At 51.8% G+C, this 264,201-nt stretch overlaps 8 protein-coding genes across 14 annotated transcripts in view; 2 read left to right on the plus strand and 6 right to left on the minus strand.

Annotated features, from left to right (window-relative positions):
• NPM3 (nucleophosmin/nucleoplasmin 3) overlaps nucleotides 1-2,191 on the minus strand; it is a 2,961-nt gene extending 770 nt beyond the window's left edge. The window contains exons 1-3 of the mRNA XM_088528883.1: nucleotides 2,121-2,191; nucleotides 1,042-1,127; nucleotides 177-296 (exon numbers count right to left, since the gene is read on the minus strand). Coding sequence (XP_088385009.1) covers nucleotides 177-296; nucleotides 1,042-1,127; nucleotides 2,121-2,154 — 240 coding nt within the window. The 5' untranslated portion in view covers nucleotides 2,155-2,191. The remainder of the gene's footprint in view (nucleotides 1-176; nucleotides 297-1,041; nucleotides 1,128-2,120) is intronic.
• A 3,340-nt stretch (nucleotides 2,192-5,531) lies between these two features.
• OGA (O-GlcNAcase) lies at nucleotides 5,532-29,161 on the minus strand. The gene is made up of 16 exons (XM_088528684.1): nucleotides 28,808-29,161; nucleotides 25,150-25,201; nucleotides 24,697-24,794; nucleotides 23,392-23,522; nucleotides 22,329-22,500; nucleotides 21,848-21,946; nucleotides 21,421-21,705; nucleotides 20,812-20,970; nucleotides 19,072-19,682; nucleotides 18,504-18,678; nucleotides 14,983-15,068; nucleotides 14,019-14,123; nucleotides 12,278-12,363; nucleotides 11,112-11,304; nucleotides 8,584-8,743; nucleotides 5,532-7,799 (listed from the first exon to the last, which is right to left on the minus strand). The coding sequence occupies exons 1-16, from the start codon at nucleotides 28,992-28,994 to the stop codon at nucleotides 7,663-7,665; spliced, it is 2,736 nt and encodes a 911-aa protein (XP_088384810.1). The 5' UTR covers nucleotides 28,995-29,161; the 3' UTR covers nucleotides 5,532-7,662.
• A 4,180-nt stretch (nucleotides 29,162-33,341) lies between these two features.
• KCNIP2 (potassium voltage-gated channel interacting protein 2) lies at nucleotides 33,342-62,892 on the minus strand. Of its 3 annotated transcripts, none has more exons than XM_088528687.1 (9): nucleotides 62,760-62,892; nucleotides 36,271-36,366; nucleotides 35,345-35,469; nucleotides 34,776-34,845; nucleotides 34,623-34,693; nucleotides 34,166-34,273; nucleotides 33,840-33,944; nucleotides 33,648-33,710; nucleotides 33,342-33,414 (listed from the first exon to the last, which is right to left on the minus strand). In XM_088528687.1, the coding sequence occupies exons 1-9, from the start codon at nucleotides 62,830-62,832 to the stop codon at nucleotides 33,367-33,369; spliced, it is 759 nt and encodes a 252-aa protein (XP_088384813.1). In that variant the 5' UTR covers nucleotides 62,833-62,892; the 3' UTR covers nucleotides 33,342-33,366. The 3 variants fall into 3 exon arrangements, with proteins under 3 accessions (XP_088384813.1, XP_088384811.1, XP_088384814.1); XM_088528685.1 differs by having other exon boundaries at nucleotides 35,345-35,465; nucleotides 36,267-36,366; XM_088528688.1 differs by lacking the exon at nucleotides 36,271-36,366 and having other exon boundaries at nucleotides 62,760-62,887.
• Nucleotides 62,893-71,206: 8,314 nt separating this feature from the next.
• On the minus strand, nucleotides 71,207-192,660 carry ARMH3 (armadillo like helical domain containing 3). 4 transcript variants are annotated; one of them, XM_088528699.1, is made up of 26 exons: nucleotides 192,615-192,660; nucleotides 184,708-184,819; nucleotides 184,060-184,116; nucleotides 183,785-183,931; nucleotides 181,506-181,613; nucleotides 180,323-180,415; nucleotides 179,367-179,441; nucleotides 178,604-178,690; nucleotides 173,720-173,776; nucleotides 172,666-172,709; nucleotides 170,749-170,809; nucleotides 169,665-169,711; nucleotides 168,959-169,034; nucleotides 165,701-165,794; nucleotides 162,135-162,236; nucleotides 158,301-158,359; nucleotides 156,832-156,897; nucleotides 155,690-155,759; nucleotides 154,170-154,230; nucleotides 151,175-151,263; nucleotides 137,897-137,979; nucleotides 137,468-137,594; nucleotides 134,732-134,807; nucleotides 101,026-101,104; nucleotides 76,590-76,706; nucleotides 71,207-71,369 (listed from the first exon to the last, which is right to left on the minus strand). In XM_088528699.1, exons 2-26 carry the CDS (start codon nucleotides 184,807-184,809, stop codon nucleotides 71,277-71,279), a joined length of 2,070 nt encoding a protein of 689 aa, XP_088384825.1. In that variant the 5' UTR covers nucleotides 184,810-184,819; nucleotides 192,615-192,660; the 3' UTR covers nucleotides 71,207-71,276. The 4 variants fall into 4 exon arrangements, 3 of the variants coding, with proteins under 3 accessions (XP_088384825.1, XP_088384826.1, XP_088384827.1); XR_015913594.1 differs by lacking the exon at nucleotides 101,026-101,104 and having other exon boundaries at nucleotides 71,324-71,369; XM_088528700.1 differs by lacking the exons at nucleotides 155,690-155,759; nucleotides 156,832-156,897; nucleotides 158,301-158,359.
• A 525-nt stretch (nucleotides 192,661-193,185) lies between these two features.
• HPS6 (HPS6 biogenesis of lysosomal organelles complex 2 subunit 3) lies at nucleotides 193,186-195,658 on the plus strand. The gene has a single exon (XM_010218227.2). The coding sequence runs from the start codon at nucleotides 193,186-193,188 to the stop codon at nucleotides 195,646-195,648; it is 2,463 nt and encodes an 820-aa protein (XP_010216529.2). The 3' UTR covers nucleotides 195,649-195,658.
• A 4,458-nt stretch (nucleotides 195,659-200,116) lies between these two features.
• On the minus strand, nucleotides 200,117-208,413 carry LOC104571152 (prominin-1-A). Its single transcript, XM_088528884.1, has 24 exons — nucleotides 208,284-208,413; nucleotides 207,411-207,472; nucleotides 206,966-207,171; nucleotides 206,490-206,610; nucleotides 206,302-206,365; nucleotides 205,868-205,957; nucleotides 205,538-205,728; nucleotides 205,358-205,432; nucleotides 204,933-204,996; nucleotides 204,542-204,701; nucleotides 204,216-204,368; nucleotides 203,706-203,829; nucleotides 203,446-203,531; nucleotides 203,170-203,254; nucleotides 202,940-203,083; nucleotides 202,638-202,709; nucleotides 202,281-202,370; nucleotides 202,142-202,195; nucleotides 201,883-201,963; nucleotides 201,702-201,770; nucleotides 201,537-201,626; nucleotides 201,310-201,422; nucleotides 200,443-200,460; nucleotides 200,117-200,168 (listed from the first exon to the last, which is right to left on the minus strand). The coding sequence occupies exons 1-24, from the start codon at nucleotides 208,411-208,413 to the stop codon at nucleotides 200,117-200,119; spliced, it is 2,394 nt and encodes a 797-aa protein (XP_088385010.1).
• Nucleotides 208,414-213,080: 4,667 nt separating this feature from the next.
• LDB1 (LIM domain binding 1) lies at nucleotides 213,081-234,270 on the minus strand. Of its 2 annotated transcripts, none has more exons than XM_088528689.1 (11): nucleotides 234,184-234,270; nucleotides 216,851-216,953; nucleotides 216,470-216,514; nucleotides 216,154-216,229; nucleotides 215,797-215,899; nucleotides 215,301-215,473; nucleotides 214,829-214,951; nucleotides 214,607-214,690; nucleotides 214,243-214,366; nucleotides 213,655-213,797; nucleotides 213,081-213,347 (listed from the first exon to the last, which is right to left on the minus strand). In XM_088528689.1, the coding sequence occupies exons 1-11, from the start codon at nucleotides 234,206-234,208 to the stop codon at nucleotides 213,117-213,119; spliced, it is 1,230 nt and encodes a 409-aa protein (XP_088384815.1). In that variant the 5' UTR covers nucleotides 234,209-234,270; the 3' UTR covers nucleotides 213,081-213,116. The 2 variants fall into 2 exon arrangements, with proteins under 2 accessions (XP_088384815.1, XP_088384816.1); XM_088528690.1 differs by having other exon boundaries at nucleotides 213,649-213,797; nucleotides 234,184-234,241.
• A 2,926-nt stretch (nucleotides 234,271-237,196) lies between these two features.
• On the plus strand, nucleotides 237,197-251,277 carry PPRC1 (PPARG related coactivator 1). The gene is made up of 17 exons (XM_088528692.1): nucleotides 237,197-237,337; nucleotides 241,132-241,275; nucleotides 241,457-241,459; nucleotides 241,528-241,680; nucleotides 241,951-241,962; nucleotides 242,130-242,243; nucleotides 242,728-244,818; nucleotides 244,858-245,434; nucleotides 245,861-245,914; nucleotides 246,321-246,381; nucleotides 246,896-246,963; nucleotides 247,137-247,905; nucleotides 249,193-249,366; nucleotides 249,596-249,659; nucleotides 249,879-250,000; nucleotides 250,137-250,288; nucleotides 250,950-251,277. Exons 1-17 carry the CDS (start codon nucleotides 237,197-237,199, stop codon nucleotides 251,051-251,053), a joined length of 4,803 nt encoding a protein of 1,600 aa, XP_088384818.1. The 3' UTR covers nucleotides 251,054-251,277.
• The last annotated feature ends 12,924 nt before the right edge of the window (nucleotides 251,278-264,201 follow it).

Genomic DNA, 264,201 nt, shown 5'->3' on the forward strand with positions numbered 1-264,201 from the left:
CAGTATGTGCACACACCATGAGGTGCGGAGGCACCTGCAGCCTGGCCACAGCTACTCCAGGCATTCCCCAGGGAAACGCAGACCAGCTCGTGGTCAGGGTCTGGAGGGAAAGGTCTACAGACACCCAGAGATGTAGAGTCCCTGCAGCCTGCCTGAGTCCCCTGGTATTCTCTTACCAAGGGCTGGCACGACAACCTCAGATTCGCCACCGGCACCGCGATCTCCTGGTTCTCGTGGTTTCGCCCAACAACCTCCACCACGTTGCACTCATCCTTGGCACCATCCGTGAGGCAAACCTGGAGGGAGCAGAGGTTGGGAATTACGGCCCTCCCAAGAAAGGCAGCAGGGACAGTCAGGCCTCTCCTCGGGACAAGTGACCCACAGCAATGCCAGCAGCCTGGCTGCTACGCAGGCACCATGTGCAGTGCCACTGTGTAAATGGGTAAGACAGGGACCTGCACCTCTGTTGCGTGAATGCACAGACTGGCTGCTAATTCCTGGAGACAGCACAAAATCCCTCCCTGCAGCCACCGTCCCTTTGCTGCCTGCTGAGGGGCTCCGTGCCTTTCCAGCTGGACAGCCGTTCCTGCATTTGTCTCAGGAGACAGCATGTGGGCTGCATTTTCTGTTGATCCTTGCTGGTAGTTCCCATGTTCCCAGGACAGACAGTGAGCCCAGAAAGAGCCAAAAAAATAAATGAGCAAAGCCCTGAGTGCCCCTTTGAGAGCAGGAGGCCAGAGACCTGCCTGGTGGGGACCTGTGTTCTGCTGTAGGCCCCAGCAAGGTCTAACGCAGGGAAAAACACCCTCCTTCACCCTATATCCAGAGGATCCTTGCACCAAACAGCCCCCAGACACTGCTGGCTTTATTCTGGTGCCTGCATAGGAGGGAGAAAAGCACCAGCCCCTCATCCTGCCCTCGTGGGGGCCAGTGCCAAGACCTCAGTGCAGGGTCCAGCCCTCCAGCTGAGGGGAGTGAGCCTGGCAAGCAGATGGGCTGCTGGAGAGGAGGAGAAGCCCAGCTAACCCTCCTCTCTCTTACCACAGACAGAGCCAAGATGTGGTCGGAGTCATCTTCCTCATCCACCTTAAACGTGTAGGATTTGGTGCTGCTGGTCAGCTCGCAGCCTGGGAGCAGAAGATCAGAAGCAGATGAAGAAACAGCTACATGGGCCTAAAGAGCCACAGCCACGTGGTTCCCAGCAGAAGCCCAGCCCAGGCAGACAAGCACGTGGCATCCCCAAAACAGCTTCTTCTTAGTGCTCCGCGGGAGCTGCAGAGCAGGGCACTCAGGCTGAAGTCCTGCAGACTATCCACCCACCAGGGACAAAACCTGGCTCCCCACGCTGGGCTGCTATGAGAATAAGGCCAACACAAGTGACATCTTCTGCTCTCATGACCAGGCTTCAGCCAGCTGCAGCGAGAAGGGCAAAACGCCCTGGGCTGTTTCCTCACTGCACAGTGAATAACTGATGTGAAGCAGACAGGAAAAACGCAGAGCGGAGCCTTTCTGCTCCAGACCCGGGGCTCCCAGCGGAAAGAGAGGCACCAGCCCCGGGCCAGGGCGGCCCCGGGCCCGGCTTGTGCCCCCCACTCGGCAGGGCAGCGCCTGGGCCGCGGCGGGGCCGGCGCCCTCCGCGCACGTGGGCCGGGCCGGGCCGGGCCGGGCCATGTGCCGGGCCGGGAGCTGCCCCGGCCGCTCGTGCGCGAGGAGCGGCGCCACGTGCTGCTAGGGGCTCCCCACCCCGCCACGCGTGTCCCTTTCCCCACACGCTGCGGGCCTCCCCCAGCCCCGCACGGCCCCCCCGCTGCCCCGGCCCCCGTTACCCGCCTAGGGCTCGGTAGTAGCCGCCCGCTCCCGCAGCTCCCCCCAACCTCCCACGTTTTCTCCCACGTTTTCTCTTAGCTGTCTCCAGGTCTCCCTTTCGCCCCCTCCACGTGTCCCCACTGCGCTCCACGTGTGTGTGCCCCGCTCCCGTCCTTTACTCGCCACGTGTCTCTCCCCCCGCCGCCGTCCCCTCCACCGGTCTCTCCCGCCCTCTCTCCTACTCCATCGCCTCCCTGAGGTCGCTCGTGCCCCCGTTCCGCCCCCCAGCCTCAGTTCCCCCCGGTCCCGCTCACCGAAGAGGACGCTGCCAGGCCCGTGCGGCTCCATGAGGCGGCGACGGAGGGAGGGAAGGAAGGAGAGCAGGGAGGGAAGGAGGGACGGGGCCGAGCCGGCCCGCCCCGTCCGCTGCTCCCGCCCCCGGAGCTCCCGCGGCCGCCTCCGGTCCGCAGCCCCGGCGGCTCCGCCGAGTTGGTGGGTTCTTTGGCGGAGGTCTCTCTCGCTGGAGCAGCCGCAAGGGAAGCCGGTGAAATGTCCCGTTTATGGCATTTTAATCCCTTGCGATTAAAGCAGCAGGGTTATGCACCCCGACGGCGTCCTAACGGCTGCTCCTGGAAACTGCCTCTGCCCTCAGGAGAGGGTCAGAAAGTGCCGAGGAGGGTGAGCAGCCCCAAAGCCCCTGGAGATGAAAGTCAGCCCCGCAGCCCTTACCTGGGAGTGTCCTCCGCGGGTTGGAGGGGCAAGGCCTTGGCCCCCACACTGCCGCCTGCGCCCGGGCACTGCGTGTGACTGCTGGGCTCCTTCCTGCACCCCCCAGCACCCTTTGCAGAGGGGAAGCGGGAAGGATGCCAAGGGAGAGCCAGGATGGCAGAGGAGCTGGGAGAGCAGCACAGGCTGGGAGGGAGGGACTGGCCCCCTTACCATCCTTCGAACATTGGACAAGGGTGGCTGGAGCTCCGAGCCAGGGCAATATTCTGCTCCAGGTGTGCAGGGAGCCCAAAGCCCAAGCCATGGCCTTGCAAAGCCAAAGGGGAAGGATCCCGCTCCTTGCTTGGGCTGGACGACGCGCGGCTGCACAGAAGCAGAGCCCTCTCGGGGCGAGCTCACGCTCGCTCCTGGCTCCGAGCCCGCTCCGCTTCCCTGGCCAATGAGGACTCCTCTGGCCGGCCGTTTCCTTCCAGCTGGAGTCAATTCAACAACATGACTGAAGAGGTATGAAGAGCCCAACCTGCTTCCAGGGAAGAGCTGGAGTTCACGCACTGATGGTTATGCAGGAGCACCCGGCTGCCTGCAAGCTCCTCTGCTTCCGCAGTAGCTGCTCTCTGGGGCCACGGGGCCAGCGGCGCTGCCTCACACACGCTCAGCCCATCAGCCATCGAGCAGCTAAGCCCAGCTGCTAGGCCCAGGACACACCAAAGGGTAGGAAGAAACCTGACCCCCTTTGCAAGACAGGATGCAGAAACACTGGGGGAACAGAGATATTTATGTTTGTGAAAGTTTCCAAATTGCCTGTTGCTGAGAAGGTGAGTAGAAGCAGTTCAGACTTGCAGATGCAGAGCAGCTGGTTTGTTCTTCCCAGAGCCCCCAAGAGCCCTGTGCAGCACCGGTCTTGCAGATGATAACTCTAGAGCTTGCTAATATAAGTGCTATGCTTTAAGGTGCTACTGCAATGCATCTGCATTTCTAAAGCACCATCCACCCAGTAGGAAACCCTACCAACTGAAATATAAATTTAGAAAATCCCTTTCTTCCCCACAGCCAGCAAGAAAAGGATGTAGGAACCATTTAAGCCTGAGAGACCAAGATATTGTGGGAAAAACTGGGACAGCAAATCCCAAGTCTGTGGGTTTTTTTTAACCTGCTTTTCAGGACAATCATTCAGGCACGGACGCTTCCAGGACGCAGGATGAAGATGTTTTCTCCAGTGACAGCCCAACAGCTGAACCCTTGCAGCAAAAGCCTTAGCTGCTCCATAGGGTAGGTCTATGGGAGAGCTCAAGAGGAGGCAATCCAAGCAGAGAAACCAATCCCCCCCAAAAAACTTGTGTGCTTTTTGTACACAAGGGGTTGATAAAGTTGAGGAAGTTGGTTCAGACAGGGGAGAGAAATTGAAGACAATACACTTGTTTAGCTTCGGGAAGAGAAGGCTCAGCTTTTGGAAGGCTCCAGTTAGGCCCCCTATAAGAAGTGGTAACAAAGATTGAGGCAAACTCCAGCTGCTTTCCTGAGGTGCTCCAGAAAAGGATAAAATAATGGTCAAAACAGACTGACTGCATAGAAGGAGAAATGTTTTCCCTGTGAAGACAGTCAGGGAATGGGACAGAAAGGTGGCAGCACCTCTGACTTCGGATGTTTCCGAAGGGCTGACCAAAGCCTGGAGCAGCCCTGTTTGAATTCAGTGCTCATGCTGCTTTGAACAGGAGGCTGAACTACATGATCTGTGTTCCTTCCCGTGAGGGCTAACAGCTACAAGAGCACTTTAGTATCTTTGATCTCTTGATGAAGAGCCATTTCCTTTCAGGACACTGTAGCTACTCTATTGCACCAGAGATTGGCTTGGGGGTTCTTGGGCACCCCTGAAAACACATTTCTCATACACTCAATCCTAACAGAGCAGAACATTCAGCTCTCATCACAAAGAGCACATACTATTAACTAATCACAGACATTAATCTGTAAGAGAATTTCCTCTTCTGAGGAGGCTTCTGTCTGCCAATACTTACCAAGACAGGAGAGCCTCGATTTGTCACTGAACCAATTGAAGATTTATCTCAATTTCCAAGCACTTCCCTTGATCACCACATGTCTCAAGTACTGTACGTTCCCTGAAGAGTTGTGGCTGCTGCCTTTAATCAAAACATCCTCCCCATGTCTGCAGCCTCCTCATTTTTTTTATGCAGCTCACCTTGGAGAAACAGCGTGAGCCAACACCTTTCCGTCTTTGCAGCTCCCAAGGTCATTTCTGTTGGAGCTTTATGAAACAGGTTTCAGCAATGCAATAACACATATTGTGAAGTTATCACACAAGTTGTGTTGTGAAGAAAAACTATTATTTCAGCATCGGACATGTTTACCAGATTATGAAGGCAAATAAGCTTCATTTTTATAAAACACTTTTGCAGCAAGTGGATGGATGTTAAAGGCAGGTTTGTGCACTGAATTTAGGAAAAGGGTGCTTTTTTAAGCCTAATCTATCCATGTTCCTTGGCTATAATTATTCTAAGCAGAAGGCTATTCCAGCTATTCAAGAGTTTAGCTTTAAGTTAAAATAGTTTGTGGATGTACAACTGAGGTCAGACTGTGGTGCCAGCACGTTTGCCCCTTACACACTGTGACCATCCCTCAAAACACTCCTCCCTTCTGCTTTTGTTACCCAGCTGTTCCAAGCTCCAGCTGCCCTTTAGGCCCAGCAGCTGGCAAGAAAGGAAGAGTGCGAGGGAAAATTAATGTCGCTGCAATGAAGTTCACGTGGGCTTTACGTTTTTCAAGGGTACTGAGGACAGTACTCAAAAAGGGTCACTGAATACCCACCTATGACAAAGCATCAGAGCAGGTGACAGCTGTGTAAGGCGGTGCCACCAGGACTGGAGACAATTCCTCTGGCAGCTGCCTCCGAGGACGCCCAACACGAAGCACAGCATTATGTGCCCTGCTGGGCCTCGCTGATTCAGGAACTTCATACACAAAATACACATTTCTTATTTACATTCACTTCTCAATTTTTATTCTATTTCTTGCATGGTCTTCAAATACAGTTTTACAGGTCTTTTTTTTTTCTGCTACAGATATTGTTGATCAAAAACAGATTAATGAAAGTGGCATTCCAACCTTAATGTAAATTCATAACCATGAAAGATATGTCAACATATCACTTTACAATCCTAGAATTATGGTATTGGCCTGACATTCCATAAGTTTATACAATTAATTTCTATAATAACAAAGTCATAGGAAGAGAAAATGTGGCAACTCCTTAAAAGACAAGAAATAAGGCCACAAGCATCCTATGCTATAATGAATCCAGATAAAATAAGTTGACTCTGGTATCCATGAAGAAACAAAACTCTCCCATCTGATAAACCAAGGTATCAGCTACTCAACATGCACTCAAAGCTGTATAAAAACTAGTGGCATTCAGCTCTGACTTACATGAAATTCAATAGCATAACCCCGTATCTCTCTCTAAAAATGAAATGAACTTGTTTCAACTTAAATACTTCGCTACCGCATTAAAAAATTGTTCACATTCTGCAAAGGAAAAAAAAATACCTTGCATGTGACTGCACCAGAAGGCCAAATGCAGCATCTCCTTCCAGGTTGCAGACAACATTTCTGCAGTCTTAATGCCATTCATTACAGGCTGTACAACTTCTTCAAAGCCTATGCAGCTGGAAGCTTAGATCAAGAACTGAACTTCCTTTGTGCACCATAAAAAAAAAGAAAAAAAAAAGAAAAAAACACAGTTGATGGTAACAGGTGAAAGAAGCAAGGTACTGCAAGGTGGGTATCATTGGCCAATTGCACTTCTGGGACACGGGGGCGTCTGTGAAATACCGATTTCACAAGTGATGCAACTACCTCACTTGCCAGATTCCATACCACGCTGACTCCATTACATAGCCAAACATGTCAGACCTGGGAAAAAACACTAAACTCTTGGAACATTTAAAAGCAGGTAACCATTTAAATAATGTGTAAAAATGTGTTTATTGTGGCATTTCTTCTAGAAAAGTTGATACAAATGTGCAGGATTTGAAGACCCTGATTTAAACTAGTACGAACAGGCTTTGAAACACAGAATGTTCCAAGGAGAAATCCCAGCCGTGGGCCAGCTCCCTGCCACTCACCTTCTTCCATCCACAATTCTGTGCGAATGCCACCAAAAATTAGAGGTTTAGCAGACCACCCCGTGAATTGCTGTTCAGTCCCAGGAGAATGATGATAGCCTCAAGCAGTGACAACCTTGCAAGAGAGCAAATTACCACCTGAAGGAACGATCCTTTGGGATCAGCACCCCGTACTCAAGATGGTTGGTTTCTAGCCCTGGATATGAGGCACAGTAAAAAAGGTCAGTGCTGAGGACAGATTCGCTCTCCACTGTGGTTTTACATTATTCAAAAGTGCCATCTTGGACCTAAACCACTTCACGTTTCAAAAGAAAAAGTTACAAAAACTGGTAAACAAAAAGTTAGTCAGCATACAGTTAACTTTATGTACACCAAAATTTACAAGTTTTTCATTAAGTGACTTCTGCCACAGACCACTGCACATTTGTCCCTAACAAAGCACAAAGCTTGAACCAATGGTCATTAGAAGTGACAACAGGTCATTGCTTTATCAACAAGCATAAAGATAGTCAAAAATAGAACTGTAGCAACTTATCTTTAAATTTGCTGATTGACACAAGTAATCCCTCCCATTTCTGCAACTCCCAGTTGCACATTCCCTTGCACGACAAAGAAAAAGACCTCCATTTTTACAGATACTTCCGACAGAAACGACTGCTCTGTCGACACCTGAATGCAGAAAACTGCCATCAACCACATTGCTGACTGAGAAGGATTCCTCCATGAAGGCATAGGCCATGCAAGATTCCTTGGCACTTCACACAAGACCAGGAGAGGACAAGGTTTCTCTTTGTCAAAACAGTGTTTTCAGCAGCAGCATCCTCTTCCAACAAATTACAGTCCGAATGTGTGATGGGTGATTTTCGCATAGCCCCTTCTACCAAGCTGGCTTATTGCCAACTTTGTGCAGCTAGACCATATGAAGATCCCCACCACTACTTGCCCAGCTGTTAAGGGACTACAGTTCTGGAACAGTTTGCTGTCAAGTACTTCACAGGCTTCTCCCAAGGATAACAACATCCTTTGGAAATCCTTCCATTTTAGCTATTTCAAAGCAACCTAGCTTGCTGTAAAATTCCAGAATTCTTTTATCGTCTGGTCTCACTTCACAAAAAGCCCCACGGGAGCCTGAGGAGGAAAAAGAAAGAGAAACACAACAGTGTGAGAGAAGAGTTATTATAAAAAGCACAGGCTACAAATATTATTAGATTCCTCATCTATTTCAACATTTAAATACAATGAAATAACAACTGAATTCAACGTGAAGCACTGGTAGTGCCAAAAAGAGACTAAATTTATAGCAGCATAGCTGACCATGCCCTAAAGGGCTTGCATAATGTAGATATTATCTTGTCAGCCTCAAAAAACCATCTCCCTGTACACATCTCACTTCCCATAAAAGCATGCTAAACTCAGGCGCTGGATCAGAAAACAGCACTACAAAAAGGCACGGAATTGTGCAAGGGAATGGAACCTCATCTGAGCAGCAGAGCAGAGGGCCAAGTGCATCCCCATATTCAAGGCTGAGGTAATTACTCACTAGGGCACACTGTCACATGTAAGAAAAAGCATCACTGCCAGAGCCAGCAGGGGAAACAAACGTTTACATGTTGCTCAAAAGGCAAAAAGATGCAGTCTCACTGCCAAATTTCCCCCATGGTTCTTTCCATTTTCTGATTTGCAGGATAACAGCTAAAGCAAAGCTTCTTTTTGCAGAAGATAGTAGCAGAACGGTTAGCTATGCAAAAATATTTTAGAATTATTTACCAAAATAATCCAGGGTGCTAACTATGATATGAAGCAAATACCTCAGGCAAATATAAAATGTGCTAGCATTAACCATCCCAAGTTTGCCTAACATCACAAAGCCAGTAGATAATGAGGAAACAAAAGAATTTCAAGTGAAGTTTACCATTAGCCTTTAGGGAAGAGAGCAGGCAGGCCATCATACTTTTTGCCACACTTGGATCTGTCACTTTTTTGTGGATATCAATCTTTATCAGTGATGGGAAGTTGGCAAGGAATGACTCAGGCAACACTTCTTGCTCTTCATGGAAGCTTAGCATTATTTTCTGAAGACAATATGGGAAATAGAAAAGTTAACAGATAGGCACAACCCTATAGCAAACATTCAAAGCTACACATTCTGGTTTCAGGCTCTAAGGGAAAGATGAAAACACTGCTTTTTCTAACTGTAGAAGACCTGAAAGAGCAAGAAAACGGGTTAGAGGAGAAAGGTAAGGTGGGGCTATGGAGCAGCCTGATATGCAACCATCTCTTGTGATCAACAACTAGCCTTGGGAAAAAGCAGGTATTAAACTTCCCTGACAGAAACCTGAAAAAGAAGGAGAAAAAACAAAATACAAGAAAGGCTCACAAAGGTATGACAGTAGCCTGTAGTCACAGGACTATTTAAAATGCTGTATTTCACAAAAGAATTTATCCTAAGAATTTTGGGCCTCAAGACATAAGTGTACTAAAGAACAATTGAAGTGTATTAGAAGTCAGGAATTTAGAAAAAAAAAAAATGACCTGAAAAGCATGGTCTGTAAGTTTACATTCCAAAGTGGAGCCTGGGATTATCCAGAGGTAAGACACACAAAGTAAACTCAAACAATGCCATTCTACACTAAAAATATTCCTTTCCTGATCTTCAATGATGATGACGACTCCTGAGCAGTTATTGAGGGTTCTTTACTTTCCTCTATGGTGTCAAAAGAATATTTGGAGAAAACCCCAAAGACTCCTGTTTTCCAGAGAACAGTCCTCAAACAAAGTCTTTAGGAACAATTTTCCTGGATTGCTGTACTGAAAGAAAAATAATCCTGGTGTAATGTACCAAGAGCATAAAATGCTTTTCTCTTCCTAGAAATCTGAAAGCAAAGCTAATTGATCAGCACAGAATGCCTCCCTTTACCTCTCCGAAATTTTGTCTTTAAATTCTGGAAATCAATACTCCTCCTTTACTGTATCTGCTACAGCTTTACTGTGTGTAATTTGGTATCTTCACACACACCAGCTTTGCTTCAAAATCTCAAGTTTACTCAAATCTGAAAACGCACTATTGTACAAAGGCAGAAGAATGAAGTCAACAAGATCTGTGGACTGCAGAATTAAATTTGCTTCAACAGAAGTGGAGGAAACAATTAAGACACTGTCTAGTCACATTTATCCTAGAACATATATTTGTGAAGAATACCATTTGCTGCAAGAAAGTTTCTATATACCTCACTTTTTCCGTCCTATCAAACATGCCTAAAATTAGTGGGCGAGTTCCCAGAGTGACAAGCATCTCATTCAGTTTTCAGAAAATTTTACTTGTAGGAGGGCCTGTGCTCTTAGCCCCATTCCCTGCATTAAGACTGTCACCATCCTTTCCAAACAAAGCAAGAGCACATTGGCATAGCATTGGCATAGCCTGCGTCAGTCCAGATGCTCCAGGTTTGCCCTGAGCTTGCTGGCAGCACAATCTGACAACCCAGCAGTCTGCGGGCAGCTTTTGCATCGCAGAACATTTTCTGGAATGGGCTGCTTTTCCTCAAAGAAGCTGATGTAACTATTCAGTGCTCCTGGGCTCCCATCTGATACTCTCTTCAGATGCTCTTTCCACACAAGCAACACATCTTGGGAAAAGGCCATGGTTAATTTTTTTTTTTTTTGAATAAAAGAAGGACGCCTAAATCTTAGGGTAACATGGATTTGATTGCCTTTATTTTTTTCCCCAAAGGCTTGAGAAAGAAAGAGAAAGGAACTGGTAGTTCTGTGCCTGCCTCCACTAGAGCTTTGCCCACAGCTGCTTTAGCACTTAGGCCTAATTGTCAGCACCCTTTATTATTACGGGCACTTTTCTTGATGAGAAGGCATCAGCTAAGATCATCCATTTCTGACACATCAGTAGTATTCTGGTTTTCTAGTTTCTTCAAATAATAATTCAAGATATTGATTCTTGGCACTTGCCATTATGCACCGTTTACAGCTGTCACACCACACAAACATAGCTTCAAGATTTTAACATCTACAAGTGGCTTGCTTTTCATTTTTTCCATACTAAAACTAATATGACTGAGAAGAGTTAGGTTTTCTTTGAATATGGGCAAAATAATAGCTGTTAATTTATTTTCAAAAATGGAATCTCATCTATATTAATGTTCTATTTTGGTTTGAAAGAAATAGCGGAAGCCACTCTATACATATTGCATTGATTAAGAGTAAAGTGTATCATGAGTTTACTACAGCTCACAGCTGTATCTAATTCATAGTGGACAATTTTAGTGTCACCACGTAACAGGCTAGATTATTATACCAAAGTACTTTAATATTGAATTACATGGAAGTGCAACATGCAATAAATAAATAAATAAACCCCCAAAGACCTGCTTTATTAAAAAAAGAGGAATGTAGTTCTGCATACAACTCTGGTCTCATGGGTAGTATACTAACCTCTGCTTCAGACAGCTCCTTGTCACTGTTTGGTTTAGTATATTTTTCTTGCATGAAAGGGATCCAAGACATTTTGCATTTTTTAATGAAGGGAGTCACATCAACTGTTCCCAAAGCGTACCCGCATATGCCATCCTCATCTTCTAAGACGAAGCAGTAATCCAGGCTGAGGGTGAGCAGACCTCCCACTAACCTGTGGGAAAAAGTGTCCAAATTCAGTCAAGAAAAGACCACTCTGAATTAATAAGCTCAGCCATTCTAGAAAAAACCGTGGGGTCATCCAAAGAAGCAAGAGTCCACCTGCAACGGAACTACTTTCTAGAAAGTAGTAATTAACAGACTAATCAGACATCACAACTCATATGAGCAATATCAGCAGCTCAGGATCCCACAATTTAATTCTACACACACAGTGTTTCTGACTAACTGTGCAAATGAATATCCTCTGTTCTCAGTCTCCCTATTGCCATCACCTTCTTGTTCTGTTTCCTCTTTCCTTTTTTTGTTATAATTTACTAGTCTTTTCTTAACCACTTACTGTCACTCACAGGGCAGTCTCTTTACAAAGTGCTGTCTTAATAAAACACTCGCAAGACATAACAAATGCCCAACAAGCTCAAGCTACAGCTCACTGAACTTAATCTGTTTCTATATTGTTTTTAATCTCATCTCACATATCTCTTTTTTAAATGTTTGCACAGCCAATACATAGCACGTATTGCAGACAAAACAAAAGCAGCTGGCTGACAGAAAAGTCTTCAGGAAAATGTAGTTTTATGAATAAGAAACAACCTACTTTGGAAAAAGAACATGAGAGGATGACATGTTACTATGCAGATGACAGTTGTGGACACTCACATGATATGATACTTTCACAAGGTCTCAAAACAGAGTTATTATGGTGAACAGGTTTCATAACAGATTTTAGCTGAATCTTTTTGCTAATGCTTCACAACAAGTGACTGGAGCACAAATTGAGATGTAACCATTAGTGCTATTTCTCAAAAAAGGAAAAGAAAACATTTTCAATGGCTGCAGAGGGCTTGAACTCAAAGGGCTATTTTTTCCCCCCTCCTTTTTGCCTCCTGCCCCTACCCTTTTTAAAGTTAAATACAATATTCAGAACCACTTCTGTCATGTATCCGTCATTCATTCTTAATACATACTTGTCTCCAATTAAGTCTGGTAAACTATGGAAGGGTTGATCAGCTCCATCAGCATACATTTCTCTGCAGATCTTATATACAGATGCCTAAGAAGACAGAAGACATGTTCTTCTTGTTCACAAGTCAACAGTAAACCCCCAGGTTAACAACTTGATTTGGGACAGATTTCTTTAATACTTATATATGTAATCTAGTACTGGCAGGCATTTAAGATACATGGAATAAAGATATATAGCGGTAAGAATGTCTCTCCAATTAGCTCTTAAACACAGTGTTTTTGATAAGCAGTTTTTATTTTAAGTGCAATGCCCAGGAAAGACAGGCTGGAGATCAACTACATGCATGTCATAACATATTCATCCTGATGGCTGGTTAAAAAAATGCAGTGATAATCAATACACCCGATACAAAGCTCCTCTCCCAAATTTCTAATTGTTTAGACTTGCTTCCTAACTAACTAAAGTGAAGGACAGGTGCATCCTGATGGATTTCTTAAACATAAAAGGCTTTTATTGCCATTCAGCCATAGCAGCTGAATCTTTTAAAAATGTGACTGCTAAAAGTTTGCTCTTTAAATGAGAAAGGCTACATGTTCCACCAAAACAACTTTGCAATTGGCATGTCTCCTGCCTCCTTTCATAAGGCAATCCTTCTCAGAAGAGATATTTTTTATGACTGTACATTTAATAAATTGTATCACCAGTTGCTTAAGTGGCTTACAAATACCAATTCCACTGCTTACAAAAGTACAAGCCAGCTCAGGCACAGTCCTGCATTAAGGGACAAATAGCACAGCACACAACAAAGCTAGCTTAAAGTAACAGGTAAAGGACATGTCTTCACAAGACAGCCTGGTCTTTCTGGTGGGCTTCAAAGTCGAGAATCACTTGAAACAACGGTATCTGGCTGATTGTGCAGGAATTCAAATGAAACATTTCATGTCAATGTAGCTGCAGAGCCAAGTTAAGCTACATTAATCCTTACATTGTTTAAATTTGTACCCATGAAGAGGGCTTACTAATTTTTGGTATCAGCTTAAAGTACCCCCTTGCTAAAATAGCATGAGTGAAGTTGCACACTAGATTGGAGAAGGGGCGTGCAACAATTACCCATTATCGGTAAAGAACTCATGGCTTCAAGCATCATTCTCTCCAAAAGAAATCTGATAGAAGTATTTCAAACCTCAGACTGAGAAGTCTACGAAGTTTACAAACATTGGCGGGAGGGCAAGCATAGCTGAATTGGAGTGGGCAATTATTATCACATCTTACAACTACATTTTGAGATGCAATATTGATTCAAAGGCACACATTATATGAACAACCGAAGCTCATCCCACGTGGCTGTGAGGCCACAATTAGTTAGCAGAATAATTACCAAGTGAAGAGATGCAGAGCACACAGCCCCTAAGGTCAACACACTGCATGCAACTGCACTGCAAGAATTCCACTGCCATCACCACACAGTTTTAATTTGCCTTTCAGAAGGAGAGGAAGGGGGTCACACATTAAAAGAGAGGAATAAGGAATCAAGATGTGGGTATAACTCTATTACTGCATAGCATGTTATTGAGTCATAGGCAAGCGACAAGATTTGTTTACAGTGCAGCTTGCCGTTCGTGCCTTGTGCAGGATGCTGGCATGTTTGTTTTCTTAGGAGATGAAGGGACTCAGCAGCAGGCACTGTGTTACCACAAAACTAAATGCACCCTTAACGAAGGTTAAGTGCCAAAAGCGGTTACCTCATCTTTAGGAAAGTAGGGTCGTATTGTGTACACTTTGGAAGTGGGCGTTAGTGGAGGTGGTTGAAAAAAGAGGTCATTTGCCCCATCAATAGGCAGCAAGCGCTGTGAAAACAAAATAGTCAATATGAGCATACAAACAACAAAACCCATCACTCTTGGGTGTGCACTGCAGGCTCCCAAATTAACATTTGCTACTGCAGGCACCCCAGAAGAAGGTGGGGTTGGTATGCTTTACAAATGCAAAGACCTCATCTGAATAGAAAATATCCAATTGGTGTTTTAAAATATACAATTGAAACACCATATTAACTAATAATCTTATCTGCTTTAATGTACTTTTACCAATCATATCTACACTGCCTCTGTATAAGAGCATAGAATGTCAGGAGGAAAGGTTTGGTCTGAAGAGGGTTAACTGGCCAGAGGAGACGCTTTATCCCAAAAGCAATGCGCTGATTCAATTTGCTGCGCGCAGAGCACCTGTGAGGGGGAAAAGTATAGCACTTGAAAAATCCATGAACAAATTCGAACATGGCATAAACAGATTTACGCTTATTCCCCAATTGAAACCTTTCCAGCAAAGTGCACGATAGCTTTATTTAGAAAGGAACCAAAATTTGCATGGCTATCCCTTTTGCTCATGGAATTCCCATCGGCAGACAAGCATGCGCGCATTGTGCAATTGCGGGCGCAGATAAAAATGCTGTGCGACCTGCAAAGAAACAATGTGAAATGTACAACTAAAGCCGCTGCGCTTCGCATGCGCGTGGGACAGGCAGCATCTCCTTGAGAAATTACTGTAGAAAGGGGAGGAAAATTATTTTAAACCAAGCTGTAAGGCTAATGGGCTTTGGACCAGAAAGCCTTCGGCAGACCAATCCTTCCAGACCTCTGATGTGCAACAAAAGGTTTCTCATAAAAACAAAGAAAATGTCATTCAGTTGTGAAGTCATATTGATACCTGGAACTCTCCTGCTAGACCACCTCTAAAGGCCCAGGGTTCTTGGTCTCCACTTAAGAACTGTGCTGAAGATTGACTACGACACCCTGTTGAGATCAGATCCAAGCGGAGAACGTTACGAGAAGGGGGATTACCTGGGTGTCTAACATGTCCAAACAGCTAACACACACTTCTGGATAAAGCTCTCTAACTGAGCTATAATTCAAGGTTTTGGGGGAGGCTGTAATAATGTATCATTTGTACACATTTTGTGCCTGTGTACTAATTGCAGCATTCGCTTTTGCTTACAGAACAGACTACAGAATAGGTGAGGTGATTACAGTAACACCTCATTCCAGACTTGAAGGCATGAGAACAGTGCCATGTATAGTTACATGAGTTCCTCAAACCCGCATTATTTTGCTTGAGTATCTGTGCCAGAAGCATGTGTTTCGTCTACAAAAGCAGCACATCTCAGAAGCCACATGGCTCAATAGCTACTGTTGTAAATTTAAGCAGCTGAAGACCAAACAAATTCCATTATCACAGCCCCTTGAAAAAAACAGACCTTTCTGAAGTCACATTTTAGTACTGATTGTTTAAATCTTGTCAGAAAACTAGGACCAGCAATAAATACAAAGAGTCTGGAGCAGTTAAGGCAGCCAAGAAAGCTGCACAAAACGGTGTCCTTCCAAGAGACTGAGCAGATTTGCATAATGCAGCTCATACCTTTATAATACTGCTGGCAAGTTTAAAACTTAAGTAGCATTAACTAGAACTAATCCACAGTTTACTAAGTATACCCTGTTGGCCACAGATAATGCTAGGTTTGCTCTTTATTGTCCCAATTTTTCCTCCTCAAGACGTCAGATACACCAAGGTTCCTACTGATCTACCGGTCACAGTAGGCCCATTAAAGTGCTCCACTTTAGTTTATATTTGCTGTAAAAAGAAACGTCCATTAGCTGTTTGACTTTTAGTACTGTTCCACTGTAAGGGCATCACAGTCTTTAACAACAATTGATATAAATGACACCTCTGATAGACAGTATCCGGAGTGGAGATTTCAATTACCTGCCTAGTTTTCTGACAAGATGAGCAGCGCAAATACTCTTTTCCTTTTGTGGACAGCAATCTACTTCCTGTTCAAGTAACAGTCTCATATCAGTACAAACAAGTATGTTGTGCTAGTCAGAGAGTCCCAAAGTGTGCCAAGTTTGACATTTGTAACAGCTTAGGAATACTTCTTAAAAACAAACTACCCTAAATAGAGTAAATTTCAGAAATGATCCAAGAATCAGGATTTGAATTTGGTTTGCTCCCACATTTTAGAATTCTTATATAAGAAAAGGACACCCTCCATAAGGAGATTTAGTCAGCAACTTGGAAGACAGAATCTGTCTCTCCTTTGAGACTACAACTTAACTAGCACTTCCAAATATTAGAGCTGCGTGAATGAAGAGCTGTATAAATAAAAAAAATAGTTAATGCCTTAGTCGCTGCGCAAATGTGACTTCAGTTCACGCCTATTGCACAGCTAATCTATCTGAACTGCCTCACAGACAAAACCTTTCCATTTTAATTAATTAATGACGACGCGCTGCGAACATCTGGCGCTGTCCATCCAATAGCAGTAGAAACTTGTGCTGAGGATTCTCCCATCTGTACACAACGGGGAAGAAGACAATAGAAGTCGTTAGTAATCCATAGTACTGTACAGCCACACTAATTTAAGGGACTGAATGCTAGCTGGACTTGGAAGGAGAGGTTAAGAAAATGAGATTTCAGTGGACCATTGAGCACACCCTTGTGAAAACTCATTTGTTTGGATTTGTAGCATTATTAGCTTTATATAAAAATATCTTTTATCAGATATCTTCCTCTGTATACATTTAAACTAGTTATAAAATGCAAGTTAAGTATCAAAACATCTCTTACAGAAGTATAATTAGTATAAGGCTATTAAGCTGTGTATGTTAAACTCTTAAAACGAAAATTTCAGCTACCTAATGCCAGCTTAAGTTCCGGATCAGAACAGGGTCAGCGTTAACAGCGCTACAGTTTTCTAATCAGAGTGAACCACTCCAATTTAGTGTATTACTTAAAGACTTGGACCCTGCCTCTCAGGGACTTTGCAAACACAGTTTCAGCTTAAATCAGGGAAAGCAGTAGGCAGTTCAGCAATTCCAAGCCCTAAGTTTGGACTTCAGTGCTTAAAGATTTCCAAAATCACTGCGCCCTAGATTTTTGAATAGATCAAGCCAGCAAACTGAGAGCATTCTTTCTGATTAAATGGCAACAGACAACAAGAGTAGCAAACTGGGCGAAGTTGTGTTATACTGGTCTTAAAAATGCACAAAGCAAACCTTTTAAACAGCACTAGCCAGATATATTAATATACTACAAAATCTTAACTGCTAAGTTTTGTTCCCAAACTAGTTTTCTTCCCTGTGCTTTGCAGAAGACTGTCCTAAACGCTCATCTTATCAACCATACATATAGGGATCAGATATGTAATCAGGGCAGAACAAGCAAGCTTCAGAGCAGGGACAGATTTAATAGGTCCTCCCTATCCCTATATTACATGTATAATTACGTGTATAATTTAAAGACAATCCAAACACTGGAACTAGACCAAGGCTGTGTAATGGTTTGCCACTGTGAGACTTGTGACAGCTACAAAAAGTGTGACTTGAGAGCATCAGCCTTGCTGCCTGCTGTGCATGTCAAGCAAGTCTACAGCATATTTCTAACAGTTGGATTGAAACCTGAAAGTGAAATGAGGTCACTAGAATTACCCAGGCCATGCTGGTGCTAGCTGCCAATTTAGGATCCCTCCAAAACCTTTCATTAAAAAAAAAAGATTAAAAAAAAGAAAGAAAAGTGTTTCAAGATCTGATTAAGTCAAGTTTCAGACTAGATCTGTTTAGAGAGCTCCAAAATTTCCACATATTGCCCAAAATGCATAACTTTTCAAAAAAGAGTCATTTGGAAGCGCTTAAAGGAAATAATTTTGCACCAGAATAGCCTTATGCTAAAGCTCGCATGCGCACAGGGCTGGGAGGATGGGCTTCCTCTTGGCCAGGCCCATTGAAAGGTCACTTCTGCAACTGTTCTGCTAAAAACAGTAACAGTATTATCAAGACACAGCAAGCAGCACGTGGCTGATGCAGTCACATTTCGTAGTGTCTTTCCCGATCACATACCAGGATATTCAAGGAGATACATGGTACAGTCCAGTGTGCATTCAGTCAGAATAAGTTAAAGTGAACACTTACGTGTCAGACGAGATTCAAGTTTCATTAGCCCAAGAAGAAAAGCAAGGTCTCCAATCTTAAGCATCCAGCAGACGTCACTTATAATACCAAAGCAAATTCACAGGAAGTATTGCTTCAAATAGCGAGACACGGAAACCTTTAAAAGGGTCATACCAGACCCTATGCCAAGAAAATACATTTACCTAGTATTTTGTTTTCCTCGTGGGCTAATTAGAAAATGAATAATATACTATCTGGCATTGTAGTGGCTCCCAATGCACCTACCTAACCATTGCACAAAAGATTTCACCATTGACATAATACTCTTGATATCCCAGACGTAGGAGTACATATCATAAAGGATTGTCCTGTTGGCACAATTGGAGAGGCGAGTGAACATTCCCATCACCAAGCTGCACATCTCTTCAAATTTGGCTGCTCGGTTACGCCATTCTTCTATCTACAGATGGAGGCAAAAGATCCACAAGATCAAACACAACCTTCCAAGGAGAACAGAAACTCTAAATGAGGAAGACTATACAATTCCGTATTTCATTTTCCCATTTCATTCTACCAGCATGGACTGCCATACCACACTAATTGATATTCTCTACTGTTGTTATAAATGAGGGCCAACACTTGTTAAATGTAGACACTAGACTATCTTTACAGTCATATGGCACTACAGGGTTTAACACAGTGGATTCTACGGGACGGATGGAAGTTATTGTGACCTGTAGTTAATTATACTCCACCCATCAGTGTCTAGAAAAATGAAATACTCTATTATAGACAATACATTATTCACAATTTAAATATTTAAAAATTTAAAAGAAGATTAGGTCACACTCACTTTTTCAGCATCCTTTCCTTTGCAATTAACACTGACAACACTGCTATTTGCTCTGAGCCACTGGAATTCTCTCAGCATCTGTGCACCTTTAGGCCCATGTTCATAGGGAAGGTAAAACAAGTCAGCAAGAAGCTGCAAATCCTCTAACGTCACTGGTTCTACTGTGTAGAGAGGCTTTTCATTTGGCCCAGGCACAAACTGGTCTTTATTTACTTGCTCATCAGTTTGCATAGGGGCAATGTCACTACCAGAGTCTTCCTGCATAGACATCTCTGGGGATTTAGATTCAGCTATGCTCTCCTTATCAGTATCCATCGGTTTTAACTCCTCTGCCATCTTGGCTTCAGCGATATCTGTCAGTATCTGATTAGTATTCTTGTCTGTGTCATCTTGTTTTTCCACCACCATGTCCATTGGTTCCTCATCAGACTGCTTCTTCTCTTCCTCCTTTACCAACGCAGGGGACTCGCTGCTCAGTGCTGCCCCCTGACTCATGATGGGTTCTTGGTAAACTGTGGTAACCACAGTTGCTGCATTTAAAGAGGATGGTGCCACCAGAGGCCCTACATCCCCTACTGTAGTTTTAGCACCACTGTGGGCCACTTGCCTACCTGAGAATAAGAAGAAACAAGTTTAAAGTTTTCAGTATCTGCCAATTAACATTCATCCACAATTTGCAGAAGTCATTGATCTGAATCTGCTGCTAAGGTGTCTATCTGATCAGCGTAGCTCCCTTTTGCCAGTTTGCCTTTTCTACTCCTGCCACTGCAGTTTTAAGTACAGGCTTTGTATTTTGGCAAGTTTCCCCTTTACATAAAAAGAAAGGATAAGGGAAAAAAAAAGAGTTAAGTAAGTTATTTAACATTTATACACTTAAAGCAGCATTTCTGACTAGGACACCAGAATAAAAAGCTTTCAAGGTTAACCTTTTGTCCTCTCAGTCAATTGATTTGGCTCTGTTTGGACACAGGGTATCCGTCAGAAATGAAAGGATACATGCTTAATTACTTCCATTATAAAAATGTCTTTTAACCTGGGGGAGCTAAGAAAATGAAGGAAGATGTTAGCTTAACCAGTACTCTTTATCCAGTATTTTTTCTGCAGTTGAGTTTTAGAAAGGTTTCAAACTCTGCAGATATTCAAAGGTAGTAACTACATGTAAAGAGGTGTTAGGAGTAATTCATCAGCAATTATCAGAGAAGGACAAAGTGACAAGCCCAACCCCACACTTGACAAAGATTTTACTTCAAATCCCAAGCTCCCAGTACAACAAGAACAAAGGTGTACAAATCCTGAAAAGAGCCATTTTTTGCAGACAAACTCAGAAAAATAAACCCAGCTGAAAATAACTGGAAGAATACAGATATCATCTGAGACACCATTAATGTTTATAGTAATTTAACGTCCACTTCACACACACAAAAAAAACTTTCCTGTTCTCTCATGAAAGCCTAGTAACAACTGAGATGAGCAAGATCCCCAGACTCTTTTCTTTCTTACATCAGAAATGCCAGAGGGTCATACTTCAAAGCTGTTCCTGCTCATCAAAAAAGGCAATACATGCACATTGTATAATGTCACATTTTTTAAGATTTCCCAAACAAGAAAAGCAGAAAATACTTCCACCTAAAAAGTACACAAATTGGGATTTGTAAAATACTTTTAGACTAAATGCAAGCCTTGAATACTTGCTCACATTTTTCTACCAACACCACAATGAAAAAAAAGAATCCAACTTACTGCTGTACTGCTGAGGTACCCCAAACTCCTGCAGCCATTCTGTTAGGGCCAACTTCAGAGCCATTTGTGGGCTATAAAGAACATCTGTTTCAATGTCTTCATCACTCCCCTCATTTTCCAGTTTAATCTGAATAGAAACTGTACTGTCTTCAGTATCAGCTACAGAGACAAGTAGAAAAAAGTTACCACGTAAGTTTTATTTAACATAGAAATGACATGTTAGACAAAGTAATGAAAAAGAAACAGTACACAGACTCGGTATCTTGGCATTCAGTTTCCTTCTTGATCTGAATTGCTTCTATCCCAATCAAGTGAAACTCATGGAAGCTTACAATGTTGAATTTATGCCATTCAAAAGCATTTGTTGAGAGCACTTTTTTTTTATACAGCTGCTGCTATATCTCAAGAGTAAACAGTTCTCCAATAGTGTGTGCTACAGATACTACTCAGTCAAGAAAACAACCCGGATGCTTCTTATCTCTCAGGCAATCATTCCATTCCCAAGTGATCTTGGCAGGAAAGATATGGTACAGGAAAGGTTAGGATAGTCAGAAAGCTCTATGACTTATATGGTTAAACAGGTGTCCCATTACAGTTACACATACTTACTCATCACTACATCTTTTCTCACTCCGTTCATGTTAGATTTGTACCACGTTGCAAGTGTGTGAATAGCAACATAATTGGCTTCAAATTCACAGTTCGGATTTGTCAGAACTCCCTTGAGTCGAGGGATGAGCTCAGTTGAACGACCTTTGTAAGGCCCAAGAAAAAGCCTCTTTTGATCATAATCATTAGCATGAATGTTATCCCAGATAACTGGTGCTCTCCTGATGATCTTTGAAACTTCTTCAATGGACTCTACTGGAATGTCTTTGGATACAACTTTTGGACCTATCAGTGAAATAGGATAATCAGAAAGCTTTGCATATACATCAGGATTCCCTCCTACAAGAAGTAGCAGGACACTATTTATTAAATACATATGATAAATAACATTGACACTGTAACTGAATTTAAAGAACGCTGTTTTTACCTGTCCATAAGACATCAATTCCAGGTAGCAGCTTTTCTCCTACAGTCCGTAAATAAGGAGACTGGGCAACATTTGGATAGCAGAAAGTTCCACAATACTCTGCATGGGGCAAAAAAGGAAGTTACTACTAACAGAAGGATGCATGCATGTGAAAACATCCCTAACTGCTCAGTGAACATGTACAGCTTTAACTTGATCATAATCACACAACAAGAACTTTTCTGTATAAACAATTTCATGTTAATTATCTTATTTCATTTTCATTTTGATCTCTGTCAGTTTGTGACACACAATTCTGTTATAAATAAACAACTGCTCCTCAACTAAGTTTTCCTTGCATCAGTCCACTGCACCACTAAAGAGATCAATACTCTCCCTTACAATGAAACACTCAGATATGAGAGGAAGCTCACAATCAAAAATAAGAAAAAAGACTCCCTCACTTATGTTAAGATTTAACTGGACTTTCATGTTATTTTACCTGTAGGACAGAACAGGAATGTGTCTGGTTCTCCTAAGTACTGGTAAATTTCATTTGTGATTGAGACCTGTGCATGAGCAAAGGAACTGAAAACTTCCTTGTCTGCTGCACACATGTTGTGATCAATATCATCAAAGAGCAGTGCAAAAGATCTGCATCCAAACTGGGAAACCTAATGTAAAAGAAGGGGGAAAAAAAAAGACCTATTTTTATTGAACCATAGAAAATTTTATAGCTATTTACTTTGCCTTTATAAAAGGATCTAACATCTCTCATTCGTCACTTCATCTGAGGAATCATTTTTCAGTTTATAAATGTGTAGTCTAAAACACTCCCCAAAGTGTACCACATCTATACAAAAATCTAAGCAAATCCACAGTATCTTATTAAGCTTGCAGCGCCAGAGCAAGAAAGCTGCATCCTGGAGTACTTCCATTTCCACAGCATAGATTGCAAATTTAAAATCCTCTCCAAGAAAAGAAAAACTACAGGAATTGGGAGGGAGGGTAGGAGAAGCAAGACAGGCTTTGGCATCTGTTCATAATGAATGTCTGTCTCTGACCCACCGCTCTCCCTTTCTCAAAGATGCCTCTAAAGACTGGCAATCTGTTCCAGCTTTTGCAATCCAAGGCTGATCTCACCAGACAGCTGGAAAAGAGCTTGCTTTATAACAGCTTTTGGACAAAGGACAAAAGTTAATTATGAGAACAAAGCAGCACATGCACGTCAGGTCTGCCTCCAAAGGCATTTACTGTGCACCAGAGTTCTTGCTTTGGAAATGCATCTTAGCTTTAGGGCCTGAACATACTTCGGAGGCAGCCTCACACGAGCAACCTCAGAATGAGGTGCAAGATCTCATCACCTACCTAGATGATCACTGACCATGCATACAATGCAATCTGAATGTTTCATTGAAACATAACCACTTGTATTGCTCAGAGCTGAGCAAAATAATGTTAGCATTGAACATATTAAAGCAGCTAGTAAAAATCTCAGAGCGAGATGGATACTAAATTTTCAACTTAAGTAGCACTGTAACTCTGTAAGTTCATTTAGCACTTACTTGGTCCAGCTTGCGTTTCAGTGTGGATACTTCCTTAGGATTTGAGAAAGTAATGTCAAGTCCAGGTGAGATTGCATAGATGAATTCTATTTCATGTTCTCGTGCAGCTGATATTAGAGTCATTAACTGTTCTAGAAATCAAATTCAAATATTTCAGAAGGGTTTACCAATAAAAAGATGTCATTATACATAAGTTATATATAAAAAGATGCCTATACTACCATGCACCAAAAAACAAAACAAACAGTATGAAAGACAGAACAAGGTATCTGCTGAAATTCCTAAAAATAACGTAGCAAAGGACACAAAAATATTTTCATAAGTTCTCAGAAATGATGCCAAAAAGACGTGTTAACTGCCCTGGTATTATTTTCTATTTCTCAAATTTTAAAGATATTTAAATGTTCTCTCGTTTTCGGTGCTGCATGACAAATATGGATGCAATCTGCTTTTGCAGCCTGTAGCCCTTACTTATATATTCTTCTTATTATTATAATACTTATTCTTATACTTTTTGCAGGGCTAAAGCTCGGGATACGAGAAAAAAGACATTTTTAACATCATATGGCAAAAGCAGTTGCTTTAAGAAACAAGTTTAAAATTTAATTCTCCACACAATTAATGGAGACAATTAGTTTTAGATTAATTAGCCACCTTTCTTGTTATTGGCAATAAGCTTTTAGTATCCCCCACATTATACTTCCACGGTGATTCAAAGTGGCCTCCAAGAGGGATTATTTAATTTCAAGGTGGTATCATGTTTCCTCTCACTCGAGGAAAATGATAATCCCACAGGCTAATAAAACACCATATATCCTGTAAAAGCCTGAGGTGGATAAAAAGCCTCACAGCAGCTTACATAGATCTTTATGTTCTGACTAAATAGCCAGAAGCTTGCATTCTTAACTGGGGCGCTCTTCGTTGAGACAAGTATTTAATGAATCACATAAAAGGGCATGCTTTTTTTTTTTTCTCCTAATAAATCATTTCCACTTTACAATATGGCCCAGATAATCAAGAGCTGGAGGGATACTCTAAGCAACTCTTTCATAGAAAAAAAGTAAATCCCAGAAGACAGTCTTAAAAGCAGTCATAGAAATCATCTGCAGTACTGTATTTAAAAGAAGTAAATCCAAACTTGCCCCAAAAGCTCCATTAAATAGAGCTGCAGGGTATTCAGAACAGGTCTCATGATTCACCTTTAGAACTGGCTACTGTGATTAAACAGATAGGCACATGTAACAGCAACCAACTAATTTAAAAGCTGTTTACAAAAAATGCTGAGGGGGAATAAAAGGCAATTACCTGCTTCTTCCACAGAATACATTTCTCGCCAGAACATCCTGTGCTTGTAGTCATCCTTTGGAGCATACAGGTATGTATTTAGCCCCCATTTCTGAAGCCTATAAACACAGGGGGGAAAAAAAAAAAGGCAAAAAAAAAAAAAAAAAAAAAGAGTAATTTACAAATCCGGACACTGAATATTTTACTTGACCTAATCCTTAGGGCTTTTTTTCCCCCCCGCCCCTTCATTCAGTGTTGTGTTATACTACTAAATCACTATAACTTTATGTACATTTGATACTGGAAAAAATCAGCACAGTTAAACAAGAGGGAAAGGTGGATTTGAATCCCCAGAATAAAGATGATATGCAAAAACCTGCTCTAGGTTAGAACAATAAGTCTGTTCAGACCTAAGTGGAAGATTATGATTATATTGTGATGGAATGCGCTGCAGTGAGGGGAAGCATGACTTGCCTTCTAAAAAGTTCTTTCCTCTGCTCCATAACCCAAGGTCTTCCATAAAATCCTACGGGAAACAAGATTAAAAATGTCCAGTTAGATGTCACATCAAGCCTGTTCCATGAAACATTATAACCCACCATTTTCTTCCTCTTCCCCAAAAAGCTATTTCTGCTACATTCATCAAAAAGCCTCCCTAGGCAGGAAGAAAAAAAAAATAGCTAGACAACATCAGGAAAGTGTAATAACCTCAACTGATCTAAATTTAAAATGCAATTATAACTTAATTTATTATGATCTAGAGTCTGATTTTTTTTTGCCACCAAAGCAATTAATTTTCCAGAATCCAAACTGAATTCCTGAGCAGATGCCCTTCACAAATCAAGTCAGCAATATTGTAAGGGCAGACTGAACAGACATAACCTAATTAAATTATCACTCCAGGTACAATCAAACCTATTTTGTAGGTAACAGGAATCTTGAAGGATACTGAAAATACTTACCTGCTCAAAAATGCTTAACTGATGATGCAGACCATAGTTCTGAATCACATACATTATATGCAAATATGTATTGAGGTAGATGATGCGTAATTCAATCACATGCAAGTAAACAAAATATATGGATTTGATTCTCTTTATTCGCATTAAAAGGCCACCTAAATTTTATTTCTCAATGCTCACATCTTTACAAGTTAAAACTATAACTTTGAATAATCATATAAAAGCATCTATACAGGTAATTTTACAACAGGTAATACTCAAAGTCATATACTTCGAAAATTCAGTCTCAACTTTTTCACTACCTTTTCACTCCTGCCATTTTGCAAACACAATACTTCAAAAAGCACTCTTAACTCACTCATATTCATGTAAATTCACTTAAAGCTATGTGCAAACAGCTAAACCACAAGCAGGCAATTCAGATCAATGCTTCAGCTTGGCAGTCTGTGCAAAGCCCCAAAACTAAAATAACAATGAAATTTAATAAGTTGTTTTCAAACAGCATGGCCACTCTAATCAACGAATGATGCTACTAATATACTAAGCTCCCAAGCACGCAACGTCAGTTCAAAGGTAGACAATTTCTTGATGTCCAGAGTTATTCACCACTGCACCATTTAACATTAAGGAGGCCAAAGCCTCTCCCCACAGCTTCGCAAAACACAAAGCTGACACAACTGAAGCATTTTCTATATATTAACAAGCCTTCCAGTTACCTGTTTCAGTGAACAATGTTCATTTTAAGCAGCTCAAAGAAGGCTCAAGTTTTAAGAATTAAGCTCCCAGAGAGCAATCTTAGGCTAACTCACGCCCCGTCGTGGCAAAGCTGAGTAACTACGGCTTCTCACTTGAAACCACCAAGTGACAAATGGAGGACAGTTAAATGGAAGAGCAAACAAAAGACAGCAGTTGCCAGGCATGTAAACCATCAAGATTACTTCACCTAGAACAAACTCTTTGTTTTCACGAGAGTCACCCAATTCTGCTTAGTGCCAGTGTAAGGGAAGTCAACAACCCCAAAAGGGTATGAGTTGCTGTGGCACCTCATCGATATCACTGATGCCTCCTAGCGCATCCAGAATGCTTTCCAATACAATAGCACTGCTTCAGAGCTAGTGACCAGAACAAAAAGCAACTAAATGTAAAACTGAGGATAGCATGTTAATCTGAAGTGATACAATATCTATATTTTCATGTGACAATTCTCAGACTACTGATGTCATCAGTGGATGACAGCATTTCAATCTTTCTGCCCAACTGATGAAGTCCTGTTTTTATAACATTACCTCATGACTGTGTATCAGGTTAACAGAAACTTAACCTATCACTGCCCATGATATACTTCATCCCAGTTAACGTGATCTCCATCACTACGTGCCAGGTTGTTTTGAAGTCAGCACCAAAACTTCATATTCAAGACTCTTGCACCTTATCACTCCCCAAATGGTGCGACCCGTGCGCCATACCCTCTTTACACTCCTGGATAGCACAGGCTGTATTTTTGCACAGCCCTTCAGCACTCTGGAAGGAAGGCAGAAACATCATTTATTGCACACTTGCCCATTTTCCCTCCTCTGCCAAAAAAAAAATATCTAGATTCCCCAATTCATTGCTTCAATCACATCATACTGCTACTCTGTCTTAACTGCTGTGCTATATATAACTATTTATCTTGATTTCTGAAGTTAATCCCAGTTATTTCACATATCCCCCTAGCTTCTCTGTGTCACTAAAAGACTGACATTTTCGCCCACTACTGTTTATCTCATCTATCACAACTGCTGCTTTCTTTGTGCTTCTCTAATCCTTTTTTTATGAACACATATTAATATTAGATTGAAAGTTTCTTTAAGCGGGGGCCATTTTCTTTCTTCGCATTTCATGCAGGATGCTCAAGAACCAACCTTTATAGCAGCTGCTCCGTAACATAAAACAAAGATGATCAATAATTTAAATGATTAGAAAAATATTTATGTTAAGTGAGGGGTCTTGATATTAGCCTTGAATGAACAGCTGATCCCCCAGTCAGAGTATATTAGCAGAAGTATGAGAAACTGCATTGTTACTGCCTAGACATACATATTTTCACTGATCCTTTTCTTCAAGGCTTTCAATCCAACATCTTCCTTTAGGAAGTTTTACTTTAATAACAAAGCCAAGACACCTCTCTCCAAACCGACTATGTAAGCCCTATGTAAGTGCTAAAAAAATGAAATCTAAGACTAAAATTAGATCATTAACTGGGGCTAGAGCACCTCACACAGTGACATTTGCTGCAGCCAAGTGGTCTTTTCCTGCTAAGATATGGACAAAAGGGATTCTGCAAGCAGTGCAGATACTGACTTTGATAAACAGTCTGCTTCGCCATTCCATCTGTTAACTGTTTTGCTTTCTTCCTGGACATTTATTACAGGTGTAAAAAACAACAGTAATCCAGCCACAGGAATTTAGGGTATTTTCAAACCATGCATTATGTAGTGAATAAGCCATCCTTCTTCCTAGCTTTCAGGCATCTACCTTCAGCAATTTGTCAGAAATGCAAACGCATTGTGTCATAACTGAGAAATGCAAAAAGAGCTCCTTTATTTTGCAGCTCCTGCAACAATTTAAACCTTTTAATGCCACAAATACGTGAGCAGACAGAAGAGGCCTGTTCCGTGCTGCAATTAAATCGGCAAGCTACAACATGGCCCTGGGGAGAACAAGGGAGTACTTAAGGCCAGAACAGATGTCTGCGGAGTCACCTATTCCCTACCCAGGAAACTGAGCCGCTGGCACGCAGGAAGAGCGTGTACAGGGGGGATAATCGCAGAGCAGCGCCGCTCTTCCCCTCCCCGCCGCACACACACCTCCCCCTTCAGACACGTACGAGCAAGCGAGGCCCTGCACGGCCCCGGCAGCCCGCAGGGGGTGCCCGGCCTGCCCGCGCCCGCTGCCAGCACGGGGCGCTCCCTGCTCCGCAGCTCCCAGCGCCCGCCCGGGGGCAGCAGCCCCGCCCGAGAGCTGCCTCTTCCCCCAAAATTGCGCAGGGAGACGCGGCCCAAGTCGAGCGCGCTCCGCAGGGCCCCGGGGGCTCCCGGGCGGGCCGGAGGGAGCCGCAGGGCCGCCGCCACCTCCTTCCTCGTCCCGCGGGGAGAGCGCTGCAAGCCGCCCCCGCGCTCTGCTCTTACCTTCCACGACGCCGCAGAGGAAGCGGCGGGAGCCCAGCGCCGTCTCCGTCTCCGTGTCTGTCTCCTCGCCTGCCGGGAGCGGCGCCGCGGCGGCGCCCGGCGGCTCTAGGGGAGCGCCGGATACCCCGGCCGGGTTGGGGCTGCCCTGGGGCTCCTCCAGGGCCGCCTGCCCCTCCTTCTGCACCATCCTGCCGCCCGCCGCCAGGACCCCCGCTCGCCGGGCCAGGCCGAGCCGGGCCGGGCCGAACCGAGTGCCCCTTTGTCTCTGCCGCTCCGGGCCGCCGCCGCTTCCTGTTTACAGGGCCCTGCGCCTGCGCGACGAACTGGCCCCAACCGGTCGGCACGGCTGGGGCGAGGCGTAGAGGCACCGGGCACTGCGGCAGAATCGAGCTGCTGCTGCGTGCACGGAGGGAGGGAGGGAGGGAGGGAGGGAGGCCGCGGCGTAGCGCGCACCGCCCGCGCTGCCGGCACCGCGCGCCTCGAGCGGGAACAAGGGACTGAGGCGAGGGAGTTACCTCAGGCACCGAGCGGGCGGCGGAGGGGGGAGGGCGGCACGCCGCGCATGCGCGGCAGGCGGGAGGTCGCCCACTGCGCCTGCGCGGGAGGCCCGCGGGGGGAGGGGCGAGGCGGCGGCGCCTCAGGGCGCCTGCGCGCGGGGCGAGGCCGCGCCCACTGCGCCTGCGCGAAAGGCCCTCAGGGAAGGGGAGAGGCGGCAGGGGGCCAACGCGCAGGTGCGGGGTGGGGGAGGGCGCATGCGCACTTGGCTTTGTGTAGGGAAGCGGCGCCGAGGGGGGAGGGCGGGAGGGTGGGGAAATTAAGTGTTTACTCCAGCGCTGCGCATGCGCCTCGCGCGGGGAGGAGGTCACGGCGCCAGCTTTGCGGGTGCGCATGCGTGCCAGTGCCACCGCCTCTCCTGAGTCGTGACCTACTTTGCGCTGCGCCGCCTGGGGCTGGCGCGCGGTCCCCCGTTTCAAGCTAAGCAGGGGCCGCCGGGGCCGCCGCGCGGATGGGGGACCGCGGGGCGGCAGGATGCGGCGGCGCTGCTTGCAGGGCTGTGGTCGGCGGTTCCTGGGAGGTGACGGGGCCTTGCCCCAGCTTCTCTCCCGTGAGGAGCTGCCTGCAGCCTCTTGCGAGGCTTTGGGCCACGTGATGGGGGAACACATGCTGCCCCATGTGGGGACAGAGCAGGCAGGTCCCTGAGCTGCAGCGTGGGGTGACCAGGAGCAGATACCTTGTAGAGCTGTGTAAACAAGAGCATGAGCCAGAGGCGCATGTGACATAACCCTCCCAGACGGCCTGGCACGGGGAGAACAGCTCGTGTGCCACACAGTAAGGCCCTGGTGAGCGATGGAGATCCCATATTGCAGTGACAGGTTGGAGAAGGCAGCGGACATCACAACAGCCCAGTCACATTTTGACCCAGACTGAACAAAGTGTGTGAAAACTCCAGATAACAGCGTGTCCCTGCTATGCAAATCCCCTCAACCTCTACCCACTTCACTCAGCTCTCCCCAAACCCCCCTTGCAGGGCCTGTTTCCAGCGATAACGGCTCAGCCCTGTGGGACAAACAAGACAGCTGGGTTTCCAGATCCATCTGGGTCCACGCACAGGAAAGTGCAGCAAAGACCTTGGCCACAGAACATTTCTTGTTACCATCGTGTGTAATCTAAAGCTTTCAAAGAAACAAAACAAAACAATAAAGTGATTTTGCAGTCACCCTAAGTAGAACTAGCCAGATTGTATTAAAATACTGCAAGGCCTTATCAAAGGGTGAGGAATTTAGGTAGAAAACACACACACATTCTCTCATGCTACCATACCCAGATCTGTACAGTTGGCTAGTCAGAGGTCAGGAGGGTCCTTGAAGCAGCTTTTGCCCTCACTGCTTTGATGATCCCCCATAACAGTTCCCCTGGGAGTGGGAACTCATGCTTTTATACATTCATGTTTCCAGGTGGCATTCAGGCTTTGGACAGCATGATGCTGGAGCAGGTTGCTGGCCCAAGCTCTATCAGCAGCCTTACCCTGTTGCTCTGCTGTTTTCTGGCTTAGTTGCTCTTTTTTTTTTCTTTCTTTCTTTTCTTTTTGAGGGATGGGAAAAATTACTTGAAGCAAAGCAAAGCTGTGCTTTTCTACAGACCAGTATCTGGCCACTCTTTCAGATCGACCCTGTTCTCAGCCTAGACCCATCCTTTTTTAGGTCCTTGCTGCTGTCCCACCCTTAAATGCCACATCCTAACAAGGGACACCTGGTCCCCAGCTCTGCTTCATACAGCATCTTCTTACAAGTGAACCTGACAGCCACCAGCTCTAGAGGGATGTGACTCAGCAGAGGGGGTGATCCAGCCCTCCCTTCCTTAGCACCTTCCTCAAGTCCTGCCCAGAGGGGAGTGAAGGGGTAGCTAAGCAGCCCCCCTGCCCCATGGCTGTAGGAAATGGTCCCTGCACAGAGCCCTTTGGCCCAGGAAGGCCAGGGCAGCATTAAAAGGTTGAGCAAGCCCTACAGCATCCCCCTAGCCCTTGCTGTCCCGGTCCTTCTGCTGCCCCTTGCCCTGGGGACAGGGACCCTCATGGGTGGCTTGTAGCATCCCCGTGCCACAAGAGGGCACATGGAGCCTGCAGATGGTGCTTCCCAAAATAGCAACCAGGCAAATAGAACTAATGCCCAGTGAGGTTTTGCCAGAGGAAGCGAGTAGAGGAGCGTGCTCTGACTTGAGCATACATTAATGCTGTGCACAGGCCTGGGCAATTGGCCAGTTGCCAAAAGGCTCCTGGGGGAGCCAGAGGCCTGAAGCAGCACTGGCAGTGCCACAACATCCAGATCCCCTCCTTTCTGTAAGCTGTTTGCATCTCCAGGCAGCTCTTCAGGCTTAGCTTTCCCTCCCTGGGCACGATGCTGGCAGGTGCCACTGCACCTGCGCCCAACCCTTAGCAGAGACCCCCAGCCTCTCTTTCCCCTACACCCACCGCCAGCTGACAGAGACCAAGACCCAACAGCAGTGTGCATAGCGATCGTGGTTAGATTTTATTGTCTTTGTTTTTCTTTCTTTCTTTTTTTTTTTTTCCTTTTTTTTTTTCTTAACCCATATTACTGTTATAATACAAAATATACAGACTGGAGATGCCAAGCAGGTTGTGGGTCACCATGCCCTGGGGTGGGGAGGAGGGGGATCACACACCATGCGACCTGCAGCGTGAGGGAGGGGGTGACACCCTGCTCCGCGCGGCGGGGGAGAGGCTGGGACGCCCACGAGGACGGGCAGGGGGCCGGGAGAGGTGAGGAGCGGGACACCCACCCTCCCACCATCAGCAAACCTGGGAACATGACTCCATGGTGGAAAACATATTGAATGGACCTTAAAAAAAAAAAAAAAAAAACCTACCCAAACCATACACCCCATCTGCAAGGGCTGCCCCAGGAGGGGTCCCGCTGTGGGGCATAGTTTTGGCTCAGGACCCCCTGCAGGGGGTTGTAACAGCTCTGACACCAGGGGCTCAGCCTGGGTCTGGGGGGCTGGTCAGCACGGACCCTCAGTCCCTGCTGCCGCTGGCCCCCTGCTACCATAGCACAATGCCAGCCCCCATGGCTGCTATGGGGCAGCAGAGCCGAGGCCAGGAGTAGCTCCGATTACATCCCTGCTGCCTGTGGGACAGCTCGCAGTTGGTGTGGGCTCCTGGGCCTGCGTGACACTGAGATCCCCAGGACTGAGCATTGGCCCCGTGGGCAAGGATGGGCTGCAAAGGGGCAGGAGAGACCAGCCTCGACGCAGCCTGCCGTGCCGCAAATGATGCCTAGCTGTGTGGCCCAAGGAGCACAGAGGCCCCTGGAGATCCATGCACCTCCCTCCTCTGCTTGTCCCCATGCCCTGCCTGCTGTGGCCTTGGGACAGGGAAAGTACCTCAAACTGGGTCTCTGAGATCCCTGGGTGCCAGCACCTCCCACATAGCAGGGGGCAAAGACTGATGTTGCAGCTCCCTTCCCAGTTCTGCATCCTCCGCTGTGATGGCAGGGACACTGGTGCCACTAGAAGGCACCTCAGGGGCTCCCTTTACCCTAGGGCAGGATGGGCCCCCTCAGCCCAGGAGCAAGGCTGCTCCCCACAGCTCAGGGCATGGTTGGAGCAAGGTGGGAGCAGAGGTGCAGATGCCCCTTGCAAGACTATCATTCCTAGATGGTGTTGCTGGAGGGTTTGGGCTGGGGAGGGTGATGGGGTGCGGGAGCTGTGGCTACGCGGGACACTATGCAGGGGACACTACTGCAGCCCCAGGCTTTCCCCATGGGGAACAGGGAGGTCGGTCCATCCAGGCCCAACGCTTGCCCTGTGCCAGCTGTGCCCATGCTCCGATGTCCAGGAGTGCCTGCTGGGGATCCCCCATGGAAAGCAGAGCCGGTCCAGGGGAAAGGGAGCATCCCGTCACTGACCGCATCCCGGGAACGGAGGCCCCTGCCCTCCGGGGTGCCTGTGCAGCCGGCGGTGGGGAGGCTCAAAGGAAGTCAAGAGAGAAGCAGATTCTGGGCCCGGCAGCAGGAGAGCTCGGCTGGAGGCAGGTCCGGGAACTAAATCACGTTGTCAAAGAGCTGCATGGACCGCATGATGTTCTCGTCCTGCGGGGAGGAGACGGGACTGGGCATGGGGCTGCTGTCTCCGTGCTCCCCCCACACTGGCTTGCACCTCATTGCTGTGCTCTAGCAGCCCCAACCCACAGCCAGGGATGCCCCCCCAGAGGACAGGAGCCCTGGGGCACAGACAGCTTTGGAGTCCTAGCAGGATGCACAGACCTCCTCATGCTCGCAGGGAGGGTGTCCCAGCCCCAGAGCAGAGCTGCTGGCGGCTTTACCTTCTGACAGGACTCCAGGAACTCCTCGATCGTCACCACCCCATCTTTGTTTCGGTCCATTTTCTGCAGATGAACACAGCACAGAGGAAGTAGCAGGCATGGCCCTTCGCTCTTGCTCCATGCCAGGTCCTGGTACACACCGGCTCCAAGCTGGAGCCTGCTCCCCACCAGGGCATGCCCGTGGCAGCTCACCTGGAAGAAGTTCTCCACGTGCTCCCGGGGCGCTTCCTCCCGCATGGCCGGGTAGGTATATTTGCCCATCATGTCATAGATGGACTTCATGATGTCCAGCATTTCCTGAGGGACAGGGGAGCAGAGCTGCAGTTCAACCCAGGCTTTTGCCCTTGCCTCACTTCTGTGATGAGGGCTGATGCCATATGTGGACCAGTTTGTTAGTGGGAGATAAGCAATATTGATTCCTCCCTCTCCTGCATGGCTCAGTCAGTGTGCCCAGGCCCTACCCTCACCCCCACAGATCCGCGCTGACTCAAGGGGGCAGCCTGGCCGCCCAGTCCCACCTCTTTGGTGATGCAGCCGTCTTTATTTAGGTCATACAAATTGAAGGCCCAGTTCAGGCGGTCGTCGATGGTGCCCCGCAGGATGATGGACAGCCCAGACACAAAGTCCTGCAAGGACGGGCAAGGCACACAGATGGCAGCTAGAGCCACAGAGGGCACATCCCCACTCATCTCCAGAGGGTAAATTCATCCCCAGAGCAGACGTGCCATGTGGCTACCAATCTCTTTCCCCCCAACCAGAAGCAGCAGAAATGCTCTTTTTATTGTCTGTTTTTCACTGTAAGAGGGAGCAGAGATCCCCAGACCTCCTGGCCCTGGATCTTGGGTTTAAGATACTCCTCCTCGAGCTGCGCAGCTCCCCGTCAGTCTGCACTCACCAGCGACAGCTCTTACGCCTGTACCCAGCTCCCAACGTGTGAACGTCCCTGCCACGTCACCGCTCCGCTCTGCGGCTCACCTCAAAGCTGACGGAGCCGTCATGGTCCGTGTCGAAGGCGTTGAAGAGGAAGGTGGCGTAAGTGCTGGAGTCTGCAGAGAGGCCACAGTGCTGGGGCGGCCCTGCCGGAGCCACCCGCCCCCACCAGCACCCAGGGCCGGGAGCAGCACTCACCTCCCTGCGGGAAGAACTGCGAGTAGATCTGCTTGAAGTTCTCCTCATTAACGATGCCGCTTGGGCACTCCTGCCAGGGCGAGGAGCAGCGTCACCCCGTCCGCATGGGCCTGCTGTGCGTAGGGGCTGAGCGCTCCCCCAGGGCTCCTGTCCCCTAAAGCCTTGCGGATCTCCTTGCATCCCAGCCCCCAGGGAGGCCCCTTCCCGTGCAACAAACCTCGGGCAGACCCGAGACCTCCTGCAGAGCCAGAAGCTTACGCAGGGACCTGGTGTCTTTGGAGCTGGGCTCTCTCCAACCTAGGTCACCCACACAGGGGCCAATGATAATTTGGTGCAGAAGTCCCTAGAGCCCCTCAGATGTTCAGTTCCCTGCACCTTCTGGAAAAAAATAAAAGCCAATGTAGGGTTAAGGCTAGCTGCTACTGTAGAGCTTCTAAGATATATCATATATGATATTTTCATGAGCAGGATCCTGAAGCCTTTGGCAAACCTAGGGTATCAGGAGCTGCAGAGAACCCTCGGAGGGCACCGAAGCAGGGGACTAGCAAAGCTGGTCCAGGGGTACTCACGTTCTTGAAGCCTCGGTACAGGACCTGCAGCTCCTTGCGGGTGAACTTGGTTTGCTCCTGAAGCTGCTCCAGCCCCTCGGGGCGGTGGCACACAGTGGAGAGCTCAAACTCATCTTCAACGCTGTCTGCAAGAGAGCAGGGGCGAGAGGGCAGCTGAGGCCAGTGCCATCCTGCCCTGCCACCCACCCCTGTGCCAGGAGCCGGAGAGGCCCTTTGCATGACACCCCCAGGCCTCTCACCCCTGCCCCAGGGTGATGTGCGTTTGGGTGTCCAAGTGGAGTTGGGCACCTTGGGCACAGGCAGTGGTTCCTTTCCCACCCTCCAGAATGGCTGTGGGACCCCCAGCCCCGCTGCTCGGCACAGATATCAGTGCACATCACCTAGGGCCCCAGGCACGGGCACTCAGGCCTGGACACCTCCATACTCACCTCTCTGCATGGTGCAGCGGACCAGCTCATATAGCAAGGCCCGATCCCCTCCTGGGGCTTGGGCTCACGGAGGAGCCAAGAGCACCTGGCACAGCGGCCAGGCCATGAGCAACTGGGGCTCTATGCAGCTCTGCCCTCACTCCCACCTCAGCCCCTTCCCTCCATTTCCAAACAAAGGCTGAACTTCCAGCAGATCCCACTCCGGCCCTTAAATCAGCACCAGAAGGGTCCTGTGGCACAGCCAGAGCCAGCCCTGCTCTGGAGCTGGCCTCGCATCCCACAGGTGTCCCTCCAGCAAGCTGGAAATAGCCTGGGAGTGGGCAAGGATGGAGGTGGGTGCAAAGCCCATCAGATTGACTCCTTCGGACCCTGACTCCCCCATCTCTGCGGCAAGGGGGTGGCAGAGCTGTCCCCTTCCTGCAGGCAGGGCCACGGCAGGGGCAGCCAGCAGCACCGCCGGGGACACACACACACACAAAGGCAAGAAGAAGCACTTGCTTTCGCTGAGCGAGGGGATGGATTTGGGCCGGCAGCAGGGCAGCAGTTTGAGGAATCGCTGCTTCAGCGCTTTTTTAGTTTGGACCGGCGGGTTGCCTGGAAGAAAGAAGGAGTCACCAAGCAGAAGAAGAGTTAAGAGCAGCGGCCCCGGGGCATCCGGCACAGGGCGAGTGGGGCTGGAGGCAGCACATGCAGCAGGGAACAGAGCAGGAAGGCAAAGCCTAGGGTCTGCTTGGCCTTTCTGCTTCATCCCAGGACAAACCCGGCACTGGAGACACTCCGCAGCCCAGAGGCCAGGGAAGTAGCAGGACTGGGCTCTATCTGCAAGTCCCAAGGCCAAATGCCTGCTCCTTAGGAAGCCTCCCCTCCACACAGGGAGGCTGGGGCGGGATGGAGTCTGGGGTGAGACATGGTGAGAAACAGCTTCTATCCAAGCTGTGAGTCTGGACCTCCCTGGTCAGGACTGGAGGGGAACCCTATAGCTTGGCACCGGGTTTGATCCTGCTGGCTCGCGATGACTGCACACGAACCACGCGCCAAACCCAGCCATGCACCCCAGCCCACGACATGCACCCCCAGCCCAGCGCAGCACGGAGATGCAAGGCCAGGGCCCTGGTTTGAAACAGCCGGGAGAGGATGGAGTGCAGGGCTTCAGCTATGGGGCAGGGTGGAGGGGCTCCAAAATCAGCCTGCCCCAGGAACACTCCTTTTGAGCAGCTTCTGCATGGGCAGCAGGTCCTCTTGCTGCCCAGCCTGCTGTGGCCCCTCTGCCCCCAATCGTGGCTTTGCCCAGACCCATCTCCTACCAGCTGGTGCTGCCCCATGGCTGCAGACCTGCTCCCTCCCTCACGCAGGGCCCCACAGACTGCCTCAAGCCAGCAGCCTCGGCACAGGACTAACAACACAGGCAGGGATGGGAGGAGGAAGAGGACAGGATGAAGGCCCTGGGCTCCAGCCCCCAAAGGGAGGCAGAGGACAGTGTGAGGCATCGATGGGACGAAAGGTGCAAAGTTCCCTGGGTGCCACGTTTGCTCTAGGGGACCTGGGCATCTGCAAACAGCCTTTCCCCAGGCCACCTGCCCCTCCTACAGCTCATTTTTGGGGCTGTTTCTTTATGGGGCTAGCAGGAGATGGGACTTCTTCACCACTTTTCTCAGCCTTGTGAGCCTTAGGAGATGGAGAACCATTCCAAGAGTTCATGGGCCAACCCAGCACCATCAAAATCCCTCAGGGAGGGAAAACTCATCCCCAGGATAGTGGTATCCACAGCAGGGATGCTACAAATGCCAGTGATGTACAAGTGCACATCCTGGCCTTTGTGACAGGACAACACAGGCAGGGGCGAATACCTGGATCTTGGCGCTAACAGGACAACATGACTGTCCATACTGGGGTTTGTAGATATGAGAGAAAAGGGTCTTTTTAAAAAGGGGAAAAGAAAGAAAGAAAGAAACTTAGAAAGGGGCATCTCAGTTATAGGGCGGGGGGGGGGCGTAATTTTATCCCAGCTACTTTTCTCTGGCTTTAATTTGCAGAGGGAAATGGAAATTGCACCTTTCAGCGTTCCAGGGACGGTCTGGGCCCAGGTCTCCTCCCAGCAGAGCAGAGCTGCAGGAACAGACCTCAGAGGCAGGAGCAGGCCTCTAGGCCAGCAGGAAGAGACAGGACAGGCAGAGCAACACAACGCGAGTGGGATGAGCCAAGGGAGGGAGCAGGGTGGGAAGGAAAACACACAGAGAGAGATGCAACAGAGTAAACTGTGGTTGGACTCACAGGGGCAGCAGGTATAGGCACGTGCAGTAGGTCAGGTCGGGTGCAAGATACACTTTAGTTTGTTATAGAGAAGGAAAAAGAAAAAAAAATGGGCATTTTCTTAAGGAGGAAACCAAATGGGGCCCGACTCCAGAAGACCCAGGGCAGGGAGCAAGTTCAGCACATGCAGCTTAACAATAGGAGAGGGGGGGACCAGGGCTGGGGTTTTGCTGTCCTGGCTTTGGTGTGCCCATCTCTTGGGGCTGACACACTGTCCCCTTTCTGTCCCAGGCACAGAGAGCACGAGCAAGCGTCCAGGGCCCAGATGGGCACCACCTTGCTGGGAAACACAGCTCTGCGCAAACACAGGGAGCATCGCCTTGGCACCACCTGCCCCACAGGGGCTCGTGGAACGTCTACAACATGAGAAGAGCTCCCAGGTCCTGCCACTACTGGTCCCCAGCAGAAACAACTCCTTTTCTAAATGTTGCTTTGCTCCCTCCCACACACAGAAGTGATTAAGCCACTGGCATGGAGCAGACGAGCTGGAAGCACTGAGTGTTTTATCTGCCGGGAGATCTGCTGGGTTAAGTGGCTTGTCACTTCCCATGCATCACTCCACAGCCCAGCAACTTCAGACACACACGCACGCACAGGCCAAACCTCCATCCTCGGGTGACACCAAAAGAAAACGAGATCTCCCATCCCCACCTCCACACACTGCTGAAACCAATCCTTGCAGTCACCAGAACCAGCTCCGCAAAGGCCAGCAAGGCATAGGGACCCACAGGGGATCCCCACTCCACCACAGCCACCAAGCAGTGCTGGAACTCTGCTCCCCACCACAGCACCAGTCTAGATGCCTCTTGCACCGGGTCGCATGAGGATCAGCAGGACCTGCAGCACTCCAGGGGCTTCTCTGCAGAAGGAGGAGGACAGCGGGGTCCCACAGCCACCCTGGGGGTCAGGAGGGGTCCTGCTGCTTGCAGATCTGCAAACGACTCTCATCAGTCAGTAGCGTCAGAGCAGCAAGTCCCCAGGGCCAGAGTGTGCGGCATCTGTTGAGGCCAGGAGGCAGCAGACGATCATTCATCAGGGGAATGAAATCAGAGCTGGCATCTCCCAGGGCAGGGACAGAGTCCATGTCCCAAGAGAACATGGACACAGCCTCAGCCTGAGGCACGCAGAGCTGGGAGCAGCCACGAGACCAGCAGAGCCCCAGGGCTGGGCTGATCTCCTGGGCCAGGGCATCCCCAGAGCCCTTGTGCTGGGTGGCCCCAAAAGGAGCTTGAGGGCACAGAAATGGCTGCAGAGACCTGAGCCAAAGGGAACAACTACAGATAAGTTATTCCTCTGGACACATGATGTGTGAAATGCTGCAGGGAGGGAACAGGTCTGCAACATCCTCCAGCCCAAGCAGGTCAAAGGCACCTTCTGGGCAGGCTCACTGCTCTCCTTACCATGCTCGGCCACTGATTTCTCCTTTGATCACTGCTTTCTGCACATTCTCCCATCACCTCCAGGCTCCAAGCACCACCCAGGCTGCTTGGGCTGTGACTTACAGCTCCTTCATCCTGCAGCATTTCTGAAGCCAGCCCAGAGGCAAGGGGATGGGGGCAGAGAGAGGCTTACAGCCCCCTCAGATCACACTTGTTACCAGCTGAGCAAGGTCTGCCCTTACCTAAGATCAGCCCATTCACGGTGCAGACAAGCAAGGCAGCTGAGGGACATCCTTTCAGCCTCATCTACTAGTTTACTCCATGGACATCCTTCAACCTTCATCCACTCCCTCTTCAACTCCAGCCTTCTCTGCTGCTGAACCCAGCACAACCCCATGCTGGAAAACCCCCACTCATTTCCAAACCAATCTTCCCCCAGACTTGACCTAGGGGCTTTGCCCTGGCCCTTCTTGCTTTGCAGAGACCCAGAGCATTGTGGCAACCCAGGCTTGCTGGGCAGCAAGCCCTGTACACAGCCGGGACAGAGCCAAACTGCAAAGAGGGTTGTCCCATGGGCTCTTTCACTCTCCAGGAGATTCGATGCTCAATGTCTAGCCTGCCATTTGCCCAGCTCCTCACAGAGTCGTCATTTCCAGGGCAGGCTGCAGCAGAGCGTGGCCACCAGCTCCTTCTCCAGCCACATCCCCTTGTTCCCACTCTGGGCACGCCAGCGGTGGAGACACAGAGCCAGGCCGGAGGGAATTGGGAGGGAAGCAGTGTGAAAAGTGATTAACACAAGGCCGGAGGCAGAAGAGGTTCAACAAGCTAATTATACCTGGCTGGGCTGAGCGGGACGTGACACAGAGCAGCAGCAGAGTGAAGCCCCGCACTGCTCAGGGACACACGCTGGGGACAGCCACCCCAGCCTGCCCCAACTCACAGCAGGGAAGGGGCAGGGAACCAGCATCAGGGTGGAACTCCCTTCCCCCCCCAGCATCACCACATCTTTTTTAAACACATAGCTTGTCTTTTTTGGGCAGCATTTCAGTGCCCTACCTGCAGCCAGCTTGCATTGACCTCTCAGGGCTGTCGAGCCTGCCAGGATGGATGCCCTGACCCCTGGCTCCATGCCCCAAAGAGCAGGTCCTTCCCGCAGCCAAGACACTGCGCTGCTGCCAAAGGCTTTCCTTGAAAGCAGGAGGAAAGCAGGACTTGGCTCGGAGCTCTGCTCTTGCCAGCACGATGGGGATGCTTGAGGCTTTGCAGACCCTCAGGCCTCTGCGTTGTCCTTTGCACCAGGAAGCAGCCGCTTCATGTCCCTCCTGCTCATCCTTTGGGGTGGCACATGCTTCCCATGTCTCCTCAAGGAGACCACATGCCCCCAGACTTTGGGAAGGGCTTGGTAGTCTCCCTGTCTTGTCCTTCTGCCTCCGAACCCCAGCACCCGGGAAAAGCAGGGGCACCCCAGGCCAGGGGTGCTGCTCAACAACCCCACACCACAGATGGGCCCAGGCAGCAGGAGCCTTGCCAGCCCTGGGCAGGCACAAATCATCCCACCGATTACGATCTGCAGCTTCATCCAATATTCATCTGAGATCCGGGTGTGCAGGCGGTTCTCCCAGCCTTTCATCTCCTCCCAGCCGCCGGCCCATCCCTCCCTCCTCCCAGCCAGGACCAATTGCTCCTTGCTGAATTATTGATGCTGCACTTCAGGAGCCAAAATCAATAGCGTTTTCCTTCACCTCCTCCTCCCCCGTCCCTCCTAAATGCTTGGCCCAAGCAGGATCTCAGCTTGGGGCGGGAGCAGGCAGCACACGAGACCCTCAGCAGCTCAAGGGCAGCTTTACCAGGGAAGATTTGAGGCTGGGACAGGCAGAGGTAATGTTGGTGTCCCAGGGCAGAAGTGCAGGTGACACCAGCCGGTAGCTGTTAACCAGCTGCTAAACAACACCAGCTCAGCATTGCTCACCCAGGCTCCTGGAGCACCATGCACCAGGGAGACAGAGACAACCTGCCTCCAGGCAGGCTCCAAACATGCTGCCAAGGCTGGGATTTTGGGAACGAGGTACAGACAAGCCAGGTCTCCTGTGCAAGGCCTTGCCCAAAGCAAGGCCAGCTGACACTGGGGCCACGTTGTTCTCAGCTTCATCCAACTGAGTTTTGGAGCCCTCCAAGGCTGGAGGGTGGCAAGTGAAAATCTCCTTGCAAGATGTTCCCCCAGGCCAGGGACATTTTGCAGGTCTCCTTATCTCTTCTGGAGAAGTTTCTTCCCCCATCAGAGAGCCATTGCTCCTCCCAGCACAAATATCAGCCTGGACCAAGACACAACCACACACAGGGGAGCCATGGGGACAGTGTAGAGAGCAGGACATTCTTGCCTTGCTCTGTGGGTAAGGCCCACCACACATCCCAGCACACCCAGAGTATCCAGAAGGGCCAGGAACCCCTCGGGAGAGCAGCAGAGCCACTGCACAACCTGCCCCCACCACCCAAAACCATCAGCACGTGGCACAAAGCTGGAGGTGGCAGGGGGACCGCTGGGGCCATGCAAGAGCGGTGACCCATACCACTACCTTGCATGTCCTTGCAGCACCCAGAGCACGTGGCAGCTGCCTCTGAGCTGGGACCGGGCAGCAAGTGAAAGAGGAAACAGGAACAGGGCAGAGAGGAGCTCACAAGACCCGGCCATGAGGCAGAACCAAGCAGGACATGGCAGGAGAACACACCCCAGTCACCACAGAAGGTGCAACATCCCCAAAGTGCCATGGGGGGGCAGTCCCCCACACAAGGGGAAGGTATCAATGGCTCCAGAGCAGATGGCAGAGCCCCGCTTAGGCCATTAGCGGACCCAAGCCATTAGTGTAGGGTTTCAGGCTCTTTGCAGTCCCTGGATTGCCACAAAGGGCCCAGGGACAGCCAGCAAATAACATAGGGGACACAGCAGCCACTCAGTCTTTCCCCCCAGGACCAAGGAAGGCTCAGCCACAACCCCAAGGAAGGGGGATGCTCCCTCCTCATGCCCCAGCTGGGCCTCACACCACACAGATGTTGCCCCAGGGAGAGCAAAGTCTCCTACCTGCCACCTTCTCCTTTCCACGCTGGCCTGGAGCTGAGCTCAGCACCCAAGAGCACAATCCTACCCCAGCCCTCTACCTTCCATCAGCCTTAGCTGCAGCTTCTCCCCCTCAAATGCATTTCCTTCTCCTGCATGCACCTGGGTGGCGATGGGAGCAATTAATGCCAAACGGGATCACCTGGGACTATGATGGGGGCAAACCCCTCTGGGTCTGACCCTGCACCCCCCAGCCAGCAAGGCCTGGAGAAGCAAAGCTCCTTCCCTGCCTTGAGAATGGGGCTCTGCACCCTGGAGTGGGGTGACAATTGGGGATCCATGGGGGACAATCCTGCTGGATGTGCCCCTGCTTCAACACTGCCTTGGGAGGCAGCGTGGGGGGCAAAGCTTTTGTGCACAACGCGACCATAGGGTGCAGCACCAGAACCCCCCACCCCGGCGCACACGTGTTCACCCTGGGCCACAGCACCCGTCACACGCCCGCGCTCGGCAGCCTCCAGCAGCCACCCCAGCACTGCAGGTGGGGTCCGTGTCCCCGGGTGTCCCTGCTCCTGCTCGGATGCAGCACCCTGGCGGTCAATGCCAGGGTGCCTGGCCCGGCCAGCCCACGGGGATGAGGCCGAAGGCCACGTGACGGGTGTCCCCAGTGGGAGCCAGCCCCCCCGCGCCTGTTACCTTCCAAGGACACGGGCTCGAAGAGGCCGAACTGCTCCAGCACCTTGACGAAGAGGACCAAGACCACCAGCACCGCGATCATTTCGAGGCCTTCCAAGTTCATGGTGGGGGTGTCTCATGGCCCCGCATCCACCTGGCTGCCTCCCCGCCACCCCTGGACCCCGTCACCCCAACGCTGCAGCCGCCAGACCGCACATCCCCAGGGAGCCCTGCCGGTGTCCCCCGGCGGGGGATCGGCTGTCACCCCTTCACTTGGCTGCAGGCTGGCGCACGAGCAAGGGGTCAGCGCGAGGCTGTCGCAGGCAGCTCGTGGGGCCGCCAGCCCGGCCGGAGCGGGGCCTGTGTGCAAGCCGGAGCAGAGGGAGGCCGAGCGGAGGGGACCGGGAGAGGGGGGGCAAGGAGCCATGCCCTCCCATCCCAATGACACCACCTCCATCGATTTGCTTAATGCAGTTGCTAAGGAAACGGGCCACAGATATTAAAAGGCACTCAGTTCCCCGGGGCGGGGACAGGACACTGGGCCCTGGCTAAACATCCCAGATGGGGATGACTCAGTCGTGTCCTGCGCGTCCCATGCGCTCGTCTCCCCATGGGGATCAGATCTGTGCCCCAGACCTGCGCTGCTGCTGTGGCTCATGGGGCCCCTGCCCCAGTCCTGCCCTTGGGGGCCGATGGGCCCCGGACGCGGCAGCTCTCAGCTTCATCCCCCGGCACCGTGTCCCTCAACCAGCTCCATGGGCAGCACCGCCACAGGCAGGAGAGGACGGAGAGCAGGGGCTGCCCCCGGCCCGTGCCCAGGGAGCCTGGAGTGACCCAAGGACCGAGCCAAGGTCACGCAGCCTCCAACACAGACGGAGAATCCCGGCGTCCGAGTCCCGCCAGCTCGCCTCCCAACCCAGCCAGAAGGGCTATATTTAGCTCCTGGGCTTTTTTTTTTTTTTTTTTTTTTTTTTTCCACAGCATCCCAGCCTGGTGGCTCCATTGCAGGCCCCTGGGCACCCCATGGCCAGCGCTCAGCCCACCCTGGGGTGCACAGTCCCCTGAGGACAGGGACGCTGTGGCTCCATGGTGGACAAGGCAGGGCCAGCCCCCGCATGGCAAGGAGCAGGGCTGCCCAGTGCCAGCGCTGCAGTCGCGTGTCCCATGCACACTCCCACAAAGGATGGGGTGACTATGACCAGGCTACAGGGCAGAGCCGCCATCTAGGCCTAGGCAGGGTCCTCCTGCTCCACATAGTGCCCTGCACATAGACTGGGGACAAAGATCCCTTCTCCACCCTGTTGCCTTCACGCCAAGGGCAAACACCTCATCAGCGGGAAAATGTCAAGCTGGGATAACCCAAAAGCACCTGCAGAGGGAAGGAGACAGCGGAGACACATGTGACCTCCCGGCTGCCAGGGCTGCCCCACGGCCACCCCCGGGACCCAGTGTTCCCACGGCCCAGGCTGCTGCAACGCGGAGCACCCACACGGTGCCACGGCTGGAGATGCCTCTGGGCCCCCGTTCCCTGGCCGGGGGGGCAGGTTTCTCCCCCAGCTCAGGGCAGAGAGGGGACACGCTGGTGGCTCGGTCCCAGGTCACGGCATGGCAGGGCCATCTAGCAGCTCCGTGCCATGGAGACTGGCATCTCCTCCAGCCCAGGGTCAGCAGGAAGGGCCCTGACGCCAGCAGAAGGTGACAATAATACATCAAAAGTGGCTTCGGGAGAGAGATGAAAGTCCTGCCTGAAGGAACATCCCTCAGGCTGGAAGTTATTGCATCCCACATTTCCTCTTCTTGGAAAGAGGGAAGTTTTCAGGCCCTGACGTTGCTGCGGGTGGATTTTTCCTATATCTGCCAGGCCGGCTCTGGCCTTCGCCCTCAGGCCACATGACACAGCGCTCCCTGAGGACGTTTCCCATGGGAGCAAACTGTATTTTTTAAAGCCACTTCCCTTGCCGAGTCCCATGGATGAACAGCCTGGCCAGTGCCACCCCAAGACCCCAACCACTCCCAACACTGATGGCCGGGCCAGGCACCATGAGACTGTTTCTGCCACCCGGTTTGGGCCAGGAGCAGCCCAAATGCTCCTGCAGCAGCCCATCCGCCCCGAGCGGGGACACGTCCCAGCAAAGAGGGTTCAGCCAGCTCCTCCACAAGGCCTCAGCCCAGCACACACCAGTTCCCGAGCCCTGTCCCCAGGACCCCACGTTGCTCCTCCCGAGCACATCCCTCTGGGATGCATGCTGTAAGGATGCACGTCCCGCTGTGGGGCTGTGAGACCCGACGGCAGCCCAGGGCTCCCCAAAGTGCAGGCTGAGGAGCGGAGATAGAGGTCGTGCGCAGAGGGACGAACAGCCCCAAAACGCAGGCTGGGACCCCCCGGCTCAGCACCAGGCACCCCCACCTTGCTGCATGGACAGAGCAGGCAGGAGAGAGCAGGAGCCTGGATCCATCCCCATCCCAGTGCTGCGTCCCCCATGCTCCGGTCCCTCTGGAGAAGCTCCAGCCACTGACATGGCTTGGCCACTGGCCACTCAGACACACACCGGAGCAGGATCAGGGCCACAAGAACCTGCTAAAGTAACTCGGGAGTAGGAGATGCACCCGAGAGAGCAGCAGAGGAGGGTCCCAGGCACCCAGGTGGTCTCACCACCTGCTCGGGCGAGGGCAGGACGGCATCACCCTGAGTGTCCCCCTCTGTCCCCATCCCCGTCCCCAAACCTGTACCTTCGATGCCGCTGATGATTTTGAAGCAGCGGGTGGTGAACCAATAGGAGATGAGGAGGAGGATGGCGATGAGGGAGGCATAGAGCAGGCTGTCGTTGTGCAGGGATGTCCTCTCCATGGCTCCATCCCGTGTGCCCGCCCGCGCCCCCCGCCCAGCCCGCCGCGCTATCTGGGGCAGCCCTGCCCCGGCCGTCCCCCGGCGCCGCCGGAGCCGGCCACGGCGGGCAGGGAGGCGGGGGGCCGCGCGCGCGGGCACGCAGGAAATTGGGAGCGCCATGTGAGAGCCAGGCTCCCAAACCAATTACCTTAATTGTGCTCCGGCAGCACATGGCAAACGGTTAAAAATAGCCCGCCCGGCCCGGAGGGGGGACTCTGGTACCATCAGCCACAATGAGGGAGCGGGAGCTGTGGGAGGGGAGGCAGAGCACAGACGGCGCTCGCTACATATGTGGCTGCTCCGACACAGCAGGGCCAAAGAAAGGGAAGGGGCGTTCGGCTGCCCTGGGCATGAGGAAAGCTGCTCGGAGCAGGGGGGATGTCCCGTAGGCCAGCTTGTCCCCAGGGAGCAGGCTCAGCACCTTGCTGCCAGCCTGAGGGAGGGGACACTGGAGGCTGCGCTGCCCAGGACGATGCATCCCGGGATCAGCAAACACCAGGCTCTTCCCTTGGGATGTGTGTGCCTGTCCTTGCTCCAGCCACCAGCTCCTCGGCTGCTCTCATCCGCATGGCGCACACACCAGGTGTCTTGTCCTGCCGCTCTTTGCATAGACCTTGTCCCATCCTTGGCCCCGCAGTGACACCCAAGGGACCGGGCGCCAAGGGTGCCGAGGTGCCACCAGCCCACGGCTCGGTGCCGGGGAGGGGACCGGCCCTGCCAAGCCGCCCCGGGTGCCTCCTGCCCTGGGCACAGCGGTGACAGGACACGCGGCCCTGGCCGGCACCACGTCCCACTTCGGGCTGTGACGAGAAGCACCGCGGAGAGTCCCCCGCCCCCAGGCAGCTCCCCGCAGTTCTGCAGCGCTGCCAGCCAGCACGGCCCTGCCACCAGCTAAAATTAACCGCCCCGCCAACCACCCGCTGCGTATAAATAGCAGTGCCCTGGAGCGGGCTCCTGCCCGGGAAGCGGCTCTGCGCACGCAGCGCGCTCAGCCGGGGCACGCGGCGGCCAAGACCCAGAGCCATCTGGATGTCACTTGGCGGCTCCCAGCACTGTCCCCACTTCATGAAGGGAGTGGATGGGCATGGAATGGCGATTCCCTCATCCCCCATGGTCCCTTCTCTTTGGGAGAGGACCATGCACCCAAGCACCATGCAGTGAACCACGGCCAGGCTGTGCCCGGCCCGGCAGACGCAGGACGGGTGCTCCTTGCCTGGCACTGCTGGCAGGGCAGGGTGCCAGGATGCAGCGGGGTTTCACTGCTCCCCAACATGTGCCGGAGGACCCGCTGGGTCACTGCGGAGGTCACGGTCCACGGGCACAACTGGGCAGCAGCTGCCAGGCCCCTCGGATGCCACCGACCCCAGCCTGATGGATAGGAGCCTCTCTTTTTTCTTTTTGGTTCTCGGGGCCATCATCCATTAGGGAGAGTTAAATTTAGGTTACAGCTGATCCCTTATTACCTCGCTGCTAATCAGAGCGCGAGCAGATTATTAATAAGCACATTAAAATATTGGCGAAACGCTATTTTGGGAACGTGAAGTCACTTTTTTAATCTGGTTAATTGATTGAGTCATTTCTCTTTTTTTTTCCCCCTTTGGCAACCTGTCCTTGGCCGGCTCCCCTGGGTACCCAGCACCCCGGGTCCCGGGACCCACAGGAAAGAACCAGGGGACCACCCTGGCCTGCAGCAGGGAGGGCCTCGTCCCCACCTAAAGGGGACATCGCGGGAGGACGGGGACTGCACTCGGGTGACCTGCGTGCCCGGCAGAGCGGCAGATGGGGAGGAGAGGATGCTGAGGTGGGGAGAAGGCTCTGCAAAGCCCAGGTCCAATTTCCAAGATTTAGACCTGCCAGGCTCGGGATTTCATCCCCCTCCAGCATTACTCATAGCTCAGGAGGGCACTAGGAGCATGGGGAGGAGTGGTAGCTGCTCTGCCTTCGGTGCTGGACGTGGTCCTGTGCTGCACGGCACAGCACGGCACAGCACGGCGCTGCCAAGCTCTCTACCTGACCACCTCACCAGTTGTGGGGATGGCAGCACGCCGGGCACTGAGCCTCTGCCATGGCTGGATCCTCTCTCCAGTCAGCCCTGGAAAGTGGAGGGAAATGCCTGCAAGGATGCAGGGATGTGCCAGGGAGCTGGAGGCAGGAGCATCCCACGTTCTTTGGCTTCCAGCCTTGCCCAGCTCAGTGGCTTTATGGAGGTGAATGCCTTGCCGGCCTGGCTGCCCACACCGAACCAGCCCCACATGGCACCTGCAGCAAGGCACAGCCCAGCATGCCTTGGAGGGCAGAAACCCCCTCTCCGGGCTGCCCTGGCACGGTGTCCCGATGCCTGCAACAGCCCATGGGCTGCACCAAGGGGGTCCCAGGGTGCTCCCGTCTGCCCGTGCCGGGACAGGGAGATGCCCTCGGACAAGGAGGGGATAGAGCTGAGGAGGTTTTTCCTGGCAGGTTGGGCCCAAGGGAAGGCGGTGCAAATCACAGCCCCATTGCAAGGAGTGACGTGGGCACGCTGGCCCAGTGCAGCCTTCCCCGCGCTCCCAGCACAGCACATCCTGCCCTGGCACTGCAAGACCCCGAGACACAATGCAGGGCTGGGCCACCCATGGACAGTGACCAGTCCTGGGCACAGAGGCAATGGGACGGGGACACAGGGTGCCCAGGGGGGCTCCCTGCTCTGGTCTCATCCCGGCTGCAGCAGCCCGAGGTGCCAAGGGGCTCACAGAGCCGTGTTGCTCCTGCCCCAGTGATGGCAAGAAATCAAGGGACACAACTGTGTCCTCAGGACGGGGTGGTATCTCCAAGAGGCAGGACAGGAGCCAGGCAGTTGGGTCCCTCATGGGCACAGCCCTGCCCACGGAGGCAGGAATGCCTGGAGAGGCAGGGAAGGGTCCAACCAGTGGTGATTTATTTGCACAGCAGGTTTCTCGCGCCTCTTTGCTCTGCTCCGCACCAGCCCCCTCCCCAGCTGAAGCGGTCCTGCCAGCCCAGGTCCACAGGGACCTTCCAGAGCTCCTCTTGTCCCCATGAGCATCTCCAGCTTTGCGCCGCCAGGAGCGAGCGCAGCCGCGCGGGGCTGAGACTCTCAGCTCCACTCAGTGCCGGAGCAGCCGCCCCCTCCCCAATAACGGCGCGGAGAAGGTCCTCTGCCCCACACAGCCTGCACCCCCGGGGCGGCACCTACCTTGGGAGAGGGTCCCGGTGACAAACTGGTAGAAGAAGCGGATCACCCGGCCCAGCTGCCTCTTGCAGCGCTGCTGGCAGTGGCTCATGGCTCCAGCTCACGGCGCTGGGGAGGGACCCAGCCGCGCGCCCTCCCGGCAGGCAAGCGGCCCCCCAGCTTCTCCGGGCGCCAGGCAGTGCCCGGGGGGGCACAGAGCCGTCCTTCCCCGGGGCGATCCTGCGGGCATCCGCGGCACGTGCAGCCCGGCAGGGAGGGCAGCGGCAGAGCCCCGCGGCACGGCGGCAGCCGGGCCCCGGTCCCAGGCGGCAGGAAGCCAGCCGGGAAGTTTTGTGCCGGGATGATCCTGCGCGGGCTGGCTGCGAGGCAGCGGTGCTGCCGGCAATGCCCCTCCTCGGGCTTCAGTGCTGACCACCGGCCCCAGGAAACGTGTGAGGGAGCAGGGGGCGCGGGTGAGCCCCTGCTTTGGTGCCAGCACACAGCCCCTGTGGGCTGCAAAGTTGCAGGAAGAAGTGGCCCAGGGATGCTGGGGCCGGGGAGCCCCGCGGTCCCAGGCGGCTCTCCCGGAGAGGCGGAGGGACAGCTCCCGGGGAAGCTGAGTCCTGAGGCGCCCCGGCTCCTGGTCCGCCCCTTGGCACGGCTCGACCCGGCACTTCCCGCCCCGGGAGCCAGAGGCACGTTGGTATGGCAACCCGCACACTCCACAGGTCCCGCTGACCAATGAGGCACCGCTGCATCCCAAGGCCACCCCTCGCCAAGAGCGGGGAGCGATGCTTCCTCCAGAGCGGAGCCGGCACCGAGCGCATCCTGCATCCCTAGGCATCAGCTGTCTGCTCCAGCTATCAAGCGCTGTGAGTGTCCTGCATCCTGGGGTATCCATCGCCCACTCCAGCCAGCTGGCACTGAGAGTGTCCTGCATCCCAAAGCATCAACCATCCGGCACTGCGAGCATCCTCCAACTCCAGGCATCAGCCCTCTGGCACTGCAAGCACCCTGCATCCCCAAGCACTAGCCATCCGCTGCAGCTGGCTCCACGAAGGGGAGGAGATGAGGGATGGGAGGAAGAGGAGCAGATTCCCAATCAGGCTGAGCTCAGAGCTGCTTGCTCCAAAGCTCAGCCTCGCAGCAAACTGGTACTTCACACAATGTGTCAGAGTGAGAAGTGTCAGGCGCGTGGCAGCAGTGGGATTTCCCTGCTCCCAGAGCAACCCTGAGATGCAGTGTGCAGAACTGCCACCACAAGCATCCTGTCCCTTGCCCCAGTCCCATTTTTCCATCTGCAGTTCCCTGTCCACATCATATCCGTGCCTCACACCAGTGGGATCTCGGCTCTGCCTCCATCTAGGCTCTATTAGCTCATTAGCTTCATCTCTTATTAATGGGGGAGGAGGCAAAAAAAAAGGGGCCTGATGGAAATTACAGCTTCTGTGATTTCCCTGCTGGGAAGGGAAAGAGGGTGCAAGGAGGATGCTGCCAGGAACATCCAGAGGGGCTGGTCCCCTCCAGCACTGCAGCAAAGAGCCCAAGGGAAGGGACAAAAGCCCCCTTATGGGTTGGCATGGGGTCAATTCATCTGCACCCCACTCCAAAACAAGGAATATCCTCTGCAAACCAAGCCTTCCCTGACTATTATACCAGCTACGCTGTTGCAAGGGGACATCATTCAACACCACGAGTCAGAGGAGACCGGTGACCCACACGGGCCCTTACACCCTACCCCACCAGACCCAGTCTTCCCGAGCACCAAAGTACTTTCAGTGACACCCTTTGATGCAGGTGGGCAAGCAGGAGCAAGCAAAAGCGCCCAGAGGGGATGGGGGTTTAGGACCCTCACCTGCCCCTGGATATCTTGGGGAAGATCAAAGTGACTGGGAAGAGGCCAGCAGGGTCCTTGGGGCAAAGGCACTCGGTTCCTGACCCCAGCCCTCCTGAGAGGGCACCCTGGGCCCTCTGCTTCCAGCCTCTGCAGGAGGGTCCCCTCTCACCTGGCTCCAGTAGGCAAAGCAAGACTCAGATCTGTCCCTGGCAGGGTACCTCGAGCAGGTTTCATACTGCCTGACCCCAGACAGGCCACTCTCCCGCTCTGCGGAGCCAGCGCCAACTCAGCCAGGCCTGTGCACACTCCATGGGCAGCCTGAAGGGTCTGCAACCCAGGCGCATGGGCAGAGCGGGAGACCCAGCCAGAAGGGTGTGGGATGGGAAGCGTAGGATCAGACTGGGAGGGGAAGGGATCAGGAGACCCAGCAGCACCATGAGACCACAAGGCCAGATGTATCTGTGTCCCTGTGGACCTCCAAAGCTCCCCTTCCTGGCACCTTCCCTTTGCACCCCTGCGGGCTGTGAGGAAGGAGCAGGGCACAGCAGGCCCCTTCCCTGCGGCATCCCGGAGCTCCCGGCTGGGACAGCCTGTTTCTTGCCGTGATCATGTCCCACGAGCGGGGTGACACAAGCCCAAATCCTGTGAACCTCCCCGTGCTGCCTAGGACGGGGACAGCGCTATGGTATCGCTCCTGGCCAAAGCGTTGACAGTCTGCGGGATACAGGCGAGGTGGCAGAACAGCCACAGGAGGGTGCCAGAGCCCAAGAACACGACAGCCAAGGAGCAAGTTTGCGGGTGCAGCCCGTAACCACCCACCGAGGGAGCAAGGTCCCCCCGGCTGGGAGAGTGGCTCCATCCCAGCAGGTCCAGGGCAGCGGGGAGGCTCAAGCACCACCCTGTCTCCCTGGGCCAAGGTTTCCATGCGGTGTCACCATGTCACTGTACAGTGCCACGGTGCCGTTCCTGCTGCCTGACGCTAAGAGGAGCCCACACACAGCGCAGAAGCGGCACCGCGGCCACGGGGAGGTGACATGGGGACATGGCTCGTTCAGCCAGCTGTGGCAGCACACGGAGGACAGGAGGGGGCACCTACAGATGTGTCCCCATGTGCTGCTGCATGGGGCCACCTGAGCAGAGCCACAGAAGTGTGGGCACAGATGCACGGGACCTGTGAAGGACACCCTGCATGGACACGTAGCCGCTACACAGGCCTTTGCGGGCTGAAGGGACAGTGACAGCACTGGCAGAGGGGACAACATGGCTCTCCATGCTGGAGACATCGCTCTGGTCCCTGTGCAGGCCCTGCCTCCCCCCAGAGACAGCTGCTCAGCAGACGCCTCCTTCTTCAGGAACCAACATTGGGGCTGGTACCTGTCACAGGAGCGCGGCGGGGCTCAGCCGGGGGAGCTCATGCTGCTTCCCGACCATGCAATATTTATTAGAGGCACCACAAAGAGAAGAGGAAATAAGAGATGCACAATGCGGGGGGAGCAGACGCATCGCTCGCAGGCAGCTCAGCCCGGCGCGGCCGAGCCCGCAGGGCAGCTGATCCAGGTCCTGGGGGGTCCTGATCGGGTCTGGTGCCCGGGCAAAGGGAGGACAGCGTGACCCGTACCCCGATGCCCTGGCCATGGCCCCTGCAGCACGAGCGGAGCGTCTCGTTCCAGCAAAGGTGCAAGGTTGGGGCGCAGAGCTGAGCAAGTTGCCCAAGCAGCTCTGCACGGCCGAGCTTTGCTGCTGCGCTCAGTCCCGGGATGCCCCTGTCCCGGGACCATCCCGGCTCTCCCGGTGCAAACGCCGCCACAAACCGGCTGTGTGACGGAGAGGGCTGGCACGCCGGGCTGTGACTGGCTTCCATCACAAACCGGCGGTGACAGCCCAGCTCCTTCATGGCCCATGGATCTTGTTAAAAACTGCACGTGGCGCGAGCCGTCTGCCAGGGAAGGGGGCTGCCCAGTGCCCGCCTCTGTGGGGACCAGGGTCCCCCAACATGCTGCTTCTGGGGGGTTGAGCCGAGCACACAGCCACAGAGCAACCTTGAAATGGAGGGGAAGGAACAGGAACACCCCGATGGCAGGGACCAGCGGGTGAGTGGCTGGACAGACAGACACGGGCTCCACCAGCAAGAGCCCCCCGCGAGGTGCCCATGCCCCCCCGAGCCGGCTGGGCTCGCACTGTCCCCCTGTGCCCCTGCACTCTCCCTGCTGCCTCTTCCAGCCCTCCGTGCTCTGCCTGGGCACCAGCTCCTCCAAGGCTACGTATTTTTAAGTCACTTCTGCTAAATATTTTAGAGATTACACAGAAAAGCTCTCTGCACGGCGGCACAGCAGCCCCATCAGCACGGCAGGGGGGCCACAGCCCCCGCGGCCATTGGGGGCTACATAACACATCATCCCCGCAGCCGTCAGTGACCGACGGGCCCCGCAGGCATCTCCAGCCCATGCGACGGCGCCTGGGGCCCTCCACGCTGCACGCAGGGCAGCGTCCAGCGCCCATGTCCCCTGCTGCCCCCCGGCCCCTGCCCAGCCTGGCCCCACCGGCAGCCCCCGACCCACGGGCAGCTCTCGCCAGGCTCGGCCCCACGGCGAGGCCAGGCCCCCACAGCAGGGCCCTTGTCCCCCTGTGCCACCGGCAGAGGTGCCCGCAGGCAGCAGCGCCACAGCCGGCGCAGGGGCATCCCGAGGGCACGGGCTCAGCCTGCCGCAAGTCTGAGGGGGCCCCTGGAGACGGGCCTTCTAAGCTGACGTTTTGGGGACAGGAAAGCTATTTTGGGTTGTTTCGGAGGCAGTGTTTCCATCTCGCTCCGTCTCTCTGCTGGAGGGAGGGATGTTCTCCCAGGCACAGGGGTGCTGCTGGGCCGGGGTGCAGTGCTGCAGCCCAGCACTGCTGGGGCATCCCGGCCCCTCGGTGCCCACCAAGACCCCTGCAAGGCCAGAGCAAACCCCTCTGCATCGGCAGAACTGCGTGCCCTGTGCAGAGACCTCCGAGAGGGGCACACGGGGCTGAACAGCCACCCCCTCCCAGGGAGCCCCCATTGCTCCTGAGAGGATTAGAAGCGCCTGGCAGTTACCCAGGGAGGAGCAGGGCCTCCGGGCGCAAGACCTGCTGAGAGGCTCAGAAATAAATATGTTAATAATCAAATATCCACCCAGCGCCTGAGCTCACGGGAGGACTTTCAAGTCTAATTAGCAGCAGATTTGTACCATCGCTGTCGGGGCTCGAGGGACAACTCACGGAGGCTCCCGCAAAGCACGAGCCGTGGCTATGATTAGCGGGCGGCCTCCCCATTGCGAGGATTGCCTCCAAATCCCGCTTCTGCTCCAGGCTCAGGTAAGCCGGGATGAAAGGTGCCCTAAGGCTTCCGTCTGCACAGAGTGAGGCCCTCACTGCAAATCTGGGGGACGCAGGCAAGCGAGGAGGCTCCATCCCCAGGTGCAGGAGGTGCCCCTGCCACCCCAGACACACGTGCTGCACATTTCAGCACCGGTGCAAAGAGCTGCCCTCGCCCCACACGTGACATCGAAACCACCAGGCCCAGCACGAGACGCTGCTTGCACAAGGAAGAGCAGAAGCTGGGGCTCCATACAGAGGGATTGCGCCTGGGAAGAGGATGCTCCCGGGCTGGGGACTTGTCTGCGACACTCATCGGTCTCCACGACAGGCTGGGCCGACCAGCCGCAGCTCGTCGCAGCGCTTCGTCTAGGGCGGAGGCCGGCGCTGTCAGATCCGGCCTTTCCCTAATCCATCACGCAGGACGGGGTGCGCCCGGGAAGTCCTCCCGCAGCCCCAGCGCGCCAGGCATCTCTAGCAGGGCTGTAGCTGGCTCTGCTGCCACAGCATGGGCACAACGGGGCGCCTGGCAGGTCCCCTGGGCTCTGCGTGGGCCACTTCAAAACAGGGAGCAGCACCGGGACGGGGCCGTGGGCCTTGTGCCCAGGGCACCTCCTCCGGGATGGAGACACAGACACTGCAAGCGAAGGTGTTGGTCACCCGGGGACATGCTGCAACCACCGTCCTCTCCCCACGTGCTTTCTCCAGGGATTTTGAAGCCCCTCTCCACACCACACAGCATGTACAAACCCGCAGGCCTCGATGCCAAACCCTGGCATCCTCCAGCACCAGCGCCCTGGCCTCATCCCCCAACCCTCCACCAGCAGCACTGGGTCCTCTGCATCAGCAAGTGACGGGTTAATGGCCCCTCGCTTCCCCACCTTTATTTAGATTATTTAATTAAGAGGTGCTAAAAGCAAAGATGTATTATGCGGGGAGCAACAGGAGGCTGTAATTACAGCCAGGCTGAGAAAACAAGTGGTGGTGGGAGGCACTCAGTGTCCCCATCTTGCCCTTCCCATGGTCCTGGGGCACAACCAGCCGCAGGCAGCGGTGGGTTTGCAATGAGCCACTTCGAAATATTAAACGTTGCCTCCTCCATCCCTGATCAGCCCCAGGCAGAGAAAACTCACTGCATGGCTGGTGTGAAGGGACAAAGTCCCTGTATCTGGGGACACCTGGGGCATCCTGCAGCTTTCCTCCTTGGAGAAGCCCAAGGTGGATGCTGTGCAGGGTGGATATCCCCACAGCCCCTGTCTGCAGCCCCTGCCCACGGACAAGGGCATCGCAGCCAGGATGTGCAGGGAGCGCACGGCCACCTCCTCCCCTTGCCTGCTGCCCCTCCGCCATCCCCAGCCCTTCCCTTCACTAAATCCTCCTGCTCTCAGCCCAATCCTCTTAGGTCTCCCCACTGCAACTGCAGCGTCTTTAAATTAATGCCCGGCCGAGCGTGGGAGAGAAGGAAATTAACCCTGGGGGGAGGCAGCCTGGCCACGTGCTCCCACGATGTCTCTTTGCCAGGAAAGGCCTCCTCACCCTCGTCTGCCCCCATGGCGGGGAAGGGGCTGGATGTGCCACGGTCCAGAGCATCGACAGGCGCTGGTCCTGGTGCAACAGCACCCTCGTGGTCCCAAGCTACGGCGGGCGAAGGTGGCGAGATCCCCCCTGCCAAACACACCCCAGGGATGCAAAGCATCCCAGATCCGGAGCCTGGACGCTTGAGAGTGACAGCTCTGCCGGCACGTCCACGCCCAGCAGAGCATGGGCAGCCGGGATGCAGTCTGGTATGCAGCCGGGATGCAGTTTGGGATGCAGCCAGAATGAGCCTCTTGGTGAGCAGGACAGGCAGCCACAGAGACAAGGCCATACCCTGGAGAGACTCTGTGTCTTTGGGAAGACACCTGGGACCTACTTGGGAAAACACCTGGAGATGATTTGGGAAAACATCCAGGGCTGAAACAAGGGATCATCCCAGAAATCACCCGCTCCCTGCCCTCTCCCAGGGCAGCCGTCAGGTCCCTAAGGCCACTGTGCCCAGAGGAGCCGGGCGACGCTGCTCCCGGCGGCGGGTGCTCTTACTGATCCTCTTGTTATGTAACAAATTATTCCACTCGCATTAATGACTTTGCGGCAAAGGGGGAAATGACATGAATGATTCCTGGTGCCTGCGAGTGACTCACTTTGCCCGGCGGAGGGGAGATGCACGAGCCGGGAGCGAAGCTGCGGGGCCGGCACAGCCCACGAGCAGGCTGCCAGCCGCCTCCGAGGCACTTCCCGATGGAGAGTAGGGAGGAAAGCAGGAGACGCCCCCGGATGATGGTCCCAGGGGACAGTGGGTGGCCCGGCAGGCACAGCCCCCAGGGGACATGGGGACCAGCTGCAAACGCAAGGTGTGACATTCTCAAGGGATGCAGCATTCGCCAGACGTGGCCGCGACCCTATGGCAGATGCCACCAGACCTCCGGGCGCTCCCACCAGCAGCCCCAGCTCTGCCCTGTCCCGGGAGCACCTCCAGGATGGATGTCCCTGCCGTCACCACCAGGCCAGCCCAAGCACCCCCTGGGGCACACACGGCTCGAGGGACTTGGCAAAACCGCTGCCAAGGAGCCCCAGGGTGGGGGACCCTTGCAGAGGACCAGGCAGATTAGTGCCTTTAAAGGCATTTAGAGGCTTTCGGTAAGCAATGCAATTTAAAAAAAACAATCAATCTAGCAAGAAGTGATTATCTGAGAGGACCAGGAGAGCAGCTCGTCTCTCTAATCTTGTTAGTGAGGAGGCCACGCGCTCTCCCCGGCTCGCACGGAGATCCGCAGCTCCGGGGCCCAGCCTGAGGCCGGGCTCGGCAGAGCAGGGGGGAGACGGCTCCGTCCGGAGACCCCAGTGAGGGACATGAGCAGTGTCCAAACTCATGGGCCTGGACACGGAGAAAGTGCAGTTAAGGGAGCAGACGCATCCATGTCCTGCAGTGGGGCACAGGGCCTGGAGACGGAGGCAGGGTCCCCTTTCTGCCCACAGAGGCGCAGTGACAGAGTCTTGCCAATATCCCAGGTTGCTCCCAGTGGGAACACTGCTGTCACCGGATGGTGTTCCCAGTCCCAGGATGCTCCTATCCCGGCAGCACTCCCACACTGCACGGAGAGGACCATGGCTCCAGGGGGACATGGCACAGGGCAGCCCATCCTGTCCCCTTTTCCCTGCTCAATCTCTCTTCAGGAGCCTGTCCTGGATGGGGACCCTGCCCTGCTGACTGCCCACAACGACACGGAGCTGCAGCCCGTGGGCTGCCAGTGACCCGCTCCCTGGGGAGAGACCGTGGGCAGATCCATCCATCCCTGCCGCCAGCCGGCACCAGCCCTCAGCCCTGCCGGGCTGCAAAGGCCTGAGCATCCCCTGCCCTTCTTTTGGCGGCGGCACCAGAACTCCTGGGATTCACAGGGGATGGGGACACAACTCTGCAGTGCCCGACCTGTCACTTGCACCACTGCCTCCTGTTGGGGGGCAAAGCCACCAGCTCGTCCCAGTCGCAGCCCAGGATTCTTAGAGCTCCCACATGGATGGGAGCGGGGCCGGAGCGGGAATCGGCCCCACAGCAGCTGCACTCGGAGCTGAGTCCCCTGCCCCAGCCACGTGTGCTCAGCCTGTCCCCAGGAGCCCGGTGTCCCCAGCTGCGGGCGCAGACGGGACCCCGTCTCTCTCCGCACGCAGACGCCGGCGCCGTCGCGGGGCCGGGAGCGATGCCGGCTCGCCGAGCGCCACGGCCCGCTGCCCAGCCGGGCGCCACGGCCGCCTCGCTCCCGTGGGCACGGGCTGCCGGCCCGGATCCGCACCGGGACGAGCGCGGAGGCTGCGGCCGGGCGCGCAGGAGAGGGGCGACAGGGTGACGGCGCGCACAAGCGCACACACGTGTGCGGTGCTGCTGCCCCAAGGGCGCCTGTGCACCCAGCTGAGAAAAGAAACCTTTGGGAAGACCAAAACCCGGGGACGCCATCCCCCTGCTCCCGCGCCGGCAGCCCAGGCTGCCCACGGCAGCGTCCTGCCCCCGTCTCCCCGCTGCCGGCTCCATCTCCAAACAAGCTAATTACTTACTCGGGTCCCTTGGGGGCCGCGCCAACCCGCTTTAATTTGAAGCAAAAGGCGAATTTACTTAAAAGCCAGAATCAAACAGAGCCAGAGCAGCCCAGAGGCCTTGAACATCCTCCTAAGAGCCTCCTGCAGCTCTCCCAGGCCAGGGCTGCTCCAGAGGGCCTCCAGGCACAGGGTCACCCACCCCATGCACTGCCACTCTCCCCTAGGCGATGCCCACGAGGGTCACGGGTTAAATAGGACCCGCAGTCCTGCTGCCGTCTCCTGCTGGGGAGCTGCTTCACAGCCCCGTGCCTGCTCAGAAATAACCCCCGTGGGTCTCATCAGAGGCCCTGGATCCCCTCGCCACAAGACAGAGCCCCTCACCGTGGCGTCAGGGAGGCAGCCGGCCCGGCTCAGCCCGCCCCGCACTCGGGGCCCATCAGAGAGATTCATTTCACCAGAGGCTCATTCATCTGCAGCACGATTAAAGCCCAGGGCCAGGATCCATGCCGGCGGCAGGAGAGCGATTTGCCAGCAGATGGATTTATCATCTCCCAAGCACAGCAATTTGGCTTAAATGACACCGAACCACTTCTCCTAATGAAAACACCGCTAATGAGCGCAGCCAGCACGGGCAGGAGGGGCAGCTCCGCTCGGGGGTCCCTGCCCTCCTCTGCAGCGCGACACACGGCCAAGGCGCGAGGCTCCGCTGGGACCAGCGCGGCCCATCCGAGGAGCAGGGCACATTTGGGCCCCGCCAGCACAGCAGGAAGCAACGCGTTTGGGCCAGAGATCCCCCAGTGCTTCCCGTGCTCAGCCCTGAATGTGCCTCCGAGCTGGGACGCGGGAGGCCAAGAACAACCGCGTGGCCCCGGGCGCTGCCCCGCGGCGTGCGAGGCCAATGGCCCCCGGCCGAGGCGGGCAGGGGGCTGCAGACAAGCCAGGACAGCAAAGGGGCCGAGGCGGGGGCAGGCGCGGGGGAGGCAGCAGACACACGAGGCAGAGGCAGGCAGCGCTCCCGGGCCCTGGGAAGGTGCAGTGTCCGTCAGCGCACGGCGCCGCCACGCAGGGGCACCCCTGGGCGTCCCCTCGCCGTGCCCACCCCGGGGACGTGGCCCGGCCCGGAGGGGAGGGCGCGGGGGCGGCAGCAGCGTGGCCGGGGGAGCGGGAGATGGGCAGGGGATCGGCTCCCACGGGCACCCCGGGCAGCAGGAGCAGTCTCGGATGCGTGGCAGCCTTCGAGTTGGGGCCCGTGAAAGCCCTCCAAGTGCGTGTCAGCCCTCCCGGGCGCTTCTCCCAAGGGGATGGCCCTGCCAGGCCCCGTGCGCACACAGGAGCGGGACAGAGCGGGTGCCAGCCGTGTCCCGGGCACCCTCACGTGCAGGGGAAGGGAAAGGCGGCTCTGGGCACTGGCGAAGCGCTGCTGTGGTCTCAGACACACTCCTGTCCCGAGCCCCCCGGGACACATTCGCACGCATGGCAGCACGCACACGCATACGCATCCGCACGCACACGCATCCGCACGCACACGCATCCGCACGCACACGCACGCATCCCCACAGCCAGCCTCGCGCCCACCTCACACCCAGCCCTCTCCATCCTGCTGCTCCAGCACCCCACACACCCACACTGTTACGGGGGAGACCCCAGGGCCGCCACCGCCCCACAGTAATACTGCACCCCAGCAAGTCCTCCAAGGGGATCCCAAGGTTGCCGTGGCCAGGAGAGCCGCAGGGCCCCTCTGCGCGGGCGATGCCGGGCTCGGGGCCGCGGTACCTCCGTTGCTCTGGTCCTCTGCCATCGCTCCTGTGCCGCGGGCTGTGGCCAGAGCGCTCCCGAGGCACCGGCCCGGGCTCTGCTCGCACAGTAATCACTTGTGGCATTAGAGGGCTGGGGGAGTAATGTAATTTATGGGTGGCTTTTATTTCTCGCCAGCGTCATCTAAATATCCCGGGAATGGACTGCTTTAATTCCTAGCGGCGCAGCGTGCGCGCTTCCCTCCTCAGCGTGATGCCCGGGGCCCCCGCGCACGGTCGGGCCCGCAGGGTCCCCGGTGGCCCCGGCGCCCTCCCCGCGCGGTCCCGGCGCCCTCCCCGCGCGCCGCCCGCGGCGCCGCTTCCATTCACTCGCTCGCGGGGCTCACACACACATCCACGTGCAGCGCTCGGCAGCCCGCGGCTGCTCCCGCCAGCGCCCAGGGCGCCAAAACGGTGCTGAGGAGGGAGTGTTGCTCCGTGCTGCGATTTCCACCTGATATTTATTTTATTTTGTTTTGTGTAAATCAATGGCTTGTCGGGGATGGTGCTCTGGGTTTCCACTCTGAGCTCTTCTGCTTTTGACTGGGGCATTTTCCACCCTACTCCCTGTGTGCACAGACGGGAGCCTCATCTCCCCATCTCTGTCTCTGGGGAGGCAGCAGCACCCGCTGTTGCCCCAGCAATCACTGGAGCAGCTGTGGGTCTCTCTCCCCTCCCCACACCAAGCACTCTCTCGCTGAGCCCTCCTTGCCTCGCAGATGTCCCCATGGAGCAGGGCATCGAGGTGCCCCAAAGCCCCAGGAAAATCCCAACCTGCCCGTGCTTGTCCCCAGACTGGCCTGAGTTACAAATGCTCGGAGAGGGAGGGAACACCCACCTCCACTGCTTGCTCAGGACTTTGCTACAAAACCCTATGGCTCCCTTGGGTGCCAGGTCCCCACCACGTCCCCAGAGGGAACTCAAGGAGTCCAGGCTGGTTATGAGACGTGGCCTGGAGCCATTGCAGCCTTCCCTGAGCTCAGGCTGCACCCCCTTCTCCTCCCTTCCCCATCACTGCCATGGTTTTCCTGCAGAAAAACAACTTTTCCTCACTGAGGTGCGCGTGGAAGCAGGGACACCTTCGCCGTACACAGCCAGCGCCAGAAAGCCAATGCAGGTGGAAACTGCAGGAACGCAGCGGGACCAGCTCCCACCCCAGGAACCTGGCTCTGTCCTGGCAGCTGGAAAACGAGCCCTGGCCTGTCCCGTGCCTCAGTGTCCCACGCTGGGGAGCGGGCAGGGGCCGGCAGAGCTGCCTGCTCCCCTCTGCCCAGGGCTCTGCTGCTCGTTTGCAAGCCCAGGCAGAAAAGGTCTCAGCCTCGGAGAGACTGAAGTTTATTTTTAACCTTGGTTTGATTTAAACCCATATGGGCATTTCAAAGTTACCGGAGAAACCAAAAGTTGTGTGTGGGTTTCGAGTTCCTACACAGCTCAAAAATATCTTTCCTGCAGCACGGCCGCGCCGGCAGCCGAGCAGCATCCCCCTGCGCGGAGCAGCTCCGGAGCGACGGCTCCTGCCTTGCCACATCCTGGCAGGACAAGCACGGCCGGGACTCGGGAGCCACCCGTGCACGGGCCCCGGTGCCTTGGGTGCCAGGTACCCAGCACTGGCACATTGGCTCCGACGCAGCCCCATGGGGCAGGGAGGAACTGCCGCCCCAAGGGGGAACTGCCGCCCTGTTTCACAGCTGCTGGGACAGAGGCCTTGGAAGGGGGTGAGATTTGGCCTGATGGTCCCTCCGTGGGGGAGCCAGGGAGTCCCCAGCTCCAGCGCAGCCGCTTTGCCAGGGGACAGGAGGGGACAGGGTGTGATGGATGGACATTGGTGGTGTGACTTGGGAAGCTGGGTGCTTCCCTGCTAGGGACCCAATAGGGTCACATCTGCTCTCCTTGTCCCAAAAGCACCCACTTCACAGGCACCCTACTCCAGCCCCGAGGCAAAGCATCCCTGCCCTGGCAGGAGGCTGCACTCGTCCCTAGGTGGGGGAGACACAGGAGGGGACTGCCAGGGAGCTGCAGAGTGGCAAGAGCCACCTTGGGCAACCTCACTGCACCCCGGGATGTGGCGGGGGGTTAAGGCCTAGTGGAGGGTGCCCATCACGAAACCCCGCTGTCCAGACGAGCTCAGGAGCGGGAGTGACAGAGGGCAGCCTGGCGGGGCTGGAAGGGATCCCTGTGCCCTGCTGCCCGGGGGTAGGAGGGAGCAAGGGGGTAGGAGGGAGCGAGGAGGGGGCCTTTTGCAGAGGCTTTTTGCAAACCCGCCCGGGGGCGACTTCCCCAAGGCACCGCGGGACCCCCCCGACTCCGCCCCGGGACCGGGACCGTCGCTCTGCTGCAGCCCCGGCCCCCCCCCCGCCCCGGGCGAGGCGCGCGGGGAAGCGGGGCGGGCGGGGGCAGCTCTGCAAGCGGGCCGGGCCGGGCCGGGCCGGGCCCCCGCGCCGTGGTCCCGAGCGGCTGCTGCACCTTCCCGCGGCGGGCGCCACTCACCCGTGAGCTGGTCGTAGGAGCCGTCCAGGTCCCGCGAGTCGGACAGACTCTCCTTCCTGCCCTTGCTCCGCATCTTCCCGCGGCGGGGAGCGGCGGCCGGGGGGGGGAACCGGGACGGCTCCGCCGCCCGCCCCCGCCCCGCCGCCCCCGGCGCTCCCCGCGGCGGGAGGCGCCCGGCGAGGGGCCGGCAGCGCCGCTCGGCTCCGCTCCGCGCTCCGCGCCGCTCCGCTCGGCTCGCAGGAGCGCGCGCCGCCCCGCGCCCCGCGCCCGCCGCCGCCGGGGCTGGGCACGGCCGCCCCCTCCCTCCTTCCCTCCTTCCTTCCCTTCCTTCCTTCCCTCCCCGCCTCCTCGCGGAGCCGCCGGCCCGGCCCCTGTTGCAAACCCCGCGGGGAAACTGAGGCACAGCCGAGGCTGGGCGGGGGCTGCAGGACCCCCGGGGCTGCCCCAAGGGGAGGCTCCCGGGAAGAGCCCGGTCAAGAGCTCCCGATGCCCGGGCGCAGCCGGAGGTGGCGTCGGATCGGGGGAGCCTCAGAGCAGCCTGATGAGCCCTCAATAGCGACCGGAGGTCTCCCAGGAAGGAGAAGGACGGGAGATAGGGTGGACATGGGGCGCTCCCGGAGTGTCAGCTCCCAAACCAGGATGCTCCCAGGGGCCACAGGGAGAAGTCACTTTTGGACTGGGAATTGCCGAGGCAGGAGCACCATACCTTGCCACCCTGTGCAGCGCAGGGCTGGTGGCTCTCTGCAGTCCTGCGGCCCAAGGGCTGAGCAGGGACACAGGCTCCCCTGCCGGCCCCCACTGGGGTGACTTTGTCCCGGGCGATTGCAAGGAGCGGGTGAAGCAGCAGCACAGCCTGCAGGAGCTGCCAGGAGAGGAGCTGGGCACACGTGGCCCCGGGCCCTGCATCCCACTGCCCCCCACTGCATTACGATGCCAGTCCCAGCGATGCCGCCTGTGGCCCTCGCCCTGGGCAGAGGCAGCAGCCCCCGCCACGACAGAGCCCCACGCTGGGCACTCGCCCCCCGGCCGCCCCGGGCCCCTCCACGAGCCGCGGGCCGCAGGCACGGGGCTGGCGCGGCGGGGAGGGCGGGCGGGCGCTGCGGCGGCAGCGTGTTGTCAGCGTGCTTTGGTGTCAAGCCATGAAAGAAGCCGCCTTAGCGAAGCAGCGATGCTTAGCAACTGCCTGCATCTAAAAATAAGAGCCATTTAGCGAGGAAAGCGCGGCGGAGGAAGGCTTGGAGAACGCCGGGGGAAACGCGCTCCCCCAGCCCTCCCCGCAGCCCGGCCGTGAGCCCTGGGCTCAGCGCGGGGCTGAGGGGCTCCCGGGCAGCCGCGTGGTGCCCGGTGTGGGTGCCCAGCAGGGTTTCGGCAGCGGAGCCGCGCGCCAGGGGCGGCCCTGACGTGAGGGCCTGGCAGAGCCGCCCGGGGCAGGTTTTCACCTCTGCCATCCGCGGTCCGTGGGGAGGAAACGCGGCTATTTTTATCTCTGCTAAGAGCTGCCGCTGCCGCAGGCGAGCGCGAGGCGCCCTGCTGAGCTGGGCAGAGCGGGAGTGCGGGTGCTGCGGGGCAAGACGGGGCACCAAGCCCACCCCAGGGTGTCCGGACAGCTGAGGGGCCCTCCGCTCACAGGCACTCTTGTTAGTGGGTGCCAGGAGCCTTGCTGGGATTCACGGCTCTTGGCCTGGGAGCCTTGTTCCTTGCGGGAAAGGCACAGCCTGCTCTGGGCAGTGGGAGCCGGGGCTGTGGGACACACAGAACAGTCACAGAGGCGGCTGTGAGGCTCACCAGGTGGCCTGAGGACACGCGGTTCCAGCTCCGGGACGCTTGCTCCCAGCACTGCCGGGTGCACCGGTTCCTGCAGAGCCCCATGGAAGAGTCCCCAGACTCTGCACCAAACCTAGGACGACCTCAAGCTGCTCCCGTCCACGTGAGCAAGGCTGGAAAGGAGCATTCGGCATCACCACACCGGGCTGGGGCACAAGGGAGCTGCCGCCCCAGGCAGGAGCCCGAGCCACAAACCCCCCAGAAGGAGCTGGCGGCGGCTCTGCCGGGGGCAGCGGGGACAGAAAAAGATGCAATTTGACACTTCATTAGGTAACCACACGGCATTGATCTGCCCGTGCAGCCTCCGCCTTGTCTAATTGCATATCTCCATCCTTATTAATTCTATTGGAAAAGCAGGGAGCAGAGCTCAGAAGCCTGATCCTATCTTCAGGAAATTTCAAACAGAGATGTAATTGCCAAGTGCTTTAAATCACGGTGCGTTATTCATTGTTAACAGTATTTTAAAGCCACTGTCAGCAAGAGCCATCCTCGGGACGTGCTCTCAGCACATGCCATTAATCTTATTTTGGCTGCGGTCACCGGGTGCCTCTGGGCTCAAGTTTAGGGACAAGTTTAGGGACAGCCCTGCTGCCCGCCAGGACGAGGCCTCGTGAGCATGTGCCGAGCTGGGATGTGGGACTTGGTGGCGGCTTCCCTTCCTCAGAGCTTGGGAAGCTGCCCATGGAACCCACTGGGCAACTAAAATGCTCATCCCTGGGCATGGGCTCCTGGCAGGAGCTGAGAGTCCCCAGGACAGGGACCAGCAGCTGGGGAAGGAGCAGGGGGGAACTGCTGACCCTTTGATCCAGCGACTCCCTTTCTGCAAACCCACCTAGCTCCTGCAGGCACCACCCAGCAGGGACACGCAGGGAGGTGAGAGCCACTGTGAGATTCAGACCTGGGGAGAATTTGAGCTCCTAAAAATCCCGCAGATCTACGGGAGGAACAGATGCCTGCAAGCTGCCGGGTGAGCCTTGTGAAGGGGAGGGCTGCAGGAGAGGGGGGGCTGCATTTGCAAAATGCAAAACAGCAGGTGGGAGAAATCTGAGTGCGCGGGAGGGAGAAGGGACTTAGCATCACACGTTGCATCCTCGAAAGCTGGTCACCCGCCTCGCTCAGCCAGCGGGGAGGGATTCCCCACTCCTGCCATGAGGCTCTGCTCCCGGCCTCATCCCTTCTCTGCTGCTGCTGCAAAACTGGTGCAAAACAAGGGCAAAGCAGCAGGATTGTTTGGAAGGGCTCACTGAAGGGGAACCAGGTACTTTGCCCAAATTCACCTGCTCCCTTTACCCAGCCTCCAAGGACCCAAATGAAAACAGCAGCCACCTGCTGGCATTGGCCCCAGGACTGAGGATTCCAGCTTGCCCGGGAGGGCCAGGACATGGAGAACGACAAGTTTCACGGGATGGTTGAGTGGGAGGAGACCTCTGGAAACAATCTACTCCAATCTCCTGCTCAAGCAGGACACCAAGAAAACTGCACCCAGGACTGCGCCCAGGTGGGTTGTGAGTATCTCCAGTGAAGAAGAGCCTCTCTTGAGGCTCACTAAGGAGGCGAAGGGAAATCCGTGGGGCAGCAGCCCCGTGGCCGGTGCCACTCCACGTGCTGCCAGGAAGCTCCTGTGCTGCAGGACGCGGTGCTTCCAGCCGCGAGCAGACGGGCACGCGGCCTCCTGCGCTGCAAGGGCAGCTCCCCCCAGTCATGGCTTAGCTCAGCTCCGCGGGAGGGGATGTCCCTGCTGCGGTGGCAGCCTTGGAGCGCTTGGTGCCCTTGGATTGTGTCTGCAGCTCATGTCTCTTTTCCAGCCTCCCAGGAGCTTTGCAGCAGGAGGACTCAAATCCGTCCTGAAAACAGCCACAGTAAAGGGGCCAAACCAGGGTGCAGAGGGGCCGCGGGCCTGGGCAGGGGCACCAGCGCTTGCGGGGGGCTGGGACGGCAAGGGGCTCGGAGCCGCTGCGCAGGGCAAAGCCAAGGGCCAGTGTGCGGCCCCATCACTGGAGCGTCCTCACCCCCACACCGAGAACCTGCGCAGGGCCTGGCTGAACCCTGGAGCAGGGGGGCTCCCACTAATTAGCCACTAATTGCTCCGAGAGGGAACTAGCAAAGCCCAACCTGTGCTGGGCTGTAGCAGAGTGAGCTGCCAGCCCTGGGACCCAGCAGGGCTCCGTGGCGAAAGGGATGAAGGCTCAGCTGGAAAGCGGAGCTGGAGAGGAGCCCAGCCCTGCGGGGGCACGAGGGTCCCTGCACATCGCGCCGCAGCCTCCCCATCGCCCTCGGGACCCCAGGGAGCTCCCGGCCCCCGGCAGCGAGCTGGCAAGGCTCCGAGCTGTGCTGCAGCGAGCGGCAAACCCGCCTCATTTAATCTATTCAATTGGATTCAATTTCCAGCCACATGATTCAATTAGCCCTGGAGGGACAGCACGGGGGAGCAGAGGCCGCGGAGCGCAGCCCGGCCGGCAGCCGCCGAGCGCGGAGGACAGAGCGGGATCGGAGCCGCGGCGGCTCCCACCGGAGCTGGGACTCCCGCCTGCCCCCCTGGGACACGCTGTGACGGCAGCAGCCGCTGCGGGGCCGGAGCCCTGGGCTGCTGAGGAGATGGGGGCTCGTCTGCGCCCGAGCTGCCGGGCTGCTCCCGCAGCCAGCGCCAGGCTCGGCGGCGATGGTCCCCGCGCAGCCTGGCGCGACAGACGGCAGGGGACACGGCGCGCGCTGCTGGCACACACGGCCGTCCCCCGGGGCCCCGTGGCCAGGCTGCCTGTCCCCAGCCCGTGTGCGGCAGCCGCGGGAAACGCGGCCCAGCGCGGCCGGCTGGCTCCCCGCTGCAGCCCCTCTGCAGCCCGCGGGCCCGGCTCTGCCTAACGCCTGGGCTTGTGTCTGCCCTCCCTCCTCAGGAAAAGGGCAAGTCCTGGGGGAAAAGTTGATCCTCTCTGCGATCCTTTTGTGCCTGCAGCTCCCCAGGCGGAGCTTTGCCCCTTTCCTTGGAGGTTACAGCACCGGTTGGAGCCTGCCCTAAGCCCCATGACGCCCAAAGAGACAGACTCTGCCCAGCACGACCCTGTCCGGCGCACAGAGCATGCAGCGCCTGCTCATCCCACCAAGCACTGAGCAGGGAAACAGAGTCCAGAGGAGGGATGAGAATAAATAACGGAGAGGCATTAGCGCTGACAGGGAGGCAGAGCGCTGCTTGCCATGGCCAAGAGCCCGCTGTGCATCTCACCTGCAGGCTGCTGGCCCCACACCAGCCCCGTGACGCCGGACAGCAGCCGCGACCCCGCAGGGACGACGGAGCCCACGCTGCGCCGGGCGGCAGCGGGGACGGACGCAGGCTCCCCTGCTCTCCGGGCTCGACTGCACACGGGTGGGAAGCAGGGGAGGCGAATGGGGCACGCGGGAGGGCCGAGCGCCCCTTGGGAGAGAGCTCCGGGCCCCGCTTTGCTCGGGAAGGAGCTTGGAGAGCTCCAGCCGGCCCCGAGCGGGCCAGGGAGGCGCGGGGAGGTCAGTGCGGGACGTGAGCTGCCTCCCACCGGTGCATGAAAAATGGCACCTGTAAGAGCTGGGGAAGGAGAGCTGGTACCAAAAACCACACTGGCACTTACAAATCAATTTTTAATAACTCCTTCCAAAGTTTAGCTCAAACTCAATTTTTCTCCTACAGAATTTGGTCATTATTTTGTAAAATATTTGTCTCCCTGCAGCAGCTGCCTAATTTAAAGGCAGCAATCTGATTTCTCCCCACATTCTCCAAGCCTTAAAAACAGCTCTTCCAATAATAGACTGGATTATGAATTAGGCATAATAAAATTTACTCAACTGTTCAGATCAGATGCAGGAAAGTTCAGAGCCACAAGTCACATTGAGGCTGAACACTGGAGTTAAACGACTTTCTGCGCTGTTCAAGCTGGCCTCAAACCCAAGGACAGGTGTTGTGGCGATGAACTAAACACCCCAATTTGCAGCGGGATTGGCTGCTGTGCCACCAAGCGGGTGACAGGGCCACCCCGCACATGGCCCTCACCCACACACTCAGCATCTGGCAGCGCGGGGAGGACACCCCAGGATCCTGCAGCGCCTCCCCAAAGTGCCCTGCTCACCCCTGCAAGAACCGACACGGCACACGCCAAGGGGACAGGGCTCTGCTATTTATTGAGCTCCAGGTTTGTATGTACATCCATTTACAGCGCTCGGTTCCGTGACAGTGCGACAAGGGGATGTGTCACAGGCTTCCCCAGCTCAGCCTTTGCTGAGGGCCACCCTCAGGAGCTGCTCCAGGGCACAGTCCACAGCCCTAAACAGGATCAAGGAAAAGGAGGCACAGGGACACTTAGTTGATTTGATGCTCCCACAGTGGTGGTGCCAGCGCCAGATCAAAGGAGGCAACTCAAGCCACCCTTGGGAAGGAAACCCCCCCAAAGGAAGGAGACAGCACAGTAAGAGCTCCCCCTTTGCACTGCAGACAACAGTGCCATGAGCTGCAAAGCAGCACCATTCATTTACAGAATCAGAATCACAGACCAGTTGGGACACGTCTGGAGATCGTCTGGTCCAACCTCCTGCCCAAGCAGGATCAGCTAGAGCAGGCCCTCCAAGGCCAGGTCCAGTCAGGTTTCGAGTAGCTCCAAGGATAGAGACTCCACAACCTCTTTGCAACCTGTTCCAGCCTTCAATCACGCTCAGAGTATGGAAGTGTTTTCTTACATTCAAGTGGAGTTTCTTGCGTTTTGACCTGTGCCTCTTGCCTCTCGTCCAGTCACTGGGCACCACTGCGCAGGGTCTTGTTTCACCCTCTCGTCACTCTCCCATGAGTTATTTATAAACGTTGATCAGATCCTCCCAACTCTTGTCTTCTCACAGCTACAGTCACAGCGCTCTCAGCCTCTCCTGGGATGAGATGCTCTAGTCCATCCATCACCTCCAGTTGCCCCTGGAGAAGTGGGCCTCTTCTATATGCCCTGGTCTGCTCACAAGCACAGGGATTTTATGGAGCCCGCTTGCCCTCCCAAACGCCATCCCTCTGACGCACCACCAGCAGGAAAGCAAACACGGGCGCCTGGCTTCAGCTGATAAAAGCCAAACAATTTAGAGCTGAGGAAAAGCATCCTCTGCTGGGAGAGCTGGTACCCCCAAGGAAAACCCACACTCCTCGTCTGGATTTGTGGCCTGTGGGTGGCCAAGGATGTAGTATTCAAAATCTCATGCTTACGGCAGGCAAAGCTGAAACATTAATTTCATTAACATGTGTTAGCCCAAATAAGCTTTGCCAAAAAAATGGCAGAGAATGAGCATGATGTTCACACCACTCACACTACTCCAACCTAGGAGGCTAAGAGCAGGACTAGGCACTTTTTAACATTTTTTTTTCTAGGAAAAAAAAAAAAAAAAAGGGTGGATCTGGGATATAAATAACTTCTCCGTTCAAGCTGTAAGTCAGGGCAGGTCTTACTGTCACTGCTGGGAGCTGAGGGTGCATGAACAGAGAGCGGGTCTATTCCTGAGCGGGCTCCGTCTCACCCGGGCACCTCTCTTGAGCAGGAAGGGCTCCCTGTGGCCCTGCTCTTAGAGCATCATCCTGGAGCTCTTCCCTAGGAAGTTCTTGTCGGGTCTCAGCACACTGTTGCTGTAAGTCATTTCGCGAAGACTGGTGTTCAAGCTAGAAAATTAAGTAACTACTTCTCCAGCTACATTTTAATTGTAGTAGCTACAAGCTACACTCTAGGGAAGAAATGGGGACTTCTTAGCTCATGAAGTTCACTCAACAGCTACAAACCTGTGCAAAGCAGGAATTGCTATGAGGAAGAGGAAGATTGTCGCAATGCAGTCTCTGATGGGCACTGTAGGGAACAGGAGGAAGGATTTGGCCTCTCCCCTGCCCCAAGAAAATACAACAGCTTAAAAAAAATCCCAACAACCTTAGAAACAGCAGAGATGAGATGAGCTACTGGAAACAACAGTGACCCAAAACAAAGATGGTTTCAGTTACCAAGTTCTCTGATGACCCATATCCTTGCATATCATCTCAGACAGAACCCTATAAGCCAGCAATTTTGCAGACAAAGTTTTTCTCCAGTAATAATGAGGGCTGGTTTAAACCTTCTGACACCAGTGTCCAACAGTAAGCAGGGCCTGCTCCTTAAGAAACCTGTTTTATACCCCAATACCATTCCCAAGGATACTGAAACCTGTTGCAGGATGGCAGTGGATTTGACCTACAAAATGTTGGACAAAGGATTGATCCAGTCTGACTTAAAAAAAATGGCCTTTACCTGGGGGCAGAGATCTACCCTATAGAGCAGGCGAGCAATCTCAACCCAGAATTGCCTCACACAATGGACTGGCTTTATTGTTTTGGTTGTGAGCTTTCCTCAGCTCTGCTACAAAGGTTTTCAGTGCATCTTCCCTGAGGCTGCAGAGGGAATCTCCCATTGCTACTCGCCAGGAAGAGCTGCCCACCCCGATGGCACCTTGCAAAATTGCTCCCTCCTCCTCCTCCTCCACACGGCAATCACCTCTCCTGAGCCACATTTCTCTTGGAACACACTCCTTTGGGATCAAACACACAGCAGCAAGGCTTCCCCCCCAGCAGAAACGCAGTCCCTTTATGCAGGCGGCAGGCAGGGCGCACCGGCCGCAGACGTGCAGTGTCCCCGCCGGCCAGGCCCGTGTCTGCTCAGCCCTGCGCGGAGGCCGTGCCCCGGTTCACGAGATGGTGGAGAATTCTTTCAGCAGGAGCTCCTGGCTCAGTGTGTTGAACGCGAGGTTCTTCCTCACATTAATGCTGATGGACCGAACCTGGCGAAGAGAAAACAAGACATTTTAGCCAAGAAACTTCTCTGTGCTCCTGGTGCGTGCTGCAACTTGGACACTGTCAGCTTTCCCGTTCAACATGGAGCTGTTTTGTGTGCTGGAAGAGCCCCAGAGAACTCCCTGCAGCCAATTCTCACTGAGGCTCCAGCTCAGTGAGACATCCCCAAGGATGCTCCAGCTGCTTGCTGGAGTGTCCGCAGCGATGTCCTATCAGAGAACCAATTCCCAGGGAGGCAGGGAGGATCGGAGAGGGTTCTCTGCCTCCATGCATGAGCTAGCTTGACCTGAGGAGCTTCCTGCAGCCAGGCATGGGGGAAGGCAGCACTTCTAGGCTGCGATGGGCAGAGCGTTTTCTGGCAGTGCCCTTGGCGTGCTCGCTGCTGTCTGGCTGGACGCAGGGCACAGTCGCTGCCCTGTTGCAAAGCCAGGCCCTTGGGGCCGGGCACAGGACAGGAGCCACACAACCGTGCTCTAACCAGCGGTTACGGGCCTAGCTGGTGGCGAATGCGCACAGCTGCCTCGCCGGGGCTGGAGTCTGCTGCGTGCAGGTTGGGCCCAGTGCCTTACACCGCATCGCCAGCTATTTCCAAGGGAGTTTCCTTGCCCCTTCAATGCTGCCCCTGCTTACGGTCGCCTGTGCTGAGTGCAAGGAGGAGCGGGACAGCATCGCTGTGTGGCAGCCTCCCTTCCCCCTCCGCGCGTGCGGGCGCACGGGCCAAATACGCGGCCCCAGACTGGGCTCAGTCTCTGCTGCACTCGGCAACGAGAAAACAAAGTCAAACATCATCTGTGTCAGCGACTGTGCGGCAGTGACAGAAAGCAAAACTGACACAAGCTCATCCAAACAATGGGATTACAGTTCCCAGAGACTCGGAGTCTGTGATAATAAGGATGTTGCTGACCTGGTTAGTGCTTCGTGCCTTTTAAAAGCATTGCGGGATGAATTACATAGAAACAGAATGAGGACTAGAACAGTTAGGGCTGGAAGAGCAAGTGGGCAGCATTCATACAGTCGAGGGTCCCACTTGCCATCCTGGTGAAGAAGAGAAGAGGGAGGGCAGAAAGCTCCCAAAGGGCAGGACGGGTAAAAGACACTGGGAAGCAAATCAAAACATGGAAGGTTAAAAGGGAAAGCTGTGCAATGAGCCCCAGCGAGCCTTGCTGCCAACGCAGACCCTAACAACCCAAGCAAGCTGGCACAAATGCTTGTGCTTATAGTGCGGGTGTTTAAGTGGTTTGCACTGGGCTTTGTCCCCTCTCCCAGGAGACTGGAGTCCTGCTGATAAGATTTGGGCCCAGTCCTACTGACAGTTCCCACCTCGGTGATCAAGCCCACCCTGACAAGGGGAGAACACGAGGCTAAACAGGCATGGAGAGCCCTGTGTCCTGGGAAGCAGGACTGCCTGCAGAAAAGGGACTGATGCCACAAGCAGGGTGTGAGCTCGTACCCCTGTGCTGACCAGCAACACTCCCATGGGTCCCAGCAGCAGGAAGAAAAAATCAAAATTGAGGTCCTGGCCTCAGGAACTGCTGCCAGGGCCAAGGCAACAGCAGTAGGGGATGCCAATTCATATTCCCATTGGAAGTCTCTAGGAAGGACAAGGTGCCAGCCCCCTACAAGCCCAGAGGGGGAGGCTGAAGGAGCACACCATGAGAGCAGCAGGCTCCGTGGACACTGTAGCTGAGGGGCAGAACCTAAGAAATTCAGCTGGATTAGTTTGCAAAAGGAAAGGTTAGAAGGAACACAGCAAACACCCTCCTATATGTAAATATCATTTCCATAAATCTCTTCCTAGTGTTTCCCCTGCTCTAAACCAACAAGTTCAAAAGGTCAGAAAAGCCCAAATTAGAGTTAAATCACTTTATCTTCAGCACTAAGGCTCAGCACAGGGAGCTGGGGCTCATCTCTTTTTTGGAGCTGGAAGAGAAGACAGTGACACAGGAGGGTGTCAGCCCATAACAAGGAGAAGCTTCAGATGCTTCCTGCAGCCTGGCCGAGCGGATCCATCTGCGAGGCTGCGCCCCAGGTCCTCCTCCCTCACCATGCGGGAGCTGCCAGCGTGAGAGCTACCAGAGCTCTTTGGAGTCACTTATGTAAGGGGCCAAAAACCAGCCTTAAAAAGTAAGCTCACAGCTTTAACGTTTACTTTGCAAGGAAATGAAAGCAGAGACTGTGTCCTCTCTCATTTCTGTAAGGAGCATGCTGGGACCAAAAAATTCTGAGATTTTTTTTCCCCCTATTAGCAACTCAGACCACATTTAAGCTGCAGATTTTGAAGAAATGGAAAATTCATGAAATGCTGACATCACCTGTAGAGTGAACAACAACCAAATGAGAGAAAGAATGAATTGGGGCATTAGCTATGTGAGGAAAACTTGGTTTAATATTGAGCATCATTACAGCTGGGCTTGTGCAACATCATAAGGGCATTCCTATTTTGGAGTAAGTCACATCAGTTAAAAGGTTTCCAATCAACAAGCCACTCTTAAGGAACATGTACGATCAGGAGGGTTTACACTGACTACTATATCTAATTAAAAGTCAAATTAGTGTAATTTCCTCTACAGAAATCAATTCCTAATCAGACTATTTCTAGACTGTTGAAATCTATCCAACTGTAAAAGCAGTGGACACTCTGGAAAGATACTGAATCTTTCTACACATCCCTTCAGCTGCAATGTGAGGCTCTGAAAGCCCACATCCACACCAGCCCCTCTAGGAAAAGTAGCACAGACCTGAAATGACATACTCGAGGTTTCAAAGAAAAATTGTTAGGAAACTTCCAAACTTCCTTTCTTTATTCCCCTCAAAGGCAGCACAACAGGCTAGAAAACCCAATTGATAAAACTCTCTATATATCACCTTCAACCACAATGTGGCTGCAGTATTGCAAGGCTTTGAAAACTTGTTTGAAAAGGCAATGGGAGAAGAAAGGAGATTTTTCTCTGGGATTTGCAAGAAAGAGCAGCACAGAGGCAAAGCTAGAGAAGCAAAGCAGTGCATTAGCAAGGCATGTCAATGGAGTGAGAACAAGATTTCTGCACACAAAGGAACCAAGAGAATGGCTTGGGGAAGTTTCAGCTCACCCACTTAATGGGAGCATAGAGAGATGAAAAGAAGGCTAAAAAGGAAAATGGCTCCTGCATGTCATTCCCCACTGAGAAGAATTTGCTTTAATACAGTCTCACAGATAGAGAGAGGGATAAGTAAACCAGGCAGAAACTAGAAGGAGTATTTGCAAACAGCTCCTGTTGAGGAGGTCTGATGGCATGAGCATGAGTTTGGAGAGCACATCGGAAACCTGCAGGTCACTCCTGCCCTGGTCCTCTAGCAGAGCCTGTGAAAATCGCAGTAAATTCACACTGCCCCCTCTGCCAAACCTGCAACTCTCACCACTAAAACACAATGCCCTGGCAGGGGATGTTACCCAACATCAGACCAGCAAAAAAGACTGAAGTGACCATATAGAGGCCTGGAAAAAAGCAAGCAAATTTTGAAGAGTACATGGGAAAGGCAGCGTAAACTACAGGATTTTAACAGCAGTCCTTGATGAGCTGTTAGAACAATTAATAAAGCCATCAGTTTCTGTGCACCTAGAGAAAAAAACAGCGTGGAGGACAGGGGACCAAGCTGGGTTTGCTGAAGACAAATCATATTGCATCACATTGATTTCTCTTTGTGGAGGGAATAGCTTAATGCAATGCAGAGGATTTTCTGTAGCTGTGAGTAAAGAACATTTAATAGGGTCCCAATTCTCAGGGCATCTAGAGAAATGTGGATTAAACAGATTCACAACTGGGTCAATCGGCACATTTAGACAGTAATTATTCAAGCTTTCATATGCTCTTGAGGAGAAGGTCCCGGGGCACCTGGACTGGTAATTTTCAAAAGGGAGTGGAGCCATTGACTGGATTATGCTAAGCAGATTCTTAAATGATATAAAATTGGGAAGGATCACAGGGACTGCAAAACACATCAGACGAAAAAAAATAGCTGAAGTGTTCTGTAGCTCAAAGGTTCTTAGGACTGAAAATGTCATTTTAATCAACTGTAATGATCAATCTGTGCTTTTGCCAGGACAGGTAGATTGTCGGGCATACAGAAAGCAAGGCATCTGCGTGGTCAAGAGGAGCACGCGGTGGGAAGAGAAGCTGACTGAGGGGAGCAGGAGTCCTTGGGACAGAACAGAAACATGAATGTGCCTTTTTTTCTAGGGTACAGTAATAACAGAAGCCTAAGACACATGGCGGCTATAGCCAAAGCTCTTTGAACATATTCCACATATGATATCAAACAACAAACCAGAGAAACAGGAACAGGCACAGAAGAGCACCAAAAGTTAGCATTAAAGTGATCACAAGTCATAGCTGCCCATACTCTGCACAATGGCAGTACTGTGAGAACCTTAAAAAAAATCATAGAAAGGTTAAAAGGCATCCTGCAGAAAGCAGCAAAAGTAATTCCAGCATGCTGGTACTGGAGCAGAAGAGACAGAGGCAGGCATAACATTCCCAAACTCATGCAAGCTCGTGATGGAGTGGGTAGGCATCAATTACTCATCAATCAGCAAGGACAGAGCTGGAAAAGAGAATCAGCTCTCAAACTGGTGGAGAAAGCTGCCAGAGTGAGAGATCTCTCCCCTCTCTGAAGCATAATGACTCAAAAATGAGGAAAACAGACTCCCCTCAGAGATACCAGCCACTACAAAAACATTGGCTCCCTGGTAGGGCAGCCACTGAGCAAGAAAATACCCTGACTAAATCATTTTGACCCAGTCCTCTAGAGATGGGAGAGCAAGTTGGCTTGTGCTGAAGAATACAAATGCCAATCCGAATTATTTGGATTCAGTTCTGCCATAGTCTTCTTACTTCTGTGGAGCTTTGTATCATTAGACTTCTCCAACAGAAGGAGCCACTTCTGCTTTTTTCACTAGTGACCCCATCCCGTAAGGACTGAAGTCCTGACGGAACCAAAGCAGGAGCAGTCAGGCTATTGCACCCTGCAAACTTACCACTACGAGGCACTTAACTGGTCTGAAAGCTCCTGCCCTGGTGACACTCAGTGTCTCTTCAGGTCCTATTGCTGTGCCATCTCCACAGACAGCTCCATAAAGGGCTGCTCAGCAGCCCAAATGCCACTGCACAGGCCACAAGCAAAAAGCTTTGGAAAGGGGTTGATATTTCTGCAGAAGCAAGGCAGCTCACCAGCTCTTTGAAGAAGGCAGCCTCTTTATGCTGTTCTGAGTAGCGCTCGTACTGGTCCAGTCCATCCTGCAGCTTCAGGGTCAGTGTGTCATAGTTGGATCGCACCACTTCCAAAACCTGCCAAATACAACCAAACACAGTGGAGGAATCAGTATGCACAGATGTCTCGGCACAGGAGGAGTAAGACTGAGACAAATTTCAGCTCTGGCACCTGTTTTTCAACATAATGGCTTTAACGGCCAATATTTGGAACATGAGTAACAACACGGAGGTGGGCACCAGAAAGCTTCCTAATGCCAGCAAGGAACAGCCATCAAATTTATAGTGTTTTTCCATTCATAAGAACAGAATATCAGTCTATAACCATGACAGCTTATTTCCAAATACTATCATGTCACTAGGAAAAGCAGACATGATCTTATTAAGGAGCTAATTACCATATATACACACAAATGCAGCAGAACAAGTACTACACAAACACAGGTCTGTGACCCCTTGGTCCCACAGTGCTAGTTTTGCCAGCTCACCTCCCTCCCGGCTTGCTATTCACCATTCTCAATCTGCTGAACCACCAGCTTCTGCAGCTGCTCAGGGCAGCCTCCACGCAGAGCACTGCACTTCTCTACCGAGGTGAACAGGCTTTGATAGACACTAAGAGAACACCAATTCTGTTATGAATTTTGGTATTAGAAATGGGTGGAACATCACATCCAGGTGCTGAGTAGGCATTATTTTATTACCTGCCTTCACTGCAACTGAAGCACTCCAGCTTACACAACTATCACCCTACTCCCAAGCCAGGGCTGTGCTTGTAAATTTGTAGTTACACTTCTCCGTTCTCTTGAACGATTCATTCTCCTAACCAGGAAACACCAAGGGTGACTCCCATATCACCTTTTAGCTTCAAAGCACTGCATGGACAAATTTGTTCCTCAAAGCATTTGTGAGATGACAAGTAACAATAATCTTCCTACCAGGAACCATACAGCTCAGCACTCCTGGACGAAGCATATGCTCAAAACAATTCTCTTAAACACAAGAATTTCTTTTCTTATAAGGTTATTCGAGAACAGTCCATCAGAATCCTGCTGCTGCAAGAGCATGCAGCCTCCTCTCCAGACAGACGGATTTCCTAATTCTGTTTGTCAGCTCTGCTAGCAGCGAGAAGGAGTCCTGCAACAACACCCATCTGCAAAGTTGGTCATGTCCTCTTGTTCTTAGGAGGAGAGGTTGTGAAGAGCATCAGAGCCAAGTGCAATGATGAATGAAACAGGCCTCAAATAGGAATAATCCACTCTCGCATGCAACTATCCAGCAGGGATGGAGAGTAACAGCATAATGCCCCTTCTTCTGGGCACTGAAGCATCCAGCAGCTTGCAGCAATCAGAGCGTTATCCTCTTGCTATTTTGAGGAACGCACAGTGGGCAAGATTAATAGCATGCAGGGGAGACACCCTGTTTGACAGGTGAGGAGCAGAACTGGCTTCTCTTGCAGTCCCGCACAGAGCAGAGGCGTTTCACCAGCGCCAGGGCCGCTCCGCAGGAGCCCTCCCTGCGTCCCTCTCGCACCCTGCATGTGCCCGTGTCCCCGCGGCCGGGCACGGCGCCCCGTCGGCATGCCCGGACACGACGTGCACGTTCCTCGTGAAGAAGCAGGACTCCCCCTGCCCGCTCCGAGCAGAGGTCTCCTCGGACGCTCAGCAGGGCACTCTGAGCACGGCAAGCAGTGGCGAATGGAAGGCAGCAAGTCTTGTCAGTAGCACCCTTTCAATCAGCTCCTCTATCTCCTCTTAAAGCAGAGAGAGAAAGGACTCAGTCTGATGCTCCACAACAGGGAAAGAGCAAAAGGTCCAGGTGGTATGGTAACTGTACTGGGTTCTGCTCCTTAACACAGCCTCTGTAAAGAGCTTAGGCCTTTATCTATGCATTTTCGTTGGCTGGCATCCTCTATCTCCTCCTATTATGAAATAACTTAAAAAGAAAGAGCAAGTTAAAAATAAACATCTTCTCACTGCCGGATAATTTCCCTTTCTTGCTGCTGATGAGGAAAAGCGCTATGTGGGATCGGAGATAAACCCACTCACAGATCATCGCGCTTGCACCCTGTAATGGATGGGAATAGTTGCTGAGATTAGGACCTGCCATTCCTGAGAGGGTTTCATCCGCACTTTAAGGTGCAGCTGCTAGACAGAGAGAAGTGAAGAGCAGCAGAAGGTACTAAGAGCATCTAGTTTGATGGGTTGAAAGGCATCATCTTTCTACACAAGTGACAAAAACTCACAGCCTCTGTGTAACAGAAGATTGCATGTTAGCATCCACCATCCGCCTTTTCTTTTTATTTTCTCCCCCCCCCCTTTTTTTTTATCCCTACACACTACTTTGACTTTTGTTCAAGGAAACAACTGCAAGAACAACATCCTCTTGCCTTTAACATATAAGATCTTTATCTGCATCTTTCTGACAGTTACAAAAGACTGAGAAGAATTTAGTCTTGAGATTGAAGCATTTCTCTCTTAAAGTCTCTTGTCTGACCTGGTTTTCAGAGAAGTCTCTAAGGAAAACTAGAAAACATTGATTCCAAAACGGTGAAGTCTGAACAGCTTAAAAGGAAAGGGACTTTTAGTTGGACTCTTCCATGCTCATTTTTGAGTTGTTCAATTTTTAAAATCCTACAACCAGCTGGGAAAACAACACTTCTAACGTCAGGCAAGTGTGGAGGAAAATGGACTATAGATGACTTTCAAGGAGCATCTCAGCAAGCAACAGAGATGATAAGATGTGACATTCCCTAAATTGCAAGGGTAAACACGCAGGGCAAACTTAAAAAAAAAAAATTAGTGGGTCTTTACAAAGGAAGAAGACTAAGTGAAAAGAACTCACAGCTAAATCTCTTTTTGTGGGTTACCTTAGGAGAATCAGAGTGTCAAAGAAAAACATCATCAACAAAAAACAAAACAAAACTAGCCAAACAAAAAAAAACAAGACAACAGAAGTGAGGACCTGAGACATGGTACAATACCAGCAAAACGAAGGTTGCTGAATCCTCCCTGCAGCTACCTGTACCAGCTCTAGACACTGCAATCTCTCATTTACTTTAGTGCAACATCCTTGAAGGCCATGGAGTTACACTGCTGTAATTCAAAAACAATTTGCTATCAAATTAACCCACTGCTCCACCGCTCATTCGCTGACTGCTTTACAGAAGTTCCAGAGAAATGTTAGCAATTCTGCACAGGGCGCATGTGCCTCCAAACCCAACCTGTCAGGGCCTGCTCTGAACACAAGTGCTTTGCAGCAGTCAGGAGGATTCCAGCTTCTTCCTGCAGCTGCAGATACCCAGGCCCCATTACTCCCCTTCCCCTCCAATGTGGACAACTCGGGACCAGACATACAGTCCTTGGGTAATATAGCAGGGGAGGCATCCAACAGAACTGCCAACTTGGGTCCAGTCATCTGCAGAATCCCCCTCATCTCATGCTGCTACACACAGAGGAACAAGTTTACTTTACACAGCTTTTGGATCCCTAATTTTGCTGTATCCTGCAAAGCTCAAGCTCAATTTCCCCACCTCAGCTAGATGGATGACCCCTGAAAAGTCAGCATATCTTGGCCACAAGCATTGGGATTAATTTCTCCGGCCTTGAATTTTGCGTTCTACATTCAACCCAGTCCATGCTTTGCCATATCACCTATACAGTCTTTTCCTCACTGTGTCACATCTGTTCCCTCTGACAAATCCTCAACAGGAACAGACTTATTGCACAGAGTGCAGAAGAGACTGGACCTTCTGGAATAGTTTGGGAAAACTATGGGATCATATGCATAGCATCTGATTCCCATCTTTAACAACAAAGCCAAAAAGGGAAGTAAACTCCACCAATTCATGTCACAGACCCAGTAGCAAAACAGAAAGGCTCTGCAATCCCAAACCCCTGCAGGTTCTGGGAAGCATGCATGGATAATTAGACAGCAAGAAGGAAAAAGCAAAGCTCTACACTGTCTTTCTAATCAGTGCAGGAAAGGACAGGAATGCAGGCAGCCAGCAATGTCAGTATCTCACCAGTACTCCTCTGTGCCCAAAAGACAGTCATTAGCTGTGCTAGCGCCAAAGCAGCTGGAACAGAACCTGTTCTGTGATCTTGCACTAAGCAGAAAGGAAAAAGAGCAAATCCCACCAACCTGAAGTGCCCATACCAAACCCAAGCACAGAGTCTTGGGGATTACCAGGAAGGGACACAGGGGAACTCTCCAGACCAGGTTCCTCCATCCTAAAGGACAGAGTGGTAGGTTTTTGGGGACCAGCTGACCAGAGAGCTGGTCAGAACATCATAGTTCGATCCTGATCAGCAGCATCTGGCACAGCGGGTCATGGGCTGGACCACCAGAGCAGAGGGTGCAGCCCCTGGCACCAGGGAGCCTTTGCCAACAGTGTAAACGTCACCCTCAGTTTGTGACCCAAGAGGTTGGTAATGATGATCATTCACTGTGGGTCTGTAGGGACACAGAATAGGGGCGGGAGGTGGGGGACAAAAAATATGTTTCCTGCTCTCACTACAAAGGTGGTGGAGGTCCTGCCACAGCCTGTGTATCACACAGGGGATCAAGGCAGTCCCATTTCCAGACCCTGGGCAAAGGCCAAAATACTATGAGCAAACACAGCAGTTTTGTCTTCTCAGCCCAGCAAAAGGAGGCAGGATAAAAAGAAGGCATTTGGGTTTTCCTTCTCTGGGAAAAGTCTGATGTGCATCTTACACTTGGGTCCTCAAAATGACTTACTTCATCCAAGATTAGTACTAATCTTCCCATTTCCTCCTCATCAATTAGTACAAATCTTCCCATTTCTCCCCCATCAATTTGCACAAGTTATTCATAATCCCGAAGTCTTTTTTCTAGGGAATTCAACTGAATGGCAACATTTCTAATTGTAATGAACAAGCTGCTGCCACCTTTACTACAAAGAGGCTGTTGCCTCTCCATAATAAAGTGACAGATAATTGACATAAATTTTACAACAATGTCTTCTAATTAATATTGAAAGTATTTTTTTCTTTTTTCAAATGGCACCACATGTCTCACACAGCAACTTAAAAACTGCTGATGCAGGCTGGAGTCTCTACTGGAATTAATTCTCAGAAGTGCCAAAGACAAAGCGCATAACTAAATAATTAGAAGTCAAATAAAAACAAACACACACTCAGCTGCCACATTTCCCAGCAGTGTGTGCCCAGGCGCCTGCTGCACTTGCCTCTGAAGCCCATTAGCCACACCAGGCTCCTTCTCCCTTTCACCTCTCCCTGTCTGCAGGAGCTGAGTTCGGGGAGAGGTGCCACGGAGGCTGTCGGTGCTGCATACAGGAGGGCAGCAGCTCCCACAGGCAGCACTTCCAGGAAAGGAGCAATCCTGAGCCAAGCAGCAGCACGGAGCTTTTGTTTGACCCAATACTACTTATCTTTGCCACTGCCCTGGAGCTAGAGCTTATCAAAGTAAGGGTCTTAATTCCACTGAATGCTAAGAGGAAAAGGAAGGTGCCATCACCGGGGAGTCTAATAATTCAGATTTGCAGACACAGCTTACACACATCTACAGATCCAGATTTATGCAACAGTCATACAGCCAACCCTGAATTCAAAGGAACTGCTGCATGTTAGGATTTTTCAGGACACGTTGAATAGGTGGACCTGACCTCCCCAGTGAAGACAGAGTCAGATCACACCAGACGAGACAAACTCGAATGCAGAAGTAGTGACAGGAGATAAAGCAAACAACTTTGTAACTACAGCTGGGCACAGCTGTGCCACACACACCTAGCTATCTGGATCCAGTAGGACCACCTGTTCTCAGTCGTGAGAAAGGAAAAGAAGATACAGTGAAGACCACATTTGTTAGAAATGCAAAGTTTTTGAGATTTTAAGAAAACCCTTTAATTACAGTGGTAGTGAAATGCATTGCCCTGGGAAGAGTCTGTCTTCAAGTGGGTTAGTGACAAATCTGTCGGGAATGCTTTAGGGGCAGCTGATGCTGCTAGAGGCAGACGGACGGATTGGCAGCCTCTCGGGGGCTTCGCATGGCCTGTTGGCAGCGATTCCACAATTATCTGCCTCACTGCGGATACCCAAAGCCAAAGCTGGCTGCAAGGAGAGGCTGTAAATGCACACTGAAGTCTGCATTTCAAACTCCTATGGGACAGACTAAGGCAAGATTCAACAGTTACTTTAAGAAACTGAAAGACTGTGAAGGGAGGCAAAGGCAAGTAGTGACTGAGGTGTCACAGACCTGCTACATGCACAGCTCGCTGGGGACTTTCCTTAAAAAGGTGAGAAGATATTAATGTGTTTTTCGACCCTTGTCAACCCTAGCCAGCCAACGCCAGGGCGAGGTACGCTGTGGTAGGAGTATGACACCATCCGACAGCCCCTGCACACCTCACTGCAAGGTCTGTGCACAGGTGGCCAGCACGGGCACCCCAACCCGGGGAATTTACAGCATGGCTCATACCTTTCAAACACGTCTCCAATAAATCTGTTCTTTAATCCTGGTACTGCAAGCACTTTAACCAGGCTTCAGCTTTCTTCTTCAGTCATTCCTGCTCCTAAGAGTGCACACTCACATGAGGGAGGAAAGATAGTGCTATATCCAGCCTGGTGCTAGGACACTATTTGCCATTTAGCACTAGGCCTGGGGACTTCAGGCTTAGGGCTATGGTTAAGAGAGAGGGAAAGCTTAGAGCCCCATGGGGAGTGTGGCTTAAAAGGACTTGTCTAAGGGTAATGGGTACAAACTGAAACATAGAAAGTTTCATCTGCATATGAGAAATAACTTATTTACTGTGAGGGTGACAGAGCCCTGGAACAGGCTGCCCAGAGAGCTCATGGAGTCTCCTCTGGAGATCTTCAAAACCCGCCTGGATGACACCCTGTGCCACGTGCTCCAGGTGTCCCTGCTGGAGCGGGGCAGGGTGGACGAGATGATCTCTAGAAGCCCCTTCCAACCTCAACCTTTCTGTGATTCTTTGACTCTGTGAGCAGAGCTAAGTGACAGCTCTACCAGAGCTACAAAAACAGCAATGGTAAAGGACCTCACTCCAGCCAGGGGTGCCAAGTGGCTCGCTGACAACACGCTGCCTTTTAATTTCACACAAATTGCTCTCTCCAGTAACTGCCTCCACTCTATCAGACAGCTTAGTCAACAATTCAGCCACCAGAAACTCCCACATGGGTTTTATGGATATTTTTATTACAGTGCGATTTCAGCAAGCCACGTTTATACACGCCCTCGCCAGCTCGCATACGCGTTACGCAGAAGCACTTGGCTCAACCCTTTGGGGCTTGCCAGCAGGCCTGGCTTAGCACTGCTCACACCCAAACCCTGCGTGCCAGGAGCACAAGCACAACCTGCGCTCACCCACCATCGCTTTCCCTCAAGACCAATCTGCTCTTCTCAGTCTCAACGATGGTGAGTGGTCCCATGCTAATCTACACACAGCATTCAGCACAAAAAGCCCATCTCTCTCTTGGATCTCTACCCCAAAGAGCAGGGAAAGGTCCTTAAGAAGATATACAGGAGGCGCTTAAGAGGATATACAGGAATTCGATGCCATCTAAGGGAAGAGGATGAGTTCAGTCAATATTTCTGCGAGGAGAACAAACATTTACATACTGCACAATATGGGCAACAGCCACTCATGGTATAAAAGTCAAAGATCCTGAAACAAATTGGCTTAAAAATTATCATGCAATAAAATAAACACCTTCCTAAAGCAGACTTTTAGACCTGTATGGAGAGATGTGCCAGAGGTTGGATGAGGTCCGCTAGGGTTGCTTGTTGTTAGCAGCTTTTTGAGGAAGGCAGGCAGCAGCCAGCATGATGGCAGGAGCATAAAACCCTGAGATAGATAGATTTGCTATTTTGGAGTTACAGCCCATTTTGGAGCTGTGAACCCTTATCTCCAGCTGGTGGCATTTATGAAAACATTTCTCACTGTTAGGTATGTAAGAGCACTTGCAATTTTGCCAAGGCTAGAAAACGCACTGCAGAGAGCTATGGACTGGACCGTTAATTTTTTTATTTCCCCCATCGCGCTTATAATTAACTTAAGTGCTAAAATGTGATGGGCTGTTCCAAGAGAAGCTTTTATCTACCAGCTGCATTTCACCACAGCAGTAAATCAACTGCTGTCACCAAATCACCAGACAAGAGGAAGAGCATCTTTATGCTCACTGTGCATATTACCTGCCCTGCCCAGGTGGCCAGCCAGTGTTCAGTAGATGGATGCTGTCATCTGGGGGTACTCTTTAGTGCAACACTCTTTATTTAGAGGAGATCATTTCCTCCCGAAGATAGAGAAAAGCCACCAGCTGCAGCTTCCTTAGCACCAGTTAAGTGATCAGTCAGATGAACGACCTTGGTTCTCAGAACAAGGTAAAATAGTTTTAAGTATAGGTTATGAGCTGCTGCTTCTCCTGAACTGAACAGCCAGGACAAGCAAAGCTGCTACAGAGGCCAAAGATGATCTTAATCTAAAAGCTGAAAACTCTGTAAGAAATGTCATAAATAAAATCTTTATAGGGACAGCAACAAGAAAGGATTGTGAGAGATTCTGAAACCTGAACATATAACTTTTAGTTTAGACTGCCTTAACTGGTGAGGTAATAGCATGCCCGATGTAACCTGAAGGAAGCAGTAAGAGGAACAAACTCATTCCTAGAGAAAAAAATTCACACTTGCCTAGAAGACTGTTGGCTGAGGAATAAGACTGTCTAGAAAACAGATTAAGACAGGACACGTAATAAACCTTCTTTTCAGTCCAACTTCAGAGACAGAAGCAAGTGGACTGTTCCAGCTTAAAGGAGACCTAAACCTACTTGTGCCCAAGAGAAAAATAATTTGGAGGCTTATTCTGATCACGACACAATCAAATATCAGCAGTTATGGGAGGAATGTGGAACTGCCTCAACTAGTCTGATTCACGTCAACCAGCGGAGGATCTATGAGATCTCGTGCTTCTCACACAGCCAACAAGGACTTCTGCAGGATACACTGATTACAGCCTGTCTTGGTAAAACTCATTCTGCCTTACAGGTAGATGAGCAAAAGGAGAGCACAGATACTCCAAAAAGTAGGAGCTTGCCATGCATATCTCTTGCTTCTCCATACAGCAATTAGCTGGACAAATCAAGTGCTAGAGATGGACGGACACACTTGTAGGAGAAAAGGACACGTTAACCTAGCTCATGAAGGGTTTTTTAATGTTCCTCTTAAAGCTGCTTGGTAAAACAAAGGTAAACAAAAGGAAGCAGTGAAAACTAAATGGTAGTACACTAAAGAGCTGGCCACAAAATAAGAGGGCGCTACATATTTAAAGCAACTCAAAATAATGTAAGACACATCAGAGGAAAATCCTGCTAGAGCTGTTGACGGAAGCTATGCGTTTGGAGGGGCAAAGCTTGGAAGGTACAAAATTGAATCTCAGGGTTTCTATTACAATTTAGTTAATTAAACCAAGACAACGGAAGTCTAGCTATTAATTGCACAAGGGAAGTGGTGCATTGCAAATGAAGGGGATGCAATAATTCAGGGGTGTGAGCAGATGCAGTGAAAAGGCCAAGGAACAGGAAATCCAGAACTCACCCACATAACTGACTATAGATGAAAAAAAAAAAGCTCAAGACTATTCTAATCCATCATATTGATGACCTGTACTACTTTATGGGTCTTCTCTGAAAAAAGGCACTGGATCTGCTATACATCATTCAGAACATGGGCCATCAGACTTACAGTGGCAACACAGCATTTCTGCTTTATTTTCCCGATCTTTTTCTAATAATTGTTAATTCTCTATTTGCCTTTTTGACCACTACTGAGCCTTGAATCAACATTTTCAGAGAACTATCACAGTGATTCCAAGAATCCCTTCTAGTATGGCAATATTTAGCAGACTTGCCTACAGCTTGATACTCAAAGAGCCATATAAATTAAATCTTCAAAAATCTCCTCTAAAGATATGACTGAAAAGAAATAAAAGAACTGTAGGTAATTGGCTTGCTAAAGATTAGCTGTTTTGCCTCCAGGGACAAAAAGCATCGTAGTAAGCTGCATACAGGGGTAACTAGTTATCAAGGAAAGATGGGCAGTGCTTGGAAGTTTCTCTGAGACTTAGCTCATGCAGGACCTTTAGATCTTAAGGCTTTTGCAAACTGAAGTTGGAACAGACAGCTATGAGCTACTGGATGATGCTTATAAATGGAAAATCTTGTAGTAAAAAGGGAAGCTGCAAAACATGATCAAGAGGCTCTGAGGATGGTCTTCCAAAATTGGTTTCAATCAATCAATTGGTTTCAAGTCAGTTTAAGTGCAGGCAACCCAAACTGCACTACAAAGTCTGGAGTGTCTTCAAAGGCAGTTATTTCAGACCTGAGGCAATCTAATGTGCAACTCAGAAGCCCTTTCATGGACATCAGTAGCATCTCAAGTAGCAGTATGGAGATCAGGAGCATCTCAAAAGGCTGAAGGGAGCAGACAGCTTGACTGTCCCCTAGAAACTGAGAATGCAGCTGTGTAAGTTATTTTTTGGAGAAATTATGACAATGATGTAATTCTTACTAAGAAAGGATCAAGTCTGTCCTACCAAGTAGCTCAGGAGGGGACACAGGTACTGTACGGAATCCAGTGCTCATCTGTATGGTGCAGCTTGTGCCATAGAGAGGCTACTCTCCAGGGTAGCCAAGAGCAAAGGGAGGCCTGATGAAATGCCTGACTTGGTGACCAAAATGGGGACATGCGGGATAGCTGGTCAGCAGGCACTCAGCAGAGCAAGGCTGAGAGGGAGCAGAGACTTTGGCACAGACTGCACAAGGAAAACAGGTCAGAGATTTCTGAAAAAGGAGAAGGTCTGCTGCTTGCTGTTGCTCTTCCCAGGGGAAAAAAAGTCAGTGCTCGTTCTCTGAAATAGATGCAAAGACACCAAAATTGCTGGCTTTAGCAATTTTTAGTCGTTTCTCTTCATAACCAACAGAAACAATCAGGGCCCCAGATAACAATTAGGTCTCTGAGAAGGAATTTTGCCACAACAGGGTGGTATCTTGATCCAAAGATATTTGGGGCACACAAAAAGAGCCTGGGTACCTCGGAACTTAACACTTTTCCGTGCAACATTTGTTCTGCTTATTTCCTTAAATAATCAGACCTACTACCTCTTCAGCACCAGCTTTCCCACAACTCAAACACTCAAGGCAATAATGTCCTAACACCACAGAGGACAAATCCCTTCAGAAAGTACAGCTGGGAAGAGACTGAAAAGAGGAATCTCCGTGAGAGTGACCCTGTTATCTCCACAAACACTCAGCCATTGGACTGGCAGAAAAGACAAGACACAAAGGGGAGGTTTATTGCTGATGGCCAGATAAGAGCGTTGCGTTGGCTGCATGCCTGGCATTGATGCTCATGGAAAAGGTGACTCGTGCTGGCATCACACACGTTCTCTCCAAAGGACGAGGAAACAAAACTTGCACTGCTTTTCCAAAGCACCTGCTGTGGGATCCTCAAGTTGAACTGATCACAGCACACAGTGCAGCAAGGCGGAGAACTGCTTGTCCGTGCTGCCTGCCCTCCAAATCAGACAGTGGGCACTCACTCCTGACAGCTCTGAGCCCACTGGCTACACAGAGAGGATAGATTTGTAAGGTGCTACTGAAGACTGAGGCAAGATGATGCCACTCTTCGGGCCAAGGAGCTGTTCATGGGGCTTCCCGTTTCCCTCTAAATTTCTCTTTTGTTATATTGCGGCATAAGTACCTGCTGGATCTGTAATGGAGATATCTTCACACTAATTTCTGCGGTGCTTGGAGGACACCATTGTTCAATAGGCTAAAAATCCCTGTGTGAGGATTTAGTGCTCCCAAGTGCCTGTAGGACATCAAACGTTTGCAAAGCCATTAACTCTGATGGTTTTTTGAATAAGGCTCAGGGAAGCCACTAGCTCAGGATTTCTCATAAGGAAAAGGTAGCTCTGACCTGGCAGAAAAAAAATTGCTTCGAAGGAGGAGGAAGAAGAAAGCTCACACAGCCCACATTCTCTGCAAGCAGGGAAATGAGATTTGATTTACGCCGTGATTCTGAGGTGTGTTCAATTTCAGCCTGAATTTCTACTGCATAAATTCAACTCGGCTGAGCAATGTCCCCATTAGAGACTGTCCAAAGCAATAGAAGGTGATGCACACAATGATCTTTGAAGCTGCAGGTTCAAAGCCTTGGTGAGGTATTTTTAGCATATTTTTGCATGCGCAGCCCACAAACCTGTGTCTTCCAAGAAGTCAGGGGAAGACAATATAAAAAAGCAATTAGATACAGTGCATACACAGCTCCTTATTGCTGCCAATTAATCATTTTATTTATTTTGCTCACTAGTTAATTTCCTCTTATTACACAGCAGAGAGAACAACTCTGAGTCTCTCTTCTCTGCTTCAAAGGGATTAGACGACAAGCAGAAGTCAATCGCTAAAAGGACTTAAGGGCTTCAGTTCAGAGATTAATAACTTGGCAGCTTTTTCTCCAGATTTTAAAACCACTAATTTGTACTGCGTCAACTGGTAGTTTTATTTGCACAACTATTTTTCTTTCAGTAGGAATCTTAAATGCTGCTTTGCCCAAAATGCTGATGCGTTGCTCTCTTGATACTACTCCTATATCTGAATTTTTGTCTACATTAAAAGCATATTTCATGCTTGCTTAGCAAACTTCTTAAACTGCACCTTATGCTAATATGCACAAGTTCAAGTTCTACTTGACTTTTCCAAACTAATGTGTATGAGTCGAGTAGCACATTGAGAAACTCAGCATCACCAGGAGGCAGCCTGGGTGCAAACTGCAAACTCATTTTTCTGCGTCTCTATCTCAGGCTCATCTTTCAAAGAAGCTCTATTTGATTTTAACTGTAAATAGGTTTGGCCATGTTGTTGCACACCCGTAAGATGGAGTCAATCACAGTAGTCTATTTTCACCCTGTCTTAACAAAATATATTTTGGTTCCACACGCATCCTGCTGGAAAAGAAGATGACAGAAGATGAAGGGTGGTGTATCTAAAAGAAAAGAAGGAAACTTCCTGTTTCTTCTCTGCATTTAAGGAACTCCCAACCCTACAGTTCTGAGAACCAGTCACACCAGGGAGTTTGAGCAAAAGGCTCAGGCACTGTAATTTAGCCCAAGCACTTCCCCCATCTTGGGATTTATGAATAAAACTGAAGAGCAAAATTGCAGGTTGAAAATTTTAGTGTTGGTATGCTAAGGTTTCGGTTTTGTTGAAAATCTACAGCGGCCTGAACCGGTCTGGTTCAGGAAAGCCTCAATTCCCTCCATATGCCCTTTTAAGGACTGACTTGTGACTGTGCCTAGAGCTTTTGTTTGGTGCACTTTTATAAGTGGTAATAAGTAGGGCTGTTCACTTGGTTTACTGCTTCTAGACGACAACTGCCAGCTACCATCAGCTCAGAGAGAACAGGAGGGCAGGACTGGCAGCAGCCACAGGATACATCATAACAGCGAGCGAGGGCTGTGCATTAGGAAAGCTGCCACTCTTCCTTTTTATCTCTCTAAAACATGTCAAGGGCACTAATTAACAGGGTATCCAAGGCACACAAAGGCTAAGAAGAAAGAGGATGTCTCTAGTGCTCTGTTAAGGCCTGATCCAAAGATGACTGCTGAGGCTTTCGGAGCCTGCTGAACTCTCCCAGTCACGTGAGTCTCCCAAACTGTCTGATATTCAGGGAGAATTCAAAGATCACAAGAGCTGCAGAATTGAGACAAGTAGGAAAGAAATAGTGACCTACTTTATATTCTACCATCATATGTTGAAAAACAGAAGAACACAAAGTGCCAGAAAAGGAATATGCCTCCAGTAAAGGAAAACTCCCCAAAGTGTGTGCTGTCAGCAGCATGATGGCACGTGGCTGCCCCACAGAAGCAGCAAGGGCAGAGAAAATCCTAGGCTCAATAATGTGCAAGGACAGCTCCAGACCCAAAGAGAAGGAGACGGCGGGGCTATATATAGCAAGAGACGTCTGAGACGTGAAATGCCACTCACCACTGCCCTAAAAGATGTTACAATCTCTGTCAGGAAGTGGCACACAGCACCAGAATGATCTGGAGACCTTTTCAAATAACAGGGAAGCGAAGGGTGTGATCTGGACTGTGCAAAAGGAGAGGGGGCAGAAGCATCCGCAGCGATCTGCAGGCACACGTGGGCACCTGCATGAGATCACTGGAGGGAGGGTAGCACTCCAGAGCCTGCATCCCCCTTTTCACAATTTGTTCAGAGCTGAAAAAGCAAAGCTTTTTGTGGGAGTACACGCAGGTGCTTTTTCATTTTGTTTTTAAGAAGGGAATGCTATCAACATAAAAATCTCTCCCTCCCTCGCAAGATTCTGAGATTGTTTGGGTTTGAAGCATTTATTTTTTCAACAGTTGCCAGGATCAAACCAACTGAACCTTTTTCTTCAACTACTCTACCTGACTTCCTCCAAACACATTCCAGAAAAAACTCTTGCTGACATATGCAAGCTCAGACCGCACTAAGTTAGGAGCTCTTGTATGAAATATATCACAGCTTCAGACCAGATCTAACAACAGGCCAGGGCATCCTCCTGCCTCTATTTTAAAACTGTTTCACTCAGTTGAAGGATTTTTGATGAGTATGAAGCTAACCCTCAAATGGACAATGCACAGAGACAAGACCACACATTTCTGATCCAGCTATACAACCAACTTCCTAATGAGTTATTGGGACAGGAGTGGTCAACAGGGACATTTCTGTCACAGGAATTGACTTAAAGCCCCTGACACTTGGCCAATGCAGCAGCTTCCTCCCCCATCCCAAGGCAGCAACCAGCTTCTTTATGCTGAGACTTCTGTTATGATATTAGTTGCCTGGTCCTGCTACTTACTAGGGCATCACTGAGTCCTGCTCCTAAAACATCCACATACCAAATCATGACAGACTTTTTTTTTTTTTAAGATTCAAGCAATCCTGGAACATTATCCCTCTGAGCACTGTGGAAAATGGAAAGCTCAGCAAGAACTGGATGATGGGGGGAACTGTCATCAGCTGAAGATAATAAGTTTATATCATGTTAATATTCTCCTCTGCAAAATGTGTGTCATATGCTCAGGTGTCTGCAACAAAGGCTGAGATGAGGCATTACAGTAGATTTCCTTTTATTCTTCTGAGAAGGGGAGGTTATCCCAGCAACAGACTTCAAGTTTCCTTTTTATGCCTAAAAAGTGACTTGTAGGTGGTTCTGTAATTAAAAAAGCCCATCACTTAAAATAGAAAAGCACGTCCTTATAGGTGAAGCGAGAATCAAGCCTATAGTGAGATGCTTCCATCACACAGTTGATTTTCAGGAGCAGCTACTCAGTAGAAAATTTCCAGTAAAGAAAGCACTTACAAAGCAGTCCAGGTGCAGAAAACAAAACAGGGAAAGGAAATCCAAGTTCTAGGATAACTACCTTGGCTCCTTCACAAATCTATACTTCTGCTTCCTTCAGATAGAATTTGGATTTTTCCTCCTATTTGCTGCTTTAAGCTACTGAGCAAAAAGAGCACTTACTGCAAAGAAAGAGAGGCCTAAAAGAAGTCTACAGTGTAACTCACGATACTTTGAGATGGACAAAAACGACAAATGTGGTCACATAAAGCTCTATCTAAATCCGGGTCGTGTGTCACACCCTGTCACCATTACTACTTCATTGATAGACCAATGAGAAGGACAACCAGCACTTTTTGCAAGTTAGACAGATGTCTGACTCCAGCAAACTACCAGTATGACACAACTGAGTAAAGGCAGATGTCTAGGTTTGGGGAGAGGTGTATGTGGCTTCCAGAATAGGAGACAAAAGGAAAGGGAGACTTGATCACTAACTAGTTGAACACAACCTTCCTCTTAAAGATTCAGATGGACCTTCCCTTTAAACACTCAGAAGGAAAACTGCAGATAGAATGGCAGAAATCTGAGAGGAGACTGTGCAACCTCCATATTCGCATATAGATTGCTTTGAGCTGGGTTTAGAAGATTAATCTTGACAGAAATAGGGAAAGGCAGCCAAGGACAACCCAATATCTAAGTGAAAAGATTGACATCTTACTTGCAGGAGAAGCAATGATTTGATATCTTGGGTACTTGCTTCACAGATGGTACCAAAGAAATAAAACCACTATGGAGCTGATAGCAGTTCCCAGAGAAACTAGTTCATCCAGTATTAGCATTCTATCACTATTTCTGACTTGGCAGTGTGCTAAACACACTCACATGGCTCCAAGACAGCTTGGACCACGTGCAGAGGTGGCTCACTTGTGGCTGTAGAAGACTCTACATACCCCTTCAGAGTCAGCATAGCACCTGCCAGCCAAAAAAGGTAGCTGGTCTTGGGATGCCAGCCATCCTCCCTGCTCCCAGATGCCAGGTCCTGTTGCCAGAACGATGTCCTTCTGAGTCACATTTAATTGCAAGCCACGTTTCAGATCTGATCAGTCCTATACTTACTGTTCTCCTTCCAGAGATCATTCCAGAGTAACTTCTGCTTTCAGGAAAGAAAAAAGCTTTCTGCTTTACAATTACCAGTGATGCAACCATGAAACAATGGCAAACATTAATGGGAATGCAGGTTACTGAGCTGCATAAGAGTTTTTTTTTGAGTCCTAGCTGCTATGAAGCAATGAGCTGGACTGCTTCATCAGCTTCTCATCCAAGATCCTGGAATATACTTTTCCCAGTTAGCAACTCCTGCTCTGAAGCAGTTACAGACAGATAACCTAAACTGTGATTTGGGAAAATGAAAGAGAAATTCTTACAAACAGATGCTCAGATAAATGCAAAAACAAGGCCATGAATTAATATCGTCACACAGAACTGCTCTTGTATCAGCTATGAGGTAGACGCTGCTGACAAGCCAGCACACATGCTAGCAATCCCTACCTCCTCAGGATCTTATTAGTGCCTTCACTAAGCCCTAGGGAAATCCAAGAGCCCCTCTCACTAAAGCAGAGGAATCGACTTACAGCCCCTGACACTTGGCCAGTGCAGCACCTTCTTCCCAGTTCCACCTCCTCCTGTTTGCTCTCACCCGCTAGGTCTGAGGCATTCCGCTGCCTGCCCCAGACCTCCCATGAAGATAAGTGACACACTGAGGTGCCTCTTTTTCCTCTTAAAATATTTGCCTTTGAGCTCCCTGCTGCAGACAAGATATTTGAACCTATTGTCTTAACACCCAGGCACCAAGCATTAGAGAGCTAAAAAAATTAAAAAACAAAAACTCACCATCAACACCATCAAAAACAAATGTACACACACAAAGAGATAAAAAGCACCATACGAATCTTCTAGCTGAGCAGAGACCTGTTCAGGTGCAGCACCTCTTGGCTCAGCGGCATTTACGCTGCTGCTCTGGGAGACACGGAGACTGCAAAGCACAATTTGCTTCCCACTTTGAAATTGTGACAAATTGGGTCATTGCCACTTTTGGGAAACAGCTGCAGCTCCAGCTAGAGGATCCAGAGCAGGAAGGCAGAAAACAATCAGCCTGTTACAGCTCAGCACTGCCAGAGAGGAGGGACACCGGCAATCTCTGAGGGCTGGCGGTTTCTCTGAAAGAAGCCCCACAATGCGGGTGGCTGCCCGGTCCCTTTTGCACGAGAAGCTGACTGCAGGAAAGGTTTGTCACAGCCCTACAACCATCTATAACTAGCACAGCACATTATAGCCTGTCTCCTTTTAAGAATCCCAAGCAGAGATGAGGTGACTGAGTATAAAAAAGCTTAGGCTGGAATTCAGGACTATTGTAATGAAGCACAGTGCTATAAATCCAGCTTTACAAAGAATGATAGAAGAGAAGTTTGCATGGTATCTGTATGCATTATGCACCCAGCAGCAGCCGCTGCCTATTGTTCCCAAAATTTCACAAGGGATTTAATAAAAAGCCCTCAAATCTGAAGTTTTACGAAATGCAAATTGATTCCTGCATTCGCACAAGCCAGTTGTTGACAGCTCCTCCTTTAATCACAGATGTGGAAAGTTGTAATTTAATCTTTATAAACACAGACTGGTTGGATCACGGCGCTGCAATGCTCTGTGGCGCTCGGCGGGGACGGCAGCCCGTAACACGGCTTTGTACCTGCTCTGCAGCCGTCCTCGGCAGAGCGCCCGGCGCGTCACACACTGCCGAGCTCCCAGGGGCTCCGTCCTGGCAGTCCTCGCACAAGAGGACACAGGGCTCATGTTTTCATCAAGGCAGCATCATGACAGCTAGGGAGGAATTCATGACCCCAGCCCACAGCCCCTTCCTCTAATTACCCACAGCCCTTTTCCCAATAAAAATAGTAATAAATATAAAACTGATCTAGCAGGCATGTGTCTTCTTTTGGCAGGAACTGTTTTCTGAAATATAGTCACCTGGAGCACAGGATGAGCACCAGCACTAGAGGAAAAGCTTCTCCTCCCAGTCTGGACCTGGAGCTTATTACCAAGCTAGTTACACCCCTGGCTCTTGCTCAGCACATGCCCTGCTTTGATTTGGGTGAGACTCATCTCTCATATTCCCTATGCTTGTCTCTGTAGCACCAGCACAAAAAACTATCTATCTCCCAAAGATTTGACCCTATTGCAATTAATAGTGAGGGTGCTTAAGAAGGCAGCTCTTCTAAAAGAAGTCCATAGCCCAGTGGTCACCTGGACTACAACAGTTTTCAGACCTTTATCAACCCCTGCGGTACTCTGCTTGTGAGAGCCAGACAAGTGTACAAAAAGAAGCCATGAGAACTGGAGGCATGCCCCACTGGTGTTTAATGGACTTATTCTGTTAGCAGTTTGTATCTTCGAGGCAGTCTGTAATGTGCCCATGAGGACAGCTCAGGAAAGTCTTAAGAAATACATGCCTAAGCATTTGCGATGCGCAAAGGCCAGGAAGGCTCCAGGAACAGCCAAGATGATCCAGGGTCTCACTGCACATCAGAGGTGCACACAGCAACTGCTGCTAACTGTGTCAGGCAGGATGCTGGGACACGTTTGTGCTGAGCCTGAAAGAGAACTGCAGGGTTTCTCACATTTCTTAGCTTAGATTTTTGTCCCTCTAAGAGCCTACTACACATTGTCCCCCTACTCTAATGGCACACACTTTAGTGCATTCTGCATGTTAATAAAGGGCACTTGGCTGGAAAGTCACTGCTCCAAAGCTCACCTCCAGTTTCAAGACTCCTTGTAGCAAAGCTCGTCAGTCCTTGAAGCCTCTTCAGAGCTGTTTTCCCTGACACACTGCATAAAGCAGTCCAAAGCTCTAGTAAGCTGCAGGGAAATTTCTCTGGTAAAGCAAGACAGGAGGGAGATATTTACATCAGAGAACCCACATCAGCTAGGCAAATTAGCAGGGTGTCTTCAGGAATCCAACTACAGACTCCTATAAACCAAGAATTAAAATCTCACCTAATGCAGCTCAGCTCTTCCTACTTAAACAACACTTTCGATTTCAAGTCATTTATCATGACTGCAATGAAAAATGTCTGTCATGAGACATATGCTGCCCCTTAGCCCTTCCTAGAGTTGCACATACCCACTGCTGTGTGTAATATTGCACCAGTGAGCATTGATACTTTCTGCCCCAAAGCCCACTGCATTTCAGAAGTGAACTAGCATTACGTCCAAACCATTTAAATTATTCCTGCAGTCCTCACAACATGCTGCATTAATGTAAGAGATTAGGAGGAATTATTATAGTAGTACTTAGCACTGATGGTACTCAGCATTTTAAAAGCAACAGTCAATCACATATATGCCAACAGGCTTTTAACTCTTAACATCACTGCCAGCAGTGCTAAAAAAGGACAGCATTTTGTAAGTGCTGGTGGTTTTGCTGATAGTTATGGAAACCAGGACAAGTTGAATAAACCATGACAGCTGTGGTTCATAAAATTAGAATACTTGAGGGCATCTAAAATCTATTGCAGAGTTCTGTGACTTTCTGTGCAAGGCAGGGAAGCTCCCTGAGCTGCTCTCTGGATTAATCCCAAAAGCCTCACCAGGGCACAGGTGGCCATGCAGCACTGCAGTGAAGTGCATTCCGCAGCTGGAGGATGATGTGAGCTCACCCAGAGCAAGGCAGCCCTCTGAGATCGCCTGAGCACAACTGGATTGCAGCTGTCTGACTCCTGAGGGCTTTACAGCGTGGGACAAGCCACCTAGTACACGTTTGTCATAACTTCAAAAGTGAAATAACTGTTCCCTCCTTCGACCACAAACTGCTTTGGCTCCTAGCACTTTTTGTCTGCAGTTACCAGACTAACACACACAGCCCAGGTGTCTTTCACACCAAGCTTCATCCTACTCCCAAACCTGAGGTACCTAGTGTCCCTGCTGCAGCTGGGAATAAAGAGACTTCTACCAGAAAAGCACACAGATGGTTCTGAATAACAAGCATTAGCAGTCCAACCTGCCTGCCATCTCAGTTAGATACTTTTTAAGACCCTTATAGAAGAGATCATAGAAAGAACAAGTGCCAAGGACAAAATGAGACCTTAGTGAGCAATTTCCCTAGGCAATTCTCCAGCAAACTGGCACAAGACTTGCTCGGCATACAAGGCACTGCAGGACACTGCTGCTCAGACGAGATTTCACCGAAGTAATAATGTGTTCCCCTCACTTTAGCTTCTCTAGAATAGCTGTGCAACATCACTAGCAGGCAAAGAGCTGCCTTCTTGCAAATAGTTGCTCTTTGACATCCAGAAGAAAAGGCAGATGTGAGACCCCATCCAGGTCCATCATGCCCTCTGTCATCAAGTTTTCTCGACACTTTGACCCCTTTAACTACTTCTCCTGTTGCGAGCTTCTCAAATCAGAAAGCACAGGGAAAGTCTACTGCTCTTATGTATTAAGTATAAGACGGTCCAGCCTGGAAAGCACAGATAAGCCGGGAAATTCATTTTAAAATTCAAAATTCAAAAGGTTATTCTGCCTTTTGACTTGGGAAGGAACCCAGACATCTTTTGAAGACTTGGGAATGCTCACTCGTGTGGGAGAGCTAAAACTAGATGGCAGCCAATATTGTCTCTCTGACAGGACAGCATCTTTCAGTTCTCGGCAGGAGGAGTGAGCAGGAGACACAAGTCTTGAGAGGGAAAACACCATATAAATATACACACCCAAAAAAGCCAGATTTAACCCATTAGCAAATGAAGGGGAAAGGCTGATAAAATAACATCTTTGACTGAAAGACACATTCTTTATGGTGAAGGACCAACAGCAAGCTCAAAATAGTTAAAAACTGGGAAAGATTAGGAGTTTACTTTGGCAAAAGACTCTCTCCAGAGCAGCACTGAGAAGGATCAAGTAGTGTTTACAGACTAAGAAGACTCATAGTCCATAGGCAATACCCTGATGTTTGCTCAACCCTGGGGATCTCCTATGCACTTCCAGGCTTCCAAAGCGGAACATTTCCCACTCCGTGAAGGGGGAACAAAAAGTAGTGCCAGTCCTATAGTAAAACCAGGAAACACTCCTTATTTGAGAGAATATTAGAAAGAAAAGCTTTTTCCCCACTATTTCTGATCTGAACACTGGATAAATTACACACCAGTCAACAAAGCGGTACCACAAAGCCTGTGAATATACCTGCCTGGAGAACAGTCTATATAGTAACACCACTATTCCTAGACATCTTTAGGACTGAAGATGTGCAATGGTAGCAGCTCATTAACAACCTTCCTTTACTTAAAACAGTCCCATGTTCACCATTTTCATGGGCCTATGATTTCCTTCAGCATGTAATAATGTTAACATTAAGTCTATAAGTAAAAAAAGAGAAAATGCTTAAATGACTGATGGAGAACAGTAACGAATGGACATCAGTGATTAACAAGGTAATCAAGCTTTCAGTAGGATAAGGAAAGAACAAAACAGAGGAAAACTCATCTTACTTATTTTTAAGGTTATTAAAAATAAATACAAAAATAAAAAAACAACACATGAGCAGGGTGCTGGAACAGTCGGAGCAGCACAGCGAATTTCACATACTGAAGTATGAGTCCACAAGCTAAGCAGATTCAGATGAGGCAGAATCAAGCGAAGAAACTCAGAGCAGCTGGAAAATCCCCCTGAGATAGGGGTAGGTGTCAAAGCCATGCCTGATTAATGGGGGATGCTCAGGTACCACTAAAAAGTATGAGCAGCCATATGAGAATCTAGCCACCGACTAGTTTCTGGAAAAGAAATAAATAAATAAAAGAAAAAAAACCTCATTATTACAAAAACAAATCCTCCCAAAGAAAGACATACCAGTCACCTGAAACTGCTGAAATAACAGCTTGTAGGAGAAAATGACCAGTCCCAAGCGTAAGATGTGTGTTGATACAAAAGTTCAATGATTACATTTTAAGTGTCACCATAAAAGCCTCAGTGTGGTACACTTCAGAAAACAGGACAAAAAAGAAGGATGCATTTTGTGCAGCAAAACACAATTGTGGAGAGAAAAGGGAAAGGGAGTTGAGTGAGCATAGTGACCGTGCACACAGAGACAAAAGGTAGAGACAGAAAGGAAAAAAAGGACATACAGACTATAGTGGCCAAAGGCAAGCTTGATCCCCACGTGCTGAATTATTAACAGAATGAAACTCAGTTACTCCACTTGATTTCAGCCACCTACCACTATTTGTCACCTACCTACCATATGGAATGGCCACTGATGGAGGGAAAACTGGTCCAAATACAGAACTGAGCCTACTGACTAATTAGAAGTGGAAGCAAGTCCTCTTCATCACTCTTCTCCTTGTGCAGTAAACTGCAGAAAGGCAAGTGAACACCCTCCCTGAGGCCACATAGTCTCTTAGTACAGAGACATCTCCATCATGTCTCTACAGTTCACCAGGGCTTGTTATTGTTTTGCTGTTTGATGTCCTTGCTACACTGGAAGAAAGCATGAAGAACAGAGGGGAAAAAAAAGAGAAATCTAACAGTCTTTCAACTTCCTAATCATCTTCCTCAAAATGCTCCATACATCAGCACTGATTTTATTACGTGCCTGCTGCTTGAGATTTTAAAGAAGAGCACATAGGAAGAAAGGATTCAGTCTGACCTCCCTGAACTGCTGCTGGGGGATGAATACTACACGGAGTGACAGTTTAAAGCTCCTTTCCTTTCTCAGACTAACCTGAGTGCTAAGCAAAAGTCTCCTCTGTTTAAAATTGCATTACCAAAGGCTTTTCTCTTTTAGGGGCCTGAGTTGATGCAATCAGTATATCATTAATGAACAAACCTTTATAACATGAACCACTACAGAGCATAGCTGTGGGTACAGTGACTCTCAGATACAATTTTTACATAAAAATTGAGTAAATTGTACCAGTGTTCTTCCACTTGGCTCTACCAAGAAGAGAATAAAATCACCAGCTGCCATATTTCTTCTCTGCAGTGGTAGAGCATTCAAGCTGAGGTGTGCCACACACCCGATTCAAGTACAATAACACAGGGAAAGGTTAGTAATAAGGGAGGGCAGCAAGCAATGAGGGAAGTGAACTGTAGAGGAAGACATGGTCAGGACTTTTTTTTTTTTTTTTTTTTTTTAAACAGGCAGGTGCATGAGTCCTATCCTTGACCAAGCCAAGCTGACTGAGGTGTCTGTGCCACTCGGCGTACCCAATTTCTGTTCTGTAAGGCCCAGAGATGCTCACTCAGCTCTGTCAGAGAGGTTTCCCTTAACTTGCATGGCAGCTCTGTGTTTTGTCCATCACAGGCTCCTGTAGAGTCATTCACCTTTCCGAGAGTGATTAACATTCAACCTGTACTGTATTTTGGGAAATAGGTCATCTGTTCCCTTCCTGAGACCTTGAACAGAGGCTTCTGTTCAAGAAGCCACATTTACACATTTATGAAATACAAGCAGGGCACGAAGAGAGGAAACCAAGCCAAATTAAGAAAAAAAACCCTAACCCTATCACCCTAATAGAGTCTCAAAATCTGTCTGAAACAGCTGTTCAAGACATTGAATTCAATCACCCTAGAAAATTCCTATCTACCATTTGCCCGCTCCACAGCAAATCAAGCTAGGTTTAACATTTCTCTGACAAGGAAGCTTACTGCCAACAACTTCCTGCCCCAGTCTAAACCCTAGTGTCCTCTGGGTCCCTAACCATATTTGCTGAGACCATGACATCTTCCCTCCGCTCCCATTATCCTCATCATTCCCTCTGCATTTACTGGACCAAAATGCCTGCAAGTGATGGTAAAATTGGCCGAGACAAGCCTTCTTTCTTCTCTTCTCACCCATACCCAAGCAAGGAGTAAGATTTCTCCCTTCATCCCTCAAACTTCTGCAATACCACCAGCTCCAATGAGCAAGAGATGCTCCAATATGCCTATGTTCCCAGGTCGCAACGAAAGGAAAAGAATCATTGCACATCTGGCTTACCTGATCCTCGGAGAGCTGTGATATGTGATTCACCGCAGCATAAGACTCTATCTTCGGGTTGAAGTGATTGATGATGGCTCTGAAACAAAGACATTTTCACAGGTCTCAGCAACAGCTTACGGAAGCAGCAGAAATTCCTCGCCCACCTGAGCCAGCGCACATGGAGCCACGGTCCTCCACCAAGTGCTTCCTCCCTCCGCGCATGGCACTGCTGGCGCTGCCGACGGCAGCCTCCCTGCGGAGAGGCCCGTGCCCGTTGAGGGCAATGCAAGCACCAGTGCTGCCCTAGGCGTGGGGGTGTCTGCACAGCACACACGGGGCTGGGCTCGTGCCTGCACCACAGGGAGCTACAGCTGGGCTGGGAACAGGCTGCTCGATGGGGTAGCAGAGACACAGGAAACCTGGAGATCCCAGCCAGACCCTACTCAAAAAGGGCATCTCTTGATTCCCTCTGAAACCAGCACTGCACGATGCTTTGCCCTAGGTGACTTTGTTGCCTGCTGTGTAGAAGCTGATGGTTTATTCATGTTGATTTTCAATCTGGTTAGAAATTCTGTAGTCAGCTCTTACCTGTGGTGATCGATCATTTCAGTCCCTATTTCTTCCATAATGGCTTCAGCCCTCAGCTCCATTTAGGTCATTAAAGATGATGCCTGAACTCGCACTGTGTCACAAGCACAGTGGTAGGAGCACCGGTCAGCCCTGCTTCTGTGCTGCATTTCTCTCACTGACCGCACCAGGATACTTCCCTTCCCTCCTAGCAGGATCGAGGCACATAACTGGGAAAGTCAAAATGCAAACTAAAATAAAAATATATAAATAAAAACACAGCCAACACCTTCTGCTGGAATATTTCCTCAGTTTCTACTCTCCTTTTTGGGTGCAGTTGAGAAGACAAATGGCAAGACAGCAAAGTCTCCTCAGACGAGATTTTGCTGCTGGCCTCCTTGGGACTCATGAAAGCAACGGCCGAGGCAGGGGCTTGTGATGAGAAGAGCCCATGTGAGTGTTTGGCACAGAGCTGTGCACTAACAGACGCCTGCAGAGCCCGCCTGGCCAGGCTACACCACAGCAGCAGCATCCTGGGCTTTCTCTCTCATATTCATCACCCTGCAAATCCACTCCAGCTCCCTCGGCTGCACTCTAACAGGCTCCTGCCTCCCACACCTCCCCCTGCCAGGAGGCCTTTCTGCTGCTTTCTCAAGACCTTACTGCAGCTAAGAGACGCTGAGTTCAGACGCAAGTGCTGTTCAACGGTGCTGATCAGCGCCAGTGGAAAGAGAACTCCCCCTGGAAGCATCCTTAGTTCTTTAACTATGCAGGTAAAGAAAGGGGAGGGGAGGTGCACCCACAGGATGGAGAGGAAAGAGCAAAAACGCCACAACACCTGCCAGAATCTGCAGATTCCCTGCTACATTTCCAGCTGCACCTTGTCAACGTAACACACTGGATCCATACAGAGGGACTCCAGCAGTTACTCCTACAGCAGCAGCATGTACTTAGCCCGGGGAGTGGGCTCTGCAGTCTCCCTCGCCTTGACAGTAATGCACATTCAGCAGGACCCCCCCGGCAGCTTTTCCTACCCCTCCTGCCTCCGGCGAAGAGCGAGGCAGCAGGTAGAGACATGCCAGACTCCTCCCATGCTGATCTGACGGGAAGCGGCTCCTGTGAGTCACTGTCACACTCCCCATTACCCAGCGCTCTGGCTTTCAAGGTGCGTGTTTCACGCCTGGCTGCGGTCATATTTACACTCCTACAGGACACGCTACAAGCTATTGCAAAGCAAAGAACAGGAACACAGACTTACAACAACTTAACTTCTGGCTTGACAGAAGGTTTGGCAGCTCGGTGGGGTTCAGTGCTCTCACATGCTTCCAACATTTACCAGGGAACAGATTTAGCATGCATTTGTACCCACTGCTGTGAAGTGCTTCAGATGGGCCGCCCGCTCAGAAGTCCCTGCTCAGATCTGAGCTAGTGGAGCGGCACCTGCAATCACAGCTGGGAATCACCCAGGGAATGCAAACCAGCAACTGGCTGCCACTGCAGCAAGAAGCAAGAGGCTTTTAAGAGGAGAAAAATTTTGCATCTTCTTCCTCATTCTTCCCCTAAAGGCAAATGGGAAACTCCTCAGGGACTAGTGGAGAAAGTTCAACAGTTCAGTTCATTTTAAAAGAGCTCTTTCCACTATGAAGAATCCTTTCCCAACCTGATTTTCTACAGAGCTGTTTTCTTGAAGCTGCAGGCAGCCTGGGGAAGAGGGGGACGAAAAGCCTGGATTGAAGGGCGGCTCTGCCAGCCCAGCATGCACTCAAGGCCATCTCCGCACGCGGTCCAGCTCCTTCCCATACATCTGCGGCATGAAATTCCCCCATCCTCCAGCCTAAGCCGCGGAGCAGCAGCAGAGCCTTCCTGCACAGCCTGCTCTGCTGTGCCTTTGCTGTTGCTCCGTCTTTGGAAACCCGTGCTGTCCCCAGGGCATGCTTTGAGGCAACTGGCCTCCTGGGCTCCTGAGCAACAGCTGGAATTTCACTTTGCAAAGCTGCCTCTCCACGGGCAGCTCTTCCTAGAGACAACAGGGGATGGTAGCTTTTAAGCACAGTCTCCCCCTTATGGGCAATAGAACAGTAACTCTGCCGTCATTAGTTCACGACACCAGCGTGCCACAGCTGAGCCTTGGCTTATTTTTACTCTGTGATTGCCTTTATGACTGGGATATCAGCCAGCACACAGTACCTTTGGGGAGGAAGGAAGGAATGCTTAAAGCTCTTGCAAAAGATTTCTGATCCGCTGTGCTCTGAGATCTTTGTATCATAAAAATATAAAACAAAAAAGAACTCCCTTGTATTTGGTATTCATGAAGCGATGGCATCTTCTTCAACATATTTGATCAGCAAAGAAATGGTAAAGTATCAACCAAAACATTTTGGCTCCCCATCCAGCCTTTGATAATGAGCACACTTAAGAGATTTCCACACTGCAGTATCTCTTGGTGGGACCAGCTGCTATTTCTCATACAAACATCTGTGTATTTTGGGACAGAGCTTTCTAGGGACCAGAAAACTCAGCAGTGCTGGAAATCCACCTCTTCTTTAACTACACTGTGTTCTCTGACAGATTCACAGTTCAGCAGCCAACTGGCAAGACAGAAGGCTGTAGCTGGACAAGGGAAGGGAGCTTAATAGCAGAAGGTGAAACAGAGGTCCAGGAATCACACACACACACACACACACACACACACACACACACAAAAAAAAAAAAAAAAAAAAAACCTCCCAGGGGCTTGTCTTGTGGTTGATATTTAAACCTCCAAGGAGGTTTACAAGTGTTCTCCACAATCTTATCCCTCAGTCTCCCAGGGAAAACCATTTACACACTGGTAAATTTGCAGGGAACACATCAGTGCTCCCCAAAAAAGGAAATATTTGCTCCCAACTTGCTGTGTAGCTCTTCAGAGAGCAGGCTGCTGAGGGGCCATGCTGCCAGAGGGCATACACAGATTCATAGGAGCTTGTATTTCCTTCAGAATGAGCAGCCTAAGACACCTGGCATTAAAGTATTTATTTTGGGGGAGCAGAAGAGAGTGATTACAGTAAAAAATATAGAATGTTCTTCCCTGATTTAGGAGCCTAAGCACCAACAAACTGTAACTCTGTACTAGCAATATTAATTCTGTTATTAGACCAATGAAAGTAGGGCCCACTGCAATTAGGTGCAGAGTATAAGGTAATTCCCCAAAACTCCATCTGATAGAAGCTTTCTAACTTTGGCTGCTCTTGAGGCTCCTACAACTGGTCTGTCTTGGACTGACTCCCACTAGAAGTTTCTCCCTCAAAATTGTATGGGCTAGAAAGGGAGGTGTAAGGATGGTCATTCTATTTTCTCCAAAAGAGTGACATCCCCTGCGCTCCAAGGGTGAGAGAAGGGGCACATCCAGCCAAGCAGCATTCCGGTTCTTCACTACATTCACTCCCAGCAGAGTGTACTTCTACAGTGGCTGCAGTAACTTTCCAGACAGTAGGAAACATTTTGGAAATTGCTTCCATAACCTCATTCAGAACTGTCTGGTGCTGCCCCCTTGACAAACTAAGAAGTAATGAGCGCTGCCCTTTTGGATAAAAACATTTAAAAACAGTTTCTGCAAATGCAGAGGCTGCTGGCAGGAAAGGGCTCCTGTGAAAACAGATACAGCATGTGGAGATAAATGATCTAATCGATGCCTCAATTTGATCTGCCACTACTTGCAATAACACGTCAGAAGTGAAGCGCACCAGCAACACCAAGCTCCTGGCCTTTAACTCCAAGCATCTTCCACCCCATGGGTACTCGCTCCACAGTTACAAAAACCCCAGCCCTGCCTGCCTCAACCACACAAGAAGCTGGTAGGGGTCTAGTGTGAAGAGAAGGCAAAATCGCAGGCAGCACTTCAGCATGTTTGCTTTGACCTCCAACTCTCCCCATCAAACTGTTGCAGATGAGCTTACAGCCACCCCTGCTTGATGGCAGGTACATTCCTGAAGCCCCACAAGACAACACTAACTGCTTGTGCTGTGCGAAATTAAGCATTCTGTAAGTGCTGAAAACAGGCTAAGGAAGAACAGAAAGGTTGCAAAGCTTATTACGGAGATGGGAATGCTGAGCTATCATTCCCTCTAGGAACCTAGCCTTTGCACCTACCGTGCAGATGCAGCCTGCAGTGTTGGGTGCAAAGCTTTCTTGTGCATACCTGAACATTTCTTTCACAGCAAAAGCTGCCCCACAAGCTCACATCTTGCAAAGCAAGACCTAAAATGCAGTTTTAATTGTTCAAGAACCAAGAAAGCCACCAGTTTGTGTCCCATTTGTCACCTCCAAACCAACAGGTCCATCTTCCCTTTGTATGTCCCCCATTGAATAATAGGAATAATAATAACCACCTCCACAAAGTGTTTTAAACCAACAAGGTGAAAAGGGCTCAGAAGGTTTTATTGCTATGTTGCACATTGCCCAAGCTCAAAGTAGCAAGTTACACCTAGCACAGAGACCAAGATGTCCAGAGACCATCTATCCTCCCCTCCATGCCTCCACCATGCAGGAGAGCTGTGCAGAACCACAGCCACAAGCCCTGCTCCCTGCAGCAAGCTGGCTCTCAGCAAGCTCCAACTTGTTTTGGGAGGGGCAAGGATCCTGCCTGCAATAATCCTCGCTCTTACGCACTCCCAGCACTCATGAAGGCAATAAAAACCCCCCATCTGTTCAGTGCCTGCAACAATTAGATTGAGTTACTCTGTACGCACAGCCCCACCTGGCAGGAGGTGAGAGGGTTTAGATTATTTTAACACATGTTCAAGAGGCAGTGCTGTAAAGCACATATACCGTCCAGACCTAAGCTGTGTGCATCAATTAAACCCAAATAAACCCCTCGGAATGGAGCACTAAATTCCTCCGTCTACTGCGGTTTAGCTCCAATCTGTTAAATTTCTTCTGCTCCTACTCTTTTTTGAGTACTGACATTAAGCTGAAAGTCCACAACTCACAGTGGGAGGCATCTTCCAGACACAATAATAAACTGCAGGGGAGAACTGAAGACAAAAGGATATTTTAGTCAAAAGCACTTGCTTTACAGCTTCCAGGAAATGCCTGAGTCAGCACGGGTGTAATTGTCCCAGAAGAAATAAGCCCGTTACACCTGTTCAGCTCTGCCACACTGAAATCTATTGATGGCGCAGCCGGGCACGGCAGGCCAGGGAGACACACGCTGGCTTCATTTAACGAGGATGGCACAAAAGGGAGCGCATGTGCCAGCCGAGCTCCAGCCGTCCCTGTGCCGCTGAGCCGGGAGATGCAGGGGATGCGCTTCCTGGCCCCGCGGGCAGCTCTTGCAGTGCCTCTTCCCACTTCACTGTTTGCTGGATACTACCCCGATACAGTGTGCAGGATAAGCTGTTTTTCTTCTACTGCCATTTGTGTCCACAGGTTTAAGCCAAGCAAATCAAGGACCTCCGGTCTCACACCTAAACCACTTCTGTGGGGCTTCTTGCCTAAGAAGCGCTCACAGATGAGCAGTTGACTCCCTCAGGATAGCTGCACTACCTCACTGGGAAGCACTAGGGCACAACGAAACGCAGGGAATTCAGCAGCTTGAGTGTTTTCTATGCAGCCAGTCCCCTGCTGGAATTGCTCTTGCAAGATCCTCCCAGTCACCCTGCAAAGCTCAGGTGTAGCCTAGACACATTTCTGTTTCTTTTTCCCAATAAGTAGGCATTAAAAATCTTAACTACACTTAATCAGTGCTGTTACCAGATCAAATGGTGTGAGTGACAAAATGGAAAATACTGTTCAGACTCTGGTAGTGAAATTTTTCATCAAAGCACAGGGCACTAACCTGATGAGTGTTCCTGTTTTCCTGATGATCTGTCATTGACTGTTCCTCTGCAACACTATAACTTGAGGAGCAACACATTTCTTGCCGCAATCATATAATTTATGAGAGATCACCAAAACAATATCCTCAAAAATAAAAAACCCTCCATTACACCTCGATTACAGAGATGAAGAGTTTAAAAAAATCATTATCTGTTCAACTCTAACTGCAGCCAGGACTGGTGCCGTTTCCCAGAACACAACGAAGCCCGTCTGCCAGGCTGGCGCGCTGGCTCCCGAAGCACACGGCTCAGTTCAAGCTTGTCCAAGCTGTGAGCACTGCCCAGGGGAATTCACAGGCCAATGTGTGGGGCATCTAACACCAAGGGCAATATCTAACCTTCCAGAGCTGTTTTACCAGCTTTGACACTTCAACTAACTTCTAAAACTCCCGTCCTAGGGTCCTGCCTACCTTGGCACAGGCCCATAACATATTAGGTTAATATGGAATATTAATATTATGTTAATATGTTAATACATTAATACATATTAATATGAAAGCATTGTTTTCCAGAGTCTAACCAACCTTTTGTGCTGTACATGTTCCAAAGTCCTCTTCTCTCAGATATTTTCATTTGCCTGGACAAAATTCTTCAGATGTACCAAACAAAAAGAAAACACAGTCCACGGACCCAATGAGCCACGATTCCTGTGAAAGCTAAGCAGCCTTTACTGCAAACAGTGGGATGCTCTCAGCACTAGCAGACAGGTGTTTTAGAGCAATAAAATGTGTCAAAAGCACGGTCTGAACACCAAACAGAGGCCTTTAGTTACCATTACCCTTAAGTCTCTCAAGCACAAGCCAGCCTGTTCTCAAAGACAAAGAATCAAGTAAAAAACAAACAGCAAGGCTGGGCTTATGGGAGGACAAAACAAAAACCCCAACAAAACCAAAGAAAGAGAACAGTATTTGTTGTATTTTGGTTCTCCAGAAGGGTTTCCAGAGACGCTTTCTCTGGTTGGGGCCAGAAGTAATGAATTCTTAGCAGATATTTATTCTCAGCAGCCACTGTAAGTGGGTCGGCACCTACCCATTGCCTCACAATTGGCATTACAAACCTACAGCCAAGCCTTCCAAAACAAAAGACATAGCAAAACCTCAGGCAGGATCAAAACCTGAAATATTTTAAGTTATTTTCATGTCCATTAATACCTTAGGTAGTCATTTCACCACAGAGTGCTTAAATTGAAGAAAAGCACAGTGTTTAGCTTGCTGGAAGCTACATTTGATGCAGGATACCATATGGACTGTACACACCACCTTCCAAACATGCAAAGCAAAGAGTGAAATTTTAAAAGTTTATATCCCATCCCACTGGGCCCTTTTAAAGTTCTGAGACAGGCAGCTGGTACAGCTGCTGGTCTAATTAACAGAGTGAACAGTTGCCATCAACTACACATCATCTCGAGAGAGTGGAAATGAATTATATTACCCCATTCTGTCAGGTGCGGGTCTGCAGATACTGCATGGGTCTGCAGCACCCTGCTTGTGGCAGCAAGGCAGAAACCTCTCCTTGGGTCACATAACACAACCCTATTCTACTGCCTCCCCATAAAAACTGTGCCTGTGCCAAAAGTCCCAGAGGGAAAGGAAGGCATTGAAGCATCTGTGTTTGTCTGGATGGAGTGAGGAAAAGGTTAGAACAACACAATCTAGTAATAAAATAGCTAGGACATCAAATCATATTAAGAGAGAGGGGGAAAGGAAAATTGCCTAGGCAAGGATCAGCTACAGTCAAACCTACTTCGCAAGGGAAATGAAGCTGAGTCCCACAATGAAATTTAATTACCTTAATAATTATGCTGAGTGTCAGCTATCTGCACAGTATCTGCACAGCCACGCAAATCTACGAGGAGTTCACAGCTTCAACCTCTCAGGCATTACCTGCCACCATGCAGACTGAAATCTGTTACTCACAGAGCAGTACTCTGAAAACACAAGATGCTGCAAACCTTGCAGTATTTCCTCCTCAGACAGGTGCAAATGGAAATCACATTTGCTGAGAAGTGTCTGATGGATCCAACTAACCAATGTGTTGCCTGGACAAATAGAACACAGACACTGATGACAAACCCAGAGTGAATATGAAGTGATCAATAAAGATGTCCTCACACATCGCTTGGGACAGGGAGGGGAGCTGATATTCAGCACTAAGGAAAGTTGCAGAGCCAAATGCATGCAGTTAATTGAATATTACTTTTTTGTTGTTATATTTATTTCACGTCTGAAGAAGCTGGAGGATCTATAATTGATCATGTTTCTGGTTTCCCAAAAAAAGGTGTCTGGCTTATGAACTGGTGGAGAGTTTAATCTCACAGATATGCAGCTCCTTTGCTGTAGGTATTTCACAGACCCAGCCTCTTTCTTTCAGTTCCCCTAACTCGACAAGCTCCCTCCATCCTGATCTCTGTTGATCTCATAAATCTGCTCTCAGTATCTAAGAGGTGATGATCAGAAGCAAGGGATTTACTGCAGCAGAACAAATTAGCAGCTGAGTTACTGACCGCAGATGGACATTAAATCCATTCCGGCTGCAAAGTAAAACACAGCACCTCAAGCCAGCCTGGTCACACACTCCTGCCTCACTTGGCAACGAGGAGGACAAAAAGAGAGGACGCGAGCAATCCATCACAGCCCAGGCGACAAGGGAGCTTGTTAAGTCACCTACACGGAGTGTTTTCAGAATCACTTCGATCTTTCTTTTCCAACATCGCATACCCTAACACCATCCCAACTTCATTCAGATGTTGCTAAAAAGCATTCAGCTGAATTAGCAGCTGAAGGACAAAGCCAGCTTTGGCAGCGCTTTCCCATGCTACATAACGGATGAGAAAATTATATTCCAGTACTCACTCTCTCCTCTCACCTGCCATCATACCCAAGATATATAGATATACGTAAACACACACACCTGCGCTCATGACTCCCTAGGGAGTTTGGGTTTTATATTTAATATCTATATCTATGTTTTTTCTGCTCTGCTATGGAAGGCAAGGCCAGGGAAATGCATTGCCTATTTAGAAAGTGAAGCGTTTGACATGATTTTCCGATCCAAGAAACAATGGAGCACCAAATGTTTCAAAGTTAATTGCAGAATTTTCCTATCACGCAAGTTAAATAAAAAGCCCTTCTTCTACAGCATTATGTTACTGATGTGTAGTACTGCAGAGCATTTTTACTCTTTACAGGTTATAAAGCGTTCTTAAAAGCTCTAAAGAAAATGCAATGTAAAAAAAAAAAAGTCAAATAATATGTTTTTAATCACATGTGATATAAAACAGGTGGCATAGACAAACTGCAAGCAGCAAGCCTTGCTATAGTGCACAGTTAAACGCAGGACTTTTAACTGTGAAACAGAGCTAAGAGTTCACTTTTGAATTTTCTTTGCAGTAGAACTCTACTTAGTTTATATCCATGCTAGATATAGAAGTGAGCTAATATACAACTGCACACTGGAGAGGTGCATCAGCTTCTACGGGCAGTAGCATGAGATAGCTCAAGATAACTGGAACTTTGTGAAACTTGTGGTGCAAAAGCTGGCATCTCCAAGTAAACCTTCTGGAGCTTGAGCCAACCTCTGATATGCAATCTCAAAAGGATTCATCTGCCCCCACACCTTTATTTTTATTTATTTATTTTTTTAATGGAGACCATCCATATGTTCTGTGGTAGCTGACAAGGCTTGCAGACACTCAGCAGATGGGTGAGATGACACCCATCTGAAGTTCAGCAGCCAAAACTGAAAACACAAAAAATTATCCTAAATCAAAAGAAAATAAAGGGGAAAAAAAAAGAAAAATGATGTAAAAAGCCAAATGTTCTCTTCCTACCTATAAATTAATGAAGGCCAAAAAGAGAAGCCATGGCACTTGGCTGTAGCTACTTCGACAGGCTCATTTTGATTCAGAATTTCTCTAACACACACAACATCCTGAGCATTAAGAGGCTGTCAAAATCCTGAATTGACATTTTACATCTGCACTGGCAAAAAATGGCAGTGATTGCTCATATTAAAATATTCAATTTTGCTCTCAAATCCTTTTAGTTCCTCCATTAAGAACAAAGGCAACATTTCTCTCCTAGTCCACTTACTTCAGCAAGCAGAGTCCTATTCCTGCTCACCTCACCATGCTTGTGCCTTCATGAAAGGAGCCAGGACCTTTCTTAACTCTGTTGCTTATAAGCCAGCCAATGCAATATCATATTAGTGTCAATAAATAAATAAATAAATAAATAAAAGTTTGCATTATCAGTGCTGTTCTTCACTAAGAGGGGAGCATTGCCAATGCAAGCTTTTGGGGAAATATGTAAGAGCACAGACATCTTACAGAAAAGGTCTTCAGCCAACATACAGGTCACTAGCACAAAGTTAAAGACTGCCAGTAATTACTGGAGACTTTTTTGAAAGACACTCCAGTTTCCCCTGTACTTAAAGAAAAAAAAAAATCCTGCTATGCAACTTTTATTATCCCACCTAGAAGTCATTCTGAGCATGCGCAGAATCATTTCTTGTGGACAGGTACACACTCAGAAAGACAATTTAATCCAGGTCAAGCACTCCCTCTAACCTAATACAGAATCATTACCAGGTAAGGTGCTATAAAAATCTAGCTCTGCAAATACTAGTCAAGTTGCAGCAGAAAACAACTTAGTGCAACATAATGCAGTCAGGTTGCCTCCTGCTATTCGACCAAAATCCATTCGCTCAGACTTTATTTGCCCAAATCAATATTTTGCTGCCTATTTTTTTAAAGAAACATTAGCCATCAGCTCTCCAGTGCTATGTAAAGGAAGGAAATTACCTTGCACAACAAAATTTCCTTGTCAGCAGCAAGATCCCTAGAGGAATTAAACCATCCACGTCATTAGAGAACTTGAATTATTATTTTAAATACCAGGTCAGATGATTACAGAACCCATCCAATATCAAAGAGATTAATTGCTGCTTTAACACCCAACATGTGCTAACTGTGCACCCCAGCAAAAGTGATACGAGCTATGAGATTTGAAGCTAATGAGCAATGACACTGGTTTGAAAGAGGTTTGCCAAAGCCTGGCAAGGAAAAACAAGAACAAAAAACAAACAAATGAAAAAAAGCTTACTATACAAAGAAGAGACTACAGAATCCTCTGGAAAGCAGAAAAACACACACACCCCAAAAGCAATAAAGATACCGGAATTCTTTTTAATGGGCAGATCTATATTTGGTTTTACAAACAAGCCCACACTAAGTTACTCAACAAGATAATCAAAATTAGAATCAAGTAGAAGATGGAGATCCCCTTTTTTAAAGTGTTTCAGTTTTTGAAAATGTTGCCTTTGCATCAAGTGCTAAATGAGATTTTAATCTCTCTGTGAAAATTCTACATTCTTACTTTGGATTACCAAAAACTTCATTTAGACAAAATTACTTTGGATTACCAAAAACTTCATTTAGACAAAATTCCTGTCCATCTTTGACATACAGTTTTTTTATTATTTTATTTTATTTTTTTTAGGAAAACTGTGACAACTTAATTTTTCATATTTAAATTGCACAACTATTAAGAAAAAAATGGAGTCAAGGATATTGCAAAACAGAAATTGTCAAATATTGCAAAGTGTTTTGATTTCACAGCTTTGATATAAGTCCTGGGTTCAGGATTTCATTGCACAGTGCATCTCTGTGCCTCATGCCTATTAAACTCTCATGTTTTTAAGTTCACCTCTCCTTTCCAGCAGGATTCTTCTTGCCTCACAGCAGAAGGGTCAGCTCAAGATCCATAGACTTGTGCTCCTCAGAGGCTGCACCACTGTATGCAGGAAACTGTATGCTTGGCCCCAAACAAGAAGTCACCACAACATAAACATGGCCATAGGGTCCTTGCAGAAAACCAGAGTTATTGACAGTAAGACAAATTTGGGGTCCTGTCATCCTAGGCTGTCACACCTGCTCGTTGCTCAGCATGTTGCCTGTGCTGCTTTACTGTAAGCCAATACCCTCTCCCTGACCTTTACTTTCCACAATCCTCAAAGAGCCTGAAAAATTAATATTCATGCAACTTTTAAGGCTTCATTCTGCATAACGATGAGTGGGAAGAGCCAACAGAGAAACGAGGAACCTCGGGCCCCAACACAAGCAGCGCAGGAGAGCAGGAGTAAACAGGGCGCTCAACCTCCTGCATAGCAATGGCCAGCCTGAGAGCACCAAGAAACCTGAGGGACTCACTGTGCCAAACAGCTCTGCTGTTATTCAACACGGTGCCTCGAGAGGCGGCGCGGAAAGAGCAGAGCCTGACCTGCAGCTGAGGGCCTCTTCAGTTACACAGGGCAGGAACGAAAGCTCCCAGGCAGGCTAAGATGGACTTTTTAGGTCCTCCTTCAATCCAGGTGTTTGTGACCCAGCAACAGAGCCACATTAAATATTGACTGCCTTCCCAGCTCGATTTAAGCGGATTTTAATACACCATCAATCATACAATCGCTGTTAAGTGGTTTTACCCATTTCATAGGAGCTGGAATCCGATAGTTAACTATTATGGGTCACGCTGTCTCCCAGCTCTAGCAGGAGTTACGATGCTGCACAGTGCAGAGTTGTGCTCACCAAGCACACACACACGCACCAGCCTACCAAGAAATTCTCCAGCTGAGCCCTGATGCTGTGACCTGGCAGCAGCAGATTGCACTGCGACACCTTGCTTGCTTTTTCTGACTGCGGGCAGCATTAGGATTCAGTCCCTGCCCTTCCTTTACATGTAGGGTGCTGTTACAGTAAGCGCTGCTGTGTTCAAGCTGCAGAGCGCAGGCAGGCGTGGAGACAGGCCTCTCGGGAGGGCCGGGCTGCAGACGCAGAGCAGATGAGCAGGACTTCACATGTCAGAGGAGGTCTTGACATCCTAACCTACAGACGCAAACACCCTCGAGATCACAGTGGTTAAGAACATCAGTGCTACAACAACACTTATTTGCACTGTATGTACTTCTAAAAAAAGCTAGACACTTTGCTGAAATAATCAGCATTTTTTTTAGCCCTCCACTAGATATGAGGCCATCTCCCAGCATGGATTTACCACTTCTGCCTATTATTTGCACAACTACACATGAAAGGTTGAACTCAGTCAAGAAAAACTTCTGTTTTTTTAAACAAAAACAAAAAAATGAACTCTGAGGCTTTTGCACTTCAGCTTTCCTTTGCCATTAGAGCTTTTCATAAACCTTACTTTTCAGAAACACAATGAACAAAACCCTGGCTCCCACAGCAAGACAAGTAGGGCTGAAAATAGAAGCGACATATGCCATTTTCTGACTGTGAGGGCTGGTGGGCAACTTCTTGGCCCTTCCTTAGAGGGCAACTCCTCTGTCCTGGCCCATAACCATGGTGCATGGCCATCACTATGATTACCAACAGCGAAGAAACCCAAAATTTGCAGCCCATTAACGTCATGTTGGATCTCCTTTCTGGCCTGTGCTCCTAAGAGCAAACCCCTCAAAATTAGTCCCAGGACAGTCTTCTTGTTTAACTGTTGCAAAACTTCAGCAGGTCTAAGGCTGTCTTAGAAGGGAATTTTCTCCATGCAGAAATTGAAGCCTCAGGAGTCACAATCAAGAATGAAATTATTAAGTTTTAAATACAAGATGAGACCTTTGACTCAGTCTTAGGTGACTCATGAAACTCCAGGTCACTAGATCAACTAAACTTGTGTATATCAGAAACTCCTGTATTTAACTATTCTATCTCTGCAGACAGTAGTCTAGTAGTGGCTAAATCATCTTTCACAGAAGTGTCCTGTTCAGATAAAAAGACTTAAAAACAGGGTGGGGGAGAACAAACCTCTTCCATCGTGTACTACAATGGTCAGCCCCCTGATGAATCAGGATAAGCAATTTGCATTTTAAATTTTGTTTCAAGGTCTACCTATCAGGGTTTTTAATGATAAATTTTTGTTTTGGGCATGTGTTTGGGTCTTTTGCTTTCCCATTTTATCTTCACAAACATGCTTGAAGTGAATTAGGCTTTCACTTTAAAGAATAAAAAGTTGCTGAAATCTCAAAAGCATTTTTACTAGCTTCACAACTGAGGCTCTTTTATCCTCTCTGTTATTTCAATATCCTACTTGAAACAGACACCAGCCAAGACTGCAGGATATATGGTTATAAAATCTCTTTCTGCATCTGCTAATATTTCAAGGGCCAACTAAACCTTTTTAGCTGAAGAAACCTAGAGTAAAGCTGCCAGTCAATGCTTTTTGAGTCATGGCTTTCCAAGACACATTGCCCCATTTGCAGGCCGGCACTTGCTTTCCCATGAATTGCATTGCTTGACAGGTTAAAAAGCCATTCAGATCAAATTGCCTCATCTACTTCATGATTTACCCTTCTACCGGTCTTCCAGTAACCTGCAAAATTTATCAGAAACTCATATGCCCTTGCAGAATGCTGACAAATGTGCCAAGTAGCACTAGGTTTCATACTCAGCCCCTAATGAAGCAAACTCCAGCCATATCTGCTTCCTGGGGTAAGCACTTTGTCACATCATTTATTCTTGGTAGCAGCAGCATTGTTATTGATGTTCATTGCAGCTCCAAAATAAATATTAATACATGTGTCCATAGACCTTTAATGATCCTTGTTTTAAAAGTAATATAAAAATGTTGTTAAATACCTCATCCCACACACTCACAAGTTTTCCAGGCATGCACGCAAGCTGCTATGCATGGAAATCAGGGAACAATACTTGGAAAATGGAGGAGAAGGATCTCAGAGTCAGCAACCTGAAAGACTTCTGAAGTTTCATACTGTGCTGATGCTCAGAAGGCTCTCAAAGTTCCTCCTGGCAAGGGGAATGCTTTTGGTAATGCCTCTAATTCCTAATGTCTCTGCTGAAGGGCAATCTGGTTCATGCAGTTTATTCGCTTTAGCCGAGACAGGGCACTTGATGGTAAATAATTTGAAGCAGGAACAGGGAGTTCTGAAATTGGTTTGTAAGTGTAGTTTGTGGTGTATTATTTGATACATCAGCAATTTTGGGGCAATGAAGTGCAGAAAAGTGACAGGAAGACAAGGCTCAGCTCTGAAAATAGGATATATCCATGTTTGTTCTCAATTAACAATGCTAATAGCATGTAAACACATTCTTCATTTTGCAACTGTGGTAGCTAACATCAGATAACTGCCAGAAAAAACATTGATTAGAACGAATTTAGGAGCGTGCAGGTATATTCTTTCTCCTCTACAGGATCTACCATCCATTAGTTGACATCTCCAAAATAGAAAAAAGCCCAAGCTCCCATGACCACAGAACATTTGGAAGAAAATCTTCTTTCCATAGCTTAGGTGTGTTGCATATTTCTAAAAGGAAGGAAAAGAGTATCCAATTTAACAAATAGCACATCCCTCTACCTTTTTGCTTTCCTTACACATTACAAAGTAGAGGAAAAATCCAATTAAACTTCTACAAACAGGTCACCTCAAACTCCCATACACTTTCTACATGCCTGCCAAGGAGTTCTCAAACAGATCTGGACCCAGTCCAACCTGAAGTACTTTTTCTTGCTCTAAAGCCCGTGGAATTTCAAAAGGGCAAATTATTCATCAACATCTCCTACTAAGATGTATTCTGCAGAGCTGCTAGCACAAAATGCCTTTTTGCTATGAGTGGGCAAAATGATTTATTTAGTGTATATAATACATATATAGCCTCTGAAGCACTGCAGTCCTTCTGACAGAGACACATACAAATATGAGGATTATGCAGATGGATCACAGGCACAAGACTGAATCTTTTTGTACTTCCATTGTGTGTGTGTGTGTATATATATATGTATATGTATACATGTATATATGATTTACAGAGAGTTTCAGATGAAGTTTCATAATATTTTAACATTAAAAGCTCTTCTTAGAGAGACTACCACTTTCATACACGTATCTTCCTACCCCTCTATATTGACTACTACATTAAACTAGAATAAGACAATAGACTTCTTGCTTCACAGCTACTGAGAAACTCCTAACCCTGATTAGATTAGCTTAGTTCAACCCAGACCAAAATGACTTCTGGGATGTTCGTACAGCTATTTCATCTAGTACATCTGCATTATTTATGGCATTTACAGAGGGAGAATTGAAGGCTTTTATAAACTAAGACACAAATCAATATGAGCTCTTAGCAGATGGGGTCTTAGTAGGGTTCCACAGCAGCATCATTCCACACCGAGTAAACCCTTTTAGTTGAACGGCTGACAACACAGGAGAAAAGATTGGCTTAGAAAGTCAGGATTAGAGGCACCCTTAGCACCCAGCATTTCAGTTAGTACAGTTATTTGCCTAGCACAGAGGCCAAACAACCAAGGCTAAGTTTGTATGCGATATGCCACTTAATAGAGAAGTGGTTTTGCAGAACCTGTCACATCTTCACCAAAAAAAGAAAACAACACACAAAACAAAACCCAAAAAAACAAAACCAAAAGCCACCCAACAGATTGCAAGCAACACAATAGCTCTGTTTCATTTCCCTCCCCAAGCGAAGATAAAGAGGCTGCGACACAGATGGCTTTCCCTGTCGGGGCACCAGGCACCGGGGAGGAGGCGGATGGGAGCACGCTCAGCCTGGCACTTGCAGCCACGCAAGCAGCACAGCCCAGAGCAGACACTGCTCCAGCTCTGCTGGGTTGGTGCTCGCTGGAAGCGGCACAGAGGGAACAGAGCTAGTCCCAGAGACCAGCACTAGGCAGGAAAGTCAGCTGGAGTCAAAAGACTTAGTTCTTCAGCAAGGAAAGATCCTCCTCACTTCACAGAATCACAGAATGGTTGAGGTTGGAAGGGACCTCTAGAGATCACTTAGTCCGACCCCCCTGCTCAAGCAGGGACACCCAGAGCACCCAACGTGGCACAGGGTTGCATCCAGACAGACACAGTGTGTCCCCAAAGCTGGGCCAGCGCAGGATGGCAGATGACACCATGATATACCACTTCACACCTCCTTTCCAGATAACACTACTTGAATTCACACTGGACAGTCTGCATAGAGGAATGCGCCTCACACAGGAAAAAACAACTTAGAACTGAAATCTCTCACCTTGATACAATAGTTTTCCTGAAACATCTAACTTGTGCACTGGATGAGAACTGATAATAGTTTATTTCAGATTTAGTGAAGGCTTCGCTTCAGAAAGTTAATCAAAAGACCCATTTGAATTTTTTTTTTTTTTTTTATATATATAGCAAGGCCTAAGGACCTGCAGTAGCCAAAAGGAAAAAATGAATGAGTGATGTTATCCAACTGGAAGTTCCTTCAGAATAATCTCCAACAGAAAAGTTGAATTATATCGCTGTTCAATCTTCTGCTCTGCAAAGAATGACTAAAAGGATTTGTCCTCTTAAATTTTAATAGGAACAATTTGTTTTTGTTGTTTTTTTGGTTTTATTTTTAAATTAGAAGCACTCAAAAGGTCCCAAAAAATCAGCCACCTTTAGCTGACAGGCAATAGGACACAGAACGTAAAGCAGAACTTAAAGACCTTTTTTTTTTTTTTCCCCTCAACTGATGTTTTATCCGTTATAGTCAAATTGGGGCCAGCAGGAAAAAAAAAAGAAAAAAAAATCTTGTTAGTCTTTAATTAAAATCAAGCCTTGCTCCGTTGGCATGGTTTTTACTTTCATGAGGTTTATGACTTCATGATCTTGACAGCTCTCCATGAGCTCTTTCTGAAGAAGAGGAAAAAAAAAGGAAGATAATAACTGAGGTTCTAAAGTCAAGTCAAGAGGAAAGAAAAATCTTCCACGGTTAATCATTCTGTGTGCCCTCTTCTCTCCTCCATCACCATTCCGCACTCTCCATCTCCAGCGACACAGCTTTCTTCTATTCCCTCAAAAAGCTTCAGGACAGGAGATGCAGCTTACAGGAAAACACAGGCTTCTTTCTTGGGACAATCCTCTTCTAAACTACCGAGGATAATGTTTTCCTGTGCATACTCGAGAAGCAGTGGAAAAAAAGATGCTGGAAGGCTTGAAGACATTCTCCATGCTGAGCTGATGTGGGTCAAATTGACCCTAAGTGACTCCCTCACGCAGCAGTAACACCTTACAGACATCCAGCACATGACTTCAGCCCCCAAATGAAGAATACTGAGAAATTCTGACGACAGGCATAACCCAGACCTGTGATTATAAGATGCAGTCCTTCAACCAGAAGGCACTGGGGTGGGGATATTGGCTTGTTGCCTTGTCCTTGGTAAAGGCTTTGAAGCAAAGAGCTGATTCCTGAGAAGTTGCTGACTGAGATAAAATTTACGTAAACATAAAAATTGCCTTATTAAGTCAGGTATCAAAAGCCCACTCACTGCCCTGACTTTGCAAGTGTCAGAATAGAAGCTTAGGGAACAGCAAGAAAACAACAAAACAAAACACAGCCCTCACTTCCAGCCTTCAGTTCAAAATACCTGAGGTGAAGGTGATATCTGTATGACCAGTAACAGCCAGAGTTTTCTTCCACTGATTTGTTAAACTCATTGCTTTAAATTCACACAAGCTTTTAACTATTCTACAGCTTAACTACAGTTTGCATGAAGCAATATCACTCTGGTTTGAACTTACCTCATCTTTTGATGTTCATACATTCACCTTCATCTCCTCTATGGTACTTATATTACAGACTTTTTCATTCTCTGTCATTTCTCTGAAGATATGTAGTGTATATTAATACTCATCATATGGCGTTTGATTCCATGCCTTAAGTCATCCTGCACGTCCCTTTCTGAAGCTTTACTAGCCTGAACCTTTACTAGTTATTCTCTGCCTTTCTGAACTTTCTAAATTCTAGATACATGGCAAATAAAATAGTTTAATTAATACATGTTAATTAATACATTCTTGCCTCTAGGGATGAATTCCAGCAGAAAACAAATACTTATTGGGGAAAAATGTTGAGAAACAATCAAAAATACTCTAGTAATAAGAAGGAGCTTTCCTTTAGACATGGAAAAGTGAGCAATTTTAAACACTTCAGCTAACATTTTGACTGCACCATGTTAAATACTATATCTGAAGAGATGTAACAGCCATAAACAGTTAAAAAAACAGCAACACCTGAGCCACGGTAAGCCACAGTTGCTGTGGGAACATAAGATTGTACATAAATTCAAGCTTAATGGTGTGAAAGGACAGAGGTTAGTTTGTATATGCACATGAGGGGTGATTGCACAAATAGTTTAAGGCATTCAGGAAGAATGCCTGGCAACGTCATCTTTCATAAGGAAGAGAGAATGAACCCGTATCACTAGAGCCTAGGGCAATTTTATAATGAGAAATTAAAATAGCTTCATCTGAAACCTTCCTTGAATTGTTTACTGCTGGCCTCCTTCAAGTTTAAGGCTGTTACGGTAACTGCGACGGCGTTCACTTTCTCGAGTTTCCATCTTGCAGCTCTTCAGAACAAAAGGCCCTTTTGGGTATTGGCAGCAACCGCATAGGCAGCCTCCAAGCACAAGGAAAGCCCTGCATGGTGCTTCCCTCCTGATCTACCCTGAAGCTTCAGCAAAGCAGGGGATACTGAACAGCAAGCGCGCTATTTTTTCAGATTTTCCTGGACATTTCCGACAAGCAGGAAGCAAGGCTTCAGCACCCTGGACAAACTCCTGCCTGATTAATAACTCTGTACATTTGTCACGATAGCTTCCATTTGGATATCCCTTGCCCTAGGCCGCTGCACAGTAAGCCGATGCCCAACTAGCATCGTTCCCATGTTTGTAAGGAAACCCCAAATGCTTCCAGAAAAAAAGGCAATAAAATTAAAGTAGCGGTCAAAAGAAAAATAGAGACATCTTTCCTGAGGCAAGGAGAAAGCATGCTGTGCTAAACAATGTAATAATTAAATAGAAGAGGAAAATACCATTGTAATTAACATACAAAGAACCAGCACGGCCTAGCTAATCTCATCATGAAGAGATCGAATAAAGTAGTGTGCTTTTTATGGAGCAATTTAATCTGGCAAGCAATTAATCGTGAGAGCACTAAGTCAAACGAATAGATTTCCCTTTAAGGAGATCACATTCATCATTTGTAATGTATTCTAAACTGCAATTTGTTAGCCAGCCCCTGAATTTTACAGAAGACATTTACAGTCTTTCCTTGGTGCTGAAGTGATCCTTGACTGGCAGGAAGGAGTGGCATCAGTCTCAAAACCATCCAGCCTATTAACCCTAATGGGCTCCAAAGCAGTGATGCAAGAAGAAAATAACTTACAAGAAGATCCAAGTTTTTACACGCTTTATACTTTAGAAGAACCTACAACAGTATTTACCGAACTACTGAATTATGTCTTAATCCACTGACTAGCCTTTAGGGTTTGACCCTTCTTGAAATTACTCTGGAAATGATAACATTATTACTGTGGAAAAGCAAAGCCTAGCCCGGCTCCCTGAGCGCTCAGCCAGATCCCTTGCCTGGCCTGCTGCTGGTGCAAGCCTGGGACTTTCTGGCTTTCTCTGTTCTTGGCTATAAGATGATCCTTCTCTGACTAGTTTTAAATTGGTACTAGATCAGTTAGATTCTGTTTTTTCTAGTTGAGGGCAAGGCTGTGTCAGATCCTCAGTGCTCTCAAATTGACTTCCCTCTTTGTTCATATTTCTCCATGCCACCCACTTGCTCATATGACACTACCCTTTACCTGCAGCAGCTGCACTTTACATTGTATTAGTAGCCACTAGTTCTCACTTGGCTGGATTGAGTAAAACACACATGAAGTGTATTTTCCACAAGAATGATGACCCCTGTTGCCTGCCGCTGCACCGATCCCCATCCAAGTTTAACCTTCTAGAATGCAAATTTGACGGTCTCCTCCTTTCCTAGCAAAGACTTTTCCTGTTGAGTATCTTCCATCTCGTTGTGTAGAGGCTATTGCTGTTCTCCTGTTTGCGTCAATCGTTTGGATTAGGAAGATTAGCAGGCAGAGAGCAATCAAAGCTCACATCCTCCAGGTGTCCCTGGGCCCAAGCTGCTTCCCCCCCAAACACAGCAAACACTCTTAATTAAAAAAAAAAAAAAATCAAAAAGCAAAGGGCTCTGACAGCCATACCGTGCCTCTGCAAACTAAGTCCCAGCACAGACCATTGAACTCTATACAGAGATGTGTGAGGAGATTTTACTTCATCCAGAAACTAAATTCTCTGAATACAACTGTGACTCCAGACCATATGTGAAAAAAACACTGTTAGGGACATGCAGTCTCTACCCATGCCTTCCTGCCCTCGTGTCACTCAATTCTAAAGACAGATTTTTGCTGGTTGTTGAGCTGTGCTGCCAACAAAATAATAACAGGATGAGACCTATGCCTGACTGCTTTCAGTCCTCTTCCATCCTGATAATTTCCCTTATGTTCAACTCATATTGAAGGCTTGAATGGAAAGTAGCCTCATGCCAAATCAAAGCTAAACAAACAGTCTGGGAAATAAAGTGCAATTAAAAATAAAGTTGTGTTCCATATCAAATTTGGGTATCATCGCCTCATCCAGAAGCCAATTAAAACAAAACCCAGATTAAACTGATTATGATTAAATCCTGCTTTGCTGCATCATCAAAAGGCCAGGGGCAGAGAAGAAAGGCAGACGTTATAAAAGCAAAACCGACCAGAATACAGATTTGGGTACCCTGGGGCAGCCGGGGGCACAAAGAACAGCACAAGACAGATATCGTTGAGAACACCTCCTGATGCCTGAGCTTTTAAATTCCCCAGGTCTGAACTGAAGTGTACAATACTGTTTCCTGATGCCTTCCTGCTATATAATATCATACTTATAATTAGACTAGTAACACATTAAAATGACAGCAAGAGCGGGCACAATTCATTTAACAATTAATCTACCCTAGCTATCATTTTCACTTGTCATTAACTGCCTCTTAAATGCCCTCAATTTCATATAGCCGTAGACTCTTCCTTTAAAGATACACACGGGGGAATATGCCATTATAGACATTATTCAAAGAAGTGCTTTCTGTCCCCATCATCAACCACAGTATTAATCATACCGAGAATAGTTTCTTCTCATAAATCACTGAGTTGCAAAGTTGGATCTCATCAGCAGGATCCAATTTACTGACAAGTTTACAGATAGCAGATAATACTGGGCATCTGCAGCAAGGAATATTGCAAGTCCTCTAGTTTTTACCCTTTACTGATCTTTCAGACAGAGAAAAAAGTGAGGGGAGGCTGTGGGGGTGGGGGGGAAGATGCCAAGCACCACAAGCTCCCATTTATTTAATGGAGAAGTGTTCTGCTCAGTATCTTTAACAGCTGGGCCTAGAGTTAATATATAGCACAGAGCACTCAAAAAAAAAATTTAAAATGATCTTTGGAAGTTAACTGGTGCAGCCACCTACACAATGCAGGAGTAATATTAGACAAGGTTGCTCCTGGCTTTGTCCAGGCAAGTTTTGAGCAACTCCAAGGACAAAGATTTCTCAACCTCCCTGGACAACTGCTCCAGCATTTGACTGTTTCTCTTGCAAAGAATTAGGGAAGCATCTTCCTTACTGCAACCTGTGACTACTCGCTCTTATTTTAACTCCAGGCCAAACTTAAGATCTTGAAACACTTCTTTGTTTTCTGGCTCTCTACTTCTGATAAAAGTTTATGCTAAGAGTAAAAGTCACCAAACAAGGAAGAAAACCAGGTGTTACCCAGTGAGAACTGCACAGCCTGGCTTTGCTCCATCCACAAGGCTCAAGGTATCACACATGGGCTTTCAAATGCTAACGAACAAAGAATCAGGAGACCTATCACATTCTGCATTTACAAGGGAATTTCTGCCTCAGAACAGGCTTATCTCAAGCCTCCATGAAAAGTTAATGTAGAGCCCAGATTCCAAAGCAAACCAACTGTGTTGCACAATTATAAGGGGGACATTAAATATTTATTTTAAAAAGCATAAATAAAAGCAATGGGACTGCGAACATGTTCACTGCCCTGCTTAAGAGGCTCACTGTTAAGCCTTTGGAGACACCCTGTGAAGGACATTACATAAAGTATATCATATTCACACTCCTTTGTCAGCAGCAAGAGTTTTATATTAATTAGTACAATGCACAACTTCTGGGAGAAGGATCCAGTTTAAAGTTTCCCATCTGAAGTCTGGGCAACATCACTGGCACTTGCCTGCTTAGAATAATGCCATTTATCTCACCCTTAAAGTGCCCACCAGCTATATCTTTTATAGTGGATAGGAACATTTTCTCCAGAGAATTCAAAGCCAGCCTTAAAAAACAGTGTTCTGCAAAGTTTGAAATCAGCTTTCCCTTAGCCACAAAGGCAGCCTTACTTCCCATTTTACACAGACTCAAAAACTTTCCATAATCTAACTAATGAGAAGAAAAATGTCATTGTAATTAACACACAAAGTGATGATCTAATTAATCACTAAAGCAACAACATGACAAAGCTTTTGGGCTTTCACAGTCGTCTAGCAAAGTCAGGCAACAAAATTGCCAAAAGGAGTTTTTCAGGTCATTCCATTTTTGGCCAGTTTGAAAATAAAACACACTTGAAAGGATGTTTGTGTATCGTATCAAACAGGAGTCCAATGCAGCGAGGCCCCTTCACTGCATCAGCAACTTCCTGCTCAGGACACTTGCTAAACAGCCCCCAAGTTCTCCTTTCCTGGGCTCATGGCAGTATTATCTCAAGCCCAGTTCCCAAACTGAAACTCGAGGCAATTGTTACGTTAGCATTTCTCTTAACGGCAATAAGAGTTTACAAAAACCACCCTATCTTACACCAGCACAAACAAGGGGACAACTGTCTAGAGCCATGCAGAATTGCACAGTGCACTGATGACAACATATATATATATATATATATATATATATTTCAACTCTGCCACATATTAGACTACAACTCATGTAAACTGTCAGTGGTGTCAAGAGAGAATCCTGTTGTCCCTACTGCCTGCGTGCTTGAACTTGCTCCTTCTACAGAAGAGAGAAGCACTCACATATCCTAATGCAATGCACCAGACTAGGGAATTGACCCAGGCTAAAACAACCTTTTTATTCTCTTTCTGCCTGGTTAAACCCTGGGTCAGGTCCCCAGTTTCCCCCTCATTGCATGCAGCTCTGGTCATTCAGGCTGCTGCTCGTGCAAAGGAAAGACGCAGGACTGAAGGGGCAGTGAAACAACCTGAGGTAACAGACCGGAGCAGTTTTGCCACCCAAACCAACATCCTTCAACTAAACCCTTATTAGCGTGAGATACTAAAACATGATACCCCTCACAGATGAGCTCTTCACATGAGCACTCTTATACCTTCTTTCTAGTTGGCTTGAATAGCTGAGAAACAGCCAACCATCTGGGCATTTTTGCCTGCTGAACCTTCACAGTTAGCATCCCTTGAAAGGAGCAAAGAAAATCTGGCCTCAGAGCCAAGCAAATGTTGTTGCCCCAAAGATATTGCCCCATCATATTCTAGACTTTTTTTTTCTTGCAGCTACAAGAATTAGAAAATATTTTAAGAATACAAAATTACCAATGCTCACATTCTGGGATTCCCAAACAGGGGTCTCTCCCCAAATATACTAGCATATATAAATCAGTCCAGTTGACCCTCTGATGATTCGTATGGTCTCTAGTTAAGACACTTGGATATCTGAACCCAAAATGTTTCTGGAAGCATTGACTTACTTGAGTTCCCTTTCTCCTCTAGGCAGCATTTTAGTCTCAGCTCAGTCTTGGCTACAATACCAGATATTTACCGACTGCTGTAAAGCCAACCCAGTGCTGACAGGAGAAGACAATCTCCTCTGCCTTCACTAGGAGGGCCACCTGAAAACCAAGCATTTTAACTTTGAAAGCTGGGACACATGTTTTCTTTTATTGAACGAAATCTTATACCAGATATCCTCCTCTCTCAGTTCTCTGGGAACTGAGCTCCAGATTTTGGTGTAATCTTCAAACAAATTGCAGTTCTGCAGTCATGCTAACCATCTATTATCCTTGCTTTCAGTTCAAGATAAGGTAGGTACTTCATTACCTTAATGAGCAGATGTACTTAATGACCTGGTACTTTGTCAATTTAGTCCTAAAGGAAGAATTAGCCGAATGGGACATTTACATTTCTAGAGCAAAACTAAATTTTAGGCCCCCCACCAGTATAACATAATAAGAAATACATGTTACTGGATTTTGAAAGGCTTTTCTTATAAGCAAGCATCCCACAGCCCAGACCTTGGGAGAGAATAATAATTCTGCCTGCTGCTGTGAGCAACAGATTTCATTTAAACAGAAAGAGCAAAGCAGCATTACTCTACATCACTTTTCAAGGGATAAAGGTTTATTTAAGTTCACAATTATTTTTACATTGTTTAGGTTATGAAGAAAGAAGCTTAATGTTCTCTCTCCATTAAAGCCTATCTTGAAAGCTTCATTTGAGACCACTGGAAATCAGTCTCTTATATTTATTCCAAGAATAGGACCTGCATGGGCAAAATTTTTGACAAGTTATGAACAGCTGTTTCAAACTGTGCTTCAGTCTTGTTCCAGTAGTGCCAGGTCTTGGAGCCAAAAGAGGCTGATTTTGGAGCCCTTTAAATTCCTGCTTCTCCTCTGTGTTAGGACTACCAAAGGTGTCTACTGTAAGACTGAAATCTATGAATTAGGAATTAAACCCAGGCCAGCCAGCATATGAGGGAGATCATTAAGATTATTTTGGTAAAGAGAGTGAAACAAGACAATCATTCAAGAAAAGCAACAAGGAGCCCTTCCAGGGTTTTGTGCTGCAACAAAAATCACAAGATGTTTACAAAAAGGGATCCAAGCTCTGCAGCATATGCTTTAAAGTATTGTTGAACTCGTACACATTTTGTCTGTGCCTGGCAAGGGAATTTGAGACTAAAACACCTGCAAAGCGGTCAGGAAAAACAACCTTGATAAATACAGTCTGCGTCCATCTCCTAATTAAGCCAAAACCATTGCCAATGCTAACATATATTTCTCTGCTATTTTTGTTTCTGCAGAGGCAGGTATTTGGCACGTAAAACTAGGAGTTCTTTGGCTGGTGCTACACTTCTTCAGACTAGGCAGTTCAAATCCATCCCCAGTGTATCAGAGATGGGACCACACTGAAGAATACTTTTCCCTTTCCTCTTCTATCAACTTTTCTACCAGAGCTCCAAACCCTGAATTCAGGAGCAAAAATGAAACTTCATGCCATGTATTAACTTCCAAAGCTAAATACGGACATACAAAGGAAGATTAACTAGCAGCTTAACTCACCTTATCTTGCAGGCCCAGAGCCTGCAGCCAAGAAACTAGTAAAGAAGAGATCTACAGCCTGAGTACCCTTGCTCACAGAGCAGCCCCACATGGGACAGACGAGATGAAATCTGGGTAGCGATTCCTCAGTAAGGAAGGTAACACTTCTCAGTAAACTTTGTTAAGCAGCCCAGGGATTCCATCTAACTTCCTGAAATGCTCAGATCTTGAGGAAGAAATGTTTCCAACCAAAGCAAGGCAGACAAAGGTTCACAAGTGGGAAAACTCTGCAGACAGTTTGTGTGATTCTCACGGGTATCTAAGACATTTCCTGAACTTAGGAAGACATTGCTAAACAGCAACCCAATATGACACAAGAGGTTTTCCTTTCTGCCCAGTAAACAAACCTCTCCTGAACAGACCACTCACCTGTACAGCCAAACCTTACAGCGCAGCTAAAACACTAAAGTGGATCTTTTTACAAGTTCCCTGTTGGGCCAACCTAGCAATTTGCTCTCATGGAGAAAATAAAAAGAGCTGATACAATTACAGACATTAGAAGGAAGCAAAATTAACCCAGGCTGCCATCGTAGGAACAAATCACTTCCACTTTGAGTTCATCGCCACTCGGTCTAACAGGCTCTACTTATTTGTGGAAGAAGTTTCGGAGGGAAGTTGCCTGCCGCAGTGAGGTTTACAAGGGTATTGAAGAAGGATAGCAACGTCATCTCAAATAGACACGTTTTTTTGCCTTACAAATATGTTTGCTCACAAGCCACATCAGCTCTATAAAACCTAAGCTACCACAAAAATACAGAAGAATTAATCCTCCCCCAAAGCCACTTGAAAAAAGAAAAGAAGCAAGAAGAAAGTGCATCAAGCCAAGACACTAAGAACAGACTTGACACTGTCAGGGTCAGCTCTCAGGCAGCAGTGACTGAAATGAAAGTTATTGGCAAAAGGGGGAAGTGACCCAGGATGTACCTGACCAGCTGAACCAAGCTGCCGTGTTTAGGGGAACTGGTCTGTATAATGTCACTCAAGTAACTCATTTGCTCTCTGGACTGGGGCCAGTGGCAGAGACAACATTTAATTATGCCACTACATCAATGGAAAAGAATGAAGGAAAATTATTGCAGACTGAAATCAGCTAGGGCACTGCAAGAGAAACATTGTAATATGAATCAGCTAGTAAATAAAGAGCAATAATTGAAAGTTAAAACGCTGTTCCATAAAGAAATCAGATAATCTAAGAAAAATGAAATGTTAAGTTATACAAGTAGAGAGGGAAACACACACACACACACACGAATACTCCCAGCATAGATGTAGTCAATTAAAAGCTGAAACAAACCACCTTGAGATAGTGCTGTTTAATTCTTTATCTAAGTTGTTGTGGGTCACAACTATAAGTGAGATCCTCCCCACCGAATCCACCTGCTGCCTTAGTTCAGATGCCAGCTAGTGCCAGAAACTGTTCAGGTCAAAAATTTGTTGCTGCTGGCAACTCTGAAGTTTCCCTACCAAAATACTGCAAGGTCAAAAGAGAAACAAGCAGTAGCAGCAGCAGAGCTCTGAGTAACCAAGCTCCACTATAACCACAGTAGTGTCTAGTGGATTGTTTTGTCATGCCAAGGTCCCTATGTAACCAAAAAAAAATCAAACATTGTAAAAAGCACAGGAAATGATAAGCGTGGTCTATTAACTCTGTTCCTTCAACGGTCACTAGAAAAGACCCAGAACCAAACCAGGATCATTATCTTTCACACAGTTAAACTTCGTAATTTTTTTCAGGCTACTAACTGAAGAGTGAGGTGAATTAATTCTGCAGATAATCTTAAGGCTTTTATGTTTTCTTACATTACATTATTTTAGCAACCACTTGATCCTCCATCTTGGCAAAACTGGCTTAGGATTTTAAATTACAAGTAAAAAGAAATGTAACAAAACTCAAAGAAAAAGTCATAAGTGTATTTTAATTTGTGGAGTGTCTTGTACTGGGCTACGACCCGAGTTCAGTCAGGCTGATTAGCAGTGACAGCATGTCGGAGGTCATTACCATTAAACATACCTCAGTGAGCAATTTAATGGAGTTGTTACTTTACCACTAGCAGCTTTCACAATTGGGTTTAAGGATCAATAACAACAAACTCAGGATTAAATCTGAGCACCCTCTGCCGGTCAGCAATGAAGAGCCTAAGTCAAGCAATTTTGCACCATCTATCAATCCTGACTTTTATATATTGATGCAGCACAACTGTGCCACTGACAACTACTACACAAAGGAGCAACAACTGGGCATCCTTAAACACCAGGTGGGGTTTATCCCATAAAGGCATTGCACTGATTTTTTTCAATTGGGGAGTTCCCACTTTAGAATAGCCCATTTTCAAAAACCAGCTCTTACATGTTTGCGTGCATGCTACGAGCATGCATATGTACACAAGTATATATAAAACACACATGAATTTATGTCTATGTATTCTGTATATCTGCATATACAGATATATACACAAATATTTCCTTAACTGCCTTCTTTCACAAACTGGCTTGCCTCTGCTTTTCCATTTTCTTACTCATGTAAGGATGATATATTTTTAACCACTCTGAGTGTATTGTACACACATTCAGCCTATATGGAAGCACATATCCATAAAGCAGGCCACTTTTTGTGTATCCCAAGCAAAGCCTATAGCCATCCATTATAAAAGGGCTAGGTCAGCAGCATTTAGCTCTTCTCTCTCCAAGGAGAGATGCCAAATAAAGCAAATTTGTGCAGAAGGTACTATGTGGGCTGCTTGCAGCTGCTCACTTTCTTAAAAAAAAAAAAAAAAGAAAAAAAAAGAAAAATCTCTGAATGAAGCCTCCTCCTTTGTCAGGCTTTCCATAAATACAGTTCTACGGCGTGTCAGGAAGTTAACACGTGCTATAGCTTCCAAACAGCAATGCTATGTATCCTACAAATGAACACTGTCCAGGTCAGCCTTCTTTCACTTAAGCAAACCCATAAATGTTCCTTCAGAGTCCTCCTGCCTAGGCTGGCAGCAATTGTAATCATTCAATATATAGCCATGTGTGTAAGTGCTCCTCCCAAGCGCCCAGTCTCTACTTTAGGGCCCCAAAGGCAGTGTCTCCTGCACAAAGGAGGGTATCGCACTGAGCGGCTCCGGTGGGACAGGAGTAGCTGCAAGATGGAAGAGGGAACAAAAGTGCCCGAGTGAGGACTGCAGTGTGCAACAACGGTGCATAAACCACCCTTCAGAGAAAGCCATTACCTGCTTCCACACTACAAACTCAGCTCGCTGGTTGTTAAAAGCATTTCAATGTGAAAAACAAAATTACTTCAAAAACGATGATGTGACTGAATTTCAGATAACAGGGAAATTCAGTTTATTAATCATTGGGTTAATCTATTTATTCACCTTGAAAAAAAAAATTACTGATCAGGAGAAAGTCTATTAAAAGAATACAATGATTCAGCTGCCACCTTCCTCTCTGAGTAAGCAACCAGAAGATGCCCCTTTGAACTCTGCATTAATAAAATTCTCATTAAATGCAAACCTGCACAATGTTATCTTAAAGAGGCTCATTAGCTTCAAAAAATTACTCTTCTCCAAAGTTGCTTATTTCTTTATAGGTGAAAAGGTGAATTTTCAAGGCACTAACTCCTGGGTCCTAGATTAGCCAAGCAGTGCTACACATCTGGCAGTTCATCATACCTTGATTATTTGCACATAGTGTACAGACAAATCTGTGGAGAGGAGTTGTCATCCTTGTTATGGGTAGGATAGTAGTAGGGAATCACAAACTCCGGCAAGGCGTGAAAGATTTCAGCCTTCTTCAAATTTCCAATTTAAGTCATAAAGAAATTGTGAATTGTCTTTAAGAAGGAGAGGTATAAAGGGCAGGTAGGGCCACAAATGTTTCTCAGTACTTAAGCATTTTTTTTTAATGGAAAGAACCTTGGAAATGGAAAACAATTTCTGATTTCTGCTCTTCTCACTTAAGTAAAAATTAGGAAAACCAGATAAAATACAGCAACAACAAAAACCATGAGCAGGCATGATGGGGAAGAGTGTCACAATAAAGAGGACAGTTAATACCACAACAAGATATATAAGTGGAATCTCCCTTTAGCTGAGGTTAGACAAGCATGTGCCAGTGATCCTTTAGGTGCTCCTCCTCATTTTCCCTCTGTACAGGGAAATGAATTAGATGACCTCTCAAATCCAGCACTGCAAGGCCCCAACAGGTCTCCATTGCAGAAATCTCCTCAACAGCTACTCCTTTACCACAAAGGCAATGCGCCCTTGAGAAGCTGCAGACCTCTTGCCTTCTAGCTGAAATTCATGTACTTCAGGATTTAAGAAGCTTCTTAAACTCCACCACATGCGCAGAGACATGTGTGACTTACATCTGTTATAGCTGCCACTAACAGCCCTAGGATAAGGAAATTTTTGATAGCTGTTATGAGACAGATGTAAACAAACATATGACTGACACTAATAGAGAAAAAAAAAAAAAAAGGTAATCCTTGCTCATAAAAATATTTAAGAATGACGAACTTGAGGGAAAGATGCAATGTAAGATGATTTCTGTAAACTCACACTCCGCATGGCAAGGACACCCAGATAGGAATAGTTTGCAAAGACAACCCTCTGCGGGGAAAAGCATGATCAGCAGGACGCTGAGGCAGTGGCAGCTAAGACAGGTTCGTGGCAGTATATCATTGCCAGTCCATATAGCAAATATGTCTTATGATAATACGGTAATGCCTCAACATATTTGGTTTCTTTAACGAAGCCACCAGCTGGACAGTCCTAAAAGATGGATTTTTAAGCATCTTTTCCCCATTTCTCTTAAGGAATTCGGGCTTGCACAGAATCATGCAGGTGCTACAGCACACCAGAGAGCAACAAAGGTGTGTGCTCAGCTCCAGCTTATGTTGCTGGCCTAAGCCTGCAAGGAAGCCTTACCACCAACTCTTCCTACAGTCACTGTGACAGAAGTGGGACAGCCAACAGCCCAGGACAAAAGGGTCTTTCCTAACTGCCTGCAGAAAGCGTTAGAAGTCTGCAAGCATTCCTGGAGGAATAATCCCTGCTCATTTTCTGCTGCATGACTTGAAGCTTCCAGGTTTCTAAATTCAACGTCTTAAGGCCAGAAAGGACCATTATATCATCACAGACCCCTGATTTCATCCAATTTCCCTGTAGAAAGATTTTAAAGACAAGACCAATATTTTCATCTAAGGCATGCTCTCCACCCCCGCCAAAAAAAGCATGTAGCCCTAATCAGCACTACATAGTGTGAAGCTTCAACCAGCTTCATCATTAGCAGAAGTACCTTTGAATTTGGCCATCTTCCAACTGGCTGCTCTGAAATCTACTGGACTGAAGGATCCTTCAAATGTAATATTTTCATCACAATGAAATAAATAAGGAGATGAAATATCTCCTCTCCTCTTCAGAAACAAGAAATAAGTCAAACAGACTAAGTCTAAACTCTCTCCAGGCCTCGAATCATTGAATCATCTCTAACATACACTTTGTCTAATTTCACTGAACGAAAAGCAGTCATTAATGAAAATTAAGCTAAGCCTAATGAAAGACCAGATGAAAGCCTAACGTTCATGAGCAGTTGAGTAGAGGAGGGAAAAAAATTTTGCTACTCTAGGCTATCAAGAGTCTAGAAGATGCAGAGTTTTCACAGCTTCCAGATAGTACTCTACACTGAACACGTCTGATGCAGCTTGTCTCAGGTGCTGCTTGTTTGGCTTATCTTGTCTTAGTTGCATATTGATCTTCATAAAAACAGCTATTAAGTCAACAGCCAACAAGGGAAAAAGCAAAAACCTCCCTTATGGAAACCAGAGGGGAGCACAAACCCTTGGTGACCAGTTTTATCTCTTGCCAGCACAGACTTCTCTCCCTGGATATGCAGATAATTCCCAGGGCAGACACTTTGTGTTGCTTTAAATGACATTACTTTGCCAACAACTACCTGTTCTGCTGCTTCACACAAGGAGCATTATCTGCCCACGAGCATTCATTTATGTCTGTTTGCGAAAAATAAAAATAAGGATAGGAACAAAATGAATCTCTGAAACCATACGTGAGGTTATAAAGCCTACAGATCTACTAAGGGAACCTTTAAGGTGGTTTATAGACACATAAAATGCATAGTGACTTGAAAGATGCCCTCAGAGAATTTACCCTGCACGATGTCTTTCATAGGGATGACAACCTCGAGCCGTGTACACGGTAGTAAGTTACCTGCTGCTTCGTCAAAAGACATCATTCCTCTCTAAAAGGGCACCTGTGAAGTGACTGGGCTAGCAATGGACGGACTTAATCGGTGTAAATATTCGTATATTTTATGGTTTGCTTACAAGTCAGAGGCAAATAGTAAAATTTCTGTCTCAGGTTTCTTCCCTTTTCCCATCAAATTGATTAAGATACATGATCCCAGCACTCCACCCTCATCAGTCCTAATATCGTGAAAGAATCCAGTACAAGAAAAAAGGAAAAAAAAACCTCCAGCCTCATAAGGAGAGCAGAGCAGAGCTTCTGTCCTTGAACAGGCAAAAGAGGTTTAAAAGAATATTGAACCGTCTTTAAATAATCAGTTTTAAACATGCATTAAAATTTTGCAATGTTAACAGTGGCCTGGAATATGCTTATTATTGCTGGCTTATAGTCCCCTTCGCAGCTTCACAGAATTGCAATAGAATCACAGAACAGAAAGAAATCCATTAGGCCAACAATTGCCCTGGCAGCACAGCATTGTTCCTTACAGCACAACTTTTCTCAAGGGTGCTGTGAGGATTAATTCATTACAGCTTGTGTCATGCTTTGAAAGTACTCAGTCTACAAAAGAACTAGGAATTATTAGAAAAAGGACAATCCAACCCTAGCGACCCCATCTTTATCTTCCCTTGGCCTTGTTTAGAGCAGCAATTTCAGCTAACAAAAGCAAAAAATTTCAAAACCAAACTCGATACAACAAATGTGAAAGTGTCATGATAAGGATGCAGTCACACTGGGCAAGATCTCCAAACAGGTTATTAGCTTCTATTTCTTACCTAATATTGACTAATGCATGGGTCACCTTGCTTGCAGGCTCCTTCCACTGACCAGCATTGGTAGAAAGCCTTAGAACTGAAAGAAAAAACAAAAGACAACAGTTAACGGTGCTAGCACTGAATGGGCAATGCAACATTTTTTTAATTCTAAATGTCAAAAATACTTTGTTGAGATGGCAGACTCGTGAAAAAACAAACAACCAAAATAACCCACGGCTGTCTTGAACATGAAGTAATATGGAAAAGGTATGCAGGACAAAATGAACGGGAGAAAGGAAGCAGACCGGAGAAAAGAGAAAGGAATCAAAAGAAAACCAGCTCCTCTTAATTTCACCATTCTTCATTAAAGTTGGTTTCTATCAGAAATAGGAGCAGAGGCCCAGTCTATGCCATCTGCTATTCCACCCATTATTTCTCTCCTCCAGCTCCTCCTACTCACACAAGGTTCCACCTCAACTAGACTACAGCTTATGATTTACATCCAATCCAACAGTGATTGACTTTCTACCTTCTCCTTTATCTGGAACTGCGAGAGAGTACACATCAGTTTAGAGAAGAATGCTCCATTTAGCATCCAGTATGTCACTCTTGCACAGATGGTCTCTGACAGACTAGGGAATGGTTCTGAAAACATTCTGCAACAGGAATAATTTCTAGTGAACCTAAATCTTTGCTGCAAGCATCTCCAGAACATTTATTTAGGTCAGAATCTGTAATGCTTCTAGAGTGCAGTAACCTGTGCAGCTTTTGCTAACTATCAAAAGAGTAACAGAGTCCAGAGCAAATAATTGGGTTTTCTTCCACATTGCCTGAACAGAAGGGAATCTTTTATGAATCAGTATATCCAGGGGCTTCTGGGGTTACATCTTAGAATAAAGGTTTGCCTCACACTTACAGACAGAGGAAAAGAAATTCATCCCAATTTAGGATCATCTAGAAACACTGATGCTACAAGTGAACCTGTAGACACAGTGGCTGAAAACTCAGACCTATTATTACACAAAAGAAGCTTTCAGTTCTGCAAATCTGCACAAGCTCAGATTTAGGACCAGAAAACAAATATCAAAACTCTCTCCCTCAAAGTAGAGGGCTTCATTCACATCCATCAACAGTAGAACTAATGGATGAAGTAACTTTCCTTTTTTTCTTAACAGATGTCCCAGGACAAAGATGGAAGAGCAACCATAGCTTAAAGGATATGCTCTGACAAAGCCAAAGAAGCTATCGGGACATTTGTCAAAACTGGCTGGCATCAAGACAGCGATTCCTCCTCTCTTTCTAGTGTTCCCATTATTTGGCATTTGCAGAAGGGGGAAAAGAGTCAGCTCTGAAGGTGTCTTACTTTAATACCTCAAATACTGTAATGAATTCAGAGAGGGTTTCCATTCAGTCATCTACACTATTAATTCAAAGGATTTGCTGTATGTAGCAGGATGGAAAATGAATTCATCTGATAAATGAATTGTTTCAACCAGTCAAATGTGCCTGCTGCAGTCCAATTGAGTAAGTATTTCAGCGTCTTATTCTTCCATTCCAGTTTCCTTCAGCTTTCACAAGGGAGGGGTTTGAAAAATTGCTGAGTAGTGAAAGTACCTCATCTTACTAGCTGGAATTCTTGGGAATAGGGAATGGGTTAGCAAAAAATCTCACCTGCTCTGCAGACAAAATAAGCCTCCTGATTCTTTGCACAAAACATGAAAACTGCAGAAAATTTATACTAGAGAAGTGTCCATTTTCTGCTTGTAACTGGTGGGAGTATTTGGCTCCTTTTATTTTGGTGAAGACAATTCTTCCCTATGTCAGCAGAGTTCTGTGACCAGCTGCCTCCTCCCCCCACCCTTTAAATCCCTTTACTGCTTAAATCACTCCTGTTGTTCATGGGGTGATCATGCTGAGAAGGGAGCAGCGGGGCTGGGGAGGAAATGTCCCTCTGGAACAAAGCAAACAAAGAACATAGATACATTATTCTCTTCACAGCTCCAAGCATGCAGGCACTGCACCAGCCCTGCTGCAGCCACCCTCCGTGTGTACCCTGCCTGATTGTGCCTCCCTGCGTTCTTTGCTTCTTTGTTCCTCTTCCTCCTGCTGTGTTTCACTTGGTGGCATTCCAGCACGCTTCTTCCTTTGAAGCATGGCAGCCTCTTCATGTTTCGCCAGCAGGCACATTCTTCAGTCCAGTGATTTGCTCGTCATCGCAAGCAGGTTTGTGGGGGCTGTTCTCTTAGTTTGTTTTAGCAATAAGCGCACTAAGTGTGATTTGTCTAGCACAGCCAGGTTCTTGTTATAAATTTCTCAAATTCTTTTCCAAATTCTTGCTCTTGATGCATGCTTCCTGGTGCCGACTGGTTGTGTAGCTTGTGCTTGCCCTCTCATTTGAGGCTGCCAAATGTGACAGATGCAAACTACAAATTGACTGAACTACACGAAGATACATGAAATATAAACTCCCACATAACTAGTTGCACCATTAAATCTGTATTTCCAGTCACAGTCAGTGGCTGCTAGGGAGGTAACACATCTCTGCTAAAAAGTCTGGTTTCAGACTGAACAAAACGTATCCCTTTAACAAGCTTATCCCTATCTCAGTTCTTAAGTTACCTAGCATACTGAAACAAAACATGCCCATTCACTAAGACCATCAGCAGACAGACAGAAAAGACAAGACACAGGAACAGAACTTGCACGCACACCCAAACCATCTGTCTACAGCCTTCCTGACCAGCCAGGAGCACTCACCCATAGAATAAAGGTTGTCAAAATTCTGATGCATCCGAATGATTTCATAATACAGCTCATCATAGCTGCTGGGAGTGGGGAGAAAGGTGTCTCCGTAAGTGATGAACATGTTGAATAAGTTCACGACCTACACAGAAGTGAAACCAAGTTACAACAGATATATTACATGAAGCCTAATAGACAGAAATAAACAATATAAACAACAATAAAACAAAACAATATAAATAAATTAGCTTTTGATTCCATTATGCATTATATTGCTTCATGACTTCATCTATTTCATCAGTGCAAAAGAGACAAGAAACTTCAGTACTGCCATAACTGGGGCCTGGAAAAGGAAGCGTGTACATAGGGTTCTAAAGTTTCCTAAAGTTCAATTAAGATGAATTAAGTTGCTTAAAGTAGAGAATTTGCTTTTTCTATACTCACCATAAGAGCCAGGGTGAAGATGTTGTGTTTCGCCAGCAAAACAGTCTCATTAGACATGAGGAACTTCAACAAGTTGATCAAAGCTAAGAGAGAAGGAAAAGATATATATATATGTTTTAATATATGCATACTAAAGTTAAAAGCAAAGGCATTCTCAAAAAGTCACTTAGCAAATGACAGTTAGATGACTTAACAAATGACAGTTATTTTCACATCCCAAGTGTATTTTTCCTCACTGACTTCCCAAACCTGCTCAGGGTCAAGGTGAGCTACTTGTTAACTTAGTGAGTTCACCAGGGATTTTTCTACCTTCCAGATCCTCAAGTGAGGGCTAGAAACCTCCTCTGTCTCTTTTCCGCTTCATACATCGGCAGCACGATGCACACAGAGTCAGCCCCAAACTGTCACTCCTGTTGCTACATGAAGCTGAGACAAGACACAACAGAGGACGGCACTGCTTTGCTGCTCCCTTATCTGAGTGCCTCTTCACGCGTCTTAATTGTGTCAGTTATCTAGGGCTGTGCAGCAAAGACAACAGATCTGGTTCAGGCTTGTTTTAAAGCAAAACAAAGGCTCATAGCACCCATGATGGGACAGTGATCATGGCAATTAACAAAAGGGTTGGCTAAAAGAGCTTTAATCACACAAACTTTACAAACAATTGTGTTCTGTACACTTGGAAGACGGAAATTTCTTAGTGTTGTTGCCTGCAAAAATTTTAAAGAGAAAGTTATTTTCTTCTGTGTGATGTCTGCCTAAAAGAAATTCTTAATGTACTCTCTGCTCTGAAACCAGTGGGTTTAATGACTTAAGACTTCTGAATTAGGTGGCCTGCAAAGTCAAGCTGAAAAGCTATAAAGGCATTTTTAAAAGGTTCTTAATTACCTACTAATTGGTAACAGCATCTAAGAGGTAATGCCAGGCAGGCTTTTAATTCTTACAGGCACAACTTCACTTTGTTAAATCTACTCTTTCTCCCCTGCCCCAGCTTGTGGCAGCACCTGCATGAAACACGTCGCTGCTCACATGCCCAGGCAGTCAAGAACCAACATCAAAATAGGAGATAACAGCCCTGCAGCCCGGGATCAAAGTCACATAAACAGCTATTGCCCACTGCCAAAGAGCAGATTTGAGACATGTCATCTGAGAAGGGAAAAACCTAGCCACGGATTTAAAAAAAAAAAACTTAAATACAATCTCAAATTCCTAAGCAGTATAAGAATATTTGGTTGCAGTCACCTCCAAATGCTGCCACTATCCATGTTACACACTACACAGTAACCAGTGAGAAAAGCAACTGCAGTTTGGGAGGACGCTGCAGATTGGATAGAGCACAGGGAACAGGAACCCAATAAGCACAAAATTATGGTCTCCCCGACCTCAAAATCCCAGAGTATTCAGAAAAAGCAAAATGAAAAATCTATGGCAAAGAAATGGATCTCAAGAGATTGGCAAAGACTGGAATTAAACACATTAGAGACCCTGAATACAGTCCTGAAATCACTGCCTTCCAATGCCAGAAGTTCTCCAGTATCAAAATTTTACTTATGTCCCCCAAAAAGGAAGCTCACGGGCCTAATGAGGCTGTTTATTCACTACCGAGGGAGATGCTGCTTCAAGTTTTCCCTACAAGCTGGAGGCTTGGAGCTGAACTGCAAGCAGAAGAAACCAAGTTTTCTGCAAACTCCAGATGCGCAGGCCATTCCCCCTTACAAGATGCTCCAAGATTAAGAGCCCCCTTCACTAAGCAGAAATACCGATCTGTTCTCAGCCCAGCCGCAGAAGCCCCGAGGCCGTTGACAACACCTTATCCTCGGACGCAAACACCCGGGACCACAAGCGGAGGCCGGACTAATCCAGCTCTGCAAATACTCCTGTCAGATATTTTTCTGCAAAACAGCCATTTGAAAACAAAGAAGTAGCAGGTACAGATGGGCTCTCCGCTGGAGCAGAGATCCAGCTAAGCCCAGGTTTCCAAGGTAACCAAGTCTCCACAGCAAAAGCCGCGGCCTCCCGCAGTCTCTGCTTTGCGCTGAAGGCAGCTGCCCGCGTCCCTGTCACAGCTGCTTATTGGCCATTTTTCTTTTTAATAGTTATGAGCATGTTTTACCTCCTGCCCAGCCAGAACAGGTCATATAGTCACATCTTCTGACCGAACTTTGTCGTTCCGCTGTTAGCAGTTGGGCTTTCTGGAAGCAGAGGGATTTACTGTAAGAAGTGGCAGGAAGCCTTGAATTTTCATATCGCCCCCTCTCACTTTTATAACAGAAAGGCCTTTGGCAGGGGGCAGTGATGGAGTCTGGAGAGAAGTCCTTGAACAACCAGACACAGTGAACAAGAAAGCTCATGGTGGAGAGAGGTTTTTGAAGAAATATAAACTTTCAATATTCATTCACTGAGAGAGCAAATGCCCTATAGTTGTCTACTAGCGTGTTGATCAGATATCCCCCTAAAGCACACACATGGCTCTATTTTTATGGCAACACTTGGAAAAACCTAACCAATCCTCCAGTCCACCCTGGCAACAGCTCCTGTGTCTATTCCATTTGCAGCAATGAATTTGATGATGTTTAATTTTCCTGTTTCAGTTAGAAAAAAAAAGATATTACTGCTGCTTGAAATCAGTCTTTGTACCCAAATTGCGCTACGTAACAGCCCACTCGCAGTCAATCTGTGCTGCTGCTCCCCAAGATCTAGAGGCAAGGGACACTCCGCAGGGAAGAGGAGCTCTGTGCTGGCCTCAGAGCTAACGAGAAGAACAAATGGCCAAATTTGCAGCCGCTGCGTGTACTACACAGATAAATTCACCTGTCACCTGGGAACTGTGCATTTTTAAGACAGTTGCAGTCACCCTAGTCAGGGGCAACACTCCATCAACGTGCAGAGAGCCAGCAAGCTTTTCTTACACCACCGCTTTTGCATCAGTCCATCCGTACAAGCGACACAAAGAAAGGAGCAGGAACACTGCAGAGTTCGAGTCCTTAAAGCTGGGACTGTGTGTGCCTCAAGTCTGCTTGCAAAGGAAAGCTGCATGGAAAGCGAGCAGTGGCCAGGACTTTTCAGGATTAACAATTTTTAAATCCTGCTGCTCTTCAGTGCCATTGCACACACAAGAAACTCTCAGAGCAAAGGTTCAAGTAGCTGAACATCATCCATTCCTGAGCACCAACGAGGCAATATTACTACTCCCAAGCAATCTGAAACCAAGCCAGATGTGTCACGTTTTCCCTGCTGCAATAAACTGTTCTTCTCTCATATCCCATCTGCAGGTTGCCCTTTCCCACACAAGTCAGGAAATTTACCCATTTCTGCTCCCAGCAGAGCCACGACTCGATTTCTCAGCTGCACAGACGGACAGAACTGCGGTCCCTGCTTGGGCTCAGCCATGTAATCCACATTTGTCCTTCAGGATTTAAATGATGCACAGTGTGGACAGAGATTTATTTCAACACACACTGGAAAATAGCACCATTTTTCCAAAGTTCTGGCATCTTTCTACCCTAAAGATACCAGTCTTCCCTATTTCTTACCAGAATACAATACACCCACTACAAAATTTGAAAACACCCATAATTTCACAGCACAGTAGCGTCACTAGAGTTCTCTAGCAACAAAAGCTAGAGGGTGTAACTAAACCAGCAGCAATCAGTATTTGCATGCAAGCTCTTCATTTTGTGTCCTGAGCTGAGCACGCCTGCTATGCTTCCCAAAACAACAAGCAGAGAAGGCATCCTTGAAGGCCTACAGTTACACACACACACACACGCACACACACACACACAAAACCCCTAAAGCTTGTAGAGAGGACACTTAAAAGAGCATGAAGCCATATGATTGGCCGTATGGAAAAGTGGTATAAGTGTTTGGATCGGTTTTCGGGCAATTTTTTCTCCCAAGGATTACCATGGCCAAAGGATGAAAATGGGATCACCAGCTTTTACAGATACCTTCCCCCTACCCTTTATTTTTATTTATTTATTTTTTAACCACAATGACTGCATTTGAAGAAGTTCTTAGCTCTCCTGCCGTGCAGCTGCTTTTGAGGACTGACATTTTCCCTTATCACTCTTGCAGCCAGTCTTGCTACTAAGGAGCAGAAATACTCCTGCTCGAGCATTTGCCACCTTCTGCAGGCCAATCCTTTAAGGAGGCTGTGAGCAGCCAGCTGTTCCTCCTCACTTGCACTGGGAAGGAAGCAATTCCCATTTCTGGACTGAGGCCCTACATCTCCTCCCTCCCCTATTCTTCCTCCCAAAAAAAGCAGACCTACCCTCCCTGTAAGCCTTGTTTCAAGAATAAGCAAACTTGGCCTCAGCACAGTTAGGATTCACACCACGGTTTTGTTCTATTTATCGACTCAGCGTTCATCGTTTGGATCACTGATGCACAAGGCGCAGGGGGGCAGAAAAGAGAAAAGAAGGAGAAATAGTGCAGTCCCTTGGGCAAATCACAGTGTAGCACAGACTCTGCCAAGAGCATTAAAGGCTCTGATGTGCTACTGTATAACAGAGCAGAAAAGAACAGCCCTGAGACACACATCGCTGACATCCTGGATGGCATGAGCACAGTCTGGAGGCCTTTATCACTTCTGCTGTGTTCACAGGTCAAAAATCTTCTAACAGAGCATATAATGGCCCTCAAAGGAGCAAGCGGGGAAAAAAATGCTTAGGGCTTCCCAGAAGTTGCAATGTCAATTAATAGGAATCCTGTGTGCTACTAATATATCCTTAAATCTTCTAGCCAGATCTCTTGAAGGTCTGGAGGCACTCTGGGAGGAGCACTAATTTCCCCATTCCCTCCAGAAGGTACCATACTGCTAACAGTCTCCAGCATTAACTATACCAGGGCCTTGTCCTGCTTTTCTCAGGGTTTCAACTCACCTCCTTAGGACAATTCCCACCCACACAGCACTACAGGGCAGCTGGGCAAAACCTCCTCATTGCAGGGAACTCCTCTACCTTCGGGATCCTCAGCAGCACAGCAACCACCCCGGCCATCTTATAGCGAGCCCACTCACACATGCAAATCCTCAAGAGGGAGGATGGCAAGGTCCGTACCACTAACAGCAGCAAGTGTGCCAGAGCGGGCAGGGAATAGTGCACTGCTTTGAACGCAATGCAGCTGAGGAAAAACTTATTTAAATTCCTTAGGAAGCAGGACTTGAGTCTTCCTGCCCTCCAGGATAACAGAGAGAACCAGCATTGCTCTGTCTCAAAGCATCAGTAGTTGAGCTGGCTTCAGGCTTCAGCAACAGAGCGGTCCATCATTGCGCGCAGCTTTCTGAAGACACGCAGCCCTGTGCCTACCTTTCCTTGTCCTGGAAGGGACAGAGAGCAGGTTTTGGTAAGCGTGCATTGCCCAGGCAGCTGGTCACCACTTCTGAGCACAGTCAGGACTCCCTGCATCCAAGCAGCTCAATGACAGCGAGCTAACAGCACTAACTGAAATTGCAAGGTAGATAGAAATGCCAATAGCTCATGCTTCTTGATGGCATTCCAGCAAGCAGCAAAAGAGAAGCCAGGCTTTCCAACTTAGGCTAAAGCTCAGGTGAACATTATATAAAAAAGCCCCATACACAGCCACAAGCTTCATTCCTCTTAAGAGGCAAGGGAAGTACTGAGCTACTCTGCTCTGCCTGACAGCACAGGCTCATACTGTTACTTAAATGGTAGCCTTGGGAGTTAAGGTCGCATGTTTTTCCATGAGGTCTTAGAAACCATAGCCAATTTGGAAGGGAAAAGAATAAGAGAAAGCACAGAAACACGGTGTGATAACATGGAAAGACAGCAGGACAAAAGAACTGCAAGTGTCACCCCTTGGGAACAAGTGCATGGGGATAAATCACTGCATTCTGAAAGCTTCAACCCTCCCTGTGCAGCTAAAGAAAAGACTGAACAGCTCCCGTGTGATACACCTCCAGCTACCAAAGGGGCTGCTCACACCAGAGGTTATCATAGTGCCTCCACTGGGTCACCGTGATCTAAAAGGCATTAAGCATTCACTATCAATTTCTTCAGCGTTAACTGGTATTATTTGGAAGTAATTTGAAGGACTGAGCAACATATCCAGATGAGATCTGCCAGGCTGAGGCAAGATGACCACAAGATTATTAGATTTTATCCAGTGAATGACTAAACTCCATTTGTCCTCAACAAAGCAAAGATCTGCTAATGAAAATTTTCCCTTCCTGAACTAACCAAGTGACCAACAGCCACAAATCTGATATTAACTTTTCTCAGTTGGCAAGTAGGACCAAACCCTTTACCATCAGTATTAAAATTATTAGTACACTATGGAGCACATGAGAATTAGATACAGAAGGTACTTCCTAAATATGCACCATATCGGGAATTTAGAATATTCTCTTTTGCAAAAAAGCTAATCACTTTTAGGTTTCTTACGTTGTCTTCTTTAGGAGAATTGTACCAGGATACTTCAAGCATCTTTGTGTTCTTACAGGAAAACTTTTGTCACAGTTGAAACAGGCAGTATGGAAAGAGTAACACAAAATTGCCCAACCAATAGAGAAGGGCAGCAGACAGCCAATTATTATTATTTCCTAATGTAAATAATACACACACATTTCACTGAGTTACACGGACACCTGTAGTTTTCCTTCCAAATTTTGTGTATTTTTTGCTTTTAAATGAGAGTTCTGTAAGACGGTATCATTCCTTTTGGCAACACCATGGGCTACAGGAACTACAAATTAAATGAATAAATGGATATTGACCCACAGCATACACCATAAACCTTTACATAAGATTCACTTTATTGCCTCAGGAGCCCATGAATTTTATACCTCACTGGTATTTTGATTTCCCTGAATTCCTAAACTCACAGAAACAGCTCACAGGGCTAAATAATAGTTGCACTATTGGTTACTAATATCAGTTTGTGCAGCATAATACCACATGTCCAACCAAGCACCAGAATTCCTATGAGGAAAGAAAATCTATATCCCCAGCGGCTGCCTGCTCCCACTATCTATTCCATAGCATGTAACACTTGCATCCTTTAGCTTGTGCAAACAGCTGTGGGCTTCATGGTACATTTCAGCACTACTCTGGTTTGCTGCGGTGTTTATGTTAATATCCTCCTCCCCAAGACAACAAGTGCTTGTGGACCTTGTGGGCTTCCTACTAAACAGCTGGTTATTATATCTCTTCTTTCAATTTCAGAGATAAGGAACAGAGATTAAACTTCCTGGTCTCCTACCTACACGCAGGCATGAGGTGAGATGCCACAGATTAGTCAAGGACATTGTGTAAAATGGAAGTTGATTACAGTTCTGAAACAGACTTAGTGAGGCACTTAGAAACAAATATACCTTCCAAAACTTCAGCGTCCCCATTTTGGAAAATGGAAAATGAGCCAATTCACCAAAATGCTCAAGGGCTCACCAAGTAACACTTTTAATCACATTGATACTAGTAATATCAAACAATAGCGGAGAAGAAATAGCATTCAGCTCACAAGGTCATTTTTACAAACCTACAAATGCACAAGCTCAGGTGCTCTGTCACCTAAAGCTCTGCAGAAAGTGCCAGATCTGCCCTCAGGAGCTATTTGGGGAAAGCAGCCCATCAATCAAGAACACCAGCAGGGCCGAGCGCAGGGCCACAGAACTGCTGCACTCACACATACCCCAGGGCCAGTGGCAGCTAACACTGCTCCTGCAAGCCCACTAAGCACGGCTTGGAAAACTCACCCGGGACCTGGGAAATTCTGTCTACATCCTTCTTAGCAAAGGAAGGAAGCATGAACATGGCTGAAATGGGCAATACATCATTCTGAGGAGAGAACAGCCTTCCCTCTTTCAAACATACAGTAAATTAAGCAACACTGAAGGCAAATACCCAAATACTGTTCCCTCCCCACATCACTCACCCACTGAACTGTCATTTTCTGCTGCTCTGTCACTGGGCACTGCAGAGATAACCCATCCTTCCCATTCCCAGCCTCGCTCCTCAAGGAGGTGACAGTGTTCTGGAGAAGCCAGCACCATCTTACACTCATGAACCACTGGGACCCCGCATCTCCAGCCTCTGACATACATCATGTGCCTAGCAGCTCTCAGTTGTGGGGAGATTCTGATGTGCAACTCAAAGGCTGGGCCAACTCACTACCAACAGGCACACAAAAAATCAGAACACAAGCACTAGATAAAATCTGCATTAATCAGAGTACGTCGAGTTAAAGGCGCTAAGACTCCAGCATTAGTTCTCTTTATAGTTCACAGGCAGCTGAATTAAATCAGAAAACATTTTTGCTGGGAGGTATTTGAAAGATCAAATCTCACTGATAATTTGTTTTCTTTTTCTGCACAAAAACGGTACACTTGAAAGTGGAGCCACTTCCTATAGAGACAGATTTTCTTTGTACTGACCAACACACTAAAGCACTTCATACCCAACACACAAACTCCTGTTCCTTGTACTCTATCTCTGCACATGATCTCTATTCTTTTATTTTAGAAGGTACTGTGTTGAAGAAGCCCTTCTCTCATGCTTCCAACATCTTTCATAGCCTAAAATCATTTCTTTGGTACTATATTCTTAAACTCCTAATTGCAGAGAAATTACCAGAGCAATCTCAACTATACCATCAGCTGGAGAGGCCATCTGTTAAATTACTGCTTCCTCTGAACTCTTTTAATACTCCATCAGCATTCAGAAGAGTGTTGTTGGATCTTGGGTCCCAGTAGTAATTTTAAAACTACATAAGAAATTCTGCAAAAGGGCAGATTTTAGTTTTTTTATTTCCTTTCCTAAAAATCTCCAAGTCATTTGCTAGATGTCCAGCCTTTTGGACTCTCAGGGCACCTAGTGCTCTGCCAGTGGCAGCAAATTAGGCTGCCTGGTTCATAGTATTTTAATTCTGTCTTCCCAAGAGCTGCAGGAAGACCAGCTTCTATTGCTAGATGGCTGCTGGAAAATGTGACAGTGACAGCAAGGTCAGAGATGAACGGGTGATGCAGCATTAACTGATTTCGAAATCTGTTGAGGAACATAAATCAGAGGGCTAACTGGAGAGCAAGAAATGCCATAAGTAACATACTATTTGTAATTAATATTTTGGCCACAGAGATACCAAAGCTAAGTACGAGAGAATAATGATACCATCTTAAACAAGCACTGTGTAAGAGCAAGTGCGTTGTAAAGACAGACTGTTTTTTAAAACAAAATCTTGTTTCTTTGTTTTAATATATTGCGCAGAAGAACCTTCCACGTCTTCAGATTTCGAAAGTATTATCCTCGTGTTACAAACTCAGAAACTGTCAAAAGAGCAGAGGAGTCAATTTGGTCCAGTACCATTGTAAACATCCGCTTTGATATCCAAGTGGGAAAATAAATATTTAAAATGCAGAAGAATTGACTTGGTGGTGCTACACATTTGAAGTACTTTATTTTAACAGCATTCAGTATCTATCAAAGTAACTAGGGTACAAGATATGAAATTGTACCTTTACCTTACCATAATTTGAAAACTAATTTTCAGCACCGTATAAAGGCAAAGCTCATTTTTTTAAATCCTTCTTTGCATTCAATTGCCCTAATAAATAGCTATTTCATCATTATTAAATATACTTATGATTTTTAAGTGATTTATTCTTGCTTTTATAAGCCTACATTAGAATTGCTTTTCTACTTCTTTAAACGTGGCTTTCCCCTAAAGCAAACCATAGCAACTGCAAAGAAGTTACCTGCACCCCCTAAGATCAGAGCAAATTGCTGAAGCATTACTAATTTTGAGGTGGGAGGAGTTGAAGAAATTAGGGCTTTTATATAAAAAGCTTAAATGACTCACAAAAACTCTTTTGGCATAGCTTATACATGTCTGACAACAACAACATATATAGCATTTCCCATCATCCAAGTGCTGCACAAACTAGTTGTTCAATTGTTCAAACCCAAACCTTATGCCCAGGACAAGGTATTTTCAGGTAGGTCAGGGAACAGAACACGTTTGTGACAACAGGGAACTGGATGCTACAAAGCAGTGGCCTCATCAGGTCTGCTAAACTACTTGACACTTTGCCTTCAATAATCCGTTTTTTTTTTTTTTTTCTTCTTCCCCTCGCAAGTAACAGCTACCTGGTGTAACAGCCCATGAGATCTTCAAAATAGCCAAAAAATGTCTGCAAGTGGTTAGGTAAACACAGTCACATCCATTTATGGCTTTTGAGCTAAGCCAAATTGCCAGACCCATCACCAGTAATAGTACAGTGCCACACATACACAGACGTACACAAAAATTATCCAGAAATCGAAGGATGGAGCCACATACCACGTTCAAATGGACTGAAGGGCTCTGTTAAACAGGCATCAACACCAGAAGGCATCTTCTGCATGTGAGTCTTACCCATTTATCACAGTAGTATTTGCTTGGTAATCATTTCCATAAGCTGATCAAATTCCACCTTATAGTTGCTTTATTATTCTCCAGTGCTCTATTTAATACATTCCAGGTTCTCACTCCTCCAATGATCAGAAATATATTTTCAGACTACCTCTAGTTAGAGCCGGCTTATACGCACTTCTTGCCGTATACAGAGCTTCATCTTTGTAACTAATGCTATAAAAAGAAAGTGCTTTTTTTTTTTTGCACTGCTGCTGGCCTTCTGCCCTGAAGACAAAGCACTCCCAAAGGAAGAGCATCTATCCATCAGATAACACAGTGGCTTTCCCTAATTAGGGTGCAGCTAACATTAGCCGTTCAGCAAGTGAACAGAAGGCTCCATATATATTGCTGCTGCTGCTTCCACCTACCACCTGCATTTCTGCTTCTCTGCACCCCGTCCCCCCTGCCTCCTCACCCCACAACATTTCCTTTGTCAAATTCTCCCACTCAACTTTTTGCCTGAAATAGCCTTTCTCCCCTTACATGCCAGGTACAATCCCCTCCCTTCCTTTCAACACTCTCTCACACCATTTCCCTTCATCTGCTTTGTTCCACTCAGCTCTGCTTGGGGGCCTCCATTGCTATTAGCTATGCTGCACAAGGAAGATTTTGCCTCAGTCATCACACACACTGTCACTCAAGAAGACAAGTGTGGGCTTGAAGACCTTCTGCAAAGCACACCTGACAGGGCACAGAGATCTCGGGCCTCACAGTGAATAGCAGTTCCCTTTTAGCTCTTCACCAGGCAGTGACAACTAATCCTTCAATCCATACAAGAACCCAAGGGGGAAATATGTTCACAATGACCCATAAAGGGTAGAAATAGGTGCAGACATCCCCATATTCAGGTTTGGCGCTGTCTGCCAGAAACATAGCCATGCTTCCGTATCCAAGACAGCAAAATTGTGTGGGATCAAAGAGCACCTTTGCCCAGGGATGTGGAAACACTGTGCACCCACAGACAGGCTGCTTTCAGACTGGCGCTTGCAGCGTTCTGGAAAGGTGCACCTGGAGCAGCCAGGATGTGCCCTTTTACACCTGTAGCCCATGTTATTCAATACAAGACCTTTCCAGCCTGAATGAACGAGCCTGGCAGCTGCTGCACCCAACATCCTACTGGAAGAAAAAGAGTCAGTCGTACTGTAACTTTCTTCTGCCTAAGAGGATCTCCCTAAACAAGGCAACACTTACAGCAAGTGTGCAGCTCTTCAGCTCCATCAGGTGTGCAGATGTTCCTGGTCCTCTGCAGGAACTCCACCAACCTGTGCGCTTTTTACTTCACAGCTTTGCTTTCAGAGCACGCACAGTACTTAACACTTCTAAGGCACTTTACATTTCCTGAGCACTATACAAACACCAGCTAATTAGAGACACTAACTAGCACATCCTAGGAAACTAAATGTCAGTGGGCAGGGAGAATTCCCCCCCCCCTCCCCTCACCCCATTTTAAAAAAAGTAAAGTTAAGGATTGAAAGATGTCTAAGAATATGCTCTGTGAACTATGGAATAAGCATCTTCCAACAGAAAACATTATCTTTGGGAATCCCATATTGCCATTGTGGAGGAAAGCCCCAGCTCACCCTGACCAGATATGAATGCAAGCAGTTCTGCCATAACTGCTGAAAAGGGATCACACAAACTGCCAGCTGCAATTTCTATTCACAACCGACCTCTGCATTGTGCCGCTCTCCTCCGGAGCCGGCGCTACACTGCAGCCGTGCCTCTAGGGGCTCTGCTCTGAAGAAAGCAGCTGAAAAGAATTTGCTAATCTCTTAATTAGGGGCACCCACTTCACCTTCTACAGGAATAATTTAGAGAGCCTGAATGAGCCACATGTCACAAAAGGCAAAAATTTAATAACTGAAACCAACTCAGATTGTTGGTTCATTTCCCTGTACCTACACTCAGCCGTGCAAAACACTGAAGGGAAGTACTTGGTGTTAATTAAGAACAGCTTCAGAAACCACTCATCATAGCCTTTTTCAACAGGCATCCTTGCTCTCCAATTTCTGGTGGGAGTTGCTTTACACCAACAAAGTCACTGATTTTAGGTCTTAAGCATAGCTCTAGAAATATAACAGCTAGGGCCATGCTCACTTAAATTTTCATAAACCTTGTTTAAGCCACAACAGCTCAGGGATTAACTGTACTTTCCTAGCTGAACTACTTCACTGCTTGGAAGATTAGAACAAAAGCACGCACCAAACCCATGAAAGATGCCTGTTAGGTCTCATCATCCATTCTGCTCCCTCCTTCCTCAGACCTCCCACACAAGGCCAGTCCCATGAAACTTTTGTGCAGTGCCATGGGCATAAGAAATAAATCAAATCCCATCAGAGTTATCTATTCTAGGGATACCAGGGGCGTAAACTGCACCCTGTGCAATTAGTGCAAAGGTCAGAGTTAAACTCTCTTCCTTCCCACTGACATTTTTACAGTGCTCTGCTCAGAAGAGGCTGCACACACCCTTCTGTCTACACCCACCAGCTACAGTAGGAAAGAAGAGTAGGGTCTGCCTCCCTTTACATAAAAGTCTGTCTCCCAGCTATTCTCAAGTGTCTGGGGGAGAAACTCTGTGCCTAGAAAATGTCTCCCTCTCCAGTCAAGAGGGACTCAGGTAGTGAAACAGACAAACAAAGACACTTGGATACCATGGTGATCAGGGCCAGACAAGAAAGCAAATTAGCTCCCATTATGATAATGTCCTGGCTTTCCGAAAGAGGCAATTTGCATGGAGCCACTGAAAAGCAAAATAAAGATGATTTAACAGAATTTTTGCTTACTGTTTAACCCTGTAGCAATGGGACAAAAGGTCTGGACCATCAGACTGCCACTCTTTGCATCAGCAGAGATGGTCCAAATATAAAAATATACCTGACCAGAGCTCCCTCCAGGTGTAATGAAGCCTCACTCTGCATTTCTTCTGGTAGCACAGCAGCTTATGCACAATCTGAATACACCGCCTGGAGAAAAAAAAAGAAGGGGGAGGAAAGGCCATGGCATTAAGGCTCACCACCAACTTTCCCAGAAATTTCACATCAGACCTGGAAATGTCTACAAAATAAGCACATTTGCCCCTTGCAGGAAACAGACAAATTCAAACCCTAAGAGAAGATGTGGCTCACTGCCTGGAGCTCCCAAAGGGAAGGGATACCCAAAGAACCAGATCCAGAATCAGGTTTGAGAAAGATCAGAGACAGGAGCTGGTATTGCACTTTAAACACACTATGACAGGACAGACTGCAGATGCAAGAGTACTATCCTTGGATTTTTAAGCTTTATTTTATGTCTGATATTTTTTCCACACTTTGCTGACCTCATAAAAGGACCCCAAGCCTCAATGAAAGGAAGTAGATTCATTTGCAAGTTCCATCTATATGAGATACAACTCTCAGACTTCACAAAATATGGTCACAGAAGAGCTTTTCCATTTCTTTGGCCAGGGGGATGAGACTAAAGGAAGTTACACAGCAAAACTAACTGCAGGATATGTAATTTCATTGAGAAAGGCCTGCAGTTCACCTATCTGGAAGGGGAGAAGGGGATTTCAGACCATTTTTCAGGATTCTTAACCAAAGCATTTAAGTATGAGCTCAGAAATGATCAAGCAACACACCTGCAAATTCTGAAATCCCCCAACACACAGCTAATATATTTCTGAAGTCTCCAAATCCTGCAGGCCTTTATGACATCTACTGTTTATACAAAATCCTCGGTGCAAAAACATTTTTCATGAATAACTAAACAGGCAATAGAGCAATTTTCTAACACAATAGAGCAATTTTCTAACACTAGCTCTCATTGCAGACAGAGAGAAAACATATCCAGGTATGTATTTTGTAGTCCAAACTATGTTAAGTTATTGACATTTAGAAAAACAGAAGGAATTTTCAAAAAGAAAATTCCTTTTTTCAATTTCTTTTTCTCAAAACGCATTACATTACTAGTAACAAAAGTCTCAGAAAAGATGCTACTAAATAGAGTACAGACAAAACCAAATAGAAATCAATTAAAATGTTTGTTCACAAATTACCCAAAATGGAAATAAATGGTTCAAAATAAATCTTTCAAAAACCTTCAGGAATAACATGCACATGGCATTCATTCATCTTAGCAGACCCTTAGATAATCTCAAACACGAGGGAGCAAGGACTGAAATGGCAACCTTAGAGCAATAAGGTAATAAACATTTACAGCAGCTGAGCATCACCTGAGTGCTAGTTTTCATTCTCAAATTCTACCAAGAAAAAAAATGTAGCTGGGATAGCACTGACAGCTTGCATTTAGATCAGGGACAGCAAATGTTCTAAGGAGAGAGCTACCATTTCTGATGTAACTGGCATTGGAAGATCTTTAATGAATTTCAGATTACACATTTGCTTGGCGTGAGGATCAGAATGGCCTCTGTGAAAAGCTGTTTAGGGCAAAAAGGCAGAAGGAATCTGGAAAATGCTAAAACATTATTTCAAATTATAATAGCCCTGAGTGCAACATATTCTGTAGCTGTACCTTAGCATTGAAAGCTACTGGTTGCATAGTATTCCTCAGGGAAAGCAGGTGCATGGGGAAACAAAACAAACCAAAGAATAAAATAAAATAAAATAAAATAAAATAAAATAAAATAAAATAAAATAAAATAAGCAACCAAACAAACCGCCCCCCAGCCCTTAACAGCCCTGGTGCCCCTCCCTAAGGGGCCTGAGCACACCACCTTCAGAGATGCAACTGCAACCACAGGGTATTCTTGGGGTTTGTATTGGGGATTCATAATATACACTGCAGTCAAAAGCCACTTTTGGTCAAAGCAACTTGGATTTCTCTTGTAAATATTAAATATTGCCCTCCATTGAGGCAAGCCTCAGATTGTCACTTTTAGATGTATTGCAGAGAGATGACACCCACTGTGCTTGCAATAACCATGTTTGCTATGGGACTGTTTCAGACAGGAATGCAATGAAAAGACTACATAAACATGCCAAAAGGAAATGGACATCAATGTCCACTGATGGTTGCTACTGCTCATTATTTCACTCCCATGAGGATTCTAGACGGGAATTTACCTTCGAGCCTGAGCATTTCACATCTTTCCTGGGAAATTTCAATACATGATGCATCCACAACTAATTCTGTAATTATCATAAAATAATTTCTCACAAACTTCCTATTGAACAATATAATCCTTGCAAAAGCACCTGCAAAGTCAGACCATGCTGAAAAGTTACTTTAAGGAAAAACAGCCTATAGTTCGTCTCTCTTCTATTAAATATAAGGATGCTTAAGCCTTGAGGGGACTTCAGAACAGTATAAACAGGGAATAGCCAGTGATCTGCCTAAATCCCAGTTTTGCCCTCCATGCTAAAGGAAAACAAAGCATCCCACCGGCCCTGCAGGACACAATGTGTGCTCTGCATGGCCCCATCCTCCTCCTCCTCCCACTTTCCCTGGTGCTAGATTTTACCCTTGCTGCCTACCATCTTGCAGAAAGTCTCTCTCCCATTATCTACTCTGTCTTCCAGGCCTCATGCCAGATGCACCTGGTTTCTGAAATTGGCTTTTCAGTTTTCAGATCAAGACTCAGCTTCTGGAATACCTGAGCATGTATTCTATTTTTTTTTTTTTTCAGAACCAAGTTCTTTGTATTTGATCAAGCAGATTAGGAAGTCAGTCTGGAAGGTAGAAATTCATTTTGCTTTCAATTTTCTGGCACACAGACTGTTTTTAAAGTAGAAAAAATTGCTGGAAAAGTTCATGAAAAGCCATCCAGCTCCCCACCAGCCACAAAATATTATTTCAGCTGGAAGATTGTTACACAAGCAGAACTCAAAATCAAACTTCAAATGAAATTATGAGTCTGCCCACAGACACTTACACATAGAGATCCATAGGAAATTCTTTCATCATGTGTGTTACAATGAACTCCACCATCAAATCTAAGACAGAAAAGAAAATGATAAAGTGAAGAGCTAGCTACAGTTAAATTCTGGCAGACAACAATGAGGAAATCAACCTAACCTACCAACCAACCAGACAATAGCCCTACTGAGAAGAGAAAAAAATCCTCCTCCCTCTCCCCTCCACCCTTTTATTCCTTAAAAGAATTAGACATCTTCTGGAATTAAAAAAAGAAAAGAATACATATTATACTGGAAGTTGAGAGCATATAATGCAATTTGCCTTAAGTCACTGCTTTCCCATCACTATTAATCAAATTAAGAATACACCACTTATTCTGAAGCTTAGCGTTGCTCTTGTATTTCAAGCCTTGTCAGGAGAGGAGAATTCCATTAAGAAATACATTTTAGAAAGTGATTTCCATCAGAAACCACATACAATTCAAAGGTTTACTTGCAGAGGTTTTTTAGAGAACACCCATTTATCCATAAAATCAGTTTTGAAGGAAGTAAACCCGGACTGATTTTAAACACAGTCTAAGCTTCTGCTTAAGCTTTATTCAGAAGGGAAAAAAAAAAAAAAACAGAGAGAGACTGTCACTTTAACGTTTAAGGGATCCCAATGTGAGTATAAGAGGCAAAGAGCACAGAAATAAAATCAAAAGACAAAGTTACTATGGCTTAGCTAGTAAGTGCTAACTGAGTGTGAGTGTGTGCCCTCTGGCCAATGCACCTTCAGCATAAAACACATTAGCTTAATCCATGTTTGTGGTAAGAACTGTAAAATGTGACTTCCTAGGGTCCAAACAACCCTGCAAGTTGGCTCAGTAGGGTCCAAAAACAGATGGCAAAGAATGTAAGAAATCTAGCAATTCTAGATGGATTCTTCCCCTGGCTGTTCTATTCCAGCTTTCAAAATCATCCGCTTGAAAATGCCAGAGTCAGAAACTGCATCTGTACCATCAGACTTAACAGCCATCCAGGGACCCAATCTCCATCCTTTTCTGTACTAATTTATGCTTTTGGCCTCCACAGCAGTGAATTTCACAATTTAATCATAAACTGAGTGAAAAGCTTTCAACTGTGCTTCCACATGCACAGGTGAAACCAACCCCAGCTACTGGCATTACTATTCTTTTTTAGCCAACACCATCCACCTCAAATACCTGTCCTTTCTGTAATCCTGCCCCCATTATAACATCTAGAAAGCGTTTGTGACTAAATTATTACACTCACCTAAAACTATTATTGTACTAAGTAATGCTCCTCCACGTTGCTATTTATTCAGGCAAAAGGAGGCCCACAGGCTTTTGCAAAGCTTCCTATAAATGTACAAGATTCATCTCTGTAACAGAGTAGGATATAAGGATGGACCACCCACTGCTGGAAACCTCCTCAGGACCTAATCTCCCTCTTTCTAAGGCCATCTGCTCCTTTTCCCATTGCCTAACAAAAGATACTTTGGCAACCCGAGCAAACAGGCACCAACAACACTCACCTAGCACTGCACACACCAGCGGGCGACAGGGCAGGTTCTTGTCTGCTGCCTTCTTCCTGTGTCTCATTGGCTTCAAATAAAGATTAAAAGAAGACAGAAGTCTGAAGTGACATGCTGCACATTACGGTCTATTTTTCATGCAAATAATACCATCAACACAGTCTTGCCTTTATCTTTTTCTAATTGCACTCTCACCTATATTAATCTTGAAAGCCAAGGCTGGAGCAAAGTGCAGCCACTTTTCAGCATGTGGACAGCTGGGTTTGGGTTACTCTGTGTAACTGGAGGGCACAGCCACATCACAGGACACAGAATCATACAGCAATTCCTCTGATTTGCTCCTGATCCAGCAGCCTGATTTGTATTCTTAATAGCAGATGCAGCATTAAATGTTTTTGGTTTTGATTGCATGAGACCAAAGGCTATCTGAACGGGGAGTTTGCTGCAAAGCATGAAATGTTCATGCTGTTATGTACACTTTAAGATAAGAAGTTTTATTCTGTCTGTGACTTTTTATGATTCCAAACATCACTCTGCTGTGGGTTGAGGTGAAACTTGACAATACCACTAGGGAGAATACCTCAAGTCAGGATAACCGTTCAGATACTTGCAACTACACAACTTCATGAGCCAGGTAAGGACACTTCCTCCATGGATACCCAATGGGAAAAGACTGGGAAAAAAAAAATACTTTCCTCCTTGAAGGTGAACAAGTCACCCATGAGAATGCATAAGGTGAATCTGAGCAATCAGGGCAATTTGGATGGCCATTAATATATGACACAAGGACTAATGTTTGCTGAAGGTTAGGACAGAACATTCCCTGTTACTGATTTCCTCAGACACCTCATGTTACGCTGCTCTTCACTAGCTACACTGGCCAGGCCTCTCTCAAGGACCATCATTACCACAGACGTCTGAATTAGCCAGCAGGGTTACAAGCTCTTTGTTCTGTGAAGGGGAAGTCATTCAGGGAGTGATCTCAAGATCATTCCCCCAGTATTGCTTTTATCATAGGATTTCCACACAGTCTTAGCAATCTAGGCTAGGTGTCTGTGGCACAGTTTTCAATATACAGGAACTCAAAACCTCAGTGTTCTCATTCTCAAGAGAAAGCAAAGCATCTGTGGAGAAAGACTCACCATCCTATGTAGGTTTACTCGAAAATTCATGTTGTCATCATGCAAAAAAGCATTAGCATATTGATCCTATTGAAAAGCACAAGAAAGGGAGAAGAAGAGAGGATCAGTAAACTGCCCAACACCTTCCACTTGGCTCTTACGTCCCAAGTGTTTTTGTACAAAACTCTCAATGATAAGTAGTTAAAAGGTTAAAAAGCTATCTGTCCCCTCCTCTGTTTCCTACCTGTACCTCAAGTGGGCGAGGGAAATCAACCCCTCCTGCCCCCAGCTCTACTTTAATTAAAGTCAGCATTACTATTTTTTGTTGTTGTTTTGTGAGCAATTTTCTATTTCTTTTATTTGTTCATCCAAATTGTGGCCTGCACATACCACAGCATCCAGATTTTAACAATTGCTGCATAATACATGAAGTCTCCCAGACATCTGTGATAAAGCAAGGAGAAAGGTTTAAATCAGCATTTTGATAAACCCCATCATGCCAGGAGTTACTGCAGCACAGGTAGTAAGTAGGTCAATCAGCCATCTCACCCATCAGGCAAATATCTTTCCAAGAACAGCTCTAAACCAAACTAGTATCTGGGTAATGCACAGCCAGGCCAGGTAAAAAAAATACATCAACCCTTTAACACCACAGCCAAACCATACCCTTGCTATGTAGAAGCAGCATTTCTTATGCTTCATTATCTACACATCTGCCAGGAGTACTCAGGTTCCAAAAAAACTAGTTATAAATGTTTGAAGCAAAGATGTTTAGCTTTTAGACTGCACTTTGAAAAAACCTTACTTCATAATCCTTACATTGGCTATGAACTTCATTGCTTTTTGTCCCTTATTAAGGATCAAAGATTTTTACTTGCAAGAGAGCAGAACGTGAACACACACAGGTTTCAGTCACCATTCAGGATATCAGTCAAACCATCGCATGCACTTCCCATGACACATGTGAGGAAGACACATGAGACAGGACCACTTCCAGCCAAGGCTAACGACATAGCCCTGTTATACTGATTTCCCTCTCCATCATCTGATGTGCTGCTCTCTTGCTGGCAGGGACCAACCTGCCAAACGGCTTTATTTCAGACACGTCCTTCTTGGGCAGATGGAATATGGCACCGCCCATGATCGCTCAAACAGCACAAAGTTGAAAGCCATTAGCACAATTACACATCTAAAAGCCTATAACATCTGAAGGTCTCTCAACAGCATTTAACTGTTTTCTCTCTCTCAGTCCCCATGAGCTGACTAAATCAAATAAGATCTTCAGTTTTCAAGTTTCAACCCAATTTCTCAGTTTTCAAGTTTCAATCCAATTTTAACAGTATTGCATCAGGCTTATCAGCAAGATGTAATTGCTTCAGGCCCTCATCACTCATTACATTCAGCTCCTCGTCAACAGGAAGCAGGGGACAGGCACACAGATAGGACCCTGTAGAGAGAGCACCTGCTGAAGTGTCACACAGGAAACCTACCTCTGCTATGCATGTCAGGATAATCAGACACAGCTTGCCACTGTGCAGCCGGTGCTCATCTGCAAAGAAGCAAAAACAAATGAGCAGTGCTGAAGAGTCAAACAGGCGGAGGCCCTTGCTCCCGCAGCTTGGAGATTCTTTCTACTCCTGCCTCTTCCGTGATAGACACTATCTAACCACACACATGGAGCTCTCTCTCTCTCTCTCCAGCTTAGCCACTAAAGTTTTCCCAAATCTCTGCCAATAGCAAAGTTTGATTTGAATCTGTCAGCATTGTGATTACCAGTGGGGCTTTTCTCAATTTTACCTTTGCAGATATTCTGAATACTGGGGTTAGTCCCTGCCTTTCCAACATAGCTGAGACATGCTGTCCCCTCTGAGAAAGGCCACCCTTGTCATAAGCTAAGAAGCGCACAGCAAAGCTTTGGTAGAGGCACAGCACATCTTAACAGACTGAGCATAACGCTGGGAATCTGAGTCCCAAGTTACAACCCCAGCAGTGAGAGAAAGAACCTATTTTGCTCTGTTTGTTTGCTCCCTTCATGAAAGGAGGAAGTCTGCAGAGACTGTGCATTTTAACTTAGAAAAGTTAAACCTTGCTCAAGTTTCACAACTTATTGTTCATCCTAACAACTTCAAGCAGCTTTGTCCCTGAAGGATAACCGGAGTATTGAACAATTCACAAAGAATGGGACTGAGGAAGAAAAATGAGGAAGTGTGTTTTATTACTATTTTTTAAAGCTCTCTACTCTGTATTTTATGCTGACATACATCATCGATACACATAAAGTAGTAGCGTAACTTAGGAAGGAGGAGACCTCTGATCCAACCCCTGGCAAAGTGGTATCATGACTTGTCCAGTCAAGTTTTTAGAATCTGTGGTATTAGCATACTGTGATATCTTCAAAGATGGAGATACCACAGCATCCACTGACTCCTGTTCCATTGCCTGACTATTCTCAGTGTGATAATTACTTTCCTTAGATCTAATTAGAATTTCCCCTGCTGCAGTTTGTCTGTTATCTGTCGTCCATTTACTGTGGATGTCAGAAAAGCCTGGCTCTGGCTTCTCTACACTCTCACATTAGGTAGGATGTAGTGAACTTGATTTAGGGATATCTGTTCTTAAGAACAACTATATTCTGAGGAGCTCAAAATCACACATTCCTGAGACCTTTAAAAATTTCTCCAAAACCTGTGAAGGCTAAACAGACATATGGCTTAAGAGTCAAGCTCAGAGGAGAGGAAAACCTGAAAAAGAAAAACTTTTGTATAGAATAAAAAAAATACAAAAAAAAAAACCAGCATTAGCCAAGTGTCTTACATCTTTGCAGCTCACCTTAACAAACACTTTGCTTGCTAGTGTGCACAAAATATATATAAAAAAAGATAGAATGGGCTTAGCTAGCAGTTCTGTCCAGTTTGATGCCTCTCGTTTTCTGTTCTAAGGTGCTGAGGAACAGAGTTTTATTAACAACATCTTTCCTGAAGCATGCAGGTTTCATCTTGCTATACAGAGTAAGAGAAAGCTATTTTGGAGTGGAAGAGTTAAGTCTCTCCTATGTCTCCTTACCTCAGATAAAGTGTTTTTAAGGAAAAGTTTTCTACTCCAACAAAGGAGAAGAAAATGGCCTCAGAGAACTCTGATACACTGGAGTCTTGTTATCTTTCTATTGTAAGGCCTCCCTGTGTATATTTTAGGTGCTGCTACCACTTCTCCCTGGGGATCATGCTATAAAGGCTCCTGTTCCCCACTAAATACTCTGCCTTCAGCCAATACCTGTCATGAACAACATGCCACTTGCAGCAGACTTCCAGGCAATGCAGGCTGGGCCTTGCGCAGCCAGAGCATCTGTCGTTAAGGGCCAAGCAGACCACTTCCTGTGGGAGGCCTATCGGTATGAACCCTACTTTATAGATGGAGAAAATACAGGCAAGATTTTTGTTTTCCTCCCAAGACAGCTCCCCCTAACTGGCACAAGAGACAAACCAGGGAGGACGATCTATCAGAAGACAATCTATTAAATTACGCTCTCTGGGACATGACTGAAACAACTGTCTAGCCTTGGATGTGCAGCAAGCCAATCCTCCTCCTAAACATTACTCTTTGTGTCTTGAGACAGGTGGGAAGTTCAAGCTATTTGTTCTCTTTCCTTTCCTGCTGTATTGGTATCACTTGCTTTCTCTTACACAAGAAGAAAAAAAAATAGGCAAGGGCCATATTTAGAGTCAAAATATAAACAAATTAATAGACCCACTAAAATTAAGAGACAACAGTTTTGAAGGCATTAAATTGAAGTGTGCAATACACTTTTCAAGTGATTGATCTGTGAAACTCATTGACACATGGAGCAACATGAAGGCAAGGAGATTAAAGATGCATCAGCTACATACATTTCCTATACAAACTAGAATCAAGAAAAAGAAAGAAGCATCAACTCTGGCCTCATTCCAGAATAAACTCATCAGTAGTTGTCTTGCTTAAGTAGAAGTCCTCTCTACTGGTTATTCCACCTAAAGCTGATCTGGTTTGGCAGTTCCCAAGGCACTAACCATACTTTCCAAGTTACAGAGTCTAATAAGTGCAGGAGTTAAATAACACTGAAAAAAAAATCCCTAAAATTGAGCCCCATCTCAGAAACTTCAATCAACAAGAAAGACCCTTAAAAAAAGCAAACAAGAATAATTAGAGAGTTGGTAAGCCTTCCTCACGGGCACAGATCTGTAAGAAATGACTGAGCAAAGATTGAGATTTTGAGCTTAAAGACAAAGGCAAGAGCAAACATGAAAGCAGCAGACTTCAAAAATAAAGGCTGTCACAAAAAAAAAGGGGGGGGGGGAATAATCTGTTTTCCACATCTATCTTGCAGAATAGTAATTAATTTAAATCACAGGAAAAAAAAATGGATGCATATGAATCTCAAGATAAGGTTAGTTAAATCCTGGAATACACAGGTCAAAAAAAGATGTTTTATTCAACCTGCTAGCAACTAGTTTGCATACTGGAATACTGGACAGGAATAAGATGGCCAGTTGCCCATTGTGTTACACAATGTCGAGTATCCATAAAGTTCAACAAATGGTGCATCATAGCTCCTCTGCTATCTGCCTATTTCTGTTCACTCACATCTAACTTAAAACAGTCTATATTGGTAACAGGCTGAAGTATGGTACAAAGATCACCTATTTTCACAGTATGGTCCTGCACATGCAACCAATGGGCAAAAGAGCACACTGGAAACCTGGAGGAAATGATGAAGCAATTCATCATCAAGCTTCAACTCCAGCAAGCCAAAAACAGACAGTCTCACCCCACACAGCTACTGGGAGAAACACAAAGCACAGATCAAGCAAATTGCTGCAAATACAATGCAAATCAGAGCCACCATCTTTATTAAAGAGATGCTTGCTTAATCAGCTACTACTAAAGGAAAATGGAAACACTTCCTCCTACACCAAATTCTGCCTTACATGTCAGCATCCAGGGGTTCTTAAAAATACAGTTCTCTGGTACTCAAGTTTCCCCCCTCTGATAGAGATCTGGCATCAGTTTCATTCCCACTGCCTGTATAAGGACACACTAAGACTCCCTTGGTTATTATGTACTACTGTTACTACATTCTTTCCACGCTTATATCTTTCCTGCTGGCATTGGGTCTCTCCCAGTCCCATATAATTGTTATTTGAGAAAATGAAATGTTTTCTCATTGACAAAAGTTGGAACTTTCAGTTCTTTGAGAGGAACTCCATTAGTGTTATTTCTGAAGTCACTAGATGTGTTCCTGTGTGTCCCGAGCTTGCCTGCTGTGTCTACAGCCACATCAGAGTTGTTACCTTTTGTGTCCTGCATCACAATTGAGCTGTACTTCAAGAAGGTTATCAGCAGGTTGCTGGTTTGTACATCAGCATCCAAAGGCAGCTCTGCAGAACTTATAACTGGAACAAAGCAGATAAGACACGTTTACCCTCCACAAATACAAGAGATAAGTATACAAAGAATTAAGTCACCGATTCACAAGGGTGGGCTAGAATTACCTTATCTGTAGGGTCACGTGAGCTCTTCCTCCTCCATGACCACCAAGCAAAGATTTTGTCTTAAAGATTGGCATTGCTCTACTCAAAGACCATTTTTTCTGTTCCAGGTACACACTGGGGTATCTAGCAAAGGGATAACCTTCTTCCTCTGCCCTCCATCCCCAGGAGATGGAGTTTTAGCAGTCATCAATATTCCCAACCCAGGAAGCACAAGAGATTCTCACAAATCCATGTCTAACTCCTATAAGTGACATAGCTAATGTGCAGGCCAGTCTCTACGTAGAAGGAAACATCTCCAAAGATCCTGAAGAGTTTCAGTAATTGTGGAATTTAAGTTCCAAAAGGTTCACATCAATTCTCTCCTCCCTGCCAGGGAGAGGGGCTTCTTGCAGAAGCACCACAGAGGACGGGAAGGTAATGATTATTGCATGACCAGAGTGGCTTGCTGCAGATTAGCCTATAAATATTTACTTTTTTCTTTTTCTTTAAAAAGAAAGTTCACCAATGTTTCCCAAAATAGAGAATTAGAAACAGCAGCTTTATAGATCAAGAAGTAGAAGTAGCAATAGCTTGTGCCACTGAAATGACAGCAGGGAACAAATGTATACTATCCATTTGTGCAGCAGGCTGGCAGCTCACGGGCATTTCTCCAGGATATGCTCCTCTCTACCAGCAGCTCTAGTTTTGATACCTTAACACCAGACATCATCTTCCTTAGACTTTACAAGGAGCTATTTCATTTACCCAGCTAATTGTGCAAGACCCTTCCTGCTCACTCCACAAAGTGGAGCTGTCAAATCCTCATGGTGTGAGAGTCATGTCTCTACTGATGATTGAGCCTCAGCTGCCCACAGGGACCATTCTCAGCCCATCCATTAGGCAAGGCTTTACAAGAAATACTGAGAAGGAAAAAGCAAACGGGAAGAAATGCATCGTGCATTTACTAGAGGTCGGGCCTGCCAGATAAATCTGACATCTCTTTCAAGAAGATAAATTAGAGACACCAAACAAACAAACAACAAGCAGAAGAACAGACATGACAGATGTATCAAGCAAGATGTTACTAAAGCATCTGATTCAGTTCTGCATGAAAAATGAAGAGTGACGCCAATAGAGGGGGACCAATAGAGAAACTTTAAGTACATGAAGTATCCGACAAAGGAGAAACGACTGGAGAAATGATTAGTCTGGGAAGTTACTACCAGAGTTAATTCAGTTCATTTTAGGGAAGCTTTCTATTCTGTTGTTTGATAATCAATCTACTTCAAACATAACTGCTTGAATTGCATTAAAGAAATGATGGAGCTTTCAGCTGTTGAAGGCTGCACAGACTGTTTGGGTCCATTTACCTTTGAAGCTCTGGGTTTCTGACATGCCGCTAACATGCCCAGCCTGTTGGCAAAGTCTGTGCAGTGACTCTGGAAGCTTTTTCGCCCCCGCCCTCTCCTCCAATATTATGAATAGTTCAAAGATTTAGCTAAAAGTCTGAAAAAGTGTATTTATATCCTTAGCGGGTCCTCCTGGAGCTGTAACAATGAACGCACTGAATGAATATTTAACAACGGTAAGCAAATTGACATTTAACTACTATGATAACAGACATACTTGATTTATATAGTATGGATCAACAGTTTCCAACAAAATCTCACTTGAAAATAAAATTTAAAAATCACTCTGAATAACGCATCACTGTTCCGCCTGGTTCATGCCACAGATTTTATTTTTAATATGCTTTGAAATTTTAAAAGGCCATAATTCACATTATAGGCTACCAGCAAGTTTTAAATCAGAGCATTTTTAAACCCAGTCAACACAAAAGATGCCTGAAACCCATAGATGGATTTTTACATGTTCCTGTAACTTGAAAATAGCTCAACTACATTTTTTTTTAGATGTAAGAAAAGAAGAAAGCAATCTTTTCATTCCAAAGCTGAAATGCTTCTTGCTAACTCTCAGCCATAGGCAAATTTTATAGTTGAGCTGCAAGACCTTAGAGAATGAGCAAGATTCTGACGTATATTTAAAATAACAGCAGTACTGAAGAAGTGCCATTCAATTTAACAAAAGCCAAGGTCCTCGGGAAAAAAAAAATCAGAAAAGAGGAATCAACAAGGTGACAGCAAGTAGAAATAAAGAATGCTTCCCAAAGCAACTGCTACACACTAGGATCAGCTCCTTAAACTTAATAACCTTACAAGCAGCACAATGCCTCAAGCAAAGCTTCATGAGATCACTGCCTCTGTTGAAAGCAGAATGGCTTTTGTTTTGCTTTTGGTCTTTGATACATTAGAAAAGATGGAAAGAGTGAGAGCGCACGTGTGTGAGTGAGCGCGCTCCAGCTGTAGATGGAGGTAACAAATTCTGCAGTTGTATAATAAAGTGTGTGGGTGGCTGCATTTGCGACGAACACTTTGAACAGAAGCCCACAGAATGCCCGTCTCTACGTTTTATGGAATATACGTAGGGAGAGTTGAGACTTTTTTAAATGAATGCTTTTGATATCCATGGCAACCAGAGAGAATTCATCTACAAGGAGGATCATTTTTTAACTAGGGTATCAAATGACCTGAAAATCAGACACCCCTGGGTAACGCAGGCTGTTTTTTCCCCCAAATATTTCCAAACTCTGCTCTATTCAGTCCGACTCCATTCTTTTTGCTAAATACTTTCTCCAGATCCAGACGATGTCACTGAAGTACATGTCAGGAACCTTTTGATTTCTTCTCTTAATTTGGGTTAAACCTAGCCTACCTTAAATAAAAACAATGTTTTATTTTAGATGACCTCAATGGGTATTTATGTGGACACTTTGCATATCTCACTTAAAAGAAAGAGCTCAGTGCAAGCAACCTTTTACAAAGCCAGTCAGAGAAGGAGGCAGACAAAGGGAGGAACACCTCAACCCTCCGATTAGATTTAAATCCCAATTAATTCAAAGCTAAGGACAAGTATATTAATGACAAGCAGGAATCCACTGTGAGTCTTTGTATATCTCTTTCAGCAACATATACGCTGAGGTAAAGAACGAGACAACTGATATTAGAGATATTCCTAAGTAAAAGCCTACATAAAACAGGCTCAGGGTATCTTCAAAAGGACACTGGGACAGTACTATTTTCAGAAGTAACATCAGCATAATTTCATTGACCAACATACCAAGGAAAACAGGAACTACACAATTCATCTTTTAAACAGCTAAAAAGTAAGAGAATGCCTTTTGTTCACATTCAATAAGGCAGTCTCTCCAAAAAGAGAAAACCAGGTTACATCTGCTTCAGATGGACTGCATTAGTTGCCATCTTGAGAAAGTGCTTTGCTAGTTAGACTTGTAAATGTTTGCCCCAGGAGAACATGACATTTCTCACCATCTGAGGAAGGCGGGGTTGTTCCGAGCGGAGTGACAGGTGTTGTTGGAACTGGGCTGGTCGGTGCTGTCATCAGCCCCATCTCAGGATGGCTCTAGCACAAAACACAAATACCCATACACAGGTCAATAGCTTTTCTCTGTGCTAGACATACGGATCACTATTCGTGCTGCTTCAGACTCTCACACAATAGATGTGACTAAAGAAATCAAGAAACTTCAACCTCTCTTCCAAAAAGCAAGGCTGTGCTTCTTGACCCTGGACACCAGCAGTTAAACCATACATCAATATCTTTAGCTGCCAAAGCATACCTAACTGGTGGCAGTCCCCAATACAAAGCTATCATGCCTTTCTCCGGTCCTGAGTAGAAGACATGCAGACACCTACACCACTTATTGCTTTTGGTTCCTCTGAAACAACCAAAGTGTGTGCAATTAAAGGCTTCTTTAACGATGTTTTTATTTCTCTTTTTAAAAGCAGAAGTTCCTTCCTCTCCCCAGCCTCCATCTGCTCATATTTAAAGATGATGGCAATTTATTACTTCCCTGCCTCGTTGTAAAGCCCAGGTACCACAGGAAAAAAGTGCATAGCATAAATAACGCTATCATTATCGATCCTTTCTGCTTCCATCAGTTGGTTGGCTCTCCCCATTTCATCTTTGCTAATAGTTGCTGCCTAATTACTGCTTTGACTTTACTCTTTGGAAGCTTCCGGATCTATCCGGACTGGTGAGACTAGAGGCAATCTGCCATGCTATTTTAAGTTTGGCTGCCAAGCAGAATGTCCATTTCATAGAGCAAGTTTTACACAAATGTATCATCCTCGAAGTATATTATCACAACTTCAGAATAAAAGGGATGGAGAACCCGATTTTATGTTTGCTCCACTGGATTTTCTAGAACACAGGCAGATACCTCCACATTATCATTAAATCTTTGCTCATTCTAAGAACAACTATATTCTGGCCTGCATCAGGAGGAGCGCTGCCAGCAAGTTGAGGGAGGGGATCCTGCCCCTTCGACTCAGCTCTGGGGAGGCCGCACCTGGAGTATTGGGTGCAGTTCTGGGCTTCCCACAACAAGAGGGACATTGAGCTTCTAGAGAGGGTCCAACGGAGAGCAGTGAAGATGATTAAGGGACTGGAGCATTTATCATACGAAGAAAGACTAAGCGAGCTGGGCCAGTTTACCCTGGAGAAGACTGAGAGGGGATCTGATCAATATGTATAAGCACCTGAGGGGAGAATGTAGGGAGGATGGGGTCAAATTCTTCTCAGTGGCAGCCAGTGATAGGACAAGGGGTAATGGGTACAAGTTGAAACACAAGAAGTTCCAGCTCTTATGTGAGGAAGAACTTATTTACTGTGAGGGTGACAAAGCCCTGGATCAGGCTGCCAGGGAGGCTGTGGAGTCTCCTTCAAAACCTGCCTGGATACCATCCTGTGCCACAGGCTCTGGGTGTCCCTGCTGGAGCAGAGGGTTGGACGAGATGATCTCTACAGGTCCCTTCGAACCGCAACCTTTCTGTGATTCTGTGACATAAATGCCTATATTTTTTAGGAAGCAAAGACACACATACTATAATTTGAAGACAACTTTAAATCAGTCCAGGTAATAAAACTTTGAAACAGTTTTCCACTGAAAATCTTGAATACAAAGAGGTTCACCCCCTAGATTTTACTAAGGTGTTTACCTCCTTCTTCCTCAAACATCAGCTGTCAGCTGAGAGAGAAGACTGCCACCTAGCAGCAAAAATCACAGACAAACAAGCTGGTAAATACAGAAACCTTAACACTTCGGACATCAGTGCAACTGTATTTCTGCTCTTCCAATCTGCCCACAGACCAGCAAATAGACAGTCGCACAGTTGCTCATCCACCAACGGACACGGTCTTAGCCATGAGCACTTCTCAGCTTTTAGGAAGTTTTCTTGAAGGACGGCACAACCCACCTTGTCCCCTCAAGTGCTGTTCTGGGGTAGATTATGTGCAATCCCTCATGAGAGCTGAATTCCAGTTAAGTCCACTGAACAGTGGCCACTCCAGCTACCACTTTCACAAATAACTGTTTCATCCTTTTATTATTTTAAGGAGACTTAGGCCAGCTGCTTATTTCTTATCCCCCTTCCTCCCTCAAGGAGATCTTAACCATATAACTTGGTATCAGATAGAACTTACAGAGCAGAAATCTCAAAAGTGGTAGGATGAAAAACCTGGGCAAAAGGGAGGCAGACAACTTGAGCAAATTATCAACCCACAGAACAGAAACTTTCTTCAGCCCAGCCTTCCTCCATCACTGGTAGTTCTGTCTGCCCAAAGGCCTCTACCCCCTCAGTCATGCCAAGTGTCTAATCAATTATGTATGGCTCCACTCTGAGCAGCTGAAGTCACTGGGGAAAGGTGATAAATGCTTTTATATCATCTATCTCACAGGCTACCAGCAGTGCTTGTAAACCAAAATTAACAGCCTACACCTGAATGTTTTCTAAGCCCATTTAGCTACCCCTTCAAGCAGTCTATAACCACCAGATCAGACACTCATTATCGCCTGTCTTCCAGCAATCATCAACTTTGAAAACTCATGCGGTGTCCAGAGAAGCATTCAGAGCTTCGTGACCAGACACTTTCTCAGAACACAGTTGCTGCTCTTTCCTCTCTGGACACAACACAAGCAGGAGTACTCTGTTGGTCTCCCAAGTGAGAGGGGTTAGACTCTCCAGGGAAGTTTGGATACTAAACAATATTTGCAACAACCACCACCATATGCCAATTAGTCCCTAAGCCAACGCCTCCCAAACAATCAAGAATATGCAATTTCTGTGCTTCCAGACAGGACAAAACATCCAGCTTGGAACATGATCAGTTTTTCCCTAAACCCTAACTTAGCATAGCACGAACTGCTGCAATACCTGCAGCAACCTTACCCTTCTCCATTGCAGCCTACTCCATCCTACCTAAAGGCAATATTAGGACACAGGAGGAACTCATGCAGCTCTTCCCATACAGTGGGAAAAATATCTCTGACATGAGCTATGCACAAAAAAATATTTCTTCTGGCAAGGCAGAAAGCAATTCTTAATGCATAATAAAATCCAGGCACTGGCTGCTTTTGATCTTTCATGCCCATCTACAGCCATAACAAGTACCCAGGAAAAAAAAAATGGAAATGAATCAATACCTTTTCACCAGTTCTGTTTATGATTTTTGAACTTGAAGATATCCACTATGAAGAAAAGGGCAAAATCTGCTCTGAAACTCACCTGTGCCAAGACTGTGATGAAGTTTCTGTTTAAGTGAACAGCTTCATAGAGGGCCAGAAGAATTGCTTCATTTGTCCTGTAAAAGGGATACAAAAGCATACTTAGTTATGGGATACTGACATATGAGAATCTGAAAAGTTTCGCTCTCAGAGAAGCATGACCTATCCAAGCAGATAGATTTTTGAATACCTCTGCAAACCACTTTTTTTTTTCCATTAGCAGTACTTTGCAACCCAAAAAAAAAAAGTTTCTACAGTTTAACTATAGTCTTTTTTCCCCCCTCATATATGAACAATCCATATATGTCTGTACTTTCTGGAAGTAAAGGTTCACACTGACAGCCCAGTCACATTTATCATTTTCCCTCTTAATTTACAAGGCACATTCTTGGGGACAAGAGTGCATGAACCATTGCTTCCTACCAGCCACCTCCAGTCTCTCCATCATATGTTAAAAATGCCTAATACAAACCACAATTTTATACACTTTGCTGCAAGCAATTCAGCTGTTGTTGATTCTGTTTCACCCTTCTCATTTAACTAACAAAAACTCTGTTTGCAGAGGTGCGGTACTCTTTTAGGTACAAGGCCAGAACTGGTTCACTAAGCTTATTTTGCTACACTAAGACATCTCTGTGATGGAGCAGATCATTTTTACTGGCGTGGTAAGTCGCCTTTCACTGTGCAGCTAACACGGGTGCACTTACTGGACTGATATCTTCTCATCAGCATCTGCTATGAACATGCTGCCCACCTACGGAAAGAAAGAGCATTGCACAGGAAGAATCCGTGAAGCCTTTTAGGCCAAGGAAAACGTGTAGACATAACTAAGCCCAAAGTGTTCTGTGAGAGATATTCTCATCCAAGGCACATTTGGAAATTTCTTTCTAAGACCAATAAAATATCATGGGAAAATTCTACAGACCGAGTGGGATGACCATCTATAAACACATTTCTTTCACACTGTTACAGATCAATGCATCACGTGTCAAATGATAGAAAGCAGGACTAAAACCAGATTTCCAGTCTGAATTAGTCTACGATTTTATGAAGACCAGTAGAGATGACTTTCCCATCTGTTTGTCCCCAGGCAATAGCAGTTTTATCCACGCTGCTGCTGACTGATACCTGTCAACGCTGAACTGCACTTACTTACACAAAGTTTTCCTAATGTGAATTAAACCTCAGACTACAATTTAAATCAAATACAAAATCAGTCTGAACAACTAGGACACTGGATCATCTTTACAGTGAGATTAGACAAATTTTCAATTCTCCTATGGGATTCACTAGGGACTCTCTCTGAAAATAAATAAATAAATAAAAAGATAGTTCCTGTTGAAGTGCCAGTGTATCCAAGCTTGAGGAACAAGGAACAGATCTCTAAAGCTAGACACAGACTTGGCTTTGAATATTTCTGGGACACCTTGTGCTGTAACAGCTTCTCTGTTTTAGCCTATATCAACAGACCAGCAATAGGTTTTTAAAAAGAAATAACTGTTTAAAGCATACAACAAATATTTAAAAATTATGGCTACTTCAATGAAGAAGATAGAGTAAACCAGAATTTGATTAGCAATCCCAGAGTAGAGATTTTATCCTTTTGGAAGTGCTTTCCCAGACAGCAATATGCTGCTCACAGCACAGTTACTTCATTTGTTTTTGGTGTGGGTCCATGCATGTCCATCCCTAGGGACATCCCTAACCCAAAAGAGCTTTCGGAATTTCTCACCCGCTGATGAACTTCTTTGAGGTCCCTACCTGAATAATAGAAAAATATTGCTTTCTTACCATATTGGTTAGGGCTGAGAAGAAGCCACTCTGGTGCTCCTCTTCTTTATCTTTGTACTGCCTAAAAAAAGTGGAAAAACACAAACGAACAAAATGATGAGGCTCCAGGTTAGAAATAGAACTAGGATTATTTTATCTAAATACCCATAGGATTGCCTTTCCTGATTAGGATACAGGCTGGAAAGAACTCTAACATTCATATGCCCCTTTCCACGGCATTACAAATGGATACAAAGGGTGTTAAATAAATGTAAATTTTGTAGAGATGAAGTGGGGATGCTGGAAGATGAAACACTGAACAATGTCTCAGCTCAAGTTAAAAGAGAGGTTTAAATGACTTAGGAACTTTTTGTCCAGCAGTGACAAAATACATATAGCCCATATCAGTAACAAAAAGTAACAGAGCAGCTTTACTTCAATCAGCAGCAGCTACAAACTAAACCACTGCTGCCCATTCTATGGATAGCAGGCCACTAAAGCTCACAAACACAATCAAACTGTGTCACAGCCAGGTTCCTGCTTGATTCTGTGCTCCCCTTCCCAGGGAAAGGCAGGCTGGAAGATGGCTCTGAACTGAGGTGCTCTCAGTTCAGGCTCTGCCGGCCTCCCAGGACAGATCTAGGATGCACAAGGGTGTTTCTGCGTGGGCTTGGCAACAGGACAACATGAGCAAGCACCACACCTATTATGGTCCAGAAACATGACAGTAGTGCCTATGCCATAAAGCCCTTGCCTGGGAACAGAGTAAATAAGTCAAAAATGTCAGGTACCCCAGATTTAAGCTAATTTACTTTATTGGCATTGAAATGGGCTAATAAACTTCACAATCATTCATTCCATCTTTGGTATCTGTGAAGAGCTTCTGCCAGATTACAAAACTCAATCTGAACTTTCCATGAAGAAAAAAGCTGCTTGTTGCCCAACATACAAGAAAAGAAATGCTTAGTCAATCGACTGTCTGTCAGTAATTCAGAATAGCCAAAAGTGTATGAGGAATCTCTCAGAAAACCAATGGGCCTTCCCCACAGATTTAACCTGATTAGATCTAATGCAAAACACAAAACAATGATTCAAAAATCTGGGGGAAGATTAAATAAATAATCTGAGACAGCTTTTATCAGAAATGAAGGAAGTTGGGTGGGTGGAGGTTTTCTTGCTTGACACTAAGATGTTAAATATGTGATTTGCAGGTTTGCATCATCTTGCAAGCACTATTATAGTCACAGACATTCAAAAATAATTAAAACATTTTTCCAGATACTTTGGAAATCCTCCCCTTGAAAAGCTGTTGGTTAGCTAAGCAAAACTGCTTAATAAGTATCTGCACAAAAGCAGCAAGTTTTCTTTAGAAGAACTTCAGAAAGTGTTAGAAACACAAACAAGGGCTGGAAACATGTTATTTCTACTGCTGGCTTCTTTTTTTCAGGAGCAGGTGCTGCTGTTTACCATTTGGAGGAGCATCCATTCCCCCAATCACCTCCGACCTGCTTCAACCTGGCATCTGGATAGCCCTGGATACATTGTTTGTTTTAGATTAGGCTCAGGTAAAGCAATTTTCCATCAGAAAAGTACTCAGCAAATCATTTATCATCTTTTCACGTGGGACCATGTGATTTTATGCAAGGTTCACACAGAGGTAGAATCAATGATGTCAAAAACATACAGTAGAAATCTACAGTAACATCTTTTCTGAATTACATTAGCACAGCTGTCACAGATGCATTCACACTGACAATAACAGCAACAACAGAGCTGAAGTACCTCAAGGCATAAGCCTATTCCCTTCCTCTCCAGGCACATCAGGGCTGTTAAGTGATAAGCAAGTGTTTTAAAGTGCTTTAACAAACAAAACAAAAGTTTATTGAAAGGGACAGAAACCACCACACAGCTAAAAATTGAATGATGGTTAGGTCTTACCTGTTGTACTCTGATAAAGCCTGGGCAATAACAAGTCCCATTCCCTGAAAGTTAAAAAAAAAATCTTTATGTTACAAGTATCAGTACAGGAAAACAAATATTGAACACAGTAGTGCTTTACAAGCCAAGATATTCTGCCACGCTACAGAGCATTTCCACTGCAGCAATTTGAACTTAAGGCACACTATGATACAACAAAAGCAACATTGTTCAAAATCAAAGCACCAAAAATTAAAGCTGGATACTTAACTGCAGAAAGTTATAGAGGAGAAAGTTTACTCTCCTGGAGCCTCCACAACAAAGCTTACTCAGTCAAGAAGGCTCAGTAAAGTGGCAAGACCCTTGGAAGAAAAGCTGGTGGAAAGATATCTAAAGGTTGACAACAAAGACCAAAAACATGACAGATCTCTTCAGTTCTTGCAAATGGCCTTGCCAACCCACAGCTGATGGTCATCCTTCTCCCTCAAGCTAATTTAATTCAGAGTGATTGTTCTCACCCTTTAATTGGCATGGATTTTATTGCTTTTATGCCATACACAAAGAAGAACTTGCAAGTCAGGATCTCTCATAGCTTCAGCGTGCTGCCCCCTCCTATCCAGGCTGGAAAATAAAACCTGGGGAGTGGCTACAACCCAAGATTGTAGAACTCTTGGTTTTGGTACACGCTTCTACCAACCTACAAGAATTGCCTTATGAACTGTTAAAGATAGATGAAAACACTGGATAAGAGATTGCTTTTGCCTAAGGAAGTAACTTGTATCTCTTCAGAAAGCAACAGTGAGCAATGTATGGATAGTTCACTAATGTAATATACCAACATTAGCACATTTCTTGTTACCCAGCTTTTCCACCATTCCCACCACTTAACTGGTGATCAGACTATCCAAATCATGAGGTACTTTACTCATCTCAAGAGTTCTGTTAGGGAAGAAACCCAATATTCTAGTATCTCTGTTATAGCACCATTTCCAAATCTTCACATCAGATGCCATGGCAGCCAACACTCATGGAAGAACATTCCCAGGAAGCAGAGAAGAATAAGTCAAATACTCACATTAAGTGTGGGCTCATCATCAACAATGGAAAGCTTCACAATGTAGGGATTCACTGACTGCTCAGAGAAAAAAAAAGGCGGGGGGGGGGAGGGGGAAAGGAAAAAAAAAAAAAAGGAAAAAAGAAAAAAAAAGAAAAAAGTGGGTTTAAGTCCAGCCTTTAAGAAATAAAAGGAAATGTCCCAAAACTTATCTTTTAAGCTTACCAAGCCAACCTAGGAGGAATTTTCCTCTTGCTGCACAACACAGAATGCTCACAATTCTGTAAGAGTGAGCAAGGAAGCAAAAAGGCTACTAACTTGCTCAACTAGGCAGGCTCCTGATTTTAATAGAGAGGACAGGGAGCTGCCTTCTGCTTTGCCAGCTAGACTGGCATCTTGAAAGTGAAGCTACCATCCTGCAAGCACCTTATCTGTGACACACACTCCAATGCAGAAAGCACAAGTGGTGCTGCTGGGACTGAGCATTCCTGTTCTATCTTTTGTGCAACACCTTGCAAAGGTCCAAAGAAGGACCCAGGAAAACATGAGTGTTACAGATTCATCTGTTGCAGTATTAGTGCTCAACACTAATAGTTTGTGCCATTGAGAGCTACAAGTCTTTGGAGAATATAAATGCCTTGAACTCTTAGCCTAACAAAACACAAAGCTCATCTATAAAGATAAGCCCTAACAATTTAGAAAGTATTTTTGAATTTGCAATAAATATTTGTTTTCAATGTTCATGTGTCATGTGTGTCAGGCAAAACTAACAAAGTGGATTTGGAACCAGGACAGCGAAGAAAAGGCTCTTTTCGCACTGCAGATGGGAAGAACAGAGCACTCAAGAATGCCTCAGATGCAGCCTCACTTTACAAGTTACCCAGCTATCTGTCTTGCTCAAGGCCTGAGAGCAGGTTAAAAATAAGACTGATCAGAAAACAACACCTTCCAGTTACTCGGTGCTTCTGGAGAATCAAATTTTGCATTTGATTCAGGGATTGATCTGAACACAGGAAAGCCTTGCCAACGTGCCAGCCCACCTGCTGCATCATGGCAGTGCTACCTGCCCCGCTCAGAAACAGGCAGGAGACTCTCACAGAGCCCATCTGTGCATGAAGAGTAGAAAGACTTTGACCTGAGGCTCAAGAAGAGATTCCCATTAAATAACAATATATGCTCCTTTCTTCACAGCCATATAATCAAAGACGTCTAGATGATATCAGGAAGACATCCTGCAGGCCACTCCATACTACACCTCATGTACAGAAGAGTGGCCCACCTGCCATTGGCTCAGGCCCATCAAAGAAGAGAAGGTTCAGCATGAATTACTCCTGGTGCTCCTGCCGCCCTGCACTCTCCCGGATGGGTGCTACATGTCTCCTGGCAGCAAGATGTCCATGCATGGTGAACAGAGCCAGGAAGCCAGCCAGCCTTGCTGCAGACATCTGCCTCTCTTCTTTCAAATGCCTTGTCCAAATCTGCTCAAACCTGTTCATTAATTCCTATTTTAAGCCTTTTCATGTCTCCTCTGTGCTTCTCTACCCCTTAGAGAGCAGACAGATGAACCACAGCAATGCAGTCACCACCCAGTATTGCTCTATACAGGACAGGGAAGCTTCTAGTGCCTTTCAGCACATTGCAAGCCTGTACCAATGCTGGCAAGTTCAGCTTGCTCTCAGTCTGCACATATAATATGGGAGCTTCAGTCTGCAAATATACAATGAACTTCAACACCTTCAAGTTGTAAAAGCACCTCTGCTAAGCTCACACAATATTCCTCAACTGCTTCCCTATTCTAAACCTGTTACTTCAGAGTTTCCTTAATTTCCTCATAGTGGGAATCACAGCGAAAGGGTTTGGAAGTCTAAATAAATTATACCTGCCACTCCATGGTGCTCATCAATACACAACCACCCCAAAAGCTGCTGCTCAGCAATTTGATAACTCAGGGGGTTCAATCAACCGGTAACAGATATTTAAAAATAGCTTCCGCCTCCACCTGCCTCCATATATAATAATAATAATAAAAAATGATTTTCAGCTCTTCAAATAACAAAGGTCTTCTCTAATCACAACCAGAAAAAAAACATAGGCCTCCTCTTCAGAGATGAGGAACAAGCGGGTTCTTGGAACCGGGGAATACTCAAAACACTCTACGTACTACCCACCATTAGCCACCACTAGTGCACAGAAATGAGGGTGAACCTGGGAGATCATTGTCAGAAAAATTCTAAAAGACAGCCCAATTAAAACCACATCAGAAAAGCAAGCTCATGGAGTAAGCATGCTATGCAAATCCACACAAATCTAGGAGAGAGAATGAGATCAGGGAATATGCCTCAAGTTTCAGCTCAAACTTACGGGAAGCAGGTTCTTGCTAGAAAAAAACAAAAATCAAAAGAGAACAAAACCCCACAAGCTAAGCACATATAATACCTATTTAGATGCTTAAATTATCTTTACATTTGCAGTACAAGTTGGGGGCCAGAGTCTGCCTGATTAGCCCTCACTGGGGACTTCAACAGTTTCACTGACATTCCTGATAAGACCACCTCCTCTGCAGGCAGGCCACCTTGCAGGGAATTAGGGCTTGAATAATAGCTTGTGTTTGTTGTTTGTTTTGTTAAAGGGATGGCTTTAAAATAATTTAACCTTGCAGAACTTTATATAAAGATGAATAAAAAGATGAATTTTCTGACCCCCACAATGACTAACAGCTACTCCAGCACCTGCTGTTGACAAGATAGAGGAGAGGGAGTGCAGAGGTAGGCATGAAGGTCTGCCAGCTACACTATCTGCAACCAGACACCAGTACAGAAAAGCTAGGCGGGGGAGAAAAAAAAAAAAAAACCCACACACACATTTTCACTTTTTTCTTTTAGTCCTGCTTAGCAAACAATGACATATGATTCTAGCAGGTTGAACATGAAGATTTTTTTTCCCCACTGCAATGTTATCAAGGAGCATGTCTACTTAAAAGTCACTGCTCTGATTTTATATTTTAACTTGCCGTTCTAAAAGACATCTTAGAATAGCGAGAAAATGAGGAAACAAATGCTTTGCCCATAATATTTTGTCTGTCTGGCAGCCTTCTGTGTACAGTCAGCTTCATCATTTTCCTGATGTATTCAATCATTTAGTTGCTCTTCTGAGCTTCCTTTTCGTAGTACCAAGGTAGAAATATTTTATAATCTTGTTCCACATCTCAGAGAAAACTATGATAGACAGCTGAATACTTAAGTATATACCAAGAACAATTTTTTAAAATTATTATGTTTCAGATCAATGACATCCTTTTAAAGGTTCCATCTAAAGATGTGCATATATCACTTTTACTCCTCTAACAGAAGTTAATGAGCAAACTGAAGTTTCAGGTCACTACACTGGTAATAAAATCATGGACAGCTATTCCTCAGGGAATTTGAAAGGAGACTAGAAAATTCACATCCCCAAAATATGAAAGAACACGTTCATGCAAAACACATCAGTACTCTCATTAAAGACAGAAAAAAATTAGAGTCAGCTAATGAATTTTCAGCCTAATTAGATTTTTTTTAAGTAATTGGAACCATGATTTAGCAACCAAATGGAAAAGAAGGAGAGGAAAAAATAAAAAAAAAAAATCACACTATGCAAGCCAAAATTTTCTTTGCCAGACATCTGCGCCATGTTGGCTTAAAAAAAAAAAAAAAACCAACACCCTAAGAAAAACACCAGCACAAAGAGTTAATTTTCTTTGGGTGCCCAATTTGGAGGAGTGTGCTTTCCAGAGCACCTGACACTAACTAAATGCTCTATTGCATTTAGTTAAAAAGCTACTGCAAAAAGCAGAGGACAAGTCTTATGTACTCAAAGACCTCTAACTTACTAATGAGATAAAATGCAGTACACAGGGATCCACAGCTCTGGGACAAGACTAGACAGCTCTCTCTTCTGAGCTGAATGCTTCAGTTAATGAGCTATCATCAATGCGGATAAGGAAAAAAGTTATTTCAGCCATTTAATCTCGTCTCTGCCTTGGCCTATTCCATAGGTCTAGTCATAATCCAAATAAGCTCAGTTTTAAAAGTAGGTAGGGTGTTTGTTTGTTTTGTTTTCTCCAGTAGTTCTTTGGAAAAGATGCATTCCAGAACTTTCTTTTTCTATCTACTAATTTAAATTCATTGAAATTCTGCAACTGCAGAAAAAAAATGAAGATGGATCATTAAAACACCATGTCCTACACAAAGAAAAGTCAAAACTATTGTCCTTTTTGACATTCATGTTTCTTTTTCAAGGCAATGAAAAGTAGGAAAAAAATGGAAACGCACCACAAAGTAGCCCAATTCAGAAAAATAAAGATGAACAAAGTTCCTGAAGAGGAATCAAGTAGAGATAGACCTTTCCTGATATACTGGCTATTATGTTTCAGTTCTGTTTTTGGTCACATCTTCAACATCTCTTTGGGGATCCACATTCTTTCAGTTTGACTGCAAGGTTATCACTGACAACTCTGTTTATTTTGAAGACTGTAACTGCACACTCACACACAGAGGGAAACAGGCAAGTTCTGCGCAACAGCACCTCTTCCAAGACGACCTTCCCCAAAATGTTTCCACTAAGGAAATACAAATCTCCTAGCTATTTTCTCTCATATCTGCAAAAACTAACTATAAGAACATCATATATATTTGTATATATACACATATCAAAGGCAGAGGCAAGAATAGCTGCCTCAGTCAAGGTTGAATTTCTTCTAGCAGTCTGCACAACACCCATGTAAAGCTTTGCAGCTATATGTTGGTATTCTGATATCTGTTTTAGCTTGTATTGTTAAAATAAAAATACATTGGAGGTCTCAATTCATACTGCTCTGTAGGTTTCTAACAAAATAGAAGGGATTTTTCCTGTTACCTGAATACTTACCTCATACTTTCTGTAGTTGACCAACAAGGCAAGAAGGACAACAGCATCATAGCCATGTTCCCTGCGACTAAGTGGGCTGGACAGAATCTGAAATAAAGAATCACATTGTTCTGCTCAGGCTGGCTTCAGGAAGCTGGCAGTGGCTCTCACACCATGTGCGGCTGTGCAATGTATACGTAAGAGCAAACAATGTGATAAATGAAAAGCAATATTCAAGATTTTGGGAATGCCAATGCATGCAAGAAAATCTCAGTTTCCACAAAGAGAAACTTACTTTAGCAGAGAGAATGTATAAAGGCTGTCTGGGTATAAAGGGCAAATATACTTCTCAATAGTACTGGACATATCTCAGTGCCCTGTCAACATTGTGCAGTTTTTGTGGGTTTTCCCAAGCACTTCTGGAAAGTGTAAGTTTATCAGAGAGTAGCAAATAGCTTCACTATAACCTGACTTTAAAAATAAGCTCCTCTGATAAAGAATTTCTCTGCAAAATTAGCCCATGGGCCTATTAGGCTTTTATCTGAGTAAAAATTTCTCAAGTGAAAACAGTTTAAAGACTTAGTGACTGAAAACAGCAGACGAGGGAGGCTGGTAGTACAGGTGAGGAAGGAGAGGAAACCCACAGCCTTACGAGTGAGCCATGGATGGAAGGCACATGCCACAGCAACTAGATAAGTTGTACTGAAAGAGGTAAAAACCAGACACATCATTGAAAGTTCACACTATAGAGAAAGACCCCCTCTCCTAGAAGGAGAGCTCTTACCTGTAAAATAGCTTCAAAGATACTGTTAATCATCACATACTCCAGGATGGTGTTCTGGCTAATGTTATCTGTCACCTGAATGCAAACACATATTTTAAAGTCTGATCTGACCTCCACCATGATGCTGTAGCTACCTCTGGCATACACTAGAAACTGAAGAGTTATACTACCAGATAGACACATTTATCCAGAATCTCACACTTAGTCAGCAAGTCAAGGGTGTGAACAGCACTAGAGCTAGACATGAAGTAAAGGAAATCTGTCCTGCCTCCCACATCTTCGCCGGCAAAAGCACGATCCGCGTACAAAGAGCTTCCATTTCCTCTGTGGATGGGTATTTCACACAGCTACACAACAGCAGTGTCAGCCACTCAAGCAGACTGCTATACTACAGGCAGGAATGAAAAAGCAGGGCCCAGATGCTCCATCGAGTCCTCTCTCATTCCAAGCAGGGCAGTGAAAACCTCCCTTATGGCCTACTATCTCTTATTCCAAGAGATGCTGAGTAGCCATTTGCTGCAATTTCTTCAGTGTTCACATCCTCACAAACACTGGCTACTCCAAACTTATTCTGCCTTTCTTCAATCTCTGTCTTCTGCTTCCCTCTTTATATATACACACATATCTGAGACTTCGTCGGTATCTCTTTCCCTTAAGAAAACGGGTGAAGATAATTCATGCTTCCTCCTGCATTTGCCTCCCTTTGCTCCTGCCGGTACCTATCTCATAATAAAGTCTTTGTGGCAGAAAAAGTCTGTCAGTCTTTATCACTACCATGGTTAAAGCAATGAGGCCATGCTCTATGCTGATGCTTTTTTTCATCCATAGTTTTGCCCTCTTAACCTTAACAGTGTTAAACTTCAGCTTCATACTACTGCTTAAATTTTGAGGTAGTTAGATGCCTCGCAATGTGGCTCATTTAAACATTTAAGTTATTATACATCTAGTTTACTTACCGTCACCAAGCAGAGAAGTAGCTTTAGACACAAACTTTTGAGGCTTTCAGAACCTTCTGCACAGAGCAGCGCGTCCAAGCTCTCCATCAGATTCTACAGAAGAACAATTATATCATTTTAAAGTAATATTTATACTTATACTGATATTGCTGTATTTGAATCCTTCAAAAAAGGCTTCTTATATCAAATATTCCTAATAAAGCCACATTTGTTCCAGAATCAGTAATTAATCCATTACAACTGCTATATACCCCACAGGCTATATTCACATCATTGGTTCTCAACACTGTGTTGTGTTAGCTACATTTTAACGACTTTAACGACAGACCTTCACAATTATTTCAGAGTTTTCCCCAAAGACAACAGGATTTTGTATACATATAACAAATTTTATTCACTTAGTAGTTCTGAGTTCTACAAATATGGTCTTGCTTAGCATTTGCAAGACAGCATTTTCTGTGCTTTCTTTTTTTTTCCCCCAAGATTTCCCCATTTTTCCTATATACATCAAGACTTTTTGTTCTCATGCAGCTAACCTCCAGTTTAATAGTATAAATATTTGTTATTATTCAGAATAAATACTGTATAGACATTTAATATTCACAAATAATTGCTTTCCAAATTACTAGCTAAATGACAGATAACACATTAATTCTTAAAGGAAGAATATACTTCTAATAGCTAGGTAAATACTTTGGGCTTCTTTATTTTTGTTTGCAAAGAAAACAGGAATTCAGCTTTATCCCTGGTTTCTTTTTTTCTTTTTTCCCCTCCCAAACTCAGCACCTGACAAGCACCAAATAAGCTTACAACAGTGTATGCACTGACGGAAATCAGAGCACAATGGCTATAGGCTAAAAATTAAAGGCAAGATATGAGGCTCAATAGTGGGGACTAATGACCTGTGCCAGTCTTTCATTGCCTTAGGATTTCTTAACCGTAATGAAGCTACACCACAAAAAGAAAGGAAAAGAAAGCAAGCACTCTGTTATTTTAACAAACATGGAGATCCAAAGCATCCTACTTTGAGCCACTCATAGGTGAGAGACTTCAGGACAGTTACATTTAGTAATTGGCAAGTCCACATATAGGCACATCTCAGCAGACACAGTTGTCTGCAAATAATTGCCCCTGCAAAATAGCTGGTGTGCAGCAGTGTTTCTTTACATTTCCAACTCCTCACCTTCATACAGAGCTCTGCCTTATCAAAACCCACAAGTATGTTGATTATGTCAAACCCAGAGGTGGATTTGTTCTTCTGATGGACACCCCGAATCAATGCACACAAAGTCTGCAAAAGAGAAAAACAAGTGCAAGATAAAGCCACACATACTACTCAGTGGCAAAATCTGCTCTAAATGACCCTCAGAGGATTAGCAAAATACAGATACTTGAATGAATAGCACCTGCTTGTAAGCCATACATTTGTCTCAACTCTCCCATCTGTACTGTTTCTAAGCACCATCTTGGATGCTGATGACTCAGATTAGAGAAATATACATTATCCATACTTTTTTTCCTGTTTATTCATCCCTTCATTTCACAGCACTTTCAAGAAAGGCAATCTCATAGCTTCTTCTGTGCAGACCCAGTTTGTACTACTCTCTTCAGACAACATCAGAAAGGAACATAAGCTCTGAAAATACCTAATTTTCATTTTAAGGACAAAAATATTGATTAGGAAACTGCAAGGAAGAAGCAGTGTTCAGCAACAGCCACATCTACATGGATGGACATATGTTAGAACTTCCCAGATTAACTCGCTGATCCTAAACATGTCAAAGACACATCCATACAACCTAAGTTCTCACACTGTGCCTGTCCACACAGCAAATACTTTTGCTAGAGACAGCATGCACTCTTTGTTTGGTTACCACCATGCTATACTGAGCCTAGCCAACAAAATGCATCTCTGCCAAGAGACAAGAAAAAATGACTTCAAGGCTATTAAGCAGCTTAATTTTCTAACCACTTAAGGGATTTTGAAGACCTTTTCGCTAAACCTAACCTCCTCTGTACTTCTTGCTGCATACTTTGGATTATGGTTCACAATTAATTCTTGGAGCTCACTGGCAACATATAGTATCAGAGCATACAATGTTTCAAACAGATATTCCAGAATATTTTGGGGGCAGATGGGACATCTCTGTCTAAGAGAAGAACTGGCAGTGGTGTTGTGTCATCAGGTATCTTTAAAGTCTATAAGGGGGGGCATGGGGAGGAATATAGCCTTTGCAGTTTAAGATTCCATCTTGAATTCATCTATGAGGAAAAAAAAAAGTAATTTTAGAAGATATAAAGCCAGAGATTGGCAGACCACAAAGAATGATCAGACCTCTGCAATATTACCGAAAAGACACAGTAGGCATCCTTTGTTTTTGGTTACTGTCAGAGAAAAGATATGAGGCTAAAGAAACATTTAATTGGTATGGCCTTTCTCAGGGGAAAAAAAGTGTTTACATACATTTCGACTTCAGGATCACCTTTCACAACGAGCACAGCGTGATAAAGAGAAACCCTTTCCAACCCACAGTCAAGATGTGACCTGGTTTCTCTTTACATTCACACAGCAGGCTTCTGGACTGAAGCCCTGGCCCAATTTTTGCAGAGAGCCTGAATTCAAGCTTGGGAATTTACAGCTGGGCTGGACTGTCTATGCAGCTGTAATTACAATGTTTAATATTGATAGCATCCTTTAAAAATAATTAAAGACAAAAGCAAGCAAGATTGCATGTCAACACAGGTGTAAATATTCCATTTCATGACAGCTTTTTGCAGCTTGTTGCTGGTCTAATGTCTCCTACGAATGATCTGAAACCCATGTGTTACATTCCTACAACTGACAGAAGCTGCAACACATGCATTCACCAAACTGCGAGAATCCGCTTGGGATCTAGTAACATCAAGCGTCAGGATTGAAGGGGACAGTCTCCTGTACAAGACCCAGAACAGCCTACCTTTGGCAAGGAATACTCTGCAGGAAAAGGGCTTCTAATTCAAGGTGACAACTCTTCACAGCTTCTGATTAGGAAGCTATTCAGTAGGGACACTCTCCTGTATAAGTTTTAGACTAACTTTACCAGAATTTTATTATATTTTTGAACAAGGAAATTCAAAAAGAGGCTAAAGGTAAGAAAAAAACCGAGAGAGAATAGAAGGCAAAGTTATATAGACTAATCTTGAGCCTCAAGAGAGACACCTGTAATGTGAACAAGCCCATCTTGCCCCTTTGTTTCAATCTGCTTCAACTTGCACCAGGTCCTCTTAAATTTTAAGATAAGTTACTGTTGCTCAAAGACTGAAGAGCCTGTATTTGTAACCTCAACACAAAATGAGTAACAACTACTCAGTACACTTCTCATCACAACTAAAGAAATAAGCACGAGATGCTTGATATCGTCAGCAAATATGTTGCCTCATGAGAGGCAGAAAAGCATATACTCTGTATCTCAGGTCTGGTACCTGTAGTGCATTGACCACTCTGATTGGGTGCTCCTCAGCCAGTGCCTGGATGCAGTGCTGGAACAAGCAGTTGATGTTATCTTTTATCTTCATCAACTCTTCCCCATCCAGGGCCTCTAGCTTGCCTTCCAGATATTCCAAGTTAACCTGACAGGTGAAGAAGCAGTTCATGCATATTACACAACTGTTGACAGCTTAGCAAACCAGGCTGTTGCACTGACAGTCTGCCATTTCATAGTAGCAGAATGTCAGAGGATATTCATTTTTTATGTTACCTTCATAAGAAACAGCTCTTCCCAAAACCTGGGGTTGCATTTACTGGGATCTTCTGTCTAAAAGAGAAAGGAGTGGTCATGAGAAAATAACAGAAAAAAAAACATTCATACAAAAAGTTTTAAAAAAAAGTTAAAAAAACACATTACCACAAGTAGCACAGAAACAGCATCTTTTCACTAGTTGACACAAGGGGTCTTATAGTATAGAGTATTATCCAAACGGATTTCTAGAAGTAGAAAGCTACTTCTATTTGTTATTCTACTGGGATGCCTCTGTGCATTTTCTGTACTGCTTTGCAAGAAACAGTTTTCCTCCCCAAGTTAAACAAGTATCAAAGAAGCTCTTATATCACCCCAGGACCCTTCCCTCCTTTTACTACATAGATCTTCTGCCTCCCACTGCATTACTAACTTCAAAGCCATGACCTCCTTTAGATCAGAAATGGTCCTGGAATACAACAGGACACAGTGAAAACATAGGAGAGAGAATACAGAGTTCAGCATGATAGTAGGAGAGCTTGAAGTAGATGTCTACACTGTGTGATCTTTATCCTGCAAGAAGGATCTACCTTACAGAGGCTTCAGCACAAATTAAAACATGAAAAATTCACACAGCACATGTGAAATAAGAGGTGCTCGAGTTCTTACCGTGAAAATCTCATCGTACATCAACACGACCTTCTCTTTCAATGGCTTCTTGGAGGCTGAAGACTTCCGGAGCAATCCACCCTTCTTCTCTGTTTGGGCCATGCTGTATACCCTAAAGGTAAGAAAAAACAAAAAAACTTAAGAAAACTTAAATTTTTCTTCAAGGCATATCTGGAATGGTTCAACCACAAGATTTCTTCATTACACTGAGATATTAATAAGTCTCTTGAGTTGGAAGCAGGGCCTTTAGTAACTGTACCAGATAAGAAATCAGACCAAATGTCTCATCTAGTGCTATATTCTCTTTCAAAGCAAGATGCAGAAGTCAAACCACAGGCAGATAGGGAATAAACTGCTTACAGGTAAACTTTCTTCTTAATTCTACTCTGCTAGAAGCCAATTCATAACTCAGCGAGACAGTTTACAAATACATATAAATATATATATATAATCACACTGTATGAACTGTGATGCTTATTATCAGATTCCCAGTCCTTTTTGATGCTGGTCAAGCATCAGGGACATCTTGCGACAAAGAGCTCTTGAAACTGATCGAAAAAAGTCTGTTTGCTGCCTACCAAAGCACTTCAAACTCTGCTTTGCACTGTGAGGCCACATCCAACAGTAGGAAGCATCTGGCTACAAAGCTTCTCTAAAGCTCTCCAGGCACCCTTGCTCACACCGACCTTTACACCCTGGCATCCCTCAGCTGTGCCAGCTGCTCTGCAAACCAAACCAGAACAGTGCCCCAGCTTCAAAAACATCCTGTGTGGTTTAGTTTTGGCGGGAGGGTAAAAGAATACAAGAAAGACAGCTTGCAGGATTTTTCTTTTTTAATCCAATCAGTTCCCCCAATCCATTTCACAGTAAAGGAAGTTTTCTAGAAAGACAAACCGGGTTTACTATAATTAAGTAATCGGTACTTCACACTCACTGTTTATCCTATTAAAACAAAACTAGAAACTATTGTTATTATAGAATGAGCTGTTAATAAAAGCAAAAGCATCAGCCACAGCTGTAGCCCTGGCACTCTCCTAGAGCCAACACATTGCAGGCTGGACGCATCCCTTTCAACACACTCCCATCCCAGTGCTGCCTCACACATCACCAGCCTGACCTTGTAAGCAGGAATTTCTCCATAACCACAGCACTCTGGCAAGCACCACTGCTGCAGCAGTGCTCTGACCTGCTCTGTCACTGCAGCACTGTCATAGCTACCTAGCAGAAAGGAATGTCACCCCCTCTCATAGGCCTGCACCGGGCTCCTGTCCCTGAGCCCCTAGCCTGTCTCCCTGAACTCCCAAGGTAATCACGTGGCAGCAGCACGTTGCAGGCACAGGGCTCACTTAAGTCACGCTCCAGAAAAACAAGGGCAGGCACTTGTGGCAGCTACACTCAGCCATACTAAATTATGCATAGCGAGGTAAGTGCCCTGCACACTGCTTCCAAGACCCCAGAGCTTTGCGAGTCGGCAGCCATGGAGACAGCCTTGGATTTAGCCTTCAGTGCAGACTGCCTGAACCTCTCCCACCACCACAGCACGTGCGGATCCAGGCTCCTCTCAAAGATTCCAGAGCGAGCAGTGAATGCCAGTGCCACATCCCTCCCACTGCAGACAGGTTTTGATTGCCTTAGACTATTACTGTGCATCCAACTAGGATACCCAGGCACTCAGTCTGCCACAGGTTATTCCAACATCCATCACTTGAGCCATAAATCTCAATTTCAAATGGCTTTGGGGCTGGAGAATTGATTCTGCTACAAAAAGCTCTACCCCGGCTGCAAAAGGCAAGTATGGGCCAGAAGGCAAAGGTGGGATGGAGACAGCAGATCTCACCCAAGAGGCTGGGATTTAGAGAAAGAAGGAGTCCCCTCTTCCAGCCACAATGGGAGTTTGCACAGCTGGGTGGAAAAGGGCTGGTTTGTATCTACTGGGGTGGAAATGGGGACAGTCAAAAAAAACACTGCCAGAAGAAAGCTTAGGAACTACCCCACTATAGCCTTACATAAACAAGGAAAGTATTTCTGTGATCTACTAGTTCTGTATTTCCCGTTAAGATAAAGAAAAGGTTTCAGTATAGCAAAAAAGCATACATTAGTCAATCATCTTGACAGCTTCCCTTTTACAGACTTCAAGCTATTTTTAAACTGCCATGGGAAATAAGACATTAATTAGAAATTTAATTGGAGAGAGAAATCTATTAAAAAACAAATCAAGAATAACATCACTTTTAGCAAAACAAATTTTGCCCAAGATTGTACAAAACCCTTTTGCAACCAGAAGTGTGAGTTTCTGAACCTACAGCAGTCCCCGGCCCCAGCATACCCATCCATAACAGAGTCATCACTGTGCTTCTAATTGGATCGCTGCTAATGAATCCCAATGTCAAAACTAATAATCTAACTCACAGGGCTTCTAGGTCAATGTCCTCGCATCAAGTTTGTATGTACAGGAAGGGATCAATACACTCTGCCTAGACATTGAACTTCTGAGAGATTACAATATGTTTTAATATTTGTCCTCCACTTACAGAAAAGCCCAAAAGTCGAAATCTCCCACAGAACGAACACTTGATGCTGAGCAAGCATCACAGGGACTACGTGATCATGCGAAAATTCTCATCTGTGTCCAACTGTGAACTGGATCCAGCTTCTCTCAACCTGAGCTGCATGAAGTATGTACAAAGAAGGCTGCTAGAGGCAATGATTAAATAATGTTCTTGCTTATAATTGGCTAGTCTACAAATGAGCATATGGAGGGAAAAGGGGAGAAAAGTAAAAGTCTCCTTTTATGCCAATGCTTTATTAGGTTGTGCTGGTTTCATGACCTGTGATGATCAGACCTGTACAAACGGCTTTTTTCTTTTCACTTTATGCAATTACGTTGTCCAGATGTCATGAGGAGAGAAGCATAAAACTGTATTTCGCTAACAGGGAACTCTTGGACAGTTGCAGAAAACATGAGTTAAATGCACAAAATATTTACAGAAGTTGTAGAGGTGTTGAGCTTATGACATTTTGTTAAAACAACGAGACTGACCATAGTTAACAATTATCCTTTAAATGCATCATAGTTAAAAAGCTTCAGTGCATTTTCCACATTTGAGGTTCAAATGGATAATTTATTCTGTCAATAGGTCAGCTCCATTAGCACATGCTGCTAAATGAGTCCTACCACAGTCCCCGACTGTACAGGAGAACTGTCCCTCAGGGCTAAGGGAAGAGAATGCATTTTCTGTGAATAGACATTTTTAGAACTGCAAGTACTTTGCTGTGCTTCAGAAGGCCCACAATGCTTCATCCAGGACTCAGAGAAACCTGCACAGAGCACGGCTCTCGCAGCTCAAAGGCAAGCAGATGAAAGACAGGCAGAACTCTTGCTCTATCTATCATCAATCCCAGGATCAGCTGATCCAGTCAGAAGCAAAGGGATGAGAACATCAAACCATCCTCCCATCCCATTCCATTCCAAAAGTCGCAGCAGAGATTCAAGCCAAACATGTGACATGCAGATGAACACACCCCCATTAACTTTTGGTTATAATATCCACTGAAACAACAAAAGAAGCATTTTAAAACCAAGGTTTGCTTGCACACCAACGCACATACAGAACTGGGACTTCTCCACACAGTCCCTCAGCTCATTTACAGGCTTATCAAGTCTTCTTCTGATAGAGAAAATATTTTTGCAAAGAACACTAACATTAATGCATAACTAATTTACAGCAACGCAAAGATCCAGAATCTTAAATTTCTATATTTCTTGCCTGCATGCAGCTTGTAAAGGTAAGCAACATTTTTGTGTTTAATTTCCCAGGCCAACAAACCTGACTGATTTCAGGTTTTAAGATGCACCTACACAAACCCCTATACACTGAAACATAATCATGTATTAGTTTTTTTCCCCCCTAGTGCAGACCCCTCAAAAATTACACTGCTACACTGCTTTGCTAAATAAAGAAAAAAGAAATAGATGGAATAAAATGGTGTTTTCCATTATTTATTTACTTAACAAACCATTTATTCCATATCTGAAAAAGGGAGTGCAGATTACATGATACCCATTAATCCATCAATGCCATTAAACAAGCCCTGGACCTCAATCAATATTGATAAAGACTGAGTAAGAAGAGAGATACTTGTGCTTTTAGAATCCAATCTCTCTTGACTCATTGGTGCTGACAAGACTGGACTTAATTGTTTACACAAATTTCAATGCTAGTAAATGTTTCCCAGACACCAAATGCAGCAACTTTTGAGTTATTCTGCAATTTTCCAGGTATAAGCCTCGTATCTGCTGTTTTCCTGATGACCTCTATCTCCACCATCACGATTCCTTCTCCGCACCTTTCAATTATTGGTGTTCCTTCAAAGATTTGGTCTGTATAACATGCAAAATCTGATGTTAGGACATTATTACATAGATGTTAGTTTGTCACAGCTACATCACATAAACCTCTATCAAAGCGGAGTCTTACAGCTCCTGCCACTACCCAACAGGCCAGTCGAGAACAATTTTTAGGACTGATGTTTGACTAGCAGTGAGGAGGCAAGGGGGCTGAAAACCACTCCCCCACATACACATCAACAGAAAAATGAACAGGGGAGTTTGTTCCTGAGTGACAAAACAAAGCTTACAAGTGAGAATGCAGGTTTTTCACAGTTGCCTAAATTGTAAAGAAGGAACAAAATATGGTTTAATGTTAACCTAAGGCTTCTGAAGTGTTGAACAGTAATCCAAGCAGTCATACACTTCCTGAATTCCAGGAAAACTTGCACTCCATGCACAATCCATGCGGTGAATGTGCAGAGACAACACCAGATCCGTGGAGTTCAATCAGCTTCCAGCACTCCTGCATCACACAAAGTGATGGATGATCCATATACTGCATGTGATCTTAGGAACCTCAAAACCTGGACAGCATCTTGACGCACTCCGAGCTCCAGTGTTAAACCCCCAGGGATGACCTAACACCAGCCTAGCACAACAGCAGTGAAGACAGAGAGGACAGCAATGGGCTTATAGTCTTGCCAAAGCTTTAGAGAGTATCATGACCAAATTCCTACCCTTACACTCCTGCGACAAGCCCCTTTGCAGCTTATGGTCTGCCAAATCTTACCTTCCTGAACCTTCAGCATCTCCTGTTGATGAGAGCACTTTTAAATGCAGCTCCTTGCACTTTGTACAGCAAGGCCACCATTACTCTCTTCTAACATATCATTCACAAGTTTTTGCTCACCACTAACTCTGCCTGCTGCTCTCACACATTATCTTCAGTCTGTGCATGACTTATAATAATAAAAATAAATATAAAATATAATAAATATGAAGTATAATAAATATAAAAATAATAATATAAATTATAATAATATATTATCACAATAATATAGAGATTATAATAAACCCTAAATAGACATGTAACAGCTGAAACAGTTATGCTACTTTTAGATTTCATTCATTCATTCTTTATAACCTCACTTGTGTGCTATCTGTTGGAATGGAAACTGCTCAGACTGCATCTTCCTGCACAACTGTAAGGTACAGAGCCCACCAGAGCAAAGGGAAAGGTTTACGCCAAGAGCGCATGAGCTCTTGGGCCAAGCTGTCAGAATTTCCAAGTGGTTTATGTAGTATACAATGACAAATTCATTCAGAGGATGTATTGATGACAAAAATCCTTGTGAATCCTACTTTTCCATAGTATCAAGCAACATCTCTAGCACAGTCCCAGTATATGTATTTCTACTTCCATTCTGCACAGAGTAGTGGAAGTATATGCACTTATATCCTGTGCAATCTAGTTACACCACCAGTGACCTATTTTTCCCCTTTGAAAAACAGGAAAAGAAGCTTCTGAGCACACATACAGCAACAGACTGCCTCCTACTACACCTGCTTTTGTGATGATATAAAAGAAAAAAAAATGCAAGTTACATTTTCACACTTCACCCTAGCTGCCTTTCATTTCTATCTGACCAGTTAAAATAGCGCTCAATCCATCAGCTTCACAAGATCAACAACTTAAACTTCTACTTGTTAAGTCCACCTAGACAAGTGTCACATGCTTCCACCCTCATCTGCTCCGATCACTTTCCCAGCTCAGCTTTTTCATTTCATGGCACCTCCTTTTTGCATCCCTGACTGCACTGCCTAGCTCTCATGTCACAAAGTTTCTGCGGGTTTTCCCTTTTCAAGCTCGTCAGCGCCCAACCCACCTAATCCACCATGAAACATTCCACACCTAAGTGCTCCTGCCACTCAGATCTTCTCAGGTGCCCTCCTTCTGAAGAGAAGTCTTCTTCCCATAAGCCTGCCCTCCTCCTCCCCCTGGGGCTCCAGCTGGCTGTCTTCCAGGGACCGGAGGCTAGGCTAGATACAGCACAGCTGCATGACCTTGGCTCTGACTTCTGAGCAAACTGCTAAATTCCAAGAAATTCTGCAGAATAGCACACGTAAGATAAGAAAGGTAAAACTGCAGAGAGTTAATGGGGCTTTTGAGACATGGATCATTAATAACACAGGCATTCAAGGGGAAAAACTAAAAAAGGAAAAACAAGCATGCAAAGGTATAAAATCCCGGGGTGGGGAACTAGCAACTGAGCAACATCGAGCTGTTCCAAGAAGTAGCAGAGTTGGAGCCTTCCTCTCCTGAAGGATGCCTGCTTGGCTACCTGGGGCCTTGCTGGGGGTGGTAACTCACGTTTAGCTGGTGGCTTGTTAAATCTGCACTGTATGTTTTGGGCATACAATTTAAAGACATTAGAAAAGTTAGTGACAACTACATATCATGCTCACAGAGCTGCTTTGCACACGGAAGAAAGTGTCTAATATGGCACTGAGGGAGGTTGTGCTGTACTTACTGGAAAACCAGCCTGCTGGCTGTCTATTTGCTCCTGTTAATCCCTCTTAAAAATCTACTTGTCATACTTCCTGCAAGAAACAGCTGGAACTACTGCAACCATAGCATAGTGCAATGGTCTGAATTATCTTTCTGCCTTTTGTATTCCACCCATCCGCTTGCTTTAAATCAGTTCTCATCATGCATTCATATCATACAGACTCTGGGCAAGAGAAAACTTTCTTACAGTGGCATATACAACAGGGTTTTGACTGAGTTATACAGCAAGCCATTGCTCCCTTGAACATGATAAGCATAATAAATTACCACACTGGTGCCACTGTACAGCTGCTTGCAAGACAGTGATGTAAACTGGATAACAATGATTAGCAATAAAAAAAAAAATCCCTGCTCACAGCTTTTTCTAAAAAGAGACATCTTTAACCCAATCCATTTCAGCAATCAGCTACCACTGTTGCTCAATAACAGCCATATCAGCAAAGCCAAAAGGTTTAGCAACTGGAGCCTGCTGGAAGGCCTTCCTGAACAGACCTCTGCGAATGGAGCTGCGCCCCAAGGCACTTGCAGTACACGGGGGTATGAGCCATGGCGACAGCGCAGCACACGGGGCTGACAGCTCCTTAGGCCCTTGGCTACCGCAAAGCCGCTCCTGCTTGAGGAAAGTTCAGAGAAAGCAGCAAGGCCCCGCCTGGGGACGGCAAGGGGAGCCCAGCCACAGTACGGAGCGCCGAGTGGGGGTTCAGCACCGCCCCGGAGGGGACCCGCTCTCGAGCTGCCGCCTGCCCGAGCGGGGAGGAGAACGGGACCCCGCGCCCGAGGCGGGCCGCGGTGGTGCCAGGCCGGCCGGCAGGACAGCCGGAGCCGCCGCCCCCGGGCAGCGCTGGGGCAGCCCCCAAGCACCAGCCCGCGCGGCCGTTACGGGCAACCGTTGCGAGCGGCCGTTACGGCCGTTACGGAGGGGCGCTGGGGGCGTGGCCTGGCCCCGCGGCGGCGGGGGAGGGGGGGTAACCGCAGCCCTCCCCCCGCGCGCGCTCCCCCGGCTCTCACCTGCGGGCGCGCCGCTCCCCTCGGCACCGCGCAGGCGCTGCGCATGCGCCGCGGGCGGCGCCGCCGCGCGCTCCCAGCGCCCGCCGCGGCCCCGGGGGGTGACGGCGGCGGCGGCGCTCTGCGCGCGGGGCCCCCGTTTGCCCCGAGCGCGGCAGTGGCCGCGGGCCGGCGTGAGGGAGCGCGGCGGGGAAGGAGGGGCGGGGGGCAACGCGGGGCGGGCACAGGCCCTGCCCGCGCCGCGAGCCGCAGGCGGGCTCCCCCCGCCGCCACAGAATGTCCCCCCGGGGCGCAGGCGCCCGCCCGTCGGCCTGCGGGCGCCGGGGCCCGCTCGCCGCTGCTGGTGCCGCTGCGGAGCGCGGCGCGGAAGTAGAGGCGGGGCGGCGCCGCCCGGAAGGCCGCCGCTCCTCGTGATTGCGCAGCGCGGAGCCGCCGCCGGCCGCGCTCGCCTCGGGACGGGCGCCCCGTGCCCAGGTAGAGCCGCGGGAGGGCGGCCGGGGGGGCCCTCACGTCCCAGGGGCGGCGGGGAGCGGCGCGTCCCCGGGGGCTGCCGGAGGAGGGCGAGCCGGGAGCCATGGAGCGGGCCGGGGCGCTGCGGCTGCTCTCCGACCTGAGCGACGTGAGCCGCGGGCAGGAGCTGCGGGAGCTGCTGCGCGAGGGGCCCGGCCAGGTGCAGGCGAGCCCCGACGGGCAGCACGTGCTGGTGCTGCACGAGAGGCGCCCGCCGCCGCTGCCCCGCGTCGCGGCCTTCCAGCGCGGCGGCAGCGGTGGCGGCGGCAACGCGGAGCTGCGCAGGAGCTGGCAGCCGCCGCAGCCGGCCCTCGTGGGGCTGCTCTTCGTGCGGGCCGCCGCGGCGCTGGGCTCCTGGGCGCTGGCCCTCGTGTGGGAGAGCGGCCACACCGAGGTGTGGGGCTTCGCGGCGGCCCACGGCTGGCGGCTGCTGCGCGCGCTCGAGCTGTGCCAGGGCGCGCGGGCGCGCGTCGCCTCCGCCTGCGCACAGGGCGCCAGCCTGGTGTGGTGCGAGGAGCGGCCGCCGCTCGGGGCCCCCTCGGGCGCGAGCAAGGGCGCCTTCAGGTTCTGCGTGTGCAGCCGCGCGCTGGAGGTGGGCGAGCAGAGCGTGCGCCTCGGCGCCGTCACCATAGTCCTGCACAACAGCCCCGAGTACCAGCTCCTCGCATCCCCCCGGCACATCTTCCTGGTGCCCGCTGCGAGCGACTTTGCCACCGTCTCCAAGTTCCTGCTCGTCTGGCACGCCGAGGAGGCAAGGCTCACCGTCACTGCCCCCTCCGCGGGCTTCGTCCTCAGCAAGGTGATGCGCTCCAGCAGTGAATCCGACTTCAGGAAGCTCCTGCTTGGCTTTGTGGGTCTTCTCTCGACCCTGGCGCCTCTGGACATTCACACCTCTGCCCTGTCCAACCATGGGGGGCTGCTGCTGGTGAGCACACAGGGCACTGTGAACGTGGTAGAGCCAGACGGGACACAAAGGCATGTCTTTGACCTAGAGGGAGGTCCTTTGGCCCAAGGAGATGATGTGCAGCTGAAGACTTTTGGTAATGTGCTGGCCTGCGTGTCTGCAGGGGTTCTGTACCTCATAGACCAGAACAGTGGAAGGCTCATAGAAAAGAAAATCCTCAACATGAAAACAGTGCATTTCCTGGAGTCCCCAGGAGAGGAGGACAACATCCAGCTCCTCACTCCAACTGGGATTTACAGCGTCAACTTCTCTGTCCCTGAGGACAGCAGCAGGCCTGAACCGTGCCTCGTGGAGATGGTGTTTGAGGAGGCCTGCAGATACTACCAGAGGAGGAGCCTCAGCAGCTCCAAGCTGACAGTGGAGAAGCTGAAGAAAGGTGGCACCTTCCAGGCTCCCGTGGCCCTTGCTGCCATCCTGCAGCACAGCCTCCGCCAGAAGGAGAAGGCAGGCCAAGGCCTCCAGGACACTTACGCCAAGCTGTTGAACACAATGAGCCAGGAGCTGCAGAGCTACCTGAGCCTGGAGCTCCTCAAGACCTGTGTGGTGGGTGCCCCAGAGACTGAGGTGGAAAGCTACTGTGAGGAACTGGTGGAGCAGGAGATCAGCCGTGTTCTCCACTCCGACATTGACAAGGATAACTTGGCCTATCTGAACTCTGTCTTCACCTCCTTCCCCAAGGCTGCCTGGAAGGCCACAAGGGGCTGCCTGCAGTTGCAGCAGAACGGGGACGGCCACTTGGTAGCCAGGGCCACCCCGGAGGTGTGGAAGAAGGTCGTGGGAGGGCCACAACAGGACGAGGTGGGTCTGAATGGGGTGGTCCCGCTCTTTGAGCTCATCTGCACGTCCTTGCTGAGGTTCAAACCCAAGTGGCTGCCCAGTTTTGTTGAGCTGACGCAGGAGTACGTGAGCATCTCTTGGGCGTACAGCAGCAAGGAGGGCCCAGAGGGCCGGGTGCCCCTGTACAAGAGAGCGCTGGGCGTCCTGGCGCGGAAGAGCAAGCGCAGCGAGGCGGATGATGAGTTGGAGCTTGAGCTGCTGCTCTGCAGCAAGAGGCCTAAGGCTGTGCTGCAAGCCGTGCGCCTCCTCATCCAGCTGAAGCGCTGGCAGCGGGTGGTGGAGGTCGCCGAGAAGTTCTCCAAGGTCAGCCCCTTGCTCAACAAGGAGATATTCACCACGCTGCTGGCAGAGTTTGCCCAGCACCGAGAGCTGGACCCGTATCTGGACAGGCTGTGGCCGCTGTGCCCCGCTGAGCTGACCGCCTCAGACATCCTCACCGTGATCCTGCAGCACCTGCCCGCCTCCCAGGAGGACCCAGTGCCCTTCTCAAGTGAGGGGGGGCAGCTGACTGTGGGCCTGCTCAAACCGCTCCTGCAAAGGGTCGTGCAGCGCCCCAGCGTGCAGGACGAGGTGTACGGGGACGCTCTGCAGAGTCCCACCTTCCCGCCGCCCACCCCACGCCGGGAGCACAGGAGCCCTCCCCAGGCAGCGGCTGATGATGCCTCTCAGCCACCCGTGCCAAGGACTTCCTCTCCCTCAGCACTGGCGCAGGGTGACACTGTGTGAAATGGGGAAGCACCACTGGCTGCACGCGGAGAGGAGAGCCTCATGCCCCGTGGGGAGTCCTGCGCTGCCTGGGAGTACAGAAACCAGCTCCTTTTGAGGGCCTCCCCAGGGCAGCCTCTCAGAAGTCCATGGGGCGAGGCGGGTGGCACATCCCTGGCACAGCCATGGCAAGGGGGTTACGTCCCGCAAGTGCAATTACCTGTGCGCCACTGGAGGAACAAATGCTGGTGCGTTTGCAGATGAAAGCACTGGCCCCACCGCAGGACTAAGAACGTCTCCTGGCCTAAAGCACCTTGTCTTTTATTTGCTTGGCTCCTTTATAACTTCACTTTTCCTTTCCTGATTCTGTAGAAGAGGTGGTGGAGGGACAGGCAGAGACACAGGCTCCCCAGCTGATTCCCCGCTCAGTGCGTGGGGTGGTGCCTCTAAGCCCTGTCTGGAAGAGACGGGGTAGGATTTTTTTTTTCTCTGTTTTTCAGTGAGGCCACCCAGTCCTGCTGTTCTGGGTTGTTAGTTGCTGACTGTCAGCGTGGAGCCACGTTCAGCTCCGTGGTGCTGATGTCCCAGCATACATGCTGGCAGCTGCAGCCCTCCGCGCGCTGTCTCGCTGTGATTCCTCTGGGATCAATCCTGTAGCTGTGACTGATTACAGCTACTTAGCTAAAGAGAGCAGCCTAATTCCCTTATCTTTCTATCCCAGCCCGTACCCAAACCCTTCTGAGTGGAGAACCTGGCAGCAGCCTGTGCAGGCTTGGGGCTCGCCCTGCCTCTCCTCTTCCTTTGTGGAAGCTCAGATTGTGCTGCAGGACGCCTGGGCCCTCTGCTCCCATCTCTTCTACCTTTGCCCTTTGTGCACAAAGGGGCTTTGTCAGGGTTTTCTGGCTCATATTGTGCCTCTGTTTGCAAAGTCAGTGTAACGTGAGAGTCGTCGTGCGGGAAGATGCAGGTTCCAGCCTCTCCCCAGGACTCACTGCCTTTTCCTGCCTCCCTGGGGGGAGAGACCTGGCTGTGGCTTTGCCTCTGCACGGGGCCACGGTACGAAGGTCCCTGCTGCCCAGAGGAGCCGTTTCTTGTCTTGCCAGTCACATAGAGCTGGGACGGGACCTGCATTAGTCCTCTTGAGGGGAGTTTAAGTACAGCTGACGTGCTCATTTTGAAAATAAAGGTGCCTAAAGCAATGCACAATTTGGCAAAGGCGAGTAAGGGTCCTTTGCGTCGCTGGCAGCGAGGAGACCTATCTGTGTAGCGTGGCCGGGGGTGGCAACCTTAGGGCCTTCCTGGCAGTGTCCGGGCCCGTTGCTCCTTGGGGAAGTCTCGGCTGGGGAAGGGAAGGTTTTTCTGCAGAGCTGCACCTTGTCCCTTTGCTCTGGGCTGGAAAACCAGGAGCAGGGAGCATTGGGCCTGCCCCTGGGGGAGCCTGGAGCCTTGGGCTCATTGGGCAGAGCTGCTGCCAGAGGAAGTCCAGGCGGTCACAGTGCTGTTGTGCTAACGCCTTCCGCAGAGCGCGGCTTGGCGCCAGAAAGTCCCGTGGTGCAGCAAGCTCGGGGGAAGAGGAACTGCGGCCGCCGTGCACTGGGAGAGGGCCGGCCGTGGGGGAAGCCTTCCTCGCGGCGGGCCCTGTGCCGGGGCCGCGGGCGCTGCCACGCGAGGGACGCGGCGTCTCCAGCTGCCGCTCACGTGAGCTGGGGAGCCCGGTGTGGAGGGGGAGCTGGCGGCGCCGCACTTGGCAACCAGCCCGGGGCGCCTCTGCAGAGAGCAGCTGCTGCCCCTGCCGCCGAGCCGCACTCGGCCACCTCCCAGCCCTGGGCTCTGCACCCGCCTGAGGGGTGGGTGACGGGGCCAGGCACCTTCTGAAGCGAAAAAAGGCCCTGGGAGCTGCCCTGTGCCCTGCCAGAGGCCACCAGTGATTTAGGAGAGGGAAGCATTTCCCTGCGGGAGCCGGGTTAGGAGGCAGCCAAGCTGGGAGGGTCGAGAGGGGAGGGAAGGCCACTTCCCCCAGGCTTTCTGCCTCCGTGCAGGAAATCCCTGGAGTGCCCTGCCTCAGCGCCGGCTCTCTGGTGAAGGGGAGGCCTTGGCCCAGGGAGCACAGGAGGAAGGAGGGGAGCTGAGCAGGAGGCGGCTGTGCGAGGCAGCAGGAACTGAAGCCTGTGGCCGCCCTGCACAGGCCCCTGTCCCCAAGCCGCAGCAGGCGAGGAGGAAGTGGAAGACGCTCTGTGGCAGGGGCAGTCTGGGCTCGGGATGGGGACCTCGACCCAGCACAGACCGAAGAGGGGAAAGTGCTACCACAGCTCTGAGGTTGAGGCCTCCGGGAGCAGGAGAGCAGCTGAAAGCAGAGGGTTAACGGCGTGAGGTGGGACTCAAAGTTGGGGAGACAAAACTGAGCCAAACACTTCCCAAGGGGGCTGGGAAAGGCCTCGATGAGGGACAAAAAGGGAGGGTGGCCCTGCAGGAGCAGGGCTGGGCCACCCTGGCGGTGGCTGGAGCGGGAGAGAGGAGGGACGGGGTCTCTGCGGGCGGGACGGGTGCTGCGGGCAGATAGCAGGAGGCCAGGGCAGCGCGACTTCAGATAACTCCAGGAGGAAGAAAACAGATCAGATCTGAAAGCAAATGGAAAAAGCGATAAAGCAGACGTACTTCGCGGAGGGCGAGCTGCTCAGCTCGGCCTCAGCACGCGGGCTGATAAGGCTTGGATTTCCAACGAAGGAAACGAGTCGAGCTGCTCACGTACACCTCCCGCGCCTCAGCCGGCCTTGGGGACGGCCGCAGTGCTCAAGGCAAGGAGCAGCACAATAGCAAAGCCTGCAGCCACCCTGGCCACAAGGGCTGCACCAAAAGCAGCTCCTGAGCTTGTTGGAGGCCTGCAGGCGAGACGTACCTGTGTCCCTGAGCATCCTGGCATGGGGTCCCAGCACGTGCAGCAGTGACATCTGCCCAGGCAGTGGGGCAGCAGCAGAGTCTCTCTTGCCTGGCATCACTGACACCCACGACCCTCATTGGCTGCCCCAGGTGCCATAGCCAGGCCATGGTGCGCCGGGCTCCTGCCCTGTGCCCCTTGCCTCAGAGGGCAGCGTGCTGGGCAAGTCTCTAAGCCTGCTTTCTCCTGTGCCCAGCTTGCCGAGACCCTCGCTGGTGCTGTGAGCCTGACACCTTGTCCTTAACGGCCACACAGCCCTGCACCTGCTCAGGTGGTGCTGCCTGTGCCTGGCTGGGGTTCTGCAACCCTCGCTGCAGCGGCACTGTCCGACTCTCGTGCCAGGCAGGCAGGAGGGCAATAAGATTTTGCAGCTCAAGGCCACAGGGAAGTGCTGGAGCACTGGGGACACCGTGGATGGGCAGCAGGCTCGTGGCAGCACTTCCTCGAGGAGAAGCATCCACCATGACTCTCACCATTGGGCCCAGCTTCAGGCAGCCTCATCCCAGCCCCTCTCCCAAGGGAGCAGGTGTCACCACAGGACAGCTGGAGCTGCAGGCACAGTGCTGCACAGGGCTGCCCGGAGAGGGGAAACCCTTACCAATGCTGCCAGGGCTGCCGATGCTGCTGCTGTCACCCCCTGTCCCGGGACGCACAGAGCCTTTTCAGCAGGCTCTCTGCAAGCAGAGCAGCCAGAATCTTCTTGCAACCCCTGCACATCCCAGCTCCAGACTTTCTCACCATGGCCAGAGCCCTCACTCTGAGCCAACAGTGCAAGCAGGGATAGAGGTGCAAGGCTCCTGGCCCAAGCAGGGGAAAAACCTCCCCTGTGACCTGCCTGCCACCACGTCACCTTCACAGCCCCTCAGCCACTCTCTGCCTACCTCTCCTCTGCCCACACACCTGTGCCCTTCGCCAACGCGGCCAAAAGAGTCACCAGGCGCTTCCTGCACACACATATGCACATGCCTTTTATTTTTTTGACACCAGAAAAGTCACAGCATTAGAAAGAGTCAGACTCCACTCAAAAATAAATAGTCACACTGTCCGTAGAGCAAAGAGCCTTAGTAAGAAGGTTGCCACTGGCTGGCAGCACATGCCACAGCAGCACAAGCCGCGCTAGGCCCACGTGGCCCGGTGTGGGGCTGGCAATGAGCACTGCCATCCCAGCACTGCGTGTCCATGCCCGCAGCACCACGGGGATAGGATGAACCATGATGGGAAATAGTTGCTCCCTACTTTTCCCTCCCCAGGAGGGTGAGGGCTGGGGCGGAAAACCCATGCCAGGCAGCATGAGGGGCAGACCCCCCATGTGCAGACCCAGGCATTGCCCTTGCGGACACTGTGTGGTTTAGTGGGACCACCTGCATGGGCCACTGACCTGTCACACAGCCCCAGCATGCTGTCAACTACCAGAAAAAGGGGAGGAGGTTTCGGCTGGGCGGGTTCCAGCCTGCTCCCCAGCCCCCAGGGCAGGGGGGCTGCAGATGGAGCAGTCACGTCCAGCCAGCCGGAGCCGTGCGGTCTCCTCCGTGTCCGCACCGCAGGTGAGGGCGGCTACTTCCTTGGAGCCACCCGGGGAATTTGGAATGAGTTCAGCGTGGGTGCCCTTCAAAAATAGGTTACACGTGTCATCCTCCCGCTGCAGTGGGGAGCAGGGAGCAGTCCAGAATGTGCTGGGGAAGCCAGATGACAACCCACCACTCCAGCCCTGCCCTGCAGAAAAGGGGGTGCTGGGCAGCACCCCCAGAGGGATGTGGGGAGACAACAGGGGCTCTTTGAACAGGTCCTGGCACCCACACGTCCTGGCCCACTCGGTGCTCCTCCTCACCCTCCGTATGTATCCCCCGTGCCCTGCACAGGGACCTGCCACTGCTACTCACATCTCCAAGAGTTCGCTCCTGGCGGAAAGGAAAGAGAAGGGAGAGCATCAGTGGGGCAGAACGCGCCTTTGGGGCAGCCACTGCTCCTGCCCACCCCCGCAGGCCTGGGCCATCCTGGAGGACACAGGCCACGGGCTCCCGCAGCCCCTGTGGGCTCAGCCGCCCAGGGAGCGTTGCTGCTCCAAGCGGGCCCCGTGAGGACCGGGCACCTTCACTGGCTCTCGGCCTGACTTCAGTTCCCTCAGGTCTCCCAGGCCACTGAGTCCGCATCTCCGGCCGCCACATCCACTAGAGATGGGAACGGCGAGAGGAAGCAAAAGGCACCAGGGCCTGGGGGTGGGGGAAGCACCGCGCTGCCCCGAGCGTGCCAGGACTACAGGCAGCTGGGAGCAACGCTCCCGCAAGGGAGAGCGGGGAAGGAGGCAGGATGAGCAGTGTAGGCCTGGGGAGGATGGGGCTGCCCTGGGCGCCGGGGCCTACAAATCCTGTGTCCCTGGGCAGCTGCAGGCGGGAGGCATGAGGATGCCCTCAGTGGGGTGGCATGTGGCACCAAAGCATGGAACAGGGGGCTGCTGTACTGCCAGGAGGGACAGATGGGGCCCCAGGGGTGCTGGTGGCGGCAGGGACCGTGGGCAAGCAGTGCACCCTCGTGGCAGTGATGCCAAGCACATGGGGCTGCCTCATTTGCACAATATCCAGCTGTGTCCGTGTTGGGATCCCCAGGCTGAAGGCGGTTGCAAAGCAGAGGCGAGAGCCAGTTGAGGGTCCCGAGCAACCCCAGGTCCCTTTGCACCCCCGGGAGGCCCCCCAAAGCCTGCGGCAAGCAGCAGGGAGACCCCAGACCCGCACGCGGTCAAGGCTGCTCACCCATAGACATCAGCGACTTCCATCCGTCTGTAAAACTTGGCGAGCCGCACGGCGAGGACGATGCTGGGCAGCAGCAGGAAGGTGCACCAGCCCAGGCTGAACCAGAAGGCATTCTGGGCACGAGGGAGAGCCATAAGGGCCCAAGGCCATGCGCCAGAGGAGATGCTGTGCACTTGCCCAGGGTATCAGAGGACCCGGGTGCCGCCCCAATACTGGTGCCCCCTCACCACAGAGTCCAGGATGTAGTCACAGGCCATGGCCTCCACGCTGTCCACGGTCTGTGCCACAGGCTTACAACGCGCCACGTCTCTCGTCAGCTGGGGACACGGCGGGGACAGGACACGTCAGGGCTCCTGAGCCTGCCCGGCGCCCCTCACCCCCGCCTCACTCACGCTGCTCTTGGCCCAGGCCACGTAGGTCTCGAAGAAGCCCAGTAGCTGCTCCAGGAAGGCTCGCGTCTCCTGGGGGCAGGCAGAGAGGGCACATGTTGTGCCCCAGCCCACGCCGTGCCCCGCGCGGGCGGCATCACGGGGCAGCACGGGGCACCCCTCGGGGCGGACATGGCAAGCTCACGTTCTTGACGATGGTGGCCGTCTCCCTCTGCAGCAAGGCCTGTGTTTGCTCGACCCTCTGCAGCGTGGTGTTGGTCTGCACCTGCGCGGGGCTGCTCTCAGTGTGGTTGCATCCCCCAGCCCTGCCAGTGCCCTGCGCTCGCTCCCAGCCTTACGCACTGTCCTTGCCCCTCGTGAGCAGGGCACCCATGGGTGCCTGCTCAGGACATCCTGAATCAGCAGTCCCTGCAGTTTGCCCTGGGGATGCAGGGCACGCTCACCTGCAGCCCGCTGGCCTGGCGCTCCACAGTGTAGATGTTCTCCTTGAGGCTTCGCTGGGGACGGAGCGAGAAGCTCAGGCATGGGGACACCCTCGGCAGTTCAGAGGGGACCCCAAGCCAGTGCCCCAGCATCACTCACCAGCAGGCTGGGCAAGCTCGCGTTCATCTCCCCAGCCAGCTCCCTCAGCAGCCTGGCTTCATCCTCCAGCTCCTGCTTTGTATCTCCACCCTGCAGGAGACACTCTCAGCAGTGCCCACCCTGGCACAGGGTCCTGTCCCTCCACAGGGGTCCCCACGGCAGCTCCCACTGCTGCGGCGCGCAGAGGGAGCCTAGGCTCTGGGCTGGGGGCTGCCAGGTCGCCCATAGCGGACACCCTGCCTGCTCCAGGCAGCAGGGTCCATTGCGGGAGGAGAGGAACTCCTCTGCCGCCAGAGGAGATGGAGCAGTGGCTTTGGGGACAGGGCGGATGCAGGCCTGGGGGGTCTGATCTCTCACCACTTCCACTGCCAGAAGCTCCAGTTCTGCAGCCAGATCCAGGAGGCTTCCACGAGTCACGTTCTGATCCAGCTGGAGAAGGCAAAGAGACACCCATGAACCCAGGAGATAGGGCAAAGAGAGGAGCTTTACCCAGGTGCAGAGAGGAGCCAGGAGCTGCCCGGCACAGGAGGAGGTGGCCCGTTGCCCCAGAAGGTGGCATGGAGAGCAGAGCTGGGAGCCTGGTGCAGGGTGGCCTCCAGACTGGCCCCCAGGATCTGCTCTGCCCAAGCACGGCCGCCCCAGCGCCCCTCCGTGCCCACCTGCGCTAGGCTGTGCGCGAAGTCAGGCGGCTGCCCCAGGCTGCTGGCCTCCAGCAGCAGCTCCTTCTGGCTCTGGTTGAGCAGGGAGATGGGGCTCAGGGTGATGTTCACCTTCTCAAAGGCCGTGGAGATCTCTGCGGTGTACTGCGGGAGCGGAGCCGCGAGGAGCGACGTGACGCAGCCCCCGGTGCCAGCCGGGCACCTCCAGCACTGCTGCCCCCCGCGCCCACCTGAGAGATGTTGAAGAGCTCGTCCAGGGAGACCCGCTGGTTGAGGCGCAGCGCTTGCCACAGGGCAGCGTTGTCCTGGCACTGCCTGTGGGAAGGGGCACTGGGCTGATGTGCAGCCCTCCCGGGAGCACAACTGCGTGCGCGGGGTGCATCGCCCCTCGTGCCAGCCCTGCGGCCAGGACAGGCAGCACGAGCTCCCCCAGCCTGGTGAGCACCCGGTAGCCCCGAGTGGCCACATTTCTCTGCAAAGATGAGATGTCCAGGGCCGGGACCCACCTGTACAGCTCTGAGATGTTGGTGCTGTCCTCACCCAGCACCTGCGACAGGTTGAAGTCAGGGATCAGCCCGGGGGTATCCAGGAGCTGAGAGCAAGGAAAGGGAGAGAGAAATTAGACTTCATGCCCTGCCCCATGTGAGCTCCTCCATCCACACATGGACATCTGGGGAAGGTGTCTCTAAGTGGCCAGCACAGCCTCATCTCAGCTGGCCACCCTCAGACAAGTCTCCCATCGCTCAGGAAAGGGCAGCCAGCTCACCTCGAAGAGCTGCTGGTCACGCAGGGACTGGCAGAAGAGCATGTAGATGTTGCCCCCCAGCACGAAGGGGACCAGCACCATCAGCATCAGCAGCCAAGAGAAGATGAAGCTGAAGCCAACCCCTCTGCCAGGACAGAGACATCATCAGTGCCCAGAGGCCCATGCTCGAGCACCAGTGCTAGCTCTGGGAGCAGCCCTGCACCGCCACGTTGGGACGGACATGGAGAGCTCACCACCAGCCCCCACCAACCCAGGTCACCCCAGTGCTAGGACCCCCCTGTCCTCACCGCATGTCTCTGCTCTGCCATCAGCAGCCCTAAAGATCTCCACCTGAGCACTCTCTGCTAGCACCATGACTGACCCTGATATCTACCACCTGCATAGCAAATCGTGGCAGGTCATTAAGCCAAAGCAACATGTCATTTTGGAGCTCCAGCAACCCCAGGGCTGCCCTGTCTCTGCACCGCCTTCCCGCGTGCACCCTCAGCAGCCGGCGGCCCAGCTCCTCACGCCATGAAGAAGTTCCCGGCAGCGTTGGAGAGGCAGCCCCGCTCGGTGGGCAGCGCGGCCGGCTCGAGGCCCAGGGGCCCCAGCAGCAGCCCGAAGCCATTGCAGGCGACCACCAGCAGCACCATGCAGCACAGGAGGGCACACACGCTCCACCTGGGGCGAGAGCACGTGCCCTGTGTCACTTTAGGGCCGCAGGGGACATGGCACGGCCATCCTGCTGCTGCAGGGCCAGGCTGCTTTCTGCAGCCTCCCTGCCCGACCTCCCGAGCCCGTGTGGAGCAGGGGGGCCACAGGGCACCTGCAGAGCAGTGCCAGGGGCCACTTACCTGAGCTTCTCAAAGGCAGTCACTGGCTCTCGGTAGCTCTCCAGCGTGGACGTGGTGCTGTTCAGAAAGGCCACGCTGCGGCCCTCCAAGTCCTCGACCGGGATGCGCTCGGGCATGTTGCTGATCTCCCGCCTGATCTGGCCCAGCTGGTCCTGGACCCCTGCGGGGACAGGGAGGGGTTAGCGCTGGCATCTGGGACCCTGGGAGGGATGAGGAGGGGACGGAGGTGGCCGTGGCCAGGAAAGGGGTTGGCTCTAGGCACTTAGGATGCAGGATGCCAGGCTGCAGCAGCAGGGTGGCAGCAGGGGAGGTCCCCGAGTAGGGATGCGGTGAGAAGGGGAGAGGAGGGAGCCAGCAGAGCTGGGCACACCACGCACAGAGCCCCGCTTACTTGTCACCACCTCCCGGGACTGCTTGTGCACCTTCTCAGGGGTCTCGTTCAGCGTGTGGTTAACCTGAGGCCAGAGGGGGACAGCTCGTGTCCCTGACGGAGCACAGGGCTGAGCAAACCCCAACCCTCCCAGCCCGCGCTGTCCCTGGACAGCCAGGCTCCCTGCAGCCCTTGGCATGGCGAGGACAGCAGGCGGGCACCGACCCAGGCAAACTGGCCGTGCAAGGAGGCCGAGCCCAGGCAGGTCCAAACAGCCACGTTGCACCAGAGGACACCTTGGGCAGGCACAAAATGGGCAGGTCTGCTCTGCAGCCAGCCCGTGCCTCCATGCAGCTGCATGGTGCTGTTGGAGGGGCTGCCCACCGCAGCACTGCTCCAGTACCACGAGCACTCAGCCCCATGCCCGGGCAGGAGGGACCCGTCACCTTCTCCAAACTGGCCACCAGGTTGGAGTCAGACACTTCTCCCAAGGCCTTCAGCTGCTGGTCCACACTGAGGATCTGAGGGGAAAATCTGGGGGTAACTGGGGGCGTGGGGTGGGCACAGGGTCCCATGCAGCCCCAGTGCCCACGTCATGTGGTGGCAGATGCCCCAGCCTTGCTCACCGCGCTGAAGTTGGCCGTGAAGCCGAGGCCCTCCAGGGACACGTTGCTGCAGCGGTGCCCGCAGGCCTGCACCGTTCGATTGATGCTGGCCCGCAGCTCCTCCAGCCTCTGGCTATAGTTACTCTGCAGCTCCTGCAGGCGCGAGCTCGTGCCCTTGATGCCACCAAAGGCGGTGGCCAGCGACTCCATGACTGGGGGAGACAGCAAGGGCTCAGGTCCCTCCTGGGGGCCATATCCAAAGCTGCTGGGGGCTCTCCCCCCTGGGTCCCCAGGGTCCCCATGGAGCATGCCAGCTGCCTGGCCACCAGCAGCTGGAGACAGGGCCGCTACCTTCCAGCAGGTTCTGGAGGGATCCCACTGCCTCGTTGATGCTGCTCCTGATGCTGGAGATGATCAGGTTGCCCAGGGTTGTTCCAATGCCTGTGGAGATGGAGGAGATGGTGTCAGCACAGGACACCCTCCAGTAGCCTGGGAGCAGCTGAAAGCAGAAGGGAACTCTGGGATGGACCCTAAATTCATCACTTTTAGGTATCCCCATACGAACGGTGTCTAGGATGCCTGGGGCTGGCAATGAGCTGGGAGGGGAGCGCAGCCCCTCTGGGCACGGGTGCTGCGGGGGCACCAGCCCGCGCAGGGCCAGAGGCCGGGGCCGTGGAGGCCACGTGCAACCTGCCACCCGCTCGCAGCGCCCAGGCCGCCCCGCCGGCTCCCCAGCAGCTGCTCCGGGGGCCCGGGGCGCGCGGCCCCTGCCCGCGCACACTCACTCTGGAGGCTGTCGTTGGCGCGCGCCAGCGGGACCTCGCTGCGGGCTGCAATGAAGTTGATTTGCTGCAGGGACAGAGAGGGGGTGTCGGAGCAGCCTGGGCACCCTGCCCCACCGCCAGCCCCATGGAGTGTCCTTCCCCGTGGCCTCGGGGCTGCCGCCGCGCGGGGCAGGGGGCACCCGGCGTGCCTGGGGGATGGAGGCCAGGTAGGTGCGGAGGTCGTCGGCGGTGGCATTGACGTTGGGGAAGGTGCCGCTCACGGCCTGCGAGAGGCGGCTGTTGCTGATGAAGGCGCAGACGTCGCCAGCCCTGCAAGCGAAGGGTGGCGGGGTGAGTGTGGGGACCCCCGCCGCGCCGCTGCCGGGAAGGGTGCGCGCGGGCCGAGGCTGGGCCCCGCGGGACCCGCTCCCTGCCGCTCCCGCTTCCTCCCCTTTGTCCCGCGAGCCGGGAGCTGCTCCTGCAAACAATGGCAGCTTCCTGGCACGGCTGCCCGCCGGCCCCGGCCAAGCGCCGCCGCTTCCACCCGCCCTCCGATCCCATTCGGAGCCTCCCAGCCAGCAGCTCCCACGGGCTCCAGGGCTCAGGATGCAGCTGCCTCCTGCAGCCTCCCCCGTCACCTGCCAGCTCTGGGGCCTTTGCTCCTGCTGCCACCCGCGGCACTCACAGGAGGAGGGCCGAGACCAGCAGGACGGACGTGTAGAGAGCGCCGCGGCGGCAGCCACTCCGCCGGCTCTGCTTCTGGTACATGCGGCCACCGCAGTTCCCGCAGCAGCGGCAGCAGCAGAAGCAGCATCCAAGCAGGGGCACAAGGATGATGAAGAGGAGGCCGATGGCCGCGCAGACCAGGAAACCCACCTCATAGCTCAACAGCTGGGAGAAGGCGAAGAAAGGGGCGAGCACATGGCTGGCACCCTCCCTGGGAAGGTCCTCCCAGCTCGGAGGGTCCCAGCCGGACGCAGGGATGCCACGGAGCAGCACAGGGCTGAGGGGCATTCCCAGGGGTTTGTGCATCTCCTTTGGCTCCTGGCCCGTGTCTGGAGCTCAGCCTCGGAGCAGCACCCACTGGCATCCCCTGGCCAGACGGGGCTCCTGCCCTTTCCACCGCTCACCTGCTGGACTTGTTCCCTGCTGATCTCTGGGCTCTGGTCCTGTCTCAGCTCCACAATCAGCTCTGGGGACAAGAGAGGGGCCTTAGTGGGACAGGGGGGGATCTCCGGCTGCACCACGGAGCAGGGGATCCTCACCCCAGTGGGGCACCTGTGCCTCAACAGCCACCTCCATCGACAAACGTGCCTGGGGGCTCCAAGCCCTCCTGCAGCCCAGCCCCACACACAGGGAATCGGCCGCCAGGGCTGCCAGGATGCAGGGGGACTGGGCATTTTTGTGGCTTGGGGCAAAGTCTGCACTGATGCCGCTTTGCACAGCCTCCCTACTTCCCAGTCCACTGCTGGATCAGGCCACAGCACCCACATCGCACGGGCACAGCCGGAGCCCTGCCGTGTTTGTGAGCCACATGTTTGCTTGTGAGCTGCCAGCAAAGGGCCGAGCCCAGGCAAGGCGGAAGCGCAGGCGGGTTCCCAAAGCCGGAGGGAGCAAATTGCAGCCGGCCAGGACCCTGCAGGCAGTGCCCACTCCGCAGGGATCGGCCAGCCGTGGGGTCCCGGCATCGCGAACCCACAGCACCTCACGCTTCCTTAGTGCATATCCCGCTAGGGCAGGGATGCCTGCAGGGAGGAAGGCGCAGGTCTAGGGGGGATCTCAGGCAGCGGGACCCAAAAGGGGCACCCAAGCACCAAGTGAGGACGCGACCCCCCCCAAACCCTCCAGCCCCAAAGGGCTCCCAGGCAGAGGGGTAGAGGGGAAGCACCCAGGCGTCCTGCACCCCCGCACCGAGCGGGACCCCCCCCTGCCGAGCAGAGTGTTCATGTGCCGGCTGCACATGCACCGGGGAAGGAGGGAGCCCCACGAGGCTGCGCACCCACCTGCGGGCAGGGCGTTGGGCTGCACCAGGCGCAGGAAGCCACGCACCATGGCCACGAGCCCCGGCGTGCTGCTCGCCGGCGCCTGCAGCCCCGGGCCGTACACCGGCTGCCACACGTTGCCCAGCTCCATCCCGGCGCGGCCGGCAGGGCTCCCGGCTCCGCACGGGGGAAGGCAGCGGCAGAAGGTGGCGGAGCCTGCCTGCTGCCCTGCTCCGCAGCAGGAAATGCAGAGGAAAAAGAAAATCAGCCACCTGTTACTCCCGCCCGGAAGCAAAGGGCTGTCGGGAAGCACCGGAGTGGGATGGAGAGCTCCGGGGGCAGCAAAGTGGCCCCGAGGAGCGGGCAGGGGCGGGAGGCAGCGCCCACCCAGCGCGGCGGCTCCTCCGCGCGCCCGCGCCCGGCGCCCGCTCTCGCGCTTTATGGTTTGTTTAAGTTTCGACTGGGGGAAAAGCCGATCCCCCGCGAAGGCGGCGATGCTGCGGCGGGCCCGCCCCGCGCCGCCGCCTGGCGCCCGGCCGCCCCCGGGCCGCGTCTCTGCATCCGCCTCGGGGTCGCCGCCAGCCCCCCCGGCAGCTCCCGCCGGGCACCGGGAGAAAGGCCCCTCCTCCCCCGGGTTTCCTGGCTTTCCCCCTGGGGACGGGCAGTCCCGGGGACAAGCAGTCCCGCGCTCAGCGCTCCCTGCGGCCAGGTGATTTGTGGCTGCCCCAAACCGGCTGTTCCCCGACACAAGCCACATCTCAGATACCAAATTCGCAGCCTTGGCCGCTCTTTTGACAAGAACCAGCTCCAGTCCCAGAGCCAGCCTTCGGATTTAGAACGCTTCCCAAACGGGGCACTTCAGCAAAACAGAGGTTTTTCACACACGACCCTCAATCCTCGGGAGCTCGGAAGCATCACGGCAGCCGCGAGAGCCGCCCCGGCACCAGCCTTTCCCTCTGGGGTACAAATTCCCTCCTCCGCCAGCACCGTGCTCCGTGCAGCCCTTCCCCAGCCGGCGGGGACGCCAACACCCCTGCTTTGCCTCTCGCCGCCTTTTGCCGCCCTTGCTCCCCTCTCCTCCACCCCAAACGCCCTCTCCGGGAGCGCTCTCAGGGGTACTGCAAGCCCGGGCCCCGGCACCCCCGCTCTCGGCAGCCCCGCGGCCGGACTCACCTGGGTCAGCCCGGGTGGAGGGACGCGGCCTCAGGACACCCGGGTCCCCCCCGGCTCCGGGGGGCGGACGCCGGGGTCCTCCCGCGGCGCGGGGGACAGGGGGTCCCAGCACCGCGGTCCGTGCGGGTGGCAGCGGCGGGAGCTCCGCGGGGCGGCCCCGGGCGGCTGGGCAGGACCGGACCGGGCCGCCCCTTCCGCCCCGGCCCCCCGGCCCCTGCCCGGGGGCGGCCCCGCTCCGGCTCCTGCCCCGCAGCCCCGCGCCCGCTCCGCGCCGCCCACGCGCGGGGACGCCCCGTGCAGGCACCGAGCGCGGAGCCCGGCGCGAGCTGCCCCGCGATGTCCTCTGTGCCACCAGCACCCACCGCCCGCTCCCGAGTTACGGCTTAACTTTGCCCGAGCAGGCGTCGCTGCCCGCGCGACCTTGGTGCAAGGAGGCACCGGCAGGAAGGTAGCCCTGCCCGTGCCCAGGCCCTTTCCCTCCCGCTCGGTCCGTGCCCAGCAGGACTCTCCGGTGCAGGGGAGGGCGCCGTGGCTGCAGCACAGGCTGCCCCCGCGCAGACTACCCCGTATTCGCAGGCAAGACCCCGGGGCTGGGTGGCTGCAGGAGCCCAGGGAGGACCTCACGGCCAGGGAGTGCAGGAAGGGGCCGGGGTTGTGCGAGTGGGGGCAGGAAGGGGGTTGTGCAGGGGCTTGCGATATTTTTGGGGCCTCCTTCCTGGAGGGCACAAAAGCGCATTGAACTCAGCCTGCTCCTGGGTGCGGGCACCCAGCACCCGTTTCCTGGTGCAGCCTGTTGGGCCTGTCCCTGGGAAGATCCCCCTCTACCCTTTGTTTCCGGGACGAGGTGACACCTGCGGCCGGGCCCCTTGCCAGCTCCCCGGGGCCTTGGGGAGGGGCAGGACGTCCCTGTGCAGCTGCACAGAGCCGAGGTGATGGACCCTGCACGGGATCTGCCACGCACGGGGGTAGGATCCGGCCAGCCGCGAATCCTGGGCGTCCTTTGCAAGGAAGGGATTTAGCAGGTGCAACCAGCCGCTCGGCCAGGCGGTGGCTGCACTTCCCATCGCTGCAGCCTTCCCTGCGCAGCCCTGCTGGGCTGCCGGGAACCCCAGAGCACAGCCCAATCCCCGCCCGTCCTGGCTGCATCACCCTCCAGGGAGAGGCGATGCCTTTCCTGCAGGCACGTCCCCGCAGGCAGCCAGCGCAGAGCAGGGAGATGTGCCCATCGCCCTGGCATCTGGGCAGGCCCCGCTTGTTTGTTCTGGTGGCGGGACAGGGCGGTCTCCCAGCAGCCCCATTCCTGCTCCTTGCTAGGATTCCTGCTTTCTGCTGCGTGGCAGGGAGCCAGAAGGAGCCTGGCAGGAGACCAGCAGCCCCAAAGGGAGCCAGTGTCACCCTGGGAGCACCGAGCGCTGGGGCCCCCCGCTGCACCCGGGGCCCTGCGGCCCCCGCACGTTGCCCGTACGGGGGTTGCAGAGGCGGCACCGGGCAGGCACCGCTCTCACTCCGTGGCCACGCGGCCGCTGCCAGCAGCCGGCCTGGCAGCGAGTGCCCACGGGGCCTCCCGAGGGGCAGCTCTTGCCCCTGCTGTGCCCTGCAGCTGCGGTGGCTGCGGGGTGGCTCACAGGGTGCCCGGCCGGGGTGGCAGCGCCTCTGGGGCACGGGGCTGCCGAGCGGGACACGTGCAGCCGGAGCGGAGCGCAGCGCAGACGGGCTCCGAAATGAGGGCGCAGGACAGCCTCAAACCGAAAAGTTGTTTTATTGGTACCATACATGACTCATAAATGGCACAAACTATGGAGGGAAGGAAAAAAAAAAAAAGGGAAAGAAAAAAAAAAAGAAAGAAAGAAAAAGGCATTACAGTGTGCCCGGGGGCAGCGAGGGCCGGGCCGGGGCACGTCCCCTCCCCACGGGAGCGGCGCGGCCGTGGCCATCGTGCGGCCGTGGCCATCGTACCGTAGCTGCAGCGCGGGGAGCCCCTGCCACCGCGCAGGGCTCTGCGGTGGCCCCCGCTGGGACAGCAGGGGACGGGGGCTCTCGTGGCCCAGCAGTCTAAGCCGCGGCGGGGGGAGACGCAGCGAGCAGGAGGCCCCCGCGCTGTCCCCAGAGCCTCTGCTGACCCCAGCCCCACACACAGGGACAGGGGACAGCGGGGAAGGGCTGGCGGGGCCCGGCCTGGCACGGAGGCAGCCACAGGGACCCTGGGGCTGGCAGCAAGAGCCGGGCACGCAGCCCCCGGCCCCTCCTCGGCCCCGCACGTGTCATGGGCTCCATGCACAGGAGCCCCTCACGCCCCCGCCAGCCCCACCGCGACCCCCTGCCTGGGGCCAGGGGAGGGACAAGGGCAGCCTGGACCCGCCGCCGCTGGGCTGAGCACCAGCCCCAGCCCTCCCATCTTCTCCTTGGAAGGATTTTTTTTCTCCTCTTTTTAAAGCAAAAAAAAAAAAAATCTCGTTGTTTCCCCTAACATCAATGGAGGCACCTGCTCTAGTGATAACACATTGAAAGAACAGTATCGTACACACTGCCTACAGCGCGGAAATGTACAAGCACGAGGTACACGAACCCGAGGGGCAGGGAGCGGGGACAACAGCACACAAGATTTACACTGAGGATGGGGGCGGGCGGCTGCCCCCCACCCCCTGGAGGGATTAGAAAGGAAGTCTGCAAAGTCTCTCCTTGGTTTGAAGCTCTCCGAACTGGATATAAAACGAGACTCCCAAGAGAAGAAGCCTGTACAAAAGTCAGGACAGGGTGAGAGCGCTCAGGGAGGGATGGGATTGGCAGGGAGTGTGTGTTGGGGAGGGAGGGGGGATCCCATTTTTTTTTCTTTTTTTTTAAACTTACAATTTTAATAATATTATTTTTTTAAAAAAGACAAAAGTAGGAGGTACCGGGAGCCTGGGGTTGCAAAGGGGCCCCGGGCAGACGCACGTGCAGCGAGTGGGAACGCACAGAGCCCCCGGCACAGGGCGAGGGCACCGGCCACCCGGCACCCCGGAGCCCTGCGGGCTCGTCCGGCCCGCGCTTCCTATATACACAGTCCCTGCTCGGCCCTGCTCTCGCCCCGGGGGAGCACGGGGAAGGGGAGAGCGGCGCAACGCGACGGGGACCATCCTCAGCACCCTGAGCGCCGCGGGCGCGAGCCGGGCGCAGCCGGCCGGAGGGAGCCCCGGCTGCGCGGGCAGCGCTTCCCTGCGGCAGCCCTGCCGCGCCGGGCAGGCACGGCCACGGTTCGGGCGGCTGCGCGCAGCAGGGAGGAAGAGGAGGCTCCCTGTGCTGCGCTGGAGCCGGCGCCGGGCACCTGCACGGCAGCCGCCGCGCGGGCCCCCTCCTCGCCCCCCGCTGGGCTGGCAGGGGCCGGGCGCTCCGGGCAGGGCTCGAGAAACTCTCCAGGGAAGAAGCGGGGAGGAAGAGGGACGGGGGGATAATGAAGCTACGGCGCCGGCCACCCAGCCCTGCCCTGGGCCGGGCTCTGGGGGGAAGGCAGGCGCGGGGGGAGCAGGGAGGAGGCGGGGGAGAGGGCCGGGGGCTGCCCGGGCCCAGGCGCTCGGGCTGCGCGAGCAGCCGGCCGCGCGGCGCCGATCCGCCCCCGGTACCTCGCCGCTTCCCGGTCACTCTCCGTTGCAAATGTACAGGTAGATCGGTTTGGACTGAGTCCACGGGGCGGCCGCCGGGCCGTTACTGCGACGCCTGCGACGTGGGGTTCTCTGACTTGCTCTCCTGGCTGGAGGGCGGTTTGCTGTTCCAGGGGCTGTTGGCCCCCAGCGCTGGCGAGTTGTTGAAGCTGTCCTCGTCGTCGATGCCGTTGGCGGCGTCGAACTGCGTGTTCTCCAGCCGGGTGATGAGCCGCTCGTCCTCGTCCCCAAACTCCCCCCCCATCAGCGTGGGCTCGCCCACCACCATCACATCCTGAAAGGGGAGACGGTCCCGAAACATAATCGAGGTGGGGGGAGCCCTGGCCGCCGGCCCCCACTAACCGTCTCCTTATTCCCCTCCTTGGGCTCTCCTATGGTTCAGGCATGGCTGAGGCAAAACAGGGTCCCCCCTCATCTCCCCATCGCCACAACAGAGCTGGGGGGCTTGGCCAGACCGTCCCCAGGGTCCTCCCGCTCCAGCCACCCCTGCGGGTCTCCCCTTAGCCACTGCCTGGGGCAGGGAGCCCTCCCCTCGCCCTCGGGAAAGGAAGAGAGAATGGAAAGGGGATGCTTACAGGTACCTGACTGGACAGGGCAAAGGTGCTGGCCGGGCTCTTCTTCTTGCTGTTGCTGTTGTTGGTGTTTCCCCCGCCGGAGCTCATGGTGCTGCCCCCCGACATCTTCCTTTTCCGGCGCTTGCTGGGCTGCTGCCGCGCTGGCTCCGCTGGCAAAGCCGGGAGACACGGTCAGCCCTTGGGAGAGGGGGACGGTGCCGCGCGGCCCCCCAGCCCAGGAACGAGCCCTTTCTCTCTGTGAGCACCATATCCCACCTCGCGACAGCCCCTTCCCCCTCTCCTCCTTCCATGCCCTGGGTGCTCAGGGCACCCTCTCCTCTTCTGCCGCCCTTGTTCAGCCAGCGCTTCCTCCAGCAGCGGGGAAAATTTCTGCCCCTGCTTTGCTGGGAAAAGCAATTCACAGTGCCAGAATCGGCCCAGAAGCACTGGCTACCCTGGCAGCAGCCAAGGAAGTCATGTGCCCAACATGCCACCCCCATGTGCAAAGGACAGGGCTTGGGGCTGGCAGAAGCCTGTCTGGACGGCAAGGCCTGAGCGGCTCCATCCCGACACCCTCGGGATGCTGCGGAGCACGGTGGGCAGCAGGGGACTCACCAGGCGGGGCGACCATCCGCTGCCACTTCTGGAACAGGCAAGTCTTGAGGCAGTCCCGGGGACTGAGGCTGTAGGTCTTGTGCCGTGACATGAGCTCCTGCATTGGTTCTAGGATTACACAGAGCTGCAGGAAGCAGTCAGAGACTCGGGTTAGATGGCCACACTCCGGGCCCCAGCAAGAGCCCCTCTGCCCTGCAGCCACCTGCATTGCCCTTGCTCAGCCCACCCTGCCCAAGGCCGCAGATACATCTGTCCCCAACAGCCCAGGGCAGGCGGCATCAGGCAGGAGACGAGAGCACAACACAACCCGTTGCAATCTGAGGTTTGCAGCTGTCCCCCCCCCTCTGCCTTGCTGCCCACTTACTCGGAGGTAGTTGAGTGTGGAGTTTGAGAGCCCACAGCGGGTGATATTCTTGGATAACTGGTCCAGCATCTGGGGGTCCTGTGCCTGTGAGCAGGAGGGAGAGAGAGCTCAGCTGCAACCAGGCCAGGGACTTCTGTGCCGCAGCCTGTGATCTCCGCAGGGAGATGAGCTCAGCAGCTCCGTGTCACTCGTGCCCACGGGGCCTCTCGGAGCAGTACTCACATGCATGGCAAGGATGCTGCGGGGGATGAGCTCTCGATGCTGGCGGATGCTGAAATGCCACGTCTTTATCCTCATCATGTCATCAAACATGAACTCCAAGTAGAGCCGCCCCTCCACGCACACCTGGGCAGGGCACAGTGTCAGGTCAGGCTGCCACCCTCCTCCCACAGCCCACAGCTCCCGGGAACTCATCGCTCCAGCACACTCCCTGCTCCTCCTGGTTTGGCCATGCCCTGCGCTGCCAAACCCACGAGGCTACGAGAGCCAGTGGCTCCATGCAGAAAGGCAGCCCGGGGCAGGTGTAGTCACAGCTCGGTGCTCCCTTGTGCGCAGCCATCTGCCCAGCACATGGCAATGAAAATCAGCGCCACTCACTCACTCTGCGGGACCAAGGCCACTGTGAGGGGAGGCCAGGTCGAGGCACTAGGACCAGGATGGCTGTGGGGAGAAGCAGTTGAGGTGCTGCAGGTACCTGGGTGAACATGGGCTTGCCATGCTGGGTCACCATGGTGCACTGGTCACAGTCCAGCGAGACGAAGTTGTTGTGAAACGACTCCTTGGGATGCTTGAGCACGTAGTAGAGCTCTGTGGCTCCCCCTTCAAAGATGCTGCGGAAGTAACGGGGAATCAGAGTCCGGCCGATCGCTGTAGGTGGGAGAAGGAAGAAGACAATATCAGCAAATCTGTCTGGCCCAGATCTGCTTTCATGTATATAGGGGCTTCATGTAAAGAGGGTCCCCCAACTCCTTCCAGCTGCAGGCATCTCCTGGGCATTATGTCACCCCAAGAATGCTGATTCCTGTTACCCTGCCCATACCTCCTCTCTGTGCAATGCAATCGCTGCCTGCGCTCTCCAGCTCCCAGGGAGGGAGGAGGGCTCAAACCCGAGCCCTGGAGACCCCCTGGCAGCTCCTGGCTGCCCGAGGCCCCAGCCAAACTGTGAGAGCCCGGGGGCTGCTGGTACTCACTGTATCTCTTTGGTCCATCCTCCAAGCAGAAAGTGATTGTTAACATGGCGTCATCCTCGAAGAACTCCGTGGTAAAGGCGTCCCACCACAGATTGTCACATTCCTGGGGATGGCAGAGAGATGCCAGGTTACAAGGAGAGAGGGAGAGAGCCCCCAGGCTGCCAGGCACAGCAGCCACGTGCTCAGCCCTCCGAGGTCTGCGCTCCTGCCTGGGTGCTCAGGCTCTTGCGTGGCAGGGCAGGGCCATGCTACAAAGGGGATTTCTCTTGGAGTGACTGTAGCCTGTGGAACGTGCAGCTCCCTCCCTTCCCGCTGCCCCGTGCCCTCCCCAGGCCCTGCTGGCCCCCAGCTCCTCACCTCCGTCCAGTTCTGCAGCCGCTTGTTGAGCTCGAATATCCTGTAGTCAGTCTGGTTCCCGTACGGTGTGTGCCTCCTGCCGAGAGCGTGGAGCACGGGCGGTCAGCGCGGCAGGGGCCGCGGGCTCGCGAAGGCTCCCGACCCGCAGCGAGGGGACGCAGCGGCGGGGGAGAGCAGCTCCCTTGGGGCCGGGGGGAGCACGTCCTTCCGCGGGGCTGAGCAGGGCCAGCGCTCGCCCCGGGGCTGGCTGCCGTTCTGCACCCGCCGCTCCCGCCGGCCCCTTCCCGCGCAGCGTCACCCGCGCGGCCGCTCTTACCCGATTCCCGGCTCCAGGTACGTGGGTGGGTACATGGGAGTAGGTCTGTGGGGAGAAGCAGTGCACGCGGGTTAGCGCTGGGGGCATCTCCGTACCCCTTCCTGCCTCCAGCCGCAAGCGCGGGGCTCGCCGCGGATGAGACCCCCGGGCTGCACCCTGCCTGCCCCACGGAGGCCGGGCTCTGCTCCGGCACTGCCTCAGCGGAGCTGCTCCCGTTCCCGGGAACATGGGCACATCCCTCCGGACACGTCCCGCTACCCCACGGCTTGGGCAGAGGTTGGCCAAGGGGGTGTTTTCGCAGGACCCCCCAGGTTCCAGGCCCGAGAGGAACGTGAACCACCCAGCCAAGCCCCGCGAACCGCCCAGCCGAGCCCCTCTCACCCCACATCTCGATCCAGCATGGTGCCCGGGTGGAAGGGGGGGAAGGCGTTGCCGTTCGGGGGCTCCTTTGGCGAGTACAGCTTGAACGACTTAGAGGAGCAGCCTAGGCAGAGGGGAGAAAACAGGTCATGCGGCTCATCCCGACACCCATGTGGGAATGAAGAGGAGGGGGCCATATGCAGAGACCTCCCCAGAGGGGCTGGAGGCCCAGGATAGCTCTCCTGGGGGGCAGCCGATAGGGCAGCCCCCAATGCCATCCCCAGGGCACCTACGGTGCCCACGTCAGCGCAGCAGGCCGGAGCCGAGCGCGCCCGGGCTCGGCAGCCTCCCGCGGCCTCCCCATCAGTGTGCAGAGTTCACCGGTCCTCAGCCGCCGGCCGCGCGGAGGGGACGGTGCCCGGCGGGAAGGGCCCAGCTGGCGCGCCGGGGAGGGCCCCGTCCCCCCCAGCGCAGCCTGGCCGCGCTGCTCCTAATCCTGCCGACCAGGGCGACCACGCGGGATCTTTTTGCTGACCTTTCTATCGCCATGGCGACGGGTGAATAATCGCCAGGCCGGGGCCGTCCCCAGGCAGGCACCATCTGCCGCTCGGCCGGGCGGGAGGCCGCGGAGACGCCGCGGAGCAGCCCCCGGCAGCGCCGCCTCCCTCCCCGCAGCGCCGCTCCCAGCGCCGCGGGGCCCGCGGAGCCGGCGCGCAGCGCGGGCGCTGCCGGGGCACGCACGGCAACGGCTCCCGCGCCTCGGCGCGGCCGGGCGGACGGGCTCGCCCAGGCGGGGCGCCGCGGGCAGCGCCGGATCCACCGGCCCGGCCGGCCCCGCACGGGCACGGAGGCCCGGAACGGCTCCCTGCTCCTGCAGCACCGGGAAGGGCGCTCAGCTCCAGCCTCCCGCGTGCACCCAGCCACGCTCAGCCAGCAGGACATGGATATCACGGATATCGCTGTCCCCTCTGCGCAAGGCGCTCGCGTCCCTGCGCGTGTCCCGCAGCCCCCGGGTCACGCACGTGGTGGAGCGCGCTGGTTAGAAGAGGAAAACCCAAGGGAATGAAGTGCTAAATCCACCCTACATCAGCACCTGGGAAGCACTTCTTTCACTCCCCCATTCCTGTCCCCTGGGGCCCGCTCAGACCCGCTGGCAAAGGCGGTAAATGGGGCACGGCCCATTTTCCCTCTGTGTCTGCTACCAACGTCGCCCACTTGCTCTTGCCTCCGGTTTTTGTAGACAGACATTAAAAAAAAAAACATCACTGTGGAAGCTGGTGCTGGTCCCAGAGACTTTTTGCTTTCCGCTTTAATCCACAAGGTTCCTGTCAAGTTCTGCCTAATGGAAATTAAAAATCCATTGGAACAGCATTAGAAAAACAGTGCTTTAATTTCCCTCTTGCTGCTGTTAAAGGACATTAAGTCGGAGCGTGCTGGCTTCATAGGAAACTTCCCAAAAGTGCATGTCTTCTGCTTAAAACAAACCAATTCATCACACAAAGAAAGAAGCAGCTACAAGATCATGAACTGAACCGCTTGTTTCTGGTCACCATGTCCTTGGGGAAAGAAAAGAAAAAACAGAACCAGCAGATCTTCTCCTCGCATGCTTTGTTTTTATTCATCGATGAGAGAAAGAAGGCAAAAGCCCCCAAGGTTTCTTGCTGTTCCCAGTCCCCAGTCTGTTTCTCAGCTGTGAGTGTATCAGCCAGACCCCTAACCTGGGGATAATACTCCCTGCGCGAGCCTGAATCTCTCCTGGGATTGGCGAGAAGATTGCTCTCCACCTGCTCCATTTCTCGGGCTTTTCCCCTACCCCTTGGCTCCTGGAGAAGAGACAAACCAGACTGTGCCTGGGACCCAGGACTCGCTCTGGCCCTGGGGCTTTCCAAGCAGATTTCATACGGATGTGACCTGGGTTTCGGGCTTTGAGTGACCCATTGCAGACCCAGAGGAGCGAGGAGGGCCCAGCTAGGCGACCTCAGCGACAGCAGCATCCCGACCAAGAGTTATTTTCACGCAGCATAAAATATGCTACTGGATTAAGTGGTTTTAAATAACTTTAACAGCCTTAAGATTTAATATGGGCTGCTCGAATTCATCGCAGACAGGATTTAAAACATGTGTAACACACACACGCGCGACACAAGCATTACACAAAAAAAGCAATTACATTAAAACAGGAGCATCATCATCTATAATCAAGATTCACGCGCCGCAGCCCGGCAGATCCCGGTGCTCCCCTCCTCCCGCTGCTCCAACCGCTCTGCAAACCCGGCAGGATCCCGGCTCCCTGCGGCGGCTCCGCCAGCCCCGGCGCCGCTCACACCTCCAGCCCCCTCTCCTTGGCGCACGGCAGCAGAAAACAAGGAGGAGGAGCAGGACGGGCCCCGCTGACACCAACCAGCTCCCCCGCGGCGTGAGAGCACAGGGAGCGAGCGAGGGCTCGGGTCCTGCCCCGGGGCAGCACGGCGAGGATTTGAGGGGACCCTGCACGCGGAGGGCCCTGAGCCCGCTCTGCTGCTGCGCGCGACGCCTCTGCAGGCACGGAGCACAAGGAAGGCTCCGGGAGAGGCTTTCCGAGGCCCTCCTATTCACACGCTGCTCCAAGGGAGGTGGGGAGCGCTGCAGGGCTGACCCAGCCCTTCTTCCTGCCAGGGCACGACTGCTCCCCAGGGCGGGTTGCAGACGTGCAGACGGGTTTTAAACGGCTCTGGCAGCTGCAGCTCCCGCGGCGCACGGTTCCCAGCAGGAGGCACCCGGCTGCACGCGCGGCTCCGCGCCGGCACGACGCGCCCGCGCGCAAAGCGGCCCGAGCGAACGGCACCGGCGAGACGGGTGCTGCAAGTCTGGGGCTGAGCGGAGCACGGGGAAGAGCCAGAAACAACTCCAGAGCAGGCGGCAGCGCCAGCCCCGTGCATCTGCCAGCCCCTTCCCACCGAGCGCCACGCCGTCCCCAGCCCCTTGCCCAGCGCTTCGAGGTACTCGGTGCCACAAAATGCACATGTGAAAGGAAGAGGAGTGTGCGAAAACCAGGCTGATGCTGCAGCCAGCGAGCCCGCCCGCCGCTCCCTGCGCCGGCGCTGCTGGGGCAGAGCCCAGGCAGGAGCTGCCGACCCGCTTGCAGCGCGCAGGCCCGCACGCACTTGCACACGCCAGGCGGCCCGCGGGCCTCGTGGGCTCGACGCCTCACACAGGAGCCCGCGGGGCTGCCGCAGGAGCCGGGGAAGGCAGCAGGGAGCAGCTGGCGAGGAAGCGGCTCCGCACGCGGATGTCCCGGGAAACAGCGGCGGGCGCTCTCCAAGAGACCCCGCGCGGCAGCGGTGCCGGTCTCCATCTGCCGCCTCCCTCGCCGGGAGCCGCAGCCCTGCGCGCGGGGCCGCTCCGACGCGCTCCCCTGCCCAACCGCACGGCTTCACCGCATCCAGAACGGCCAAATCCCAACCCGAGCCCCCAGAGCGGGGGAAGGGGACGTCTCCAGAGCAGCCCCAAGCCAAGCGGGCACCGCGAGCAGGGCTGTGCGAGGGGCCATCCTGAGCCTCCCCGGGGCTCCTGCCTGCGCTTCCCTCGCGCCGCCTCGCTGGCAAAGGGGAATCTGCGGCCGCTACCGAGGACGAGGGCCGAGCAGCGCCGGTGTCTCGCCGTACACCTGCGAGTGGCAGGATTCGGGGCTCCTGCCCCAGGGGGGAACCTTCTCCGTGCAGGCGGCAATTGCGCTTGGCACAAGCGGCAAAGCCCAGCAGCAAGGCAGGGACTCCAGAGGTCAAAAAAATGAATAATAGCAGCAATAAAAAGGGCCCGGAGGGAGGCTGCAGGTTGCAGCTGCAGCCGGGAGCACCGCGCTCGCCCAGCAGCCGGTGCGAGGAAGAGGAGAGGGCCTTCGGCTGCTGCCGCTCCTCCCGGCATGCACCGGGCCCCTTCCTGGCTGCCTGGCGAGGCTTTAAAGTGTAAATAGCGGCATTGTTTCCCAGGGCTGCTCGCTGCTTTCCCGGGGTGGGGAAGCCCTGATAGAGGCAGGAAATCCATCTTCCCAGCCCAGCCCTGCTGGCAGCGGCGCAGGAGGGTGCTCCCGGAGCAGGGTGCGGGGCGGCGCTTCCCACGGGGAGCGAGTCATTTGCGTGGCTTTGTCCACTCGTGGGCTCTGCTCCCAGGGAAGCTGGGGGGAAGGAGGGACACAGGGAGAGGTACCCAGCACATGGAGCAGCCCCCGGTTAGCCCCCAGCAAACCTGCCTTCACCTCCCCTTTCTGGAGCAGAGGGGTTCGCTCAAAACCTGGTGTTGTTATTGCATTAAGAGGAACTCAGACAAGAAACACCAGAGGCCCTGCCCAAGACGAACTCCCCCAGCTACGCTCAGCCCCAGAGCTGCAATTTCCAGGGCCCCTGTTTGCTTTGAAAACGCAGCATCAGCAGAGCAGAAGCTCCTCGGAGCGCGGCTCTCCGGGGAGGAGCAGCACGGGAGGGACGTTCCTGCAGGCAGCCCCGGCGAGGTCCCAGCGCCAGCCTCGCCGAGAGGCACAACCCGCGGCATGGCCCTGCGCCACCGGCACCAAATACGGGCCCGCACGCAGGAGGGGCGCGGAGCCCCGGCCGGCCGCGCGCAGGGGCTGCCCTCGCGCTTCCCTCCAGCCGCACGACAGCTCTGCCCGCACCGAGCGGGCCATGGAGCGGAGCTGCCTCCCTGCCTGCTCCGCGGGTCGCATCTCCCGCGCTCCGGCAGCGGCCCTGACGCTCCCTGCGGCCCGTGGGGACGGGTCCCGGCTCCAGGGGACATGAGCCGGCTGCAGAAACTCTGCTGGGGAGGCAGACACAGCCCCTGGGGCTGAAAACCAGGGTGCTGAGCTGCTCACAGGGATGTTGGAGTGTCCCGTGCAGCAGGGAGGGACACGCGCCCCTGCCCGGGTTCGTTAGCGCGAAAGCCCCCTGAGGAGCAGAGCACGAAACCGTTGGTCCAAGGCGAACGCGGGAGCTCCCTCCTGCTGATGGGGCTGCAAACGCAGCGGGACGGCAGCCGGCCGGGGAAACGCTGATTACCCGTCTCGCCTGCACCGCGGGGAGACGCGGCGGGAAGCGACGAGCCGACGCGGCGGGAAGGCTCCCACACGCCGACGCTCCGACGCCACTCGGCCCTGTAGCACGTGGGGCCGAACCCCAAGCCCCGCGCAGCCCGCGCTGCCTCCCTGCAGCGAGCCAGGAACCCCACGCAAACTGCAAAGCGGCAGCATCCGAAACGCGGTGCGCAAGGAGAGCTCGGGCCAGGATGCGGATCTGCAGGTCGAGGCTAAGCTTGCTCCTGGCTGGCCTGCAGAGCTCGAGACTTAGCAGGGATCCCGGGGATATCTCGCTGCTTCGTGACAGCCGTCTGACTCGGAGAAGGAGCCTTCCCTTTACTGTTCAGGCCCTCGGATGATTCAGACACGTGGTCGGAGATTTCCCAGGGACGCGAGGCAGCAGGGAGGATGCCCTGCCAACTGCAAAACCGACTGAAAATTGAATCCACTCCAGCGCTGCAAACCCCAGATGCAATCCCACAGATAACCCAGTTTCTGCTCCGCCACTATCAGCTTGACACAAGTCACTCATTTCCTGTGACTCAGGGATATATCCCACTGCTTCTAAATATTGCTCCAAACGTGCTCCCTCACAGATCTGTAATCAAATGCTGCTAATATCAGCCTCAGAAAAAACCCAGCTTACGCACACCTTTAACATTTGCAGCCTCCCTCCCTCTCGCCCAAACATGCCCACCCTTGCGCCTCGCCACCCTGCAAAAACCCCGCACTAAATGAGACCGCTTGGGGCTGGGATCCTCCTTTCTCCAGCAGCAAGTACATGCCTGGCGTGGGGGGAAAACCCAGCAGCATCAGGTTGGAGCCACAGGGCTGGGGAAAAAAAAAAAAAAAAGCCTCCTAACAGGCTCGAACTTTCATCTTCAAAGGTTTTCAGACTTTGTGGTAACAGGGAAAATTTCACAAACGCAGCCGCGGCCCTGCAGAGGCTGCAGGCAGCCCCTCTGCTCCCGCGCACCCCCGGCCGCTCCGCCATCCACCGCAGCTCCGGCCAAACTCCACGCGTTTCGTGCGGTTCCCGTGAGCCCTGGAGCGCAGCCCCGCAGGGCAGGGATGCGCCGGGCCTGCCCCGGGGCCCCGGAGGCTGTCAGCCCCCACGTGGCGCATGGAGGCTTGCAATCCCGGGATGCACCTCGCTCCAGGCGGCTGCACGCTGGGACGCGTAGTCTCTGGAGACCGCAGCCCCACCACGGAGAGCTGCCTGGCTCCATGTTGTGTCCTAGGTGGAGCCCCGCAGTCCTGGCGGCCGGCCAGCCGCCAGCCAAGTTGGAAGCTCCGGCTGCAGGGATGCGGTGGGAGCTGGCGCCTCCCGAGGCCCCGGTGCCTTCCAGCTGGCTGCGCCGCGCGCCCGGGGCCAAAGCCTGGCACGGGGACGCAGCGCTCGCCCCTGGGAAGGGCCCGGCTGCTCCGACGGGAGCGCTCGCCTGTGCTGGATGCCCTCGGACGTGGCGTGCAGAGCAGGGAGCGCAGCACCGAGCCGGGCGTGCAGCCCCGGCGGGAGCCGCTCCGGCTGCAGCTCTGCTCCCCGCTGCTCTCAAACCGCTGCGCTCTGCGCACCCTTGTTGCCAGGGGGGCACGGGGCAGGCGCGGAGCCAACGGGCAGAGCGGGGACAGGGCACAGGTCTTGCAAACTCCCAGGGCAGGGTCCTCCTCCAAGCGGTGCCGGCCTCAAGCCACCCGGATGGACGCCCACGCACCACAAATGCCTCCGGCTTTGGGACACGGGGCCCGGGGCTCCCACACGCATCCAGGTCGCGTGGCCGAGGTGACGGCAGGAGATGTGCAGACTGGGAGTGCTGCGGAGCACCGAGACCAGCTCTGCGGGCACCCGAAGAGGTGCCACCTGCCACCAGCACCCAGGACACCAGCACGGGCTTCTGCACCCACCTCTCCTGAACCGCAGGTCGCACCTCCCGGGGTTTCCCCCCGGAGCAGACGCTTTTGGCTGCTGCTCCATTAGCCGTGGACGCTGTCACCAGTGCCCCTACCCTGAGTAACCCCGGCTCCGGGCACCCTCAAAGCCCAACTCTCCGCTCCATGAACCAGCCAGGGCTGCCCGTGCTACCTCTGCCTGCACCCAGCGCCTGCGCCTGGCCGGGCCTCCCGTCCACCAGCACCGTAACCCCGCGCACGCAGCACAGGAGGAGCCCCAGCTGCCGCCCCACCGCGCTCCCACATCCAGCCCCATCCCCTGCGCAGAAGCGAAGCGCTCCGGAAGGCACCTCCGCCACCCCGCACGGCCCTGGGTGCATCCTCTCAGCCCGGCCCCCCGCCGGCAGCACCGCCTGCCCGACACGGCACCGGGACGGGCCGCACCACGGCAGGCGCCGCCGGGGACACCCCATCCGCAGGGTCACTCGGCGGACAGCGGCTTTGGGAAGGCAGGGCCTGCACACACGCAGTCAGCAGCGCGGTTGCCGCTCCGTGACGGTGCGGAGGGTATTTCCACAGAGCCCAAGTCGGCGCTGGCGCATGTTGCTGCAGAGCTGCAGGCGAGCAGAGCTCTGGCACCAAGCGGGGCGATGCTGGATTCAAAACACCTCCAGAGGGACCCGAAAGGCTCCCAGCGGCAGAGCCGGAGCAAGACGGCTCTCAGGGCTACCTGCTCTCACCCGCGGGCAGGCAGAAGGTCCTGCCCTGGGCCAAGCCGCCAGTGCTCGCATGTTCATTCCTGCAGCTTCTTGACAGCTTCTCCCCAGTTTACAGCTGCTCCAATCCACCACCGGGAAAGCCCTTCATCACCCAGCGCATCGGCACAGCCACGAGCTGGACCCTCGCGCTGTAACTCATCCTTTCCTTCTGCAAAGCACTGCACTTGACCTGCCTTTCACTTCTGTCCCGAGGCTTTGAGGTGTCTCTGGGTCCCAGACACAGGATTTCTAAGGAACCAGGAGGGCAGAGATTATCATCTTTTCTTCTTCAATGGAAACTCAGATTCTCCCACAGTCAGAGTTCTTCAAAACCCGAGATTTTAATCAAAGAACCAAGACACCAAAATATGCCAGCGCTTCCAACAAACACTGTGAGGAGCTGCTACCTGTGCGACTCTGGAGGGGCAGCTGTAAAGCAAGGCACGAAGCAGAGAGAAAACCAGGAGACCCCAGCAAGGACAGGTCTGCTCCTGGCTCCAGCAGCACCTCGCTGGCTGCTACGCTCCGGGCACGCTTTCCGCCCAACAGCTTGGTTCCAGGGAAGCAAGCGGCTGAAGGCTTCCCGCCTTCCCGGCCGGGGGAAGGAACTCCAGGCAGCCACTGGCAAACTCCGTGTCCCAAGTCCCTTCCCAGCAGACTGCCCTGAGCAAACAGGGAACCCTCACAGAGTGGCAATTTGGACCTTCCCGGTAAGAGGGAAGCAGCCATGTCCCTGTTGGGCCTGGTTTGTCCATTGCCCGGGAATGCTTTGGAAAAGCAGCTGCCAGCACCACATCCCAGCCAAGCATCCCCTGGCTACTAGGCATGAAAAACAAGAGTTTTGAAGGGGAAAATTTATGTCCCAAGACCGAGGTCTGTGGGTGCTGCTCCCCAGGGCAGGGCGCAGGAAGGGACCAACGGACAGGAGGGCTGGGGGCTGTGATGGGGGCTCACGGCTCCCACGGGGCATCCGCAGCCTGCTCAGCGGGGCGGCCGCGGGCACGAAGCGCCCCGGGGAGCCCTGCTGCAGCGCAAGGACTCGCTCTGCCGCGCTCGGTGCCAAGCTGCTGTCAACACGGGCCCGCTGCAATGGAAACAAGAGCTGCTTTCACGCAGAAACCCTGGGACACAGGGCTGGCTCCCCGCAGGGCTCCTCCGTGCCTGCTGCGCCGTGTCCCGGGGAGGCTGCGGGGCAGGGAGGGCTCCGAGCGGGACCGCCGCCAGCCCGCGCTCCGGGCAGCCAGGTCCCGGAGGACGTGCGAACCGAGGGACCGCGTCCAGCTGAGCCCCGGCGCATGGAGCAACCCCAGCCCCACAGCACACATCCCGTGGCACGGCCTCAGGTGCCGGGGATGCAAACAGACATCTGCGCTCTGCAAATCGACCGCCTGCCCCAGCCGCTGATGTGCCGGGGTGCAACTTGCTCGCGTGACAGCGTCCCACGAGCAGCGGGGCCGGCGTGCGGCTGCTGAAGCGCCGCGGAGCCGCACGCAGCCCGGGGGCGGCCAGGAGGGCACAGCAGCACCGGGCACACGCACCCACCGCCAGCAGCAGCCAAGTTCCCCGCGGCCCCGCGCGCTCCGCGCTCGCTCCCTGCTCCCGGGCCGCTCCGTGGAGCCGGCCCGCGCTTTGTGCGATGCTGAGGAGCAGCGAGCGGCGCCGCGCGTGCCCCTGCCCCGGCGCGCTCGGCCCCGTCCCGCTGCCCCGGCGGGGACACCCCGCGCCGCGGTGACAGCGCCGGGGGCACGAGCCGCGGCGGGGCCGAACAAAGGGAGCCGCAGGTGGGGCCGGCGCGGGGCGCTGCGGGGGCCGCGCGGCGCGGGGGGAAGCGGCGCAGCCGAGCGCTGCCGGCGCCGAAACTTTGCGGGCGGGCGGCGCGCCGGGCCGGGGCCTCCCCGCCCGAGCGGGGCCGGGAAAGTTGCGCGGGGCGGCGCGGGCACTCACCGCGGCGCGGAGCGGAGCGGAGCCGAGCGGCGGGCGCGGCGCGGCCGTGGGGGCGGCCGCGGGGGCGGCGCGGGGCGCTCAGGCGGGCGGGCGGCGCGGGGCGGCCGCCATGGGGCGGGCGGGGCGGGCGGGGCGCGGGGCGGGGCGGCGCGGGGCGCTTCCTTTGTCTGCGCCGCGCGGGCCACAATGGCTGCGGCGGCGGCGCCCGCTGCCGGCCGGCGGCGACGGGGCGCGCGCGCCCGCGGACACGGCCGCGAGCACGAGCCCCCGCGCGCGCAGCGCCCCCGCGCGGCGCCCCCGCCGCGTCCCCCGCGCGGGGCACCGCGCGCGCCCCCGCGCACAGGTTGGCCCTTCCCGGCGCGTTTCCCGGGGCGCCGCACGGAGGATGGATCAGACGGGGCCTCCCGCCCCGGCTCCCGGTGACGCCGTCCTGCCCGCTGCGCATGCAGCCGTGCTCAGAGAGGAGCTGCCCCCTTTAAACCCAGCTCTTAGCTGGGCTATTTTTAAGACGGCCCCAAGCTAGACGGTTACAATAAAGCCCAGCCCAACCTGGGCCAGGCCAGGGGGCCAGCAGGTGGTCACAGTGGCCACCAGCAGTACCCAGTGCTGGCCCCACAGCAAGGGGAGGCGGGTTCCCTGGCCCTGGCGGGTTCCCTGGGCTCTGAACACAGCCCAGTGCTCAGCTTGGCACCAGCTGGGAAAGACTTCTCACCCTGTGGAAGTTGCAATAAAAATATACTTTTTATTTCTCCCTAGTTTGCTTTGATTTTTTTTTTCTCTTTGAAGTTTTTTCCGGCATTCTTCTTCTTTAACCCTAGTTACCTCTCCCATTGTTTTTTGAAAAAAAAAAAAAAAAAAAACATTTGCAAGGGGGCACTAAGAAAAAAAAGAAGTGTTGCTTTGCACTTGCCACAAGATGCAGAACATCTCCAACCCTTTTCAGCCAGGAGTTTTTGCACCCGCTCGCAGGGGCTTGCGCTGCTTTGCCCCTGTGCCCCCTGCTCGGGCGCGTCGCCCCTGCCCTGGCCTCGCTGCTCGCGCACAAGCCCCGTGCCGACGCGGTGCTGCTTGTGGAGGGAGCAGCGCCCGCCGTGCCCCAGCGCGCAGCCCCAGCCTGGGCGCCCCAGCGACTCGTCGCGGGGCTCGGCCGCCCTCGGGGACCGCTCACGTGTCCCTGCCCGGCTCTGACGACAGCGCCGCCCCGGTCCACGTGGCTGCAGCAGCCCCAGCTGTTTATGGTTATAGCCGAGTTAATAATTAAATAGATGCTGGATGGAGAGCGGGAGGGCTGGGATGCAGCTGGGAAGCGTGCGTGTGGCGGGGGAGCCCCTTGCCGGCCACGGGCGCCTGCGTGGGGGGACAATCCCGCAACGCCAGGATGATCCCGCATCCTTGTGGGTTTCCCTGGTGGGACCCCCTCCCGCCCCACGCCTGCCCGGGCTCCCCACAGAGACCCGCACGGTGCCCACGCAGGGCCCTGCGCGACTGCGGCTGCCGCGGGGGACGGGGGCTGCAGGTGCGAGAGAGCTGAGGAGGAGGCGGAAGGGGAGGAGGAGGAGGCCTGGGCACAGCACGCTCGGGAGCCCCCCGTGCTGACACCCCCGAGCCTCCTTCCCCTGTGCACGTAGCAGAGATGCAGATATGCAGTGCCTACATAAAAACACAAATAAAAACTCGCTCGCCGTGCAAACTGCCCGCACGGCAGCAAAGGGCACTTGGACCCGCCAGGCTCCTTTGAGCATCCCGCACTCATGCGGATGCGGCGGCAACCGGGGGCTCCTCTGCGGGCGCCTCTGATCCCTCCCACCACCATCTCCCCCTGCAATCCCACCACCTTTCAAATGCAGATCTGCTTTGCTTGCCCTGCTCCCAGGGAGGGGACGCTCCCCCTGCCCCAAAGCCAGGCATCCTTGGACCAAGGGGCGCCCGCGCAGGAGCGGGGCAGACAAGAGGGCCCCTTTTCCTCCCTGGCGGATGCCGGGTGGCTGCGCTCTCCCGGGAGGGGGAGGCAACAGTGAGTCACTCCGGGCAGGCGGCAGGTCCCGGGGGCTCCCAGGATTAACCCTTCGCCAGGCGCCGCTGCCAGACAGCGAGGCGCATTCGGAGAGCAGGGCCCACGGGAAGGGCTGGCGGGGCCGGGCAGCCGCGGCGGAGGGCACGGGGATGCGGCGCGAGCGTCTCGGCAGGGACGGAGGGGCAGCTGCGGCAGGGGAGCAGCGCCGCGGGACGCGCGGGCACCGAGCACACGGGGCTGCCACGGCGCCGGGGAGGGTCACACTGTGGGCGGTCACCCCACAAGCGCACGCAGCCCCTGGGCGATGCCAGGTACAGGGCGTCCAGCACATGGCTCGGGTGGGACAAATATCCCTCCTGCCCAGTGCGTCAGCAGGGACGCAGCAAAACCCAGCCGGGCCCCCGGGCGGCTGCTACATGGCACAACAGGGTCCCCATGGCCTGCGCTGCTGCAGGATGCAGTACCCATCCCTGGAGCACATCCCAGGGCACCCGCGGGCATCCTCGCCCTGCCGCCGCAGGCTCCACGGGGCGGCCACACGCTGCGGGCAGAGCTGGCAGATCCTGCTGGCTTCCCACGGCACCGGCACCAAGGAAACACCCCGCAGTGCTCCCGCACTGTCCTTGAGACACAGCCATTCCCGGCCTGCAGAAACCCTGGGTGCTGCGGGTCGCACGGCAGCTCCCGCCTCATGTCGGGAGAAGGGTCCTGGCACCCAGACCCACCCCCGACGTGGAGGCAGGTTTGGGGCCCCGGCTCGGCCACCCACAGCAAAAAGCGCTGGCCCCCTCTCTGGCAGCAGCCCGTGGCGAGCGTGCCAGAGCGCGGGGCTTTACGACGGCAGCCGCTCCAGGTGGATTCTCTCATGTTACAGGAATGGTTCGTTTTACAGCCAGTTTCCTGGCCTGGGGCTGGTCCCCGCAGCCCGGCCGGGCCTGGGATGCTGCGCGCAGCAGCGGGGCCGGGGTGGCCTGGCCGGGACAGCGCGGCGGGTTACACGCAGCGCGCCGGGAACGCCGTGCGGAGCTGGACACGGCTCCGTGAGGGAACCCGCACCCCCAGAGCATCCCGCGCGGCAGCACAGCCCGGCGCAGCTCGCTCCTGCCGCGGGCTCCCCGCATGACGCTCATTCCGAGCGGGTCCCTGGGTCCCGGCAGAGCCCGCCCCTTCCCCTAGGACCTGGCCGCGCGGCGCTGCCGGCCGCTCCGTGGCGGCTCTCCCAATATAGCAGCATCAAATAGCTCTATCAATAATGCATCGCTCCTGCTTCCTCTCGCTGCTGTGTTTTTGTTGCTAACATGTGTGTCCTTCCTGTCGAACAGCTGCTTTCCCTCTGCCACTTAGGCCAAACAGGGACACGGCGGCTGCTGAATGGGGCAGCAGCGTCTCCACGGCCTGCGTGTCGCTTTGGTGACGGTGCTGCCGGCATCCCGCATCCACGCGGGAGGCACCCACGGCCTCTGTGAGGAGCTGCCCTTGGGGCAGCGTGCTGTCCCCGTGCCCCCAAAGGCCGGCACAGCCTTCCTCTTCCAGCCGGCTCTCCAAACCCCGTCGGCTGTTTCAGCGCCCAGCTCCGCACCGCGAGCGCTGCCGTTCCCGGGCGCCCTGGCTGGAGCGGTGCCCTGCGGCTGGAGCGGTGCCCTCGGCGCACTGTTATCTGCGCCCGGGGGCAGCGGGCAGGGTGGGGTGGCGCAGGGCAAGCGCTGGCATCTGCGGCGCGGGAGATTAAGCCTCCGAGCAACGTCCTTGTTTGTCCCGCTGTGAGGCAGGGGGACGAGCCGCGGCGGGGAGCCCGGCTCCACCGGCACGGACCGGGCCGCGGAGCGCCGCCAGCACCGCCGTCCCCCCCCGCCGGCCCAGGTGGGACTCGGCGCAGCCGCGGCCGCTGCGCTGGCTCCGCGCGCCCTCCCCCTCCTGCAACGGCAGGAAACCGCAGCGGCAGGCTGCAGGCGCGCTGATAACGGCCCCCCGCGCCCAGCCTCCCGCGCAGGGCCCCGGTCGGGGGGCGCCCCACGGGACGCGCCCACGGCGGGCAGGCACGCGCACACCTGCCCCTGCACGCTGCCGCACGCTGCCGCGCCGGGGCACCGCTCCCTCCCTGCCCGCCGGGGAACCCGCCGAGCACCAGGCGTCTCCCACGCACGGGGCAGAGGCGCCGCGCGCTCTGCACCCCTGCCCGGCGCACGGGCTGCGGACAGGGAAGGCGGGAAGCGGCTCCGCGGGCACCGCTGTCCCATGCGCAACACGGCGGGGACGTGGCCAGGCCGGGGGCTCTGCTCGGCGGCTGCCCAGGGCGCGCGGCACCGCGTACGTGCTGCCCTCTCGAACAAGCACTTTTGCACGGGCTGTGGGGGTAAAGATGATACCATTTGCGGAATAAACTCGGAGCCAGGCTGGCAGGCACCCCACAATGGTGCAACGTTAACCTGTCCGAGTCCTACCAAGCAAAGCGAGCGCGCAGGGTGAGCGTGGCCCATGCCAGGGCTCCGCAGCACGCGGCTGCAACGTGCCCAGCCGGGAGCCGGCAGGGAGGGCACCCTGCGCAGTCCCCGCGCGTGGGGCATGGCCGGCTGAGCCCACGCAGGAGGCAAGGGCCGCTGCCGCATGAGTCGTCTCGGCTACGAAGGCGGCTCACATTCCGGGATGTGGGAATGCCCCGGGCCGGGCCGCTCACGGCGCCTCTGCTCCCGCCGCAGCACATTCCTGCCCGGCATGCAGGGAGGCCGGCGCTCTGCTCCGTGTGGGATGCCCAGGCGGAGGAGGATGCAGCAGGGAGCACTCCCTGCTGCCACAAACGATGGCAGGAGAGAAAAATAAAAACACGTGTGTTTCGCCTCAATGACAAGCGCAGCGCGCTGGGCTGCAGGCCGCGGCACGGGCCCGCTCGCCTGACCTTGGGCACGGCGCTCGCCTGCCGCGCACAGCGCCCGGCGCCAGCCCTGCAGCAGGGCAGGGGCGGCCGGGGCCGCGCGGGGCTCCCGCCCGCCCTCCCGCGGGGCCGCCCGAGGAGGCGGCTGCGCTCGCTCCCCTCTCCGGGGCCCCGCGGCACCGTTACCATGCGCCGGGCGCAGCGGGGGGCGGCGGGGGGGGTATTTTTTAAGCGCTTTGGGAGAGACGGGGGTCAGGAGCCCCCCCAGGCCGGGCACCAAGACATCCCGGCAGGAGGGCCGGGCGGCGGGAGCGCAGCGCCGGGACGGCGGCCCCGCCGGCTCCCTCCGGAGTTTGTTTACTTCTCGCTGCTGGCTCTCCCTGCCTGCAAGGCTTGGTTTTTTCCTCTCTCTTTTTTTTTTTTCCCTCTTATTTTTTGCACGTCGCCGTCCCTGGGGCGGGGGGCCCAAAGCCACCCCGGGGATCATGGTGCTGCCCAGCCCGGCAGCGGCCGCCAGCCCCAGCGCCCTGCGCGCGGCCAGGCCCAGCGAGGGGCCCAGCACCCCGGGCGCACACGGGGCGAGGGGCAGCGCCACCAGCCCCACGGGGACACGACGGCCACGGCGGGGGCGGCCGAGACCCCCCGACGGCAGCTCCCAGGCAGGAAACCGCTCCAAGTTAATGCAGCCCCGAAGAGCAGCCTGTGCAGAGCGGCTCATTAAATGTTTCTGGCTGGCAGGAGGCCAGCGGCAGCGCCGCTTTTTTTTTTTTTTTTGCCTTTTTTTTTTTTTTCTATATTCCGATAAACAGCCCAGGGAGGGGAGGGGGAGGGGGGCCGTGGCCGGCAGGGAAGGCTCTAGATGTGCCACGGAGCCCCGGCGCGGGCAGGGAGGCGGGGGCCGCACGCGTGCGGATGCGCGGGCTCCCGCCGACGGCTCCCCGCGCGCGGGCCGGCCGGGGCGAAGCCCGCGGATGCTCCCGCCGATCCCCCGTGAGCGCGGAGGCCTCGGGGCCCTGCGCCCGCCAACATGGCGATGCCGTTCGCAGAGCCGCGGACGCGCCGGCCCCGCCGCGCCGGGGCCCCGCGGCCGCAGCTCGGGGTGGCCCCGGGGGTCGGGGGAGCCCCCCGCGCCCCACGGCGCCTGACGGGGCTGGCGCTTTAACTGTTTGGCCTGGCTGGGAGGGAGCTGCACGTGACTTTCTGCTTGAGGAAGCAGCGCTCTGGCAGCTTCCAGGGGGAGATGGAGGCGGCGGTGGGGGAAGGGGCCGCCTGCCTGGGTGGAATCGCGCCCGGGAGGCGCAGGCCGCGCCGGGGAGGGGGCGCCGGCCGCCAGCCCCCCCGCCGCAGGCCCCGGGGATGGAGCCCGGGAAGCGGGTGCCCCGGAGCGGCGCGGCCGGGCGGGAGCGCAGCCGAGCTCCCCGGGGAACGGGGCATCCCGGCCGGCACCGCATCCCGCTGCGCACAGGGGCCCCGGGCCCGCCGGGGGTGCTGAGAGCCGGCCGGGGCAGGCGCTGAGACCTCGCCGCTTCATCACACGCCAGGGGAGCCCCAGCCTGCCCAGGGGCCGGGAGCGGCGCTCCCCGCGCCGAGGCGCCCACGTGCTGCGAGGCCGCCCCGCTGCCGTGGGGACCCCGCGCCCACGGCGGCACCGGCGCCAGGAACAGCACCCACGGCGCTGCGGGCCCCGGCCCCAGCAGCCGCTCCGCGGGGCCTCTGCACCGGCCGGAGCCCAGCACCGGCGCTGGCCTCAAGGCACCGCGCTGTGGGGCGCAGCAGCCGCGCGGGGGGCTCCCAGCCCCGCAGCTGAACCGCAGCACCCGCTCCACGGGGCCGCCGTTCCCACAGCAGGATCCCGCATCCACGCCGCAGGGTCCCAGGCCCCATAGGGTGTCAGCCCCATGGCTTGACCCCAGTGCCCATGCCATAACACTCCAGCCCCACAGCTGAACTCAAGTTTCCAACACAGGGAGCCCAAGCCCCATAACGAGACCCCAGCACCCACATTTCAGGGCCCCAGCCCCACGGTTGGGCCAGCACACATCCCATGCAGCTCCATGGTCAGACCCCAGCAGCTTTGCCATGGGGTGCCAGCCCCTAAGTTGGCCCCCAGCACCCATGCCATACAGACACTGCCCCACAGGCAGACCTCAGCACCCATGCCTTGACATCACAGCCCCACAGCCAGAGCTCCATATCCATGTTGCAGGGTCCCAGCCTCACAGCTGCGCCCCAGCACCCAGGCCATGGGACGCCAGCCCCACAAACAGACCCCAGAGTCCATGCTGCAGGACCCCAGCCCCATAAATGGACCTTAGCACCCATGTTGCAAAGTCCCAACCCCACAATCAGACCCCTACCCTCATGCTGCAAGCTCCCAGCCCTTCGGCTGAGCCCCAGCATCCACGCCATGGGGTCTCAGCCTCATAAACAGACCCCAGCAGCCTTGCTGCAGGACCCCAGCTCCACTAGCGGCCCAAAGCACTCACACTGCAAAGTCCCAGCCCCATAACCAGACACCAGGATGCATGCAGCAAAGTCCCAGCCCCACAACCGGACCCCAGCACCCACACTGCAAAGTCCCAGCCCCATAACTGAACCCCAGCACCCATGCAGCAAGGTCCCAGCCCCACAATCACCCAGCGGCACCCACCCTACAAGGTCCCAGCCCCATAACCGGACCGCAGCCCCCACGCCGCAAGGTCCCAGCCCCACAACCAGGGTCGCGGCCCCACAAGCGGACCGCAGCCCCCCCGCCTCCGCGAGGTGCCAGCCCCGCTGCGCGCAGGCTGCGAGCCCCCAGCCCCGGCCAGCCCCGCGGCGCCCCGCACTCACCAGGGCATGCACAGCCCACTGACATCTTCACATGCCTGGCGCGGCCGGGGGACGCTGCGCGCTGCCCGGGCCGCGGGGTCTCGCATGGGCGGCGCGCCGCGGCGATGGGCGGCCCCGCGGGCGGGGGCGCGGGCGCGAGCGCGGGCGCGGGCACGAGCGCGGGCGGGGGCGCGCGGCGCGGGGCAGCGCGGGGCGGCTGCGCCGGCGGCGGGCGGGCGAGGGCGCGTCTGCGCGTGCGCCCCCCTCCCCGCGCGCGCCCGCTCCGCCCGTGCGTGCGCGCGCCCGCCCGCCGCGCACGCGCAGTGCCTCGCTGCCCGCTCGCCGCCACAGGCGCGACCGCCATGTCGGGCCCGGCCGGGCCGGCGAGGCCGCGGCGTCCGCTCCCGACCCGCCCGCCGCGCCGGGACCGGGACCGGGGCCGGGCAGGAGGCGCCATCTGCCCCCACGCCCTGCGCCGAGCCATGGACCCTGCCCGCGGCTCCCGTGCAGCGCGGGGAGGCTGCCGGGCGGCAGAAGGGAGCGGGCGGCAGCTGCGGGCCCGCGCTGTGCAGGGGCTGCCGGGGCCCCCAGCACTCAGTGCTCCCAGGGCTCCTTCGCATCCCGGGACGGGCGCTCCTGCTGTGGCCGGCGCGCTGGGCTGAGCTGGGCCCCATGTCCGGCGGGGCACACGCTGTCCCTGTGCCGCCCTGCCAGGGATGCGGCCTCCGCCGAGCAAAGTGCCCCTGTCCCCCTCGCGCCACCGACACCACCCCATCTCCCGCTGTCCGGGCAGGATTCGCATTCCTCTTCATTGAGCTTCCTTTAAACGTCACGTGGTTTCACGCTCTCCCTCACGGGCAACCCCGTTAACCCCAAACAGGCTCCCGGTGCTGCCCGTGTGAGCCCGGACGGGGCAGCGCGGTGACAGGCACCCCCGTCCCAGCCGCTGCCTGCTGAGCGCAGGCTCCCTGCGCTGCCAGGAGTCGAGATGGGCCCCGGCACCCCCAGCATCCGGCGCCTGCTTTTGGGGAGCCTGCCCAGTCCCCAGCTGCACGGGGTCCTGCTGCGAGCCAAGGCCGTGCAGCCAGGACGACCTCAAGGACGAGGAAGGTGCAGAGCAGAAGGAGGGAAGGTTCAGGGCTCCGAAGGGAACGTCGCTCCGTGTCCACGTTAGCAGCTCCCTGCGCCCAGGTCCATGGGCAGCGCCGGCCTCGAGGGCGAAGGGAGAGAGAGAGGGGCTTTTCCAAAGCCCCTGCTTCAATACATCCAGCCTCAGAAGTGACAAGTGCCCTCCCGGGGACATTCCCACACATGGAGTTTGGATCACGCTCAGGCCTCCACGGCCGTGGAAAAGGGGAGTCCTGACCAGACTCGGGAAAGCAGCACAACTTTCCCAACAGCAGGAACCCCCGCGACAGAGCAGGGGGAGCTCCCCGACCCCCTGACCCGAGTGTCCCAGCGGGTCAGTGATGCTGGAGGAGGCCTGAGTCACCCCGCCAGGCTGCCGGGGCTGGAGCTCCCTGCAGCAGCGGCATCTCCTGCTGGAGGCAGCTGGGAGAGGACGGGTGTCCCGGCCTCGCTGTGCCCCGGTGGACTGATGGCACTGGGGCAGGGCGATGGCAGCAGGCAGCACAGGGGCCGTTTTGCAGCATCTCCGCACGGCTCCAAGCTCAGGGAAAGGCAAGGGGCAGCATTCAACATCCTAGGAGAGGGTACAAGGAAAAGAGACTGGGTCAGGCTTTTCTGAGCCGCCACGGAAGGCATCCTATGGGCAGGACACGATGCTCAAGAGGTCATTGATCATCCTAGCCATCATTTCGGCAGGGCACAGGGCCAGCGCAGGGCCTGCAAGGTGCTAAGGGCAAGGCTGCCGTGCAGGAGGGGAGCAGCTCCCTTAGATGAAGCCCGTCACGAGGGAGGAGCGGGCAGCACAAGGTTGGAGGCAATATGGGATGACCAACCGTGGCAGCGCTGGAGCACAGGAGGGCACCAGGAGGAGGCTGAGCCTGTCACACATCCCGCACGGGACCGCGGGTAAGCCCGAATGAAGCAGCTCTGTCAGGTGGATCCCCCTGGGACATCCAGCCTGGCTCCGCAGGGGCACACACCGAGGCCAGGGCAGCTCTCTCAGCACAAGCAGTGTCCGGGTGAGCGCAGCTCAGGCCAGCGGGGAGCCAGGACGCTGCCGGGAGCCACCGCGTCGCCAGCCCCTCCTAGGGCGATGCCTTGGGGCCCCGCTCCCTGTCATTAAAGAGGGCTGGGATCAGTGCAACCCCACTGAGGCACCTTTGGCCCGCTGGGGGAACCTCCCAAGAGCTGTTGAGCCCAAACACGAGGTGGGGACTCAGGATCCACCGAGGGCTGCAGCCCCAGCAGCTGCCAGGGGTCGCTGGGACAGTTCACCGAGACGTCCCCATCCGCTGCGCTAGGGGACACGCGTCCTCAGCAGAACCCAGCAGCGGGTAACGAGGGAGCCACTGCCCGCACCGGGCTGTACTGGGCCGGGGCCGCTATCGGCTCCAGGGCACACGGGAATGGAGCCGCCGTCACCCACGTGGGAAGCAGCGCGCGAGCCCCGCTGGCCGCGGGAAAATGTGCCGCGGACCCGCCCCTTTTGGGCGCTTCCCGCCACTGACGTCAGCGCCGCCCCGCCCACCGAGAGACGCAGGGGCGGTGCCGCCCACCGCGCCTCGCCCGCAACAAAGATGGTGATGAAGCTGAGGCGCCCCACAGCACTCAAGATGGCTGCCCACCGCAAGATGGCCCCTTCCCCATTCCTCACTTGCTGTCAGCCGCGCCGCCCGGGACCGGCGCCCCGGTGGCGCGGAGGTGCGCGCTACCCTCCCGGCGGGACCCAGGCGCCCGCCGGCCCCGGGGCCCCGTCCCGGGTGCGTTGCGCAGAGGCGCGGCGAGGAAGAGGTGCGCTCCCGAGGTGCCCCGCGCGGCGCGGCGGCTGCCGGGAGCTGTAGTGCGGGGCGGGCCGCGGTCACGTGCCGCGCCCGGCAGTGGCCGCGCCGCGAGCGGAGGCGCCAAGATGGCGGCGCTGTGGGGCGGAGCGGCGGCCGCCGCGGCCGGGACCGGCGGCAGCGGGGCCGGGGCCGGGGCCGCGCTGCGGGGCCGGGCGGGCGGCGGCGCCGCGGCCGAGCCGCCCCTGGGCGCCGGCAGCCCCCTGCAGGTAGGCGGCGGCGGGCGGGCGCGCGCCGGGCCGCGCCGTGACACGTGGAGGCCGGGGCGGCTCCCGCGGCGGCGGCACCACGTGTGCCGGGCCCTGGCCGCCGCGCCGCGCCCTGGCCGGGCCGAACCGGGCCGGGTCGAACCGGGCCGGGCAGCGCCGCCGCGAGGGGTCACGGAGGCCCGCGGACACGCGTGGCCGCGCCCTTCCCGTACGTGCGGGGCGGCGCGGGGGGGTCGCTCCGTCTCGGCCGCAGACACGCGGCCCCGGCGCGGGGGGAGCAGCGAGCGCGCGTTCCCCGGGCCTGGCGGCGGCGGCTGCGTGTGTCCCGGCGCCGCGAGCAGCGCGCACGGTGCCGCCGCGGCCCCCGGTGCCGGCCCGCCCGGCGCGGGGCTCCGCAGCCGCCACGTCCCGGGGCAGCGGCTCGGTCCCGGCGCGCCCCCGCGGTGACGTCCCCTCGGCGCCAGCCCGGCGCCGCGTCCCGCTCCGTGGCGGCCCCGCGGGACGCGGCCGTGGGGCCGCCGCGCCGGGTCCCCTCCGCGGCGGTGGCCGCGCGGCAGGGACGTGGCCTCGGCAGCGTCCCGCGCCGGGGACAGGGGGCACCCGCGCTTTGCGGCGCTCGGGGTTTCGGAGCTGCCGCTTCACTGCGGGCAGGAAAGACACCTGTTGGCTCCAGCACGTTATTGTCCCCGTGTCGCGGGGCTGCGTTCGGTAAAGCCCTTTGCCCCCCGGCTGTGCGGCAGCCCCGGAGCCTGTCCTGGGAGCCTGGGCTGTGCCCGGTGCCCCTGCCTAGACAGGAGGCGCCCCGGGTGGTGCTGACGCTGCAGGGAGACCCTCCCAGCGGGCACAGAGGACGCTGAGCGTCGCCTTTGCAGCGCGTGGCGCGGAGGCAGCTGAGCCCGTGCGTGATGCTGCCCCACACAGCCGGGAATCCCTGCGGAGCATCCTCTGCCCAGCCGGAACGGGAGTGCTGCCCGGCAGCTCCCTTGGCAGCTGTCCCGGGGCACAGCCTGGGGGCTGCGAGCGGGAGCCCCGGGAGCTGCTGGTGCTGCCACGCGCTTTGCGCAGCTCCCCATGCCCTCACGTGCGCCCGCTCCTGCGTCTCTGCGCATCGGGGAGCCCCGAGAAGTGTGTGCTAGTGGAGACCTCCCTCTGGCTGCCGCTGAGCTAGAGCAGCGAGTGTGGAGAAGGGCTTAAACCTGCATCCCGACTTCCCCGCGTGTCCTGCCCTTGCCCGGTGCGGAGGCCGAGGGAGCTTGGGCTCCGCTGCAGGTGCCTGGAGCCCCTGGTGAGCTCCCCGCAGGGGGCTCTGGGTCCATCTCCAGCAGTGGATGTGCATTTCCAGGGCAGGAGCTCCGTGCAGGGGAAGCTCCTTGGAGCATCTGCTTGTCTCTGTGCTCGAGATGCCGGCAGGGGCCTCTCGGGGAGGGGGACGGGAGAGCTGTGCCCGCTCTGGGTCCTCCCTGTCTCCTGCCCCTGGCGTAAGTGATGAGCCCGGAGCTCGCGGTGGGGCTGCCGCCTCCCCCACGGGCGCTGCCCCACGTCCGTGTGCCCCACGTGCCACCGCTGCGGCAGCAGCCGCAGCCTGTCCTTGCGGGCCCCCTTGACCGGCCGCGCGCGGCTGCGGCAGCGCCGAGCGTAAAGCAAACGTGGAGCCGCACGGGGGAGCCGGGCGCGTGGCGGCTCCGCGGCCAGGGCGGCGCAGCCGGAGCAGGCTGGGCTGGTTTGTCCCCGCGCCCCGGCCCGGGCGGATCAAAGGCAGTCCTGGGGGAGCCGAGTCCCGCGCGGGTGACTCACGGCTGCGCGGGGCGAGACGCTGAGTCAAGCGGAGCCGCGGAGCTCGCCCGACCTCCGAGCCCGCCGGCCGGCGCCGCTGCCACAGGCTTTGCTTTGCGGCGGGAGGGTTCCGCTTCCCGCGGAGCGTCCCGCGTGGGTCGCGGCTGGACACCGCTCGTCAGGCGCCGCCTTCGGGGCGAGGGGGCCTGCAGTGGGCAGGCCTGGGGCTGGCAGCGAGGCCGCGCTGGGAACACGGGCTGTGCATCCCGCATCCAGCTGCCAACCTCTGGGCGGCTCCGCAGGGGCCGGTGTGAATCCATCTGGGTGTCAGAGCCACGCGGCAGCACTGGGCGTGTGAGCGCTAACACGCTTCCCAGCTCCTCGGTGCCTCCTGGCATCTCCGGGAAGCCGTGCCGGGAATCGCACCCTGCGTGCTGTCCGCAACTGCTGTCCCCATGGCCAGCATTAAGTGGCTCCAGGCTCTGCTGCGAGATGGAGAGACCTGGAATGGGGACTCGGAGCTTCAGTGCCTCCTGCCCAGTCCAAACAGCTCAAACTGTTGCTCTTTAGGGGTGTCATATTCATGCGCAATTGCAGGACTGCGCAGGCATCCCAGTGCCCATTGGTTTTCCATAAACATTCCTGCTGAGCTGAGCTGAAGGGGCAATGGGAGAGCGGAGGCTTCCAGCTCTGTGGGAGAAAGGGCTGAAGTTTGTGGCACACAGCTGAAGGGAGCTGAGCATCAGGCTGCCCAGGGACCTATAAATAGAGGCGAGGGCTGCTCGGAGGGCCGGGTGGGCCCGAGGCAGAGCAGCGTTGCTGCGGGACCTGGCCTTGGTTTCCAGCCTGGCAGCTCCTGGTCGCGCGTCCTGTGCCCGCCCTGCCCGGTGGGGACACATCCGCGAAGCGCGGAGGGCCGAGGGTGCCGGCGTTGGTGCGTCCCCAGCTCGTGCTGCCGGGGACCCCGCGGGGTTGCCGCAGGCCGGCCGGGCGAGCCCCCTGCCCGAGGGAGGGTGGGCAGCTCTTGCACCCTGGCCGGGCTGTTTTGTCCTGCGTGGGCTCGTGCAAGCTGCGGTACCTGCATAAAGCTACAGTACCCACATATAAAGCACAGGGGCTTCAGCACAGGCCACTCTGCAGCCCCGACAGCAGCGTGCCAGGCTCGAGGTGCTGAGGGCGGCCCTGACCCGTGCGGGGTGCCCAGCCTGGCGTTTCCCAGCGCTGCTTTGGGGCAGGGAGGCTGCGCCTGCTCCCCGCGCTCCCCCAGCGCGCTGGCCTTGGCCCTGCTATCTGCCCAGGCTGCCTTATCTGCGCGCGAGCCCGTCGGCAAACAGGAGCTCGGCTGCCGGCTCGTGCCGCGCTGGGGCCGCTCCGGCCGTGCCGCTGCGCGGGGGCAGCTCGTGTGGCACGGCCGGCTGCGGCGTCACCACCCTGCTGCCTCCCGCCCAAGCTCATAGCGTTTTGGGCTTATCTGAAGAGCCAACAGCTGGAGTCAGGAGCGTGTGACAGTCCATGGGGCATGGGGGAGAAGCCTCCTTCTCCCTTCCCCAGCATGGGTAAAAGGAGCAGAGTATCGAACCGGGCCTGGGAATCTGTGGAGTTCCTACGAATCCTGTAGCTCTGGGTGCCTGAGGTGTCACTGCTTGGTGTGGTGGCAGCTGTGGCAAAGGAAAAGGACCCAGAAGTGGGGCTCACAAGTGGCACTGAGCTGCGCAGGGCTTTGAGCAGCGTAATGGCCCGGCCCAGACCTCTCCCAGAAGGCAGGGGAGGAGGGTCCCGTGCTTGGGGACCCTTGGGGACGTGCTTGGCCGCATCTCTGCCATCCGGAGGAGGGGCTGCAGGGGCTGTTGCTGCTGCTGTGTGCCCAGCTTGCCCCGGCAAAGCACAGACCCACCGGGTGTCCGTGTGCGCCGCGGGCTCCAGAGGCTGCCGCAGGATCGGGCAGCTGGAGACGCTGGAGCTGGCAGGAGCTGTGGGGGAGGCTTGCAGAGCGTTTACCTGGTCCCCCTGCTGCTTGCCAGTGCTTCTCCCTCGAGGAGGACGACTTGCACTTAACGTCGCTGGATGCAGAAACCATCTTGGAGGCTGAAGAGATCCTAGGGACGATGCAGAACTACCTCGACTCCTCCGTGATCTCCATCATCGAGGACCTCTCCCTCAGCGAGGTAGGACGTCCGTGGATGCAACACCCTGTGGGACCCCAACTCACACAGGACACCCTGCGCTGTCCCCGCGTATAGGGACACTGGGGTCCCCCTCCCAGCCCGGGGCGTGCGGTGGTCTGAGGAGGCAGGAAATGGTGCCCTGGGCTGCTTAAGTGACTGCAGCTGCCCTTGGCATGGGTAGCAGGTGGCAGCTTCCCCTGCGGGCTGAGTCCCCCCTGCCACTCTGTGACACTGAACCTCCTCCTTTGGCAGAACAAGGCCTGCCTGGATGCACAGAATGAGCTGTCCCTGCTCACTGCCATCACGGAGATCCTGGACAGCACGGATGATGAGACCCTGTCCCCCTTTGACACCATCATGGACGCAGAGCTGCTGACCTCGCCTCGGGAGCGTGAAAATCCCTCGGTGAGTCGTGGGACAAAGCCAGCCCCAAGCCCCAGATGCATGGGAAGCTGCCCCAGCATGGCAATGCCAAGCCCCTTCCTGGCATGGGCAGCATTGTCCCCAGTGCTTTAGAGCAGTCTCTGTGGCAGCTGAGTGCTGTCTGGCAGCACTGAGAAGGGCTGAGCCGCTCTGGGTGCCCTGGGATCTCCCGTGCAAGCTTGGGAGGACTGTGCTTTTTCCCTGCAATCTGGTGCAGAGCGAGTGTAGGGAAGCGGTGTCCATCCCTGCGAGACCAGCTGCCAGGTTTGTGCTCCCAGGTGGAAATGCCAGATTAGTGCAGAGCTGCTGTATGGTCTGTCCCATCCCCACCAGGTAGCAGAGCTCTGGGCAGAGGCACAAACTGCTGCAGGGGTTGCAAGGGAACTCTGTGCGTATTCTGCTGCCTCATGCTCTGCCCGCTTTCTCACCAGTTCCAGAAGTTTCTCAGCTTATCCCGGCCATCCCTTGAGCGCGAGAGCCCTGCCCTGGAGCAGCCCAAGGGTCTCCGGCCTTTGGGCAGCAGCAGCGTCTCTGTGGTTGGGAAGGTGAGGTGCCGGGTGCCGCTGGGGTGGCCGTGCCCCTGCCCCGGGCTCCAGGGGACACGCGGGGGGCAGGACTCGCTTTGCAGCACCGCGGGTTTCGGGGCGGGTGGGACGGCTGGGGCCCGCGGCGCTGCTGCGAGCGGCGCCCCAGGCGGCGGCTGCTCCCCTGTGCGTTGCGGGGCGGAATCCGGGCCCTGGGCTCTGCAGGGCTCTGCCCGCCCTCATGCCCAGCACAAACATCCCCTCCCCGGCGCGCTGCCCGCCGGGCAAGGCTGGCCCTGGCTGGAGGAGCAGGGGGAAGTGCCCTTGCAGATACCCCCATGGGGTGTCCAGCTCCGGAGAGCCCCTGCCAGGGTGCGCTGCAGGCTTTCCTGGGTGGGGGTCTTGCTGCAGACTTGTGGCCGAGCCTCTTTGCTGAGCCCAGGACATCTCGGGTGAAAGCCCTGCTGGCCCAAGGAGCTGACACTGGCTCTGACTCCCTTCCCAGGCCGACACAGACCTGGTTTGGGAGCGTGCTGCTCACAGCCTCGAGGAGCCAGCGCTACCAAAGAAGCAGGTCTGCAGCACCCCAAGGGCAGAGAGGAAGCCAGGCCGGCCCTGGGCCCGGGAGCAGCCCCTGCCACAGCGCAGCGACGGGGAGGAAGAGGAGGAGGAGGCTGCCTTGAGCCCAGAGCTGGGCTCAAGGGAGGCTGCAGAGTTCAGTGTGAGCGGGGCTGGAGCGGCGCTGGAGGAGCGTGAAGACCCCTGTATCATCAACACGGGCGACGTGTCCCTGAGCGAGCTGGTGAAGTCCATGCACCCCTACTGTCTGCCCACCTTCACTGTGTGCCTGGACCCCGAGACGGAGCCTGTGGCTAAGGAGCTCCTCAATGGCCCTGTCTTGTTGGAAATTGTGCCCGGAGAGGGAGAGAGCGTTGAGATCCCTGTGGTCCTGCAGCCGTTGGCTCCTAGCTTCCCTGAGCTGCAGCCACAGCTCCTCGGAGCAGAGGAGGGTGCCGAAGAGTCAGCCCCAGAAGATCACAAGGGGCCGCAGGGAAGCCCTGCACAGGAAGGCAGGTTGGAGGAGAAGAGCCCGCTGGAGAGGGAACCCTGTGGCACAGCCCCGGAGAGCAAGCGCCCGCCCGAGACAGCAACTCCTGGAGCCTGGCACCCCGAGCGCGGCTCCCAGGGCAGCACCGAGGCCCTGGCCAGCGGGAAACGCGAAGGCTCTGAGAAGGGCCGCGGGCGCGAGAGAGCCAGGAAGAGTCGGAAAAAGAAATCATCGGAGGCCGCGAGCGAGCAGACCAGGCCGGGCAGGGACTGCGTGGCCCACCGGCTGCGCTCCGCCGGCTCCGCGCAGGCCCCAGGCCACCCTGCCAGCCAGCGCCGCGCGGCCCGGCCCTCCGCGCAGGTCTCCGACTTCCTGGCCAAGCAGCTGGAGCGAGCCCGCAAGGAGGGGCAGATGGAGCTGCGCGCCGAGCGGGCCCCGCGGCCCCGGGGCAGACCCCGAGGCGCAGCGGCGGCCTCGCTGCCGAGGACGCAGCACGGGGAGCCCCACAAGGAGCCGGAGGTGGTGAATGCGGTAGTGCCTGCAGAGAAGGCAGAGCCCGTGGTGCTTTTGGAGAAGGCTATGCCAAGCACAGAGGAGTTGCGGGCAGCGGTGCAGCCCAGCCCAGCAGAGCAGCGTGAGGCCCAGGAGGACGCGCGCCCGCCCGCCAGCCAGGACAGCGGGAGCGCGGAGGCTGCCGGCGCGCTCCCCGGCACGGAGCAGGTTGGGGCGGCGGAGCCCGCGCAGGCAGCGGAGCCGGGCGAGGGGCCGCCCAAGGAAGGGCGGCCCAAGGCGCTGAGCCTGCGCGAGTACCGCATGCGCATGCTGCACCGCCAGCCCGCCGCGGGCGGCACGAGGGACGGCGACAAGCAGGCAGCCAGCAAGTGGCCCAGCATCCCAGAGCCGCCCACGGAGCTGGCCGAGATCCCCTGCCTGGTATCGCCCGCGCGCCCGCCCACCGAGGCCCCCAGCGCCCAGAAGAGCCCTGAGAAACCTGCCAGCCCTGCTGCTGTCTCCTCTCCCACCAGCAAAGCTCCGGCCACTTCAGCTCCAGCTCCGGCGCCTCCGGCTTCTCCGCTGCCCTCGGCAACATCGATGCCTTTTGCTGCACCAAGCGTGCCCCCCGCCGCAGGGGCAGCCCCTGTGGCGATGCCGCCAGCCTCCACCGGTGCTTATGCCCTCTACCCACCAGTGCCTTCGTGGCCCTGCTTCGGCCCGCAGCCCGTGGGCTGCCCCGGCTTGCCCCCGCCGCCCGCCACCGGCTCGCCCAGCGCCTTCCACATGGTGCCCGGCCTCCCACCGCCAGCCATGGCCTGGCCCCCACCACCGGCCGTGCCACCCCCGCCGCCCTTCGGCCCCGGCACCCCCTATGGCCCCGTGGGCTGGGCACCGCCATCCTACTGGCCGGGAATCCCGCTGCCGCCTCCCGTGCCTCCGCTGGCCTACGGAGACCCCGGAGCCGCCCTGCAGAGCGCGACGGCCACCGCCACCTTCCCGGCAGGCGGCCTCCCCGGCGCGGCCCTCTTGCACGGGCAGCCTCCCCCAGCGCCCGTGCCGGGCTGCGCGGAGCCACCCGCCTTCCCCGCGCAGCCGCCCGCGGGCCCCGGTGCTGACACGGCGCTGGCGGCCGGCCCGGCGCGGCCGGCGGGCAGCAGGGTGAGCGACCCCCGGCGGCAGGCGCGCCTGGCGGGGGACGCCCCGCTCGCCAAGGCCCCGGCGCCCCCCGGCAGGGTCCCTCCCGCGGCCCAGCAGGCGGCAGCCCCCCCGGCTGCCTCTGCGCAGCCCCTGGAGGAGCCCCCGGCTCCGGCCTCCACCCAGCTCACGAAGGCCCCTCCAGCCGTCGCCTCCAGCCCTGCTGAGGTGTCCCCTGCTGCTGCCACCGCTGCTGGGGACTCTCCTGTCACCCAGCCCACCGTGGAGACCACGGTGCCAGGCAAGGGCGCTTCAGAGAAGACCCCGCTGGAGACCAAGGCAGCTGCCCAGCAGGAGCCCCCAAGCCCCAAGGCCGTCTCGCAGGCTGCAGCAGCGCTGCCGAAAGGCGGCCGAGAGAGCAGCCTGCCTGCCAGGGCGCCTCCCGCCCGCCCGTGGAGGCACCAGCCGCTCGCCAGCCTCGTGCGGCCCAGTGACAGCAGCAAGGACATCGTGCAGGCCTTCATCAGCGAGATCGGTGAGCGGGGCGCTGAGCGCAGCTCCGAGCCGGCGACGCCGGAGCTCAGGGAGCTGCGGGGAGTGGGGGAGGCTGTAGCCAATGTTCCCCAGCACGGCTGGGGGCAAGAGTGGCAGAGCTGCACCTGGGGGGCTGCCTGTGCCCTTGGCAGGCCCTTTGCAGCACCCTGCCGGGGTGTTTTCTCCTGTGGGTTGGTTGCCTGGGCTTTTTACACCCAGGCTGGTGTTTCCTGGGGCTACTGGGCTGCCAGGCAGTCCTGTCCCCGCTGCCAGAGGTGCAGAGCAGGGCTCCTGCTGCAGCGTTGTGGCAGCTCCTCGTCGGGGCTCGCCCTGGCGTGGGGTAGCGTGGGGCTGCGCTCTCTGCACGTCCCCTCGGTGCCGGGAGGCACAGACTCACCTCCCTTGCCCTCTTCTTTTCCTGGCCCAGGCATCGAAGCCACTGACCTGTCCAGCCTGCTGGAGCAGTTTGAGAAGTCTGAAGGTGCGGATGCGGCACGCTGTCCCCTGGGGTTCCCTCTGGGCTGTGCTGGCATCCCTGGCATGTCTGTGCTCCCTGGCATGTCTGTGCTGCCTGCCAGCCTTGGCCCTGCAGCGGGATGGCAGCAGGGTGGCTTTGTGGGCTGTGTTACCCTGCCTGGGAGCCTCGGGCTGAGGGGGTGTCTGCGATCTGCCTTCCTCTCCTTTCTGCCTTGGGAATTGGCTGGAGCTCTCTGGGGTGGCCAAGGGAGTGGCGAAGAGCCTGAGGAGAAAGGGGATGCTCAAGAGCTGCCTCCAGGAGCTGCCTTGGGGCACTGTGGAGCGTCTTCCCCACTGGGATGGGGTGGTCTCTGCGTGTCTGCATGCAGGCACCCTCACCCGTCACCCTCATGCATGTGCTGTCTTTGCAGTCAAGAAGGAAGAGGCTCCCGTGCAGCCCGCCGAGGAGAGGCGGTCGGTGGCAACCTCTGGGTGAGTGTGGAGACCGCGGTGTTTCTGGCCCGACATCGCGCTGCAGGTGCTTGTGCAGCTGGTGTCCAGGCCGGCAGCCCTGCCGAGGGGCTCCCTCTGGGAGGCTGAGCCCTGCGGGATGGCTCCGAGTCCTGGCAGTTGTCTCGACTGCCCTGGGGCCTTCATCCCCCAGCCTAGGAGGGCCTGAGGTGAAGCTGGCCGGCGCTGCAGCTCCTTGCTGGGCTGGAGGCCGCAGCTGGCTGCGGGGGGCTGTGACGGGGTGGGAAGGCCGTGATGAGCAGGTTGGGGATACCCAGCTCCAGCCTTGAAGCTGTTGTAGACCTGCTGTGTCCCTGCTGCCTGGGGCAGCTTGGACGCATGCTGAGTGTCCTGAGCTGCCCCTTTGTGCCATGGGTCCTGCAGCAGTGCCCCAGTTGGCACTGGGGACTCTGCTAGCCTGCCCCTTTGCCTGTGGCATATGGACGGGCCAGGGCTTTGGCTGCTGCTTACAATAAAGCTCCTTTCTTGTTCCCAGATCCGAGAGCCAGCAGGACAAGAAGCCCCCAGACGGCCTGCAGGCCTCTGAGCTGGCCAACGTGGCAGGTAACACCTGGGAGCGAGGCGAGGGCTGAGCGTCCTGGCAGGGACCGTCACCAGATTGGGGTTTGCTGGAGGAACCTCCAGGGCTCGAGGGGAGCTGGGTTGGAAGTCATGACCGGGGGTTGCAGCACGTTGCTTCACCTGGGTCTGCTCCTGAAAGCCTCTTGTTCCCACAGGCCTCACACCACCAGCTACGCCTCCCCACCAGCTCTGGAAGCCATTGCCTGCCGTCTCGCTGCTGGCCAAGGCCAAGTCACCCAGCTCTGCGCCCCAGGAGGGGACCCAGAAGACCACCAAGCTCCCAAAAGCCAAACAGCTCCCCCAGAGCAAGCCCCAGGAGAGGAGCGCGGCGCCCGCCCCGGCCCCCAGCCACGTTTGCTCGGGAGACCACGACTACTGCATGCCGGGCCCGGCTGCCAGCACGCAGCCCCCCGCCGAGAGCGGCTCCCGCTGGAATGTCAAGCACCACCGGGACATCACCATCAAACCCATCTCCTCCTTAACCCAACGGACGCTGGACCAGCCCAAGCCCACCCCGGCAGCCCCCGCTGCCGCCGAGGGGCCCGGCCAGGAGCCCCTGGGCAAGGCCTGCCTGGCCCCCCTGGATTACCGGACTAGCGTCCCCAGCAAGGCCACGGCCGGGTGCAGCAGCCCCCCGCCCTCGGTGCTCCTGTCCCCTGCCGCGTCCCCGTGCCGGGAGCCGGAGGTGCGGACTGCCAGCGCCCAACCCGGCCGCGCCGCTGCCAAGAGGTCCCTGCGCTGCTACCGCCGCGCGCGGGACTCGCCCAGCCCCTCCGGCGGCAGCTGGAGGGCCGGCAGGAGCCGCGCCAGCCGCTCCTTCAGCTCCAGTTCCGACGGAGCGAGCGAGTCCTCATCTTCGTCGTCATCCTCATCCTCCCGATCCCGGTCAAGGTCGTTCTCCCCGCCGTCTAAGCGGTGGAGAAGGTAAGTGGTGGCGTGTCCACGCTCTCTTTGGGCGCTGCTGTCTTGCAGAGTTGTGCTGTCACCAGGGTGTTTTGGGAGGGTGCCCACACGGCACTTTACAGACCTGCTTCATGGCGGCAGCGCCTGACGCTCTTTTCCAGCGAGGTCCCTCTGAAGTGCAGCTCGGCTCGCAATGCGGACAGGGGGCTGCTGTGACACCATGCCAGGGCAGCTGGGTGTCCAGCACAGTGCCAGGAAAGCTGTCCCCAAGCAGGGTTTTGAAGCCTTGGCCTTTTTACATTCGCTGGGGTACCAGCACAGGTGCCCCAGGTATGTGGGGCTGTGCAGCCCTAAGTGTAGATATGGCATGAGCAGCAGTGGCAGCAGGAGGTGCTGGAGCGAAGCAGGAAAGAGCCCCGCTGGCTTGACCTGTGCCTGGGGCTTCCGAGTGCTCCCTTGCAGAGGGGCTGGGCAGCCAGGCAGGGCACCCCAGTCCCTTGGGGACGTGATTCCTTTGGGGTCCCTGTGCGTCTGGGTGATCCGGCGGGATGTCTTCCTGCACAGCCCGTCCCTGCCGGGGTGAGAGGCACTGCAGCTGGTGAGGGCTCCGTGGCTGCCTCTTGTCCTGTCCTCAGCCTGCAGGAGCCCGACCCTGTGCTCCCCTTGGGGAGCTCAGTGCAGCCGCTGGGCTTGCTGGCGCTGCTCCCCATAGCCCCATGCCAGGAAGGCTGCACTGCTTCCTCTGCTAGCCAGCGAGGTCACAGGGGTCAGCTTGGGAGCACGGGAAGCACCAGTTCTCCCTCCCTGCTCCCCTTGGGCCTCCCATAACGGCTGCTTGCCCGAGACCTGTCTGTAAAGTGATCAGCACAGCCACGTTCAGACCTTCTGCCCAAAACAAGCTGTGATGTCCCCTTGCTCGGGGGCCGTGGGCTGAGCCGGTTGTGCCGCGTGGGCCGGGCGGTGGGGCTGGGTCCTGTGGGGCTCTACACGGCAGGCTCTGCTCTCAGGCAGCGCCCGTGTGCCAGGCAGTTTTCCCAGGCCTGTGTCCTGCTCTTTGGAGGCCTCGCCGGCTGTGAACCAAGGCCCTGTGGGCAGCAGTGTTTACAGCCAAGTGGAGCAGTGTGTCTGTGCTGCTGTTGCTGGCCCCATCAAACTCAGACTGATGTTTCCATATCTCTGTCTGCCCTGGGGAGCCTGGTGGGTCCTGTCCGAGTAGGGAGCACGGAGGTTTGTCAGCTCCCTGCAGCCTCGTGTCCTCAGTGCCATGGGGCCTTGGAGCTGTGCTGAGTGGAGTCTCTCCTTCCTCAGGTACCGCTCAAGATGCTCCCCCAGCTCCTCCTCGCGTTCCAGCTGTGGCTCCTGTGGCAGATCCCGGGACAGGTCCTCGTCCTCGTCGTCATCATCCTCCTACTCATCCCGGTCCACATCCCGCAGCCAGTCCCGCTCCCCCTCTCCCCGCAGGAGGAGTAACAGGCGGAGAAGGTGAGTGCGGCTCTGGGCTGCCCTGTGCAAGGCCCCTCTGCAAGGCTGTGAGCTCCCTTTGGACCTTCTCTGGGCTCCCCCCAGCAGGGGTGAACTCTGCTCCGTGTGTCTCCCTGGGTGCTGGCCCTGGCACAGCTCAGGTGCCAGCCTGGGTCCACACTGTTCGTCCACCAGAGCCAGGGATGGGGTGTCACCCTGCACCTCACGTGTCTGCTTTCTGCCCTGCCAGATACAGCTACGACGCGCAGGACCATTACCAAAGGCAGAGGATCCTCCAGAAGGAACGTGCAATAGTGAGTGGTGGGCAGGCCGTGGGGATGGGAATGGGGAAGTGGGGCTGCCCCGTCTCCCCATCGCTGCCAGAGAGCTGTGGGGAGCCAGTATTGCCGGGAGGCCTGGCCAAGGCAGGGAGTGACGGGTGCCGATGGGGCAGAGGGTGCTCCCGGAGGAGGATCCGTTCAGCGGGTCCCCCCAGCCCGGCTCACAGCACCTCTCTGCGTCCCTGCCCACAGGAGGAGCGGCGAGTTGTCTTCATTGGCAAGATCCCCAGCAGGATGACGCGCTCGGAGCTGCGGCACCGCTTCTCCGTGTTCGGGGACATCGAGGAGTGCACCCTGCACTTCCGCTCCGAGGGGTGAGAGCTGGGGCACGTGGGGCGGCCCCTTTCCCAAAGGTGGCTCCTTTGGCCCTTTTCCCAAGCCTCAGCAGTGCAGCTAAGAGGCGGCAAAGCTGCCGTGTTGTTGCTGATCTCCTTCCTTGCCCGGGTCCAGGGACAACTACGGCTTTGTCACCTACCGCTATGCCGAGGAGGCCTTTGCCGCCATCGAGAGCGGCCACAAGCTGCGGCGCCCGGACGAGCAGCCCTTCGACCTGTGCTTCGGCGGCCGCCGGCAGTTCTGCAGGAGGAACTACGCCGACCTGGGTGAGCCGCAGCGGCCCGCGAGCTGGGCCGCCACGCCGGCTCCCCGGCCCTTTCCTGCAGCCCTCGGCTCCTTCTCGGATGTGCAGGGCAAGGCATTGAGGGCATCGGAGCTGTGTCCATCCTGGCCATCTCTGCTGGCTCGCTTTTACCATGTGGCCTCCTGGGAGAGGCGCGTGAGGCTGTGGAGCCAGGGCAGTTGAGCTGCACAGCCAGTGGGTCGAGGATGGTTATCCCCTCTGTGTGGTACCGGGGAGGCTGCATCCACTTTGGGACCCCCAGGGAAGGTGGAGAAGCCTTAGGGAGTGCAGGGGAGCTGCTGGGATGGGTAGAGCCCGGCAAGGATCCGTGAGATGTGGGCTGGGGACAAGGGGCAAAGGGGATCAGCGCCAGCCCCTGCAGCACAGGAGGTCCTTGGGGATGGGCAGGCCTGGCTGAGCTTGGCCACATCCAGTGCTGGGGTTAGTCCTGCCTTAAAGGGAGGCTGGATGGATCTCAAGAGCCCCATCCCTCCAGCACTGTGGTGGCTTGTGGCGGCGGCCAGGGCAGCTCTTGCCCAGGAGCTGGGCATGCAGAGGAAATGGGAGGGAGTCACTGCAGTGACTGCCAGAAGTGAGTGCTCATCTCGCCGTGGCTCAAGGCAGCCTCTTCTCATCTCTTCCAGACTCAAACCGGGAGGATTTCGACCCAGCTCCCGTGAAAAGTAAGTTCGACTCCCTGGACTTCGACACGCTGCTGCGGCAGGCACAGCGCAGCCTTCGGAGGTAGCGGCAGGCAAGGCGGAGCGCCCGCCCCCGCTTTTATATTGAAATACAAAAGACAAAAAAAGTATGGAGAGATGGGTTTTTAAGAAAAAGAAAAAGGAAAAAAAGAAATTTGTTTTATAACCAATATTTAAAGATGGGTCACTTTCCTTTGACTGGAAGGGCCCAGGCAAGCAGCGGCTCGAGGCTGGCTGCAGCCCTGTAATAAATGTGGATGCCCAAACGCCAGCGCTGCCTCGTCTCCCTCCTTCGTGCCCCTCTCAAATGCAGGCTCAGGGCCCGAGAGCAGCTTTGCTCCGCTACGGCACCGGCCAGGGTTGAGCCAGTGGGGGCAGAGGCTACTTGGGTGCACTGTGGTCCTTAGGGCTGAGTTTTGTGGGGAAGAGGGGCAGGACTGGGGTCTGACACAGTCTCCTGGATCACGAGCCTCCTGCTGTGTTTGGGGGCCATGTGCAGCTCCCGCAGTGGCCACGGAGCGGCAGCGCAAGATGCGCATCCGCAGCTGCTTCCCAGCACAGGGATGGGGTCCCGAGCCCTTGGCTGTAGCCGGAGCTTTGGGAGGGGAGGATCGCTGAGCCTTGCTGGCACTGGTGATCCCACCGGTGTCGTGTTCAAGCCCCGAAGGCTGTTCGGGAGAGTGGGAGTGAGCAGAGCGGAGCAGAGGTTGATGTGCTGCCTAGAGCCCACGCAGGACTTAGCTGCAGACCCTGCCTGCTCCTGCCGTGAGCGCCTGCCCACGTGCCAAGCGATGCGGGGCCGGGGAGGGCCCCCGTGCTTGGGGCGAGCTCCCCCTCCCGTCCTGCCCGGCACCGGACTTTGCCCCAGGGAGGGCCCAAGGAGGCGCTGGCTTCATCGGCCTGCGGGGAGGCAGCCGGGGGCTCCCGCTCCGGAGCGCAGCTCTGTGGGGAGACGTCGCCTCGCGCTGCCCGCGCGGGGCCAGGGCTCTGCGGGCAGCCCGTGTGCACCGTGCGGCTCACGGGGCTCCTGGGCGGGCTGGAGATGGGCTCGCGTGCTCACCAGGAGCGAGGCCACCGTCTGGCTGCCTTGGCCATGTGAGAGCTTCTTCCCAGCCCTTCCTGCAGCTGGGAGCGTCTTGGGGAGCCAGCAGTGAGCGTGGGCTGGCGCTTGCTGCCTGCAGGACGTCCCGACTCCAAACAGGGCCCCCGGCAATGTGCTACCATATGGACCTGAGCCATGTCCTCAGCTGCCCTGCAAGCGCAGTGTCACCCCCGGCACACGTGTTGCTGCCGTGCCCACAGCTGTGTCCTTGTGCTCCCCGGCTGCACGCGGTCCGCTTTCCTCGCTCCTGTGGGTGAGGAAAGGCCGGGAGTGTGAAAGCATTTGTGTTGCCAAAGGAATTAACACCCTGCTGTTGTGCCTTATAAATCTTTCAAGTGTTAGAGGCTGGCTTTATCCGCCTGTGTTACAGTTTAATGGTTTCCGTTGGCAATAACCTGGCCCTGTGTTCTGAGGTTATTGATTTAAAGTCTGTTGGGGAGAGGGTGAGGGCTGTGGAAAGGAGCCTTCCTGTTGCCCAGCTGGTGGCAGAGGCTCGGCTGCAAGGAGGCAGCAGGAGCTGGGAAGCGGTGCCCAGCCTGCTCCCAAAGTGTGGGTGCTGCTGGGCTGTCCGGAGAGGGCCCTGTGCCAGCTGGACCAGCCTGCGGATAGCCCGGTCTGGGAGTTGGGACTGGGACCTTTGAGTAAGTCGGGCCTTGGCTTTCTGCACTGACAGGTAAGTCCTGCTGGAGGCCACGTCGCTGGCCCGTGACCTCTGCTCTCGGGTGCTCTTTGGAGGAGGTTGAGCCCCCCAAGGGGCTGGGGGGGTCCGTGCTCCAGGTCCGGGCACCCCTGGCATCCTGAGCGGATCCTTTGCCCTGGCCGAGCCTGGTGCCAGCGATGCCAGTGAGGTGTTCACTGCCTGTGCCGCGCCACAGGGGAGAGCACCTCAGCTCCAGAGGGACATCTGCTGGCACCTCTGCTTCTCCCGAGACACAAACCCGGTGCGTCGTCCCCACCATAGCACCCTTCAGCCTCCTCCGCTGCCCCAGGAGCCGCTCCACTGCCGCAGCCCTGCCTGGCCTGGGACCGCACAGGGCTGCCTTCTGCCAGGCCACTCAGCACGGCTGGGCTCTGCCTCGTTGCTCTCTTTGCATGTGTGTCTGTGAGCCTGGGTTCACTCCTGCGCTCCCTTTCGCAGGTGGTTTTGCAGAGCGTGTTCCTGCTGGGATAGTCCTCACCATCTTCCCCTGGCCCAAGGGCTTGTAGCTATGGCTAAAGGTGCAGGGAATGTTTGTACCTACTCCCCTCAGCCTGCAGTCCAGGAGCCCTAAATGCTTCCCTGTTGCTCTTAGCACGTGTATGTGAAAAAACCAAAACCACAGCTGTAACATGTCACAGGGAGTAAGCAGGCGAGATTAAGGGACCTTCAAGGCACTGCAGCCCTGTGAGTGAAGAGAACGTGTTAAACTGATACAGGATCTAGAGAATAGATGCGAACTTGGAGAAGTACACCTCTGCCAAAAACAAACAAAATATGCATTTTTTTCTGCCAATCCAGGAAAATTCCCTCCTGACCCTAATCTGGCACCCGTGCTAAGCCTGGTGTGTGAGCTGGCCTCTGGAGTGTAACCCTGGGAGCACCAGCATGTGAGTCCCAGAGTTCATCCCTAGTGTTTTGGATGAGGGAAAACTCCATTAGCTTTAACAGCCAAGATAAAGGGGGGAATTACTATTTCTTGGTCTTCATGGTGCCCATCAGGAACCTTGAAGGCTGGTGTTGAAGTGTCCCCTGAACTCACCTTAGCTCTGCTCTGTGGCCAGGGCTCGTATCCAGACTGCCCTGCCCATCTGCAGAGGCTCTTCTGTTCAGAAATGAGTGGAAGGAGTTTTATTGAATCCTCTCTTAAAATGACCTTGGTTTTTCTCTTCTATCAGTCTGCTTGGAAGGCTGGACTAGTGTTTTATTCCTGGAAGGACTAGAAATCTTCTAATAACTCATCTAAGCTTATTTGTGACCTTGTGCCACTATTCTATGACTTGTAGCTTTTTCTTAGTAATTTCTTATTTAATATTTTCCTAGTTTCGGATGTTCTTCACAGGAACACTTGTTCCCTCTCAGCCTCTGGCCAGGACGAGCAATCCAAACTCCTTTAAAAGGTCTCCCTCGGGTCGCGCTTGGCTCGGCAGTGGCAGCTCGTCCTCCCCGCTGCAGCGTGGCAGCCCTGTTCTGGAAGGAATCTCACAGAGCCTTGCGCGATGGCAGCAACGCTTCTGTCACTGCTAAAAATAACTTTCCTGAGGCATCCTAGAATCCTTTCTATCCATTCTTTCTTCACAGAAACATCACTTCTGCTTTGCGTTCATCCTCCGGTGCAGCCAGGACTTTTTATTCCTCAGTGCCTCTGTTTCATTGGTTGATAGCAAATGTCCTTGGTCTCCAAGTGTCCAAATTTGCCCTTTTTTTTCCCCCCCCCACTAAATTCTCTGTCTCCCATGCTTGGCGGGGTCTTCCCCTGCCTCCTCTAGGAGGAATTCCTCCTCCTCCTTCACACTCACACTCCCACACCTGTGCTACCTCCTCGTTTTGGGAACTCACACTTGGCTTTTCCGAGGTCACTGTCGGATTTGCTCACCTGCACTCATTCCCAGGACGCGCAGTTCGCTGCCCTCCTGCAGCCTCCTCACCTCCAGTCTCAACACAGCTTGTCGCAGTCTCTCCTTTCAGTGATCTCCTTCCTGACCTTGGGATTCATCCTCAACTCCGCCTCTGGCAGCAGTTTTTCAGGAAGTATTGCATTGTCCTTAACTCGGAATCCAGTTGCTTAGCCAAAAAAAAAAAAAAAAAAAAAGTCTCTTTATATAGCTAGACATTAGGTGTTTAGGCAAGGCTGCATTGGACTTATCTGGCACTAGAGACTTTCTCACTTCTCAGCTCCCTCCAGCCCTTTTCCTGGAAGTTGTTTGTGTAGAGTCAAAGCGAAACTCCTTGGTTTTGGTGTGGTCATTTCGGTACATTTACTCGTTGTGCAGAGAAAACCCCAGCACGTTTGCAGCTCTGCTGTGATCACATACTTCCTTTCTGCAATTACAAATGGACGAAGAGTCCGAGCTGCTGGCCTTGCAGTTTCTACCCCAACCCTTCGGCCTCGAGCCAAAGTTCTGCTCCCACACGACATTATTTCTGTTGCCCTCTTTGTTTTGTTAGGCCGCTTGTGGCTCCTTGTGTTCCCCCATCGACATTTGCTTAACCACGGTGAAGCACCGGTGTTTTGCTCGCAGCCTTTCTCCTCGCCCCCCACGGCTTCTTGCAGCTCTGCGTGACTCCAGCTGGGTGTCCGCTCCTGCACGCGGGCCTGCGGCCTCGCAGAGCTACCGCGCCGCGTGCCGAAAGCACGGCCGAAACACTGCGCTGTGCTGCCTCGCCGATGGTTCGGTAAGGAAACCTAGCCTCTGTCTTCTCCAAGGATATCTGAGCCCTGTTATTTTGATGCCTGACACTTGCTGGGAAATTAAGGTCTCATAAATGCACATTTTCTAGGTGTTTTTGTTTTTGTCCTTCAGCCTTAGAGGCAATGCAATTTATACCCAAGGTTGCAGGTGCAGTGTGTGTAGCCAGCCCTGAGAACACCCATGTGGGGTCTGCTGCGATTCACCCTCCTCTTGCTCGTTTAGCCACGGGCTGGGTGAGCGACGTGATCCCTGCCAGCAACACGGCTTGGGGACAAGCGCGCCCACGTTGTGGTGCAGACAAAATCCCTTGGAGAACTTGTCCCAAGAATGAGTGAGGGAGATAAAGGACACAGTGTCTGCAGTCTCACCCGGGAGCCTTAGGAGATAAGGACTGCTTGGACAAACGGACTTAACACCTCCTGCGGTAATTCAAGGGATTCCTGCAATCCCTGTGAAAACAGTAAAAAAGGAAAATGGAGCGGGTGTGTTGCAAGGTTGGGAAATGGTGTCCTGTCAGTCTGGTGCACCAGTTCCTCTCCTAGGTGAACCAGCGAGATGCTAACTGCATCTTTAAATAGCTTATTTTTAGAGACAGGAAGTATGTGGAGAGGCAGCAGCAAATATGCATGTGCTGTTACCTAGAGACAGTCGGAGCTTGGCCTTAAATAAAGCAGCTCTCCTTCAAGGACCGGGAAGCAAAGGGATTCCCAAATATCTTCTGTGTGCTAGAACAAGGCTACACCAGCTTAAGAAAATGAATCAAAAGATCAACAGCACTAGCCATGAGAGCATCACTCAAAGGGCTTGATAAGACCATCCACCAGGATGTCCATGGTCCATCAAAGGTCTAGCAAAGTGCCCACAGGATGCTGTAAGGTTGCATTGTGCTTAACCTGTAGGCAAAGTGCACAACTGGGGGAAATAGAAAGGCCACCAACTGTCCGAGCCACAAGTAAAGCACATGGCACAATCCATGAGCCACCAGTAAAACCTGTATTTGGGGAATGGTTGAGGGTTTGAAGCCAAGCAACCACTCGATCCCACTCTGGTCTGTTTTCACTAGTGGATAACGCTGTGATTGAGGTTCTGTCACCTGAACCAAGAGACAGGCAGGACGGACCTGGTTGTGATTTTAGCCACCGCTGGAGGCCAGTGGGTAAGTGAAGGACTCGGCTGCTGGCGCAGGCCGGCGCAGAGGGCGATGACGCTCCCGAGGCAGCGGGTGAGGGAGAGGTGGGAGCAGGCCGGGCTCTCCCGGTGCCAGCACTGCCACGGCCAGGGAGCCAGCACCGCCTCGGGCTGCCACCTAGTTACTCCCTTAGAATCACCTAAATACCTGTAAATGTGAAGAAAATGTGTCACAGCGGTGGTATCCAGCAGCCACAACCTGACTGTTTTAGCAGCGTTTTCTTCAGCCTCATGGGACAGCAGATAACAGGAGGCAATGGCAAGGCTGAACCCAAACTTCATTAGAAATTACATATATAGCCTTTCCTATTAAAAAGCAGGGGCCTTTGAGGGGTTGAGAAGTGCAGCATGCCTAGCAGAAAAGGGTCGGGTGTGCACAGCTGCGTTCAACTACACTACCCAATAGCAAGGGTCATTTTTCTGGACTCTTCTTCCCTTAAAGCCTCTGATTCCCTATAGCTCCTGCTACTGAGCAAAGCAGTTTTTATTGGTAATCTTTGTTTTTAGCAAGGTGCTATTAAGAACCTATTTTGCCTCACCAAATCTTGTGTGTACTTGTGTTTTTTTTTCAACTTGCCGGAAGATGACTGTTTCTATTTTTCTTCTTTAGACATAACTTACACTTTCTGAAGGATGCCTTTTAATTTCTAAATGCCCTTTTTGCTTAGCTGTTTAACTCTTCCACATTTGGAGATTTTTTTTTAAAAGCATATTTTGATTAATGGCATTTTTAAAGTTTTAAATACAGGGTCTTTGAACAGCCTTGATGTTGGCTGCAAACATTTTGCTGTTTTGTCAGCCACTTTTAAATTCTTCTTGATTACCCCCGTGAATTTTATTCCCTTTTGAAGGGGAACATGCTCATCTCTCTTCTGAATCTACATTACACTCAGTGTGTGTTTTGCTGCTTTTTCCTCTCCTGCAGTAATATGGAATTTGAGCACACCGTGTTCATTATGACAGTGACAGTTCACTATCGCATTTCAATCCCCCTCCTATGCCCTACTCATGGTGAAATCATGAGTGGCCGTTCTAAGAATTGTTCGTTTACCATGGCTAAAAATATCGTCTTGGCATCATTCTTTGACCTGGCATTTACCCAATCTATATGAAGGTAATTAATATCTTCCATTATTATTATGTTTTCTCCCCTGACAACCTCTCCAAGTCCTCTTACTGTTTTTCATTCCACTGACCTAATCAGGTGGTAAGTAGTATATACCCAGTATTACTCAGATATATTTCAATGCATAAGGATTTGCTGATAGTTTAAGCAGAATCCCTGAAGCCCTCACTTTCTGGAGCCTGGAGAAATACGGTGCTTGTAGCCTGAATCATTTTCTGTGGCTTCCCATCCTGAAGCTGCTGCTCTGGCAGTCATCTTCACACTGAAATGAGACAAGATCTTGCACCGACTTGGGTTTTTCTGTCACTGCTGCTGCTTTTCTTAAAATAAAATTCACATGTTCAGTGTCTACTCTGGGCTTGGCTCCATGAAAACGTCTTCATGCACCAGCTCCTTTTTGTAGTCTGCTAAATGTACATTTGTAACTGGAAAAAAAAAAAAAAAGTCTGGGAGAAGGGGAAAGATATTTTCCAGTTGCTGCCCCCTGCCCACCTTGGTGACAGCAAGGAGTGTTTCATGGTTGTTATCAGTTAAGATCAGCCTTTTGCTCGTAAAGACGTCCAACTTTTTGTGCCCACGTTACAATTCTTGTCAAGATGATGGCTCTGGTAATAGGCTTTACTAGGCTCCGAGGTCCCAGCTTTCCTGACTTGCCTTCAGAAACTGGTGCTGTGTTTGCCACCTTTCATATCTTGGTTACCAAGGCCAGCTTAGCAGTAAGCTGTGCACCACAACAAACAATTCAGTCATTTCAAATATGAATTGCTTTAAAGTTCTTGGGCAAGTGCCACTGTAATCGCTTGTTTGTCCCCAAGCCTCCAGCACCTCCCTCAGCTCCTTCGCAGGGACTGTGGGCACCTGGAAAATGGCTAATGTTAAGGGCAGTTTTGAATGCAGCCGGGAGCAGGAGCTGCCCCTGTCCGAAGACGAGCTCGAGCGGTGCCTTCACTGCTGGAGCAGCTCATGTTTGGGGCCTCTTTCACACATGATTTTAACTTCTCGAGCTCTTTGCTTGGTGCATCTTTGACCTTCGTTTTCAAGCTGTGGGCATAGAAAGCCAAGTGGGTGCAACTGTCTCCATTCCCCTTCCTTGGACTGAGGTAACTTCTTCTCATCTTGCATTTCTGACCTGGAGAATGCCCAGTTTTGGCCCAGCTCCCTGAAGCTGGGCAATTTCAGGCTGTCTGCTGATTGCCCTGCTTGCAGCTTGGCAGCTCCACCGAGGTTTCCACCATTGCAGATTTGATTGAACCAGGCCAAAGTCAACAAAGTTCTTGCAAATGTTCTGCCCACCAGCAGTGGCGCAGAGCAAAGGCAGCAGATGCAGCACCCGGACGCTCTCCTCTTGATCGGGGCAAAGCAGCCCGGGGCTCAGCCCTTGTGAGAAGCCAGTTCCAAACGGCCCAGGAAACGTCGCACCGGGGCAGACACGTTGTATGTGCGAGGGGCAGCGGCACGAGAGCCAAACGCATGAAGCTACTGAGCCCGTTTCCCTTGTATCACCCTGTGCGCCGGACGCAGCCCCGGGAAAGGCCTATGGGAAAGGCGCCCTGTGATCCCTGCTCTGATTCCCTAGGGATGCCAGCAGACTCCATGGACACATCAGAGGGAGGAAAATATTCACTGCTGTATTCCTCTGCGTGTCCTGTAATGATTTTTTTTTTGTATATATTTATTTGTCTTTTGAGGATATATGTGTGTAAATGAAGGGCTTTATTCTTTTTTTCCTACAATGCCACCATTCTTGGTTCTTTTTTGTTGTTTTATTTTGATGCTTGAGACTCTTGAAGATATAGCACTACTTATGTTTAGCTTCTGTTTAAAGACAAAAGAACTATCTCAAGAAGTATTCGCTGCAGTTAGCTGGGCTCTTCCATCTTTATTCTGGTAAATGTTTCCTTAGCCCTTAGAAACAGTTACAAATTGACCTAGTGTTCATCCTGCTGTATGTTCCCCTCCTGTTATCACGTGGATATTTTCTAGTCTATTTGTCTAAGCCTCCAGTTCTCCTATTTCTTTAAGAGGGACAAGTACATGGCTGTAAACTACAACTTATTTTTTGTCCCCGCAAATTTCTTGTTTTCTATTCATACGGATATTACATTTACTGGCAACATATTGTCTTGTGCACTAAACTCTGCCCTAAATTTAATGGATATCTCCTTTGCTTTCATGTTGGGAGTCTTCCTATCGCCAGTAGAGCTGCTATTGCTCTTTGCAATAGAACTCTGGGGGTGGGGGGGACATCACTGCTGCTCTTGATCCATCCCATGGGCACTCCATGTTGCTTTGCAGATTCCTGCACAACGGTGTCATTCGCCTCTTTTTCCCCTCCGCACTGCCTGGAATCACTCTGCACTGTTCTCACTTGACCGCCTTTCTTGTGCTCCTCTCATCCTCTGGAGGATGTTCAGTCATACCCGGAGGGTCAAAACCCCGGCCCTAAGCTTCATTTGGATTGACTGAATTTGGGGAGCGCATATGGACAACAGAGAGCCTTGCCAAAGGTTAATTTGGAATGTCTTCCCATGGATTTGGAAGTTTTCCCATGGACTTGGGTAGATTTTCCTTTCTTTGGCCTGTGATCATCCTCAGATGATCCTCAGTAACTCTATTTTCCTCTTTTAATTTCAGAGATAAAAACCCATCTTGTCACATTTTTTGTTTGCGCGGGCTGCAATACACACGTTTCTGTGAGATCCTCCCTTGGAATGGGCGTAGGACAAAGTCTTGGCTTGCCTTATTTTACCGTTGTAATCCAAAGTTTGCTGCAGGGAACAACCCTGTCCTGGTGAGAAGACTAGGAAGATAACATCTCTCTCTCATTACAATAAATCATTTAACACGGCCAATATATTGGAATTAAGCCAAGTTCCTCACAATAAAGCACGTTTCTCAAGTGTCTGTGAGGTCTCGTTTGTAGCTTCACCTGACACAGCGAGGTCTGCGTGTGGTTCGGTGCGCCGGGGCTCCCCGGAGGATCGGGCTGTTGCTAGTAGCGTGGGTTTAGAAGCAGTTTCAGTGCAACATGGTAAACACTACACTTTGCTGATGAACTTCTTTCCTGTGCGGGTGACAGAGCCTTGGAACAGGCTGCCCAGGGAGGCTGTGGAGTCTCCTTCTCTGCAGATCTTCAAAACCTACCTGGATGCTACTCTGTGCCACGTGCTCTGGGTGTCCCTGCTGGAGCAGGGGGTTGGACTAGATGATCTCTAGAGGTTCTTTCCAATCTCAGCGATTCTGTGCAATTCTGTGACTGAGAGAGGGCTACAAAACTGTATTTGCACCTTTCTTCTCACCTGTCACGTCCCTCCACATGATACCTTCCTAGGACAGCGGTACCTGCGTTTCCCTGCGCAGATTTCTCCCTCACCTTTCCCTGCTTCCCAGGGCGTCTCGGCACTGCACCAGCTCTGAGCGGGGTTGTCAGCCCATGGGGAGCAATCCTAGCTAGGAGCCCCAGCCTCCTTGTCCAGGGCCTGGGATCCAGACCCCTGCATATGAGGGACTTACAGCCCACCCCTTTCTCCCCTTTCTGTGTGTTTGCACTGCAGGATCAGACAGGCGAGCGCTTCCCAGGGAGGTTAAACCCCATTTCCACTGAATCCCAGCATGATGCTGCTGTTCAGTGAGGCCGTTTTTCACCTCGGGCTCTATGGGACTATGGCAATAGCGGGTGCTGCGCAAGGCCCTGCAGAAGGCTGGTTTCTGCTCTCATGCCTTCCTGGGCACTTTCCGCTCGTGTGGCAGAACGGATGTTGGAGAGACTTGTTGTAGAATCTGCCTTGAAACTCCTACCTCTGCGATGCCAGGCCCCGCTTGGTGTTAAGTGAAATTGTCTGCAGCTCATTAACATCAAAGCATTTTCCCCACTGGCCTGGGCAGCTCAGTAGTAACCAGCAGATGAACCAGAGAACAGCTACACTCTCTGCTAAGCTTTGCCTGCAAATAATTAACATCAAAGGGGAGCCACCACGAAACAGGGGGAAAACGGCACTCCTGCAGCAGCACGTCTCCTGTCTGGCGGAGAGAAGGGGGAGGCCAGAGCTCCGGCCTCGCTGCAGACTTTGTGCCGAGCCCTTTGCAGGAGCGAGCAGAGGAACGACGGCACTGGCCGAAGAAAGGGTGCGTTTGGCCGCATGGTCCACGCATGGTGTAGTCTCTGGTGTATCAGCCCCAGTCCAGCCTAATTCTGTGATCCGGGAACTGTGCTCCTGTATGTCCGTGAGCATGTGCTCACTTCGCTCTTGCTCCTTCTTGCTGTGACTTCTGAGGCCAATTCCACTGTCCTTTGCACCCTCCTTGTCCATCCCTCTGAACACAAAGCTCTGGCTAGTGATTCCAGACATTGCTGTCCCTTTCCCAAGTTGGCTTTGGCCCTCTGTTTGTCCTTCTCCACCCAGGCCCTTGGGATTAGACTTTTATTTGGGGTTAGAGGACCCACTCCTTGCCTCTAGTTCTCAAGCACTTCCTCTTGCCTTATATACTGGTTCCTAGTTCCTCATCTTTGTCCTCTCTACCTTGGCAGAGGCTGAGAAATCCAAGGTGTTGGCACCCACCACACTAACAGCCCATGATTGCTCCTGGGGGCAGTGGGGTTTGGGAAAACAACGACACCTCCGACTCGCTGTATATTTTAACCAGAGCTCATACATGGGAGCTCACACATCCCAGAAGCTTTCTGATAGACGCTGCACCAGCATGGAATAGAAAATGGGACTGTCTCAAAGAGTTTACTATGTAAACTTTCCCGAGACCAGCCAGAGACACACAAAGGAGTGCAAGGAAGAGACCAACAGAACCGGGACTCTCTGGTAATAAGATCTGGGGGTCCAGGTTGGAGATAGTTTCACCACTGTGAGATGTGATCAGCCAGCGCCTGTTTCCTTCCTGCCAGCTGTGCCCTGGGAGGGCTGAATCCAGCCACAGGGCAGGTGCTTCAGGGCTCATCAACAACAGTTAAAGCCCCCATGGTTCATGAGTCAGGCGACTTCTGTGGAGAGCAGGAGCACTTCGCGGAAAAAAAATATAGGTAATTCTGTTCATGCTTGCTAAGAATAATATGTTCGGCCCTGATCAGATGCATGGAAAGACTGCTGCATGGGAAGAAATCAAACTGTCCCAGAAAGAGGAACTAAGGAAAGTTGTTTTGTCTACCCTGGAAAAAGGAGGGCCACGTGGAGACTGTGCACAAAACTGGGTAAAAGCTTTTAAGACGTTGAAGACCTCCTTAAAAGAAAACTTTGATATCCCCTAGGTTTAAGTGGATTGGGAATGTGGGATAGTGGTACAGCAGGTCTGCAGCCAGCTGGGCAGGGAAATTTTGGGGCAGGCTCCTGAAAGGAGTTTGTGGGAGCAAGAAACAAAATTTGCTTTGAAATGGAGATTTACAGCATCATACGACCAACTCAGCTGCAGGAATGCCGTTTTGAGCATGGAAGGAGTAGGGAGACGGTAGCGCTGCACTGGCAATAGCCACACTGCCAGCAACCAGGATCTAGGATTTCCTGGTCACTACCTGGCCTGTCCCTCTCACGGGAACAGGCCTCGTATTGTCCCCTCACAGGCAAGCCGATTCATGAAACAGTGCAGCATTTTCCCAGCTACACGCACCCCAAATTCCTTTGCAATAGCTGAACTCGCGTATTCCAGGTGCAATTGTGCGGGCACCCCTAACGGTGTCTGCTTGACAACTTGAGAGTCTGCTCAAAGCTGTGGTCACAACCCCCTCCACCCGGCTTCCCGGGTGGACACCAGCTAGCCCAACGTCCCTCGGCAGTTTGGGGTGAGATTCCACCTTTTGCTGACCAGGCTATAGGTCTCCTCCTGCTCATGAGGGCTGGCCGCAGCGGTGGGCGCGGGGGCCTGCGCGCCCAGCAGCGCTGCCACAAAGTGAGTTACCGCCTCATGGCGGCCCACGTCCAGACCTCCTCACAAAGAGCCCCTGCTGGAAGCCTCGTCCCCGCAGGATAAGCCTGGCGGGTGCACGGGCACCTCCTCCACACCGGCGGCTCTGTGTCCGGGACAAGTAACCGCGTGCAACTGGGAGCCACTTCACAGGTCGTGAAACATCCAACTGCCACTTCACCACCACCGCCGGCACGGGCGGTATTTTCCAATACACCCCGGCATGGACGAGCAGGTTTTCCACGGAAACGCCAGGATGGCGCTAACAGTCCCCACAGGGGCCACCCCTCCGGCCTCCACGACGACGCGCGCGGCGGGGCGGGCGCGGGACGGTGCCGCACGTGCCGGGGCCGCGCAGGCGCGGGAGCGGGTCCGCCGCGCGCGCGCGCGCGCGCGCTCCCCCGCGGCCGGCGGGAAAGGGGGCGGGCGCGCGCGCGGGGCGCGGCGGCGCTTGCGTGGCGCGCTGACGCGCGTGGGCGTGG

Source organism: Tinamus guttatus, unplaced genomic scaffold (genome assembly GCF_059628265.1).
Source record: "Tinamus guttatus ecotype Peru unplaced genomic scaffold, ASM5962826v1 Tinamus_guttatus_pri_ptg000314l, whole genome shotgun sequence".
Classification (NCBI taxonomy): Eukaryota; Metazoa; Chordata; class Aves; order Tinamiformes; family Tinamidae; genus Tinamus; species Tinamus guttatus.

Bases quoted from the DNA above. Each gene is read 5' to 3' on its own strand.
- LDB1 (XM_088528690.1), bottom strand. From the start codon at position 234,208: ATGTCAGTGGGCTGTGCATGCCCTG. The intron at 216,515-216,850 runs GTGAGAGGGGCT...TTCTCCCCACAG, and splicing joins ATGCTGGATCGAGATGTGGG to ACCTACTCCCATGTACCCAC. The intron at 216,230-216,469 runs GTAAGAGCGGCC...CGCTCTCGGCAG, and splicing joins TACCTGGAGCCGGGAATCGG to GAGGCACACACCGTACGGGA.
- PPRC1 (XM_088528692.1), top strand. From the start codon at position 237,197: ATGGCGGCGCTGTGGGGCGGAGCGGCGGCCGCCGCGGCCGGGACCGGC. The intron at 246,382-246,895 runs GTGAGTGTGGAG...TCTTGTTCCCAG, and splicing joins CGGTCGGTGGCAACCTCTGG to ATCCGAGAGCCAGCAGGACA. The intron at 249,660-249,878 runs GTGAGTGGTGGG...CCCTGCCCACAG, and splicing joins TCCAGAAGGAACGTGCAATA to GAGGAGCGGCGAGTTGTCTT.
- KCNIP2 (XM_088528687.1), bottom strand. From the start codon at position 62,832: ATGCGGAGCAAGGGCAGGAAGGAGAGTCTGTCCGACTCGCGGGACCTG. The intron at 33,711-33,839 runs GTGAGCTGCCAC...GTTCATCTGCAG, and splicing joins ACGTGGAGAACTTCTTCCAG to AAAATGGACCGAAACAAAGA. The intron at 33,415-33,647 runs GTAAAGCCGCCA...TCCTCCCCGCAG, and splicing joins TCCTGGAGTCCTGTCAGAAG to GACGAGAACATCATGCGGTC.
- HPS6 (XM_010218227.2), top strand. From the start codon at position 193,186: ATGGAGCGGGCCGGGGCGCTGCGGCTGCTCTCCGACCTGAGCGACGTG.
- LOC104571152 (XM_088528884.1), bottom strand. From the start codon at position 208,413: ATGGAGCTGGGCAACGTGTGGCAGCCGGTGTACGGCCCGGGGCTGCAG. The intron at 205,433-205,537 runs GTGAGCAAGGCT...TTTTCCCCTCAG, and splicing joins TCACGGCCAACTTCAGCGCG to ATCCTCAGTGTGGACCAGCA. The intron at 204,702-204,932 runs GTAAGCGGGGCT...CTGTCCCCGCAG, and splicing joins GTCCCGGGAGGTGGTGACAA to GGGTCCAGGACCAGCTGGGC.
- OGA (XM_088528684.1), bottom strand. From the start codon at position 28,994: ATGGTGCAGAAGGAGGGGCAGGCGGCCCTGGAGGAGCCCCAGGGCAGC. The intron at 22,501-23,391 runs GTAAGTGCTAAA...CTTTTACATTAG, and splicing joins TGAAACGCAAGCTGGACCAA to GTTTCCCAGTTTGGATGCAG. The intron at 12,364-14,018 runs GTAACCGCTTTT...CTGTCTTCTTAG, and splicing joins CCTACTTTCCTAAAGATGAG to GCATCTGTATATAAGATCTG.
- ARMH3 (XM_088528699.1), bottom strand. From the start codon at position 184,809: ATGGCCCAAACAGAGAAGAAGGGTGGATTGCTCCGGAAGTCTTCAGCC. The intron at 173,777-178,603 runs GTAAGTATTCAG...TTCTCTGAGCAG, and splicing joins TCAACTACAGAAAGTATGAG to TCAGTGAATCCCTACATTGT. The intron at 137,980-151,174 runs GTATATTTTTAT...CTTCTCTCTTAG, and splicing joins CTGGAGGGAGCTCTGGTCAG to CTTTGATCAACTTGTTGAAG.